This window comes from Homo sapiens, chromosome 3, assembly GCF_000001405.40.
Source record: "Homo sapiens chromosome 3, GRCh38.p14 Primary Assembly".
NCBI lineage: Eukaryota > Metazoa > Chordata > Mammalia > Primates > Hominidae > Homo > Homo sapiens.
In genome coordinates, this window is record NC_000003.12 from 104213529 (window position 1) to 104461603 (window position 248075).

The 248075-nt window shown below is 35.1% G+C and overlaps 2 long non-coding RNA genes across 3 annotated transcripts, besides 2 other annotated features; both read right to left on the bottom strand.

Moving 5' to 3' along the window:
- Positions 1–67230: 67230 nt before the first annotated feature.
- Positions 67231–73649, bottom strand: LOC124909492 (uncharacterized). Its single transcript, XR_007096270.1, has 2 exons — positions 69340–73649; positions 67231–68503 (listed from the first exon to the last, which is right to left on the bottom strand). It is a non-coding gene; the product is annotated as an uncharacterized LOC124909492 (long non-coding RNA).
- Positions 110132–110674: an enhancer, noted in NCBI's record as "NANOG hESC enhancer chr3:104042504-104043046 (GRCh37/hg19 assembly coordinates)". NCBI's record gives its function as "activates a minimal SCP1, AML or CMV promoter by ChIP-STARR-seq in naive H9 embryonic stem cells {active_cell/tissue: H9 hESC(naive)}" and the evidence as "EXISTENCE:reporter gene assay evidence [ECO:0000049][PMID:30033119]".
- LOC105374020 (uncharacterized) lies at positions 120711–243146 on the bottom strand. Of its 2 annotated transcripts, XR_924300.3 has the most exons (6): positions 153442–153646; positions 151312–151368; positions 148507–148728; positions 144181–147803; positions 122604–124816; positions 120711–121616 (listed from the first exon to the last, which is right to left on the bottom strand). It is a non-coding gene; the product is annotated as an uncharacterized LOC105374020 (long non-coding RNA). The 2 variants fall into 2 exon arrangements; XR_924301.3 differs by lacking the exons at positions 148507–148728; positions 151312–151368; positions 153442–153646 and adding an exon at positions 242982–243146 and having other exon boundaries at positions 120711–147803.
- Positions 231588–232414: an enhancer, noted in NCBI's record as "NANOG-H3K27ac hESC enhancer chr3:104163960-104164786 (GRCh37/hg19 assembly coordinates)". NCBI's record gives its function as "activates a minimal SCP1, AML or CMV promoter by ChIP-STARR-seq in naive H9 embryonic stem cells {active_cell/tissue: H9 hESC(naive)}" and the evidence as "EXISTENCE:reporter gene assay evidence [ECO:0000049][PMID:30033119]".
- Positions 243147–248075: the final 4929 nt, after the last annotated feature.

Below are 248075 nucleotides of genomic sequence, written 5' to 3' on the forward strand. Positions count from 1 at the left end.
GAATTTTTTTTTCTTGGCAATTTTGAGCTCTACTTCTAAGGTGGACTTAGTTATCAGGGAAAGAGAAGGTAACTTTGGTACTGCCAAATTGGAAAATAAGCTTACCCCTGATAACCTTGGGCTACATATCCACTGAACTAACCACAGAAAAAGAAGTTACTCTAACGGTTGAAGTGATTGATACTGATTACCAAGAGGAAACTGTTTTGATTTCACACAACAGGAGCACAGAGTATTCAATGCTTTTAAAAGGAAGAGGTTCATAGCACTTTTATGCAAATAGTAAAAGTAATGGAAAAATTAGAGCAAACTAAGAAAGCAGAACTAATGAGGACTCAAATACTTGAGAAATAAAGGGTGTGAGTTATTTTACCTGGTAAAGAATTCCAACTTGCTAATGTTCTGGCTGAAAACAAAAAAAAACATAGACACAGGAAGGGGAACATCACACTCCAGGGACTGTTGTGGGGTGGGGGGAGGGGGGAGGGATAGCATTGGGAGATATACCTAATGCTAAATGACTACTTAATGGGTGCAGCACACCAACATGGCACATGTATACATATGTAACAAACCTGCACATTGTGCACATGTACCCTAAAACTTAAAGTATAATAATAATAAAATTAAAATAAAGGAAAACAAAAAAAAATCATTGAATAGGTAAGAGTTTGCAGATATCAAACACAGTCTCGTGACCAATTACAGAAGTGAAGACACTGGTAGTTTTATATGCATTTTCTTTGCTTGTTATGTTTATATATTTACTTATATACAGTTATTAAGTATTTTCATCTCTTTCTACTTATTATTTTATATACACATTATTGAAGATTTAACTTACAATTTTTTGCCTTAGATAAGAAATATTCAGTTGAATGGTTACTGGATTTGAGAATTAACCAGTGTAGCTAGTGATAGGTAAAATGACAGTTGAGACCTAGTGTCCCCTCATGGTGGTGGAGGGTAAGAACTTCATCCCTAGTACATAAAATAATGACATCCTGTTAGGTGGAAACAGAGTTGTTTTTGTTGTATTATAGAAGTTAAAACGTTTGAATAAGGGTGTGTATGGAATATGAATAACCATCTACATAGAATATGACAGTTATCAGTTTATTGACTTTCAACTGCAGACCCATCTTTTCTTTCCTGCATTGTTATAGTGGACCTGGACATTACTTAGCCAACTGATGTCAATGTTAAGCTTTGTCAAAAAAGGGAACTAGAAAGATATCCCAAAACGAGGGCAGGAGGAAGGGATTCTGCTGTTTCAGCATCACGAGCAGTGGATGGCTAGGTAGTGTTAACCTCAGAGGCCCTCATGAGCCAGCCCATAAACCTCAGTGAAGCTGAAATACTCTGGTGGGTTTCTCTAAAGCCTGGTAGGCTACTGCTATGGGCTAGTTGCAGTTCAAACTCTTGAGCAAGTTTCTTCACCACTTAGAGGGCTGACCTACACCCTCCAGCAAATTTACTCGCCATGGCATTGAAAGTGTTCCAGGGATAGCTCCACTCTTTGGAAAGAGGATTGAATCACAGTTTTGGGGGCTGTCTCCTACCATAAATTTCTAAGTCACTTCCCTGTTTGCTTTCTCTTAGCCTTAGAGGTCGAATCAACTTTATATCTTTGCTACTGTTGCACCCCTTAAAGACTTCCTTTTCTGAGTCACTAATCATATGTACTAGGTAACAATTCTTACTATTTACTTTGCCTTGTTCAAATTATCAGTATACTTTCTGTCTCTTGACTTGACCCTGACTAATACAACCATATGTCTTGTCCCAACTCTATTCTTTCTTGACATTTCTTTAGCTTTCCTTTCTTTCTAGTTCTATTATCTGCTTCATTTACTCTTTTTAAGATTGAATTTTAAAACTTATGAAGTAATGGCATTTATGAAGTAATGTGTTTTTAATTTTTGAAGCAGGAGAAATTAAAGGCTTTTAAAATTTCTTTAGGGAAAAATGGTATATTTTAAAAATGCTAGCTATCTTTATTTTCTTGTGTTTAACAAGCCTCTGACTGTTAAGATTCTGGAGTCAGTATTCAGTCCAGGTTCAAAGTACTGGCATGCCCTTTAATATCATTACTCTCTCTGCAACTCCAGATAAGTTTAACCACGTACCATCTATAGAGATAATACATATAAATGAGTGGGCATCAGGGTATGAAAACATTAATTTATATGCTTTTAAAAATACAAAATTTAGCCTAGTGTAATAAATTACTTATGGGTAAGTTGGGGAAGAAGAAATATAAAACGATAAATGTAATTTAAAATAGGACGTAAACAAGGAGGACATCACGTGTTCATGTGAATCTTGTAATTGCTTCCATGTTTACCCTATAAAAGAGGTCCAAATGACCTCAGAAGCTAAAGCCAAAAAAAAAACTGTCTTTGAGTAATAACTAGCTCTTTTATATTTATTGATTGCATATATGATTTTTGTTTTGGTTTATGTTTCTCTTACATATTGTTTACTTATTTCTATAATCAGCCTTAAAGTTTAGTCTACCTAAAAATGGAGGAATTTCACAATAGAAAGATCAAGGCAGGAAAATGTCAAGTAAATAACCTCCTTAAATACTTGAAAGAAAATTTTAATTTTGTTTTCATGTTTCCATTGAAAAGGCAAGATAAAGAGTTAAAACAAAAACTACGCTAATTCATCATGTAGAGGAAATGTTACTAATATTGGCTTTAACCAATGAGGCTGATTTGTATTTGGAATGGTATTCAGGTTCACATTACTGTAGAATAAGTAGGAAGCATTTTTAAATTAATTTCATAAGTAACAGACTTTATTGATATTTTAATCAAAGTAAGTGTGTTAAATTCCCTCTTACTTTATCAAATTAATTCATTTTTATATTACTGCATTAGACCTGAAGATGAAGATATTTTACTTCCTTTAGATGCAACCAGATGAAGACCTGTGGAACAGATGGAGGGCACACCCTGGGATGGAACCTTACAGAGACAGATCTGCCATCAAATCTCTGCAAATCACATTTTACAACTTCATGGGGTACACACCTATGGCTATTTTATAATGTAATTTGCTGCCACACAACAGACCTTGTAGCCCTGTAAAATGACTATTTTGTTGTCTTTAAAATATGCCTGAAAACGATAACAAAATAAAGGAGCTGGAGTATCATAGGGAGATAATGTCCAAAGGAGGTACATGAGATGCGTTAACAAGACCTCTTTCTGCCAAAATTCCTGCTTTGTATTCTAACACTATATTCCTCAGGAGTGAAAATGGGAGTTTGCCATGAAAGATTAATTTTTCCAGTTTCTTATGATTATAAGCACACCTGTTCTCAATAACTGTGATAATAGACTAAAGGAATTCTGTGCTAAGTACTTCTTCTCTTATGCTATTCTGCCTAGAACAGGAATTTGTCTTTGGATAACTGATTCTCAAAACAGTGAGTTGTTCATGAGGTGGAATTTATAATATTTTATAGACAGAGTGTGAACTTATTTTATAATTGAATCTTTGAAACATCTCATCCATTCCTAGCTGCTTTTATGTCTTAAAGACAATCTGAACTCTGAATATTAACTATTATAGCATATCTGTTCATAGCTTTATGTTATTCATTGTATCTTGCAAATGAAAATAATGAGACTCTTGGTTATTATTTTACTATATTTTAGATCAGTGCAACTGTTAATCTTCAATTCATCATTCATAATTACAATAAACTGGGTCTATGGTCTCTGTGAAACTTTCATAGAAGAGAAACAAAACTGAGTGATAACTTTGCATTTCTAAAATGTAAAATAATTGAATTTTTTTATAAAATGCTACAGATTATTCCAAAGTTTAAAGCACCAAAAACGTTTTTAAAGATGTTATATAAATAACCACAAAAGTTCTACTTTCAAATAAAATTTATAAAAATATTAAGGCCATAGATAGCCTAGTATCACAAAATAGTTTGAATAAGTTATATTTTGGTTCAGAGAAGAGAGAGATCAATTTGAACAGAATATACAAGCAGGTCCTAAAGAATGGAGAGCTCTCAGTGTGTTCTTACTATGTCTTCAAGATATTTAATATCTGTTCACTTCTGTCCTGTCCTCTGTATGTCTGTCTCATTTGTTTTTCCCATTCTACAGTCCAACTCTCTTGGTACTACTTGCATAGAATTTAATTTGGTTGCTCATCCTCCCTGCAAAATATTAGCCATAACCATCGATTCCACATTAACTGCAAACTTTCTGATCTAATTAATGAAATTTCTCTTTATCTAAATTCAGAACTCCTAGGAAATAGAATCAATCTCATTGGTCCATTTTGACTAAGGGGTTAAAAGGGCAATTTTCACATGCTTCTATTAGATAATGGCATATATCTTTTTTAAGTGGAAATTAGCAATGAAGAAATAATACCAAGTGTTGAAGCTTGGTGAGATTTGAGTAGACTAATGAGATATTTGTATGACAATTTTATTTAGTAAAATGTAAGAAAAATTTTTCTGTTTACTCCAATAAACATGCCCTTACTCATTGCTGTCAGGCAGATTTCTATTCTCACAATTCACCCACCATTTCATACTGATTTCTGTTTCTATCCAATTTATTATTCTTCATTTATCTCCTTTTTCTGGAAGCTTCTCTAACAAACAAATCAAATTTCTTTGTATGTTTGTTTCACAAAACTTACATTTTAATATGCCATTCAACCACTAATTTTGTCACACATTTACTATATGTTTGTAGTTACACCTGCTCAGTTATAGAATTCTTGAAGGTATACAGCTTTTTGTACTTGTTTTTCAGTAATTGTATTCATATATAATCTACTATAAAATTCTGCTACTGAATATGAAGTCTGATGCTAGCCTCTTGTGTCTGTTACACATCACTCCTCTTTGAAATACCAGAATAAGTTCAGGGCTATAACTATATAGCTGAATGCAATAAAAACAGTGTCATCGAATTACAGGAAGATATTACAGAGGTTTATTCTAGATTGTTTTGAGAATATGACTTTACTTTTGTGCCTTTGTTGGTAAAATGTGTGAAATATTTTTACCTACCAAAAATGTAGAAAATAACTAGGTGGGACATGAAAACATAGAAAGTTTCATCCTGGCTAACATGGTGAAACCCTGTCTCTACTAAAAATACAAAAAATTATCAGGGCATGGTGGCATGCACCTGTAGTCCCAGGTACTCAGGAGGCTGAGGCAGGAGAATTGCTTGAACCCGGAAGACGGAGGTTGCAGTGAGCCGAGATTGTGCCACTGCACTGCAGAGCCTGGGTGTCAGAGCAAGACTCTGTCTCAAAAAAAAAAAAAAAAAAAAAAAGAAAGTAAATCAACTTTTCTGAAGAAAAACTGAACTAAGCAATGTCTAATTATTATCTTGTGTAATTCAGAAACAAGTCTAAAATAAAAACTTGAAAATATCTGAAAAAGTAAAACTCAGATTCGTTCGACTTTATAAGATTATAATTGTCAGAATAGTGTTTATATTGATTTTATAGTAAGGAATTTTAATATTTATTAAAATACAGCATCTGTTTCTTTTTTTAAATTTTATTTTACTTAAAGTTCTGGGATACATTTGCAGAACATGCAGGTTTGTTACATAGGTATACACGTGCTATGGTGGTTTGCTGCACCCATCAACCCATCATCCAGGTTTTAAGCCCTGCATGCATTAGGTATTTGTCCTAATTCTCTCCCTCCCCTTGCGCCCCACCCCCCAACAGGCCCTGATGTGTGATGTTCCCCTCCCTGTGTCCATATGTTCTCATTGTTCAACTCCCACTTAGTGAGAACATGTGGTGCTCTTAAATGGAATTATATGCAGTCCTACTCAATGTGGGGTGATTAGATGACATGGCAGAACACAGACTATTTGGTAATATACTAGAATTTTTTTAAAAAAAGAATTCACTGCTTTCTTTGTTGAGAAAGTCTTGCTATCAAGAAAATAATATTATTAAGTTAGTTGAATGGTGTAGATGATTTACCTTTTTGACATACACTCTTTATCAAATTGTAGGTGAGCATTTTGTGCTTATTAATTATGTTGACAATGAATGATAACTATGAACAATTGAACAGCAAAGCTATCTAATTTTTTGGTACAATTTGTAGTAAGGCAGGTATTAACAGAAACAGCTTTGCTTGAGTATGCAAAATCTCTTTTTAGAGTTTTGTCTTGTGGGTCGCAATTGCTATCAATTAATGCTCTCTTTATATTTCTCTGTGAATATATGTTGCCTTTATTTTGAAGAATAATTTTACCAGAAATATAATCATTTGTTGATTTTTTCTTTTTTTAGCGTTTTGTCATTTCATTGTTTTTTATGAAGATGGTGAAAGTTCATATTATTGTCACTAAATAATGTTATCTCTCTTAATGGTTTCATAATTTTCTGTATATTTTAACAGTCTGCTATGATAGTCTAGGTATGGATCTTTTTTGTTTGTCCCACTTGAGATTAAATGAAACCAAATTTGGAAAACTTTTAGCCATTAATTCTTCAATTTTCTTTGTATTTTTTCTTTCCTTCTTCTCTCTGTGGAAGTTCCATTACACATTTTTTGGAGGACTTGATGTTGCCTCACATATTTCTGAGGCTCTGTTCATTTTTTTTTATACTTCTAGTTCTGGGATACATGTACAGAACTTGCAGATTTGTTACATAGGTATACATGTGCCATGGTGGTTTGCTGCACCTATCAACCCATCATCTACATTAGGTATTTCTCCTAATGCTATGCCTCCCTTAGTCCCCCACCCCCTGACAGGCCCTGGTGTGTGATGTTCCCCTCCCTGTGTCCATGTGTTCTCATTGTTCAACTCCCACTTATGAGTGAGAATATGTGGTGTTTGGTTTTCTGTTCCTTTGTTAGTTTGCTGAGAATGATGGTAGCCAGCTTCATCCATGTCCCTGCAAAGGACATTAACTCATCCCTTTTTATGGCTGCATAGTATTCCATGATGTATATGTGCCACATTTTCTTTATCCAGTCTATCATTGACAGGCATTTCAGTTGGTTCCAAGTCCTTGCTATTGTGAAATAGTGTTGCAATAAACATATGTGTGCATGTGTCTTTATATTAGAATGATTTATAATCATTTGGGTATATACCCAGTAATGGGATTGCTGGATCAAATGGTATTTCTGCTTCTAGATCCTTGAGGGATTGCCACACTGTCTTCCACAATGGCTGAACTAATTTACACCCCCACAAACAGGGTAAAAGGGTTCCTATTTCTACAAATTCTCTACAGTATCTGTTGTTTCCTTGATTTTCTTTTTGAGATGGAGTCTCATCGCCCAGGCTGGAGTGCAGTAGCACAATCTCGGCTCACTGCAACCTCTGCCTCCCAGGTTCAAGAGATTCTCCTGCCTCAGACTCCTGAGTAGTTGGGATTACAGGCCCATGCCACAATCCTCAGCAAAGTTTTGTATTTTTAGTAGAGACAGGGTTTCACCATGTGGATCAGGCTAGTCTCGAATTCTTGACCTCATGATCCACCTGCCTCAGCCTCCCAAACTGCTGGCATTACAGTCATGAGCCACTGCACCCAACCGTTTCCTGACTTTTTAATGATCACCACTCTAACTGGTGTGAGATGGTTACTTATTGTGGTTTTGATTTGCATTTCTCTAATGACCAGTGATGATGAGGTTTTTTCCATATGTTTGTTGGCTGCATAAATGTCTTCTTTTGAGAAGTGCCTGTTCATATCCTTTGACCACTTTTTGACGGGGTTGTTTTTTTCTTGTAAATTTGTTTAAGTTCCTTGTAGATTCTGGATACTAGCCCTTTGTCAGACGGATAGATTGCAAAAATTTTCTCCCATTCTGTAGGTTGCCTGTTCATTCTGATGATAGTTTCTTTTGTTGTGCAGAAGCTCTGTAGCTTAATTAGATCTCGTTTGTCAATTTTGGCATTTGTTGCCATTACTTTTGGTGTTTTAGTCATTAAGTCTTTCCCAATGCCTATGTCCTGAATGGTATTGCCTAGGTTTTCTTCTAGTTTTTTTGTTTGCTTGTTTGAGATGGAGTCTCACTCTGTTACCCAGGCTGGAGTGCAGTGGCATGATACTGCCTCACTGCAACCTCCACCTCTCAGGTTCTAGTGATTCTCATGCCTCAGCCTCCTGAGTAGCTGAGACTACAAGCACCTGCCACCACACCCAGTTAATTCTTTGTATTTTTAGTAGAGATGGGGTTTTGCCATGTTGCCTAGGCTGGTCTTGAATTCCCAAGCTGAGGCTATCCACCCACCTCAGCCTCCCAAAGTGCTAGTATTAGAGGTATGAGCCACCATGCCTGGCTCTTCTAGGATTTTTATGGTTTTAGGTCTTACATTTACGTCTTTAATTCATCTTTAGTTAATTTTTGTATAAGGTGTAAGGAAGGGGTCTAGCTTCAGTTTTCTGCATATGGCTAGCCAGTTTTCCCAACACCAGGTATTAAATAGGAAATCCTTTCCCCATTGCTTGTTTTTGTTACGTTTGTCAAAGATGGTTGTAACTTGTGGCATTATTTCTGAGCCCTCTGTTCTGTTTCATTAGTCTGTACATCTGTTTTGGTACCAGTAGCATGCTGTTTTGGTTACTGTAGCCTTGTAGTATAGTTTGAAGACAGGTTGCATGATGCCTCCAGCTTTGTTCATTTTGCTTAGGATTTTCTTGGCTATATGGGCTCTTTTTTGGTTCCATATAAAATTTAAAGTAGTTTTTTTTCTAATTCTGTGAATAAAGTCAATGATAGCTTGATGGGTATAGCATCAAATCTATAAATTACTTTGGGCAATATGGCCATTTTCACAATATTGATTCTTCCTATCCATGAACATGGAATGTTTTTCCATTTGTTTGTGTCCTCTCTTATTTCCTTGAGCAGTGGTTTGTAGCTCTTCTTGAAGAGGTCCTTCACATCCCTTGTAAGTTGTACTCCTAGGTATTTTATTCTCTTTGTAGCAATTGTGAATGGGGGTTCACTCATTATTTGGCTCCGTGTCTGTTATTGGTGTATAGGAATGCTTGTGATTTTTGCACATTGATTTTGTATCCTCAGACGTTGCTGAAGTTAACAGGTTAAGGAGATTTTGCGCTGAGATGATGGAGTTTTGTAAATATACAATCATGTCATATGCAAACAGAAACAATTTGACTTCCTCTCTTGCTATTTGAATATCCTTTATTTCTTTCTCTTGCCTGATTGCCCTGGCCAGAACTTCCAATACTGTGTTTAATAGGAGTGGTAAGAGAGGGCATCCTCGTGCTGGTTTTCAGAGAGAATGCTTCCAGCTCTTGCCCATTCAGTATGATATTGACTGTGGGTTTGTCATATATAGCTCTTATTATTTTGAGATGCTATCCATCAGTACCCAGTTTATAGAGGGCTTTAGCATGAAGCAGTGTTGAATTTTATCAAAGGCCTTTTCTGCATCTATTGAGATAATCATGATTGACTCTGTTTATTTTTAATTTATCTTTTTTGAGACCTATTTTTAAATTGGATAATTTTTATAAGTCTATTTTCAAATTAACTGACTCCTCTATTATTTCAGATCTGCTGTTGAACCCATTTAGTGGTTTTTAATTTTTGTTTTTTGCATACTTAAATTCTAGAAGTTTTAAAATATAGTTCGTTTTTCTATTGAAAACCCTGTTGGAAAAATAATTGCAAACATATTTTCCTTTAACTCTTTAAACAGTTTTCTTTTATCCTTTTAATATACAACAATGCACCACATAACAATGTTTTGTTCAATGATGAACTTTATATGTGATAGTAGTCCCATAACATTAAATGGACCTGAAAAATTCCTGATGCCTAGTGATTTTGTAGCCCTCATAATGTCAAAGAACAATGCATTACTTATATGTTTATGGAGATGTTGATGTAAACAAACCTATTGCACTGCCAGTTTATAAAAGTATAGCACATAAAAATTAAGTACAATGTATAATACTTAATAATAATTTTAACAACTATGTTATTGGTTTATGTATTTACTTCTTATTATTATTGCAGTGTGTATTTTTACACTATTTTTTAAAAATTAAAAACCAGCTTCAGGCAGGTTCTTCAGGAAGTCATCCAGAAGAAGGCATTGTTACCATAGGAGATTACAGCTCCAGTAGTGTTATTTCCCCTGAAAACCTTCCAGTGGGACAAGATGTGGAGATGGAAGACAATGATATTGATGATTCTGAGACTGTGTAGGCCTAGGCTAATTTGAGTGTTGTGTCCTTTTTAAAAGTTAAAAAAAAAAACAATAAAAAGAAGCTTTTAGAATAAGAATGTAAAGAAAAAAATATTTTTGTACAACTACATGATGTGTTAGTGTTTTAAGCAAAGTATTACTACAAAAGATTCAGAAAGTTAAAAAAATTAAAAGGCATATAAAGTAAAAATATTGCAGTAAGTTAAGGCCAATTTATTATTGAAGAAAGAAAAAATACTTACTGTAAAATAAGTGTACAATATTTATATAGCCTACATTAGTGTACAGTCATGTTCTAGGTCTTCACCTGTACTTACCACTCACTTGCAGACACACCCATAACAATTTTAAATCCTGTAAGCTCCATTCATGGTAAGGGCCCTATACAGATGTACCACGTTTACCTTTTGTATTGTCTTTTTACTCTACTTTTTTAAATGTTTAGCTATGCAAATAGTCAGCATAATTACCTACAGGTTTGTATCTAAGGGATGATAGGTTACAGTACAGATATGTAACCTAGGGGTGACAGGTCATACCACATAACCTAGGTAGACTAGACGTGTAGCAGGTTATACTTTTTAGGTTTGAGTAAAGACACTTTATGGTGCTTCGACAAACAATGAAATCTCCTAAAGATGCATTTCTCAGAACCTATCGTTGTAATTAAGTGATGCATGACTATATTTTTAGGAGTGCTTTCTTTGTCTTCTAAATCCAACATACGAACCTACACAGTGGCAGTTTCTGTTGACTGCTTTTTCTTGAGTATGGGTCACACTTTCCAGTATCTTTGTGTATCTCATATATTTTTTGTTAAAAACTAAACAAGTTAGATAATACAGTATAACAATTCCAGATTCTTTTTTCTATTTTAAGAGTTTTTGTATTTTTATAGTAACTTACCTTCCTTTAATCTTTCCTTACATGGTGAGCAGTATTTAATATTCCTGATCTTTCTTTCTTAATTATCATTTTAGGCTGGTTATTTAGAAGTGTCCCAGTGTCTAATAGATTAGTGGTCTGCCAACGTCTGCGCAGTGTTTTTGCTTGAATATCTTGAGATTGTAAAGCTTCCACTTTATGCCAATAGATCTGTATGTGAGTTGGAGAGTGTGTTCTTGTGATCAGCTAATTTTCAAGTCTATCTCTGCTTTTCCTTTCCACTGTGCCATCTTAGGTCTGTTCATGCAGAGTTCCCAAAATCAGCCAAGGATATACGAAGAGCCCACTCAGTGCATCTTTAGCTCTGGTTTATACAATATCCCCATTACGTTTCTGGGTTTGGTTGTTGTTGATGTTTATTTGTTTTGTCACTCAGAATGTAGGTACTTCTACTTTACTATGTGCCACCAAGATTGAAATATGGGACAATTGTTTCTGCAATTTTAACACTTTTAAAAAAATATTAGTATGCCATATTTATATTTCAGAGCTTTTTAGGTCAATAATAATCTGATTTTACCTTTAAACTTCAAGGGCTCTTGAGTAAAGCAGAATGATAAGGTTGAAATAACCTGAGACTTGATTCAAAAAGATCTATACTTGAATCTTGAGGACCAAGTTTATTTAATATGTGAAAACAGTCTCTGACTCCCATGCTTCTTTTTTGTTGTTGCTATTTCTTTTTTGTTATATATGCCAGTGGTTTTTAAAGCCCGACTGTTAAAAGTGAAGTTTAAAAAGATAAAATAATATAAGTATCAGATTTCTAAAAAAATACAAAAAGAAGTTACCTCTCTCTATTCAACACATCGTCAAGAATAAGGATATCACATTTTCTGATTCCATTTAAAATGCAAGCTTACTGAATTACATGCATGATTTAAGTGCAATTTTTATATGATGCAGCCATAGGTAACTTTCTGCTTTACCTTTTTCCAATCTTGTTTCCTCAATGTTATTTTACATCAACAACTAAAGATTCCCGACTCTTCCAAGTTTGCTCACACTTAAGAAGTTCTTATATTAATGAGATTAAAGAAAGAATTCTTATATTTCTGTCACTTAGGAATGACCTAAGTAAATATTAATAGCTTGCTAAATCATCTATAATTCCTCTGAGCTTCTCCTAGTCTAAGCACTCTCTTTCAGGGCCCCTGATGACACATCTTCTAAAAAATTATTGGTGTCTAACTGAATCTCTTTATGAAATAAGCTGAGCTTTGGTGATTTCTTCTTTAAGGTGAAGCCATAAGATCATTTGCATAATTATTGCTTTTTCTATATAGTTTAAACAAAGTTTTGTTCTAAGAGTTAAGAGATATGCTTCTCTCTGGTCTGTTTTTTGTTTGTTTGTTTGTTTGTTTTGAGACGGAGTCTCGCTCTGTCGCCCAGGCTGGAGTGCAGTGGTGTGATCTCAGCTCACTGCAAGCCCTGGCTCCCGGGTTCACGCCATTCTCCTGCCTCAGCCTCCCAAGTAGCTGGAACTACAGGTGCTCACCACCACACCCGGCTAATTTTTTTATATTTTTAGAAGAGACGGGGTTTCACTGTGTTAGCCAGGATGGTCTCGATCTCCTGACATCGTGATCCACCCGCCTCGGCCTCCCAAAGTGCTGGGATTACAGGCATGAGCCACTGCGCCTGGCCTGTTTTTTTTTTTTATTTAATAAGTAAAATTTCTACTAACTATTGAAGGTTCTCATTACTGTCATATCTTATTAGTGTACTTAGATTCCATTGAGAAATCTACGTTGACCCCACATTTTACGTAAAAGACATCATTCTTGATAGGAGTTCTTTTTTTTGAGGGTCGTACCTATTATACTTTAGAACCTTTTTCTATTATTGAGCTAAATTTTTATTTCAAGTACTCACTGAAGAAATATGGTATCTAAGCAAAAAATTTGATTAGGAAAACAGTGGCATTTTTTACATATATTGATGACTCTACAGATATCATAGGTAACTTTGGAATGTATTTTGTAAAATTTATGTCAGTTTTAATTCTCTTTTTAAAAACTGTATTCTAACTGAAGGAAATAGATAATAAAAGAAACATAAACTCTGGTGTTAGATTAAATTGTTTTGAAAACAAGTTTTATTTATAAAACTTTGTTGCAAAGACTAATAAATGTCTTGAGGCAATAATTTAGTTATCATTTTGAAGAAGTGAGTTCAATAATAAATATGGTAATAGTTAACAGTGAAAGATAATATTCATTAGGCACTTACTCAGTGTCAGGATCTTTATTTTTACCATTTAAATAAATCTTGAAAACAATTCTACAAGATAGGTAGCCATGTTTTTTGAACATAGCCACTAAGATTTAGACAGATTAAGTAACTTGCTTAAAGTGACAGAATTTCTAAAAGGTCCGCTCAGTACTTAAACACAAACAGTCTGCCTTCAGAGCCCTGGCAATTACATTTAATGCAATGCTGCCTCTCTACCTTGAACTGATAATCCTGAGTTAGATGATTTTAAAGTAATTCTGATAAATTAGAATTCTATATATTTGAAAAAAAGCAAAAACTGCAATAACTTTTGCACCAACCCAATAATACTTATTACATATAGTCTCCAGTCTTTTTTTGAAAAAACTTTTGAAGATATTAGTTCTGGAACTACTCCAATTGTGCGAACATCCCAGAGATTTTTTGTATCCTCATTGGTCTTGTTTCCATATTGGCCATGGCAAAATCATAAAGTTTCAGCCAAGTGGAAAGATACAGGGCTGGAAATCTGAAGATCTGAATTCTGGCGCTTTCCTCCCAGTAACTTTTTAAGACCTTGTATATAAATCTTTTCAACATGCTAAATTTTAGAATCATATTAAATTGCACCACAGAGGATATTCTCTTCTATTTTATGACTACTTAACATAGAGGCTAAATGATAAAATTATCTATGCTAAGATTTTAGGAAGACACTATCAGAAAAATTCATTGATTTTTCAAAAGTACGACTGGGCCGGGCACGGTGGCTCACGCCTGTAACCCTAGCACTTTGGGAGGCTGAGGCAGGTGGATCACCTGAGGTCAGGAGTTTGAGACAAGCCTGGCCAACATGATGAAACCCCATCTCTACTAAAAATACAAAAATTAGCCGAGCATGGTGGTGGGTGCCTGTAGTTTCAGCTACTTGGGAGGCTGAGGCAGGAGAATCGCTTGAAGCTGGGAAGTGGAGGTTGCAGTGAGCTGAGATTGTGCCATTGCACTCCAGCCTGGAGGACAAGAGCAAGACTCAATCTCAAAAAAAAAAAAAAAACTTGAAATGGAGATAAAGATGAGAAAGTGAATATTTTGATTAGTTACGTTTCATTCCTGAGGTAGGAATTCTTACCTTAGAATTTATTTTTAGTCAATATATTTTTCTTGATATCAAAACTTATTTATAGATTAGTTAACATTCTTCATTTGGCTGAGCTTATGAAAACTGAAAAACAGAAGGAAATAATAATCATCATTATTATGGTAAATGTTTGTTAAGCATTTTACCTATGTGATATCTGTAATCATTAATTTACATGAATTTCCTTATCTAGAAAATAAGAACTGAACATAAGAATAGGGTTAAGAGAGGTTCCTCAACTTGTCCAAAGTCACATAATTAGCAAGTCTTAATTACAAAGTCTTTTGATGCAGAATGCAGAAATTAACCAATGGGATAAACTACTTCTTGAAAAAGGAACTAGTTGAATATTAATTCTGACAAAAGGAAAAGTGGCACAAGGACAGTGGACAAGGACACAGGTTAGTATTCAAGAAGTAAAAATTCCCATTTTGCTTTTACTTTTGGTTCACACTGGTTTTGTATTGTTCCTATTCTTGAAATGTTGGCAGGACACATTGTACCTTTTTTATTTAAAGCTCACTGGTATGCAGTTTTGCTTTATCTAAGACATAGTTTTCCCTATGGTACGTTGGTCTTTGTTAATTCCCAGTTGGATAACTAATGCACCTAACACTTTTTTTGAAAATCCTCCAGACATTTCACACTGTGCAAAATACATCAGCTTAACTCCTAAGCATAATGAACAACTTTGACATTTGCAGTGCTAGGACATTTTGCTCTATGCTGGCAATCTGGCTTCAACATAGTTTCCAGTTATTTTTCTCAATTTCTTCCAATGAGAGGACTCTGCTTTTGTACTAAGCTCTTCATTACCTTTGTTTTTCTCACCTCCTTTTTACCTATTAACAATTTATACATGCAACCTAGTAAACAGTGAAGAGTAAAGGTGAAAGATTTGGCCTCAAATGTTGGCAGACCAGTATCCAAATAAAAACATTATCATATTTAATTATATACTCTCAAGAAAGTTGCTATATATATCTCTCTCTTCTCTCTCTCTCTCTTCTCTCTCTCTCTCTCTCTCTGTCCCCCTCTTTGCTTTCTTCTGTTCCTGAGGGTTGTCAGGAGTTTCAACAAATGCATCATATGAGAAAGGTTCTATTCACACTAAGTCTTTTAAATATTTCTTGCAAAAAAGGCCTAGCTCAATTCTGATATCCTTAATAAAAAGGTTCTGTTTTCACCAATGCAGAGTTAGAATTTTCTCTTTGACTACTTACTATGTGCACTATTCATGGAGGACACAATCTACAGATTGTATGGGATTTAAATTTGTAATAAGTAAAAGTGTCACTGCTTGAATTTTTTCAGTCAGTAAGCTGATCATATTCTGTAGCAGACTATACTATTTTTAAACATTTACAATAGTTACAAACTCATTTTTATAAAGAAAACAATTGGCCTTTTATTATAATTTGACCTTTGTATTTTTTGACTAACATTCAATATTTCTAATTGTCATAAAGAATTTTTCAAGTGATTACCACTTCGTTTTTTTTTTCATGTTAAATACTCCATTTCTTTTAACCAATGTGGGTAGTTCATAGAGCCAATAATATAATTTAATTTTAATAATTTATGTTATTTAATTTTACTAATTTACTGTAATATAAACAATTATTAGAATTATCTTCTGTGATGGTTTGAACATATCCTATCTAAAATGTAGTTGTTGCTAATGTAATGATATTAATAAGTGGGCCCTTTAAGAGGGATTAGACCCTGATAACTTCTTTCACATGAATGGGATTAAGGCCCTTATAAAAGAGACTTTACACAGTGTTTGAGTTTCTTACCCTTCCACCATCTTCCATGTGAGGGCACAACGTTGCTTCTCTCTGGAAGACGCAGCAATAAGGCACTACTGTGGAAGCTAAGAAAGCAACTCATCACCCAGCCTCACCAGCCAGCATCTTGATTTTGGAGAACGGTGAGAAAAAATTTCCCAAAATACCAACTCTCAGGTATTTTGTTATGGCAGTATTTTTAAAAAACACACCTTCTTTAAACATTCTTACTATCAGTGGGCTGTCCAGGTGCTGTGTTTTATGTAACTTTCATTTCAAATAAAGTGGAACTATGTTTTTTTTTTTTTAACAGGAAACTGGGTCCTTTATTTTTATATACTCAGTTATTATCAAAAGACAGAGAAACATAAATTTATCTTCTTATTTCTCTTTTTCCAACTTGTATGTTTGTCTTTGTTACTATCTGGAATTGCTCTTATTTAAGAATTTGGTCTAGGCCGGGCGCGGTAGCTCAAGCCTGTAATCCCAGCACTTTGGGAGGCCGAGGCAGGCGGATCACAAGGTCAGAAGATCGAGACCATAGTGGCTAACACGGTGAAGCCCCGTCTCTACTAAAAATACAAAAAATTAGCCGGGCGTAGTGGCGGGCGTCTGTAGTCCCAGCTACTTGGGAGGCTGAGGCAGGAGAATGGCGTGAACCCGGGAAGCGGAGCTTGCAGTGAGCTGAGATGGCGCCACTGCACTCCAGCCTGAGCGACAGAGCAAGACTCCGTCTCAAAAAAAAAAAAAAAAAAAAAAAAAAAAAAAAAAAAGAATTTGGTCTAAGAATTACCACAAGTGTGTTCATCTATCTTGTTATATACTTATTCTTTCTTCCATTTAAGTTGTTATTCAATTAAGGAAACTTCCTGTATTATGTGTCTTTGCATTCTTCTTAGCTTCTGAAGAAAGAATAAATATTTGCTAAGAAACAACAGTTCCTCAATTTTTATACATGAAGGGCTCTGTAGGATGAGGGGATTTTTGTAGGAGAGATACAACTGTAATCAAGTGGTTTGTTAATTCCTTGAAAGGAAAAAACATACTTTTAAAAATAAAAAAAAATAAATTCTTAATAATATGATGCAGGTAATATGTAAAATTGAAGTTAAAAAATCCAAAAGCAGAATGATAGAAGGCTGATCTGGAAGGAAAATAAGAATATGTATAGGAATAAAAAATGGAAGTTATCCCAGGTGACAGAAGACAGAACTTGGGAGTACACGATGTGTAATATGTATAGAGATGGAGTTGGCTTAAAAAGATATAAGTTTTAGATAAATAAAATCAGAGTAGTTTGTAGAATATTTTGAAAGTTAAATGTCTTAGTTCATTTTCTGTTATAACAGAATATGAGGCTGGGTAATATACCAAAAAAAGCAAATTTATTCCTTATGGTTCTGAGAGCTGGAAAGTTTAAGATTAAGGGGCTGGCATGTTGTGAGGACCTTCTTGCTGAGTCATGACTTGGTGGAAAGCATTACATGCCAATGAGGAAGAGCATGCCCATCAGCCTAGGTCTCTCTTTCTCTTTTTATAAAGCCACCAGTCCCATCATTGGGGCCTCTTCATGCTAGCATTATCTCATTTTAATTATCTTACAAAGGCGTCACCTCCAAACAACATATCGGTTTGGGGATTTAAGTTTCCAACACTTGACGTTTGAAGGAAACATTCAAAGCATAGCATCAAGAAACATTTAGACTTGACTCAGTAGGTAATTGGGTATTAAATTATTAAGAGGTTAGTGACATGATTGCTAATTGCATTTTGGCAGATTAGTCTGGCCTTAGGTAGGAGGGTCTAAGAAGAAAAATAGATCTGAACAATGAAACTGACTACAAAGCTTTTGCAAATATCAGAGAGAGTAAGGGTCTGGACTAAGATCAGGAAGTTTAAAAAAATTTCTGTAGAATAAATGAAAGCATTTGAGCATTTGAAAGAGGGTATTAGGTGTTGAATTCTTTTTTTAAATGTTTTGGTTTCAAAACACTAAATTTTTAAAGCATATATTTACTATATATGTCTAATAGATCAGTTTTGATGATATTTTCTCATTCTTAATCTGGCACTTCCTAAAACAAATAAGAAGGTAGAACCTGCTAAGGACATTCTGATTCACTTTTCTCTCAACATATGCAAGCTTTAGCTCTTATTTCAATTCACTTTTAATTCATTAATTTATATTGCATGATATTATCAAATGTCTTGCTAGTAAATTTGAACTGGTTATTCATATATAGGTGTCACTTAATGATGAAGATACATTCTGAGGCATGAACAATCTGGCAGTTTTGTCACTGTGTGAATATCATAGAGTATTTGTGTATCCAAACATATCCAGTCCTATAAAAGGTACAGTAAAAATACAGTAGTATAATCTTATGGGACTATCATTGCATATGTGGTGCATCATTGATGAAAACATTGTTATATGGTATGTAATTATAATTGAGTTTAACTATATGATATTTTAATAGTATGTATTTTTATTATTAGGTTACTCTAAATGTGTTTAACAGAGTGCTTCCTTTTTTTGTAATGATAAAGCTAAAACACAATTCTTATACATGATGAGTATAGTTTGAGAAACAAAGAATAAATAAAACTTTTTAATATGGTTATTTTCTGTATTTAAAAGTAGAAATTTCCCTAAGATAGTTTGAGTGTCCTACTTCTAATAATATTTATTCAGGTGTAAAGACTTGGTGGAAATCTATCTGTGAAGAGTGGATAATTAAAATTTAAGATTAAACTAGATGTCCAATGAGATGAAAGCCAAATCATTACTATGTTTTGGCATAATCAGGGATGATAAGTTTGTGAGAGATGGATTTCCAAGGTTAGCAGAAATGTGTTTCTCTACATTTCAATAATCTGTCCTGCACTTAAGTTTATAATTTAGTTAACGTCCAGCAATTATGCTTTATTTTACTGTATCATATTAAGATTGGATTCAAAAGTATATGTAATATTCCCAACCATTCTACCAATTAACACTAATAGGTTAAAATGACAATTATACTCTTTTCATAACCACATCTATTTGATTTGATAAGAAAATGCTAACATCTGGAATTTTGCCATAATCATGTTTTAGCCTATTGATCACTGTCTTAGTAAGCTTGGGATGCCATAAATGTAGTAGCTTAAACACCATAAATTTATTTTCTCACAGTTCTTGAGGCTGGAAGTCTTTCTGTGTAACCGCATAGTAGAGAGAGAGTGAGCAACAGAGAATGTGCACAAGCAAGCTCTAGTGTCTCTTCCTATAAAGGCACTAATCTTAACCTGAGGGCACCACTGTCATGAACTCATCTAAGCCTAATTATCTACCAAAGGACTCATCTCCAAAAATCATCACATTGAGGGTTATGGCCCCAACATATGAATTTGCGGGGGACACAATTTTCTCCATAACATTCTGCCCTCAGGCCCCCTCAAATTTATTTTATTCTCACTTACCAAATACATTCATTTCATCCCAATAGGTACAAGAGTGTAAATTCATTTCACCATTGACTCTAGAGTCCAAATGTGGAAGTCTCATCTAAGTATAACCTAAATCAGATGTGAATGAGAATTGAGGTATGATTTATCCTGAGACAAAATTTACCTACAGCTGTGAACCTGTGAAACCAGAAACGCACATGCTTCCAAAATGTAAAGATGGAACAACCATAAACAGTCCATTTTCCAGGAAGATCAGCTGGCTATTTTGTCACAGGGTGAGCCATTTCCATCATAAAAAAAGAGAGCATTTTGTTCTTACTACAAAAGACAATTACTCTGAATATGGATTTGTCTTACTTGTGCAAATTGCTTCTGCCAAACCTGTTATCTGTGGACTTATAGAATTGGCTATCATGGAATTTTGCCCAGCATTACTTCTGATCAGGGAACTCACTTAACAGCAAAATACTTTTGGCAATGGGCAAATGTTTATTGAATTTAGAGGTTTTTACAATGTTGCCCACCGTACTGATGCAGCTCGATTGATAGAGTGGTGGAAGTCTTTTGAAGACTCATTTACAGGACCAGATAAGTGGCAATAACTTGCATGTCTACAACAACGTTATGCAGAAGGCAGTATATCCTCTGAATCAGTGTCCAATATATGGTGTTGTTTCTCTAACAGCCACAATTTATTTGTCCAAGAATTGAGGGCTCAAAATGGAAGTGGCACCATTCATTACTACCCTTAATGGTCCATTAATAATTTTTTTTTCTGTTTCCACTTTCTTAGTTGGCCCAAAGTCTTATTTCCAAGGAGAGAAATGCTTTCACCAGGAGATTCAACAATGATTTCACTGAACTGGACATTAAGGCTGCTGCCCAGGTGCTTTGAAGTCCTCATGCCTCTGAATCAACAGGGAGAAAAGGCAGTTACTCTGCTGGCTGGAGTGAGTGATGCTGACTACCAAGGGAAAACTGGATGACTACTCCACAGTAAGGAAGAATACAGCAGATCCCTTACACCATCTCTTAGTATTACTGTGTCCTGTGATTAAGGTCAGTGGAAAATTAAAACAACCCATTCCAGTCAGGACTAATTGTCCAGACTCTTCAGGAATGAAAGTTTGTGTCACTTCACTGAGCAGAAAATACAACCAGCTAAGGTGCTTGCTGAAGATAAAGGGAACACAAAATGGGAGGTGCAAAAAAAGTAGTTATAAATACCAGCTATGACAGCATGACCAGCTACAGAAATGAAGACTGTAATTGTCCTAAGTATTCCTTCTTATTTTGTGGTGTGTGTGTATGTTAAGCAAATTGCTTTGTTTTCTTCCCTCTCTTGTTTCCCTGTTGTGGAACGTAAGAAGCACTGACTCATAGTATTTAAAAATTGCTAATTTTACATTATGGTATTTGAGTTATGGAATATCAAGGACAAGAGTAAATATCCTTCAAGAATTTTACTCCTCTTCAGAAGAAGAAGTTTGTTTTTATGTGTACATGGGATAGCTGTATTATGTAGGTGCAATTGTGCCCTTGTTATTCCTTCTATGAAAAGATTAAATATGGTTTGAGGAGAGGCATGGTTACCAGGTTGACAAAGATTGAACTTACAATGGTTAATTTTATGTATAAACTTATTATACATAAAGTCTTGGGTTACTCAGGTATTTGGTTACACATTATGCTGGATGTGTCTGTGAGAGTATTTTTGAATAAGATTAACATTTGAATTGGTAGACTAAGAAAAGCAGATGCTTTCCCCAGTGAGTGGGCCTCATCCAATCTGTTGAAGACCTAGATAACAAAAAAAAAAAAAAATGGCTGAATGAGAGACAACTCTCTTTCTGCCTGACTGTGTTGAAGATAGGACATTGGTCTCCTCCTAACTTTGGACTCAGAATCAGAGTTTGCATATTTAGCTTTCTTGGTTCCTAAGCCTTTGGACTGTAACTGAAACTAGACTATTGGCACTCCTGGTCTTTAGTTTACTGAGCGCAGATCTTGGGGCATCTCATCATCCATAGTTTCATGAGTCAATTCCTTATAATAAATATATAATAACATATTATTTATAAGTGTTTTACATTACATTTTGTTGGTTTTGTTTCTCTGGAGAACCTAAACTGGGTCTCCACTCACTAAATTCTATCATTACAGGAACATGGACATAATGTTTCTGCTTTTCAGATTGAAGTTAATCTATGGATCAGCCTTTCTGTAACACTTAAACACCTCATTTTAAACATTTGCAAAGGTATTTTAAATTCTGCTTACACCCTTGACCTATGAACTAAAATTTGGGACTAAAGATATGTAGAAAAAATAAATAGAAAAGAAAACAGGAGTGTTATAATTCATTTTTTTATTTTTATTTTTGGTCCTTGTCAAACAGCAAGCCTATGAATATATCCATTTTTTTAATTGTACAAATGTATGGGGTAAAGTGTGATGTTTCAATGTATGTATGCATTGTAAAATGATCAAATCATAATAATTAGCATACCCATCATGTGAAACATTTATCTTTTATTTTTCTTTCCTTTTTGAGACAGGGTCTTGTTGTGTCACCCAGGCTGGAGTGCAGTGGTGTGGTCTTGATTCACTGCTATTTCTGCCTCCCAGCCTCAAGTGATTCTATCACCTCAGCCTCCCGAGTAGCTGGGACCACAGGTGCACACCACTATGCCTGGCTAATTTTTGTTTTCTTTTCTTCCTTCTTTCTTTCTTTTTTTTTTTTTTTTCTCGAACTCCTGACCTCACGCGAACCACCCGCCTTGGCCCCCCAAGTGCTGGGATTACAGGCGAGAGCTACTATACCCGTCCAACATTTATAATTTATTTGTGGTGATAACCTTTCTTCTAATTATCTAAAAATATGTAGTGCATTCTTATTAGCTTTATTTAGTTTACTGTGTAGTACAGTATCAGAACATATTATTTCTCTGAAACTGTAAATTTGCACCTGTTGGCCAACCTGTTCATATCACTTTACCCCTTACACTGCCCAGCCTCTGTTAACCACTATTTACTCTGCTTTTATGAGACATACTTTTTTAGATTCTACACAGAAGAACCAGCAATGTTTGTCCTTGGGTGCCTGGCTTATTCCAGGTTTACCCATGTTGCTGCAAATGACAGAATTTCATTTTGGTTTATGACTTAATAGTATTGGGTACACAAATACACATATAAACACACACACATATCACATTTTCTTTATCCATTTACCCATAGATAGGCAGAGGTTGATGCCATATCTTGGCTATTGTGGATAGCATGGCAATAAACATGTAGGTGCAGACATCTCATCGCATACTTTCATATACTTTGGATATACACCCAGTAATGGGATTGCTGGATCATATGGTAGTCCTATTTTTAATTTTTTAACCTCCATACTGCTTTTCATAATGGCTTTACTAGTATACATTTTCATCATCAGTGTGTAACAATTCTTTCTTCACATCTTCACCAGCATTTGTTATGTCTCGTCTTTTCGATACTAGTCATTCTAACTGGGGTGAGGTGATATCTCATTGTGGTTTTGATTTACATTTTCCTGATGATTAGAGTTGTTGAACACTTTTTCATACACTCGCTGGATATTTATATGTCTTCTTTTGAGAAATATCCGGTCCCTTTTGCTCACATTTTTAACTGCATTATTTTTTTCTAAGTTGTTTGAATTATTTATATATTTCTGATATTAATTTTTTGTCAGATAGTTTGCAAATATTTTATTTCATTCTGCAGGTTATTTCTTCACTTTATTAACGGTTTTCTTTGCTATGCAGAAACTGTTTAGCTTGATCAAATTTCTTTTGTGTATTTTTTATTTTGTCGCCTGTGCTCATGAGCTATTACCCCAAAAAATCTTTGCCCAGACCAATGTCCTATAATATTTATTCAATGTTTTCTTCCAAGTAGTTTTATAGTTTCAGGTTATACATTTAAATCTCTAATCAATTTTGAGATGATTTTTGTATATGGTGAAAGACAGGAATCTGGTTTCATTCTTCTACCTATGGATATCTAGTTATCTCAGTACCGTTTATTAAAGAGGTTGTCCTTTCCCTATTGTATATTCTTGGCATGTATGTCAAGAATGAGTTGGCTATAAGTGCGTGGATTTACTTCTGAGCTCTCTGCTTTATTCCTTTAGTCTATGAATCTGTTTTTATGCCAGCACCATGCTTTTTTAATTACTTTAACTTTGCAGTACATTTTGGATTTAGGTAGTGTGATTCCTTCAGCTTTGTTATTTTTGCTCAGGATTGTTTAGCTATTCAGGGTCTTTTGTGGTTCCATATAAATTTTAGCATTATTTTTTTCTATTTCTGTGAAGAATGTCATTGATATTTTTATAGGGGCTACATTGAATCTGTAGATCACTTTAGGTACTGTAGACATTTTAACAATATTAATTTTTCTAATCCATGAGCTTGGGATAGCTTTTCATTTTTGTGTGTGTCCTCTTCAATTTCTTTCATCAGTGTCTTATAGATTTTCTTGTGAGACTTTTTACTTCCTTTTACATTTATTTATTGGTATTCTACTTATTTTGTAGCTTTTGAAATGAGATTGCTTTCTTGAATATTTTTTCAAACTGAATGTGTCAGCATATAGAAATGCAACTGATATTTGTCTGTTGATTTTATATCTTGCAACATTACTGAATTCATTCATCAATTCTAAGAGATTTTTGGTTTGGTCTTTAGGTTTTTCTCAATATAAGATCATGTCACCTACAGACAAGAATAACTTGACTTCTTCCTTTCCTATTGTCCTATCGGGATATCCTTTCTTTCTTTCTCTTGGCTAATTGCTCTGGCTAGGTCTTCCAGTAATATGTCAAATAAAAGTGGAAAAGTGGGCATTTTTGTCTTGTTCCAGATCTTAGTGGGGAGGTTTTCAATTTTTCCTTATTGAGTATGATATTAGCTGCGTGCTTGTCATACATGACAATTATTATGTTAAGGTATATTACTTCTATACTTGTTGAGAGTTTTTATCACGAATGGCTGTTGAGTTTTATCAAATTTTTTTCAACCCCTATTGAAATGATCATAGGCTTTTTGTCCTTCATTCTGTTGATATAATGTATAATGTTTATTAATTTGTGTATATTGAATTATTCTGGTATTCCTGGAATTAATTCCATCTGATCATGATGAATGATTTTTTAATTTATTACCGAATTCTGTTTGTTAATATTTTGTGAAAGGTTTTTGCATCTGTGTTCATCAGAGATATTGTCCTTTAGTTTTCTTTGGTGGTTGTCGTCAATGTTGATTTTGTTTCTTTGTCTAGTTTTGGTATTAGGATAATGCTGACCTCATTTGCATGAAAAAAGATACTCCATGTAAATAGACACTGGAAACCAAAAAAAGAGTTGGAATGGTCAGCTGCAGAATCCATGAGGCTGCTCATGTTACCCCGTAATCCCATACAGCACAGAATAGTGAAACTTCTTTCACTTGAGGGAAAAAAGAATTGAGTGAGAAATGAATTTAGAAATATTTCCTTTTATTCCTTTTTTTGGGAAGAGTTTTGTAGAATTGCTATAAATTATTTAAATGTTTGGTACAATTCAGCAGTGAAACCATCAGATCCTGGAGTTATCTTGGATGGAAAAAATTTTGTTATTGTTTTGATCTGTTACTCATTATTGGTTTGTTCAGCCTTTTCATTTCTACATGATTTAATCATAGTAAGGTGTATATGTTAAGGAACTTATGATTTCTTCTAGGTTTTCCAATTTCTTTGCATATATTTGTTCATAATAGTTACATGATCCTTTATATTTCTGTGATATCAGTTGGAATGTTTCTTTTTGTGTGTCTGATTTTAGTTATTTGAAGCTTCTCTCTTTTTCATAGTCTAGCTAAAAGTATATACATTTGTTTATTCTTTCAAAAAAACATCTGTTTCATTGATCATTGTAATTTTTTAGTCTATTTCATTTATTTGTTTTTAATTTTTTTTTCTTTTACTTATTTTGGGTTTCGATTGTTCTTCTGGTTCATGAGGTATAATGTCAAGATGTTTATTTGAGGTCTTTTTTTACAGGAGCCTTTATTGCTATAGATGTCCCTCTTCGAACTGCTTTTGCCGTACCCCATAGTTTTCAGTATGTTGTGTTTCCATTTTCATTTGCTTCATGAAATCTTTAAATTTCCCATTTAATTTTGAATTGCTTCATTAGCTGCTCATGAGTATGTTGTTTAATTACTACATATTTGTACAGTTTCCAAAGCTCCCCTTGTTATGCAGTTCTTGTTTTATTCTATTGCTGTCTGAAAAGATACTTTATATGATATGCCTTTTTTTTTTTTTTTTTTTTTTTTTTTTTTTTGAGACAGAGTCTCACTCTGACGCCAGGCTGGAGTGCAATGGCACAATCTCGGCTCACTGCAACCTCCACCTCCTGGGCTCAAGCAATTCTCATGCCTCAGCCTCCCGAGTAGCTGGGATTACAGGCACATGCCACCACATCCAGCTAATTTTTGGATTTTTAGTAGAGACAGGGTTTCACCTTGTTGGCCAGGATGGTCTCGATCTCCTGACCTCATGATCCACCCACCTCAACCTCCCAGCGTTCTGGGATTACAGATGTGAGCCACCACACCCAGCCACCTTTGTTTTTTAAAAAAATGTGTTAAGTCTTGTTTTGTGGCCTAACATGTGGCCTATCTTGAAGCATGTTCCATGTGCTGTTAAGAACAATGTCTCTACTGCAGCCATTAGGTGAATGTTTTTTAAATGTCTGTTAGGTCTGTTTGGTCTAGAGTAAAGTTTATCTACAATATTTTTCTTGATATTTTATCTGAATGATCTGTTCATTGCTGAAAGTGGTGTGTTGAAGTCCCCTACCATTATTGTATTGCAATCAATCACTCCCTTTATGTCTGTTAATATTGGCTTTATATACATATGTGCTCCAGTGTTTGGTGCATATATATTAACAATATTATACCATCCTCCCATATTGACCTCTTCATCATTATATAGTGGCCTTCTTTTGCTTTTGTTTTCTGTTTTTGACATAAAATCTTTTTTATCTGAAATAAGCATAGCTGTTCCTTCTCTCTTATGGCTTCCAGTGTCCATTTGCATGGAATATCTTTTTTCATCCTTTCATTTTCAGCCTCTGTGTGCCTTTTTTTTTTAATTTTTTTTTATTTTAGACAGAGTCTAGCTCTGTCACCCAGGCTGGAGTGCAGTGGTGCAATCTCAGTTCATTGCAAGCTCCACCTGCCAGGTTCCCACCATTCTCCTGCCTCAGCCTCCCAAGTAGCTGGGACTACAGGCACCCGCCACCACACCCAGCTAATTTTTTGTATTTTTAATAGAGACAGGTTTTCACCATGTTAGCCAGGATGGTCTCGATCTCCTGACCTTGTTATCCACCTGCCTCAGTCTCCCAAAATGCTGGGATTACAGGCATGAGCCACCGCACCAGGCCCTCTGTGTGTCTTTATAGGTGAAGTAATTTTGTTGTAGACAGCATGTAGCTGAGTCTTGTTTAATTTTTTAATCATTCAGCCACTCTGTCTTTTAATTAAATAATTTAGTTCATTTACATTCAAGTTTATATTGAACAGGACTTACTGCTACAATTTTGTTATTTGTTTTCTGGCTGATTTGTAACTCCTTTATTTATTTATTTTTCTTTCTTACTGTCTTCCTTTGTGATTAAGTGATTTTCTTTGGAAGTATGTTTTAACTGTTTGCTCTTTTGATGCTATTCTATAATCTCACAATCTGTCTGGTATGGTTTGGCTCAAATCTCATCTTGAATTGTAACTCCCACAATTCCCATGTGTCATAGGAGGAACCTGGTAGGAGGTAATTGAATCATGAGAGGGAGTCTTTCCTGTGCTGTTGCTGTGATAGTGGATAAGTCTCACAAGATCTGATGGTTTTAAAAATGGGAGTTTCCCTGAACAAGCTCTCTCTTTGCCTGCCACCATCCACATAAGATGTGACTTGCTCCTCCTTGCCTTCCACCATGATTGTGAGACCTCCCCAGCCATGAGGAACTGTAAGCCATTAAAAATCTTTCTTTTGTAAATTGCCCAGTCTCAGGTACGTCTTTATCAGCAGCGTGAAAACAGACTAATAAACTGTCTTTATTATTTTGACTTTTTTCATCCTCTTACTAGTGTTTGTTAATAGCCTGTCTTCAAGCTCACTGATTCCTTGTTGTGCTTAAATCAACTCTGCTTTCAAAATCCTCTAATGCATTTTTCACTTTGTTCATTGTATTTGTTCAGCTTCAGGATTTCTGATTTATTTTTAAAATTATTTCCATCTCTTTGTTAAAATTTTCTTATACATTTCTGAATTATTTCTCTGTGTAGTATTAAAGTTTGTTGTGTTTTCTCAAGACAGCTATTTTGAATTTTTTGTCTGAGAGATCACATATTTCCATCTCTCCAGGGTCAGTCACTGGCATCTTATTTAGTTTACTTTGTAAGCTCATGTTTCTCTGAATGTTCTTGATGCCTTTGAATGTATGTCAATGTCTGAACATTGAAGAATTAGGTATTTATTCCAGTCTTTGTGGTCTTGTTTTGTTTGTGCCTGTTCTTCTTCAGACGACCTTTCTGGAATTCATAGTGGACTAACTATTGAGTTCACCAAGCCTGTCATCACTGCAGGCACTTTAGCACTAAAGGGTGCCCTGTGCCTGAGTTTGCCACAACTTTCTCACAAGCTCTAAGATCCCTGGCCTTTATAGACCTGGAGAAGACTAAGGAATGTTCTCTGGGTTCTCATCCAAAGTTTCTCACTCAATTCCTTCTTCCTTCAAGTGGAAGGAGTCTTTTTATATGCTGTGATGTATGGGATTGAGGAAGGGGTAATATGAGTAATCTTGTGTATTCTGCAGCTGACAACTTGCTAGTTTACCTGAAGCCCATAGCTTCCCAGACCTGTGCAGCACTTGGGATCATGCCCAAGGCCCATGGCCACTACCATCTGCCTGCTGCTGAAATTTATTTGGTGCTCAAGGCCACTTTACTCAGTCAACTATGAAGTAGGATAAGACTCAGGTTCATCCTGCCAAGGCAGTAGATACCCTCTTGGCCTGGGGCAGTTATATAGAAGCCTCATTTGCAGGCATTGATTTGGAATCAGAGTCCCCAAGTTTCTGCTCAGTACTGTGTTTTACTCTGACAGGGCTGGTACTGGATGTCAAGGAAAATCTCATGCACACTTTCCTCTCCTTTCCATAAGGAAATTGAGTCTATCTTCCCCCTTCATTGCTTGGATATGGGGGGAGGTGTGGTATAGACAATGCAAGACTATATGCCCTCCCTAACCTCTTTAATGAATTTTTTGTTGTCGTGCTACAACAAGGTACTATGATTTCTGATCTACTTAGCTCTTGCGAAGGTACTTTTCTTGTGTAGATAGTTCTTCACACTGATGTTTCTATGTTGGTAAAATCACTGAAGTGTTCTATTCTGCCATTTTGCTCCACCTCCTTAGAATACTGTATTGATAAAAACTAAACACTAGGGATATAATGATTTTATAGGCTCAAATAAAAAATGAAGAGAAGTGAAGGTAAAATGTAACATTACAATTTAGGAAGTCATAGATAATTATTAAATGAATAGTTGTGATAAACAGGTTAGAAAAAAATGTCAGATTGAATGAAATTGAGAAATTAGTTTCATTCACTTACTATTTCATTTGCTCCTTTAAAACTGTTTAATATTTTTATGTGTCAGGGACTATTCTAAATATGGATATTAAAGTATATATGGCAGTTATGCTCTGAGCTGTACAGAGAGTACACTCAACAGTGAGGCCAGATTAAACAAACACAGTGATTAAGACATTAATTTAAATACTGATAACCACTATGAAAGGCCTTAGAATTTTAATATTGATAACCACTATGAAAGCTTAATGGGCATGCAACATATATAATCACACAGGGACCTGTGTCTATAAGGACCTTGTACTTGGTTTAATGTTCTGCTCTCACTGTCTTATAATTCTTAAGTTTTTTTGAACAGTTGGCCTCAAATGTTTATTTTTTACTTCACTCTGAAAATTATGTAACCACTAATGCAGATGTTGAAGTGTAGAAGACGAGGTGAGACAGCTGACAGGGTCTAGCACATGTATGATAAATTGGTATAATAATAAGTTATATTTTAATACATGTGAAATGGGCATCCACTAGGATGATTAAAAAGAAGAGAATACAATTACCATTTAGGCTTTAAGTATGATAATCCAATTATGAGAAATATTTATTGTTATTGTAAGTTTTATTTCCAGATAAACATATTCAACGTTTATTGGAAATTTTGACAGTACCATCAGAAAAGGAGATATTTCAGAATTAAGTGAGAGCGAAAGATTACCTAATCTTAAACAATTTCCTTCCTTATTTACTATCTGTCATCAATTTCAGAATCTTTTGTGTAGACCACTCACATCCTTGAATACTTCATTTTCAAGATTACATTCTAGACAAAATAAGTTCCATGCACACAATCAATTGATAAGATGAAAATATGTACTCCTTAGTCCTCCCAGGAACTGGTACTGTACATCCTAATATAAGATCCAGATTCCTTTATCATGATTTTGTTTCCTTTTGAAATGATTTATCAGCATAATTTATAAGTAGGGATGAATGAAACCAAAGTAGTTAATGTTCATTAGGTATAGATGGCCCTTCATTTAATTAGATTATCTGAATCTGTTCCAAAACATCGTTAACTTTTAAATTTTAGTCATCATATTCCTTAATGTGGCCACATTATTCATTTTAACCATCATAGATGTCATATTTCTTTTGAATTTAAAAAATCTTGTCTCTAGTCCCAGTACAATAAAGAAGATGTAGACAATTGTATATAAAAACTACAATTAATTCTTTAAAACATAATTTTCAGACAATGGTAATTAGTTAAAAAATAGTGTTTCATTATAGAGCAAAGGAATTTTCTAGTTACTTCTTTTATTTAATCGGATTCATTCACTCCTAGTAATAGCTCAAGCAAAGAAAATATGCAGCATTCTACTTCCAAGAAGAGTAAAGGGCCCTTACATTTTGTCATAAACTTAAAAAAAAGAAGTCTCAATATATAGGAGGTCAAGTTTGGAATTCATCATATTTTTGAAATTGTATTAAATGTCATGGAAACTCACAAGTTAGGCTGGAGAAATAGATATTTCCTTTTCTTGATCATATTTTACTCTTGATAATTCTTTTAGTTCAAAATGAGTATAACGTGACACTATAATTGTATTTTATGTTCTTGACACAAACAGAGGAATTTTATGATTTGATAATTTGACAGAAGAACAGCTCTTATAATAATTCGATTTTAATATTAACCTGATCTGCTAAACCAAAAAATGAGAGATCAAATTATTAATTTATGTTTAAACAATCTAACATCTTTTAGATTCAATTTTTATTATTTATCTATAGGTATAAAAACACTACGTGTTCCAACAGGTTAAAGACAAGTCTCAGCTTTACTCATATGATTTTCGTATGAGTATATATCTCCTGTTCTCATAAGAAATGCATTCCATAAGAAAAGGAACAGCATTTTTTAGTGTTAATATAATTCTGTTAGACATTCTGAACACTTTAACATAGCTGTGGTCAGCATAATCCACATGAAATATGATTGGACACAAATGGCTTCATGCCTGAACTCCAAATTTTCCTGGTTCTTTCTTTCATTGTAAACTTTCAGGCACGTTGGACCTTCTAATATTTGTCCAAGGAATCTAGACAATGTAGGCAATCTGGAGACAGAGAATTGACAGGAGACTAGGCCAGTGCACCTCATGAATGAAGCATCATGCAATAGAAAGAACATGAATGTTGTAGTCAGGCAGATTCTAGCTTCAAGAATTACGGACTGAGTTGCAAGTCAGTTCAACTCTATGAGTTTTAGTTTCCTGTATATAAAACAGGGACCACCCTGAAGAAAGCACAATAATGAACCACTACAGACATTCATGTCCTAATCCCCAGAACTATGGATATATTACTTTACATGGCAAAATAAATTTGTCAGAAGATTTTGAGAGGGGGAAATTACCCTGGATTATCTGATGGGAACAATTGTAAATCACAAGAGTCCTCCTTTTAAGTGAAAGAGGTACGCAAAAGAGGCAGAGTCAGAGAGAGAGATGTGACAATGGAAACAGAAATTGGAGTGATTTGTCCTGGCATTGCTAACTGTAAAGATGCAGCAAAACCACGTGTTGAAGAACGTGGGTGGCCTATAAAAGCTGAAAAATGAAAGAAATGGTTCTTTCCTAGAGCCTCCAGGAGGAGTACAGCCCTGAAAAAATACCTTGATTTTAGCCAAGATCCATTTCATACTTCGACCTCCAGAACTGTAAGACAATAAATTTGCAAGCCATAGATTTGTGCTGATGTTTTAGCAGTAATAGGAAATTAACATACTTCCTGTTGTAAAATTTCATAAGGATTTAATTTTCCCAGCTCATATTGAGAACCTGAAAAACATTAGTTTTGGGTTGTTTTTTTTTTAATCGCTCAAGGCCTAAAAAGGCCTTGAGCTCTTTAGTTTTAAAGATTTGCTGAGAACTAAATGTGTGAATATGTTTCCTTCTAGTCTATATTATCCAAGAAGAAATGATTATAATTATTTAGGGGAGATGAAAGGACTTGGGCACAGTAAAAATGTGTTGTTTTTCCTTATCATAAACAGCTTCAGTGAGCTGAACAGTAATGCTAACTGACCTTTAAAGTATGGTGAAAATTTTCCTGTGTGCTGTGTATCCAGCTGAATACTGAATCACTATAGTTCACTTGCCCTGTGCCTTTCTTCTGGCAACACGACATTATCAACTGCATCTTTTCCTCTTTAGCCTGTGGAGTTCAATCACAGGTTAGAAGTTTCAATTGTTTTATAGCTTCAAAACACATTTAAACTCTTTCGAGTTGACCAAGAAATCTAACTTAAAAGGATGAAAAACAAACAATTCTGCCTCTTGGAATGTATTATTATGTGTTACTGGTTGGAAATTTACTCCCAGTTTCAGAGCAAGAAATTGTCAGGAGGTTCACAGCTTCTTGTACAGCTGCAAAACTTTCCAGATGACTTACCTGTTTTCAGTTGTGATAAATAAACATGCACACACGCCAACTTGTGCACATTTTCTTACCCAGCATTGGGTACTTAAACTCATCTCCTCTCATAGAATTAATTGCCCCACCCAGAAAATGAAACAGATTTTATTTAACAGATTGGAAGGAGCTATATAGAACTTTACAGCTTGTTTTATCTGCTGTACTATTACATGCACTTTTAATTATTTTAGACATATTTAAATGTAACAAATGTCTCACAGACCTAAGATATGAGATAAAAGTTACAGCTATAATTTATATTAATTTTGGATGATTTGACAGCCTGGAGGTAGAAGTGACTCTCGAGACTCTGAAATTTAAAACAAAAGTGGAGTTTAATTAGAAAATTAATTAACTCCATACATTTATATTTTTAATGAATTAGATGAATCATGCCATATAATTTCACCTGGAAATGTGCATATTTTAATTGCCCGTTTTATAGTAATTACCTTTCTTTTGCTCCCTGGCACTAAAATATAGTTTGAACAGCTTTCTCATCCAAGATCCATGTAGGTCTAGCATATTTTCTTAGATTCTCTTAAATCCACTAAGTTTAAAGTGATTAAAGTTAACGACATCACATTTGACTTGTTTCCTCTTTAGGATTTTTAATTCAACAGGACACATATGTAGAAAAGCTTTCTTCATAGCAGTGTCATTCAAAGTTGTGATTGGAATATAAGCCTTTCACAAAGAGAGGTAGTCATTAGCAGCTGGAGGAAAAGTCACTGGGAGATTGTTGTTTAGACTCCTGCATTGGTTGGGGTAGTGACCTAAATGGTATATATTATCCAATATTGTATAACCACTTTTCTGTGGAAATAAAATTAAAGCTAGAAAAGATTGAAGAAATTAATTAGGAGAAAAATAATAATACATATTTCTGCCAACCATTTTATTTCAAAGAGAATCTGGATAAAAGATTATGAAAATTTAAGTGGGAAATTAGCATATCAGTTACTAGATTCCAGTTATTCCTCTGGCATGAACAGTACACTGCCAGTACACCATTCTGCTTCTCTGTGTACCACCTCCTCAGTTCATGCAGTAAGGCAACAATCTTATTGTAAGAACTACAGACCCAGGGGGAAATCCACTACTCTCTGTAGCTTATGAAAGCTACAGGATTTATTTCTCCTGATGTTAAAAGGGAGTAAGGAGAAGAAGAACAACCTTGTTCACAATAACACACATTAGCAAGAAGACAAAAACATATGCTAAAATCTAAGAAAGATAAGTAATATAGGGAAAAAATTATTTTACCAGAATATAGATTGGAAATATAGAGACCTTCTGTTATACTGTATATAAATTATTTGCAACCACAGTCAATAACAAAGTTGGGAGAGTCAACAGATAGATTATTCTATTATACACAAGTATGTAACTTATGAGAAAGAGGTATTTATCAGTAAATATGAAGCATGAAACAAATTCAATGAATTATGCTATGACAATTTAAACACATTCACAAAAACTAAATCATGAAAGTTTTAAAGAGTTAAAAAATTAAGGTTGAAATAGCTAAATGGTGTTTATGAAATTTTTGTACTATAGGGAAATATTCTAATAAAGTGATTGAAAAATTCAAAATGCAAGTGTAAAATATAACTTTGTAATAGACATGATTGTAATGTACCCCCTGAAGAAATCATCCTGAGAAGAAAACAGGGAAAGATTTGACAATTATGATTGATATATATAAAAAGCTGACACACATTGATACAAAAAATGCTAAAGTTCAAAACAATAACCAGACAAAATAAGCAGCTAATTAACAAAAGAAGAAATCTATTGGTCTAATAATAAACATGGTATAAAAATCAATGTTATTTATAAGCAAATAAATGGGAATTAAAATCAAATTGATGTGCCATTTGTTATTTAAATTGTCATCTGTTTAAATGAGAATAGTTACTAGTAACAAAATCACAGTGAAAAGAGGTGTAAAGTGATACAAACACCTATAATATCACCGATCCCAATGCTACTATATAAAATGGGCTGAGACAAAACCAGTTAGTCCACCATCACCCTGTGCTTCAACCTTATTTAGCACTCCCTCTTCCTCAGAGCTTTGCTACTAAGACCCTAGAATCTTGGTTTTCTATGAAATTATATATTCTAAATAACTTGAGAGGTGTTAATTCAAAAGCTTCTAGAGTATTGGGAATCCTGAAGCTTTGGCATGGCCACATCTGAAGAAGAGCTAGAGAGCAGAAACATACCAGAGGAGGATAACAAATGCCTTTTTTAAGACTGCTAATTTAAAAGACAACAGTATAACAAAGGGTATGTTCACCTGCCTTTTATCTTCCTCTTTAATCAGGCAGAGGTACTCCATGTTTCAAGGTTCAAGGATCAGAAGACAGAGTATAAAATGGGACCAAGTATTCCAACACCTGTTTTCTCTTATTTATACACCTGGTTGAGAAAATGCTGTAAAATGGAAATTCCAAAGATAAGTAGCTGAAAATATGCTTTTATATCTGAGTGATTTACCAAAATAGCTGAAAAGCCTTTTTAAAAAACCCTTATTGCAAGACCGTGCCTAAGTAAAAGAGAAAAAAGAAAACTTGAAAACATACAATGTGATTTTTTAAAAGTACAGGATAGACAACTGTAAATTACATTGAAAATTCTGTTGGTCTTTATTTTCATTAATCACTGGCACTCCTTCAATTAGGAGCAGACTTCTTCAGTAACCATAAAAAATTGAAGACTATGAAGAAATACATCTATTTGAAAAGGTAAAACATAAGGGAAGAAACAAATAATAGACAAGCAGAGAAAGAGATAAGAATGAATTTTGAAGGCTCTTATCTCATTGCCCATGTTTTTACTAAGTGTATATGACAGTGAGTTCACAAGTCTCTCTTGTTCTTTCTATTTGCTGCTATTCAGACTATCAATAATATCTGAGCGACAAATCGGTAACCAAATCAATATAGTTGATGTTGTTTACTGTGATAAAGATAAATTGGAATTAATATTTCTAAATTCATGTCCTCCAGAGATCCACTATTTGAAAATGCATATTGCCTATGTAAATAAAGCAATGAAATAGAACCCCTGACTTTTACTCTTCCTATTACTATTGCTTACACATATTTTATTATAAGTATAACTTGATAAACAGATTTGCTTTTTATCATCTAAGAAACTTTAATTAAGAACAACCTTCAGTTAATCAGATCTTCTTTAAAAATGCTGCTACATTTAACTTCCAGCAATTAGTATTTAAAAAAAAAAACTTGCACTGAGAACTGGATCAACATACTAATGTCCAAAGTATATTCTGGAAACAGTGAACATTTATTAGAGCTTCCATTTTTTGCTATTGTTACATTATTGTACTGTGAGTGTAGATAAGCCCACATTACTAAAATATACTTGATATGTCAAAATTATTGAAAAGATAATTGATTCTGCTGCTACATGGTACTATCTTCTTTAGAGTGGCTCTGTCTTCACTAATGCTCTTATTCCTTCTTACATCACCAAACACAAACATAGTCATATTTTCATTCACCCAACACTTCCCCCATTCTTTTATTATTATAATTGCCATTATTTCTTAATTTTCTGAGATAGAAGCTATTTAATTTGAGCCTCCTCAAATTATTTATTTTTTACTTCACACATATTCTATCTTGATGAATTTTTCTTTCTTTTCCCCTGAATCAAAAGAAAACAGGTTTATTCTTTACAGTTTAGATTTTACTGATTCTAAAATTTCACACCCACCCACCTTGCTCCATCAATTTCCACACCCCTTATTCTATTCCTTTTCTCTTCACTATATCTGTTCTCTCACTTGCAAGGTTTGTGTTTTTTTTCAATCTGTCCACAAAATGTTCTAGGTTCTCATAAGTATGCAAATATACATGTATATGTATATAAATATATATGTATATAAATTATTCCTAGTCATAAGTCCTATCAGTCACTCAATTTAAAGAGATAGAGAGTAGTATTTATTGAAAGCATAACAACCACATTTTGTAGCAAGTATAATACTTCAAGTTTTATTGATGAAATAATTATAGTCTACAGGGTTAACTGTTACTTCATTTACCCACTGTCACAAGTAAATAATATTGGAATTAGATATGGTTCTGCCTAACTCTACAGCACACTATCAAATTTATTATTTGTATAACAGGTTTATTCCCCACAGTACCTTTATACAATATATGCCTCATGACTTCCACAATCTGACTTTTGATTCCACATTTATTTTTAATCTCCTTTCTTAAAGCTAACAACGGATATGTTTGTTACTAAATGTTATAGTTTCTTCCAACATCTTATATTCTGTAAATAGCCTGAGAATTATCACTTATGACTTCTTTCTCATTCTTATAATTCTCCATATACTTCACAAACCATGTCTCCCTAGTTTATTTTCACTCTTTATGGCTGACCTTCTTCTTCTTTTCCTTGTATTTTTTTTCTATCCTCAAAGTTCTGCTCTTTGCTCCTACATTCTTAATCTCTAACCTACACTTATAGTATTATATCTCAACTGAACTATTGTGAAGGCTGAGCAACTGATCATTTTCCCTTTTCATCGTTCGAAATGCCAAGACTGAACTTCTCTGTAGAATAAATTCTGTTCAGTCAGCTAGAAATGACAGATTGAATATAAAAGAAACCTAATTTTTAAATATTTTTTAAGAAAACATACCTAGTATTATTTATATCTAATTTTAAGAGTATGCTAACATGGAACAATAAACAATATTTCAAATACCAATCACCATGAATAATTTGAGCAAAGAAAAATTAACTCACTGAAACAATGGGTAGCTTATAGAATTGTTGAAGTAAGAAAACAGCTTGGAATGTGTGCACAAAGCCTAGAGATCTAGAACCACAGCACAGTCAAGCACAGAAGCAGTGAGGAACCTCTGTCACAGCCACCAGGCACTAGACCACAGTTACATCCACCACTGCTTCTGGCACTGGACTTGGATCCTACTAGTACATCATATGATGATTCAAGGATGACCCCAAAAAAATAAATAAAAAAGTTTAAAAAAAAAGAAAAACAGATTGTTAGAGAGTAGTGAATTGAGTGGGGGGCAGGGTAAAAGAGTTATGAAAATATTCATTCTCATATAAAAAGATATATGTTATGTCTAGATTAATCATAAAATAGCAGCATAAGAAAATCATCTGGACAGGTAAAAAAATCTTTAAAATAATGCAATGAAAGAAATGTTGAAAAAGTTATAACTGCAGATTGAGACTAGGCATGGAGAGGTTACAGAAAGAAAATGCTGCTTTTTATTATAAATTTTTTTGATATATACAAATATTTTCTAAGTTAAAAGAAGCAATTTAAATAAACTTTAGCCTATAAATGTCTCCATAGTTATGTTTTATATTTTTAAAATATTGAACAATTCTACTATTTCTAATTGTTGCATCCATTTTTTCTTAGCTGTATAAAATGATATGCATAGAATTAATCTATTCATTCCCTATTAGTATTAAAAAAAGCACTTTCTAACAGCATTTTTGAGTTTTTTGTCAATTATGAGTGTGCCCATATGTAATAAATAATTAGAAAGAAACAACATAAAATGAATTTGAGATAAAAATGAAATGCATTAATACATATATGACTGACTTGTTTTTGTATTTTTATCTCCCTAATTTAATTCCATTTTGCCTCTTTCTACAATGTTTTACATAGACAATCTTCAAGGTATGAGAGACTCCAGTCTCACAGGGATCTAAGGAGACAACACATTGATAAAATGTTGCTGTCTTTTCCTCAAATCAAAATCCCATTCAAAGGAAAAACACCTTTTTGTCATTGAAATACAGTGATCATGTGATTTGCAGATGTGTCAGAGGCTTTTTGCTAAATTCTAGAAAATTTGTAAAAACTCACTAAATCATACACTCTTATATGTAGAAAAGTTGTAATTATACCTTCATAAAATCAATAAACTCACGTACATCTCTCCATGTGTTTTCTCAAATGTGTAATTCTTTGTGTAATTCTCAAATGAATTATCATTTGAGAAGGCATTACATTCAAATTCTGTCATTCAGACTCCCAAATCATCCCACATAAATGCTCAAAATTGTTTCCCAGATGGGCAGAGTTGAGCTCAAGACAAACATTAAAATAGGTTATTACAAAAATACTTGACCTAAAAATGTATTGGAATATTTAGTCGAATATTGGGGTAACAATCAAAAAAGCATGTATAATTGACTTTAACATTTGGACAATACATTTTTTGAAGTGGATAAAAATGCATGACATGGAAGAAGCAGCCCAACAGGAAGATGTTCAGATAAACCCACATAGTATATGTAAGATTACCTGCATTGAAGAAATTTTCAAGATGGGGATTGAGACAATGTGGACAGACTGTGCATTTCATTCTTTCTATTTTCTCTTGCTGTTTTTTTTTTGTTTGTTTGTTTTTAAGAGATTCTTCTTTCTTTCTGGCAAATTCCCACTAATTCTTCACAAGAACTTAAATTTCATTGTATCTATGAAGGTCACCTCTTATAGAATGTTTGTCTCCTCTAGCTCCTTAGTCCTTTAATTCATACCACTTTCTGAATTTTCACAATTTTAACATTGGATAGACAGATAGATGACAGATACATGAATAGACAGGTTGAGGTGTGTAGATAACAATATAGATAGATAGTGTTCATATCTATATTTATATCTCAACACAACAAGACTATGCCACTGAAGGACAGAAACTGTCTCATATTTATTTTTGTATTCCTAGTTTTTGATACAAAATATTTTACACATTTAATAATTATCCGTTGAGTTAAATTAATATGATTATGCTAAGATTAAGGTTCCATTACATCGTCAGAAAATTATCAAAGATAACATGTAGTAAATATTAAATATATGGTAATGTTAGTAAATGTAACAAGTTATGATAGTATTTTGAAATGGAAAGGTGTCATGATTCAACAACACAGATATTTTACCAGTTTGTCATCTCTTTCTCTGAAGCAACTGAAGGACTTTGATCTGATTTATTACCATTTCCACATTAATAATAAAAAATACATTTGTAAAGCTTGAACTATTTCAAAGCACTTTAATATCCATTATCTTATTTGATTGAGCTGGTTTGATTCCACAACAAAGTTTTGTGAAAGTTTGGGCAAACATTATTTCCTTAATTTATAAATCTAAAATCAAATAACTTTCCCAAAGTTTCAGAAAAAAAGTTAGTGGCAAAGTCTCAGATTTCTTTATGGCCTACTCTGTGTTTCTCTGCTCCTTTTTTTATTACTATCTCTCTGATTTGTAAGTTGCCAGAGAAAAAGAACACATGATCTTTTTAAAACGTCTAATATTTATTCTATGGAGAAAATCAGTAGCCATTCAATCACATGCAATGGCTATAGAAGATGAATAAATGGAATGCTCTACTCCACAAAGGGTTAATGCTAAAGACATTAAAAATTAAAACAGAATTTGAGTTCCCCAATCTTTCTTCATACTATAGTCTGAAAAACACATGACCATAATGCAGTTTCTCAAATAGTTTTTCACTGTTTTTCAAATACTTCCAAGGAAATAGTTCACAGGCAAGGGGGCAGAGTTAAGCCTAAAATATTCAATCCATTAGGCAGTTATAAATCCCTTTAAACCATAAATTTCTTTCAATATAGCTACATTTCTTGATAACATGTAGTAGTCTTATTTGTGTTTCCTTGGTACTAAGTCAGGTTCTTGGAGTATACCCATATTTTGTTCTTTTCAATAAATTAATTATATCTTTGCATACTTCCAATATTCAGGCTTTAATTCGATGAAAATCTGATTCATTTTTAAAGCTTCCCAAGTGATTTTAACACGTAGTCGGACTTACATAAAATTCATTTGGTAAGATGTCAGAAATAGAATAGTGATTTTCAACCTTGGCTACGCATTAGAATTACCTCAGGAGATTAAAAAATAATCCCCATGAACAGACTTCAACCCCCTGAGAAGGGATTCAGGTAGCTGTAGTTTTAATTTTTCCCAGGCAATTCCAATATGCCTCTAAGTATGAGAAACAGTGCAATAGAGGAGACCAATTACCTTGATTGCTTTCATTGATTTACCACTATGTGAGGATATCATTATGCCATTTGCTGCATTACAAGCTTATACATTTTAGCAAAATGGCAGTATGACATGGACGGATCCCTTTATACTTGCTTTTTTCTTTAAAAAAAAAAAAAACCCTCAAGTTACTGTTTCATCTATTGAGCTGTACTCAGTAAGTGGTCTATTGTCTGAATGTGGACTTCCTTCAAAACCTAGCTGTTTCTGTGCAGCTCCATTGCATTCTTCCAAGACACTGCTAATGCAGAAGTGCAGACTAATTAATTAGCTCAGTTGGACCCACAACACTACAAACTGCCACTCCATTTACCTTTTGCACTTCTTATCCAGGCTAAGCAGTTGTTCTAAGTATAATGTGTCTTATGAAATGCTGCAGCTGATGGTATCGACATCTAGTATTCACTGTGTTAAATTATGCTGCCAGTCCACACTATCATTCTTCTGCATCATGAGGAGATCCATTTATTAGAACAAATCTTTATATGGCACCAATTATTTTTACAAAGGACAAACTGGAAACAGGTCCCATAATTGCATGCTAGTCAACCAGTCAAGTCTATAAATAAAATCACTCACTTTTTTATTACCTCTTTTACCTTCAACTATAATTCTCTGCCTGTTGACTGGAGGTCTTTTCTTGTGTTTTATTTTCTTTTTAATTCATCAATAGCAGTGTACACTTTCAGTCCAAAAATCCTGAAACCTTAGAAATTACGTACAAAGTTTCCATACCTCATGTTTGCTTGCCTATATTGAGAGGTAATGTAGAAAAGCCATTACTGGGGCAATGAATATCAGGCCACAATTATGTTGCTAATGAGCAGATTCAGATGCTGGTAAGAAAGTCAGCTTTTTCTTTACTACTGCAATGACTGGAGGAGAATTAGAGCAGTTATTCCCAGCAGAACCACATCTTCCTTTTATTGCTCTCACTCTCTATCAGCCTGTCTCCATTGGTACTCTATGTTCTTATTTTACATATAGATTAATTATATTTGATACATATAGACTCTGCAAGTTAAAGTTCTGACTTTTAAACAAACTGTGGTGACATACGTTGCTTTATTTTCAATTCCCCCCTGATACTTCTCTGTGGTCCTTGTATATGTCCTGTACTTTAGAATATCTAACTTATTTTTTAATATATTTATTCCTCCTACCTCATTCTCTCCTCTTCTCCCCACTCCAACTCTATTTGTAACACTTTCTAAGATTTTTAAAAGAGGATTATTGCCTCATTGTAAGTCAAACCAAAACAGGTATGGCTTTCTGCTCAAAGTGTAAAGTCTTCTACTTGTAACTGCAGGGACAGGGGCTAATTATTGACTGGATACTTCCATAGAGATTCTTTTTAACAACCAAACCCCTGAAAAAAATGAAAAGGACAAATAAATAAACAAAAACCACAAATCCACTCATTTAAAGCTTCTCCTGCTGCTCCTTACTCTGCATTTTTAATCTGAAAATATAATCAAGCAACTACGCTGAGGATAGTTCTACAGTGCAAACACAGGAGTCAGACCCCTTCTTTGCCAGGTTCTTTGAATGACAAATCTTTTCTGGGCCCTAAAAGTGGCTGTTGAGATGAAGAGGCAACTTCTAAGATTCAAGACTTCTTTATGCCACCTTGGGATGAAGAAAAGGTGAAATACAGCACAACACATGAATCCTAAGGTTCAATTCTAAGAATGAACACGTTTGTATATATGCATCTCTTTTCCTAAAGGTAAACTTTATCACCATTATTTCTTGTTGAGGTAGTATTTTTCAGGCAACTTAAAATTTACATAAAATTTTGATTTCTAAAACTGCTTTAGTATTATATGAATTTCCCATTACCTTGACATTTAAAATATTTTAATTTTTTTATTAAAATTTACTTTTGTTATAGCAGACTATCAGTCAAGTCAAAGCATTCTTAGTGATAGCCATGACTCCTCATGAGTATAGTCTGCAATTTATTAAAAACTTCCTGTAACGCTTTGAGTACCAGATTAACTAGAACATGTCGATTCACCATGTCCCCTGTAGTGGATTGAATGATGGGCCCCAAACAATATGTCCATGTCCTAACCCTTGGAATCTATGAATGTAACTTTTTACAGAAAAAACGATATTTGCATATGTAGTTAAATTAAGGCTACTAAGATGAAATTTTCCCAGCTTACACAGGTCGATTTTAAATCTAACCTATTAATATCTTTGTAAGAGACATACGGAGGAGAGATATATACAAAGGTGAAAGACATGAGAATGGAAGCAGAGAATAGAGGTATGCAGTCCTGAGCCAAAGAACACCTAGAGCCACCAGAAGCTGAAAGAGGCAAGTAAGGATTCTGTCTTAAAGCTGCCAGAGGAAGAGTCATCCTGCTGAAACTTTGATTTCAGACTACTGAGTATGGAATTTTGAGAAAATATATTTTTGTTGTTTTAAGCCACCAAGTTTGTGCTAATTTGTTAAAGCAGCCCTAGAAAATTAATATCTCTTCATTTCTTGATAATTTTATATAATTAATTCTATTTTATATATTATGTATTATATAGTAATATAAGTTTTATAGTAAATAATCACAGGTAATATTAAAAAGCCAGATAGAAAAGAAAAGGAGACTTCCTGTATTAAGAAGAACCACCTTAGTCTGTGACTGTAGGAAAAAAAAATTAAAAAAAAAAAAGATAAAGAACAGCCATCTTGCTCTTATAAGACAGGATTAGATTCAGAGTGAGTGATGCTTTTATCATAGTGTTGACTTTACCAGGTAAATAATAGAATGAATATTCTAGGCAGAAGAACCAGCAGGAGCAAGGATATGGAGGCAAGAAAAAGAATAGAGTTAGGGATGTGCAGGTAATTTGGCACTACTGAAAAGTAATATAGGAGAGGCCACATATCAGAGCATGAGGCCAGCAAGGTAACTCTGTGGCAGAATGCGGCGCTTTGATGCCATGTGGAAATGAACACATTTTATCATAGGGATTCTGTTTCTCAAAGGAGACATGTGGAAACCCTTGGGAATGAAGCTGTGTGACACATAAGCATGGTTTGTGCTATGGTTAGGCTTTGCGGAACCACTCAACTCTCATCTTGAATTATAATCCCCATGTGTCAAGGGAGAGACTGACCAGATGGAGGTAATTGGATCATGGGGGCAGTTTTCCTCTTGCTGGTCTCCTGATAGTGAGTTCTCATGAGATCTGACGGTTTGTTTTGTAAGTGTTTTGTAGTGCTTCCTGTGTTCATTCTCCTTCCTGCTGCCTTGTAGAGAAGGTGCCTTGTTTCCCTTTTGCCTTCCATCATGATTTTAAGTTTTCTGAGGCCTCACCAGACATGCTGGACTGTGACTCAATTAAACCTCTTTCCTTTATAAATTACCCAGTCTTGGGCAGTTCTTTATAGTAATTTGAAAATGGGGGAATACAGTTTGTCCTCCTGAAATATTACGTTTACTTAAACATTTGGAGGAAACAAAATAGTGTAACTGATGAGCGAGTTGGAAGACATGTATTGATATATCAACAAAGATATATTATAATACAGGAGATATAATTAGGATAAATTTTAAAAAGCTGTAAAATGAGACCTCACCAGTGGCATGGCTGCGAGTGAATGAAACTAAGAGCAGGTTTGTGTTAGGCTTCACACTGACACAGAAAAAAATTACTCTCCTCTGCCATTAGCAGAAACTCTTTAGGAGAAAACAGTAAGAGGCCTGACTTGCTTAGAGGACAGTCAACAATGTTGATAACAGCATTAGCAACAGTAGATAATATTTATTGATCATTTACTATGTGGTGCATCCTATTATAAGTGCCCAGATAATATTTCTAATGTATCTTTATCAACAGCTTATGAAATAGGTAGCGTTATGACAATATTAAAGGTGAGGAAGCTGATGAGTAGAGAGGTAAAGGCTACATATAAAGGGATCAGGATTTTATTCCAAATATGACTGACTTCAAGATTCTTCTTCTAACTAATGTGTTATATTGTAAAGATTACAGAACCTCATTTTATAACTTAATGCTCTACTTACACACTTACTTAGAAAATGAAGTTCTAGATGTCATCAGATTTGCAAGGAAATTGAAATTTATTGCCAGTAAAATCTTGTTTTATTAATACTTTATTGGCTCTATGGCAGGCCATAGTCATTCACCAAGTTAGTGATTCAAATTGTTGTATAGAGAAATAAATTGAATGAACTTGGAACTTTGAAAAAATGTACAAGTGCCAAACATTTTTGTGATTTTCATAGTTCTGTAATAGAATCAGAATATAGCCTTATAATAAAGGCAATGGACATTTCCCTTCTTTTATTCCGGGAATGAATTAAATAGTGTTTTTGTTTTTCTTTGGTCAGAACTAGGGAAGATCTCCTGAAGCTCAGTTGAGGGAGAAACATTTTCCCTCTTTGGGTCTGTGGTAAGTTTGTCCCATAAGGCATGAAAGACCTGTAGCATTTTCAATGGGCAGTACGTCAGGTGAGATGAGCTGTCTGCCTTTTGGTTTCTTGAGAGCCAGGATGCAAAAGACTGAGATCTTGGATGTGGTATAGATTACATGTAGCGGTTATAACTGTTTGTTTTCTACATGTCTGTAGTAAAGTCCTGTTAACTGTTAACAACTGCTATCTGTGTGTATCCTGGGAATTGGGGAATGGTCTATACTCACCCTTGGAGGAAAATTATTCATTGGGAGCAATTTCAAAAAGAAGTTACTTTCTCATTTAGTGTTAAAATGTCACCTTTACCCTGCAGGGGCCGATTGTGTTTATTTTCTTAAAATACAGCTGTGTAGCAAATTACTGACAGTTATTGTTGTCAGAGAAAAGGTCAGCAAATTTTGAAATGCATAATTCATCATATATACAATAACTCTTTTAAAAACTTTGCCACAAGACTATCAGATCATCAACTGCTACTGTGCAATACAAATGCTGTTGATTATTACTACCCTTCTTTTATTTCAAAATGTAGTGATTAGTAGATCATGCTTCAAGGTTTTATTTTATAAAATTTATTAAGTTGTGAACTTATACATTACTTGATGCCATCTGAGTCTTTAACTCACTTTCCCATTCAAGTACCCACCCCCCATTTATTTTTCCTTTTATGGAAAACTTTAAAACGTATTGTATTCATTTACAATTTCCAATTTTGCTGTTTATTTATTTATTTAACCTTTCTTAAGCCAACACCTGTTAGATTTTTGATCCTACCAAACCACTGGGATTTCTCTTCTTAAAGTCACCAATGACTTTGAAATGGTTAAACCCCTTGTCATTTTTACTTAATCTAGCCACAACATAGGACACAATTGATTAACCTCTCCTCCTTGAAACATTTTCTTCATTTTGTTTCTGGGATACCACATATTCTATGCTTTCTCACTCTCTTTCATTGAAACTTTTTATCTTTCAAACTTCTAAATATTGGAATACCCCAGTGTTGTGTTCTTTTACCTCTTCTTTCTTTTGTTTATACACTCTCTTTTGGTAAGCTCATCTAATAGCATGTCTTTAAATGACATTTATGGTCATGACTGTTCAATGTATAACTCCAACCCAGATCTCTTACCTGAAATCAAGATCTAGCTATCTGCCTGAAACACAAAATATATATATATACACACAGACACATTCATATATACATATATACACATATACATATGAATGTGTGTATATATACACATATATATGAATGTGTGTGTGCATATATATATATGTATTCTTCAATATGTAATATAAATCCCGAATTTGAAGATTCAAATGGAGCTTCTGCTCTCTCTGTACATTCCAAACCAGCATCTTCTTTGGTCTTGCACATTTCAGTTTATAGCAAAGCAATTTCTCCAAGTACTTAAACTAAAATGTTTGTGTCCTTTTGCTTCTTTTCGTCAATCACCATATCTGATCATTTCAACAAATGCCTTTATCTCTGTGCTTCAAATACATTCAAGTTATTGTTTAGTGGGTATTGATATAGTTGGATGTTTGTCCCATGCAAATCTCATGTCGAAATTTGGTCCCCAGTGTTGGAGATGGCCCTTGTGGGAGGTGTTTAGATCCTGGATGCAACAATGGCTTGGTACCATTCTTCTGGTAATGAGTGAGTTCTCATTTTATAAGTTCCTGTGATATTTTATTGTTAAAAAGAAGCCTGCTATCTCCTTCCCTCTTTTATTTTCTTCTTCTTGCCATGTGATGCCTACTCCCCTTTGCCTTCTACCATGAGGAGAAACTCCCTGAAGCTCTCAGCAGATAGAAATCCTGCTGCCATGTTTTTTCTACAGCTTGCAGAACTGTGAGACAAATATATCTCTATTCTTTATAAATTACTCAGTCTAAATATTCCCTTCTAAAAACACAAAAATGACTAATACAATTTTCCCTTGAATTTGGGCATGCTTATGAGGATGAAAGAGGTGACACAGTGTGACTTTAGAGATTAGGTATGTTTCTTTTAGGATGCTCCAACATGTGTGCTGTGAAGAAGCCTGGGCCACTAGGAGCAATCATGTGCTAGTCTTCTATTACAGAGTTTCTGCTGAGTTCTGATATTATTGCCAGTAATAGCCAGATAAGGAAATAAATGAAGGAGCCTCCAGATGATAAGATCTCAGCTATAGAGTCATCTCCAGTCTTTAAGTCTTGCCAGCTGAAGACACAGATATTTTGAAGCAGAGACAAGACACCCCTCAATTCCCTGTTCACATTTCTAATCTACAGACTCTGTGAGTATAATAAAATCGCTGTTTTGCATGTTTACATTTGGAGGTGATTTGTTGTGCAGCAATAGATAATTAGAAAGAGTGAGACTTTAGAGAAGCCATATCTGCTCATACCCAGTTGGGCTGAAATCACTTCAGTTTTATTATCATTCCTTTGATCATGGTTCAGCCATTTGTGCCAATTTAATTGTGAAAACTCCCTTCATAATAGGATTACGATTTTCTGAGTACTCATCTTTTAAAGGTTTTCATAAAGCGATTAGCTAACATCTTAAGGCACAACATAAACTTTGGAAGATTTTATTATTAACAAAGGTAATTCCTTCATTAATACAGTGGGTTTACATCTGTTTCAACAGTGTATTGGAGAATGTTGCATAATTTTATTAGTTTTTATAATATATGATTATATTATAGTTATTTTAAATTTACATGTGGCAAAAAAAGACCAATAATTTTCAGTGTTTTTATCTTCTTTGCTAAGAGTTGTATGAACAAATCCATCTTTAATTCACAGTTTCTTTGCAGGAGTAGTTTTAAATCATTCGGTTATTTTGTGAAGAACATTTCAGTTAAAACAAGATTGTTTAATCCATTAATCTTTTAAGTAGGAACAATTAAATTTCAAACCATTGCAAAATATTTGTTCCTTGTCGTAAGACTGAGTGTACTATTCTCTTGCTGACTGTCAGTTGGGGACTCTCAACTCATAAAGGGCAACCACAGTTTCTTGCCTTTTGATCCTTCCATATGACCTCTCAGACTTTGAATCTCTTCTTTTCAGGAAAGGCTTAACCCCTTTTAAAGTGCACAGCTAATTGGGCCAGACCTACCTAGCTCTCTTTCTATTAATTTAGCATCAATTTGCTAGAAGTCCAATCATAAGAATGATATCCCATTTTATGCAGAGGTCTCGCCCACATTCAAGGGGGGGAATTATCCTAGGCATATATACCAGGTAGGCAGCAATCCTGTGGGCAATCTTAAACTTCTGATTACCATGGATGCTAAAAAAAATCACTAAAAAACAGGTGGCACAGTTGTCTCCTCAGAATTATAGGACCACATTTATCTCAAAAAATCTCAAGAACTATGTGCCCTATGGCTGAGTAAAAATGCTAGTATTGATTTCTATATAGAGATAAATTTTAACTTTTATTGTTATTTAAATAAAAACAATAAAAAAAGTTGTCTAATACTTGGTTTCCTTACACAATGGACCATCATGTCTATATCTTAGCATATGCAGACTTTATTTTCAAGTCCACCCATATAAGATATGTGCACATCAAAAATTGAACATTGTGTTGGTGAATGTAAATTCCAGGATATATGTCATATTTGGGGCTCTCAGATGGTCTCATTTAGCCAGGTTCCCTGGGAACAACTTTTCTAATTTGGTCTCATTTGCATGAAAGATGAGTCTTAGGCAGAGTCCGTTGTTCAGACTGTTTATCCTTGCAGTGCTCTTACAAGACAGATAAATGGCAGCAGGCCATTGTCATTAGTTACATTCCGTCAGTGGTCACCCGGCTGAGAAGGTCTGCGTTCAGAGGCAATTTTTAGAGTTGGGGATTCTTCTCCCTTTCCTATCCCTGTATTTAGTCTGGTTCAGTTATCAGGTGTATCTTTAATAAGGGATTTTAAGCCATTTTTGTAAGGATAAGCTCTGTTTCAAGGCTCGTGAAAGTTATATCTCTGTGGAGGTGGTCTTGTCTCCTGGAAATCTGTAAGCCAGGGTAGGAAATCCTTAGGCCAGGTTGCATCGCACTGCCAAGTGGCACATAGTGTAGGCCCTGTGAGATGTTTTAGTGGGTTTTATGGCTATCATTAATCTTGTAGCCGCATTATATCTCTTATAGCATACTCCAGTCTCATTTCCTATGGATATAAGCAAGATAGATGGGTTCCGGTATGCTGTGTCAAGACGGTGCCTAAGTTAGTAGGTCCTCAATAGAAAATTACTGAATAAATAAATAATAAGTTGAAGTGGTTATGAGCAGAAGTTTACCATAAAAGAAAAATGTAATGGCTGCAAGCTTAGGACTAAAGCAAAGATTTGCCTGTTAAAAGAAATTTGAGACTAGAGGACTGTACAGAAGCACATCGTTCAGTTTCCTTAGATGTGCCTCCCCCAACCCTCCTTTTTATCTACTACTTACAAGAAAAACAGTTATACATTGAATGAAAAAGAATAAAACAGAGCCATTAGAATCTCTGCAAGAGACTGAGGACAGAGGATGGCACTATTTTTTGTTCAATGTAATTTTCTGAATTATCCACTAAGTGGTGAAGTGGCTATTGAAGAAAAATTAATCAATAGAAATACCTGAGTCACAATGAATCACACTAAGTAGTATAGAGACAAAAGTCAGGAAACAGACATGCCAAAACCAGAGAAAATAGGGCCATTGCAAGTTATGGGACCAGTTCCTGAAGCTGAATGATTCAGGGAGCTCTATGCCCTATAACATTTAGAAAATGTTGGGAGAGAATTGGAATCGTCAGATTGCTTGTCTTCAGTTTACGCAAGAACTCACCTGAGAGAAAATACTGTTTTTGTAAATCTATTATCCTCCCTTCCTTACCCACCTTTGGCTTTTGAAGCCTAAGGATACAACTAGAAAAAATATATAACAGGCTCTACAAAAGTGATCTTCTCTAGTCAACCTCTAAGCATGACTTAAAGCCTTCTGTACCTTTCAGACAATAACCCTTTTGTTTTATCAGAACAGAAATTGGGAGAGAGAATATTTTTCATTGGTGACTATGTCACAAGCCAGGGATGATTTATCCTTTATAGAGACAATTTATGATTCTGAGGCTTAATCTATATATATTTGTTAAAACATAACCCCACCTAACTTTTCTTTTAACACAATTTTTATCTTTATTTGCTTTATATTTCTTATGAATTTGCTCATTGACTACATTTTGAACAAGATATATCAATTTTTATTTTATTATCACATTTGATCTATTTTATATTCAGTGTTTTTTTCCAGCTGCACACATCTACATCCATAATATTTATTGTTTATTTTGGGGGGTTATCAATACTCATTAATGACTTTGGGCCTTATAATTTTTTTCTAAGTCTCTCTCTTTTTTAAAAATATGTACTTTTTTAAATAGACAATAAAATTTGTGTGAGATTTCACCTGTAATGAATTTAGGAAATTTTCAACGCACTTGCAGCCTTTCAGAAGCAGTTTTATGAAATGAGGCATAACAGTGTTTTGAACCCAGTTACAAGGTTTTTAAAAAACACAATGTATTTATTACATTTGGGCACATAAAATTTATGTACAAAATTATATCCATTAGATAAAGCAGTTCCTTAGTATATATGGAGCTATTTAATTCAAAGCAGTAGGATCCAGTTACTATGTGTGCTGGATCCAACTCATATCAGTTTGCAAGAGTCAATTGTTAATTTTTCACAAATTTTATAAACATGTTGATATCATATTAACAGGTAGAAATTGATCATGGTAGAAAATATTTTACATCATGGAAATCAGCAAAAGCTAGAAAATAGGGCTTACTCAACTCCCACCCACCCATTTACCCCATCCTTTGGAATGCCAGTTAGGCATTTACCACTATTCTAATTAAGTCTTCAAACCTAAACCAAATTTTACTTAGTAGGGACTTTTATTTTTTATGTTACTTTTTATTTTATTCAAGTTTATGTGACTTAAGTAAAACCTTTAATAAATAGCTAGCTTTAAAAATTATTGCTAACGTGATATTAGAAATGTCTTAAGAGTTGCCAGCATACATTTTTGTTTGCATTTATTGATAAAGCAGTTTCATACATATCTCTGCCAAATACTATAAGGTTTCAAAATTTGGCATAGAGGCTACAAAACTATAACTCAAACCAAAACAGAATGATCGTTGTTTTTGTAATTTTTAATAAATGAAATATTAATATTGGTTTAATGAATATAGTTATATCTTGAATTATTTAGTTAAATATCCTAACTTTTTTTTCCCATAAGTTATTGGGATACAGGTGGTATTTGCTTACATGAGTAAATTCTTCAGTGGTGATTTGTGAGATTTTTGTGCACCCATCACCCAAGCAGTATACACAACACCATATTTGTAGTCTTTTATCCCTTGCCCCCCTCCAACTCTTTCCCCCAAGTCCCAAAAGTCCATTGTATCATTCTTATGCCTTTGTGTCTTCACAGCTTGGCTCCCACATATTAGTGAGGACATATGATGTTTTGTTTTCCATTCCTGAGTTATTTCACTTGGAATAATAGTCTCCAATCATATATATATATATACACACACACACACACACACACACACACATATATCACAGTTTCTTTATCCATTCATTCATTGATGGGCATTTGGGTTGGTTTCATGATCTTGCAATTGTAAGTTGTGCTGCTATAAACACACATGGGCATATTTTTCATATAAAGACTCCTTTTCCAATAAGTAGATATCCATTAGTGGGATTGCTGGATCAAATGGTAGTTCTACTTTTAGTTCTTTAAGGAATCTCCACACTGTTTTCCATAGTGGCTGTACCAGTTTACATTCCCACCAGCAGTGTAGAGGTGTTCCCTGATCACCAAATTCAAGCCAACCTCTACTGTTTTCTGATTTTTTTGATTACGGCTATTCTTGCAGGAGGAAGGTGGTATCACATTATGGTTTTGATTTCTATTTCCCTGATCATTAGTGATGTTGAGCATTTTTTCATATGTTTGATGGCCATTTGTATATATTCTTTTGAGAATTGTCTATTCCTGTCCTTAGCCCACTTTTTGATGGGATTTTTGTTGTTGCTGTTGTTTTGTTTTGTTTTGTTTTCTTACTAATTTATTTGAGTTTGTTGTAGATTCTGGACATTAGTCCTTTTTCAGATGTATAGATTGTGAAGATTTTCTCCCACTCTGGTTTGTCTGTTTACTCTACTGACTGTTCCTTTTGCCATGCAAAAGCTCTTTAGTTTAATTAGGTCCCAGCTATTTATCTTTGTTTTTATTGCATTTGCTTTTGGGTTCTTAGTCATGAAAGCCTTGCCTAAGCCAATGTCTAGAAGAGTTTTTCCAATGTTATCTTCTAGATTTTTTACAGTTTCAGGTGTCAGTTTTAAGTACTTCATCCATCTTGGGTTGATTTTTATATAAGGTGAAAGATGAGGATCCTGTTTCACTCTCCTTCATGCGGCTAGCCAATTATCCCAGCACCATTTGTTGAAAAGGATATCCTTTCCCCAATTTATGTTTTTGTTTGCTTTTTCAAAGATCAGTTGGCTGCAAGTTTTTGGGTTTATTTCTGGGTTCTCTATTCTGTTCCATTGGTCTTATATGCCTATATTTATACCAGTACCACACTGTTCTGGTGACTATGGCCTTAAAGTATGATTTGAAATTGGGTCGTGTGATACCACTATAATTTTTCTTTTTACTTAGTTTTGTTTTGGATATGTGGGCTCTTTTTTGGTTCCATATGAATTTTATAATCTATTTTTCTAATTCTATGAAGAATGATGGTGGTATTTTGATGGGGAATGCATTGAACTTATAGATTGCTTTTGGTAGTATTGTCATTTTTACAATATTGATTCTACTCATCCATGAGCATGGGATGTGTTTCCATTTGTTTGTGTCATCTTTTATTTCTTTCAGCAGTTTTGTAATTTTCCTTGTACAGGTCTTTGACTCCTTGGTTAGGTATATTTCTAAGGTTTTCTTTATTGTTTTTATTTGTATGTGTGTGTGTGTTTTGTTTGTTTTTGTTTTTTTCAGCTGTTGTAAAAGGGGTTGAGTTATTGATTTGATTCTCAGCTTGGTCACTGTTGGTGTATAGAAGAGCTACTTATTTGGGTACATTAATCTTATATCCGGAAACTTTGCTGAATTCTTTTATCAGTTCTAGGAGTTTCTGGAAGAGTCTTCAGGGTTTTCAAGGTAAATGATCATATCACCAGCAAACAGGGACAGTTTGACTTCCTCTTTACCAATTTGGATGCCTTTTATTTCTTTCTCTTGTATGATTGCTCTGGCCAAGACTTCCAGTACTAAGTTGAAGAGAAGTGGTGAGAGTGGGCATCCTTGTCTTGTTCCAGTTCTTAGAGAGGGTGCTTTCAACTTTTCCCCATTCAGTATTATGTTGGCTGTGGGTTTGTCATCGATGGCTTTTATTACATTGAGATATGTCCTTTGTATGCTGATTTTGGTGAGAGTTTTAATCATAAAAAGATGCTGGATTTTGTTGAATGTTTTTTCTGCATCTATTGAGATGCTTATGTGATTTTTGTTTTTAATTCTGTTTATGTGGTCTATCACATTATTGACTTGCGTATGTTAAAGCATCCCTGCATCCCTAGTATGAAACCCACTTAATCATGGTGGAGTATCTTTTTGATATGTTTTTGGATACAGTTAGCTAGTATTTTGTTAAGGATTTTAGCATCTATGTTCATCAAGGATATCAGTCTGTAGTTTTCTCTTTTGGTATATCCTTTCTTGGTTTTGGTATTAAGCCTATGCTGGCTTCATAGAATGAATTAGGGAGGGTTCCTTCTTTCTCTGTCTTGTGGCATAGTGTCAAAAGCATTGGTACCAATTCTTTGAATGTCTGGTAGAATTCTGCTGTGAATCCATGTGGTCCTGGACATTTGTTTTATTGGTAATTTTTTAACTACCATTTCAATCTAACTGCTTGTTAATGGTCTGTTCAGAGTATCTATTTTTTCCTGATTTAGGCTAGGAGGGTTGGACTTTTCCAGGAATTTAGACACCTCTTCTAGGTTTTCTAGTTTATGTGCATAAAGATGTTCATAGTAGCCTTGAGTGATCTTTTGTATTTCAGTGGGGTCAGTAGCAACATCTCCTGTTTTGTTTCTTAGTGGTTATTTGGATCTTCTCTCTTCTTTTCTTGATTAATCTTGCTAATGTTCTATCAATTTTATTTTTCTTTTTGAAGAACTTGCTTTTCATTTTATTTCTCTTTTGTATTGTTTCTTTTGTTTCATTTTCATTTAGTTCCACTCTGATCTTGGTTATTTCTCTTCTGCTGCTGTATTTGGGTTTTTTATAGGTTACCTGTTGCTTCAGTCTCCCAGCTCTTAAGACTCTTTTCTTCATCCTAACTTTGGACAGCCTGATGACAATGTGCCTAGACAGTGATCTTCTTGTCATGAATTTCCCACATGCTTTTTTGTGCTTCCTGTATACGGATGTCTAGGTTTCTAGCAAGCCCAGGGAAATTTTCCTTGATTATCCCCCAAAATATGTTTTCCAAGCTTTTAGAATGCCCTTCCTCCTCAGGAACACTGATTATTCTTAGGTTAGGCCATTTAACGTAATCCCAGACTTCTTGCAGGCTGTGATCATATTTTTTTATTATTTTTTCTTTGTCTTTGTTGGATTGGATTAATTCGCAAACCTTGTATTCAAGCTCTGAATTTCTTTCTTCCACTTGTTCAATTCTATTGCTGAGACTTTCCCGAGCATTTTGCATTTCTAAAAGTGTGTCCAAAATTTATTGAATTTCTGATTGTTTTTTCTTTAAGCTACCTATCTCCTTGAATATTTCTCCCTTCACTTCTTGTATCGTTATTTGGATTTCCTTCCATTGTTCTTCGCCTTTCTTTGGTGCCTCCCTGACTAGTTTATTAACTAACCTCCTGAATTCTTTTTCAGGTAAATCAGTGATTTCTTCTGGGTTTGAATCCATTGCTTTTGAGCTAGTTTGATTTTGGGGGGCTGTTGAAGAGCCTTGTTTTGTTATATTACCAGGGTTAGTTTTCTGGTTGCTTCTGATTTGGGTAGGCTCTGTCAGAGGAAAGGTGTAGGGCTGAAGGTTGTTGTTCAGATTATTTTGTCCCATGGGGTGTGCCCTTGATGAAGTACTCTCCCCCTTTTCCTATGGATGTAGCTTCCTGTGTGCCTAGACTGCAGTGATTGTTGTCTCTCTTCTGGGTGTAGTCACCCAGTGAGTCTACCTAGCTCCAGGCTGGTACCAGGGGTTGTCTGCATAGAGTCCTGTGATGTGAACTGTTTATGGCCCTCTCAGCTGTGGATACCAGGGTCTATTCAGGTGGAGGTGTCAGGGGGGTGCAATGGACTCCATGAGGATTCTTAGCTTTGGTGGTTTAATGCTCTGTTTTTGTGCTGGTTCGCCTCCTGCCAGGACTTTGTGCTTTCCAGGGATCATCAGCTGTAGTAGTATGGAGAGGGACTGGTGGCGGACAGGGCCCTAGAACTCCCGAGGTTATATGCCCTTTGTCTTTTGCTACCAGGGTGGGTAGCAAAGAATCATCAGGTGGGGGCAGGGCTAGGTGTGTCTGTGCTCAGAATTTCCTTGGGTGGGTCTTGCTGTGGCTGCTGTGAGGGAAGAAGGTGAGATTCCCAGGTCACTGGGGTTGTGTACCTAGGTGCATATGGCTACTTCTACTGAGTCATGCTGGTTGTCAGGGAAGTGAGGGAAGGCAAGCAGTCACAGACCTCACCCACCTTCCATGCAAACTGAAGGGCCAGTTGCACTCCCACTGTGCCCCAATCAACAGCCCCCAGTGTGTTTCCAGGGAAAGGGCAAGATGGGCTTGACTTGCTCCAGGCTATCCGCCTCCCAGCTGCGAAAGAAAAGGGCTTGGTTCTTCCCCTTCCTGTGGAGTCTGCACCCCAGATTTGCGCCCTCCACTGAGTTCTGGCCAGGAGGCTTCTTGCCCATTCAAATTGTTACGAAGTTCAGCTAGAGATTTTCTCCTCCCTGTGGAGTTTTACCCGTTGCTCCTCTGGCTGCCCTTCCGATGGAACCCTGTTGTGCCAGATAGGAATGGGCTGTGAGGGGACCCAGTGAGCTCCCAGGGCCTTTTTGCTGTTTTCTTTACCTCTGTATTTTGCTTGGCTCTCTAAATTGACTCAGCTCCAGATAAAGTCATAAATTTCTCCCGCAAACAGGCCTTTAGGTTCTCCAGTGGGGGTGTGTGCTTGGGAAAGGAGGATTCTCTCTACTTCCGCAGTTGGGGCACTCACAGTATTTGGGGTGTCTCCAGGGTCCTGCAGAAGCCGCCCACTTCCTTCAGAGGGTCTGTGGGTCCTCTCAGGATTGCCAGTTTATTCTTGCAGTTGATCCGGATTTAAAATTCACAGTATGAGCATCAGCTCGCTGCTCTGTCTGAAGCTGCAATCTAGCCCTGCCTCTTATTTGCCATGATGATCTCAGGCCTAATTATTATTACATTGCTACTACACAGCTTAAACTTATCTTGACATGAAAGGCACCTGCAAGTATTTTTTTAGTGTTAAAACATGACACTTTTTATTATAGAGTACATGCTAATAGCTCACTTAAAATAAATAAATAAAGTGCCATTAAAATAAGGAAATTCAAGTGACATCAACAATGTGATAAAAGTAAAGAATGATATAAGACTAAATGTACACATGAACTTAGGGAGTATTAAATGACAGAAACCCCTACAAAATAAAATTTTGATTTCTTGAGAACTTAACTTTCAAAGAAATTTCAACATTTTAGCCTACTTGGAACAAATGCTACTTTTAAGTTTGGAAAAGAACTGTGGTACTTTATTGTTCGGATATGCTTTTATATGTTTAGCAACTCTAATGAAAAATGAAGTTTTGTTGTTTTACCAAATAGGAAAGAAAAATTAGACCAATAGTGCCAATTGCTATTCTGACATTTATAATACTTGTGGTCACTTCTGTTCTTAAAATCTGCAGTACTTCTGACTGTCATTAAATTAACGAACCTCTTCCTTCCTTCATCCAGCTTTAGTTTTAGATATATTTCCATGCTTCTAAAAGGTAATTTATTTTCCACTTGTAAACAACCTGCTTGTAAGCCCTACATGTGTAGGAAGCTGGATAAAGTGAAGAACAAGTTCATCCCCCCAGAGGTATAAATTAAAATAAGATAATGCAAATTTGAAAATATTTATTTCATGGGGTGCATTTGATAGAATCACAATTAACCTGGCTTTTTATTATGTATTACTTTTGAATGTCAACATAAATAACAAACAGAGAAAGGCTCTCTAAAAACATTCAGTTTAATCAAAAATAGCAGGGCATTGCAATGCAAATATGCATGCCATGGCAACCATGGGTACATTCAGGGATGCAGAAAAAACATGGGGTTTGTAAAGGTAAAATGAAGAGGATTACATAAATAGTTTAAAAATATTAATCCTTGGCTACAAGGATCAATAAATAATAAGAGTGAGATCATCCCATGGCTAAATAGGCAGTTGCTGGACAGATGTCCTCACAGAAATACTTTTTTCTGTGTGCAAGATTGCAGTGGTTCTGCCAATATCTCTTGTGATAGTGTTTATCAGGCAAATATGCATGAGACCGCTCCCTTCCAAGCCTTCCTTGGCTCTATTTTGTGAGGGTTTGACAAAAGTGACTCCATTTTGGACCTGACAACTTTTGATCCAAAGCCTTCTGATAAGTATCACTGATTAATCATTATGCGCTTAGGTTTTGATTGTCCTTTGTCTCATCCCACATTGGAAGAAAGAGATTGGTGACAAGTAGTCAGTGTGAAAACCATTTTAGCTACATTTCAGCAACAAAAGAGGGTTAGAAGGAGTAGCCTCGGGCTAAGACTGCCCAAAGTTTATTAATTTGGTCCATTCTCAGGCTGTCATCTCAAAGCACTAGGCCAACATTATTCTGTTAGGAGTTGTATTTCTGCAGAATTTTGAAAGGTAAAGGGTACAAATTTTTAAAAGAATATACAGAGTAAAATTGATAGTAATATTGCAGCCCCAATTGCCACAGAAGTTTTGAGACATAAACCTAGGCTTAAAGTCAACCAACTGAATAAATTATATGACCATGGAGAAGTAGGTAAGACCTGCTGTAAACATAAAGTCTGTCTTTGCATTTTGTGTATTCGGGTCTTGATTTCTCCAGATAAATGTATAAAGGTACAGCATGTAGTTTTACCCATAGCACAGGTAACATCTTGCTAATAGATATTCAGGAGCAATTCAGATATCTAGGACTAGCTTACCATGAAAAGTTAATGAATGTTGTTGAGCACTTATAGCTTTTGCAGTGGGGTCTGCAAGAATTCCTAGGGAAACAGATATATTTGAATCAATTCTACATTAGTAACTACGCTTTACTTCAGCACAAAGGCCCAAACCAAAGTTTGGAATCCCATATTTCACCAGCTGATAACTCAGGTTGACACTTTGATCTAGTAAGAGGGGGCTCTTCCAATAATTACTCCAGTGATCAGTTTTAGACCTATTATGTATAGACAACAAAGTATTTAAATATCCTAGTTCACATTGGCCTTCCATTGTGCATGTGTAGAGCATTTGGAGGCTCATAATGAAGTATCCTACACACAAAAGTAAATATACCCAATAGAAACACAGACAATTCTTTCAACTAAGAATTTTTTGTATATATACAAAATATATACCAGGAATCAGTTATATTGGTACATAATGTTAATATTCCTTGCTCTCAAAATTAAGCCATATATCTATATATATATATATTCATATATATAAATATATATATATATATATGTTTGTGTGTGTGTGTGTGTTAGGGGGATCCAAGGAATGGTTGAAAATAAATGACTCTTTGAATATGGATAGGATTATACTAGTAGAACATTCATTAGAGTAGGTAAGGCAGGAGACAGAAGGTGAAAGTAGGGTTTCTCCTGGGTCAATCTAAGGGTCCTTGGAAGAATGATGTGTCCATGTGTGGCTCTGCTCACAGCACTGTTTGGAGCTTGATTGCTTCTAGGTGAAAAGAGATACATTTTACAAGAAGGTAAAATATAGGGTTAGAATATGAGCGTTAAGATTACCACTGTTAGTGAGGGTCCTATAGACCATAACTGACAGTAGAGTTTGATAGCTGCTAGTTATACCAATGGATTGCAATACCAGTTTGCCTCCACTAGATGTTGCTGTACATTACCGGAAACATTTATATAAAAGCAACATTCCTTTTAGGAAAAGTGGCATTGGATTTTGGAGGCTAGAGTAACTTCAGTATTAGCCTTGGCTAGATTTTTTCCTGCAATTATCAATCGCTTTATGATTCCACAGAAATTCTCTTTCCTTTATAACCTTCTTTGCATAGCCAAGGTTTGACATATTACCAAACCCAATATAGAATAGAATAGAATAGAATAGAGTAGAATAGAATAGAAAAAAATAGAATAAAGAAGTTTTAGCAAATTCAATGATAATAAAACTTTTGTGCTTCCTTTTTGTTGGTAGCTATTATCCCTGATATAAGGATAATAATTACACAAAATATTACAGCAATGGAAACTCTCTATCCAATATTTCCGTTAGAAGGTGCTACCATGTATAGCTCTACTACAAATAGTAGAGTGAGTATAATAATTCCTGCAAGTGTGGTGTAGTAGATAATTTCCATCTAAAATTTTACTTGCTAAGATATAGAATTTCCTTTTGGGGCATCTATGAAATTTCTTGGTTTTATTTCCCTCAACAAAGAAACCTCTGGGTTATGGTCATCCTACTCACTTTCATTACCTGGCAGAATTACAGCATAATTGCCCAGAACTAGCATATTGATCCAGATTTTTACATGACCCATCCTTTTGTGTTTTTTCCAAGCTGCAGGATATCACCACTTGATTCACAGGTAGAAGCAGGGTTAGTCTAAAATGTAGGCAAAAAGCTCAAAAACAATTAGAGACTAGAATTTATTGACAAATATATGATAAGCTTTGGAGCATAATTTGTCTAGTCCTCATTTTTGGTAAAATCAAATTATGATAGGACCATGTTGTTCCTAGAATAAATTTTAGCCTTGTACTTGGCCTGATTATTTGCATAAGGTGCAGCAAGAATGGTTATTTCTACATAGGCCTTTTGGATTGGCTTTGATAAAACTCTATTTCACAAGGAATCTCATTTAAGACCTTTTAAAGCCGAGCCCAGCCATGGGTTTTTATCTTCAAGTATCTGTGAGGTGGGTGATCCTTTTCTCTTAAGATCCCAAGATAAACTTGGAGCTCCTGGACTTGTTAGAAGGTGATATTCTTTACTGAACAGGGACTAAGAACCCTGTGCAGGGACTGTGTAGACAAGATATGAGGTCAGTTCTCTCCAAGAGACTTTTATTGGCTCTGCACATCAAGCTTGATTCCGTAAGTGGAGACCCACCCTTCCATTCAAAGCCTTGGTAAAATAAACAGTTTTTCCAATTGTGTCCTGTTGAGAAAAAATAGATTCTTATTGCACTGATGCAAACTATTATATTGCAATAAGTTAAGAGTACTCACAGATAGTTTCCAAATTCTCCAAGAACCGGGAAGAAAGGAACAAACATGCTCCAGATTTTGTTAACAGTAGTACACCTTACTCAATTATTAAAGACTATAAATAGTTCAAAATGAGTTTCCTTAACTGAAAAATAAAATAAGGATCAGCAGTATTCCAACTAAAAGTAAAAAAGGTTGCATTAACTTTCTGAATGCAGTCCATTTAGTTACCTCTTGTTTTGCTTGACATTCATGAACATTTCAGTTCTTCGTGAGTCTTGTACATTCTTTCTCTATACCAATGTTACAATCTTCAAAGCTATTAAAAACCTGCATTTGAGAACACCTGTTAAAGTTCTATAGCTTGATTATAAACCATCTTTTGAGAAGGAACAAAGCAAGACAATTGTCTGTGAATCACAAAATTTCCATGGTAGTTATAATTAAAATATGACTGACAAAGAAGTTTAGTTATCTCCATGGTTTACAATAACTTTAACCTTAATTATGATTGATAGCATTTACTTAGACATTAGAATATTAGTAATCCCATACAATTTTGAAACATATATTTGTATTATTCACCAATATATAACCTAAAGAAGATTGGACATCATTTTGGCAATCTCATGTGACTAAACATGTCAAATAATCCTGTTTACCACTTCTCTGGATATTTCAGGGGCCCTCTGAACAATCCAGAAAGATAGACATTAGGAAAGACAATTTTGAAACTTGAAGTTTGATTTTGGGAAGCCCATTAAATGTTAGAGGTTTAAAACACTTGGTGTTATGAAATAGAATTGCATATTATCATAAATTATTTACTTTGTAGAAATTATGATTCAAAAAGCAAAAAATCCTTTTATTACCCTTTACTATTGCATGAAAATCCTGTTCAAAGCCAAATTTTATACTTGTATTAGTTTATTAATATTAACCCTCATTCTTAAATAAAATCTCATAGACAATTCCATCTAATCTTAACCAATTTGACCATGAGGTGAAATCTTTACAAGCCCTTAGTAACCCCTTTTGCTAAAGGACAGATTAGTGTATTAAGACAGCCTTGTTGTGCTTTTATTTATGTTCAGTTTATGAAAAGACTATGTAATACCCTTTTGAATTTAGTTAATGGTTACACATTTTTTGCAAGATTAATTTTTACAATCTTTTCACAATTTACTTAAACTTTAAGCTGTACCTTATTAAATTTAAGATAGTCCCTTATAACTGGGCAAAATTTACATTTCCATGCTTTCTTATAATCTTTTACTAAGAAGCACATGTTACTGTTTTTATATGTCTTGCATGTAAAACTGTTTAATGATCTCAAATACATGTTGCACTGTTAACTCTTAGCAACTTTTGCTTTTGGTGAGAAACCTGGTTAGTAAGTGATTTTAATTATGCACCAGCTTAAAGATTAAAGTCACATGAACTAAAAAATGTTTGATTTAAATGCTTATTTTTAAGGCAATTAATTTGAGCTCTTTTATAGACATTACAGATAACACATATATACCAACACAAACACAAACAGACAGAAGATTCAGCACTTGTAAGATTTTTCATTTACTACTTTCTTAATTGGTACTGGCTTCAGGGTGGAGCCTTTGGAGAAATAGGGCCAGGGAGCATGCATTTTAGGGCCTAATAAGCATAGACAGCTGAAGGCAAAGACAGATCCCTAAAAGTAAGGGTGAAAATTTATATTGGATTTTGGATCCCCAAAAGGAGGGAGAAAGTATGGGAGAATACAGTGTAGTGCTTCTGCCATGCATTTCATTACAAGGCAACCCGAAGCCAATCTGCTTATTTTGTTATCAGCCCATCCCCCATGGTAGTCTCATCTCTCAGTGTGGGTTGAGTATGTGTCCATATGTTTCTGGTGACCAAGAGCATGCTTCTCTGATTTATAACCACTCTTAGCCATCCCTTAAAGTGTATTTTCTACCAGTTATTACATATCAAAGTTCTCTCCTAGTGTGAAGTAATTTGATACCCTCAAAACTAAAAACTGTCAGATAATGCAAAACAGAACAGAGCCTTTAATTTTGAGAAAGACCTATCTGCTTTTAATTCCTTGGGTTTCCTGGGGGAAAACAGAGGGCTTTTGTTTTGTTTTGTTTCAAAACTAGGTCTGTGGTGCCTTCTCTGTTTTTTACAAGGAGTCCCAGGTTACCAGAAGTTATCTTAAAGCCTCTCGTCTGTGCATTAAGAGTGAAAAGACAAAAAATGGAGAAAATAATTCAGTCAACTGAGAAGAAAAAAAACTTTGTCCAAAAAAACAGGATCCAAGGAGAGAAAAACATGAAGGTCTTTTAAATACACCTATAACTAGAATATCCACTTTTAGTTAAGCTGAGCACTATTTAAGAAAATCCTTTTAAATCCCCTGTTACTCAACTTTAACCAGGCCAAGTAGTTAAGATATTTGGATTTTGAAATTTACAAAAAGTAACCTCACAAGTGAAACCAACAAACCTTGATTAGGTTATGACTTAACCATGAGTGTGCGAGGTATTTTCAAAGGGGTGATGTGCAGCATTTGAAATCATCACTACAAAATTGTGATGGAGATAGTGAAAGACATCCAACCTAAGCAACTCCATTTTGTTTCCAGCTCCCAAGATGTCCTTGCCTATCCCTGGGCATAGGCTGAACCAACTTTGGGAGGAGCCTGGTTTACAGTTCATAGTCTAAAACAAAGATGATAACAGCCCCTTCTTAAGATATACTTCCTTCTTGCCCAGGGACCAGATCAAGAAACTAGCCACAAGATTAAAAACCATGGCCCAGGAGCCACGCTGATGGAGGCTACAAGACTCTGATCCTCCCTCAACTGCTCTCAAGGTCAGTGCTTAAGATATTTTGTAAGCCCTATGCTTGATGGATTAGCTTGCACCACCCAGATTGATAAATTGGCTTATCTGATTTTGTGGCCCTCATCCAGAAACTAACTTAGCACAATAAGACAGCCAACATTTTAAAATGGTAGAAGCTAAAACAAAGTATTGCCACGTGGTTACAGGTCATGTTCCCAAGGACATGAAACAAGATGGAAGCCTGTGGCCAAGTTCATTATTATCATTTTGTTGGGCTGATTTGAACAGCAGGCGTATGAGGTCCGGGGCTTGCATCCTAACCTAAGATACCCTTTCTTTTGACAAAACCATACAGAAAGACACACAAAGCACACCAGATTGGCTACATCTTAAGACCAACCTCAGAAATCCTTTTTCATTAATTAAAACTTTACAGACAATAAACAATGATCCTCATTATCCCTTTTACTGGTTTGCACAGTGAGTGAGAAGCCAAAAGCCTGACTTTTAAGAAGTTTTTACCCTTTTGCTGGCATGTCAGGCTTTTGGGTTCCCTTCCTCCAGCTCAACTCTAAGCCAAGCATTTTAAGGTTTGGAAAATTAAACTTTCCCAGATTGGAAGAACATTATAAAAGAACCATTTAAACTGTGTAAGAAGGAAAAACACCAAGGACCTCAGTTAAATTGTGGAAACTTTCTAGATACCTATCAGGGTCATCAGAAAATCAGCCTAAGTCTCCTTTTATTTGCCTAAGTTCCTGTAATGAGAAGGGAACTTGAAGGGGCTCCAAAAAAAGGGTGTTCCTTACCTGGTTCCTCAGATTGTTAGAGTTGCTTCTCTAATTTTGGGGAGCCATTCTGTTTGGGCCTGCCCAAAATGATTACTATACAAAGCTGGGTTGATTGATCTTACATTAGCAAAGATTTAGTAAAAATGTCATGCCCTTGTGCAAAAGAAAGTGAGTGTTTTTTTCTTCAAAGTCCTGAGATTAAGAAAGTTCCAGTGTTTCAGAGTGCACTCCAGAGGGGTGCAAGCTGAAGATAATCTGTTACCCATCTAGAAATAGAAGTGAGAGAAATCGTCCCTTTGGTCTCCTTCCCTTCCACATGTGACCCAGGGTGGAGAAGAAAACAGTGATGGTGTCCCCCCGGCCATTTTTCCACCCTGGTTCCTGGGTCTTGGGACCCTGTTAAATGTGCTGCCCATCGTTGTAGGCATGACCCTCCAAGTCATGGAACCAAGAAATTAGACTTCTGGGCATAGTCACACTTACCCAAGTAGCCCTAGTCCTCTGTCTATTATCTCCCTTTGACTTTGTAGACTTGTGTGACCTGTGTGCCTCCCTCTCCCCCCAAAAAAAACAAAAAAAATAAAGGATCTTGGGAAAGACTATATAAAAGGCAAGACTCCTTTAATGGAGGGGATATGCTAGATTGCCTCCCATTATGGCCCATGCCAAAGTGTTTAAACTTAGAAAAATGGTTCCAGTTTACTTCTGGGCTTAAAAATCCCCTTACTAATTAGTAAGGGGAGACAGAATAGGTGCCTTAAAGGGATGCGGGGACCTAATGTTGATTTTCTTGCTGATGGGACAGTATCGGGACTAAAATTTGGCTGTGAAGGACATTTTAATTCTAATAATTGAAAGCAGAGTGTTTCCATTCACAAAAGTAGCATAAAACCTAGTTTTCAGTAGATAAGCGCAAAAACGGAAAATTGTGTATGTGTAATGTACCACAGAGAACCAACAATGTGTCCTATGAGGAGTATTTCTATTTTCATTAGGTGGCCCTGTTGACCTTAAAACACCATGTGTTCTCTAGACAGAGTGACCTTGACATGCCATGTGCTCTCCAGGCCAAGGGCAGAGAGAGACCTGGAAATGTCATGTGCTGTCCAGACCAAGGGCAGAGAGAAACATGGCAATACCATGTATTCTCTAGACTGAGAGAGAGAGAGAGAGAGACAGAGAGAGAGAGAGAGACTGTTGAGGGGGTGAGGGTGGCAGAAATCCTGTTCCTAGAAAATCACAAAGATGCCTTCCCTTGAGCTATATCCTGGGTTACTATGATAATCCCTGATCTTGTCAAATAGGATTACTTCCCTAGGCTATAAAAACTCCCACACATTCAATGCACAGAGAGAGTAAGAGACCGTGGATAGAAAAATAAGGAAAATTTTGTGACAGGATAGCTGAGGATTCTTTAACAACACCCAGAGTGGGCTGTTGGAGGCTGAGTCCAGTCCAGAAACCTCTGAATAACACCAGAGCATGCCCTGGCCAGAAATTCTCATTTGCCTTAGAACATTTCCCAGCCTAACTTGATGGCTAAGTTTTATCCATGAAAAGAGACCTGTTAGGACAGAGCCAACATTCATTCCTAGCACCCTGAAGGCACTATGGCATTGACTAAGTCTTCCTCAGCAAGCCTTACATCTGAATCTTTAAGACCAGTGGCTAGCGTTTGTGACTCATTAATCAGCTGACAAATGCCAGGATTTTTGATAGTTCTTTGAGAGAATAAACCTGAGGATGAGAAGCCTTGGAAATGAAAGTGAAAGTAGAGTCTTTTCAAGCTGATTTTCTGTTAGAAAAGAAATGTTTCAAGAGCTGTTTTTATTAAAAGAAAAAGCCTTACCAAGGAGTCTTTTTACCCTCTCTGTCTGCCTAAAACAATTTCTTAATAACTCCTTTAATGAGCTTTTCTTTCCAGGTTGGAAGGAATCCTTTTGTAAATGTGTTCTTTAGTAGACAAAATATCCTCATTGCTGCTTATAGTGTTTTAAGTTTTCATTTCCCAAATGAAGACTTATGATTGTTCGTTGCTCTTAAAATTATCATAAGTTAGTATTCAGAAGTGCTTGTTAGAGTATTCTACATAAATCTGCAGAATTACAAAAAAATGAAAGCAATAAGTGTGAATGACAAAGATTAAAAATCTGATGATGAGAGCTCACCATAATCAAAAATCAACAAGAACTTTGGTTATCTCTGTGGCATACAACATTTTAACATAACAATCTAAATTATTACTAATACCATATTAAATTATTGGGAATTTTACACAATTTTGGAAAATTCATGTTAGTATAATACTCATAAATATAACTTAAAACAAATCTAACATCCCTTACTCTTTACCAAGACTTCTCATATAATTCAATATACCAAGTGAGCCTAATTAGTTTAATATATCCCTTTCATAGATCCTTTGAGAAGTTTCAGAGCCGTCTGAAACTTTCCAAAGTGAGTTCAAAGACAAAACGACTTGTTTCAGAATTTGATTTTAAAGAAATTTGTAAAAGACATCAAAAATTTTAAAGCTCTTAATCAAAATAAGACCACAGGTGATCATGAAACAACAGTCATTTATTTCACCAGGGTGATAACTAAAAGACTTTAAAAGAAATTAGAGAAAGTTACATAGTTTAGGGGGAAAAAAAAACAAGCAAGCCTTAGACCTTTAACAGAGATCACTCAGTTTTACCACTTAATCAAAGGCCCTGATAAAAAAAAAAAAAAAAAAAAACAGGAAAAAGAAAATCATTTTGATAAGATGCAAGTCAGTTTTCCTAGGAAAACTTTTAAAATATAAAGAAAAACCTCCTGCAGTGTGATTGCTTCTCTTATGGGAAGCCCATTTAGAGAACCTGAAGTCAAGCCTGATGAAAAGTTACTTTAATTTAGTCAGAAATTGGAATAATGTGTATCTAAGGTTATGAGCACACACCATATTATAGAAGAATGTGCCACATTACAGAAGAACGTACCATATTATAGAAAAACATAAACAAGACAATTAGTACCTTGAGTAGGGGAATACACAGCTCTTAGAAAAAGTAAAAGCACATAAAATTTCCTGGTTACATGGAATAATTAAGACACATCAAGAAACCCAAGGGTATAGAATCAAGTTATATTGGAGGAAAATATTGCCCTCCTAGGCCTTTAAGGCAAACATTCTTCAGCATCAGGCCACAATAGCAGACTTAGAACTGGAAATAGGAGAATAAAAAGCTATAAGTGCCAAGACCAGCTCAATTGTGGACACAGCAGGACTACAGGAATTAAGACACACACACAGAAATATAGAGTGTGGAGTGGGAAATCAGGGGTCTCACAGCCTTCAGAGCTGAGAACCTCAAACAGAGAATTACCCACATATTTATTGACAGCAAGCCAGTGATAAACATTGTTTCTATAGATTATAGATTAACTAAAAGTATTCCTTATGGGAAACAAAGGGATAGGCCGAAAAAAAGAAATTAGCTCCCACTAATTATCTGCAGTGGAAACATGTCCTTAAGGCACAGATGGCTCATGCTATTGTTTGTGGTTCTGGAACACCTTTAAGTGGTTTTCCACCCTGGGTGGTCCAGGTATTCCTTGCCCTCATTCTGGTGAACCCAGAACCTTCAGCGTGGGCATCATGGCCATCACGAACATGGCACAGTGCTGCAGAGGTTTTGTTTATGGTCAGTTTTGGGGTCAGTTTATGGCCAGATTTCAGGGCCTGTTCCCAACATGTCCCCCTTCTTTTTCTTTTTTTTCAGTGCAATAAAAGCAAAGGCGGCTTTGTCACAGTGAGCTACTTCTTGCAGGAGTCAGGATCTGCATCTGCAGACTATACAAAAACAAATGACACAGATTAATAACACACAATCATCATTGAAATCACAGAGCTTCCAACTGTTTTTATCCATTTCAATGGATAAAAACAGTTGGAAGCTTCGAGCTTCGAGCACTCCAGTTCCTGGTATTAAGGTCAGGTGTGCCTGGGATGCTTTAAATATTTGTTCTTTTAATTTTGCAATATCCAAAGACAAGTTTGTACAGTGTCCTTCTAGATGCTTTTTTATTCTTTCCTAAATTTTGATCTTATTAAGAGCCATTAATATTTTCCACAAATCCTTATGTTTAGCTCCTAGAGTGGGCCATATCATTTGAGGTTGAGGTGCCACTATACCACCATGTTTCCAGATAATCGGAACTCTTGTCATATTTCTTACCATTTCTACCATCTGACCATTTTGTTCAGACCAGCTGAACATAGTGTGGCCATGGCATGCAGACTGAGGGGTGCAGTTTAAGCTAAACATCCCCTTAGGGGACCAATCAATAATGATTCCATAGGAATTGTTGCACAGCACCTTGGCCTATTCTGCAATGCAATCTTCCCAAACAAGTAATTTCATTATTTCTGGCCAGGTCCAATTCTGTTTACAAATAGGTTTTTGAGTGTGGTATGCCTCAATTATAGGAGCAGATTCATTATGGTAAATACTGAGATCAGAAAGCATGTGTAACTGTGTCATAGAGTGATTACATCCAGGCATTATTGCTAGCCAAGATTGATAAAAATGCCCAATAAGTATAATTGTTCTCTATGTCAGCCCTTGTTGAAGGAATACTCATGGCAAAGGTGATCACCACTATCATAGCTATCATTAAATTACTCACTGTGACTGGTTGTCCTGCTTTCCTCAGGTTTTCTTCTGCCATCTATGACAGCTTCTTGATCTGTCCCCAGGTGGGTGGCTGTGTTTGACAGGTGTTGCTCATGACAGTTGGGGTCCTCCTCAGCATCAGTCTCGACATGACTGCAACTGGTGGGTCCTCAGGATCCTCCCGGAATCTCTTCTTTGGCATCTGGCTCATGATAAGGTTTCAGGTGTCTTGATGGTATCCAAATTGGCTGCTTGTTTTGGCCTGGAGAAACGCAAGCATAACCTCTACCCAAAATTATTTTACCTATTTCCCAACTTTTTGTTATTGGATCTCTCCACCAAACCAGTTGTTCTGCTTCTGTCTTTGCAGCTGGTTTCTGTAGATGCTGTTCAGCTGCTGATAACATCTGGTCTTTAGGCAGGCTCAAAAAATTTAAAGTTAATAATGCTAGATTCAGTGGTGTCTGGGGTGTCCCGTAGTCCCTGTTTCTCTCCTTTTGCTTTTGCAACTGCCGTTTCATGGAGAGATGCATTCTTTCTACTATAGCTTGTCCTTGAGACTTATATGGGATGCCAGTAATGTGTTAATATTCCATATAGAGAAAAATGTAGCTAGAGCTTGGCTAGTATAGCCTAGGGCATTATCTGTTTTAATAGAAGCTGGAATGCCCATCACCACAAAACACTGCAAAAGGTGATGTTTAACACAGGCAGAAGACTCTCCTGATTGGCATGTAGTCCAGAAAAAGTGAGAAAAGTTGTCCACACATACATGTACATAAGCTAGTCTCCCATATGAGGGAACGTGTGTGACAGCCATTTGCCAAAGAGAATTAGGTTCCAATCCTTGAGGATTAACTCTTCCTGTAAAAGATAAGGAATGCACCATTTGCCAAGTTGGGCATCCCTGGATAATAGCTTTAGCTTCTTTCCAGGTAATGCTGTATCTGCATTTGAGACCAGAGGCATTAACATGGGTTACATTGTGAAAATGTCTAGCGCTAGATATTACAGTAGCAACTAGGCAATCAGCCATTTGATTCCCTGCAGTCAAAGGTCCTGGAAGAGGTGTATGAGCCCTAATGTGAGTGATGTAAAAAGGGTGCATTCTACTCCTGACTGCTGTTTGCAATTGGGTAAATAAAGTCATCAGTTGTTCATCTGTATGAAATCATAACTGAGCATTTTCAATTAATTGTGTGGAATGAACCACATATGAAGAATCAGAAATCATATTAATAGGCATTTTATAAGCATTCAATACGTCAATTACAGCTACAAGCTCTGCTTTTTGAGCTGAAGTATAGGGCATCTGAAAAATTTTACCTTTTGATCCAGAATAAGAAGCTTTACCATTACTAGACCCATCTGTAAAAACATTCTCAGCACCTTCAATTGGTTTAAATTTAGTTATTCTAGGGAGGATCCAATTAGTTAATTTCAAATATTGAAACAGTTTTAAGAAAATGATTATCGAGAATACCCACAAAGTCAGCTAAATGGGTTTGCCAAGTAAGACTATTTATAAAAGCTTGCTGTATTTGTGCCTTTGTGAGAGGGACAGTAATTTTTCCAGGATCATATTCATGTAATTTAACAATCTGAGTTCTCCCATTTCCTATCATAGTAGCGATTTGATCCAAATAAGGAGTTAGAGTCCGTGGATTAGTATGTGGAAGAAAAAGCCCCTCTACAAGATCTTGCTCTTTTACAGTTACACCAGTAGGTGAATGCTAAGTTGGAAAAATTAGCAAATCTAGAGTCTTCTCTGGATCTATTCTATTTATTTGGGCTCTATGGACTTGCTTTTCAATCAGCTGTAACTCTGCCTCAGCCTCCTTTGTTAATTATCGAGGGCTAGTGAGACTAGGATCTCCTCTAAGAATAGAAAATAGATTACTCATGGCATAGGTAGGAATGCCTAGAGCAGATCATTTCCAATTAATGTCCCCTAGCAATTTTTGAAAGTCATTTAATGTTTTTAGTTGATCCCTACGTATGGTTACTTTCTGTGGCACAATGGTAGTGTCATTTAATAAGGTCCCCAAGTAGGAGTAAGGAGTAGTAGTCTGAATTTTGTCAGGAGCTATAATTAAACCAGCACGAGAAATCAAATTTTGCATGTGATCATAACATTGGGGTAATATTTCTCAAGTGAGGGCAGCACAAAATATATTGTCCATGTAATGAATAATGTAACACTGTGAAAATTTTTTATGAGTAGGTTCAATTGCTTGCCCTACATAAGTCTGGCAAATTGCTGGACTGTTTAACATGCCTTGTGGCAACACTTTCCAGTGAAAACATTTAGCAGGCTGCAGGTTTTTTACTGCAGGAATTATAAATTCAAACTGTTCACAGTCTTGCTCAGCTAAGGGGATAGTAAAGAAACAGTCTTTTAAATCTATGACTATTAAAGGCCGATTTTTTGGAATCATAGCAGGAGAAGGCAATCTTGGCTGTAATGTCCCCATAGGTTGTATAACTAAATGAATGGCTCTTAAGTCAGTTAGCATTCTCCATTTACCTGATTTTTTCTTAATAACAAAGACTGGAGAATTCCAGGGGGGAAATGTTGGAGCTATGTGTCCTTTTTCTAATTGTTCAGTAACTAAGTCCTCTAAAGCCTCCAGTTTCTCTTTACTTAGCAGCCATTGTTCTATCCAAATTGGCTTATCTGTTAACCATTTTAAAGGTATAGGTTCTGGAGGCTTAACAATGGCCACCATCAAAAGTGATATCCTAAACCTTGGTGGGAACTTTGTCTTCCTGCTTCAAGCGGTTCCTTCAAACCTTGCAAGTTTTTTCCTAGTCCCATACCAGGGACATACCCCATTTCATGCATCACATGTTGACTTTGAGGGCTATGTAATTGTTCTGGAATTAGAACTTGTGCTCCCCATTGTTATAATAAACCTCTTCCCCATAAATTTATAGGTACAGAAGTTACAATTGGATGAATAGTCCCAGGTTTTCCATCGGGCCCTTCACAATGCAAAATATAACTACTTTGATGTACTTCAGGGGCTTTACCAACTCCAACTGTGTTAAATTTAGTGGGTTGACTTGGCCAGGTGGACAGCCATTGCTGTAGAGAAATGGTTGAAACGTCTGCTCCTGTATCTACCAAACCTTTAAACTTCTTTCCCTGAATAGTTATTTCACAGGTAGGATCTTTATCAGTAATTTGATTTACCCAATAAGCTGCTTTGCCTTGTTTATTTGTACTTCCAAATCCTTCTGTTAGTTTAATTTCACTTTTCCCCATTTCCACATATAGCACAATCAAGAGCTGTGCTATATGGTCTCCTGGCTCTGCTTTCCATGGAACAGAAGTAGATATAACAATTTGAATTTCCCCATTGTAATCTGAATCGATGACTCCTGTTTGTACTTGCACTCCTTTTAAATTTAAACTAGATCTACCTAGAAGTAATCCTATCATCCCCACTGGCATCATCTGACTGGAGACAGCAACATTCTTTATCATTCCCATTACAAAAGGAGAACCTCATCCATATTGATTAATAGCTTGTTTAAATTCTTTGAATAATTTAAAAGGAAAAGACTCAAATGTAGCTATGATATTTCCCTGTTGATCTGAGGGGTGTATTCTAACAGGGAACTGCCAAGCCTCTAAATCACCTTCTCTTCTAGCTTACTGGATTCCTGCCTGCATAGAACTGAGAGCGGTCACTCGAGGTGCTGCTCAAACAGTCACTGGGGCAACTACTTTTCACCCAGTGTCCTCTAGAGAAGAAAGATCTAGAGTGTCAGGCCACTCTTTTTCTTCAAAATAAGGAGGGGTACAGAAGGGTATGGATGAACCTCTTCCCCCTTTGCTGCTTTAGCTTTAGCTTGCAATCAAACCTGCTCTGTTACCCCTTCTGTTCGTCCTCATCATCAGTGTGTAAAGGTTCCAGGGCGGAAGGAACCAGAGCCCACAGTTGTCCCATTGTTACCCTGATGCTTCCAAGTTCCCCTTCTACTCACCACAGGGATTGCTTAAGAGTACTTGGGTGTCCTCCAGCTTAGTTCCACATTCTCCAACCATTGCTCTGGTGACCCTTTGACCTGAGTTCAAGCCCCACATATGGGTAACACTTGTCGAGACCAGTTTAGTCATGGAGACCCTAACCAGCGGCGCTAGAGGAATTAAAGACATACACACAGAAATATAGAGTGTGGAGTGGGAAATCAAGGGTCTTACAGCCTTCAGAACTGAGAGCCCTGAACAGAGATTTACCTGCATATTTATTGATAGCAAGCCAGTGCTAAACATTGTTTCTATAGATTATAGATTAACTAAAAGTATTCCTTATGGGAAACAAAGGGATGGGCCAAAACAAAGGAATGGGTTTGGCTAATTATCTGCAGCAGGAACATGTCCTTAAGGCACAGATCGCTCATGCTATTGTTTGTGGTTCAGGAACGCCTTTAAGCAGTTTTCTGCCCTGGGTAGGCCAGGTGATCCTTGCCTTCATTCCAGTAAACCCACAACCTTCAGCATGGGTGTCTTGGCCATCATGAACATGTCACAGCGCTGCAGAGATTTTGTTTATGGCCATTTTTGGGGCCAGTTTATGGCCACACTTGGGGACCTATTCCCAACAATAAGAGCTAACTAATCCGGGAATGGTGGCTCACGCCTGTAATCCCAGCACTTTGGGAGGCCGAGGCAGGTGGATCATGAGGTCAAGAGATTGAGACCATCCTGGCCAACATGGTGAAACCGTGTCTACTAAAAATACAAAAATTAGCCGGGCGTGGTGGTGCACACCTGTAGTCCCAGCTACTTGGGAGGCTGAGGCAGGAGAATTGCTTCAATTGGGGAGGCGGAGGTTGCAGTGAGCCAAGTTCACACCACTACACTCCAGCCTGGCAATAGAGCAAGACTTCGTCAAAAAAACAAAACAAAACAAAACAAAAAGAACTAAAAATTGAGGGAAAGAGTCACCATTTTAGTTAAATAGATAAAGATATGCCATTTTTAAGAAAAAAGAAAGTAGCCAAAGGCAATGTGGAACAAATGCAACAAAAACTGAACATCTGAGATATACATCTGAAAATCTACAAGAGGAAAACTCCATTTGAGAAATAAAATTACTATTTTAAATAAAAAAAGATAGGAATTTTAACTTAGACTTAGGGAAATTTAATGAAAACTGTAAACAGAAAAAACCCACAGATCAGAATATGGAAGAAAATTTAAAGAAACAGATTTTATAATTAAACATCAAAGCCTTCTGAATTTTTTTAATTAAGAGCAAATCAATACTCCAAGAAAACCCTGTTGTTTAATACAGGGGTCAAATTTAATTTATTCTATCAGTGTACATTTTCTACTAATGCTCAATTTTAAAAAAACTTATAGTAATTCTCTTTTAATTTTAGTCAACTTCATCACACATAAATTCTGTCTTATCAGATTGATCCTTCATAAACTTTTTCCAACTTGCTTAAGCCTTCTATCACTTGCTCAAACCCTTTACAAATTGTTTAAACCTTTAGTTTTGTCCTATGTTTTTCTTTCTTATATTTAAACAATAATTCTACCTTAAGAAAAAACTTGTATTTCTTTTTTCCTTATTATTTCAACTACACAAGACTCTTCCTTATACAAAAATACAAACTCTTTCTCTTTTTAACTTTTCTTACCAAAAATACATCCTGTAACTTTCTTTGCATCTGTCTCCTACTTACTAGTTCCTTTCTGCCTTATTTTATTTCCTTTGGAAATTCACATTTTGAAAACAATCTTTAAATAACCTTCAAACTAGACAATATTATTCTTTTTCTCAACAGAAGAACACATTTTAATGCCTTATTTATAACTTTTCTCATCTAAAACACATCTTTTCTTCTTGTATAAGTTCCAAATAGAATTACACGTTAATTAGAATATCTAGCTCTTAGTAATCTTTTTAGTGAAAACCTAGAAAGGAATTTTGAACTGTTTTTTACATACAAAATATGTATGCTTTTTACGTACAAAGTATGTATGTAAAAAACAGTTCAACATTTTCTATTTTTTTTAAATTGAATGCAAATATAATGTCTTCTATGAAATGTAGAATGCCAAAAGTAAATAAACTTGAACCTATGATTAAAAATTAATGTTCCCATATTTTAACTTCTTAGAAATAACTCATTTATGAATATCTATTGTTTAAGATTTCAAAAAATTTTAATTCTAAATGTTTATCCCATTTACACTTACATGATTTATTAATTCTTTATAATTATACTTAGCTTACTTGGAAAAACTGAGATACCTGACCAAGCTAGTCATCATTTTGAGCTATTTACCTGGTAGGGAAAGACCCTAAAGGTTAAATACATTTTTTTTTTTGTTTCACTGCTATGCTTGATATACAGGTAACAATGGCCACTGCACTTTTATCTGCAATCTTGTCATTAGTTCAAACTCATACGTTTATGATCTAAAATATGTAATGTAATCATCTGATGGGTTTTTTTCTGTCTTCTGCACAGACAAAATCAGTTTACTGACACTCTGGTACTGTAGTAGAGAGATAGTATAACTGTCACAAGGCCAGCCCACATGGGAGAACTACAGTTATCACTTAAATCAGTCTCTCCCAAGGCTTGGAGTTCATATTTTTTATTGACAATTTGGTGGGCAGGCGGGTAGGGGATGGTTGCTTCCTATTAGTTGGAGATGAAATCATAGGGGTGTGGAAAACAGCCCGAGGTGCTGAGTCCACCTCTAGCTAGGGCCACAGGATTAGTTAAGTAATGGTTTATAAGCCCAGGTGGGGTTGGTCTCACAGATATTTTAAAACACCAATTTCAGGTTCTACAGTAGTGATGTTATCTATAGCAATTGAAGGAGTCACAAATCTTCTGACCTCTGGCCACATGACTCCTGAGCAGTAATGGATTATAGTAACTATATTTTAGCAGAGTTTGGCCCCTCCCATAATCATATTCTTGCTAATGAAGGTGGTTGTCAGTCCCTGTGCAAGGAGGAGGTTAGTTTTAGGGAGGAACTATTATCATGCTTGCTTTCAAGTTAAACTAAAAATTAAATTTCTTCTAAAGTTAAATTGACCTATGCCCAGAAATGATCAAGGACAGCTTGGAGGTCAGAAGCAAAATGACTGATTTATTTTATTGTCATAATTTTGCAAAGGTGGTTTCACTGACAGAAATAAAGATATCTGTCTGCATCATATTTAATGCTGAAAACTCTGAAAATATGCCTGCTTTACTTAAATTGATAATATTACATTGCCAGTTTTTTACTGAAGTCACATGAAATTGAAAGATATTTGAGTTAATTACTTTTTTGCTGATTACTTATTTAAATTTTTTTCTTTAAGGCAACTAAATAGAACTTTTCAAATGTGTTTTTGTAGAAAAAATACTATATACATATAACATAAACATATAAAAACATACAGACAACACAAATAAAGCTCATATGTTTTTCATTTTAACGTTTCAGTAATAAAACAGTAAAATATAGTAATATAAACTTACCAGTTTTAAAAGAACATTTGGATTTAAGCTATGCTTTAGATAAAATAAGACAAATCACCTGTAATCCCAGCACTTTGGGAGACTGAGATGGGCGGATCACTTGAGGTCAGTCCTGGCCAACATGGTGAAACCTCGTCTCTACTAAAAATAAAAAAATTAGTTGGGCGTGGTGATGGAAGCCTGTAATCCCAGCTACTCGGGAGGTCAAAGCATGAAAATCACTTGAACCTGGGAGGCAGAGATTGCAGTGAACCCAGATCACGCCACTGCACTCCAGCCTGGGTGGCAGAGGGAGACTCCAGCTCAAAAAAAAAAAAGAAAAAAGAATAGGACATGTTAAGGTTACCTTTTCAAATGGTTAAATTTTGAGATTTGTATTTGCCCTTGATAGGTAATCTTATGAAGACAATGGACCAAATTTATCGTGGAGAAGTAGATATTTTTTTCCTTTACTTTTCCCTCTCTTCTTTTAGTTTTAAATTAGTGTAGGGGTTAATTCCTTATATGTTTTTGTTTCACTACAATTCCATAAAAATATCTTTAAGCAGGCTTTGATGTCCATAACACCATATCTCTATTTATGTTTCAATTTGTAAGACAAGGACAATTGCAGCAGTAAGTTTTATCTTAACACATGTGAAAAAGTCAGCAGATTCAGAGTAAGCGAAGTAAAAACAGACTGAGAGAGGGTAGAAGTCTCTACATGCAAGCATTCCAGTCAAACTATTTAACCCCAGAGTTGTATTATTATTTTTTTAAATTCTAGCTATAAAAGAAACAAGCTTAGGGAGTTCAAATAGTCCTCATAATGGCCATCAGCTCTAAATTATCTTTGATGTAATGTTTCCATCGATTTAAAATGTGCACAAGAATAAGTCTTAATATTAGAACATACAACCAGCTTAAGTACTTGAAAGCCTGGCATGATTTAATAATTGAGAATCTCATTTCATTTCTTATTAATTCTTGAGAGAAAAAGAAAATTCTATAACTTTTATCAAAAAAATGAAGAGCTTGGGCAAAATGTTTTGCTTTGACTAGTGTACCTGGCACAGAATTATTTTTGTTTTGTTTTGTTTGTTTGCTTTAAGTAACGTGGCGTATAGCCTTTGCCCTAGTTGTCTGACCTGTGATCAAATTTTTCCTGTTGCATGGAAATTTTCTTGAGACTGGCAAGCAAATCTTGCTGGTCTGTGACCCCGTTCATCATCACATGAAAGACTTTGCTCTTTGAAGGCTGGAGTCCCTCCTACATGGTGGTGAATAGCCTAAGGACTTTTAATTGGTCAACCCATGCTCACCACTGGGTATGTTTATTTTTGCTCCCCAAAAAATGTTTAGAAAATAATCAGGGAAAATAAAGTAAAAGAGCCAAATCATTTACAGATGTGTATAAACAATCAGAAGTGAAACCAAAAGTAGAGTACTCACCAAAGTCTGAAACCAGACAGACAGATAAAACAAAATATTAAACCAGTATACAGGAAAAAGCAATCAAAAGTGAATTAACCAGAAAAGACATCTTCAAAAAAGAACATAGTTTCTATAGAAAGTACATGCAGCAGAAGGACAATGTCCTTATACCAGAAAGTCATGCTAGAAAAGACAAAAATGTGTTTGATAGTCTCAGAAGGGATGAAGTTTTCTTAACAAGGTAGCTTCATTCAAACCAGACACCAAATAAAGCCAGCAGGGAGCTGCTGCCACAGAGAGGGAGCTTTGTATAACTTGAGAGGAAGGCTCACCAGGAAAGAAAATGCTTGCTATGGAAACACAGAGCTAAAAATACTCCAGTCGGTACCGCACATGTTTCCAAGGGCTGCTATCTCTTCAAGGTGAGCTTGCTTTAGGTCCCATTGCTGTCACCAAATTATGTATACCTAAATAACAAACAGAGAGAGGCTCTCTAAAGATATTTAGTTTACTTGAGATTAGCAGGGCATTGCAATGCAGAATATACATGCCATGGTAGCCATGGACACATTTAGGAAGGCAAAGAAAGACAAGGGATTTTGAAGGCAAAATGAGAAAGATTGCATACATGTTTTAAAATAATAATTCTTGGCTACAAAGATTAATAACAAGAATAGCATCACTCTGACTTTGAACAGGCAGCAGATGTCCTAACAGAGAGATGGAGAGTGAGAGAGAGTGTGTGTGCGAACGCATGAGTGTGTGAGTGTGTTTGCAAGGTTGTGGTGGCCTTTTTTGCAATGCTATGGTTTTATGGCAGAGTGTCCTGTGATACTCGTAGTTATTAGACAAATATGCATGAGTGTCTTCCCTTCATGGCTTTCCCCAGCTTCATTTTGTCAGAGTTTGACACAAGTGACTCCATTTTGAATCTGACAGCTTTCACAACAAGACAGTAGAAACTGTGATATTTATTACCACTCAGAACATAAATTACAAGATAAGCTGATGAAGTACAGTGTATGTAGAATGTTAAACTCTAAATTTCCATTTGTTGGATTACACAATAAAGTTCTTAATAGAGAAGGGACCACACTCTCTGAGAAAATATGAAGCCATGGAAAAACATAATGGAACTGTCCTCTATTCCCTCATTATAGTTCCAGGCCATAAGTACCTGGGAAAAAAATTACAAAGATTTTTCATAAAGGCAAAGATTCCAGATGTTTAAAGACTTTGCGTGTGTGCGCGTGTGTGTGTATTTTTTTTTTTTTTTTTTTTTTTGAGACGGAGTCTTGCTCTGCATCCCAGGCTGGAATGCAATGCTGCGATCTTGGCTCACTGCAACCTCCATCTCCCAGGTTCAAGCGATTCTTCTGCTTCAGCCTTCCAAGTAGCTGGAATTACAGGTGCCTGCCACTGTGCCCAGCTAATTTTTTTTTTTTGCATTTTTTTAGTAGAGACGGGGTTTCCCCATGTTTGTCAGGCTGGTCTCAAACTCCTGTCCTCAGGTGATCCACCCACCTCAGCCTCCCAAAGTGCTGGGATTACAGGTGTGAGCCACTGCACCTGGCCTAGAGATACTTTCAAGTTAGAGGCTACCTCTGCTGAAATATGTCTTGTCAGATAATCTGAGTTTCAGATCCCTGTAACACAGAGCATCAGGCATTGAAGTGGTTCATTCTATTGATTCTGAAGTCAGAATGTTTATATTCAGATACTGCTCTGCCACATTGGTTCTCTAAATATTACTTCATCTCAGTGTGCTGATTTTTTCAACTATTAAATGGAAGTAATAATGGAACCCATTTTATAGAATTATTTGAAAAACTAACAAATAAAACATGCCAATACTTTGATCAGTGCCTGGCAAAGAGTAAATATTCAATAAATGCTATCTATTTTTTAAAAACAAAAAAACTATTCTGTTTTGTTTACAAGTGCTTGTATCTTTGAACCCAAATTAGAAGATTGTATGTCTCAAGTTTCTATAATCCTAAAATCAACACATCAAAACCCCATTCCATTGAGTTCTAATATTAGCCCCAAGATACTCTCTTTACCTTCACATTTTTTAAGACTTTCAATCCTACTTTAACATCAAGTCACAATCTTTCCATGAAAACTGCCTTTCAGCACATCTAATAGAAAAATAAAAATTATTTTCCTGTATTTCACATGGAGTAATGATAAGAGTAAGGGCTTTCAAATCAGATTGGTTTATGATTAAAACTCAACCCTGGAAGTGATGTGGTTTGGTTCTGTGTTCCCACCCAAATCTCACCCCAAATTGTAATCACCGTGTGTCGAGTAAGGTAGGTGACTGGATCATGAGGGTGGTTTCCCCATGCTGTTTCATTAGTGAGTGAGTTCTCATGAGAACTGATGGTTTTATAAGTGTTTGACAATTCCTCCTTCACATGCTCACTCTCTCACTCTCTCCTGCCACCTTGTGAAGAAGGTGTCTGTTTCCCCTGTTGCCATGATTGTAGGTTTTCTGAGGTCCTGAGGCCTCCCCAGCCATGTAGAACTGTGTCAACTGAACCTGTTTTGTTTAGAAATTAGCCAGTCTTGGATAATATCTTTATAGCAGTGTGAAAACTGAAAATATAGGAAGTTACTAGCTCTGTGACCCTGTGAGTTACTTAACTACTTTGCACCTCAGTTTCCACATTCATAAAACGCATTCTGTTTGAATTAAATGAGAAAAATACCTGGGAGATTAACTGATACAGATAACATGCTCAGCAAATAACTTTTATCGTAGCCTGATTGTTTCTCCATAAAACTGAAGGCTTTGTTCAGTCTTCATTAAAATATTCACAAGAAAATAAACAGATGTTAACTTTTTTCCTAAAGACCTCAGTATCTTTCCTTCAATAATATGGACCTGTTAGTTCCTAAAAAATTGTGTTGAACACTTTTTTCCATGGCTTTCTTCTCCCATGTAAAATTTGGTATTACATTTTTCTTTTAGATTCCATTCAAAGCGCAAAAATGCTTCTCTCTAATACTATCCATGTATATTTCATTCTCTGATATGACACCAGAATTTATTACTTTGCAGCTGATTCTCTAATCTAGACCACTAATTTAGACATTCTATAGACGTTTAAAGTCTGTATAGACATTCTATAGATGTCTTTAGACGTTTTATAAATGTCTGTAGTCTCTATAGACATTCTATAGAGACTCTAACACCATAATAAGTATCTCTGTTATCACAGTTTAGACTATGTTAATTCCCTTACCTATGAGTAACTTTTTTCATTTTATTTAATGTGCTTTTTCTTAGTTTGTTTTATAGCATCTTCCCTAAGATTCATCTTTCTCTTTATCACACATGGTTCCCTGAGATTAATATTCTAATTTCAGTTGATTCAAAATTCTGAAAGGTCAAATTACATATCCTGATATTTTTAAAAGTCACATAAGTTTACTCTTCTAACATCAACCACTACTCTTCTTTCTTTTTTCTTTTCCTTTTTCTTTCTTTTTTTTTTTTTTTTTCTTTGAGACACTGTCACCTATCTGGAGTGACACCCAGGCAAGAGTGCAGTGGTAAAGTGAACTGCTCAGTGAAGCCTAGACCTCCAGGCTCAAGTAATCTGTCTGCCTCAGCATCCAAAATAGCTGGGAATACAAGTAAACACCACCACACCCAAATATATATATTTTTTGTTTTGTTTTGTAGAGATGGTGGAGTGTCTAACTGCACTGCTCAGGCTGGTCTTGAACTTCTAGGCTCAAGTGATCCTCCCACCTCACCATCCCTAAGTGTTGGGATTACAGACATGAGTGATTGCGCCTGGCCACATTCTTCCTTTTTAACCCTAAAAATTTGTTTTTCTCTTACATTGCTTCTGCAGTCACAACAGATTGTTTGTTCCTTTTTTTTTTTTTTTGAACCAGGTTCTTGCTGTGTTGCCTAGGCTGGAGTGCAGTGGCGCAATCTTTGCTCACTGTAACTTTGACCTCCCAGGCTCAAGAGATCCTTCTGCCTCGGTCTCTCAAGAAGTTGAGACCATAGGCATACACTGCCACACAAGGTAATTTGTGTGTGTGTGTGTAATACAGGATCTCCCTTTGTTGCCCAGGCTGGTTTCAAGCTCCTGGGCTCAAGCAATCCTCCTGCCTTGACCTCCAAAAGTGCTGGGATTATAGAGGTGAGCCCCCATGCCCAGCCACAACATAATTTTACACTCCCTCATTTTTCAAAACATCTGTTTAGAAAATGAACTCAAAGATGAGATTGTTTTCACTTTTGAAATATTGTTTCCATTTCTTTTTCCTTCTAACTGTTTGAATCCAGTTATCAGTCATTTTTTTTCTGGGCTTTTCTTACTTCTCCATAAGATTATAAATCCCTTGAGGATAAAGTTTTAATTAATTTTTGAATTAATATCATGTAATGGAGAGAACACAGGCTTTGGAATTACACATACTTAAATTCAAACTCTAGCCCTATAACTTTCAAGTTTTAAAACTAGAGGTTACTTTTCCTGTTGGAATATTAGTTTCTTTCTAAAACAAAGATAGTGAGATGGAGCAGGCATCCCCTCTTAGGGGCCTGTGGGCTCCCAAGCAGGGAAATAAATGAAAATCTTGAGTTCCTTCAAGGGTAATTCCAGGCACCTAGCTAACCCTGAAAAGTAAATAAATTTGTTAAGCAAAAAGGTAATAGCTTAAAACAGTAGTCAAGGAGTCTAGAATCATGGGATGCTTGATTTCCCTATAGAAACTAAAAATAACATATTATCATATGCCACTGAGTTGTATCTCAGAAAGCTGGAGGCAAGTATACCTCAGATAAGGGGTAGCTAAGGTCTGAACTCTGACCACTGTTCTTTTTTCTATTTGTTTTTCTGAGGGGCCTGGAGAAACTCACACTCATGAGCCAGAGCTAACATTCTTTTCTGCTGAACCCAAATTTATAAGCAAAGTTTCTCTGCCTTAACCAACTTCAAATTAGAAAATCTTTGAATCTATGTATGACCTGGAAACCCTCACTTCAAGATATCCTGCCCATTAGGCCAAAATCAATGTGTAACCTCCACATATTGATTTATGATTTTGCCTGCAAACTACTTTCCTAAAATGTATCCCTGCCTTTAAAACCCTTACCTATAAGCCATTGAGGTTATAGAGACTTAAGCCTTAGTGCCTGATTCTCTTGGCTTGGTGCCCTGAAAAAAAAGCACCTTCACCTGCTGTAATCCTTGGTGTGGATATCTGGTCTTACTGTGTGGGTAAACCCCAGCTGGATTCGATAAGAATACTACAAGCCACCTCAGAATACAAGGGCACATAGAAAGTGATAACTAGATGTTCACTTGTTCTTTATCAACATTCCTTCCCATTATTAAAAATCCTGAATTATTTCATAATATGCCTTGAACGTAGTGAACACTCAATTAATTTTCATAACTGTAATAAAATATAAATGTATATATTTCATTTCAAGTAGTAAATATACCCTTAATATTTACTTAATGTTAATTATTTTAAATATATAGAATTCATTCAGATAACTCCAAAAATGCACAATAATTTCATCAGATGTTTATAATTTTCATTAGAAAACTACAAAAATTTCTGCTGGTATTTTAATTTTTCATATGCAAGAAAAGGTATTCCTGAAATGATATTAAAATACAATAGAAATTGGCTCAGGAATACTTTCAAGTAAATATATTTCTACTAAGGTTGTCAAAATGCTATATTTTTAAAACCCACAGCTATTTTCTAAAAATTATCACATTTCACATGAAATAATAATACTTCCAGAACATGTCTCTGCCCTGTCCATTTTTGTGCCAGTTAGTACAACAAAGCCTGCTTCTAGTGAATTGGCAAAGAATCAAATTTGTCTCACATTCAAATGGATGATAATTTTTCTCAGGTACAGGAATTATTTTTTGTAAATATACCCATGACCAAAATTGTGATTATAGAACATAAAAAACAGTCCAGAAGAAATGGAAACCTCTCTCTCTGACACACACACCACACACACACACATGCTTCTCAAAATCTCTATGACAAGATGACGCATAAAGAACTCATATCAAGTTTCAAGAAATAGGTATTTTCCAGACCTAATATACCTTCAAGGTACAGTGTATAGCAGGAATTTCTATCTGAGAACAAGATCTCATCAGTTTAATATGGAGAAAGGCACATTTGAATCATTTATACTAACTCCAGAGGAGAGAAATGAAAATTCTACCTCCAAAGAATTAGGAATCAGAAATTGTTTGTCTGGTTGCATAATTTTTTAATGATATTAAGTGTAGTATAACAAGCTTTAACATTGCAGTTAGCCCAATAAACTAGGAATGCTTGATTCATGCCCTACTTTATCAAATAAAATTGGATGACCACCATAAACAGATACTGTTTAATTAAATAGAAGAGAAGAATTACGCTCTTGAAAGGATAAAGGTGGCTGAAATAATAAAAGGAAGAACCTAACAGCCAGCTACAGTGGGGATAAGAAACAAGAAAACATTAATATATCTCTAGACCTACAGCATTGCCATCAGGATGATTTATCATCTTGCATTCTTGAGAGACTTCATTTAAAATTCAAATTTCCGTGAAAAGATAGAGTGAGAATCATCTTGTTTGGATCTTGTCTGCTTTCCCGTAACAGGTTGTCTTTTGCTTTTATTCTCATCTCTTGCCTTGAATGCATAAGGTGTGGGCTTTCTGATAATTCTTTAGTGAAAGAGTTTACAAATTTAAGCATGAGGAAACAACTTAACTTAGGGCATGGTCCTAGTTACGTTTCTTAGCTTAGTAGACTAAAGACTACAGTTCTGAGAATATATAAAATTGATTTAAAATAAGGAGTATATGGATTTCACAGTTATTGTCACCACTTTGCTTAGGGTTATTTAAAGAAACACAAAGGAAACAAAAATATTTAAAGATAAATTGGATTTTCCCTATGTAAGGAAAAAAATAAATGTTTTAAAAGTGACACAGGAAGGTTGCAAGTTGGACATATAGGCAACAGAAACTAAGCCTATGAATTAAAGCTAAACTTTCAATCTGCAAGCCTGGAGTCTGTCAAATATTTCACTGACGTGCTGATTACAACTTTGCCTATCAGGTGAAATGAAAGGCAGAATAGACTCAATCATCCCTCTTCAGAGCCTAAGATCCTAAATACTTATTAACCTTTTCCCCTATATATGTTAATCACATATTTGCTTTACCTTTGTATAGTATCATCGAACTCCACTCAGGATTATAAGAATGTCACCTTTGCTTCACTACCCTTTTCTCTCATTTTCTATGTAACAGCATGTGTGAATGCTTAGTCTTATGTAGCCCACTTTGAGACCCATTCTCAGTTTGTCCTGAGCCTGTATTTTTGAGCTAATAGTCCTCAAATTTGGCTCAGAATAAAACTAACTTTAAATTTTCTTATGTCATAGTGCTTGATATTTATACAATCAGTTGACACTCAGAATGAAGAAACATTTATAACAAAAAAACATGAAACTATAGAAAACTATGAAAAACACCCAGCAGGAGTATACATATGTACAAATATAAAAGAACATTGATTGTGTACAGCAACAATAACTGCATCATATATGGATTATAATATCTATAAATGTAAAATATATAACAATAGCTCAAACAGCAAAAGTAAGTGAGTAGAGTTAAAAGTATAATTGCCCAATTAGTTCTTCCTGTCCACTTTACAGATAAGACCAATTCACTGAGACGATGGTATTACAGTATTACATGGTATTGGTATTACAGTAAAGAAAGGGTTTAATTGACCTGAGTACAGCCACAAAGAAGATGGAGTTATTACTCAAATCAGGCCCCCTGAAGGCTCAGAGGTTAGGGGTCTCCAAGGAAAGTTTGGTTGGCAGGGGACTAGGGAATAGGTGCTACTGACTGATTGGTGGGAATGCAATCATAGGGGTTTGGAAAATGGTCCTCATGCACTCTCTGATTGGGAAGCCACAGGACAGGTTGAGTCATGAGTCACAAGTCTGGTGGGGTCAGTAAGTTGCCAGAATGCAAAAGTCTGAAGTATATCTCAAAAGACTAATCTTAGGTTCTACAATAGTGATGTTATCTATAGGAGCCATTGGGGAAGTCCCAAATCTTGTAGCCGCTGGCAACATGACTCCTAAGCAGTAAGGGTTTATAGAAACTAAGCCTACATCCTAGCAGAATTCAGGCCCCTCTCATAATTCTAATTTTGTGGCCTTTCATTAGTCTTACAAAGGCAGTTTTTGGTTTCTGAGCAAGGAAGAAGCTAGTTTTAGGGAGGGACTATTACCATTTCTGTTAAACTATTGGCTAAATTCTTCTCATGACTAGCTTGGCCTATGCCCAGAAATGAGTAAAGACAACCAACTTTTTAGGCTAGAAGCAAATGGAGTCAGCCATGTTGAATTTCTCTCTGCTAGGTATGCACCTCCCCCAAAAAAGGGAAATCAGCATATCAAGGAGATATCTGCACACCTGTGATTATTGCAGCAGTATTCACAACAGCCAAGATTTGGAAGCAACCTAAATGTCATCAACAGATGAATGGATAAATAAAATGTGATACATGTACACAATGCAGTACTATCCTGCCATAAAAAGGAATAAGATCCTGTTTTTTGCAACAACTTAGATGAAACTGGATGGAGGTCACTGTGTGTTAATAATGTAAATAAGCCAAGCACAGGAAAACAGACTGCATGTTCTCAGTTATTTGTGGGAATTAAAAATTAAAATAATTAAACTCACAGAGCTAGAGAGAAGAATGATGGTTACCAGAGGCTTGGAAGGGTAGTGGGCAATATTTCTATAAAAAAATAGAAAAAATAAATAAAATCTAGTATTTCATAGTACAGATGGGTGAGTATAGTCAATAATTTAATTGTGCACTTAGAAATAATGAAAAAATTATAATTTGATTGTAACACCAAGAATAAGTGCTTGAGATGATGGATATCTGATTTACATTTGTGTGATTATCATACATTGTATGCCTGTATCAAAACACCCCACATACCTCATAAATACATACTATGTACTCACAAAAATTTAAAATAAAAAAATCAATACTGACTTCACCTAATAGACATTTGCTTTTCTCTTTTATTGATTTATAATACTTTATACAATTATGGGGCACATTTGTATTTGTTACATGCCTACAATGTGTAATGGTCCAGTCAGAGTATATAGAGTATCTATTATCTGGAGTAATCATCATTTCTTAATGTTGGTAACATTTCAAGTCTTCTATTCTTGCTGTATCTCTTTCTTTCCCCCTTCCACCCTCATATACTTCCCAGTCTCTTGTATCTATTATTTTTTCTCTATCTCCATGAAAGCAAATTTTTCAGCTTCTGCATTAGAGTGAAATTTGTGATATTTGTCATTCTGTGTCTTGCTTATTTCTCTTGACATAATGACATCTACTTTCATCTAAGTTGCTGCAAATGACATGTTTTTTTTTAATGGCTGTGTGGTATTGTATTGTATACACAAGCCACATTTTTAAATTCATTTGTGCATTGAAGGACACAAATTGATTTTATGTCTTTGCTATTGTCAGTGGTACTGCAATAAAATGTTAGTGCAGGTATCCCTGTGATGTACTTATTTCTTGTCTTCTGGGTAACCACCAAGTAGTAGGGTTGTGGTATTTTATGGTAGTTCTATTTTTAGGGTTTTTTTTTCTTTTTTTTTTTAAATCTCTATAGTGTTTTCCTTAATAGTTATGCTAATTTACATTCCCATCCACAGTGTGTAAGAATTTCCTGTTCTCCACATCCTTGCCAGCATCTGTTGTTTTTTTGTTTTTTTAATAATAGCCATTCTATTAGGGGTATGATAATACTTATTGTTGTTTTGATTTGCATTTTTCTGATGACTGGTGATGCCAAGCATTTTATCATGTGCCTGTTGGCCATTCATTTGTCTTCCTTTGAGAAATGTCTATTCATGTTCTTTGCCCACTTTTATGTGATTATTTGTTTTTGTTTCTTTATCATTTAGTTATTTGACTTTCTTTTATATTCTGGATATTTGTCCCTTGTCAGATGAAAAGTTTGCAAATATTTTCTTTCATTTAATAGGTTGTGTCTTCACTCTGTGGATTGTGTTCCTTTCTTGTGCATAATTGTTTTTAGCTTAATGTAATCCCATTTGTCTATTTTTATTTTAGTTGTCTGTGCTTTTGATGTCATAGACATAATGTATTTGCCTAGACCCATGTCCCAAACTATTTTCCATATGTTTTCTTCTAGAAGTGATATAGTTTTAGATCTTACATTTGATTCTTTAATTCATCTTTAGTACGATATTTGTATACAGTGAGAGATAGGAATCCAAGTTCCTTTTTCCACATATAGATATCCAATCTCCCCAGCATCATTTATTGAAGAGGGTGTCCTCTTTAGAATATGTTTTTGGTGCCTTTGTTGAAAATCAGTTAGCTGTAAATATGTGGATTCATTTCTGGGTTCTCTATTCTGTTTGTTTGGTCTATGTATGTCTATTTTTATACTAACTATTTTGGGTTTTCTTAATTATAGCTTTGCAGTATATTTTGAAGTCATGTAGTGCAATGCTTTTAGTTTTGTCCTTTGTGCTCAGAACTGCTCTAACTATTCTGGATTTTTTTGGTTCCATAAAAGTTTCATACTTTTTTCTATTTCTGTGAAATATGACATTGATATTTTCATAGACAGTGCATTGAACTTGTAGATTGCTTTGGGTAGTATGTTCATCTAAACAATATTAATTCTTCTGATCCATAAGTATAGGATGTCTTTTCATTTGTTTGTGTATCTATAATTACTCTCATCTATGGTTTGCAGTTTTTCTTGTAAAGATATTTTACCTTCTTGATTAAATTTATGCCTAGAAATTTTACTTTATTTAAAGCGATTGTAAATAAAGTTGCTTTTTTGATTTTTCTTCTTAACTCCTTCATTACTGGTGTATAGAAATGCTACTGATTTTTGTATGCAGATTTTTGTATTCTGCAATTTTTTACTGAATTTATTACTCCCAAAGTTTTTTGTGTGTATTTTGGTTTTTCTAAATATAAAATTACGTTATCTGCAAAGAGGAATAATTTGACTTTGTCTTTTCCCTTTTGGATGCCATTTATTTTTTCCTCTTACCAGAATTGCTCTGGTTAGGATTTCCAGTACTATTTTGAAAGTGATGAAAGTGGGCATCCTTATCTTGTTCCAATTCTTAGAGGAAAGGATTTCAACTTTTCCCCATTCAGTATGATGTTGGTTGTGAGTTTATCATAAAAGTCCTTTATCATTTTGTCGGTATGTTCCATTTATGCCTAGTTTATTGAGAGGTTTTATCATGAAGGAATGTTGAATTTTATCAAACACTTTTTCTGCATCTATTGAGATAATCATATGACTTCTGTCCTTTATTCTGTTGATGTGATGTATTATGCTTATTAAAATGTGTTTGTTGAACCATCCTTGTATCCCTGGCATAAATACCATTTAATCATGCTGTATCATTTTGTTGATGTGCTACTGGATTTTGTTTACTAGTATTTTCTTGGGAATTTTTAAGTGTATGTTCATCAGAAATATTGACCTGTAGTTTTATTTTATTGTTCTGTGTTTGTTTGGTTTTGCTATCAGGCTAATGCTGGATTCATAGAATGAGACAGGGAGAATTCCCTCCACTTCAGTTTTTTGGAATGGTTCAAGGAGAATTAGTTAGTTCTTTGTAAATTTGATGGAATTTGGCAGTGAACCCATCTGGTCCTTGACTTTATTGGGAGACTTTTGTTACTGATTCAATATCATTACTCATTATTAGTCTGTTCAGATTTTCTGTTTCTTCCTGACTCAATCTTGGTAGGTTAACATGTCCAGGGATTTAGCTATTTACTCTAGGTCTTCCAGTTTGCAGTCTGTAATTTCTATATCCCTTGCTAGGAAGTTTTTATCTACTGTTTGGTTAAATAAATTTTCTAACTCTTTCATTCTCTTTTCATCTTCCAAGACCTCAATAATTCAAATATCTATTCACTTTATTGTTTCCCATATGTCACTATTTATTTTCTTATTATTTCGTATTCTTTTTTTATTTTTATCTGACTGTGTTGTTTCAAAATTTCTCAGATTCTTTCTTCCGCTCTATCTAGTATATTGTAGCTTTAAAATGCATTTTATATTTAATTCAATATATTCTTCAGTTTCAAAATCTTTGGTTCTGGGGATTCCCAGGCAAGATGGCTAAATACGAACAGATCCAGTCTGCAGCTCCCAGCGAGACCAATGTCGAAGGTGGGTGATTTCTGCATTTCCAACTGAGGTGCCCAGTTCAACTCAATGGGATGGGTTAGACAGTGGGTGTGGCCCATGGAGGGTGAGCAGAAGCAGAGTGGGGTGTCACCTCACCTGGGAGGCAGAAGGGGTTGGGAAACTCCCTCCCTTAGCCAAGGGAAGTCATGAGGGACCATGTCGTGAGGGATGGTGCTATTCAGCCCAGATACTATACTTTTTCCACAGTCTTTGCAACCCACAGACAAGGAGATTCCCTGGGGTGCCTACACCTCCAGGGACCTGGGTTTCAAGCACAAAACTGGGTGAGCATTTGGGAAGACACTGAGCTAGCTTCAGGAGGTTTTTTTCATACCCCATTGGTGCCTGGAACTCCAACAAGATAGAGCCATTTACATCCCTGGAAAGCAGGCTGAAGCCAGTGAGCCCAGTGGTCTTGCTCAGCAGATCCCATTCCCGTGGAGCTCAACAAGCTAAGATCCACTGGCTTGAAATTCTCACTGCCAGCACAGCAGTCTGCAGTTGACCTGGGTCACTCCAGCTTGGTAGGAAGAGGGGCATGCACCATTAATGAGGTTTTCCCCTCACAGTGTAAACAAAGCCACCATGAAGTTTGGACTGGGCGGAGCCCACCGCAGCTCCACAAAGCAGCTGTAGCCACATTGCCTCTCTAGATTCCTCTGCTCTGGGCAGGGTATCTCTGAAAAAAAGGCAGCATCTCCAGTTGGGGGCTTATAGATAAAACTCCCATCTCCTTGGGACAGAGCATCTGGGGGAAGGGGCAGCTGTGGGCGCAACTTCAGCAGACTTAAACATTTGGCCTGCCAGCTCTGAAGAGAGCAGCGGATCTCCCAGCACAGTGCTCAAGTTCTGCTAAGGGACAGACTGCCTTCTCAAGAGGGTCCCTGACGCCCATGCCTCATAATGGAGTGAGATCTCCCAGCAGAGGTTGATAGACACCTCATACAGGAGAGCTCCAGCTGGCATCTGGCAGGTGCCCTTCTGGGATGAAGCTTCCAGAAGAAAAAGCAGGTAGCAATCTTTGCTGCTCTGCAGCCTCCACTGGTGATACCCAGGCAAACATGGTCTGAAGTGGACCTCTGGCAAACTGCAGCAAACCTGCAGAAGAGGAGCCTGACTGTTAGAAGGAAAACTAGCAAACAGAAAGGAATGGCATCCACATCAACAAAAAGGACTACCATGCAAAAACCCCATCTGAAAGTCACCAACATCAAAGACAAAAGATAGGTAAATCCATGAAGATGAGGAAAAAGCAGCTAAAAAAGGCTGAAATTTTCAAAAACAAGAATGCCTCTTCTTCTCCAAAGGATCACAACTCCTCACCAGCAAGGGAACAAAACTGGATGGAGAATGAGTTTGATGAAGTGACAGAAGTAGGCTTCAGAAGGTGGGTAATAGCAAAATCCTCTGAGGTAAAGGAGCATGTTTTAACCCAATGCAAGGAAGCTAAGTTGATAAAAGGTTACAGGAACTACTAACTAGATTAACCAGTTTAGAGAAGAACATAAATGACCTGATGGAGCTGAAAAACACAGCATGAGAACTTTCGAAGCATATACAAGTATCAATAGCTGAATCAATCAAGAAAAAGAAAGGATATCAGAGATTGAAGATCAACTTAATGACATAAAGTGCGAAGACAAGATTAGAGAAAAAAAAAATGAAAAGGAATGAACAAAACCTCTAAGAAATATGGAACTATATGAAAAGACCAAATTTATGTTTGATTGGTGTATCTGAAAGTGATGGGGAGGATGGAACCAAGTTGGAAAACACACTTCAGGATATTATCCAGGAGAACTTCCCCAACCTAGGAAGACAGGGCAACATTCAAATTTGGGAAATACAGAGAACACCACAAAGATACCCCCTGAGAAGAGCAACCCCAAGACACATAATCGTCAGATTCACCAAGGTTTAAATAAAGGAAAAAATGTTGAGGGCAGCCAAAGATAAAGGTCGGACTACTCACAAAGGGAAGCCCATCAGACTAACAATGGACCTCTCTGTAGAAACCCTACAAGCCATAAGAGAGTGGAGGCCAATATTCAACATTCTTAGCAAAGAATTTTCAACACAGAATTTTATAACCATCCAAACTAAGCTTCATAAGTTAATGAGAAATAAAATCCGTTACAGACAAGCAACGGCTGAGGGATTTTGTTACCACCAGGCCTGCCCTGCAAAAGCTCCTGAAAGAAGCACTAAATATGGAAAGGAAAAATCAGTACCAGCCACTGCAAAAATGTACCAAAATATAAAGATCAATGACACTCTGAAGAAACTGCATCAACTAGTGTGCAAAATAACCAAATAGCATCATGATGAGAGGATCAAATTCACACATAACAATATGAGCCACAAATGTAAATGGGCTAAATGCCCCAGTTAAAAGACACAGACTGGTAAATTGGATAAAGAGTCATGACCCATCTGTGTGCTGTATTCAGGAGACACATCTCATGTGCAAAGACACACGTAGGCTCAAAATAGAGGTACGTATGAATATTTGCCAAGCAAATGGAAAGCAAAAAAGCAGGGGTTGCAATCCTAGTCTCTGACAAAGCAGAGTTTAAACCAACAAAGATCAAAAAAGGCAAAGAAGGGCATTACATAATAGTAAAGGGATCAATGCACCAAGAAGAACTAACTATCCTAAATATATACGCACCCACTACAGAAGCACCCAGATTCATAAAGCAAGTCCTTAGAGACCTACAAAGAGACTTAGATTCCCACACAATAATAGTGGGAGACTTTAACACTCCACTGTCAATATTGTACAGTACAACAAGACAGAAAATTAAGAAGGATATTCAGGACTTGAATTCAGCTCTGGACCAAGTGGATCTAATAGATATCTGCAGAACTCTCCACCCCAAATCAACAGAATATACATTCTTCTCAGCACCGCATTGCACTTAATCTAAAATTGATGACATAAATGGAAGTAAAACACTCCTCTGCAAATGCAAAAGAATGGAAAACATAACAAACAGTCTCTCACATTATAGTGCAATCAAATTAGAACTCAGGATTAAGAAATTCACTAAAAACTGCATAATACATGGCAAATGAACAACCTGTTATTAAGTGACTACTGCATAAAGAACAAAATTAAGTTAGAAATAAATAAGTTCTTTAAAACCAATGAGAACAAAGACACAACATATCAGAATCTCTGAGACACAGCTAAAGCAGTGTTTAGCGCTAAATTTTTGGCACTAAATGCCCACAGGAGAAAGTGGGAAAGATCTAAACTCAACACCCTAACATGACAATTAAAAGAACTAGAGAAGCAAGAGCAAACAAACAAATTCAAAAGCTAGCAGAAGACAAGAAATAACTAAGATCAGAGCAGAACAGAAGAAGACAGAGACATGAAAACCCTTCAAAATATCAATGAATCCAGGAGTCTTTTTTTTTTTTGAAAAAATAAAATACACAGACCACTAGCCAGACTAATAAAGAAGAAAAGAGAGAAGAATCAAATAGACACAATAAAAAAATGATAAAGAGGATATCACTACTGATCCCATGGAAAATACAAACTACCACCAGAGAATACTATAAACACCTCTACATAAATAAACTAGAAAATCTAGAAGAAATGGATAAATTCTGGACACATACACCCTCCCAAGATTAAACCAAGAAGAATTCAAATCCCTGAGTAGACCAATAACAAGCTCTGAAACCGAGGCAGTAATTAATAGCCTACCAACCAAAAAAAGCTCAGGACCAGATAAATTCACAGCCAAATTCTATCAGAGGTACGAAGAGGAGCTGGTACCATTACTTCTGGAACTATTTCAAACAATAGAAAAAGAGGGACTTTTCCCTAACTCATTTTATGAGGCCAGCATCATCCTGATACCAAAACCTGGTAGAGACACAACAACAAAAAAATAAAATTTCAGGCCAATATCCCTGATTAACATTGATGTGAAAATCCTCAACAAAATATTGGGAAACTGAATCCGGCAACACATTAAAAAGCTTATCCACCATGATCAAGTTGGCTGCATCCCCGGGACAAAAGGCTGGTTCGACATACACAAATCAATAAACATAATCCATCACATAAACAGAACCAATTACAAAAACCAATGATTATCCCAATAGATGCAGAAAAGGGCTTTGATAAAGTTTAATACCCTTTCAGGCTAAAAACTCTCAATAAAGTAGGTATTGATGGAATGTATCTCAAAATAATAAGCTATTCATGACAAACCCACAGCCAATATCATACTGAATGGGCAAAAGATGCAAGCATTCCCTTTGAAAACTGGCACAAAACAAAGCTGCCCTCTCCTATAACTCCTATTCAACATAGTTTTGGAAGTTCTGGCAAGGGCAGTCAGGCAAGAGAAAGAAATAAATATATTCAAATAGGAAGAGAGGAAGTCAAATTATCTCTTTTTGCAGAGGACATGATTGTATATTTAGAAAACCCGATCATCTCAGCCCAAAATCTCCTTAAGCTGATAAGCAACTTCAGCAAAGTCTCAGGATATCAATGTGCAAAAATCACAAGCATTCCTATACACCAATAATAGAAAAACCAAGAGCCAAATCATGAGTGAACTCCCAGTCACAATTGCTACAAAGAAAATAAAATACCTAGGAATGCAACTTACAGGGATGTGAAGGACCTCTCCAAGGAGAACTACAAACCACAGCTCAAGGAAATAAGAGAGGACACAAAGAAATGGAAAAACATACCATGCTTATGGATAGGAAGAATCAATATCTTGAAAATGGTCATACTGCCCAAAGTAATTTATAGGTTCAATGCTATTCCCATTAAGCTACCATTGACTTTCTTCACAGAATTAGAAAAAACTATTTCAAATTTCAGATGGAACCAAAAAAGAGCCCACATAGCCAAGACAATCCTAAGCAAAAACAAACAAACAAACAAACAAAAAAACAAAGCTGGAGGCATCATGCTACCTGACTTCAAACTATGCTACAAGGGTACAGTAACCAAAACAGCATGGCACTGGTACCAAAACAGATATATAGACCAATGGAACAGAAGAGAGTCCTCAGAAGTAACACCACACATCTGCAACCATCTGATCTTGGACAAACCTGACAAAAACAAGCAATGGGGAAAGGATTCCCTATTAAATAAATGGCGTTGCGAAAATTGGCCAGCCATATGCAGAAAACTGAAACTGGACCCATTCCTTACACCTTATACAGAAATTAACTCAAGATGGATTAAAGATTTAAATGTAAGACCTAAAACCATAAAATCTCTAGAAGAAAACCTAGGCAATACCATTCAGCACATAGGCATGGGCAAATACTTCATGACTGAAAAACCAAAAGCAATTGCAACAAAAGCTAAAATTGACAAATGGGATCTAATTAAACTAAAGAGTTTCTGCAGAGCAAAAGAGACTATCATTAGAGTTAACAGGACACCTACAGAATGGGAGAAAATTTTTAAAATCTATCCATCTGAGAAAGGGCTAATATTCAGAATCTACCAAGAACTTATACAAATTTACAAGAAAAAAACAAACAACTCCATCAAAAATTGGGCAAAGGACATGAAAAGACACTTCTCAAAAGAAGACATTTATGTGGCCAACAAATATATGAAAAAAAGCTCATCATCACTGATCATTAGAGAAATGCAAGTCAAAACCACAATGAGTTACCATCTCACACCAGTTAGAATGGCGATCATTAAAAAGTCAGGAAACAACAGATGCTGGAGAGGATGTGGAGAAATAAGAATGCTTTTACACTGTTGGTGGGAGTGTAAATTAGTTCAACCACTGTGGAAGACAGTGTGGCAATTCCTCAAGTATCTAGAACTAGAAATACCATTTGACCCAGCAATCCCATTTCTGAGTAGAAAACCAAAGGATTATAAATCATTCTAGCTTAAAGACACTTGCATACATATGTTTACTGCAGCACTATTCACAATAACGAAGACTTGGAACAAACCCAAATGTCCATCAATGATAGACTGGATAAAGAAAATGTGGCACATATACACCATGGAATACTATGCAACCATAAAAAGGATGACTTCCTGTCCTTTGCAGGGACATGGATGAAGCTGGAAACCATCATTCTCAGCAAACTAACACAGGAACAGAAAAACAAACACTGCATGTTCTCACTCATAAGTAGGAGTTGAGCAATGAGAGCACATGGACACATGAGGGGAACATCACACACTGGGGCCTGTCGGGGGTAAGGTGCAAGGGGAGGGATACCATTAGCAGAAATACCTAATGCGGATGACAGGTTGATGGGTGCAGCAAATCACCATGGCACGTGTATACCTACGTAACAAATCTGCACGTTCTGCACATATATCCCTGAACTTAAAGTATAATAAACAAATCTTTGGTTCTTTTTTATGATATCTGTCTCTTTGATAAATTTCTCATTAATATCCTGAATTGATGGCCTGTTTTGTTTTGAATTGTTTTTCAGAATTTTTTGGCATCTCTCTTAGCTAGTTTTGTATCAATATTTTAAATTATCTTTCTGAAATTTTGTAAATTGTTTTTGATCGGCATCTTTTGCAGAAGAATTATTGTATTCTTTTTAAGGTGTTATGTTTTCTTGCTTTTTTATGTTTCTGTGCCCTTACATTGATACCTGCACATCTGATGTTTTAGTCACTTTTTCCAATTTCTTAAACTTGCTTTTGTAGGAAAGAGTTTTTTCCTTATGATGTATCTATGGTATTGGTTGGAAAGGGCATTTTATCTTTGATTCTGTGTGGGTGAAGTAATGTAGTCTCTTTGACTCCTTCAGCTGTAAATAGTGTCAGCAGTATGCATGACTTCCTCAGTAGCTTAGGGTGCAATTGTTAGTTGTGGCAGTGGCAAAGTATTTTGGGGACTGGGATTCCAGGTAAGCCAGTCTTTGAGCCCCAGTAATGGTAATGATGAGCTGAGTATGCCTTTGCTTGGGACCCAGGATGGCATATTCAGGCACCTGAGTTAGCGAGTCCAGACAGGCTGATTCTTTGACCTCCAAGTGACTTAAATGCTTTTAGACTGGTAAGATGTGTGGGTTTGGGGGCCTTTGGGCAGCCAGTGTAATGTGGACAGTGGCAGTGGCAATGGTGGAACAACCATCTGGATCTTGAACGATACACTCTGGTATTAGCATTTCCTGCAATAAGCTGAGCAGGCCAGTCTCCAAGCCCACAGGCAGTGCATGCAAGTAGATGCCAGCTGTGGTGGTAGTAGCAGGGTAGGTAGGCCCATCCTTAGTCCCCAAAGAGAAGGGTTCAGATTCCAATGATATTGGACTGGACCGAGCAATCTCTTGGCCCCTGGACTGTGTGCTCTGGCCCAGGGTGGCATGGGCAAAACCAGGCCAGATGGGTTTGTTCTCAGGTCCCCTGATACTGTGTGCAGGGAAAGGCCATAGTAGGCAGGTGAGTGGCAATCCCCAGGCCACTGGCAGACTGCTTGAGTTGGGGGCAGCCTGCTGCTGGCAAAGGTAGGGTGACTTTCTTAGGCCAGCAGGTGGGAAACACATGTTCCTCTTATGCCTCAGCCCCAGCAGTGGTAGCTGATGCTTTGGTTGTGTCTCAGCTCTGGCAGTGTCAGCTCATGCCTCACTTGTGCCTCAGCTATAGGAGCATCAGCCTGTACTTCTCTTCTACTTCAGACCTGGGAGCACTGGGCCTCAAAACGGTCTGCAGCCTGTTCAAGGCAGGGCTCTAAAATGGCACCTCATTAACTTCCTAGGTCTCAGGGAGTGTGTGGGACCAAGTGTGAGCTTCCTCTCTGAAGCAGTGCTGTCACACAATCTCTAGATGCTCCCTAGTTAGTTTCATGGCCTGTGAATGTCAAGGGGCTCTCCCATACCTAGGATTGTAAGAGTCCATGGTGTGAGTGTGGGCAGCTGAGGGTCTCTCACTTACCCTTGTCCTATATTGAGGAGTCTCTTTCGGCTCCCAGGCAATCCCAGCCAAACAGGCTGCCTTGCTTCCCTCTCCTTATTTGTTTTAGTTATTTCTAGTCACTTGTTTTGTTGTTGAATTCCTGTATTGTCTCTTGGGTGATCTATTAAAATGTGATCCTCTACTCACTATTTTGGTTCTTAGTCAGGAAGGTGCTTACAGTCAGCTGTCTTAAAGCTCCTGATAATAGATATTTTAAAATACTATGCTTATCAACTGATAATTACACAGATTTTTCAAATGTGCAAATAACTTATTTCAAAATAAAGCTATGAAAAGATGCTCAGCATATTTAATTATCCAGATAAATTAAAATTCAAAATCATATCATTATGCAGTCACTAGAATTGCTAAAATAAAAGACCAACAACACAACATGTAGGAGGAAGGGCAAAGCAATTAGTACTCTCATGTACTGCTGGTGTCATAATAAAATAAAACATACAATTAACTTATCACCCAACAATTCCCAGAAGTGTTCCCAAGAAAAATATAAAAATATATTTAATAAAAAAACTTATCCGTTTCAGAATTAAATAATGTTAATGAAAGAATGTTAATTGAAATGTTATTCTGAATGACAAAAATAAAAAAATCAAAATATTCATCAAAAGGATAACAGAAAAATAAATTATAGTATATACAGCCATTGGATACTATTTAGTTATCAAAAGGATAAAATACCTAGTTGATTACATGTATGTATCTCAATATTTTGTTGTGTTAAAAAACACATTTTGAAGAGTACCTACTATATGTTTTATTTCTATGAATATCAATAACAGGGAAAATAAGCCTATATGCATAGAAATCAGAAAAGTGCTTGGCTTTAAGATTGAGAAGAAGAAAAATAGGCAAAATAGATGAAAGGATAGAGGGTCCCAACAGAGAATTGTAATCTATTTAAACAGATCAAATAACACTGTAAAAGTGAATAATAAATTATTTAAAAGTTAACTCAGTAAATGTGTTTAACATATTTGAATTAAAATAAAAGAACACAGAAACATGGGAATGCAGGAGAGAATGAAGAACATCAAAAAAGACAAATGTATGGATAAATATAAATAAATATTGACTATGCACAACAATAATTGTAATTTTTTAAGTTATACATAGAAATGAAAATTTAGAGACCACCAACGAAGAAGATAAGAGTTGAGCAAATGGAGTTTAAAAGATATAATTTTCCTGTCATATTGGTAAAATGTAAACATATTTATTTCTATTATATTAAATAAAGGCATAGTAAAAAAGATATAAGAGAGTATATAAATAGCATTTAAACAGAAAGAAAAATAAAATGACAAAGCATGGATAAAACTGAAAAAAAAATAAAAGGAAAAAGAAAAAGAAGCAGATGGTCAAATTAGGAAATCAATGGTAATAAGGCAGAAAAACTTGTTAAGTAATTATGTTGAATATAAATGGACTATGTAAATCCAAGTAAAATATAAAACTGTTAAATGGTTAAAAATGCAAGCTTACTTGTATGCTGCTTACATGATATGCATTTTAAATATGTTAGGAATAATGTTGAAGGTAAAAGCATATACAAAATGTTATGCAAATATTAACTATGAGAAAGCTGGAGTAACTATAGTAATACCAGACAAAGAAATTAAAGCAAGAAGCACTGCAAGATGTAAAGCAAGATATTTTAAAATAATTAATAAAAGTTTAAATCTAAAGGAAACTGCCAAAATTCTAAATCCGTGTTTACCTAACAGTATAGCTTCATAAAGAAAAAAAAAACTGACAGAATAAAAGCATAAAGAAATTCACTAATATAGATGTAGATTTAACAACAACAAAAACCTATTTAATATCTATTATAGTAACCACACCACACATCAATAATAATTTGAAATAACAGTTCTGGTAATGAAATTATAATAAATGACAACAATTCCACTAGTTTGATGAAATTTCCAATTTAAAAAAATTTGTATAAAATATTCACAAAAAGCAAGTGTGTATTATTTTATAAAAAAAGCCTAAACAAATGTCTTAAGATTTTAAGCTTTTGTATCTTCTAACAACAAAGGGTGAAATTGTGATTAAAATATGAAATTGAAACTAGAGAAACAAAAAATACCAGGAAGTTAAGCAATATACATTTAAATGTCAAGGAAGACATCAATGAAAATTTGAAAATATTATGACATCAATGATAATAAAGTAGAATATATAAAAGATTATGGTTTGCAGCTAAAACTGTAGTGTAGAAAAATGTATTAGAAAGAAATGCTGAAACTCAATGATTAACCTAACTCATTAAATCAGAAAATCCGTAACATTAAATTAAACTTAAGAAATGTAGAGGAGAAAATAATAAAGTCATGAACAACATATAAAGAAATGTAAAAATAATTTAGAATAGAAAATATCAACAACTATAATGAGGACATATTACAAAAAAATCAACAATTATAATGAGGACATACTACAAACAAACAATAAATTTTAATATTTGACAAAATGGATTAAATGTATAGGCACTTCAAAATAACTGATTGAAACCAAAAGAAACCAAAAGAAATATAATATTTTAATCTATTTTCTATTAAATAAATGTAATGTTTTAATAACCTATATGCATTTACATACATTCAGAAATACAAATAGCTTTATTGTTTAATTCTTCCAAGTATTTAAAGAAGAAATAACACCAATCTTATATAGTGTTCCAGAAAATATTGTAATAAGTAACATTTTGTAAACTTTTTTATGAGGCCAGAATCAATTTAATTTTTCTATTTCACAAAGATACTAATAACAAAAGAAATTATGAAACAATCTTTGTCATAAACATAGTTAAAAATTTATGAACAATTAAGCAAATATAATCCAACAACATGTAAAAATAAAAATTTAGTATAACCAAAAAATAGATTCAACATAATAATGATTCCATCTTGCTTTTTTTTGAAAGAACATGGCATACCGATTCTATATAAATACAACAAGCAAAAAAAGAAAACCATGATAATCATGAGAAATAAAAGACTTTTAACAGCCTGTCAGAGTACTGAAACTGATATAAAAGTATCCTAATTAAGACATTGTGGTACTTACATAGAATAGGAAAATGACAAATAAATCAAAAGAGTTTAGAAGCATTTCTCCAAAATCAGCACATCAGAAAACTTTTTAGAATTTTTTTTAATAACTAGTGTTTGAACAATTATATATCTGTATAAACAAAAATGTGACTTGTCTTATCTGGCAAAACTTACATCATTTAGTTTCAGATGGATTTCACCTAAATATAATATTTTTAAAATAAAGATTAAGAAGACATCCTAATGACTTTGATTTAAGCAAAAGTTCTTAAACATGACTCACAAATCACTAACAATAAAATACAAAGTAATACATTGACATACACTGAAGTTATAAACTTGTATGCTTTAATAGTGTATTAGTCCAGTCTTACACTGCTATAAAGAACTACCTGAGACTGAGTAATTTCTACAGATAAAAGGTTTAATTGACTCACAGTTCCACAGGCTGTACAGGAGGCATGGTTGTGGAAGCCTTGGTAAAATTACACTCAGGGCAGAAGGGTGAAGGAGAAACAAGCACATATTCACATACCAGCAGGAGAGAGAGATCTAAGGAGGAAGTGCTACACACTTTTATTAGGTTGGTGCAAAGGTAATTGTGGTTTTTGTATTACTCTCGATGGCAAAATTGCAGTTACTTTTGCACCAACCTAATAAACAACCAGATCTCATAAGAACTCTATCCAGAGATAGCACTAGGGGGATGGTGACAAACCATTAGAAACCACCTCCAGGATCCAATCACCTCCCACAAGGCCCCGCCTCCAACACTCAGAATCACAATTCAACATGAGATGCGGGTGGGGACACTGGGGCAAACCACATGAAATACAAAGTAAAATGAAACCCATAGTAAAAAGAAAGATGTCTACTAGGAGGTGGAGCAAAAGACAAAATAGAAGCCTCCATTGATTGCCACCCATCCCCACAAGGACACCAATTTCACAAATATCTAAACACACACACACACACATACACAAAACAAAACAAAACAAAACAAAAAACCTTCATAAGAAAAAAAATCAGGTAAGCCCTCATAATACCCGGTTTTATCCTCACATTGCTGAAAGAGGCAATGAAGAGGTAGAAAAAACAGTCTTGGATCACTCACAGATGCCAACCCTCTCTCACCCACCAGCAGCAGTTGCTGTGGAGTGCAGCTCTGGGCAGTGAGGGAGGGAGAGCACAGCAACTGTGAGTCATTAAACTCAGTGCAGTCCTGTTAGAGCAGAAAAAGAAAATGGATCAAACTCAACTAATGCCTGCACACAGAGGGAGCATTTAAACCAGCTGTAGCCAGAAGGTAATTGCCAATCCTAGCAGTCAGAATTTGAGTTTTTGGAAACCTAGCCACTAAGGGCTAAAGTGCTCTAAGTCTCTAAGTAAACTTGATAGGCAGCATAGGCCACAAGGACTATAATTCTTAGGTGAGTCCTAGTGGAGAACTGGGCCCAGAGACAGTGGACTGGGAAGCATACGACCTAACCCCAGGCTGCATGGCTTGCAGCTCCCAAAGAACCCCCTTCCTTCCACTTGAAGAGATGAGAGGGAAGAGTGGGGAGGACTTCGTCTTGAATCTTGGATACCAGCTTAGCCACAGCAGCATAGCGCAATAGTCAGAGTTGTGAGGCCCCTATTTCAAGCCCTACCTCTGGGGTGACATTACTGGACACACATTGGGCCAGAAGGGAAACTGCTACTTGAAGGAAAGTACCCAGTACTGGCAACATTCATTACCCATTACCTGAAGAGCCCTTTAGCTCTGAATAACAAGTAGTGATACCCAAAAGGTACTACTACACAGAGAGCCTTGGACGAGCCTCTGAGACTTGCTGGTTTCAGGTGAGACTCAATATTCCCAGCTGTGATGGCTATGGGGTGAGACTCTTTTTGCTTGAGAAAAGCAGAAGGAAAAGTTAAGAGGACATTTTATTGTACTTTAGGTACCAGCTCAGACACAGGAAGGTGGAGCACCAGGCAGGCTCATGGGGTTCCTGTTTCCAAGACTTGCCATATGAATAGCATTTATGGACCTTCTCTGGGCCAGAGGGGAGCCCCCAGTCCTGAGGGGTGAGTCCCACACCAGGCAGGATTTACTGCAAGCTGACTGAAGTGACCCTGTGCCTTAAAGAAACATTGGTGGTGGTCGGGTAGTACACCACAAGGCCTGTGGTGGTCATGGCTACAGGGTGAGGCTCCTCTATCTTTTGAAAGAAAGGAAAAGTGGAAAGGACTACATCTTGTGATTTGAGTGCTGGCTCAGCCACAGTATAATAAAACACCAGATAGACTTCTAAGGTGTTTGACTCTAGCCCCTGATGGCACTTCTGGACCTACCCAGGGCCTGAGGGATCTTGACACCCTGAAGGAAAAGATACAGACCTGCTTACTTTTGTCATCTGCTGATTGTAGAGCCCCATGGCCTTGAGAAAACATAGGCAGTAGCCATACTGGGCTTGGCCTGTTCCATAAAGCAGATAAAGCTTACATAACAACACCCAAGTTTCTTTAATACTGGAAAACGTTCTCAAAAAGGATGAGTATGAACAAGCTCAGACAATGAAGACTACAATAAATACCTGACTTTTCAATGTCCAGACACTAAGAGCATCTACTAGCATCACCACCATGCAGGAAAACATAACCTCACCAAATGAATCGAATAAGGCACCAGGGACCAATCATGGAGAAACAGAGATATGTGACCTTTCAGAAAGATAATTCAAATATCTATGTTGAGGAACTCAAAGAAATTCAAGATAACACAGAGAAGGGATTCAGAATCCTATCAGATAAATTTAACAAAGATTGAGACAATTTAAAAGAATCAAGCAGAAATTCTGGAGCTGAAAAATGCAAGTGACACACTGAAGAATGCATCAGACTCCTTTAGTAGTGGAATTTATCAAGCAGAAGAATTACTGAGCTAAAGACAGGTTATTTTAATATACACAGTCAGAGGAGACAAAAGAAAAAAGAAAAGAAAAACAATGAAGCATGCCTACACGTTGTAGAAAATAGTCTCAAAAGGGCAAATCTAAGAATTACTGGCCTCGAAGAGAAGGTAGACAAAAAGATAAGTTCATTCAAAAATTAATAATGGAGAACTTCCCAAACCTAGAGAATGATATCAATATCCAAGTACAAGAAGGTTATAGAACACAAAACAGATTTACCCCAAAGAAGACTACCTTGAGGTACTTAATAATTGAATTCCCAAAGACCAAGGATTAAGAAAGAATCCTACAAGAAAAAAGAAATAAAATTCAATGAAACTCCAGTATGTCTGGCAAAAGACCTTTCAGTGGATTACTTACAGGCCAGGAGAGAGTGGCATGACATATTTAAAGTGATGAAAGAAATAAATAAAGATGTTTACCCTAGAGTACGATATCCAGAGAAAATATACTTCAAACATGAAGGAGAGATAAAGGCCTTTCCAGACAAACAAAAGTGGAGAGATTTCAACACCAGACACGTCCTACGATAAATGCTGAAGGGACTACTTCAATCAGAAAGGAGAGGATGCTAGTGAACAACAAGTAATCATTGGAATGTATAAAACTCACTGATAATAAGTACAGAGGAAAACACAGAATATTATAACACTGTAGCTGTGGTGTGTAAACTAGTTTTATCCTAAGTAGAAAGACTTGAATATGTACTAGTCAAAAATAATAACTTCTCAATAACAGATAGTGTGATAAGATGTAAATAGAAAGAATAAACAAATTAAAAGTAGGGGGGTGAGGATAAGGTGCAAAATTTTTATTCATTTCCTTTTTGCTAACTTGTTTGTTTATGCAAAAGTGGTTATAAAATGGTATTTACAAACTTCATGGTAACCTCAAACTGAAAAACATACAAGGGAAACACAACAAATAAATACCAGGAAAATAAATCTTATTACCGGAGAAAATAACCTTCACTAAAGGAAAACAGAATGGAAACAAAGAAGGAAAAGAAGACCAAAAACAACCAGAAAACAAATTAAAAAATGACAGGAGAATGTCCTTATTTGTCAGTAAAGCATCAAATGTAAATGGACTAAACTCTCCAACTAAAAGACACAGCCTGATTGAATGGATGAAAAAACTAGACTCACTGATCTCTCATCTATAAGAAAAATACTTTAGCCTTTAAGGAAATACATACACTAAAAATTAAGAAATGGCAAAAGATATTCCATGCCAATGGAAACCAAAAAAGAACAGGAGTAGCTGTACTTATATCACACAACATAGATTCCAAGAAAAAAAAAACTGATAAAAGAGGAAAAGAAGGTAAATATATATTGATAAAATGGTAAGTTCAGCAAGATAATATAACGATTTTATGCATATATGCACCCAACATTTGAGGACACAGATATATTAAGAAAACATTATTTGAGCTAAAGAGAGATAAGCCCTAATACAATAACAGCTGGAGACTCAACACCCCACTTTCAGCATTGGGCAGATCTTCCAGACAGAAAATCAACAAAGAAACATTGGACATAATCTGCATTATAGATCAAATGTGTCAAACAGATATTTCCAGAACATTTCATCCAAGAACTGCAAAATACATATTGTTCTCCTCAGCACATGGATTATTCTCAATGATAGACCACGTTAGGTCACAAAACAATTATTAAGACACTCAAAAAATTGAAATATAAAACATCTCCTGTGACCTCAGTGGAATAAAACTAAAAATCAAAAATAATAAATCTTGGAAACTATAGAAATTCATAGAAATTAAACAATATGCACCTGAATGACCAGTGGATCACTTAGAAATTAAGAGAAAAATGGATAAAAAAATTGAAACAAATGATAATGGAAACACAACCTACCAAAACCCACAGAACACAGAAAATGCAGTACTAATAGCAAAGTTTATAGCTATAAGCACCTACATCAAAAAAGAGAAAAAACTTCAAATAAAAAATTTAATGCTTAATAGCAAAGAGCTAAAAAAGCAAGAGCAAACCAAACCCAAATTAGTAGATAATGTGAAATAATAAAGATCAGAGCAGAAATAAATACAACTAAAAGGAAAGAACAATAAAAAGCATCAATAAAAATAGTTTGCATTTTAAAAATTAAACAAAGTCGATAAAACTTCAGTGACAGAAACTGAGAAAAAAAAAGGAAATCCAAATAAGTAAAATCAGACATTAAAAAAGAGACATTACAACTGATACTGCAGATATTCAATAGCTCATTAGCAGCTACTATGAGCAACTACTTGCCAGTACACTGGAAAATCTCAAGGAAATTGTTAAATTCTTAGACATGTACAACCTACGAAGGTTGACTCATAAAGAAATCTAAAACCTAAATAGACCAATAGCAAATAATGAGATCAAAGCTGCAATAGTCTCTCAGTAAAGAAATGCCTAGGACCCTGTGATTTTACTGCTGAATTCTACCAAACATTTAAAGAACTTATACCAGTTCTACTCAAATTATTCTAAAAAATTGAGGAGAAAGGAATACTCCAGATTAAATGTACACGGCCAGTATTACCCTGATAACAACACCAAATAAAGACATATCAAAAACATAAAACTACAGTCCAATATATTTGATAAATATGGTGCAAAAATTCTCAACAAAATAGTAGCAAACAAAATTCAACAATATATTAGAAAGATTGTTCATTATGACCAATTGGGATTAACTCTGGGATTCAAGGATGGTTCAACATATGTAAAACAATTAACATGATACATCATTTCAGCAGAATAAAGGATAAAATCAATATGAATGTTTCAGTTGACACTGAGAAAGCATTCAATAAAATTCAACATCCCTTTATAATAAACGCCCTCAAAAAAAACAGAATAGAAAGAAGATACTTCAACATAATAAAAGTCATATGTGATAGACCCATGCCTAGTATCCTCCAAAATGGAAACAAACTAAAAGCCTTTCCTATACAATCTAGAATATTATGACAATGCCCACTTTCTCTACTGTTATCAGTATAGTACTGAAAATTCTATAGGTGGAGGAATCTATAGAGATATAAAGGGCATCCATGTTGAAATGGGAGAAGTCAAATTATGATGATTTGCAGATGATATAATCATCTATTTGGGAAAACATAAAGACTCCACCAGAAAAACTATTATAACTAATAAACAAATTCAGTAAAGTTGAAAATCAACATACAAAACTCAGTAGTATTTCTATATGCCAACAATAAATGATTTGAAAAATAAATTTTAAAAGTAATATCACTGACAATAGCCACAAATAAATTGAAATACAAATGAATTTACGGAAAGAAGTGAAATATTCTCTGTAATAAAAACTATAAAAAAAACTAATGGAAAAATTTGAGGACATCAAAAAATGGAAAGATATTCCATGTTCATGGATAGAATGAATCAAAATTGTTAAAATGTCCATACTACCCAAAGCAATGTAAAGATTGAATGAAATAACGATTACATTCCCAATGGCATTTTCACAGAAATAGAAGAAACAGGCCTAAAGTTTATATAGAGCAATGAAAGATCAAGAATGGCCAATGCAAAAAGAATGAGACTGGAGGAATTACATTCTCTGACTTCAAATTATACTACAGCACTCTAGTAGGCAAAACAGAATGGTACTGGCATAAAAAAGACACATAGACTAATGGAACAGAATAGAGAACACGGAAATAAATCCACTTACCTACAGTGAATTCATTTTCAAAAAAGTTGCCAAGAACAAACATTGGAAAAAAGAAAACTTCTTTAGTAAATAGTGCTGGAAATAATGGATATTCATATGCAGAAGAATAATACTAGATCCTTATCTTGTACCATATACAAAAATCCAATCAAAATGGATTAAAGACTTGGCTGGGCACAGTGGCTTACATCTGTAATCCTAGCATTTTGGGTGGCTGAGGCACGCAGATCACTTGAGGTCAGGAGTTTGAGACCAGCCTGGCCAACATGGTGAAAACCCACCTCTACTAAAATTACAAAAATTAGCCAGGTGTGGTGGCACATACCTGTAATCCCAGCTACTAAGTAGGCTGAGGCACAAGAATCACTTGAACCTGGGAGGTGGAGGTTGCAGTGAATTGAGAGCACAACAATTGCACTCCAGCCTAGATGAGTGGTCTCACAAAAAATAAATAAATAAATAAATGGATTAAAGCCTTAAATCTAAGATTTAAGTAATTTCAAACTATGAAACTACCACAAGACAACATTGGAGAAACTCTCCAGGACTTTGAACTGGGAAAATATTTATTGAGTAATACTTCACAAGTAGTAGCAACCAAAGCTAAAATAGACAAATGGAATTACATTAAGTTAAAAAGCTTCTGCAAAACCAAAGAAACAATCAATAAGGTGAAAGGACAACCCACAGAATGGGAGAAAATATTTGTAAACTACTCATTTGAGAAGGGATTTCTTACCAGTATATAAAAGGAGCTCAAACAACTGTATAGGAAAAAAATTAATAATTTGATTACAAAATTGGAGACAAGTCATCATCATGGCAAATAGGAGGCAGGACTAGACTGCAGCTCCAACTCTGATGAACAGAGCAGTATGTGGAATCTCGCATTGTAGATTTTAGCTGCAGATCAACTGCAAGAACAAACCAGCAATCCTGAGAGGACCCACAGACCCTTTGAAGGGAGCCGACTATTCCTACAGAATCTGGGAGACACCCCAAATAATGTGAATGTCCCAGTTGCAAAAATGGGAAAGGGAGAGCTGCCTCTTCTGAACAAACACCACCACTGGAAAAACTGAAGGTCTGCTTGTGGGAAAAATTTCTGAACTTACCTGGAGCTGAGTCAATTTAGAGAGCCAAGCAAAATACAGGCATAGAGGAAGCATCAGAAAGGCCCTGGGAGCTCGTTCAGTATCCAATCAAGCCATTCCTGCCTGGCACCACAGAGAGCCATCAGGAGGGTGGCCAGGTGGTGGGGGAGGAAACACCACAGGGAGAAGGAAATATCCAGTTGAATTTTGTAACAACTTGAACAGTGCGAGAAGCCTCCTGACCAGAACTCAGGGGAGGGTGCAAATCTGGTGTGCAGACTCCATGGACAGGGGAAGAACTAAGCCCTTTTCTCTCACAGCTGGAAGGCAGGTGTCATGAGGCAAGTTTTCAAGCTTGACTTGCCCACTGCTTGGAAACAGACTCGGTACTGTTAGGGGGACACAGTGGGAGTGAGACTGGTCCTTTGGTTTGAGAGGAAGCTGGGTGAGGCCTCTGACAGCCGGCTTTCCCCCACTTCCTTGACAACCTGCATGACTCAGCAGTGGCAGCCATAATCCTCCTAGATACACAACTCCATTGACCTGGGAACCTCACTCCCATCCCCCACAGCAGCAGCAGCAAGACCTACCCAAGGGCAGTCTGAGCTCAGACTTGCCTAGCCCTGCCCCCACTTGGTGGTCCTTCCCTATCTAACCTGGTAGCTGAAGACAAAAGGCATATAATATTGGGAGTTCTAGGGCTCTGCCCACTGCTGGTTCCTCTCCATACTAACACAGCTGATGCTCTCTGGAAAGTTCCACCTTCTGGAATGAAGCCAACCAGCACAAAAATAGAGCATTAAACTACCAAAGCTAAAAATCCTCACAGAATCCATAGCACCTCCCCTCCACCTCCACTGAAACAGGCACTTACGTCCATGGCTGAGAGACCCATAGATTGTTCACATCACAAAACTCTGTGCAGACAACCCCCAGTACCAGCCTGGAGCCAGGCAGACTTGCTGGGTGGCTGGGCTCAGAAGAGAGACAACAATCACTGCAGTTTGGCTCACAGGAAGCCACATCCATATGAAAAGGGAGAGAGTACTATATCAAGGGAACACCCTGTGAGACAAAAGAATCTGAACAACAGCCTTCAGCCCTAGTCTTTCCCTCCGACAGAACCTATCCAAATAAGAAGGAACCAGAAAATCCACTCTGGTAATATGACAGAATAAGACTCTTTAACACCCCCCAAAACATCACACTAGTTAACCAGCAATGGATCCAAACAAAGAAATCCCTGATTTACCTGAAAAAGAATTCAGGAGTTTAGTTATAACGCTAATTAGAAAGACACCAGAGAAGGTGAAGCCCAATGCAAGGAAATCCAAAAATCGATACAAGAAGTGAAGGGAGAAATATTCAAGGAAATAGATAGCTTAAAAAAATCAAAAATTTAGGAAACATTGGATACAGTTATAGAAATGTGAAGTGCTCTGGAAAGTCTCAGCAATAGAATTGAACAGTAGAAGAAAGAAATTCAGAGCTTGAAGACAAGGTCTTCAAATTAACCCAATCCAACAAAGACAAAGAAAAAAGAAAAGAAAATATGAATAAACCCTCCAAGAAGTCTGGGGTTATGTTTAATGAAGAACCTAAGAATAATTGGTGTTCCTGAGAAAGAAGAGAATTATAAAAGCTTGGAAAACACATGTGGGGGAATAACTGAGGAAAACTTCCCCAGCTTTGCTAGAGACCCAGACATCCAAATACAAGAAGCACTTAGAACACCTGGGAAATTCATTGCAAAAAGATCATCACCTAGACACATTGTCATCAGGTTATCCAAACTTAAGACCAAGGAAAGAATCTTAAGAGCTGTGACACAGAAGAACCAGGCAACCCATGAAAGAAAATATATAAGATTAACAGCAGATTTTTCAGCAGAAACCCTACAAACTACAAGAGATTGGGGCCCTATCTTCAGCCTCCTCAAACATAACAATTGTCAGCCCAAATTTTGTGTCCACTGAAACTAAGCATTACATATGAAGGAAAGATACAGTCTTATCCCATCTTAGAAAAACCATGGATGGGGAATTCTATAACTAGAGGCCTTTTCTGGTTTGCTGCTATTCCTCTCCTTAAAAGGTCACTACTTAATATTTACATTATGATGCAACAAGGATGGAAGGCAACAGTAGGAGCCATAGAAGCACAATAACAATCCACATACTTTTTAGGCTCAGCAGTAGCACAGAACAGACGGGCCCTAGATGTCCTCACAGGTGAGGTAGGTGGTACCTGTGCAGTCTTAAATGAAACATGCTGCCTCTGGATCAACACCTCTAGTCAAGTCGAAGAAAACCTACAGATGCTTAAAGATCAAGTGAAAATCATTCGCAGGTTAAGAGAAAATGCAGTCTCCAGCCCTGGATGGCTACAATCCCTCTTTAATAAATTCCAATCTTCACTGTGGACCTGGTTAGTTCCATCATTAAGCCCCCTATTCATATGTTTTATATTAATGTTTGGACCTTGTCTAACATTGTTAATGTTACTATAACTTGAATTACTTCCTCTCACCTAGAAGCAATCAAACTCCAAATGGTGCTGCAGACCGAACCACATATGTACACACCTTTCTTCCGAGGACACTTAGATCAACCCCAGGAGGAACCCTAGCTGCTGTTCCCCACACAATGCCCCTTTTCAGCAGGAAGTAGCCAGAGCGTCATCACCCAACACCTCCTAACATCAATTAGGATTACCACTCCAGAGTGGGGAATGATACAGAAGTTAAGAAGGAATTACTTAGGCAGATAGCAAGGGCATGGGAGTCCTTGGTAAGGCTTTTCTTTTTAATGAAAAGCAGCCCCAAATCATTTTCTAACAAAGAGAAGCTTGTAAGCTGGGAGCTTGCACAGGTGAATGCTGGCAGGAACTAAGAACTAGACATTTTCAAAAGGCAGCTCCATCTTCTCTTTTCTGCCAGTCACGTGTACTGTAAAGGAGTAGACAAGATGGTGCCGATCAACTGGAATGCCCATTTGCATAAGAAGATTAGGATGGGGTGACCAGCTTTTCCCATGCGCTATGTAAAAGTCATACCTGATCAAACCAATCTGTGAGCTCTATACAAATCAGACACTGCACTCTCCAGCCTGCCTATAAAATCTGCTGCAGTTCATCACCTCTCCCCTTTTTCAGATGTCTGTCTCTCTTTGGCAAGGAACTGCTCTATTCTTTCCTTTCTTCTGTCTATTAAACTTTCCACTCCTTAATGCTCCCCCAAAAGAAAAGATACAGTCTTTTTCAGACAAACGAATACTGAAAGAAATCTCCACTACCAAGCCACCACTATAAAAACTGCTAAAAGGAGCTCTAAATCTTGAAATAAACCCTGAAAACACATCAAAACAGAACCGCTTTAAAGCATAAATCACACAGGACCTATAAAACAAAAATACAAGTTAAAAAGCAAAAACAAAAATGCCAAAGTACACATGAAATAAAGAGCATGATGAATGCAATGGTACCTCATATTTCAATGTAACATTGAATGTAAATGACCTAAATTCTCCACTTAAAAGATACAGAACTGCAGAATGGATAAGAACTCACCAACGGACTATCTGCTGCCTTCAGGAGACTCACCTAACACATGAGGCCTCAGTTAAAGTTAAATTAAAGGGATGGGAAAAGGCATTTCATGCAAATGGACACCAAAATCAACCAAGGGTAACTATTCTTATATCAGGCAAAACAAACTTCAAAGCAACAGCAGTTAAAAGAAACAAAGAGGAAAATTATATAATGGTATAAGGCCTCGTCCAAGAGGAAATATTACAATCCTAAACATATGCACCTGACACTGGAGCTCCCAAATGTATAAACAATTACTAATAGACCCAAGAAATGACACAGACAGCAACATAATAATCATAGGGGACTTCATTACTCCACTGACAGCACCAGACAGATTATCAAAACATAAAGTCAACAAAGAAACAATGAGTTTAAACTATACTTTGGAACAAATGGACTTAACAGATATATACAGAACATTTCATCCAACAACCACAGAAAACACATTCTATTCAATAGCACATAGAACTTTCTCCAAGATAGGCCATATGATAGGCCATAAAACCAGCCTCAATAAATTTAGAAAACTGAAATTCTATCAACCACTCTTTCAGACCATGGGATAAAACTAGAAATTGACTACAAAAGGAACCTTCAAAATCATGCAAATACATGGAAATTAAATAACCTGCTCCTGAATGAGCAGTGGGTAAAAAACAAAATCAAGATGGAAATTTAAAAATTATTTGAACTGAATGACAATTATGACACAACCTACCAAAACCTCTGGGATACAGCAAAGGCAGTGTGAAGAGGAAAGTTCATAGACCTAAATTCCTACATTAAAAAAAAAAAGAAAAAAGAAACCTGAAAGAGCACAAATAGAAATTCTAAGGTCACACCTCAAGGAACTAGAGAAACAAGAACAAAAAAAGACCAAACCCAAACCCAGCAGAAGAAGGGAAATAACCAAGATCAGAGCAGAACTAAATGAAATTGAAACAAAAGAAACAATACAAACGATAAATAAAACAAAAAACTGGTCCTTAAAAAGATAAATAAAATTGGTAGACCATTAGCAAGATTATCCAAGAAAAGAGAGAGAAAATCCAAATAACCTCACTAAGAAATGAAACATGAGATATTACAACTAACACTACTGAAATACAAAAGATCATTCAAAGCTTCTAGGAACACCTTTACACACATAAACTAGAAAACCTAGAAGTGATGTCTACATTCCTGAAAAAATACAACCCTCCTAGCTTAAATCAGAAATAATTAGATACCCTGAACAGACCAATAACAAGCAGTGAGAAAAGAAAAGCCCAGGATCTAGCTAACTGAATCCAACAACATATTAAAAAGATAATCCACCATGATCAAGTGGATTTCATACCAGGAATGCAGGGATGGTTTAACATATGCAAGTCAATAAATGTGATACATCACATAACAGAATTTAAAACAATAATCACATGATCATCTCAATAGATGTATAAAAAGCATTAAATAAAATCCAGCATTCCTTTATGATTAAAACTTCAGCAAAATCGGCATACAAGGGACATACCTCAATGTAATAAAAGCCATCTATGACAAAACCACAGCCAACATAATACTGAATGGGAAAAAGTTGAAGGCATTCCCTCTGAGAGCTGGAACAAGGATGCCCGCTCTCACCACGCATCTTCAACATAGTACTGGAAGTCCTAGCCAGAACAATCAGACAAGAGAAAGAAATAAAGGGCATCCACGTTTGTAAAGAAGAAGTCATACTGTCACTGTTTGTTGACGATATAATCGTTTACCTTGAAAAACCTAAAGACTCCTCTAGAAAGCTCTTAGAACTCAAAAGATTTCAGCAAAGTATCCAGATACAAGACATCCCATGCTCATGGATGGGTAGAATATTGTAAAAATGACCATACTGCCAAAAGCAATCTACAAATTCAGTGCATTTCTCATCAAAATACCACCAGCTTCTTCAAACAATTAGAAAAAAAATTTCTAAAATTCATATGGAATCAAAAAGAGCCCGCATAGCCAAAGCAAGACTAAGTGAAAAGAACAAATTGGAGGCATCACACTACCTGATTTTAAACCATATTATAATGCCATAATTAACAAAACAGTGTGGTACTGGTATAAAAATGGGCACATAGACCAATAGAACAGAATAGAGCACCCAGAAATAAAACCAAGTAATTACAGCCAACTGATCTTTGACCAAGGAAACAAAAACATAAAGTGGGGATAATTGACTACCCACATGTAGGAGAATGAAACTGTATCCTCATGTCTCACATTATACAAAAATCAACTCAAGATGGATTAAGGGCTTAAATCTAAGACCTGAAACTATAACAATTCTAGCAGATAACATTGAAAAAACCCTTGTCGACATTGGCTTAGGCAAGGATTTCATGAACAAACCCCAAAAGCTAATGCAGTAAAAACAAAGACAAATAACTGCAACTTAATTAAACTAAAGAGCTTTTGCACAGCAAAAGGAACAGTCAGCAGAGTAAACAGACAGCCCACAGAGTGGGAGAAAAGCTTCACAGTCTATATATCTGACAAAGGACTAATATTCAGAATCTTCAACAAACAAAAACAAATCAGGAAGAAAAAAAAGCAATCCCATCAAAAAGTGGGCTAAGGACATGAATAGACAACTCTCAAAAGGAGATATACAGGGTGGCTCACGCCTGTAATCTCAGCACTTTGGGATGCCAAGGCAGGCGGATCACGAGGTCAAGAGATTGAGACCATCCTGGCTAACATGGTGAAAACCCATCTCTACTAAAAATACAAAAATTAGCTGTGCGTGGTGGCACGCACCTGTAGTCCCAGCTACTCGGGAGGCTGAGGCAGGAGAATAGCTTGAACCCAGTAGGCAGGGGTTGCAGTGAGGCGACATTGTGCCACTGCACTCTAGCCTGGTGACAGAATGAGACTCCGTCTCAAAAAAATAAAATAAAAATTTTCAACATCACTAATGATCAGGGAAATGCAAATCAAAACCACAATGTGATACCACCTCACTCCTGCAAGAATAGCCATAATCAAAAAAATCAATAAACAGTAGATGTTGGCATGGATGTGGTGATCAGGGAACACTTCTACACTGCTAGTGGGAATATAAACTAGTACAACCTCTATGGAAAACAGGGTGGAGATTCCTTAAAGTACTGAAAGTAGAACTACAATTTGATCCAGCAATCCTACTACTGGGTATCTACCCAGAAGAAAAGAAGTCTTTATACAAAAAACATACTTGCACATGCGTGTTTGTAGCAGCACAATTCACGAGAGCAAAATCATGAAACCAACCCAAATGCCCATCAATCAACGAGTGGATAAAGAAACTGTGGTATGTGTGTGTGTGTGTATACGTATATATATATACGTATACACACACACACACACATATATATACATGTATATATACACATATATATATATGATGGAAATCTACTCATCCATAAAAATAAATTTATTAACAGCATTTGCAGTGACCTGAATGAGATTGGAGATCATTATTTTAAGTGAAGTAACTCAGGAATGGAAAACCAAACATCGTATATTCTCACTAATATGTGGAAGCTAAGATATGAGGATGCAAAATCATAAGAATGGTACAATGGACTGTGGGGACTTGAGGGGAAGAGTGTGATGGGGGCGAGAGATTAAAGACTACAAATATGGTGGAGTGTATACTGCTCAGGTGATGGATGCACTAAAATCTCACAAATCACGAATAAAGAACTAAATCATGTAATCAACTACCACCTGTATTCCAATAACTTATGAAAAAAAGTTTAATTTTTTTAATTGGGTAAAAATTTTAATAGACATTTCTCAAAGAAGACATACAAATGGCAAACAGGCATATGAAAAAGTGCTCAATACCATTGCTCATCAGTGAAATGCAAATCAAACCTATAATGAGATATCATCTCACCCCAGTTAAAATGGTTCGTATACAAAAGACAGGCAATAACAAATGCTGGCCAGAATGTGGAGACAAGGAAACCCTACCACACTGTTAGTGAGAATATAAATTATGACAACCACTGTAGAGAACAGTTTGGAGTTTCCTCAAAAAGACTAAAAATCGAGCTACCATATGATCCAGCAATTCAACTGCTGGGTATATATCCAAAAGAAAAGACATTAATATATCAAAGAGATATCTACATTGCCATGCTTGTTGCAGTACTGTTCACAATAGCCAATATTTGGAAACAACCTAAGTGTCTATCAACAGATGAATGGATAAACAAAATGTGGTACATATACACAATGGAGTACTATTTAGCCAAAATAAGAATGAGATCTTGTCATTTTCAACAACATGGATGGAGCTGAATATCAATGTTAAGTGAAATAAGCAAGGCACAGAAAGAAAAACATTGCAAGTTCTCACTTATTTGTGGAATCTAAAAATCAAATCAATTGAACTCATGAACTTAGAGAGTAGAATGATGGTTACCAGAGGCTGGGAAGGGTAGTTGGGGGTGAGGAATTGGGGATGGTTAACAGATATGAAAATATTTAGAAAGAATAAATAAGATCTAATATTTGAAAACACAAAAGGGTGTCTGTAGTCATTAATAACTTAATAATACATTTAAATATAACTTAAAGAGTAAAATTGGATAGTTTGTAACACAAAGGATATATACTTGAGAAAATGGATATACCATTCTCCATGATATTATTGTTATGCATTGCATGGCTGTATGAAAACATCCTATATACATCACAAATGTCTACATTTACTATGTACACACAAAAAATTAAAAATAAAAATTTTACAAAAGAAGAAAGATATATAATAGAAATATAGATGAGGGACAAATTGTTGTTATGTAACTATCTAACTAGTTATCTAGCTAGATGGAGATATATCTACCAGAAAATGTCACATCTAAAATGTATAAAAAACTAATATTATTAAATAATAAAATCAGCCAGTAAGCCCAATAGAAAAGTAGGCAAAAAAGTCTTGCAGAAACTAATTTCATAGAATATGAAAATTGCCAAAAATATCACCTACATCATTAGACATCAGGGAATTGCAAATTGTAACCAAAATGAGACCCATACACACACACACACACACACACACACACACACAGAAACACACACACACCCAGATGGCTACAAATATGCATGTCAAATACAAAATATTTATGGTAATATAAAAAAGTCAAAACTTTAATACACTTTTACGGGGAATGTAAATTAACACAAGTAATTTGTAAAACATTTGAACATACACAGAGCTTATGTCTCAGCAACTACATTCTCACATGCATTCCAACAGATTGGCATATAGCAGGTTTCCAAAAGTCATGCAGTAAATTGTTCCTATCAGCAGAATTTATGGTATTTCTAAACTGGAAGCTACTTAAATGCCCAGTGACAATAGGATGGGAATATAAATTGTGCTGTATTTACACAGTAAAATATTCTACAGTTATGAGATTAAATGAAGTATAAGAAAACATGGCAGAAGATACAAATTTTGCAAATATAATGTTGAGTGAAAAAAGCCAAAAATGAGAGTGTAGTGGTCAGTTTTATGTGTCAATTTAGCTACGCTGTAGTCCCCAATATTCAACAAAACACAAATATAGGTGTTTCTGTGAAGATATTTTGTAGATGTAATTAAAGTTCATAATTGATTGACTTTAAGTAGGAGAAATTTTTCTAGATAATCTTGATGGGCCTGATTCTATCAATAGAAAGTCTTTAAGAACAGAACTGAAGCTTCCCTGGGGAAAATAAATTCTGCATGTGGACTGAAGCTTCAGCCCATGTCTGGAAGTTTCGGTTTTCCTTTTCTAACATCGTCACCTAAGGAATTCAGCCATACATATCCAGCCTCCACAATCATGTAAACCAATTCATTGCAAGAAATTATACATATAATAAGATTATACACACATATATATTATATATATTATTTATTGCAAGGAATACACACACACATATATACACACATATACACACACTACTTACTTTGTTTCTCTGCTTGAAACCAACTGTATCTGGGCTAATACAAGGATTTATTTACATAAAGTACAAAAATTTGCAAAATCAATCTAACCTGTAAAATATTAGGATAGTCGATACCCTTAGTGTAAGTAACAGGAAGAATAATATAGTAACATTCCAGGTTAGCAGTAATATGTGTCTCTTGATCTTGATGCTGGTCATATAAGCATTCACTTTGTTAAAATTCAGTGAGCTCCAACCTTATTTACTATGTATATGAAATTACTTTTCTGTATGCCATACTTTAATAAAACATAGAAAAAAAGGAAGAGATGGAATTAAGAGAATAAGGGAAGTACCAGAATAGATGAACAGCGATTCAGACTTATTAATAAGGCACACTACTCAATTGCTGATAAAACCATTTAGTTGGCATAATGAGACTGTTTCTTGAGTGTTGTAAGAATCTGGAGGCTAGAGTCAACTGCCTCTACTAAGGCATTATGAAGAGGAAGAGTAAGCTAACATATTGAAGGAATTTCCTTATTTATTTATTTATTTATTTATTTAGAGATGAAGTTTTGCTGTTGTTGCCCAGGCTGGAGTGCAATGGCTTTATCTCAGCTCACCGCAACCTCCGCCTCACCGGTTCAAGCGATTCTCCGGCCTCAGCCTCCCGAGTAGCTGGAATTACAGGCATGCGCCACCATGCCTGGATAATTTTGTATTTTTAGTAGAGACAAGATTTCTCCATGTTGGTCAGGCTGGTCTCGAACTCCCCACCTCAGGTGATCTGCCTGCCTCAGCCTCCCAAAGTGCTGGGATTACAGGAATGAGCCACCATGCCTGGCCGGAATTTCCTTATATCTCCTTATTGTCTTTCAATATTTCTTTAGTGTCTTTCATTTTTAGAACCTAATAAAAATGCTGCTAGCAAAGAAATTTGGACAGCAAGTTTTCAAAGTTCTGGTCTTAGGATAACAGAGCAGAGAAAGGTTGATTTGGAACTGAGATTTAGTAGTAAAAAAGAAAAGTAAACAATCTAATATAGTTGTGAGACAAAATGAGATAATGCATTTGAAGTTCTTAGCCAGTGTTTGAAGCATTGGCATACACAAGAAAATATTATTTTTTATGATGTTATAAATATAACCTAAGATATATCAGATGTATCTTGGGACAAAATATTTGGGCACATAAAACACATCATTTTCACCATGTTGGTACAAATTTACTTAGTCTCACTATCTCTAACAAATGGCAGTTCCATGATAAGTCAGAATCCCATAAAGAATTCATGGGAAAAAACATTACCAAGATTGTAACAAGAAAAATTAAAGTAAGAAGCCTATTAGTTTATTTAACGAGAGATTTAAAAATACTAATCCCTCATTCTAACAAGAGTTACATTTTCCCTTATGAATTATCGATCAAATTCTTCAGAAATGATGGCGTGTTATAATCAACCTAGGTTTGATCCTTGATTTGTGCAATCCTTGAATATTATTAAAACAATGCTGAGTCTGATAATTTTCAAATTCAGAAATATAATAAATAGCAAACAACTATTAGCTAAAGAGAAGGCTACTGTGTCAGTTAAGGATTGCCATAGTAGCAAATAGCCCGTATATCTCAGATCCTTACAGTAAAGCAAATGTTTAGTTCTTGCTCATATTACATGTCTCTTACAGGTCTATAGCTCTAAAAATTTCTAAGTAGCACCCAGGATAAAGGCAGTGCCTTTACCTGGTATTTAAAGGTAATGTAGCAAAGAGAAAGAAAATATAACTCAGAGATATACCCAGAAAGTGGAACAAGTTACTTTTATTCACATTTTATAGAATAAAACAAGTTGCATGGCAAAGTTTGAGATCTTGGAGCAGGAAATTATAATTGGCTGAGAAGGGGCAGTGAATATTTCAACAGTATTGAAATCTGCCACATCTCCTGTACAATAGCACTCAGACAATTCATAACCATATTATCAACTTATGAAGGAAAGTTGATTAATTTTCAAGTAATTAAAAATTGTGCAAAGTTTATGGATTATTATATATTTAAATATAGTTCTTTTCACAGAAGATGGGTCAGGAAATCAAATGATCTCTTACAAATATACATAGAAAATAATGCAATAGGGTAAGGAATGCAATAAATTTTTTTAATGCGGGTTACAAAAAGTAAACATAAGTTCAGTAGAATACAAATTTTTTAAAAAAGTAATGAGAATGCCATCAGCAGGATGGCAGAAGAGGGGGTCCCAAGCCTGTGTCGTCCCAGAGAAACAAATATTTGGTGGCATAAACAGACAAATTTGACTTTGTGAGAGTCTTGGGATCCAAATAGCTGGTTATAAAACAATTGTTAGATCCAAGGCCAAGGAGTGCCTCTTTGAGAAGTAAGTCCACACACTGCTGCCTTCAGCCACTTCCACCAAAGGACTTGGGAGCCACACCTGTGTGTGCTCCTAGTAATAGGACCTGCAGACCTTGGACCCAACTATGGTCTTTAAAGCAGTTCCATGACCCAACTCCAGTCCAGCTTTCCCTTGGTCTGGAGGCAGTACTGCTCATAGGCCTGGTGGAAGCCACAACCATATGTGGCCCTGGTAGCAGACTTGCCAACTATTAACCCAACTGTAGACTTGGCATGGACACAGAACCTGTTTTCATTCCCACTTAACTGTGATCTCCATCAGCCAGGCGAAGTCTTTACCTGCAGAAATAAGTCTATCAAGACTGGAAGAAGAGTCTTTCCCTTCAAACATAGATGCTAAGGAAAAGCTACATAGATTATAAAGAATGAGGCAAATATAACATCGGTAAAGGAAATAAAAAAGCTCCAGTAAGTAAGTGAAAGAAATGAAGATTCATAAAGTGCTTGGCAAAAAATTCAAAATGTTCATTTTACAGAGACTCAACAAACTACAAAAGAACACAGAAAACTAAACAAAACTGGGAAAACAATACATGAACAAAATAAGAAGTTCAATTAAAAATAGAATTTATTTTAAAACAGGAATCCAGAAACAAGTACACAATAACTGAAATTAAAAATTCATTACAGAGTTTCAACAGTATAGCTGATTACGCAGAAGGAAAAAAACACAAATTTGAAGACAGGGCATTTAAAATTATAAAGTTAGAGGAACAAAAAAGACAAAGAAACAAATGAAAAAGAGTGAAGAAAGCCTACCTGACTTATGGCACACAACATAAACCAATATACACATATAAAATATTCAGAAGGAGTAGATAGACAAAGGAAAGAAAGTTTATTTTAAAAAATAATGACAGAAAAACTCCTAAAACTAGGAAGAAAATTGAACATCCAGATCCATGAGGCCCAAAAAACTCCATATAGGCTGAACATTAAGTTTTCACTGAGATACATTATAATTAAATTGTCAAAAGTGAAAGCCAAAGAGAATTATGAAAGCAGCCAGAGAAACGTGTCTCATTACATGAATGGAAACTTCTTCAGAACTATCAGCAGACTTTTCAGCAGAAAACTCCATCCAGCGGAGAAAGGGTAGATAAATGTAAAGTGCTGAAAGAAAAAGTTGTCACCAAAGAATACTCTTCCCAGCAAAAACTGTCCTTTAAAAATGAATGAGAGATAAAGACTTCCACAAATAAACAAAACCTAAGACAGTTCATAATTTGTACATCTGCCTTGCAAGAAATGCTAAGGTTAACTCACCAAGTTGAAATGATAGGACACAGCCGGGCGCAGTGGCTCACGTCTGTAATCCCAGCACTTTGGGAGGCCGAGGCCGGTGGATCACGAGGTCAGGAGATGGAGACCATCCTGGCTAACACGGTGAAACCTCGTCTCTACTAAAAATACAAAAAATTAGCCGGACGTCGTGGCGGGCGCCTGTAGTCCCAGCTACTCTACTCGGCAGGCTGAGGCAGGAGATTGGCGGGAACCCGGGAGGCGGAGCTTGTAGTGAGCCGAGATCGTGCCACTGCGCTCCAGCCTGGGGGACAGAGCGAGACTACGTCTAGAAAAAAAAAAAAAAAAAAGAAATGATAGGACACATGCACGTTGTGCACATGTACCCTAGAACTTAAAGTATAATAATAAAAAATAAAAATGGAAATAAAAAAGAAATGATAGGACACTAGTTAGAAACATGAAAAAGTATGAAGGTATAAAATTCACAGGTAAAGGTAATTATATAGTCTAATCCTATAAAGATTAGAGTCCAGAATGTTCTAATACTGAAATGGTGGTGAATAAATAACTTTCACTTTAATACAAAAGTTAAAAGACAAAAGTATTACAAATACCTACAGTACAATAATTTGTAAATAGTTACACAATGTAAAAATATGTAATTTGTTACATTAATAATAACATGTAAGGAGGGAATAAAAGTATAATATTTCTTTGCTATCAAGGCTAATTTTTTATTCATTTAAAGTAGACTGCTATAACTACAAAATATTTTACATAAGCCTCCCAGTAATCACAAAGACAAAACCTGTAGTGGATACACAAAAGATACAGAGAGAAATAAATCAAAGCATAACATTACCAGAAATTATCAAAACACAAAGGAAGATAGTAAAAAAAGGAAGAAAGGAAGAGAGAAATTGCAAAATAGAAAATAATTAACAAAATTGCAATAGTGAGTTCTTACCTTTCAAAAATTGCTTTAAATGTAAATTGATTAAATTCTCCAAAAGACTTAGAATGGCTGAATGGATAACAAAAACAAAACAAAAATAAGATCCAACTATACATTTGCCTATAAGAGACTCACTATATCTTTAAGGACATACATAGGTCAAAAATGAAAGGACAGAAAAAACATACCTCAAGCAAATTGTCACCAAAAAAGAGCAGGAGTGTCTATACTTACATCAGACAAAATAATCTTTATGTTAAAAAAAGTCATGTGAGACAATAAGATTATTATATAATGATAAAGGGGTCAATTCGTTAAGAGAACATAACAACTATAAATACATATGAACCCAACATTGAAGCACCTCAATATATAAAGCAAATATTAACAAAATTGAAGGGAAAAATAAACAACAAACACTAATCGCAGAGGACATTTCAACAATAAATAGATCATCCAGGCAGAAAATGAATAAGAAAACAGTGGACTTAAGCAATATTGTAGAATAAATGGAACTAAAAGACATACAAAGAATACCATCAAACAATAGCAGAATACATACTCCTCTCAAGCACAAAAGAACATTCTCCAAGATGTATCTTGTTTTGGGCTATAAGTCTTAACAAATTTAAGAAGTAAGAAATTATGTGAAGCATCTTTTTTATCACCATGATATGTAATTATAAATCGTAATAAGAATAAATTTGGAAAATTCACAAACATGGAAATTAAAAAGAACACTCTTGGATGGTCAATGCATTAAAGAAGAAATAAAAGAAGAAATAAAAAATATTTTGAGACAAATGAAAATGAAAACATATCAAACCTTTTGGGTTTCAGCAAAATAATTTATAACAGAAAAGTTTATAGCAGTAAACAACTACATAAAGGAAAAAAAACTAAAATAAATGGCCTAATGTTACACCTGAAAAAAGTAGAAAAAGAGCAAACTAAGACCAAAATCAGTAGAAGGAGATAGTGATCAGAGCAGGAAGAAAAGGAATTAGAAACTAGAATAACAACAGAAAAGGTCAATAAAACTAAGAGCTGTTTTTTGAAAAGATGAACAAAATCACCAGTTTTTAGCTAGTACAGGAAAAAAAAGAAGATAAAGGTAATCAGAAATGAGGAGGTGACATTACAACAAAAACCACAGAAATACAAAGGATCATAAGAGATTTCTATGAACAGTTATACCCCAAAAAGTTATCTAACTTAATCAGACAAATATCCAGAAACAAACAACTTACCTTGACTGAATTATGAAGAAACAGAAAATCTGAACAGACCAAAAACTAGTTAAGAGATTGAATCAGAAACAGTTTGCTATAATAGAAAAAGCCATAATCACATGGCTTAGCTGCTGAATTCAATCAAACATTTAATCCAAAACTTTTTAAACTCTTCCAAATTAGTGAAGACGAAAGAACACTTCTAAATTAATTTTATAAGGCCAGTATTACCCTAATATCAAAGCCAGACAAGTATATTACATAAAAATTACATGTTATTAGCCCTGATGAACATAAATTCAACAAAACTCAACAAAATACTGCAAACCAAATTTAAAAGCATATTTAAAAAATCATTCATCAAAATTAATATTTGCCCCTGAATGCAAGGATGGTTCAACATATACAAATTAGCAAGTGTGATACATTAAATTAGTAGTATAAAGTATACAAATTATATGATCATTTTAATGCACGCATATAAAATATTTAATAAAATTCAACATTTTTTTCATGATAAAAACTCTCAACAAATTAAGTGCCAAAAGAATGTATTTAAGCATAATAGAGGTCACATTTGACAATTGCACAGCTAATATTATACTCATGTCGAAAGCTGAAATTTTTTTCTCTATGATCAGGGACAAAATAAGGATACCTGCTCTTACCATTTTCATCCAACATGCCACCTGTAGCTATAGTTAGAGCAATTAGGCAAGAAATAAATTTTAAAAGGCTTTCAAATTGTAAAGGAAGACATAAAATTCTGTCTGCTTGCAGACAACATGACGGTATCTATAGAAATTCCTAAACACTCCAGCAAAAAACAGTTAGAACTAATTTAAAAAAATAGTAAAGTTGCAGGATACAAGATAAATATACCAAAATCAATTATGTTTTTAACAGCAAACTATCTGAAAAATAAATTAATAAAACAATTCCATTCCCAATAACAATAAAAATAATAAAATATTTAGGCATACATTTAACTAAGAAATTGAAAGATCTAAATCTTAAAAACTATAAAACATTAAGAAAAGAAATTTACATTGACACATGTAAATGAAACATATCTTATGGTCATGATTTAGAAGAACTAATATTGCTAAATTTCTACACTACCAAAAACAGAAAAATTACATCCATAAATCATCAGGAAAATGCAAATAAAAACTACAATGTAGTATCACATTATTCCTGTTAGAATGAATGATATTAAAGACAAAGATGTGGAAAAAAAGTAACTTTTGTACATGGTGGTTGGGACTGCAAATTGTTACACTTATTATGGATTACAGTATAGAAGTTTCTCAAAAAGTTAAAAATAGAGCTAATATATGATCCAGCAATTCCACTAGAGAGCATATATCCAAAGAAAATAAAATTATTATCTCAAAGAGATACCTGCACTCTAACTTTCATTGCAGCATTATTTATAATACACAAAATATAAAAACAACTTAAGTCTCCATTGACATGTAAATTGATAAAGAAATGTAATGGGATAGATATACATATATGTATCATATATCTATATCTATATTCAGGCATACCTTGGAGATATTGCAGGTTGGGTTCTAGACCACCATAAAAATAAACTCTTGCAACAAAACAAGCCACAGAAGTTTTTTGGTTTACTAGTACATACAAAAGTTATATTTATACTATAATGTAGTTTATTAAGTGTGCAATAGCTTAATTTTATGTCCAAAAAATCATTGTACATACCTGAATTTAAGAAGTACTTTATTGCTAAAAAATGCTAACAATGATCTGATCCTTCAGCAAGTCATAATCTTTTTACTGGTGGGGAATCTTGCCTTGATGTTGATGGCTGCTGACTAATCAGGATTGTGATTGCTGAAGGTTGGGGTCACTATGGCAATTTCTTAAAAGAAGACAAAAGTGAAATTTGCCACATCAATTGACTCTTCCTTTCACAAAAGATTTCTCTGTAACATGTGATGCTGTTTGATAGCATATCACCCACAGTAGAACTTCTTTGAAAATTGGAGTATATCTTATGAAACCCTGCACTTCTTTGTCAACTAAGTCTATGTAAGATTCTAAATCTTTTGATTTATTTCAACAATGTTCACAGAATCTCCACGAGGAGAGAATCTGTCTCAATAAACCAATATCTTTGCTCACCCATAAGAAGCAACTTCTCATCCATTCATGTTTTAGAATGACATTGTAGCAATTCACTCACATCTTCAGACTCCACTTCTAATTCTAGTTCTCTTGCTATTTTCACCATGTGTGCAGTTACTTCCCCCCACAATGTCATCCATGAGTGTTGGAATCAACTTCTTCCACACTTCCGCTAATGTTGACATTTTGGCGTCCTCCAATGAATCATGAATATTCTTTATGAATATTCTTTGTGGAATCTAGAATCATCTTCAGAAGTTTTTCAATTTACTTGTCCAAATGCATGAGAGGAATCAATATCTATAGCAGCTATAGCCTTTCAAAATTTATTTCTTTAATAATAAGACTTGAAAGAAAAAAAATACTTCTTGATCCATGGGCTGCAGAATGCAGATTGTGTTAGCAGGTATAAAAATAACGTTAATTTCCTTGTATAACTCCATCAGAGCTCTTGGGTGACTAAGTACATTGGTCAATGAGCAGTAATATTTTGAAAGAAACCTTTTTTTTTTTTCTGAGAAGTAGGTCTCAACAGTGGGCTTAAAAATATAGAAAACCATTCTATAAAGAGATTTGCTGTCATTCAGGCTTGTTGTTCTATTGTAGAGCACAGGCAGCATAGATTTAGCATGATTTCTAAGGGCCTTAATATATTCAGAATGGTAAATAAGCATTGGCTTCAACATAATGTAAAGAGCTGCATCAGCCACTAAAAGAGAGGTGGCTTGTCCTTTGAAGCTTTGAAGTCAGGCCCATTGACATCTCTTCTTTAGCTACAAAAGTCCTAGATAGCATCTCCTTCCAGTAGAAGGCTCCTTTGTCTACATTAAAAATCTGTTGTTTTATATAGCCACCTTCATCACTTAGCTAGACATTCTGGACAACTTGTTGCAGCTTCTGTGTTAGCACTTGCTGCTTCACCTTGCACTTTAATGTTATGGAGATAGCTTCTTTCTTTAAACCTCATGAGACAATCTCTACTAGCTTCCAACTTTTCTTCATCAGCTTCTTCATCTCTCTCAAGCTTTGTAGAATTGGAGTTAAGGCCTTCTTATGAATTCGGTTTTGGCTTAAGGGAATGTTGTGTCTTCTTTGATCATTTATCTAGACCCTAAAACTTTCTCTATATCAGAAATAAGGCTGTTTTCCTTTCTTATCAATTGTATGTTCACTAGCAATTTTAATTTTTTCAAAGACTTTTCTTTGCATTTACAACCTTGCTAACTTGTTCTGTGCAGAAGTCCTTGCTTTTGGTCGTTTTGGTGTTTTACATACCTTCCTCAGTAAGCTCAATTATTTTAGCTTTTGATTTTGAAAGATATGCAATTCTTTCTTTAATTTTAATAATTAGAGGCTATTGTAGAGATATGAATTGACCTAATTTTAACATTGTTGTGTCTTGGGGAATAGGGAGGCCTGACAACAGGAAGAGAAATGGAGAAATTGTCATTGGTGAAGCAGTCACAACACACACGTTTAAGTTTGCTGTCGTATATGGTTGTGGTTTACAATAGCGATGTCAATGATCACTGATCACAGATCACCAATGCTCATAGATATTAAACACAAAGTTGCCACAAAACTTCGGTTTGTAGAAACAATATCTGCAAAGTGCAAGAAAGCAAAGCACAAAAAATAGGTATGCCTTTGTGTGTGTGTGTGTATATATATATGTATATATAAAGCAGAATATTTCTCTGTTTTATAAAAATAAGATCTTGTCATTATGTGACAACATAAATAAACCCTTAGGATTTTATGCTAAGTGAAATAAACCAGACACAGAAAGAAAATTACTGCATTTTCTCTCCTGTATGGGGAATCTTAAAAAGTTTAAGTCATAGAAGTAGAGAGTAGAATGGTGGTTACTAGGGTACAGGGGGTGGAAAATATTGGGATATGTTAGTGAAAGTGTACGAAGTTTCAGTTTGAAAGATGAAAAAATTTTATAGATCTAATATACAATATGATGACTATAGTTAATAGTACCATCTTTTACTTGAAATAAGTAAATAATACTGTCTTTTATACTTGAAATTTGCTAAAAGAATAGATTTTAAATGTTTTCACCACACATGCAAAAAAGGTACCTGATGGATATGTTAATTAATTTGATTTTGATGAACATCTCACAATGCACATCCATACCAAAATTTTAAATTGTGCACCTGAAATATATATAAAATGTGTTTGTCAATTATGCTTCAGGAAAAGTGGAAAAAAAATTAATAATACAATAAAAAAGTAATTGGTAATAAAATCTTGCTATTAGAGCAAAAATTGCAGATCAGAAAATAAGGGAAAATCTAGAGGGAAAAGAAGAGATACTTGAATTTTGATATAATTGAGAAATAAAGAAAGATATATGAATGCATGTTCCTAGTTTCTTTAGTTCCCAACCTGACATTGTTAGCAGTAGAAGAGCTCTGAGTTACCCTGAATTAAGGGTGGCATAGCCATACAGGTTTATAGCAACTTTAGTCCTTGCCTCCTCAGAAGAAAGAATGTGACTGAGGGGCATAAAGCAGAAAAAGAGACTGAGGCAAATTTTAGAGCAGGAATGAAAGTTTATTTAAAAGGCTTTAGAACAGGAAGGAAGGGAAACCCTTGGAAGAGATTCTAGTGGGCACCTGAAGGTCAAAAAGGAAAGAGGAAGAAGCCCTTTAACCTTGATCCTTAGACTTTACAGGCTCACCTCTTTCCCATGATTCTTCCCTTAGGGTGGGCTTCTTGCATATGCAGTGATTTCCTTAACCTTTGTAATTGAGCACACACAGTGTGATTAGGGAGTAATACGCATGCACATCTGAGGTTTTTATTTTTCCTTTTTTCTGGTGGTATGTGCCCCCTGACTGTCACATTTCACTGTTTTGTCCCTTAACACACATGCCCAAGAGGCCTCTTCTCCCTGGGGTCTGCATTCAATTAACACGTTTAATGTTAACAAGTGTGGATCATCAGGAGATTGTCTCTTCTTGGCTGTTGAATTATTATTTTTAGAGAGGCAAACTGATAATTGCCAAACCATCACCTGACATTTCCAGTGGGACTGGGAAAGCCCTCCCCTGCCCTGCTCATGCCTAACTACCTGAAACAATGTGGTATTGGAGAAAATTCCAAAAAATAACAGTAAAAGTTGGGTGAGGTACATTACTGGGATTAATTTCCAACTTCCTAAAGCTGATGGCTAGATAGAGGAAATTGGAAATCCCTGGCAACTCAACAAAAGTAATTAAGAGAGTTCCTATTATACAGCTGGAATAATAGATATAGTATAACGTCACTGAATGTTAAAATTTATTTTAGTATTAATGAACTTCAACTCCAGAAGACAGAAAAAAGTAAAACACCACCCCTGGCTGCAGGAACGTGATATATTGCATTTTTTGGTTTCTGTTCATTTTAAAGCTTTGCTTTATTGAAGGATAATTATAGACAAAAAATATTTTGTGGAATTTATTCTCAAAAAGACCAGTAATAATTTTAGCTTTCTTTAGTATTTCATACATTCATAAAATAGCAGATTGTAACAGGAATTGCTATAGTACTCGCAATAGAGGTGATTGTTTCTGTGCAATTGATGGAGAAAACTGCATGCAAGTAAAACTTGAACTTTGAAAAACTGAGTCAGGGAAATTGAGAATTATTTTCAGTGATGATATTATTCCTTATAGAAAGCAATCAGTCCAAAATGGAGCAGTATTTTATCCAAAAGTGAGCAGGCTGATTAAAGGCTAATGGAAATGGGAAAACAAAGAAAATCAAAATTAAAATTTCAGGAAAACCTAAAAACATGTTCCACAAAAACTTTCCTAGTGAACAATACATTTTTTTCTATGATATTCTTTCCTTTCTATCTTCTCCTTCTTAGAATAAGCAGTCTCCAAGATTAATAGCTGGTAGTCTATACATTTATCATTCTTTTATAAATAAATTCTTGTGCAAATTCCTAATATCTTAAGGATACCATATTCATTGATTTATTCATTAAAATGGTCAGCATCTGCTTTTAAATATTAATGTCATCTTACATAGTTGACTTTTAAAGAGATAATATTTCTTCAACTTGTTTTCCTCACATAAATTACATTTAAAAATTACTACAAGGTAATTAATATAGAACTAACCCATAGTATTTAATAGCTGCATAATATATGTGAAAATTTATCTAATGACTTTGATACAGATGATTATGCTAACACTTTTCATTGGTTTTGATCTTATTTTGTGTCACATAATAATATTTTATACTATTTTTCATAAAAATACTATTATTGTTAATGGCATCTAAGTGGTTTATAGTTTGGGGCACTATTGTGAATGAGATTTTTTTACCAATTTTATTTTTAACTCATTATGATTAGTATAAAAAAATTCCTATAGTTACCTTACCAAATCAGCCTATTAATTATAGAAGGGTAGATTATCTTTATCATATTATCTCCAAGTATGAAGAGTTATTATTCCTCTTTTATGATATATTTGATAATTATTTTATTTTCTTGTTCAATTTTTTTACCTAAAAACTGCCAAACAGTGTTGAAATATAATGATGATAAAAAGTATCTTTTTTTGCTTCTGGAATTTTATATAATACCTTTGGGATTTTTTACATTAAAATGGCCTTTATATTTGGGTTTTTATTAAATATTTAGACACATTAATACAGTTTGCTTCTAATCCTATTTTATGTAAATTTTTATTTTGTAAGTAAGATTAGGAGAAAATCTACTGGATTTATCATGTAAAACTTTATGAAGTTATAGATAAGAATGAGTTATACCTATCTCAGTGTAATAAGGACTGAGTTTTTTTTCAGGTGACTTTTTAAGCATATGTTACAAAAGTAAATACCTTCTCTTCTTTTTGTTGCTGTAATTCATTATATTGCTACATTACCTGATGTTACTACCTTGCATTCCTGAAATAAATGCTATTTTTCATAAGGTATATTAATAGCAATTGACTAGGATATAAATCATATCCATCATAAAGTATTGTTATAAATTAATATGCAAAATAGTATCCATATATAATCACACCGTCATTATTATTAAAGCGCATGACAATGTTGAGGCTCAGTACACATCACCCTCAATACACATACTTTGGTATGATTGTAGCAGACCAGCTCTGCTACTCCAAAATATACTTACTTGATATATTTTGATCCAATTAGTCTTAGAAACTGAAGACACAGGAGTATCTCTCAAAATTGCCCTTTTGAAACAGAAATTTATATATCTGTGAAGATAATCTACATTAGTAAAATGTTTGTCTCAGGAATAGGGCTGCTACCAGTGAACTTTTATTGCCTGACATACTTTTTACCTGCATAACAAAACAACATTTATTCTCCATACATTTCTTTTTTTTCTTTTCTTCTTCTTTTTTTTCTTTTCTTTCTTTCTTTTCTTCCATCACCCTCCAAAAACTTGTTTCCATCACCCAACAAAAGCCCTAAGTCACTATTCCCCTCTGTAGCTCAAGATGCTGTATCAGCTTCAATCATCTGACCTTTCTTTAAGTCTCATATTTTGTGGAACCCCATGCAATTAAATATGGTTTTTCTCTTGTTAATCTGTTTATGTTAATTTAATTTATAGTCCAACCAAAGAAACTTGAAGTGAGGTGGAAACCAATGTTTCCTCCTCTGAAATAAGTACTCCACTTACAAAAAATGTATTTGATACCCTTGTTAGTGCAAGTATTTTATTTTGTACATTTGCATTTACATTCTTAATTGAGATGGATCTGGATAATAATTATAAATATTTTATAGGTTAGTTGATAGGACTAAATGAATTCACATATATAAAATAATTAGAACAATTCACAGGCATAGTACCATTATAAGATATTTGTTTTCTGCATTCCTGTTTAGCTGCTTTAGGGGTTGGTAGGCAGGGGTGAAAGTTATGAGTTTTATTACAAATAGTGAAATTTTCCCAAGTAAGTAAGACTGCAGGTGGAAAAATTTGAGATTATATGCAGGAGAGTGACTATAATTTCCTTCAAGCATTCTAACTTGCATGAATAGAAGATTAGGAAATAAATGATGAACAAGAAAAAGTTTTGATATTACTGGATTCGAGAACCTTCACAGTGTAAAGGAGTTTCATAGTTGGTATGCTAGGAAAAAAAAAAAACTGAAAAGAAAGTAGAGGTGTTGTTAGAGAGTGGGATACTCCAAATCCAGATAATGAGGGCAGTAAAATTTCTGGTGATGATGAGGTACAGTATGTACAGGAATAGACACACAAGATGAAGTGGAGGGCATTATCTATGAATACAGAATGATCAACAAAATCAGAATTTTAGACTATATTGTGAAAGAAAAAATATCTTGGGGCTCCCAAATCACTAAGATAAATGGAAAAGTCAACCTGGGAACATCTCAGGGCAAACCTGCCTCCGATTCTATTCAAAGTCACCTCTATGCTCACTGAGGTAAATGCATATCTGATTGTCGCCTTTGGGGAGGCTAATCAGAAACCCAAAGGAATGCAACCATTTGTCTCTTATCTTCCTATAACCTGGAAGCTCCTTTCTGCTTCAAGTTGTCCCACGTTTCTGGACCAAAATAATGTTCATCTTACATATGTTGATTGATATCTCATGTATCCATAAAATGTATAAAACTAAACTGTGCTCTGACCACCTGGGACACATGTAGTCAGAACATTCTGAGGCTGTGTCTTGGGTGCCCATCCTCAAGCTAAATAAACTTTCTCAGTTAACTGAGACCTGCCTCAGACACTGAAGGTTCACATTTTGGTAACAACAAGGAGATTCTGAGTGGATGTACCTCTGACCTTTGACAAATTTCCTATCAGTGCTGGGTACCAGCACGAGCTAACTTTATGGCTCAAACAAATAGGACAATTTGCTAAGGTCTGGGAGCACCCTTCCAGAGACTCCCTGATCTCCCAAAATAAAGTTTATTTTGCTGTACAACTCTCTTTATTTTTAAAGTTTTACTTGCTTCCAACAAGGAAGATAAGATTTCCTGTTTCTATGGTAATCTGGCAAGTAACTGGAGTTTGAGTTTGCTCCCAGAGGGGAGGATAAGTTTGAGTTATTTTTCCTCTTTCCAGGATGGTAAAGGATAATCTTCAGCCTGAGACCTATCCCTTGGTAAGCAGGTGAATTGGGGTTTTGTCTTGGCTAAAGTTAACAACCAGCTGGTCTTAATTTCTCCTCACCATTAGAGTGCTCAGTGATTATATTGTTGGTTTTTTGTTGTTGTTTGTTCTGGTCTTTCTCTCTTCAGATTTGACCAACTCTTCCTGACTTGGTCAAATCTGAGAGAGAACTCAGAATTATGAATAACAAAGCCTCTCTAATTTTGCTAAAATTCCTCACAGCTCCAAAAGAGGAAAAAAAAAAACAAAAAACAACCAAAACCCCTCAAAAATCCAGTTTGTTTCTGTGTTTGCTTTCTGTCTTAAAAAAAAAAAAAAGTTTTTTCATTTACTTTTCTTCCACCTCCTTCCCCCTCTTGCCATCTGTAGTACCAAAAATCTAGAGAAGGCTTCTAATGACTTGCACCCCTTTAAGGAATTCAGAACAAAGGTGCCACTCACCCCTTTGGAGGTGTTCTGTTTTCTTTCTGGAGTTTCAGAAGTCATGGGTAGATTCTGCTTAGATGTAAAGCTGTTTTTCTGTATTGCATGATCTGACCTCTTTGGCTTTGGGGATACCAAAGACTACCTTGTACTGTGAGAGAATTTGACTTTGGTGTGTGTAGTGGCTGACAAGAGCTATAAAGTAGGGGTGGCTGAGAACAGTTTATAGATAGTGGTCTTGCCTGCTGTTTCTTTTCCTCCTGGAAAGTTGTTGTTTAAGGATCCTAATTCTAGTTCGAAGATGCATTCTGAAGGGTCTTCTCTGCTTGCTTTTTCTCCCAAAATTTGGCTTGTCTGTGCACATTTGCATGAGGAACCAAACTCTTGTTTTCATAGGTAAATGAGAGGCTGAGTTTCCTCAGCTTTGAAAAAAAGGACGTTTTGCTCCTCCCTGCCAAAAAGGCACCCCTGGGTGACTGAGGGCCTCATGGGAGGGTCCAGGGGGCCTGACCCCACTCAACATCCAGTGGTCCTGCAGGGAAATTCCCAACAAAAATTAACTTTTTAAAAACAGGATCGTCCAGGAAACGCATGTAAGGGCTGATCACTCAGTGTTTTGAGCCCTCTCAGAGGTCATAGACCTCTGGAGAGAGAAATTGAGACACCTAAGAGGATGGAAATGACGTAGTGGTGATACACTGTGGAGTCCTGCTCACAAGCAGCACACATCAGTCCACCACACAAACACCCTAGGCCACAGCTCAATTCCTCCTTTTAAGAAAAAAAAAAGTGGGAAACAAATAATCTATGAATGAGGAGAAAAAAAGAAGAGTGACCCCCTTGCAAGCACTCTGTAGGTTTTATGGCACCTCTACTTGCCAGAGTTTATGTGAAATGGAAATAATATGGTCTTTATGCACAGTTACATTAAGAAAAAAGAACCCTAAGGTCACTCTGCAAATGATAGAGTTTCTAAGTTCTCTTTTTGCTCTATTTTCTTTTCTGCCTGCTTTAAATCTGCTGTTATTTTTCTATTAAGATAAAAACCACTGTTTGTATCCAACAGGTTATTTATTTGCAAGCTGGTGAATTTGTATTTATCTCATGCCTACATCTCTAAAGTAAGAGCTATAGAATCTTTGTGTGTGTGTGTGTGTGTGTGTGTGTGTGTGTGTGTTTATTTAGAAGGCCTTTATAATTTCTATAATTTCATGTTTAATTGGCAATTAAGTCAGTTTTAATTTCTCTTCAGCACACCAGACTTTCTCTCACCATATCTTATGATGTAAATTTTGCTATTTGATTTTCACCTGAGTTCTTTCTTTTAGCATGCAAATTTAAGGCTATTTGGCTGACAACTGCCTAGGGTTACCAAGAATTGATACAGGTTACCTATTGAAACACGTTATGAAGAATTTGAAGCCTAAGATGGAAAAAAGAAGGTTTTTATGAATTTATAAGATGTACTTTTACCAGCATGCCAAATATATCTATGTATTTATGTGTTATGCACACAATGTTTCATTAATAAAAATATATAAAGTAATTCTAATTAATCAACTTAATAAAATAAAAGTGCTTGAATCAAATACTTTATCAGAAAAAAAAGAAAAGACTAGTCAAATGCTTTTTCAAGTGTACATAACTTAAGTGAAATCTTTAATAGATAAGCTAACTTTAAAATTATTGGTGAAGTATAATAATATTAGAAACATCTTCAGAATTGCCAGTATACATTTTTGTTGGCATCAAAATTTGGCATAGGGGTTGCAAAACTATAAACCAAGCCCAAAACAGAATGATGTTTGCTTGTGTAATTTTTAATTAGTAAGATCTTGATATTGGTTTAATGAAAATAGCTACATCTTAAATTTAGTAAAATTACCATAACTTCTAATGTGGCTTTAGGCAGTCTAGTCCACAGGCAGTAAGATTTGCTGTGGGAAAGGGCTGCTATTATCTTTGTTCAAATCTAAACTATAAACCAAGTTCCTCCCAAAGTTAGTTTGGCCTATGCCAGGAATGAACAAGGTCAGCTTGGAGGTTAAATTCAAGATGAAGTCAGTTAAGTCAGATCTTTTTTACTGTCGCTTATAATTTTGCAATAGCAGTTTCATAACTTTAGATGCTGACTCTAATTTTTTATAAATAATCTATGTAAAAAATTACAATAAAAAATTATGTAAATGTAATGAGATAAATACTTATAGACAAATTCATGATTTAGAAACTAAAGTTATATTAAATTAAATAGTAGATATTTCACTATTTGAGTATTTTTTAATAAAATCTATTTGTCAGAAAATGTGTGTTTTTGTTTAATTCAAGGCTTATTTAAAGGTTATGTTTAAAACAAGGTAAAAGGAAACAGGAAATAAGAAAGAAGTAAAGAAAGTTATATGAATAAAGAGGATTTTTTTGGTAAGTAAGCTTAAAGAGAAATAATTTTTTATGAGAAAGAATCTTTTATGGTAAATTTAGTCTTGTAATAAAATGACTGGTTGTTTAAGAAAGAAGAATGTTCAGGACAAACCAGGAAGTCCAAGTGTATCATGAATGGTCTGTGTAACAATAAGAGGCTTTATTAAAAAAATAAAACTTTCATATAATCAAGTTGTTGATAATTAAAGGAAAATTATAATGATCTTTCTAGAGATTGAGGTGAATGTAAAAAAAACACTTATTACTAAATAGTTGGTTAGAACAAAAAAATTTCTTAAGAGATTGATTTGTTCTTAATAAATTATGAAAGATTTTAATTTTTTAAACTCAAAGTTTAACTTTTCTTTCATCTCACCATTTTTGGTTTTCTCTCTCATTTTAAAGGGTGTGAAATAGCAACGCTGTCCTTCAACTAATTTTCAGCTCATATAAGTTTTTTTCCTTGAGTTCTGCTCATTGTGGCCTAATGCTAATGATGGTTTCTTAAAGGATTAAAGGAAATTTTTTCTTCCAACCTAATAGTCTGTGCATTGCAGAAGGTCTTTTCTTTTGCCTTTTGGCAACTGGCCTAACAGATTATAAGATATATCAAAACAATTCCTATTCCATTATTATTATGTTTTGGTTCCCTTAGGAAAAAAACTAAGATTAAAAAAATTCTTAAATTAAGGTTATCACATTCGTGTATCATTCTGTATGTGCTTTTAAAGTACTTGTGACATTGACTTATGGGGCTTTGACTCTTGGATCTTAAAAAGGGCACCAAATTCTGCTAAATCTTAAACACTGACAACAATTAAACACTTATCATCAGGTCCAGTGGAAGACACCAATCAGAGTAAACTGCATTCTTAAGATACAGGGCCAGAAATTAAAGCTATGCAATTCCTCAAGATCCAGAGACTATCATGGAAGAGGTGGGTGTGTGAGATTGTGACAGTGAATTTTGAGAGATATAATAAGTTCAATTTCCCTATAAATTAATCATTATGTCAAAGGCATACTCATGCAAGACCAGCATATGGGCCCCTGTGTCAGATTAACAAGGTTTTCTTGAAGCACTAACTGACTCCTTAATAAAGGTTATAAAGGTTATAAAAGGCTTATGAAACTTATATATTATGGTCAAGATGAAAATTTTATAGATTTTTTATACAATTTTGAAAAACAAATTTACTTGGCTTCTTTTTTCAAGGCTTACTGTTTGGAAAATTAAGTCTCCTCTCTCAAAGAATGAAGGCCTTTTTTTTTTTTTTTTTTTGGAAATCCTCAGTTATCACTATGGTCAAAGGAATGACTTATTTGACAATGACCTGTGATATCAAGTGTTTTAAACCTCTGATATTTGACAAACTTTCCAAAATTAAATTATAAATTATGTATTTTTCTTACCTAATTAATTCTTTAAGATATTAGGTTCCCTAAAGTACAAAAATGACATAATTTGGCTTATTTGGTATAAAATTATATAGGAAACATTTTCAAATATGAAACGATGTTTGGTTTTCCTTGGGTTGTGCTCTGACCACCTGGGGCATATCATCAGAACCTTCTGAGACTTTGTCATGGGTATGCATCCTTGACCTTGGCAAAATAAACTTTCTAAATTAACTGAGACCTATCTCAGATATTCAGGATACACAGTATGAATCATAATAGATATAAACATTATTAATGATAAAATTTATAATAAGGAAAATCAGAGTGATCTACATATTAAAAAATTGGTAAATTAGGGAGAGCAATGAGGGAATTGGTTGCCAAAAGCTCCAGGAAAGGGTCACATTTGGTATATTCAAAAGAAATGGGCTCCAAAGGGCTAAGGTTGATTTTTTCATTGATATACTCACTATTTTTACTTCTATTTTAACTATGTCAAGTTCTGAAAGACATATTTAAAAGTCACCAGTTATAATTATGTTTTTGTCAGGTCTTCAGTGTATTTCTAGGAATATTTCTTTTTTATGTGCCACTGCTGTTGTTCTATATAAAATGATTTATGACTCTTACATCTTTTTTCTAAATTATACCTTTTTTTATTACATAGTGTCAATCTGGGTCCCACTTTCCCACTTAATGCTTTTGACCTTAAATGTCACTTTTTCTGCTATTAATATTGCCATTTATGTTTTTTCCCCAGTTTCTGAAATCTCTATTCATTACTTTGACCATTTTTACCTCTTTCTTTTAGATTTTTGTTGTTTTTTCTTATAAAGACATATAGTTGGAATTAATTCCTAACCACTAATGCAGTCATTGTCTTGGAATATTCAGCCTATTCATAAATGATGTATTAATAATTGTCCTTAATTTATTTCTTCTATATTGTTTTTTCCTTAACATGGACTTTGTTAGCTTTGGTTTTCCATTGTTTTTGGCTTAATAAATATTCTTTTCTTTTTGTTAGTATTGTCAAGTATTTATTTTTTATAAAAATTCAAGGTCATAGCAAAATTGAGTAGGAAATACAGAATTCCCACGTACCCTTTCCATGCCTGCATATACAGGCTTTGGCAACATCAATGTACCAGTGTGGTATATCTGTTACCAATTGATAAGCCATCATTGTCACATCATTATCAACCAAGTCCACAGTTTACATTAGGGTTCACTCCTGGTATTGCACATTTTGTGGTTTGTGTTTGTTTGAGATTGGGTATCACTCTGTCACTCAGGCTGGAGTATAGTGGTATGATCATAGCTCACTCTAACTCAGGTTCCTGGGCTCAAGTGTTCCTCCTGCCTCAGCCTCCCAAGTAGCTGGGACTACAGGTATATGCCATCCTGCCCAACCAACTGAAAAGTTGTAGATAAAAAAAGCCAGGTGTGTTGGTGTGTGCCTGTAATCTCAGCTCTTCAGAAGGCTGAGGCACAAGAGTCGCTTGAGCCTGGAAGACGGAGGTTGCAGTGAGCCGAGATCAGGCCACTGGACTCCAGTCTGGGCTACAGAGTGAGACTCTGTCTCAAACAAAAAAAAAAAAAGTATTTTGGAAAAGAACGTACTAAAATTATATCAAAGATATGCCAATCAACTGAAAATAAAAATGAGGTAAAGGAAAAATTGGCATCAGAAACATAGAATTTAAAGCAAAAGATGTTAACTGAGCCAAAAAGAACCACTGTATTTTAAAGAAGAGTATAAAGTATTATGGACACAGTGGACCCTTAATTGACATGGAGTTTAGGGGTACTCATGTCTTTCTTGCACAGTTAAAAATTCAACAGTAACTTTTGACTCCCCCAAAACTTAACTAGTAACAGCCTACTGTTGACTGGAGGCCTTAACAATAACATAAACCATTGAATAAAACATACTTTGTATATTATATTTATTATATACTATATTCCTACAATAAAGTAAGCTAGAAAAATTATATCAAGAAAAATCATAAAGGAGAGAAAATAAATGTACTATTCATTAAGTGGAAATGCATCATCATAAAGGTCTTTATCCTCATTTTCTTCACATTGAGTAGTAGTAAATAATCTAAATGATAGTAACATTAATAAATAGATTTCAGATATACTTGAGTACTTAACATGTGATTCATTTCCCACAAATTAATTCAAGAGCTCACAGTTTTCAGTAATACTATTAAGACAACAAAATATCATGACATAAAAAAGAACAATGGCCTCCAGCTCTATCCATGTCTCTGAAAAGGACATGATCTCACTCTTTTTCATGGCTGCATAGTATTCCATGGTGTATATGTACCACATTTTGTTTATCCAGTCTATCATTGATGGGTTTGTAGGTTGATTCCACATCTTTTGCTATTGTGAATAATGTTGCAATGAACATGCATGTGTCTTTATAATAGAATGATTTATATTCCTTTGGGTATATTCCAAGTAGTGGGATTGCTGGGTCCAATGGTATTTCTGTCTTTAGGTCTTTAAGGAATCGCCACACTGTCTTCCACAATGATTGAACTCATTTACACTCCCACCAACAGTGTACACATATTCCTTTTCCTCTACAACCTTGCCAGCATCTGTTATTTATTGACTTTATAATAATAGCCATTCTGACTGGTGTGAGATGGTATCTCACTGTAGTTTTGATTTGCATTTCTCTAATAGTGATGTTGACATTTTTTTTTCACATGGAGGCCATTATCCTTAGCAAACTAACACAGGAACAGAAAACTAGATACCGGATGTTCTCACTTATAGGTGGGAGCTAAATAATGAGAACACATGGACACATAGAGGGGAAAAACAAACTGGGACCTTTGGAGGGAAAGACTGGGAGGAAAGAGAGGATCAGGAAAAACAACTACTGTGTACTAAACTTAATATCTGGGTGATGAAATAATCTGTACAACCCCCATGACACAAGTTTACATATGTAATAAACCTGCACATGTGCCCCTGAACTTAAAATAAAAGTTAAAAAAAGAACAATGATGAATATAAAAGGAAAGCAATAGAAACAAACCAAATTTTTTAAATAAAAGAAAAAGGATAAAAAAGGCAAGTCATGAGTCAAAAATAAAATCAAGTAAAAAAATAGCAGTGCAAACAAAATTATGGGATGTGGCAAAAATATACCTGTAAAGAAAATCATAATCCTAAATTTTTTAATATCAAAAGAGAATAAATTCTTCAAATCCAACATCCAACTAAGTAAACAAGAGAATGCATAGCAAAAAAACAAAAATAATATAGAATAATTGCAACAATAAAGACAACATGAGCAATTTAGGAAAAAGAAATGACAAATGACAAATCTGGAAAGCAAGTCTTTTAAACACTGAAAATATTAGAGATATTTCTTACAAAGTAATCAAGAATAAATTAAAATATAATCACAAACAATTGCCAGTGTGAATTATTAATATGATATAACTGTATAGATCAAATATATTTTACAAACAATAGGAGATTATATCAAATAATAATACATATTAAAACTCATAGGAAATTATACGATATTGTGAGAAAATACAATTGATCAAAGCCGAATTAATTAGAGAAATACAATTTAAGTATTTCACTAACTATATGAGAAAAACAACCAACACAACAGCAAACCATCTTCCAATACACCTATAATGATACTGAGTTAAAACTGTTTTATAAGAGATTTCTGTAGAATTTTTAGGCAGTAGATTAAGTTTACATGATTAGAATTGCTTCAGCACATGGATCAGCCAAAAGGATTTGCCATTGCATTTTTGAACTCAGCATATTTCTTACTAACTTGCAGAGGATGGCATTAAAATAAAAGCATATTAACTCTGTATATTTTGAATTAAATTAAGTAGCATGCAAAAAAATAAATATAACAGGAAGAACTAGTATTTATCCCTAAAATTCAAGGATGATCCAATTAGAGAATTCATTAGCTGCAAATTATATTGAAATAAGCTAAAGATAGATTTGATCAAATTCTACATTCATTCCTGGCAAAACAATAAAACCAGAACAGACTATTTCTCCAACATAATAAAATAAAACTTATATCAAGCCAAAAGCAGTAGTCATGGTTAATGTTTATATCTTCCATTGATCAAATCATTTGTATTAAAAATCAAGAACAAGACAAGACGTGAGCTCTCATTCTAAATCAATAACACAAGAAAACAAAATAATTTAAAAAATCAAAAACAGGAAAAACATTTCAATGTTAATACAATTGCCTAATCAGCTCAAAAAAGAAAATAAATTAGCCAGTTGCAAATTTAATGCAACTTTCCAAAACAAGACATATATAAGATGATGAAAAAATCTCTTTAGAAAACGTTGCTCAAAATCATACGAAACTTAATCACATCTAAATATGCTCTATGTAAAGAGAACAGGAATCTAACTATTAAACAAGATAATTTAAATACATGCAATGGGATAGCTTGCATTAATATTTTCAAAGATGCATTACTTCTAATGTTAGCCTATTTGTTAGATTTATAATGAACATTTTATTAGATTTTTAGAATTGGAAAATAATGATTTTTAAGTTTATCTAGAAATATAAAGATTTGTGTAAGAAAATGTGATGGAAAGTCTTAATTTATTATGTAATAAATGAGGTTAAAATTTTATTTTAATCAAATAAATGGACACTACTGTCAAGTTATATATATAGAATAATCACATTAAGTTTAAATTTAGGAATTTATATTGAAACATATAATATAAAGATAACATTTCTTTTTAGTGGGTAAAGGATAGAGGTTAATCCTATACTTAATGCCAAAGCAAAACTCAGCTGTATTAAATATTCAATATATCATAATATGTAAATATATATATATATCATCAGAAGTCCATATAGGTAAATATCTATATAATCATAAGCTAGGAAACAATATATTTAATAAAGAAGTCAGTTGAGTACATAACATTTTTTTTAAAGTCTATATGAAGAAAGACCATAGTCTTTAAGAGGAGACAAACATCAGGAAAACCATTTGCAACAAATTTAAAACATGAGATTAGTATCATAAATATGTAAAACTATTCATACAAAATAATTTCAAAAATTCAATATCTACATCGTACAATTCACTAATTATATGTTATAAAAATTGAACTGTAAAACACTAAATATTTGTGAAAAAACATGTCTCAGTGTCAATGCTAATTATAATAGTAAATACATTATTAAATAACTATAGTACATATTAATAAGTATGTGGTAAATAAACTGGAAAATCCAAGAGTAAGCTAAATTTAAATAAGAAGGGATTTGTTTAAATACATTTTTATACATCTAAGGTAACATTACAAAGTTAATTAAAATAGCATGCATTTTACTATGAAAATTATTTTATGACATAATTTGTTTGCAGAAAACACCAGTGTTTTAAACCTCTTTAAATATTAAAGATTTAAACTTTTGTGATATAAAACACATATTTATATAAAACTAAGACATAGAAAATTGTAAGGATGTATAATTATCTAAAAATATAATAAAAGTTATCTCTGGCTGGAGGAATAACAGTTATCCCTGGCTAGTGAAGATATTATATATTTTCATTTTCATTGTGCCTTCTCTATATTCTTTAAAATTATGAGCTACTTTTCTATTTTTAAATGAGTTTTTTGTTATCCAAGTCTGTAGGTTAATAAGTACAAATATTGAATTAGGATGCTGAAACAGAGACTTGGATGAATTGTGGAAAATACTCTTTAGAAATACTTTATCTCACAAATTATAGTCAAGTAACCAGGACCTAAATACATCCATTCACTCTGTCTTGTGCTTTTTTTTCATTTTGTGTGTATCTGCATACCTGTTGCAAGACCAACAGTGTGGGGTGCTGCCAAGCTAGGAAGCAAGGGACTATTCCTGTGAGGTCAGTTGCTGGGGCCTTATTGCCTGGAAGAGGAAAAATATCTCAAAAAAGAATATTGAAAGTATCAATTAAACATTTTTGAAAATCCAGGTACTGATTTTCACAATTGTCTTTATGATCCACCTGTAAGTGTTGATGCAGTTTTGCTTAGGTTCCAAAGTAAAGACTAATGATAGATTCAGATTAATGGAAATACCATGTCAGGCTAGAAGTTAGTGTATACCATAATGTTTGTCCCCTCATCTGTACAATGAATATTACCACTGTAGTGGGAATTAACTTTTCCATTATGTGTGAGCAATCTTTAGGATAGAGGTTAACATTCAACAGTCAGAAACATCAATCAAAATTCTTTTCTTTTGCACTTGTAGGAGCTCATAAAAGTTTTAATGATGAATATATTTTATTCAAAATGACATTAGTACAAAGAAAATAAAAATAATAATTACCTTGAATTGAGTTGTAAGAACTCTTCCTTTAATGAGCAATGTTGCATTTGAACACGTTAATGGGTCATACAAATCCTGATGTGAAGAGCTAGTAGGAATTTTTCTGTTTATGTTAATGAAAAAATATATATAGTCTTCTATTTCACAACTTTTGTGTGTGTAATTTTAATATTTGACTATTATTCATTGGGGCATGCATTTAGAGGATAGAAATAACAATTTTTTTCTGAAATTAATATTTTAATTTTCTGGCTACAGAAAATGTATGTCCAATTAAGAAAATTTGGGCTATGTAATAGTATAGTAAGAATCACATCTGGGCAGACCACTCACAGATCATTAACACTTCCATTAATTAATATATTCTTAACATTAATATTTATTATATATATATTGGTTTCCTGCTAGCTTTGTCTTTTTTCCTCCTACCTTTTCCTTTCCTCCGTCTATTGCTTTCTTCCTCTCTCCCTCTCTTCCTTCTTCCTTTATGTTCTTCCTTTCTTATTCCTTTTTTTCTCTCTTTGTCTCTTTATATTTATTCTTTTTATTATGTATCAACTGGCCTATCAGCCACATGATCTCTCATCTTTCAACATATTTATAGTTAAGGACATATTGCATATGCATCCTCCATTCATTTGCCTTTTTAGAAATTAATTTTTATTGTGAGCATTTTTAATATATTGAAATGTTAGCTATAAGTATAATTTTGAATGGTTTATAAAATTCCACAATAAAAAGGGCTTGACTAAATCACACCATTAATGTTGGCTTGAAATCCTTCTTTACATTGCTGTTTTTAAACTGCCTCTCTTTATTGTTGCTATAGGACAATGCCAGAATTGTTATCCCCCAAATGACTTTAAAATACTGCATACATCAACAAGGTATTTAGAATTTAGATTAACTTTCTATATATATTTAGAAATATTACCTGGACATATTTAATTTAATTTAATTTAGTTTGTGTGTGCGTGTGTTTATAAAGTTCAGCTATTATGAAAGAGTCATCACTTTCATGAAAAGAGATTATACTTACAGGAAATTGTGAACATCAATTTAATACATACGTAATTCATCATTTTTCAGCCATGTTTTCTAAAACCCTTCCAAATTGAGTGTGCCCACTGGGCCTCAGTCAGAGACATAAAGAAAAATGAAAACAAAAACAAATAAACTAGATTGAATTATATGAGCTCAGTAGAGTTATTGTGAAAAGGAATCAGCCTATATAACTATATATTTTTCTCATATTTTTATTAAGTAAAAGTTGTCATGCTGCCCAAACCAAAATTCTCTATGAATTCTTAAGCAGAAAAATAAATACTACGGTCATAGGTTATTTCCAAATCAAGGCCAAAACAAAGATTTTTAGAAAGAAAATTGGTGCTCCAAATAACCTATCTGAAAACGAAGTCTGTTGAGCCACCACAGAGAGCTGTAATAGTCATGTCTGGGGAATTCTAGGCATTCTGTAGCTGTTTGCTGGAGTTCAGAGTAATGAATCCAAGCAATCTCAATTGCCTTGCCTACTGTAGAATGGTTGTGCCTCAATTTTTTTCCTTTATTTTTCCATCTATGACTCAAGATTAAAAAGTACCAGACCGTGAAAGAATGCTACAGTGTTAGAGTTCATATGGCAGTAATTTCTCTTTGCTCTGCTGTGAATTCTCTTCCTTTTTATTCTTGCATTTTTCCCTTCCGTTTTATAAATGAAGTCTGAATCAGTTATTACTGCATAAGGTTAGGCTACTGATATGGACACCAAGAAAATTGTGATTTAGTAAAATAATAATGCATTAAACTTGGGTGGCACATTTCCTCACAACTTTCTTGAACATTAATCATCCTCAGACTTCCCCATCAGGCAGGAAATTTGGACAAAAAAGCAAAAAAAAAAAATGCTGAGAATTGTCAAACTTATTAAAAGCCAAAATGAAAGCAGAGGTAAAAGTTTTTCAAAAATAAACCACAGTTTTGCATTGGTATCTGCCTGTCTTATTTTGTAGCTAGACCAGCCCAGCTGGGGATAGAGCTTGCTCACTGACAGATTTATGCAATGGGAATAAAAAGTCAGGAAGGTGATAAAATACTATTCCCTGTGCTCTGACATAAATATCTGTAAGAAGGAGCAAGCAATTTTTTCAGAGGTCAATATTCTCTTAATTAATTTACTTTTATTACTTTTTTCAATGGGACATAAAGTTAGGGGTATATTTAAGAAGACCCCTCTCTGCACCAGAGAAGCATTGACCATTTACTCTATCCTCCATCTTTGAAAATAAATTCTAACATGATGGAATTGAAATTCAAGGATATACTCTGGGATTTAGAGATTTTGGTGGAACACAAGAAAAGTTTCAAGTATTTTGGGTATACTTCTTGTGATTTATTTTGGGTGTTTTTCTGAAACTGCTTTGTGTTCTCTTCTCTCTCTCTTGTATTCAATGCCCTCTACTAAGGAGAAAAAAGAACACACCTGTATTTGAACAAGTTGAGTTAATTTCCCATCGTAGCAAAGGACAATGCACATCATGGGGAATTGTGGAGCATCTCTGTAAATGGGTTTTAGAAATGACTTACTCTATCTGAACTTTGCTTTAGTGATTTTCGGGAGGATTGAAAGAAGTGGGCTTACTCTGGATTGGATGCTATCATAAAGTTTAGACAATTCTATGACTGAGTTTAATCTAGAAGGGAGATAGATGAGAGCAAGTCTAACACTGTTTCATAAGGAAATAGCATTCACTCGTATTAACTGGTTTAAAGAAATGTTTAGTCACTTATTTGATGTGGACAATGTTCATATTTTGCCTTTGTACAGGAATTATTATGAAGTGGTCTTGCCTTAGTCTTGGTCTATCATGGTGACAGAATAGCCTTGTCTGATATTAACGTTTTCTGAGATTGTTTATGTCCAATAGAAGAATATCAAAGCCTAGTTGAAGAGCCAGACCACCCCATAGCAACACCAAGACTTAGCTGTTACTACTAGCAGGCTGACTCCTGGAACTCAGGTGTTGCCATTCTCTTTCTCTCTTCTTCACTACAATATCCCAGGCTTGAATCTCATGTCTTATGGAGAAGATATTCTAGGAAACCAAGCAGGCACTAGATGAGAAAAAAGAGAAGTCATAAGAGAGGAAACAGCTTAAATTATACTTTAGTATAGACAAAAGAAGGCATCAGGCTTCAGAAATAGCCTAATTTCAACAATATAAGAGATTGTAAACGTATCTGACTCAAAAGCAACATATGATCATGAATAGCATTCATTTTGACTTTAAGTACAATGAAAAGAGAGAGAAAGAATCTATTTAAGAACCAAGAACCTGAGACTAAGCAGAATTCAGAGAAGCTAGTCACATAAAGACACTATTTTTCCATAAGAATTGAGAAGTCCTGTGTAATTCTCATCTGTACCCATATATGATCATAATGCAGAAATAAATGTATTTCATTGGTGAGACATGGAATTTGTATTCAGATATCATACTTTTTCTATACGTTTTCTATGGTTAAAACTTTATATTATTTCACTCCATCACACATTTATGCATCAATTTATTTATTTCATGAAAGTGTCACCAATTCCACATGGCATACTAAGTGGATATTGATTGAATCAATCAAATACAGTTTCCGCCCTTTCGATGCCAACATTTCACATGGAAGAAACCAATTTTTAAAGTAATTTTAAAAACATTTTATTTATTTATTTATTTATTTATTTATTTATTTATTTATTTATTTTTGAGATGGAGTTTCACTCTTATTGCCCAGTCTGGAGTGCAATGGTGCGATCTTGACTCACCGTGAACTCCGCCTCCCGGGTTCAAGTGATTCTCCTGCCTCAGTCTCCCAAGTAGATAGGATTACAGGCATGCATCACCACGCCCGGATAATTTTGTATTTTTAGTAGAGACAGGGTTTCACCATGTTGACCAGGCTGGTCTCGAACTCTCGACCTCAGGTGATCCACCCACCTCAGCCTCCCAAAGTGCTGGGATTACAGGCATGAGCCACTGTGCCTGGCCTAGAAAAACATTTTTGAAAGAATTAATTGCTAGTATGGGCTTCTATCTTCCTCTCACATCAGAGCACTGAAGAAGTCAGCAAAATGAGAGAGAAGTGAATGGATTTGGAGAAAGTAACAACCTACATTAAAAATTATAAAAATCTCCTGAGGAGAAAAAAATTCATCTGTGATTTGGCGAGGGAAGAAAAGTACAGACCAGGACAGGTACTGTATTAGTCATGGTTCTCTAGAGGGACAGGACTAATAACATAGATATGTATCAATGTAAGGGAGTTTATTAAGGAGTACTGACTCACACGATCACTAGGTGAAGTGCCGCAATAGACCATCTGCAAGTTGAAGAGCAAGGAAGCCAATTCGAGTTCCAGAAGCTCAAAAGTACAGAAGCGGACAGTGCAGCCTTTAGTCTGTAGCCCAAGGCCCGAGAGCCCCTGGCAAACCACTGGTATAAGTCCAAGAGTCCAAAAGCTGAAGAACTTGGAGTCCAATGTTTGAGGGAAGGAAGCATCCAGCACGGGAGAAAGATGGAGGCCTGAAGACTCACCCCGTCTAGTCCTTCACATTCCTCTGCTGCTTTTACCCTAGACACGATGGCAGGTGACTAAATGCCGCCCACCCAGATTGAGGGTGGGTATGCCTCTCCCTGTCCACCAACTCAAATGTTAATCTCCTTTCGCAACACCCTCACCGACACACCCGGGAACAATATCTTGCATCCTTCAATCCAATCAAGTTGACACTCAATATTAACCATCACAGGTACCCAAATGTCACAGTAAAGAAAATGGTTTGGATAAAGCATTATAGGTAGTCTGTTTCTGTGCCCCACCATGCTAAGCAGGACAACACCAAGAAACCAGAGGCTCACTGGAGAGATGAGCAGATAATAATGGGTGATGCTAACCACCTCCTCATTCCCACAAACACAGACACACACACACTCATACACACCAATGCTAAAGAACCTTACTTTAAAAAATAACAACTCCTGGAAAAGAACATCATCTGTAGTGGAAGTTCAAGCAGTTACTATAGGAAGTAGAAGGATTGATGTTTGGAAACAGAACAGCCAGTAGGGGTGGTTCTTTGTTATATGTAATCCCTGTGCACACGTACATTAAAACACATACACATGCCCATAAACTTAAACACACCAGTAAAGGCAAAAGTTAGTCCTACAGCTTTGAAATTTCTCTCCAGTATACATTTCCAATCAAAGTACTTGATAGTCTAAGAAGAATAGAAGTAAATTGGCAGAAAATATACCAATAATTATAATTACTAGGTATATAATCAAATAAATAGCTGTTCAACTTGTATAAGTATGATAATTCATAGAACAAAGAAAGATCAGATAATTAAGATAAACAAATATTGTCAGAGAGATAGGAATTATAGGTCACAATGAACGTGAAGCTATGAAGGTGAAATGAATAAAGAAGTAGTTACAGATAAAGAAAAATTTAGTAACCTACAATAACAAGGTGAGAAACGCTCAAAAATAACTAACCAACTAACTGTGTATATAAATAAATAAAAGCACCAGAAAGGTAAAGTAGGATTTAAAAATATGCAATAAATAAAACAAGAGAAAAGAAACAGAAATTAACATATTAACATCTATGTCATTGGAATTCCTAAGATATGAAGAAAGCAAATATAAGGGGAAGAATTTTAAAAAAAAACAACACTGCAGATTTGCAACAATTAATAATAATGAATTTCCGATTAAAAAGACTAATAGAGAATGAACCAGATACGTGAAGCTAGTCTGTACCTAGACACTTTACAATGAAAATAAAACCAAGGGATTATCAAAAGTAATTTGAAGTATTCCAAAAAGAGAAGAATAGAAATATATTGCCATAATATTTGAAATATATTAATTAGAATAAATAATAAAATGGAGTAATAAGTTCAAAACATTAAAGACAATTTGAACATAAACTTTTATTTAAGTTAAATATATATATATATTTTTTTGAGATGGAGTCTCGCATTGTCACTCGGGTGGGAGTGCAATAGCACGATCTCTGCTCACTGCAACCTCCACCTCCCGGGTTCACGCGATTCTCCTGCCTCAGCCTCCCAAGTTGCTGGGATTACAGGCGCCCGCCACCATGCCCGGCTAATTTTTTGTATTTTTAGTAGAGACAGGGTTTCACTATGTTGTCCAGACTGGTCTCGAACTCCTGACCTCGTGATCCGCCCACCTCGTCCTCCCAAAGTGCTAGGATTATAAGCTTGAGTCACTGCACCTAGCCAGATAAAATAATTTTCTAAATGTGAGAGTACAATCAAGATATTCTGAGATGGATAAAACTGCTGAAATTGAACTCTACAATTATTTAAAAAATATTCTCGGAGTATATAGTCTAATTAGCAGATACATAAATCTAAGAGAAAGCATTAAGATATAAAGGTAATATTAGAGATTAAATACAAAAAATTATTTTCTAAAACTTCCAGTACGAAACAAAATTACATATTTTAGAAGAGATAATTAGTCTTTTGAAAATGTCCAAAAATACACAAATGAGTTTTTATAAAAGCAAAATTAAAGGAAAAAGAAAGGCTCACCTTGTTAGATAATAAGACGACAGCATACATTCTAGTACTTGCAACAAATTCCTAGTACTCAAAACAACATGGAACTAGATTAGAAACAGCAAATAGATTGATGAAATAGAATAAACAGAAAAAAAAATCTTCCTCTCCCTCTCTGTCTACATATATAAGAATATTATATGGTAAAGGGAGAAAAATATGGATAACTTTAATAGATGTCATTGAGGAATTAATACAGTGTGGAACATAATAAAGCTGAATTCATGCCTTTCACCATATATATATGTAAATTTACTCCGTATATCTATGCTCACAAGTGGAGTAAATTTGTTGTGAGTTACAAATAGAAAAGTATAATTAACTGAACTTTTTGGAAAGTACAAAAATAAAGGGAAGGCAAGAAGACACAAAAAGAACCTTTAAAAGCTAATATGTATTTGGTGTTTTACAAACAATAAAATCTATATACACTTTATTTATTCCAGTCTTACAATAATTTTTAGAGCATAGTCAACAAGCGACAGTTACAACAATCTAGGTGCTTTAATTTCATTGTCATTTGTATCAGTTATGTATAAAGCCATGATATTAGAAGAAAGATTCATATGTAAAAAAAAAATTTTGTTTGGACCTTAATACTCTCTATTGATGTTTTCCTTTTAAACAAGGAATATACATCAGAGAGATAGGAATTATTTTTTGCTTTGTGTTCAGAAAGTTTCACGTAATACCATTTTGTAATATTTGTATAAATATTGCCTTGTAAAATAACTTATGTAATAGCATTTTATATGTTAGTTCATATTTATTTTTTTCCTTTAATTATTATTATACTTTAAGTTTTAGGGTACATGTGCACAATGTGCAGGTTAGTTACATCTGTATACATGTGCCATGTTGGTGTGCTGCACTCATTAACTTGTCATTTAGCATTAGGTATATAAACTCAGTCCTTAGAAGAAAAATATAAAGTCACTAATAATCCTTGGCATATACTTGAGGATAAATACTTTGGTATCAAATTATGTTCTTATAAAACAAATTAAAAGGACTGGGCACAGTGGCTCATGCCTGTAATCCCAGCACTTTGGGATGCTGAGATGGGTGGATCACCTGAAGTCGGGAGTTTGAGACCAGCCTGACCAACATGGTGAAACCCCAACTTTACTAAAAATACAAAAATTAGCCGGGCGTGGTGGTGCGTGCCTGTAATCCCAGCTACTCAGGAGGCTGAGGCAGGAGAATCGCTTGAACTCGGGAGGCAGAGGTTGCAGTGAGCCGAGATCATGCCACTGCACTCCAGCCTGGGCAACAGAGTGGGACTCTGTCTCAAAATAAATAAATAAAATAAAATAAAATAAAAGTATTTCTAACTTGAATTTTCCACAATTTGCACCTGTATTCTTGGCTAAGATACAGTTAAATTTTTTCTGCAAGTGAATATACAAAGGAAGATTATGAAAGGAAAATAATTGTTTCAGATGCTTATCCAAAAATTACATTATGCAATTTTTCACTTCTTCCTTTTTTTCCAATGCATTATACCTAAACCCAAAATGGAATCCTATTTAGCATTACCACTAAACATCATATATTTTTTATAACTAGGTAAAATTTGGAAAAATCATTAAATTTGTCTCAAATTTTATTCAATGTTTGTTCTAGAAACTAAGTTCATACAAGACATAGTTGATGAGACTCTTACATAAAAGTTACTGATTTTTGGAGAAATATTAGAATATATTAAATAGTTTTAAAAGAAAAATAGAAATATTTCCATCTTAAAACAAATGTATGTTTCAATAAGCACTTGTAGGAAAATCCTCTTATTAAGAAATCTTAGATATAAAAAGAATATTTATATTATCTGAATCTAAGGGTCAGCATTCCATAACGGCTACATGAATATACATGAATTTGATTTATTTAGAAAAAAAGGAAGAAAGAGAGAGAGAGATTAACAGACTTAATCAGGAAACCAAAGATTTTTTTAAGCAATTACATTTGTTAAAATTTAGTTATTACCATTTTCCAACAAAGGGAATCAAACATATAGAAAATATATATATACTTCAAATAAGAATTGTGTCTTTAAAATTACTTATATTCTCTTAAAACATCTAATAAAGTTCAAATATTTACTTGAAGTCTGGTGCGGAGTTTTGGCCTTAATACACTTCCACTATGAGGTTAATAGAAATCCAAAATTCCAACTAAGCTCTTCTCCAGAACTTTCGAACATCTGTTAATCTTTCTTCATACACTGATTGCTATCTATGATGATAAGGGAGAATTCAGGACATTTTTAAAGTAGCAACTATCCATCTATTGCAATCTAGTCACAATGTTCCATGCAGAATAGACAGAAGGGGCCCAGAGCCAAAAAATTCTGACATTTAAAAGGTCTTGACATTTTCCAGAGACTCATGCCCAATTACAAGCCAAGGATAGTTCACTCTCACAACAGAGCTATTGTGTAGCTGTGCAGCACAACTCTGTTTCCGATTATTTCCTCTTTCTTTATGACACCACGATTGGAAAGGTCAAGAGTTTGCCATTAGTTTTTCACCCAACACTTTGAAACGGACTCTTTTCAGCCATTTATTATGATTATTCATTAGAAGTTTTCTATATCACTGAAAAGACACATCTTCAATTGAAAATAATTTGAAGAATGAATTATTAAATAATCCACCAACTATGTTTCACATTCTTTTAATTCACTTTAAAAATGTGTACATTGCTTGTCATACATGTATGGTTTCCATGTTGATTATACAATGTGCCTTTGATTTCTTCTCATCTGGTCTCTAACCATCATTAATAGAATGGCATGTATTTGTTCTACATGTAGTATTATTATTAGTGTATCTGTCTGTAACTATATATGGGACAATATATTGTGAATATTATATTCAAATAATTTATCTATTTGGAGAAATTCAACTATGAAAGCTGTGAATAAGTGAAATGCACTTGAACTAGCCAAGGTCTAAAGGGAATGCATAATAGAGATACAGAGTGCCACAGAAATCTCAGGAAAAGGATCCTAGACCTCAGAATTGCATTGGCCTATGACCTCACATGATTATTTCCATAATCTCGGTTATTTAATACTGCAATTTGGACTCAGACTCTGGTTTTGTGAGTGATAATCTAATGCTCATTTTAGCATAAAATTAGAATTAATCTAAAAGCAATCAGAAGTCTCATGGGTGTTTCACATAACTGAAATATATATCTCCTTAGTAGCCCATTCATTTTTTTCCTTTTGAATTAAGCTCTTATGAAAAGATATGCATTCATATAAAGAAATCTAGAAGGACAATGGCAGATGTAATGCTTTTAAATAGCAATTGCAATGAACATTTGTGGACCTTTCCTGAATGCATTTGTGCTGAAGGAGTAAGGAATATGCCATCCCAAAATACGTTACTCTGGCATATTGACTATTTTGAGGTAAGGACTTGAAAAACAGCAGGTGTAAGAAGATCACTCTAAACTTCATGCTGTTTCTTAAAAATCAGGAGATGAAATTCTCTTGTAAAAAATGTCCTTTTCTTCAAGACCAAAAGGAAAATATCATTCTTATCATCAAGGACAGGAAGTTGAGGTTAAGAGAAATTTGTACAAACCAACCTTGTTACACTAACTTATCTTTCTAACAATTTCTTCACTCAACACCCTCACCCAAGTCCCTTTGCATGCTTTCTCATTTTCATAATTTACTACTCTTTGTTTAATTCAATACATAAGGGTTCAATTCCAACTGCATTTTTGGGTCTTCATTTCATTATTAGAGCTCCCAAATCACATAAAACTTATAACAAATAAATGTTTATGCTTTTCTCTTGATGTTGATCTTTATTTTATCCCAAGAAGGTAAAGGTAAAAATTTGCCTTCTCTACAGTACTTACTGGTACAAATGCACTTTAGTAAAATCATCACAGATATCACAAGTCTTTGTATGGGTGTTATGTGAAACAATGTGTGTGCCTCTAAGAGGAGAAGCACAAACCCCAAATCCACACATAGCCAACACACAATCTTCTGCTTCCTCTTGTGTAGGGCACTGGTTCAAGGAAAAAGTGAAATGCTAAATAACCAATATTGTAGAAGTATGACTAAGCATTTTTTAGCAAGAGCACCTCAGCAATTTTTATAGTAGTGATGGCTAAAGACAGGGCTCTCTTCAATTGCCTATCTGACTTCTGTTCTATGATAACACACACTAACTTGCATGTTTGGTGGTGAATATGTAATGACTATATTGCAGACATTGTGTTTTTTTTTTAATAGAAACACACCTAGCTGGCAAAATCCTATTCAAGTAAATTCTAAAAATTGAATTTCTGTTGAAGATTCCAAATGATACATGGGCTTCATCTTTCTCTGGTGACTTCTCAATATGAAAGTGTAAACTGAAGACAGGGTCAGAAGTTTATAGTCAGAAAGATTTTGAAAGATTGGATGTTATTTTTAACTATTCCTACTTGATATAAGAAATCCATGGCAACAAAAAACATAAATTATAATTCTTCTCCCTAATTTTACCAGGTAAGAGTAAATGTTCTTGTCTTCTGTAATAAGAAATTCCCTGTGGCATTTTTAATATATTATCTTGTATTGTATACTTTATAACACACTTTGTTCTAATTAATTTTTCCCATCACCTCTAAGATTTTTAAAGTCTAGAATAAAATGTAATTTTTTTGGTAACTGCTACAGTACCTAATTCACCCCGGATGCTCAGCAAACATTGGATCATCACCCATAACCCCTGATTGATCTGCTATTACATCAAGAGGAAAGGAAGAGTGGAGCAGAGCTTGACAGCTGGGGCAAAGCCATGGAACTTATGGAATACAGAGATGTGCCCTCTATAAGACTGCAGTAATCTATTAATAGAGAAAAGACTGTACAGTTCTGGAAGAAGGTGAGTGGTTAAGGTCTGATCCAGACAGGTTGCTGTTTGGGGAAGAAAGAATTTTACTTGGAAAAGAAAAAGAAAAATACAGTGTATGCTATTTCTTCCTTTGGGAAAAGAAATGTAGTGTCAAGTAAATTTGCAAGTCATAAAATCTCCATACCATTCAACAAATATTCTACATGTGACCCTATGGATGCCTTATCATAAGGATTGAAATATGCCTGGAGATCTCTAACATAAAATTGTAAAGAATGGGCAGTCAGTAGGCTGTGCCTAAATGTGACAAGGAGGAATATAGATGAGGAAGAATAATAAAAAACAACAGAGACCAAATATTTCTAAATGGATTATGAGAAGATGGCACATGTAGTGTATTTACATATTTCTTAGAAACTGATACAAATAATTTAGTTAGCTCCCTCTGCAGCTATGTTTACAATCTGTATAATGTGCACTTGCTTTTTTTGCCTGGAAAGTCAATTTTCTTCTCGTTTAGAAAGTTGTAAAAGAACAGAGAATTGCAGATACACAAGATGTGTTGAAAACAGGATATATTAACTTCACATTTTCTTACTAGAAAGCCTTTCTACTGTTGTGAAAAGAATAAAATCTAATACATAACTTTGGAAGCATTTTTCATAAGCCTTCATCATAAGCTCTTCATTCGTCTCAGGAGGAAATTGAGTTTTGTATTAGAAAAATGTTACTGGAGTACATTTAGTTTCTATATTTTCATGGCTTTGATTCAGAAATGTGAGGTAGCATAATGTATTCACGAAATCCAATAATGAATCATATGTGTATGTTTTAAAATTTCAACCCATTTTATTTTATAATCATAAGTATGTGAATCACAGATATCAAATCATGGAAAAAGAAACCATAGAACTTGGAAATCATAGAAGATGGCTCAACTAAAAGAAAAATCCATCTAATTAAAAATAATTATAATACCTTTCAAATGCCTCCAGATATGCTAGTCTCTATCTTAACAACAGGATTTTAAGTATAATGAATTTATGTACTTCTTATTCTTACAAATGTATTTCCTGTGGTGTATGCATAAACGAGAAATACTAAATTAAATATTAGACATTGATTCTCTGATGTTTGAAGCCCGTTACCTATTGAGCATTGTTCTTCAAAGTGCAATGCAAATGACGCTTTTAAGATTTTTTGTTTCATTTTGCTTTCTGATTTAAAAATATAAAAATGGCATTAAGAACCTTCATAGATATGCTACTCAAAAGATGCTAAATTTACTTAAACAAAATGTTAATTATTTAAACATTTTTGTTCTAATTGTCTCATCTGCTCCTTTCTTCCTTTCCTGCCTTCTTTTCAGATAATCAAATACAAGTGGTAACCGACATGCAATGGTTCCACTTACCAGTTTTTTTACTTTATAATACTTCAAAAATGATACAGTTATTCTGTTTTTCACTTTCAGCGTGCTTGTCAATAAATTACATAAGATATTCAACCCTTTATTATAAAATAGGCTTTGTTTTAGGTGATTTCTCCCAACTGTAGACTAGGTAAGTATTCTGAGCACATTTAGGGTAGGCTAGGCTAAGCTATGATATTCAGTGGGTTGTATTAGTTGCATTTTCAGCTTATGATATTTTCAACAATGTGTTTATCACCCTAAGTCAGGAAACATCTCTACTTTTGCATTCCACATTGTTTGCTCTATTGAATTTTTCAGCTATACCTCTTTGCACTATTTTTTAAAGTTACGCTAGGGATTACAATTTGTTACAGTCAACGCTAATAAATCTACTTCACTAATAAGGTGAGCACTTTACAATTGATTAATTCCATTTATTTCTTTTTATACAGTTATGCAATTGTGTATACATTATAAATCCCACCATACACATATTAATTTAGACTTAAACAATGAATAATATTTTAAATAATTTTAAATACTCTTTCGTATTTATCCACATATTTATGATTTCCATTTGTCTTTCTTTCTATGGAAGGAAGGATTATCCAGGCTTCCATCTGGGATTATTTCGCCTCAAAATAAAGATACTTCTTTTGTATTTTTACAAATTTTTTGTATTCAGCACAAAATTCTTTTTAAGTTTATATTTCTTGGAAAATGTCCTTGTTTCACTATCAATTTTAAGAGAGATGTGGGATATGAAATTTATTTTTTCAGAATTTTAAAAATGTTACTTTTCTCTTGTTCCTATTGTATCTGACAAAGGGGGCAACCATTATACTTTTTTTCCCTCAGAATTCATCGTATATATTTTTCATGACCTAATTTAACATTTTTGTATTTTTGAGTTTCATCAGGTTGGGTATATCGCACTTGGTTGTAGTTTTCTTTGTATCTATCCTGCTTGGAGTTCATTAAGTTCTTGGATCAGTCAGTTAACATTTTTCATGAATTTTGGAAAATTTCTGTTGTATGTTTTCTCTCCTCTCCTTCCTGAATGCCAATCATCTCTAGATTCCCTATTTCGATATATTCTCACAGGCCTCAGATATTCTAGTCTTTTATTATTACGTTTCCATCTGTACTTCAGTTTGTACAATTTGTATCATTCTTATTTCATTTAAATATTTATTTTGCTTTGTCCAGTCTATTTCCAACTAAGATTGTTTATAAAGATATTGTATTTGTTTCTTTAACGTTTCCATTAGAATCATTTATTTAGGGATATCTTTCCTTTTTTGAATGTCCCCATTTTTCACCCATTTTTTCCTGTTTTCCTATAAACTATTTTAAACTCTCCAATTGTTATATTAAAGTCCCTGTCAGTTAATATCAATATCTGTGCCATCTATAAGTCTACTCAGCTTAACTGCATTTATTTTACTTCTGATTGGAAGTCCTATTTGCCTCTTTTTATAATAAGTAGCTAATTTATTGCATATAGATGTTACAAATGATATGTTATAAAAACTGGATTGCATTATCTTCTCTTATAGATTATTGAGTTGTTCTGGGGGGAATTTCTATTACTGTTAGATTACTTTGATCCTGTCTTAACTTAGTTTTAGGTTGGGGAGGTGGTTCTGTTTCAGTTGTGTTTTCAGAATTTATGTGCAAAACTTTTTTATAGAATATGATTTTTATTTTTACATTTTTTTCTGGTTGATGAAAGCTCGAAATTCAAATATCTTCTCAGTCATTTACCTCAAAAATATGCTTAATTCTCAGATGTTACCTGCTAATGATTACATAATCCTGTTCTTTAAATGTGTAGTTTAGGATTCAGTCAAAGACCAAAGAGCTCCACTACACAGATTTCTTAATCTTCTCCACTGCAAGCCCTTCCCATTGGGTGCTGTTCCCCACAAAAAAAGCTACCACTTTGTCACCTTTTTGATCTGTTTGTTTTGCCCAACAAGATTGCTGCTGCCTGTTAAAGCTATACTTTTAAGGGTTAGAAATGACGCCAACCAGAAGCCAGTTGATGATATGTGCAGAGCTCACCTTTGAGCCATCCCTTCTTCAAGTTTCAGAGCCCTTTGCTGTCTGTTTTCTAATAAACGAAAAGAGTTCCTCAAAAGGTTTGTTGAGTTTTAGAATTGTCCAGAGTAGTAAGGTAAGTCCAATACCAGCTCTGTGGTTCACAGACAAACCCAGAAGTTAACATGAATTTATTTTTAAAATACCATTTTATGTAGATTGTAGTGATTCTCCTATCAGCTGCAGAAAGTTTACTGTGGTTGTTTTTTATTGTTTCTAGTGAACTTTATTGTCATTTTTTATCATGACTAATATGTTTTCATTACTTTAAAAAATACTGGACTTTGTAATTTTAAAAGTCCATTGATTTTTTTTCGTGAAAAATAGCAATTTTTGTTTTCTCTTTTTCTGGGTATCATTTTTGTTGTTGCTGTTACTTTATCCTCAGGAGTTAAGTTCAATTAAAAATATTGCCCAAAGGCCAAAATTAACAAATGAGATCTAAATAAACTAAAGAGCTTCTGCGTAGCAAAAGAGACTATCATCAGAGTGAACAGGCAACCTAGAGAATGGGAGAAAATTTTTGCAATCTATCCATCTGACAAAGGGCTAATATCCAGAATCTACAAGAAATTTAAACAAATTTACAAGAAAAAAACAAATAACCCCATCGAAAAGTGAGCAAAGGATATGAACAGACACTTCTCAAAAGAAGACATTTATGTGGCCAACAAACATGAAAAAAAGCTCATCATCACTGGTCATCAGAGAAATGCAAATCAAAACCACAATGAGATACCATCTCACACCAGTTAGAATGGTGATCATTAAAAAGTCAGGAAACAACAGATGCTGGAGAGGATGTGGAGAAATAGGAATGCTTTTACACTGTTGGTGGGAGTGTAAATTAGTTCAATCTTTGTGGAAGACAGTGTGGAAATTCCTCAAGGATCTAGAACCAAAAATACCCTTTGACCCAGCAATCCCACTACTGGGTATATACCCAAAGGATTATAAATTATTCTACTATAAAGACGCATGCACACTTATGTTTATTGCAGCACTGTTCACAATAGCAAAGACTTGGAACCAACCCAAATGCCCATCAATGATAGACTGAATAAAGAAAATGTGTCACATATACACCATGGAATACTATGCAGCCATAAAAAAGGATGAGTTCATGTCCTTTGCAAGGATATGGATGTATGAGGCTGGAAACCGCTATTCTCAGCAAACTAACACAGGGGCAGAAAACCAAATACAACATGTTCTCACTCATAAGTGGGAGTTGAACAATGAGAACACACGGACACGGGAAGGGGAACATCACACACCGAGGCCTGTCGGGGGTGAGGGGCTAGAAGAGCGATAGCATTAAAAGAAATACCTACTGTAGATGATGGGTTGATGGGTGCAATAAACCACCATGGCACGTGTATACCTATGTAACAAACCCACACGTTCTTCACATGTATTCCAGAACTTAAAGTATAATATTTTTTTAAAGTTGCCATATTATATTTTAATATTAAATAATTAAACTACATTTATTTTCTTGCCTTGAGCATTATGTAAAATTAGAAGATACTGTGTTCATCTCAATCTCCCATGTCATCAATTTACTCTTAAACTGTATTACTTCTAATTCAAGCATATTTATATAATTCCTTCGAGTTTAATATTCATATTAATATAAACTTTTTAGACTTCTTTGCAAATTTTTGTTGGTTTCAGTATCTATGGCTTTTTCCTTGAAATAATATTTTGATTCCTGAATTCTCTTTTTGTTCATTTATAATTCTACTGTAATATTTTTTCAATTACTGCTTTTCAGAAAGGTCAAATAGATGAACAGTTTATGTCTCAGTGGACTACAAAATATAGTTTTTACCTCACTTATGCAAACTAATTTTACTGCCTAAGAAATGCTTGAGTCACATTGTTTTTAAAAATTTACATTTATCCGTTATTTTATGACATTTATAGTTATGGAGAACAACACTGACTCCAGAGTTGTTCATCACGAACAAAGCGAATGCTAAAACCAGCCTGCTTTTGTTTTGTTTTAATGGGCTAGTTGTTTTCTTTCTATTTTATTTTATTAGATTTTATCTTTATCTTTGAAATTTATGAATGTTATAAAATATGTCATAGCATACATTCCTATAATACATAATACAGTTACTTGTGGATTCCATTTGTTTTGAAGCCTAAATCTTTTATTCTATTTATATATTTTTAATGAAACTGTTTATAAAGAGGTCATTGTAGAGTCCCCTATACTTACAAGAAATCATACAAAAAGATCTCATATATCGTTTATCTAATTTCCCCCAAAAGTAATATGCAAAGCTATAGTACAGTACCACAACCAGAATGTCAACACTGATGCAATCCTCTAATCTTACATAGATTTCCCAGTTTTGTTTGTACTCATTTGTGTGTGTGCACATGCATGAGTCTAGTTCTGTACAATTTTGTCACATGTGCACACTCATGTCTCCATCACCAGCCAAGAAACAAAACAGATCCATAACCAGAGAGAGCCCTGATATTGTCCTTTTAAAATCATATGCATCTAGCTCTCCAGCTCCATCAACATTCCGAACCCCTGATTATCACTATTCTCTAGTTTTAAAATTGTGTCTTTTAAAAAATTTAATATACATGGAACCATATAGTATATAATTTTTTGGAGTTGTCTTCTTTTTCACGCACCACAATTTTCTGGAAATTATATTTCACTGTGTTATTACTCCTATTCCAACTTTTCTGTTTCTCATTCCAATGTTTTCTTGTACCTGTGTGTGCTGTACTTTATGTCTCTTCTCTTTTCTTTTCTGGAACCAGAGTCATCAGATCTTTTTGAGTTTTGAGATTCTCGAATATAAATGCATATTAAATAATTTGGATTTTTGTCAAATATGTGCAATTGTTACTACTTCTAACACATCTTAAAATTCTATAAACAATGTTGTTCTCTCATAAAAAAGTTCTTCTGTTAAGAAATTTTTAGCTAGATCCTCCTTCATAGAAGCAATATTTTCTTGTGCATCAATAAAAATACCAGTTTAAGTGTATTTCAGAAATTCACCTATACAAGAACTATTTTCTCTAATTATTTACATTAGTCTCATTATTCTGAAATATTATTTTTTACAATACCCTTTGATTATTTTTCATTCATTTGTAACGAGAGATTACAATATCAGTAACGCTGTTCATTGATAGTGCTATCACAAATGTCTAAAATACTTTTGGGTCAACATCAAAATTAGAAAGAAACTTACAAAGTTTTATTTGCTTTATGGTTTAGGGTGCTGGAGGAAGTTGGAGGTAGTCTTACATAGGAGCTTTTCTACTTATTTGTTTTTGTTTTGTTCTGTTTTTCCTATTTGCTGTCAACTGAATTTTTCCCTCACCCACCAGTCATATGTTAAAGCCTTAACTCCAGTGTAATGGAATTTGGAGATAATCAGGCTTAGATTAAGTGTTGAGGTCTAGAGGTCATCCTCATGATGAAATGAGTGTCCTTACAAGTGCTCTCCTAAGAAGAGGAAGAGATATCCGTGCACTCTCTCTGCTATATGAAAATGTTTCAAGAAGGCAGACACCTACAATTCAAAGATAAAGCCCTCACCACACACCAATGCTGCTGGCATTATAATATTAGGCTGTAAAAACTAAGAAAATAAATGTATGTTTAAGTTATATAATCTTTAGTATTTTGTTATAGGAGGCTGAACACACTACATTAACATACAAGTGTTAATTTTGTATTATTTGTTTTTTTGAAATCTAAGACTTTGGTGGAAAGGTAGCAAACTTTTATTACTGGGGAACTGCTTTTAAAGTAACCAATCATAGATGTGATCATCACTTATGACTCTTTACCATGGGTGGCTTTCCCACTATTAATAAACTTCCAGGAGCGATTCAAATAATTGATATTTTCTAGTTATTAACTGTCCGGCATCATTACATTGCTTCTAAGTAATACCTCAAAAGATAAGAGTCAATCATAGGCATATGCTATACTAATGTTATTTGTGAGGAGTTTTGATGTTATCTATTGTGAACTTCAAATTATGTATACATTTCCTCCATCTAGTTTTGCAACTACTGTAAGTTGCATTACTTCTTCCAACTTTCAGAACTTTTTAGAAAATAACTTTAGTTTCTAGTATTTTGGGAGGCTGAATAGTGGACCCCAAAGATATCCAAGTCTTATTTCCTAGAACCTTTGAATATGTTACCTTACATGGAAAAAGGGACTTTACAAACATAATTAAGTGCAAATCTTGAAGTGGGCAGATTATCTTTAGCTACTGGTAGTCTCAATGAAAAAGCAACAATCTTTATACAAGGGAGGCAGGAGGTCCACACAGACAGACGTGCAATGACAGAAGAAGAAGGACAGAGAAAGAGATTGGGAGATGCTATCTTGCTGGCTTTGAAGATGGAAGATTGAATAAAAAGGCTGAGGAATGCATGAGGCTTCTAGAAACTAGAAAAGACAAGGAAAAAGATTATCTTCTAGATTCCCCAGAAGGAAGGTGGTCTTATCAATCTATTTTAGAATTTCTGACTTCCAAAATTGTAAGAAAACAAATTTGTTTTCAGCCACAAACTTTGTGATAATTTGACTACAGCAATAGAAAACTATTGCAAATACTAATATTTTGTGTTCTAAATGAGTTCAATAAAAAGTATGTTTCATTGGTTAACTTGCTGGTGATGAGATTGTGTGGGTGTATATTTGATTTGGTTTAAACTGTAAGCCAAAATATGTAACAGTAATATTTTAATAAGAACTAGATTCATACAAGGTCTTGTGGTTTATAAAGAAGTATACACATCATCTTTAACTGTTTTCAGAACAAAGCAGATTAATAGTATATCTTCATCTACTTACAGAATACTTTAAAAATAATTCAGAAATAAATATTTATATCTAGTGATACAGTTTGAATATTTGTCCTCTCCAAATCTTATGTGGAATTTTAATCCCCAATGTCGAAGATAGGCCTGGTGGGAGGTGTTTGGGTCATTTGGGGCAGATTTCTGATGAATGATTTAGAGTTTTCCTCGTGACAGTGAGGAGTTCCCATGAGATCTCGTTGTTAGAAGTGTGTGCCACCTCCCCGCTCTATCTTACTCCCTCTCTTGCTATGGGACATGCCTGCTCCCCTTTTGTCTTCTGCCATAAATGTAAGCTTCTTGAGGTCCTCACCAGATGCGGATGCCAGTACCATGTTTCCTGTATAGCCTGTAGAACTATGAGCTAAAACAAACCTATTTTCTTTATAAATTATCCAGCCTCAGGTATTTATAGCAACTCATAAACAGCCTAATAAAGAAAATTGGTGCCAAGGAGGAAAGCATTGCTACAAAGTTGTGTGAAAATGTAGAAGCAGCTTTGGAACTGGGTAATGGAGAGAGGCTGGAAAAGTATGAGGGGCTCAGAAAAAGACAGGAAAATGAAGGAAAGTTTGGAACTTCTTAAAGACTAGTCAAATGGTTATTGCCAAAATGATGGTACTGATAGAAACAGTAAAGTCCAGGCTGAAGAAGTCTCAGATGGAAATGAGAATCTTATTGGGAATAGGCGTAATATGCAAGAACAGCCTTATACAGGGAATTGGTGCCAAGGAGTCGGGCATTGCTATAAAGATACCTGAAAATGTGGAAGCAGCTTTGGAACTGGGTAATGGGAAGAGGTTGGAAGAGTCCAAAGGGCTCAAAAAAAGGCAGGAAGATAAAGGAAAGCTTGTAACTTCTTAGAGATTGATTAAATGATTGTGACTAAAATGCTGGTGAGAATATGAACAGTGAAGTCCAGGCTGAAGAGGTCTCAGATGGAAATGAGGAACTTGTTGGGAATGGGAGCAAAAGTCACCCTTGTTATGCCTTAGCAAAGAACTTGGCTGCATTGCGTTCATGCCCTAGGGATCCGTGGAAGTTTGGACATAAGAATGATGACTTAGAGTTTCTGGCAGCAGCAAAGCATCCAAGACATGACCTGACTGCTTCTACAGCCAACTTTCAGATGTGAGAGCAAATAAATAACTTAAAGTTGAAGCTTACATTTTAAAGCAAAGCAGAGAGTAAAAGTGGAAAATTTGCAGCCTTGCCATGTGGTAGAAAAGAAAAGCCAGTTTTCAGAGGAAAAGTCCAAGCAGGCTTCAAAGAAATCACTTGCTAGAGTGATTAGCATAGCCAAAAGAAAGCCAGAAGCTAATAGCCAAGACAATGGGAAGAAGTCCTCAATGATATTTCAGGGATCGCCAAGGCAGCCCCTCCTGTCACATGCCCAGAGGTCTGGGAGGAAAGGATGGTTTCAGGGGCTAGGCTCAGAGCACTGGTCAGCCTCAGGAAACTGCTCTCTGCATCCTGGCCACTCCACCTCCAGCTTTGGCTTAAAGGAACCAAGTACAGATTGGTCCCAGCTCCACTGGTTGCAAGCCATAAGTCTTGGTGGTTTCCACAAGGTGCTAAGTGTTCAGATGTTCACAATGCAAGCATGAAGTAGGTTTGGGCTTCCACCTAGATTTCACAGGATGTATGGAAAAAGCTGGGTGCCCAAACAGAAGCCTGCCACAGGATCAGAGCCGCCATAGAGAAAATCTACTAGGGCAATGATGAGGGGAAATATGGGGTTGGAGCCCATATAGAAACTCTTCTACCGGGGAATTGCCTAGTGTAGCTGTAGGAAGGTGACTACCACCCTCCAGACCTCAGAATGTTAGATTCACCAACAGCCTGCACCCTTTGCCTGGAAAAGCCACAAGCACTCAGTTCCAACCTGTGAGAGCAGCCATGTAGGCTGCACCATTCAAAGCCAAAAGAGTTAGGCTACCCAGGGCCTGGAACACCACCCCTTGAGCCAGGATGTGGGACATGAAGTCATGGATTATGTTGGAGAGCTTTAAGATTTAATACCTGGGTTTCAGACTTGTGTGGGGGCTAATACCTGTTTCTTTTGGTCAGTTTCTCACTTTGGCAACAGAAATGTTTACCCGATGCCTATACTGCCATTGTATTTTGGAAGTAAATCACTTATTTTAATTTTACAGACCCACAGGTGGAAGGAAATGAAACTCAGATGAGAATTAGGACTTTGAACATTATGTTGAATCAAGTTAAGATTTTAGGGGACTACCATAAAGAGATTATTGTATTTTGCAACGTGAAAAGGACATGATATTTGAGAAACCAGAGGCTGGATGATATAGTTTGCATGTTTGTCTCCTCCAAATCTCATGTTGGAATGTAATCCTCAGTGTTGAAGGTGGGGCCTCGTGGGAGGTGTTTGGGTAATGGGGGTGGATGCCTCATGAACACCTTAGTGCTGTCCTCATGATGGAGTTAGTTCTCATGATATCTGATTGTTTAAAAGTGTGTGGCACCTCCCCACTTTCTCTCGTTTCTTCTTGCCACGTGACATGCTTGCTCCCCCATTCACCTTCTGCCATGATTGCAAGCTTCCTGAGACCCTCACAGCAGCAGATGCCAGCACCATGCTTCTTGCATAGCTTGCAGAACCATGAGCCAAAATAGACTTATTTTCCTTATAAATTACTCAGCCTCAGATATTTCTTTATAGCAGTTGAATAAAATATAGCTAATACAGCTAGCTTGTCATCAATAACTACATCTGTAATATAGATATGTGAAATCCACAAGACAAGTGGATACATCCAAGAAACTTACCTAATAATATTCTTTGAATTTAGGGTGGTGCCAGAACCATGTTGAGAGAGAGAGAGAGAAAGAGAAGAAAGTTAGAGAATCACAGATCTGATCTCATGATCTCACCTATAGAATAACCTAGAAAGGGAAATAATAGTGACTCTTTTGGACGTATGTGATCAATAAAAATAACACAGTTGGGCTACCTACAAGGACAATCTCAAAAAAAATAGCTGAAGGATTTTTCTATAGACGTAATAGATTTTTGTTTGTTTGTAATTCTAAAACTCATGACTGGAACTTATGTATTTGCAAGACGAGGTAGATTACTTTTTTCTCCCCCTAAGTATAAGCAAAAACCCTCAATATTATGTGTAAGACAAACATAAGAAGACTCCAAAAGATGGAGAGAGGAAAGGAAAGTTGCTAGAGACCCAAGAAACATATCTGAATTTTCTTTTTGACTCATGTATTGCAGTCTGAATGCTAGAGAAGCTGACAAACTGAAAATGACAGTAGGAACAGTAAGTCCAAGAAAAGCTTCTTCTCCTCTACCAAAGGAATAGAAAAGTGTCATCCTAGCAAGGCAGAAACATTCAGACAATTACTATTCTGCTCTAGCCAAACAACACAAAAAATAATTATAACACCTACCTCCCCAAAACACACACACGTGCCAACAATGTTGAGTGAGGAATTTAGGATTACATTATTTCCAGACTGCAATGAAACACTCCAGGCACCAGGTTGGTATTAGAGAAGGCTGAGTAGGAATTTGGAACTTCTATCGCCACTGGACTATAACAAAGCCTCCTAATATCAATGGAGACCAATTGGGAAGCCTGGTACTTTTACACTCACCTGGTGGTAATGAGGCACCCCTCTCCCACTTTGCTAGACTGATGTCCAAGAAAACCAGTGGAAAGTTAGGACTGTCACATTCACTAGCTTTAAAAAAGGGCACCCTCTCCATTGGTGTCAGATAAGGACAAATCTTGGTAACAGTAATAAGGTGACCCTCACAGCCAGGGTAGTGTTTTGGGGGCCCATGATGGGAGCCTGAACTTCCACTCCATTGTAGTAGTAAAAGGAGCTCCTCTTCCACAGCCAGTATCAATAAAGTTCAGGTGGAGGAACTGGAGTTCCATCCCAGACACCAGTAACAGAACTTCATTTCCCCTTCACCAATCAGAATAGGGTTGGAAGAGGCCTGGTAAAACACAAACCTTTAAATAAGAACCAGAGTCTTATAACATAATACCACAAATGTGCAGGTTTTGATCAAACATCACTCTTTATTTCTTCCTACCAAGAATGATATTTTAAATTGAATGAGAAAACACAATCAACAGATGCCAAGACGAAGTTTACACCGTTGGTAGAATTGTCTAATAAGATTTACAAAGCATCTATCATAAAGATGCTTTTGCACAATGTGCAATTACCAATATGCTTGAAACAAATAAAAAAAAGAAACTCTCAGCAAAGAAATAGAAGATCTAAAAAAGAAATAAAGGGAAATTTTAGAACTTGAACATATAACAACCAAAATTAAAAAAAACTAAACTGAATAGTTGGGTTCCATGACATTCTAGAAAGGAAAGAGGAATGAATCAGTGAGCTTAAAAATAGAACAATACTAATTACCAAAGTAATTTTCTCTTATTTTCAGATAAAATAATGTGAAAAATCAGAACCTAAAGGTGTGACTATAATAAAAGGTCTCATACTGATACTTCAGTCCCAAAAGGAGATGAGAAGGGGGTTGGGAATAAAATATTATTCAAATAAATTAAGACTGAAAATTCCCTAAATTTAGCAGAAAAAAAAATATAGATTCAAGGACCTGAGAAAACTAAAAATATAAGCCAAAAAGGATTCAAACCAAGCCCCATCATAGTCAATATTTTGATAATTAAAGACAATGAAAAAATTTTGAAAGTTACTACAGAGAAAAATGCATCCCATATATTGGAAAAGCAGTTTGAATGAAAGCTGATTTTTCAAGAACTGAAAGAACTGTCAACATGGAATTCTACATCCAGTGAAACTATCTTTAGTAATGAAGGGGAAATTAAGACAGTCTCAGATGAAAAAAACCTAAGTCATCAGCTTATCTAAATTTAACAAAAAGAAAATTATAAAAGAAGTAAGCTTGAAACATCGTGAAAAAAGGAATAATGTTATCAGAAAAAATATGGGTATATTAAATACATTTTCTTTAGCTTTTGGTTTTTTAATTACATTTGATGTTTCAAACAAAAATTTCATGATGAAGGTGCCAAAACAATTGCAACAAAAACCGAAATTGACAAATGGGACCTAATTAACCTAACGAGCTTCTATACAGCAAAAGATATTATCGAGAGAGTAAACAGACACCCTACAGAATGGAAGAAAAATATTTGCAATATATGCATCTGACTAAGGCCAGATGCCTATATATCCAGAATCTATAAGAAACTTAAACAAATTAACAAGCAAAAAGACAAACAACCCCATCAAAAAGTGGGCAAAGGACATGAACCGATAATTTTCAAAAGAAAGTATACATGTGGCCAGCAAAAATATGAAAAAATAGTTAGCATCATTAGTCATTAGAGAAATGCAAATCAAAGCCACAATTAAATACCACCTAATATCAGTCAGAATGGCTATTATTAAAAAGTCAAAAAATAGTGTTCTGGCAAGGCTGTGAAGAAAACAGAATGCTTTATACACTGCTGGTGGTAATGTAAATTAGTTCAGCTGCTGTGCAAAGCACTTTGGAGATTTCTCAAAGAACTTAAACAGAATTACCATTTTACCCAGAAATCCTATAATTGGTTATATACCCAAAAGAATGTAAATCATTCTATCATAAAGACACATGCAGGCAAATGTTCATCACAGCACTATTCACAATAGCATAGACATAAAATCAACTTAAATGCCCATCAATGATAGAATGGATAAAGAAATTGTGGTAAATATATACCAGGGAATTATACACAGTCATAAAAAGGGAGAGAATATGTTCTTTGCTGCAACATGGAGAGATCTGGAGGACTTTATCCTAAGCAAACTAACACAGGAACAGAAATTAAATACCACTTGCTCTCACCTATAAGTGAGAGCTAAACATTGAGTACATAGGAATACAAAGAAGAGAATAATAGACACTAGGGCCTACTTAAAGGTGTAGGGTGGGAGGAGGGTGAGGATACAAAACTACCTATCTAGTTCTTATCACCTGTGTGGAAAAATAATCTGTACACCAAATCCCCGCAACACACAATTTACCTAAATAACAAACCTTCAAATGTACCCCTAACCTAAAATAAGTTTAAAAAAAAAAAAAGAAACTGTGGCATATCCATACTAAGGAATACTATTCAGCAATAAAACAGAACAAATTATATATATATAACTTGGAGGGATCTCAAAGTCATTATGATCATTGAAAACAGACAGTCTTGAGAGGTCACATACCATAGAAGCCCATTTATGTGGCAGTCTCAAAATGACAACCTTATATACATGAAAAACAGATTACTGGTTGGAACATGGTAGGATGGTTAGAGAGTGGGTGGGACGGTGGGTAATAAAGAGACATGATGTAGCAGCTCTTTGTGGTGATGGAATAGCGCTGTATCATGAATGCAGTGGTGGTTACAGAAATCTCCAAATGTAAAACGATGACATCGAAGTGCACAAACTCATAATACCAATGTCAAATGTGTAGTGTTCATATTATAATAATGTAAAAGGCAGCCATAACAAATTGAGTGAGTCCATGGGGTATCTCTGTACTATTTTGCAATGTCCTGCCAATGTGTAATAATTTTAAATTTTTTTAAAGTTTTAAATAATACAACAATATAAAAAAGAATCAGTTCTGAGACTAGAATATTGAAAGTATAGACAGGTAATTTTTAGATGAATAGGTAGACTATTAAATGCATCTATCAAATGACAGAAAAATGTTTACGTGGTAAATATTAGCATCCCCTAATTAAAAGTGTTCAAGTTGATATTTAGAGAAAACTTGATAAAAGTGGCTTTCAAGGTCCTTTCTGAAAAAGTATTCTTTAATAAATCTGATGAAGCAATTTTGTCTTACCTATTGTTGTTTATGATAACAGTTGCTAAGATAACTTCCACAGATATCACCAGCTGGAAGACAAATTTGATAGAGATAAAAATTTCTCTTCCAACAACCTTACCCTAGAGTTAACAAGATTTTCTATTTTCACTTCTTTGATTAACACCTTACTCTTATTATGTTCCAACCTCTAACAGATGGCATAAAACATACCCATCATCAACATTTTAGAGTTAGTATATAAATCAACAAATGAGCAATTGTGTAGCAAATACCATGGACTTTACCACCATCTAATATTAATGAATCTTTTGAGGTCTCCATGATCAGATTGCTAATATATTAAACAAGTCTGAACAAACCTTGCACCTTACCCTGAGATTTAAATAATTTTTAAAAATAAGTGCGATTGGCTTGATAATGATACTTCAAGAGGTTTTCATGTTTGTTATCCTTTGTGAATATTACTTTCTATAGTAAATGGGCTTTGGAGATATAAATAAATTAAGGATCTTGAGATGTGCAGGTTTATCCTGGTTTCACATGGTGGGCCGTAAATGTAATTACAAGGGTGTGCTCTAAGAGGAAGTCCAGACGGTCAAAGGAAGAAGTCTGAAGAAGGATTAAGAAGTTAGAGGCCAGTGGTTGGAGTGATGCCAGGAACGGCCTCAAGCCAAGGAATAAAGCAACTTCTAGAAGCTGAAAAAGGCAAGAAAAGTGATTCTAGAAAGAACTGAACCTATTCACATTTGCATGACCCTTTTTGGACTGCTGACTCTCAGAACTCTAAGGTTTCAAAAATCAAGCCACTAAGTTTGTGGCAATTTATTACAACCACAATCATAAACTAATACAATGAGAAAAAACATTCTCCTTATTTTAATATTTTTTTTCATTTCTACCAATTACTAAAAGATTTAAAAAGCAATTAGCCATCAAATATGAAACTCACATCAATTTTGGAGTTATTTTTTCCTGGAAACCTTAATATGGAATAGCTTAAATTCAAATGATATACCAAAGTATTCATTTGAAAGCCTCATAATAAAAGACCTCTCCCAATTTCCTGATTCTAAAGATAATATTTTGAACTGCAAGTGTTCTTTCCAATATTCATAATGAGTGGATATCAAGATACATATATGCTGTATAGCATATATGAGAGAATGAATGAAAAGGAATTCAAACTCTTCTCTAATTACAAAGTAAGTTTTTAAAACTTCTAAGGTAAAATGGAATACACAATATTATTTTGTGTGCGTGTCATTAGATAAATAAATGCATGATATAGAGGAAGAAAAAATAGCACTGCTAGATGAATATAATATGGTTCAATAATATTGGAGAATAATCTAGTGAAACTTAGTAAAGCTAAGGATGGATGTGTCCATGACTTACACACATATTATTTCCTGTATATGTGCCAAGAAATAAACTCTTACACCAAAAACATCTTTTGAAAGGAGACATCTACATGAATGGTCAAGGGAGTATTGTTTACAATAATAACTGAAAAAACAATAAAATAACTATGAAACTACAATAACTACAAAAACTAAACCAATAATAACTAGATAACCAATAAAAAGTAGAAAAACAACAAAATGGAAATCCCATAGGAAGAAAATAGTTACATATAGTATTGATATACAGCCACTAAATACTAGAAAGAAGGGAAAATAAACTATAGCTATGCACATCAACGTGAATGGATTGCAACCACATAATATCAAAGCCAAATGAAAAATAATATATACACTACAACCCAATGTATAAAAACCAGAAATATGAAAAAACTAAACAATATGTTTTCTAGGAATGTATAGACATATTGTAAACCATCAAGTAGAGAAAGGAAATGGTAAGCAAAGATTCAGGATGGCAGTGAGCTCTGGGGAGCAAATAGGAAAATGTAACCTAGGGATAGGAGGTAGGTGAGGAGCGCAATAGAAAGATGAAGGTAGTGGTAATATTTATTTTATTTAAGCTATGTGGAGATGTTTATTACATTATCATTTTTAAAACAAGCTTTTTTACATTGATGATCTTTATGACACTTTTTAAGGCAACATTCAGAGTAACCAAGGGGAGGTCATACCTTTTTAGCTGGTTTGAGTTTTCATGTCTTTCCTGAAAGGCTGCTAAAGGGTGCAACACATAACAAATTCTCAGTCTTTTAGACATCACAATGCTTTTTTAGCTGAAGTACTTAAGAAAGCAAACCTCTAGTTTCATGTTAAGTTGCCATGATAAATCCTGTGTCATTCATATGTTCAAAGAATATAACTGCTTATTTAGGTTTATACAATAGTATCTAGAGCCTGTTATGTTTATTACAGATTTAGCTCAGATTTTTCTCCTTCACCTTCTGGTCTTTGAAATACTTCCTTGTTTGTCTCACTTTTTTCCTCATGCTGCCAACCCTGCAATTAGGCTATTTTTTTTTTTTAATGAAGGAAGTAATCATAAGCTTCTAAATCTCAGTTCTCTTATTTTTCTGGTTTGCTTTTTTTTTTCTTGCAATTAATTACAATCTCTGAGCTACAATTTAATTATTATCAAGATGATAATGCACACATCATAGGGCTTTTGTGCAGATAAAATGACATAAAATTTTAGCAGAATTGTGAGGTACTGAATAAAATTTAGCACTCCTTGCTGTCTTTCCCTTATTTCAGTCTCAGGTCCACCCTTTTAGCCACACCCACAAGAGGGCTCTAACTAGCTTTTTTCTTGTTACTGTTTTTCCCTTTGCACTTCATTTCTTCTTTACTAAACCTTCTCTAGATCTCCAATTTCTAGACTATTGTCGATCATTTTATTTTCAAACTACCCATTCTTCTAATAGCAATCCAGTCTTTTATTATCTTTTGCTCATTTTTCGTCCAATCTCATTTTCTTGTGAACTAATACTTGCCCACCTAACACGCCAAAGTTTCTATTTCCTCAATGACATCATGGCTGCTGCTACGTTAAGGGATCCTCTGATGACTCACAAACAAGATTAATATGTAAAGAAATTCTCACTCTTTTCTCTAAATAATTGCAGTTATTCTCCCATAACTATAGTTATTATTTTCCTAATAATTACGTTGATCATTGTCAAAGTGGACACACACAGGTCCATCATGTAAATAAAAATAATTTTAATATAATTAGTTTTTTAAACATAAAACTTGACATTTTATTTATTGAAAGTATATAATAAGAAATTTGAGAATTAGATTATTCCTTATACTTAAATTGACACCATATATCAACACTGTTTGGTGTTATATCCTGAGAATAGTTGAATTATTCTTTACACCCCCCCAAAACAAAAAATACTTAAATCACCAAAACACAGAATTTTTCTTTCTGTGGGCATAGGAGGAGTCAAGATTTTCTTCCACGTTTAAAATTCAGGAGGGACACCCTCAGAACTTTCCACACAGTTTAAGACTAGCTGTCAGAACATTTATGCAGATAGTACACTCATATGCCGATACTGTAAATACATAAAAATTTTTGTTGATATTTAATTACTCTGTTCATAGCAAATCTCTGATGTCCATTATAGATAGTTTATATTACTGATAGACCATTATTTTTACACATACTGAGGCAATTACTTGTATTCGCGGGCTTCTTAGGCCTATTCCTATTTAATGAGTAATGACTGGCAGAAGAAACAATATTTTCTAAATTCCCAGATGTTGAGCATAAAAATATATATTTTCTTTAGTCTTTAGGGCTCTCAAACTTTCTGTTATATAGGAAAGTGGAAAGTTAAAATAGGAGAGAAGACAAAGAACAAGATATGTAGCTGAGGTATGGCAGTCTGCCAAATAGTTATGATCAGCCTGCAATATTTACTGTGCAGCAAGTAAAATAGCACTCTGCATTGTGTAGAAGGAATTAGAGAGTGGGAGTGGTTCCCTAGTCTACTTTAGTCAACACTGTTTTGAGGAGGCAAAAATAGTATATGAAACTAATCTAATTAAAGGAACCTCAAAGCTAATGGGATGTATTACTAATATTGTAAATGTGGTGTTTATTTGAAAAAAGAAAACTTACTTGAAAAAGAATTGCATTCCCTTTCTTACATGAAATAATCAGAAAAAAATTGTGATTCAGAGAGCTGAAACCATGAGGAGGTCGTATACAAACAAGTGAAATAAACAAATCAAATATTTAATTAAAATTCAAACTTAATGGAAGCCCAATTTTATTATTGTATGTGAATTTTAACCAATAATAATTTTTCAAATATTATAAAATGTGAAAACTAATGTTGATATTAAGTTTTTTTCACTGGATTAAAACTCTGTCATCTTGTTATTTGCTTTACAAATTGATACTTGACCAAAAATATTTACATAATAAAGAGATATAGTTGGATTTCCTATATATTGGTTTATTCTAGTCAACCATGAAGTAGAATCTTGTTATGGGAAAACAGTTAATCAAAATTTGTAAACAACACATAGCTAAGTATGGCAAATACACAAAGAGTAACATAATGAGGTAGTTTCTAGTGCATGGAAATTAAAGTCTCTTTAGGGAGATGATGAAAAAACTGGAAGAAAAAAACTGGAGAATGGCATATTTAAAGTTTATTGTTGCATAAAGTGTATAAATATTCTAAAATTTTAGCAAAGGAAGGGACTGTTGTACCTTGAATAGTAGAATGAGATGTCCTAATGGAGGAATGGTTAGCTTTCATGCAGAAATTTTAGTATAATTAGGGAAGACAGTGAGAATGGCATCATTGTTGTCTGAAGAGAGCAGGAGCAAAAACACAAACATAGAATACATATGAGGAGGGAGCCAAGGGAGGGAATGGAGAAATGGAGGATCATAGCAAAATGATGTTCCCTTAAGATGTCCATGTCCTAATTCCCAGAATTTGTGAATATGTTAGGTTATATGGAAAAGGGAATTAAGTTTGCTGATGGAATTAAGGATGCTAATCAGCTACCTAAAAATACAGAAATGATTTTGCCTTATCTAGGTTTGCCCAATGTAATTAAAAGATTCCTAAAAGTTCATCAAGGAAAACAGAAGAGTCAGAACCGAACAGGCAGATGTAACTACAGAAGCAAAATTGGAATGCTGAGCTATGGGAAGTATTCAAGTCAACTACGCTGGTTTTGAAAATGAAAGAAGAGTGTGACCAACCAAGGAACACCGGCAGCCTCTACATACTGGAAAAGGTAAGGAAACAGACTATCACCCATGGCCTCCAGAAAGTGAGGAAGCCTAATATTAGTCTGTTTTCACACTGCTATAATTATACTACCTGAGACTTGATAATTTGTTAAAAAAAATGTTTAATTGGCTCACAGTTCAACAAGGCTGGGGAGACCTCAGGAAACATACAATCATGGTGGAAGGAGAAACAGGCACATCTTGCATGGCAGCAGGAGAGAGAATGAGTGAAGGGGAAACTGTCAAACACTTATAAAACCATTAGATCTCATGAGAAATCATTCACTGTCATGAGAACAGCAAAGCAGAAACTTCCCTCATGATCCAATCACCTCCCACCAAGTTGGTCTGTTGACACGTGGGGATTTATGGGGATTACAATTTGAGATGAAATTTGGGTGGGGACTCTGAGCCAAACCATATTATTCCATCCCTTATCACTCCCAAATCTCACATTCTTTTTACATTTCAAAACCAATCATGCTTTCTACAGTCCCCTAAAGTCTTAACTCTTTCCAGTCTTAACTCAAAAGTACAAGTCCAAAGTCTTATCTGAGACAAGGCAAGTCCCTCCCACATCTGAGCCTGTAAAATCAAAAACAAGTTAGTTACTTCCAAAATATAATGGGGGTACAGTCCCTTGATAAGTCCTCCTATTCCAAATGGGAGAAATTGCCCACAAAAAAGAGACTATAGTCCCCAGGAAAGCCTCAAATCCAGCAGGACAGTCATTACATCTTGGACAGCTTTGCCCTGTGGCTTTGTAGGGTACATTCCCCATCCCAGCTGCTTTCATGAGCTAGTGTTGAGTGTCTGTGGCTTTTCCAGGCGTATGGTGAAAGCTGTTGGTGGATCTGCCATTCTGGGGTCTGGAATACAGAGGCCTTTTCTCAAAGCTCTGCTAGGCACTACCCCAGTGGAGACTCTGTGTGGAGACTGAAACCCCATATTTTCCCTCCTCACTGCCCAAGCAGAGGTTCTCCATGGGGACTCCACCCCTGCAGCAGACTTGCCTGAACATCCAGGCATTTCCATACATGCTCTGAAATCTAGGTAGAATTTCCCAAACCTCAATTCTGTGGACCTGCAGGTTGGACCTCAATTCAACCTTGGACCTCAATTCAACTTCTGTGCACCTGCAGGCCCAACATTATGTGGAAGCCACCAAGGCTTGGGGCTTTCACCCTCTGAAGAAATGGCCTGAGTTGTACCTTGAGCCCTTTTAGCCATGGCTGGAGTTGGAATGGCTGGGACGCAGGGCACCAAAACCCAAAGCTGCACACAGCCTGGCTCATGAAACCATTTTTCCCTCCTAAGCCTCCAGGTCTGTAATAGCAGGGGCTGTACCCAAGAACTCTGAAATGCCTTGGAGATATTTTCCCCAATGTCTTGGTGATGAACATTTGCTTCCTTGTTCCTTAGGCAAATTTCTGCAGCCAGCTGAATTTCTCCCCAGAAAATAGGTTTTTCTTTTCTATCGCATTGTCAGCCTGCAAATTTTTCAAATTTTATGGTCTGCTTTCCTTTTAAACATAAGTTCCAATTTCCCATCATTTTTCTCAAGTTCAAAGTTCCACAGTTCTCTAGGGCAGGAGCAAAATGCTGCCAGTCCCTTTGCTAAAGCGTAGCAAGAGACACCTTTGCTCCAGATTCCAAGAAGTTTTTCATCTCCATCTGAGACCGCCTCAGCCTAAACTTCATTGTCCACATCATTATCAGCATTTTGGTCAAAACCATTCAAGTCTCTAGAAAGTTCCAAACTGTCACACATCTTCCTGTCTTCTTCTGAGCCCCTAAACTGTTTCATCCTCTGCCTGTTACCCAGTTCCAAAATCGTCCACACTTCCAGATTAGCTTTATAGCAGGATCCAACTCCACTGGTACTAATTTACTATATTAGTTCCACTTTCACACTGCTATAAAGACACTTCCCAAGACTAGGTAATTTATTTTAAAAAAAGAGGTTTAATTGATTCACATTTGCACATGGCTGGGGAGGACTCATGAAACTTACAATTTTGGTGGAAGGGGAAACAGGCATATATTACATGGCATCAGGAGAGAGATTGTGTGAAGGAGAAACTGCCCTACACTTATAAAACCATTAGATCTCATGAGAACTCACTCACTATTACGAGAACAGCGTGGGGAAAACTGCCTTGCCCCCATGATCCAATCACTAGTCCCTCCCTCAACATGTGGGGATTATAAAGATTACAATTCGAGATGAAATTTGGGTGGAAACACAGAGCCAAACCATATCAAGCACCAATGACACCTTTATTTTAGTTCACTAAGACCTGTCTTGTTCTAACCTACAGCACTATAAGAATAGGGGAGGCAAAGTTTTACCTCTACGTTCTTAGAGCCCCCTGCTGGACCTGGGAATTAAATTGACATGAATAGATTGACAGGAGAAAAGCATACAAGTATAGTATGTTTGACACAACAAGGGAGCTCTCATAAGCAAATTAAGACTCAAAGATGTGGCAAAATTTACATACCTTTGTAGTAGGTTCAGCAAATAGAGGCAATTGAGGAAAAGTGATTATATTATATGGTGAGGCTAAAGGAAGACAATAATTATTTTAACAAGGTCTAGTTGTACAAAATTATCTTGTTTATAGCTCCCCATCCCAACATGTTTCTTTTCTCTTGGTACAGAAGGGCATCTTTCACATGGGAGTTTTTATCTCTTATTTGTAGGAGAACATTGGAATGCCCTTCTTGCATCTGCTATTTTTCAGGTGCCTTTAAACTGAAGTAAACCTTATGTCAAAGTTACATATGTTGGGGTGGAATATTCTGCCACCATTCATAAGATAATACATTTGTATTCCCTTATACCACTTTTTGTGGTAATTTGTTCTGGATTGCCTAGAAGCTTAAGTCATCATCACTCTAAGAGTAAGGATCAATATTCAGATAAAGAGGGATATCCTTTATTAATGGTGTGAGAATGAAAATCAACAAAAATAAGAAAAAATATACTTTTTAAGTCAAATGTTGGAGACAAAAATGACTGAAGAGAAATGTGGATGATAAATATATTTTTTTCCAAAGATATAAAATGGCAATATACTAGATGATTCTTTTCAATTATTGTTTAGTTACTATTTGTATAAGACCTATGTGAAATTACCAAATTTTTTTGAATAGCAATAATTTAATTTAGTATGAATTGGATTAACATTTGCAATGGAGGTATAATATGTAGATAAAAATATTTTACTGAAGTAGGAGAATTTCAGATATGTACATATAATATGCACCATATATAGTAAAACATGTCATCCAAATGTATAAATATAATTACCTCAATTTTATTTTTAAAAGCCATACTCATTACAAAAGAGAAATCTGTAAGGTAATGATGACCTCAAGTCTATTTTTCAATTTAAATTATATAATCAATTTATAATTATCTATATTAATGATAAATTTAGATCTACATACATTGAATTTAATCACTTTCAGCACAATTCACATAATGACTATTACAAATAATAAACATAAGATTCTATAGTTTATTTAATCATGGATCCATCCTGTCCACCACATTATTTTAACTTAGTAACACCAAATGCCTCGCAAATTATAAATAACTACTCTTTTCCTTTGTTATTCTCCATTATTTTGAATGAAAATAGTTAGACTATTTCAAGATACGGACTAGGGTTTTTACCTACTTCATTTCTTTTTTCAGATAGAACCCAAGGACATTTTACTGATCTGAGCATATTTTATATCAATCGTTTTGAGACTACTTTATTTGCATTAACAAGTGAGTATTTCAGACCAGCAGCCCTCAAGGTCTTTCAATAACTCAGAAATACCTATCCATATACTCAGTTATTCCATTATATCTCTGTGAACAAAAATGAGCTGTGAGAATGAACATTGGCATGTAAACTTCAATCTTTCATGCCTTCTCATTTTATAGAGTTGCCTATGTTTAACACTGGTTCCACAATAACACTTCAGTGACAAAAATGTGCTTTCAAACTAGGATTAACAGTTGATGAAGGAAACAGAATAAAGGCTATAACGATTTGTATAATAATCACATTCTGATATTGAATTGCTTTATTATTTATTTCCTGTAGAACTATATACTTAGCCATGAACAATAAGCATACAAAGGTATTAGAATGAGTTATTTAGCAGTTACGTTATCTTTTATAAGTAGTGTAAACTGCATAATTGTTTAATATATCTTTTAGCTTTCAGGTTTCTTTTATTTATTCACTACTATTTTCCTCATACTTGAGAAATGTTAAAAATATTTATCAATAAAAAATTGAAACTACTAGACTCCAATTCTCTCAAATAATAAATATTTGATTTTATTTACCTAAAAAAATTTTGTAGAATTTATAGGCCATCGTCTTCCCAGCTACAGAATATTAATAAAATGAACACTAATAAATGTGTGTGTGTATATATATATATATTCACATATTTCTTAGCCTTCAGGTACCCATCATTTATATATAAATTATTGTATGTAAATGATATATATGATATATAAATCATTTGCATATAAATGATGTGTACATGAAAGCTAATAAAGAGTTTCTCACTATAGAATTATTATTTCTGGCTTCATGATGAAATGTTTCTCAAAACATCTGCTCTGTGGGATTTTTGAGATTCTTGTTATCAAAACTATCTTTATAATAACAGATGTTACTTGTCTTTTTCACTTCTTTGACACTTGCATTGATGGTGCAAAAACAGTAGTGGATGAGAGTACTAGCACAAATTAGAGCAATGGCATCAAACAGTAATTATAGTCTCTTGCAGAAATTAAAACATCAGTTTCAGTCAAAATAAGCCAATAAAATTTCTTTATTTGTTTAAATAAAATACACACTTTTTTAAAAGTACAGACTTTAAAAATACTTCTTGTAACAAAATGGAGCAAAATATGTTTATTCCGACTTCAGCATTTGGCAGACATTTTCCTAAAAATGAAAAAAGTGAGGCTTCCACTTCAAGGAAAAAAAATGACAATATATCTATCTAATGAGAACAATTAAGCTATTATGAGAAAATTAGAATTTTGGAAAACTTGTATCTGTTACCATAACTTGGCAGCTTTCCAAAAAGACTTTTCTAATTACATCAGTAGTCATATTAACACATGTAATTTACTTTTGATATCTTAAAATGAAAAGTGATAACATTTATGCAATTAATTACATAATACAGTGAAGCAGTATTTTTCAAATGACCAATATATGATGTCAAAAATCACTTATGGGTAAAATATCATCTTAAAGTGCATGCTAAACCAATAGCTTTTAACACTTGAGTATGGAAGTTTAGTCATAGGCTTTCAGATTCTACATTGCAACTTATTTCCGAAATATGTGGGGAGTTTGATATAGTAACAAAAAAATCCACTAACTGTTATTATAGCGCTTTCCCTTTTCTAACTACATATATGTGAAAACTCTGCTTTTCTTCATATGTTTCAAAGGAACATATTAAAATTACTGTGTTCTATAGTAAGTAATGAATGAGATTTATATATATGTAAATCTCTACCTCTATCACTAATTTTTATTATTCTGGGATATATAATAATTATTCATTTTTATAAGAGACATACACCATTTTTTTCAAAATAGAATTAGTTTTGTCCTGTTGTATTAGTTATTGAATACTCAAATTTTTTATTTTTGTATTTTAATCTGGAAATCATTAATAGAGATATCCACATTTTAAAAGCCCTTTAAGAATCTCAAAGCTTTGTAAGAAAGGAGGCAAATATTGATTGAGAGGATCAAGATTTTTTTCTAAATTATTCACTTTTTATATTGTTAAAATTTGCATGTCTTTATCATGTACAACATGATTTTTAAAATATGTACAGTGTGAAATGGCTAAATGAAGCTAAGTAACATACACATTGCCTCACATACTTATTTTTTTGTGGTGAGAGCACTCACAACCTGCTCTCAGCAATTTTCAAGAATACAATCATTACTATTAACTATATTCACCATATTGTACAATAGACTTATCTAACCTACTGCTTCTATCAAATTGAAATTTTGTATTATTGGAGCAACATCTCTTCAACCCCCACCCCACCCCCTAGTAACCACTATTTTATTCTCTACTTTTATTAGTTCAATTTTTAAAATTCCATATAAACGGAGATCATGTACTCTTTTTATTTCTGTACCAGGCTTATTTCACTTAATATAATGTTCTCCATGTTCATTTATGTTTTTACACACAACAGGATTTCTTTCTTTTTAAGGCTGAATCATATTTCATTGTGTATATATGCTACATTTTATTCATTCACCCATTGATGGACATTTGGGTTGATCACTGTTCCTTATCCACATAGAGTTTACCTGTTTAATGAGGAAGACAAATTTATAGCGACAGAGTGAGACTCCATCTCAAAAATATATATTTATAAATAAATAAACTCATGCATATGACATAAAACAAGTAAATAATAGATTCTCTTTGAATGTCTTTTAGTTAACTCCTTTGCTTGACTCTATCATGTAATACTCATTGTTCTGTTTCAGAGAAGTCTGACCTGTGTAGATTATATTAGAAGCCTCTTTTGCACAAGAATAACTGAGTTATTGTTCTTCCTATGCTATGCTGTCCCTTATTGGTTTTCCTATGCTATTTATAAAAGAAAGCATTAAAAGTTATGTATCTTTAAAATTTATGTATGGATTTGTTAATCAGAATAATATTTTTTAAAATAGTAGGTGCAGGGAGAGGGAAGGAAGGCAAGAAGGCTGAATACAAGCCCCCAGTGATCTTTCCCTCCACAGGAACACCAAATTGAACAGCTACCCACATACAAAAAACACCTTCATAAGAACCAAAAATCAGGTAAGTGATCACAGTACCTGGTTTTAACATATTATTAAGAAAAGAGACACCAAATAAAGTAGAAAAGACAGTCTTGAATTGCCTACACCACTCCCTAACTCCCGGCAGAGGCTATGTGGCACAAAGAGAATCTGTGCACTTGTTGGAGAGAGAGTGTAGTGACTGTGGAATTTTGCATTGGAAATCAGTGCTGCCCTGTCATATTGGAAAACAGCATGAGGCAGAATTCAGCTGGCACCTATGGAGAAAGCATTTAGACCAGCCCTAGCCATAGGCAAATCATCCAACCTAGCAGTTGGAACTTGAGTTCCAGCAAGCTCTGCCGCTGTGGGTTAAAGTGCTCTGGGATCCTAAATAAACTTGAAAGGCAGTCTGGGCAACAAGAACTGAAATTCTTGAGCAATTCCTAGTGCTGTTCTTGGCTGAGAACCAGTGGACTTGAGGTGTATGTGACCAAGCAAGACACCAACTAGGACAGCTAAGTGAGTGCTTGCATCACCCCTTTCCTAACCCCAGGCAGCAGAGCTCACAAGTCCATGAGAGACAGCTTTCTTTGAATTGAGGAGAGGTGAAGGGAAAGTAAAGAGGACTTTGTCTTTCAACTTGGATGACAGCTCAGTCACAGTAGAATAAAGCACCAGGCAGAGGCCTGAGGACCCCATTCCAGGCCCTAGTTTCCAGATGACGTATCTAGACATACCCTGTGTGAGAAGGGAACCTGCTGCCTTGAAGGGAAGGAACAAGTTCTTGTAGAATTCATCACATACTGAATAAAATCCCTTGGGAACAGAATAATTAGCAGTGGTGGCAAGGCAGTACTTGCCACAGGCCTTTAGTGCTCCTTAGAGAAATACTGGCTTCAAATGGGATCCAGCACATTCCCAGCTGTGTTGGCCACAGGAGTGCTTGTGTCACCCAGCTCCCAAATCCAAGCAGCTCAGCACAGAGAGAGAGAGAGAGAGAGAGAGACTCTGTTGTTTGAGAGAAAGTAAAGGGAAGAGAACAAAAGCCTATGCCTGGTAATCCAGGGAATTCTCCTAGCTCTCACCCAAGACCATCAAGGCAGCACATCCATAAGTCTGGAAAAGAAACAGCAACACTAGGATTGGGGTGCCCTCTAATGCAGATACAGCTGAAGTGACCAAAGACATAGATTGCAGCACCCAAATTCTATCAAATACTTGAAAAGCCTTCCCAAGAAGGACAGGTAAAGCAAACCCAGCATGCAAAGACCACAACAAATATCTGAATCTTCAATGCCTAGACACCAGTGAACATCCACAAGCACTAAGACCATCCAAGAAAACATGACCTCACCAAATGAACTAAATAAGGCACCAGTGACCAATTTGATACATATGTGACCTTTCAAACAGATAATTCAATATAGCTGTTCTGAGAAAACTCAAAGATATCCAAGATAACACAGAAAAGGACTTCAGAATCCTATCAGATAAATTTAACTAAGAAATTTAAATAATTTTTAAAAATCAAGTAGAAATTTTGGAGCTGAAAAAACCAATAGACATGCTCAAAAACGCATCAGAAACTCTTAACAGCAAAACTGATCAAGCAGAAGAAAGAATTGGTAAGCTTGAAAATAGGCAATTTGAAAATACACAGTCAGGGAACCAAATAAATAAATAAATAAAAAAGAATAAAACATGAAAACAGGAGGTAGAAAATAGCCTCGAAAGGGCAAATCCAAGTTTTTGGCCTTAAAGAGGAGGCAGAGAGAGAGAAATCAGGGTAGAAAGTTTATTGTCAGCATCATCCTGTTACAAAAACCTGGCAGAGTAACAACAAAGAAAGAAACTTCAGGATAATATCTTGATGAATACTGATGCAAAAATCTTCAACAAAATCCTTGCAAAGTGAGTTTAGCAACACATCCAAAAGCTAATCTACTACAATCAAGTAGGTTCTATCTCTGGGATAAGAGGTTGGTTCAACATACACAAATCAATAAACGTGATGCATTACATAGAAGGAACTAAGAATAAAAACCACATGATTATCTCAATAGACACAGAAAAGGCTTTCAATAAAATTCAACATCCCTTCATATTAAACACTCTCAGTAAACTCGGTATTGAAGGAAGATACCTCAAAATAATAAAAACCATTTATGACAAACCCATAGCCAACATCACACTGAATGCACAAAAGCTAGAACATTCCCCTTGGAAACCAGCACAAGATAAGGATGCCCTCTCTCACCACTCTTATTCAACCTAGTATTGGAAGTCCTGGCCAGAGCAATCAGGCAAAGGAAAGAAATACAATAAATTCAAATAAGAAGAAGGAAAGTCAAACTATCCCTGTTTGCAGATGACATGATTCTATATTTAGAAATCCACATAGTCTTGGCCCAAGGTCTCCTTAAGCTGATAACCTCAGCAAAGTTTCAGGATACAAAATCAATGTACAAAAATTATTGGTATTCCTATACACCAACAAGAGTCATGCTGGCAGCCAAATCAGAAATGCAGTCTCATTCACAATTGACACAAAAATAATAAAATATGTAGGAATACAGCTAACCAGTGAGGTGAAAGATCTCTACAATGAAAATTACAAAACACTGCTTAAAATGGAATGGATAGGAAGAATCAATATCATTAAAATGGCCATACCGCCCAAAGCAACTTACAGATTTAATGCTATTGCTGTATCAAACTACCAATGACAATCTTCATAGAACTAGGAAAAACTATTTTAATATTCATATAGAATAGCAACAACAAAGACTATATAGCCAAGACAATTATTTTTGTTGTTGTTGAGACAGTCTCATTCTGTCATCCAAGATGGGGTACAGTTGCACGATCATGACTTACTGCAACCTTGACCTCCTGGGTTCAAACAATCCTCCTACCTCAGCCTCCCAAGTAGCTGGGACTACAGGCATGTGCTACCATGCCCACCATGTGTATTTTTAATAGAGACAAGGTTTTGCCATGTTACTCAGGCGGGTCTTGAACTCCTGGGCTTAAATAATCCACCTGCCTCGGCCTCCCAAAGTGCTAGGATTATAAGTGTGAACCACTACACCTGGCCTAGCAATTCTAAAAAAAAGAACAAGGCTAAAGGCATCATGTTGTGTCAGGAATTTATTCCTTCTGGTGGGTTCTTGGTCTCGCTAACTTCAAGAATGAAGCCATGGACCCTTGCGGCGAGTGTTACAGTTCTTAAAGATGGTGTGTCTGGAGTTTGTTCTTTCAGATGTTTAGATGTGTCCAGAGTTTCTTCCTTCTGGTGGGTTTGTGGTCTCGCTGACTTCAGGAGTGAAGCCGCAGACCTTCGCAGTGAGTGTTACAGCTCTAAAAGGTGGTGCATCTGGAGTTGTTTGTTCCTCCCAGTGACTTCGTGGTCTCCCTGACTTCAGGAGTGAAGTTGCAGACTTTCGCAGTGAGTATTATAGCTCATAAAGGTAGCGCGAACCCAAAGAGTGAGCAGCAGCAAGATTTATTGTTAAGAGGGCAAGAAGAAAACTTCCACAGTGTGGAAGGGGACCTCAGTGGGTTGCCACTGCTGGCTCGGGTGGCCAGCTTTTATTCCCTTATTTGGCCCCACCCATGTCCTACTGATTGGTCCATTTTCCAGAGCCCTGATTAGTCCATTTTACAGAATGCTGATTGGTCCCTTTTTACAGAGTGCTGATTGTTGTGTTTTCAAACCGTTAGCTAGACACAGAGCACTGACTGGTGCATTTTTACAGAGTGCTGATTGGTCTGTTTTTACAGAGTGCTGATTGGTGCATTTTCAAACCTTTAGCTAGACATAGAGCACTGATTGGTGCATTTTTTACAGAGTGCTGATTGGTGCAATTACAAACCTTTAGCTCTACAGAAAAGTTCTCCAAGTCCCCACTCGGCCCAGGAAGTCCAGCTGGCTTCACCTCTCAAAGTTACCCTACTTCAAACTATACTACAGAGCTACAGTAACCAAAACAGCAGTGTACATGTACAAAATCAGACACATAGACCAATAAAACAAAATAGAAAGCCCAGAAATAAGGCCACACACCTACAATCATCTGATCTTCAACAAAGCTGACAAAAACAAACAATGAGAAAAGAACTTCCTATTCAATAAATGGTGCTGGGATAACTGGAAAGCAATATGCAGAAGATTGAAACTGGACCCCTTTCTTACATCATATACAAAAATCAACTCATGATATACTAAAGACTTAAATGCAAGACCCAAAACTATACAAAAAGAAACCCTGGAAAGCAACATACACAATACTATTCTGGATATAAGAACTGGCAAACATTTCATGAGAAAGAGGCCAAAAGCAATTGCAACAGAAGTAAAAATTGATAAATAGGACCTTATTAAACTATAGAGCTTCTGAACAGCAACAGAAACTATCAACAGAATGAACAACCTATAGATTGGGAGAAAATATCTACCAACTATGCATCTGACAAAGGTGTAATATCCAGCACCTATAAAGAACTTAAACAAATTTACAAGAAGAAAACAAACAATCTCATTTAAACAATGGGTAAAGGGCACAAACAGACACTTTTTGAAAGAAGACATATACACCACCAAAAAGCATATGAAAAAAAACTCTATATCACTAATCATTAGAGAAGTGCAAATCAAAACCATGATAAGATACCATTTTACACAAGTCAGAGTGGCTATTATTAAAAAGTCAAAAAATAACAGATTCTGACAAAGTGATGGAGTAAAGGAAACACTTATACACTGTTGGTGAGAGTCTAAATTAGTTCAACCATTGTGAAAAGCACTGTGGCAATTCCTCAAAGAACTAAAAACAGGAACTGTCATTCAACCCAACAGTCCCATTACTGGGTATATCCTCAAAGGAACGCAATCGATCTAACATAAAGATACACATGCACACATATGTTCACTGCAGCGCTATTCACAATAGCAAACATGTAAAATCAATCGAAACGCCCATCAGTGTTAGACTGGAGAAACAAAATGTGGTATATAGACACCATGGAATACTATGCAGCCATAAAAAGAATGAGATCATGTCTTTTGCAGGAACATGAATGGATCTGAAGACCATTATCCTTAACAAACTAATGCAGAAACAGAAAATCAAATACTGCATGTTCTCACTTATAAGTAAGCGCTCAATGATGAGGACACACAGACATGAAGAGGGAAACAACAGACATTGGGGCCTACTTGAGACTGGAGGGTGGGAGAAGGGAGAGGATCAGAAAAAATAACTATTGTGTACTAGGCTTAGTACTTGGGTGATGAAATAATCTGTACAACCCTTGTGATATGAGTTTGCCTGTATAACAAACCAGCACATGTACCCCTGAATCTAAAATAAAAGTTTTTTTTTAAAGAAAGGGATTTTAACAGAGAATTTCCCGAAAAGAAAGAGATCAATACTCAAGTATAAGAAGGTTACAGAACACCAAACAGATTTAACCCAAACAAGAATATGTCAAGACATTTATTAGTGAGACTCTCAAAAGTCAATGATAAAGAAAGGATTCTAATAGCAGAAAGAGAAAAGAAACAAATAACATACAAAGGAGCTGTAATAAATCTGAGAGTAGACTTCTCAGTGCAAATCTTACAGGCCAGGAGGGAGGGGCATGACATACTTAAAGTGCTAAAGGAAAAAGTAGTTTATTCTAGAATAATATATCCAGTTAAAACATCCTTTGAATGTGAGGGACAAATAAGTTCCCAGACACACAAAACCTGAGGGATTTTATCAACACCAGAATCACCCTGTAAGAAATGCTAAAGGGAATTCTTCGGTCTGAAATAAAAGAATGCTCATGAGCAATAAGAAATAATCTGAAGGTACAAAACTCACTGGTAGTAGTAAGCACAAAGAGAAACACAGAATATTATGACACTATAATTGTGGTGTGTGAACTATTCATGTCCGGAAAAGAAAGATTAAAATATGAACCTATCAAATAATAACTGCAAAAACTTTTCAAGACACAGGTGGTATAATAATGTGTGAATAAAAACAAAACAAATTAAAATTAGGAGGATGAAGTTTACAGTTTATATTAGTTTTCTCAGTTTGTTTATGCAGTGTCATCATTTATTTAAAATACAAGTTATAAGATATTATTAGCATGGCTCATGATAACGTTAAATTAAAAAACACAATAGATATAAAAAACAAAAAGTAAGAATACCAAATAGAAGATCAGAGAAAACCACCTTTGCTAAAAGGAAGCCAGGAAGGAAGAAAACAAAACAAAAAAAAAAATATGAAGACCACAAAACAACTGAAAATAAATAAAATGGCAAGAGTAAGTTTGTACTTAATAATATCATTTTAATTGGACTAAACCCTCCAATTAAAAGACATAGGGTGGTTGAATGGATAAAAAAAGAAGACCAAATGACCTATTACCCAAAAGAAGTACATTTCATCTATAAAGACACACATAGAATAAAAATAAAGGTAAAGAAAAATATATTCTATGCAAATAGAAACCTAAAGAAAGAGCAGGAATTTGGGCTAGAAGCTGTGGCTCATGCCTTTAATTCCAGCCCTTTGGGAGTCTGAGGCAAGTGCATCGCTTGACCCCAGGAGTTGAGACCATCCTGGGAAGCTGAGAAGACTTCTTCTCTACAAAAAATAATTTTGAAAATTTAGCTGGGCAAATTCATGGACATCTGTGGTCAGAGCTACTCAGGAGGATTAGGTGGGAGGGTCACTTGAGCCCAGGAGTTTGAAACTGCAGTGAGCTATAATTGTGCCACTGCACTCCAGCCTCAGTGACAGAGTGAGACCCTGTCTCAAAATTAAATGGAATTAACTTAAATTTTTAAACAGATCAGGAATAGCTACAGTTATATCAAACAAAATAGATTTCAAGAAAGAAACTATTAATGAGACAAAGAAAATCACTATATGATGATAAGATGTCAATTCAGCAAGAAGATATAACAATTAGAAGTATGCACCCAGTACTGGAGCATCCAGATATATAAAGCGAATATTATTAGAGCTAAAGAGAGAAATAGACCCTAATGCAATAATAGCTGGGGACTCCAACACCCAACTTTGAGCACCAGACAGATCTTACAGACAGAAAATCAACTAAAAAAGATCAGACTTAATCTGCATTATAAACCAAATGCACATAGTAAATGTTTACAGTACAATTTATCTAGTAGCTGCAGAAAATAAATTCTCCTCAGCACTTGGGTCATTCTCAAGGATAGACCATGTGTTGGGCTATAAAGTCTTTAAATATTCAAAGTCTTTACAAATTCAAAAAGAAGAAATTACATGAAATATCTACTCTTACCACAATAAAATAAAACTAGAAATCAATAACAAGATAAATTTTGGAAAGTATATAAACATATGGAAATTTAAATAATATGCTCCTGGATGATGAATGGCTCATGAAGAAATTAAGTAGGAAATTAAAATTTTTCTTGATACAAATGAAAATGGAAACATGACATACCAAAAACCTATGGAATATAGTGAAAATAGTAGTAAAAGGAAAGTTTATAGCAATAAGCATCTACATCAAAAAAGTAGAAAAACTTTAAATAAACAACCTAACAATATATCTTAAGGAATTAGAAAAGTAAGAAGAAACCGAATCCCAATTTAGTAAAAGAAAAGAAATAATAAATATTAGAGCAGAAATAAATGAAATGAAAATGGAAAAACATACAAAAGATCAATGAAATAAATAGTTGCTTTTTTTTTGAAAAGAAAAAACAAATTGACCAACTTTAGCCTGATTAAGAAAAAAAGAGAGGGGCCGGGTGTGGTGGCTCATGCCTGTAATCCCAGCATTTTGGGAGGCCGAGGCGGGCGGATCAAGAGGTCAGGAGATCCAGACCACGGTGAAACCCCGTCTCTACTAAAAATACAAAAAATTAGCTTGGCGCAGTGCCGGGTGCCTGTAGTCCCAGCTACTCGGGAGACTGAGGCAGAAGAATGACGTGAACCTGGAAGGTGGAGCTTGCAGTGAGCAGAGATAGCACCACTGCACTCCAGCCTGGGCGACAGAGCAAGACTCCCTCTCAAAAAAAAAAAAAAAAAAAAAAAAAAGAGAGAGAGAGAGAGAGAAGACACAAAGAAAATCAGAGATGAAAGAGGAGACATTACAACTAATACTGCAGAAATTCCAAAGATCATTAGAGGTTACTGTGAGCACCTATATACCTATACATTGGAAAACCTAGAAGAAAGGAATAAATTCCTTGTCACATAAAACCTACCAGGTTTGCACCATGAAAAAATCCAAACCTGAACAGACCAACACAAGAAATGAAACTAACTTATTACTTGTAAGTATAATAATGAATGTTTACTAAATCTCATTAGTTGTGTTGGTCTGTTCAGGTTTTGGATTTCTTCACGGTTCAATTTGTAATAAAGTCTCTCAGCAAAAACTAAATAAATAAATAAAAGCCCAGGACCTGATGTCTTCACTGCTAAATTTTACCAAACATTTAAAGAAGAACTAATACCAGTCCTCCTCAAAGTACTTCGAAAAATAGAGGAGAAATGAATACTTCCAAACTTATTCTATGAGGATGGTATTATCCTGATAGTAAAACTAGACAAAGACACATCAAAAAAAAAAAGGAAACTATAGGTCAATATCTCTGATGAATATTGATGGAAAAATCCTCAATGGAATACTAGTAAACCAACTTCAACAATACTTTAGAAAGATTATCCGTTATGACCAAGTGAGATTTATCCTAGGGATGCTAGGGTTGTTTGACATTTTCAAACCAATCAACGTGATACATCATATCAACAGAATGAAAGACAAAAAACTTATGATCATTTCAACTGATGCTAAGAAACCATTTTATAAAATTCAACATTCCTTTATCATAACATCTTTCAAAAAAAATGGGTATAAAATGAACATACCTCAACACAGTAAAAGCTATCTGTGACAGACCTGCAGTTAGTAACATACTGAATGGAAAAAAAAAGAACACTGAAAGTGTTTTCTCTAAGATCTGGAACAATACATGAAAACACACTTTTGCTGCTGTTATTCAACACAGTACTGGAAGTTTTAGCTAGGGCAATTAGTCAAGAGAAAGAAATAAAGAGCATCCAAATTGGAAAGGAAAAGTCAAATTATCCTTGTTTTCAGATGATATGATCTTATATTTGGAAAAACCTAAAGACTCCACAAAAAAAATTATTAAAACTGATAAATTGAGTAAAGGTGAAGGATACAAAATCAACATACAAAAAACAGTGACATCTCCATATGTGAATAGTGAACAATCTGAAAAGAAATCAGGAAAGCAATCCTATTTACAATAGCTACAAATAAAATAAAATTCTTAGGAATAAACTTAACCAAAATAGTGGAAGATATCTGTAATGAAAACTATAAAACACTAATGCAAGAAACTGAAGTACACAGAACAAACTGGAAAAGTATGCCATATTCATAGATTGGAAGAATCAATATTGTTAAAATTTTCATACTACCCAAAGCATTCACATGAAATCCCTATACACATTCAATGAAATTCCTATCAAAATACCAATGACATTCTAACAGAATAAAAAAAAGTAATCTTAAAATTTATATACAACGCCCAAAGACCCAGAATTGCCAAAGCTATTCTGAAGAAAAAGAACAAAACTAGAGGAATCACATTACCTGACTTCAAATTATACTACAGAGCTATTGTAACCAACCAGCATGGTACTGGCATAAAAACAGAAACATAGACCAATGGAGCAGAATAGAGAATCATGAAATAAATCCATACATCTACAGTGACCTCATTTTTGAAAAATGTACGAAGAAAGTACACTTGGGAAAGGACATTCTCTTGGTACTGTGAAAACTGGTTATCCATATGTAGAAGAATGAAACTAGATCTCCATCTCTTACCATATACAAAAATCAAATAAAATGGATTAAATATTTAAATCTAAGACCTCAGACTATGAAACTACTAAAAGAAAACACTGGGGAAACTCTCCAGGACATTGATCTACTAAAGATTTTTTAAGCAATATCCCACAAGCACAGGCAACCAAAGCAAAAATGGACACATGAGATCACATCAAGTTAAAAAACTTTTGCATAACAAACGATTAACAAACTGAAGAAACAAACCACAGAATGGGAGAAAATATTTGTAAACTACTCATCTTAGAAATGATTCATAATACTATATAAGGAGCTTAAACAACTTTATAGGAAAAAATATAATAATTTGATTAAAAATACATAAAATATTTGAGTAGATTTTTCAAAAGAAGGCATTCAAGTGCCAACAGTATATAAAAGTGATCACGATCATTGATAATAAGAGAAATGCAAATCAAAACTACAATGCGATATCATCTCAACCCAGAAAAACTTACTTTTCATATTCTTACTTATTTGTGGGTGTTTAAAATTAAAACAATTGAACAAATGGCGATAGAAAGAATAATAATGTTTACCAGAGGCTGGGAAAGGTAGTGGTGGGTGAAAGTATGAATGGTTAATAAGTACAAAAGTATAGTTAGGTAGAATGTATAAGATCTAGTATTTGATAGCACAACAATCAAAATATTGTTGATTATAGTCAACAATAATTTATTGCACATTTTAGCATAACTAAAGGAATACAATTTGGATTGTTTGTAACAGACAGAAAGGATAAATGCTTGAGGGGATGGATGCCCCATTTAACATGATGTAATTATTATGCATAGTATCAAAATAACACCTACTATGTACCCACAAAAATACATAATAAAGCAAATAGGAAGGTCAATCAAGGAACTAATGCAATCTGTTATTTATGAAAAAGAATAAATGACTTACATTTGCTATTGAGAAAAATGGGTGCTCTGCATGGAATATAGAGAAACAGGGTGAGATTGAGAACAGATGTAAAATTATTGTTAAGAAAAAAGGGTAGCCAATTTTAAAGTAAGAATTGTTTTAAAGTAGAAGTTTTGGAAATAGAAAAGAATTTATTGCAGATAATTGGAAAAAAATAGACTTGTGAACACTAACTTATAGATTAGAAATAGAAGTGAAAAAAAGTAAAATAAAAGGTAATTCATTATCTTAATTTTAAAAAATACTATATATTTAATATATACTTATATTTTATAATAAATTGAATATTTTATTATTAATAAAATAAGAATACTTTAAAAATATTAAAAAGTAATAGTGTTTACCATATTTTATGACATCTAATATGAGTTCCTTCAAATTATGTCACTAAATTTGTAAATCAAATGTTTCAGTTAATTGCATTTATGGATATTAGAGAATTAGATTCAGCAAATGCTTTTCCAGGAATTTCAACTTATTAATAAAATGCTAAATACTTCTTTAAGATGAGCAACAGTAAAATTCTCTAAGTAAATATCTCATCTGTGTCTATCATGACACATGGTTTAGAATCTTTCAACAGAGTTTTAATCCTTTTATCTAATTTTTCAGTTCAGCCAATGTGAATCAACTCAGTGTTTCTCATAATGAACCTTGATATTTAATTGTTTTGCTAGCTAAGGAGACTAAAGACACTGACTTTATTGGTTTCATGTTAATTTCAATTTATTTATGTGCATTAACATTTTTTATAAATATCAAACTTCATGACATCTTAAAATGTGTCTATTTGTAGTGATTCATTTATGTTTAAGCTGTCTAAAATTTTCACCAGGCATGCAAAAGTCACATTAGTGGTAGAAAATATTCTGGATGGATATGTTTCTTCTGCATTTGAAACTATATACTAATATTATAAAAATACTTCATGATATAGTGATCCAGTACGTAAATTCATTTTATAACACAAAGTGAAGGTAAAAAAAAGTGATGGATCCCATTAAAACTATTTGTGCATTAAACGATCATTAATGTATAATTTCACATTTTGTTTTATATCAAAAATTAGTTTTGCTTTATGTTAAATTGAATTACTCTATGCACGAATATTTACAGCTTTCCTGTCTGTCCTTTTTGATAATGGATATGAATGCATACTCTGTAGATGGCAAAGTACTACTTAAATGTGGGTTCTTATAATAAAAATTTTATCTTACTTGTGACAAGGAAAATATGCTTCACTATGCTTACTTTAAGAAAATATTACAGGATTTTTTTTCTTTTCAGATCTTAGTATTAACTTGGGTCATCATCAATTTTTCAACCTAACTGCAAAGAGCTCATTAATTTACCAAATTGTGTATTAAAATAGCATGGATGCCACGTGAAGCAGATTATTTAAGTGTGTTCAGCTCTCTCCTTTTCTGGATTTAAAGAAGTTCAATAGATTAATGCTTTCTTAAGTCAATTAATTTTTTCCAACTCTTTTTCTCTACTTTTCTATTTTCATAAGAAGCTTAAACTGATAACAGAAAAAATGTAGATTCCTGCTTTTCTGTCTTTGCTATTTCCTGAAATTTTCAGGGGTGATATTTTAAAATCACTTGGGAAGTTGGGTGCTGTTGCTTGCATTATTATCATTTGATTTTAAAGCCAAATAATCAATTTAGATTTCCTGAGATGAACAGATGGGAATATGTGGGAAAAAAAAAACTACAAATGAGAATTTCTCAATATGTCATTTTTCATGTACTATGTCAAAATCTGATTAAGCACATTTTAAACATCTATAGATTTTATAAAATTTATAGTTAAATACTAATAGTGAAGTGTAAATCAAAATAGCAATGTGTACACATATAACTTAACCTATTAAAGGCCTTAAGAGCACATTAATCCAAAAATATCCACTGAATATCTTATATGTTCCAGGCATTATTCTGAGTGGTAGGGATAGGAAAGGAAATCAGGAATAATTTTTGATTTCAAGAAATTGACAGTCGTGTGGAGGACTGAGACAAGTAACAGACATATATCTATGATGTAGGAGAACATAAACAGAGCATCTCACCAAGGCTTTATGGCTGAGATACTTCCCTACAGGAAAAACAACAACAACAACAACAACAACAACAAAAACTCGTCCAAATTGATACCTAAAGTTTAAACAGGAGAGAGTCTAGAGAAGAGTTAGCGGACAATTCTAGCCAGAGGAAGAATGCCTTCAAATACTGTGGATCAGGGCCAAGGTGCATTGGGAAAACACAAGAAGCTCTAAATGTCTGAGTGTTATATTCCAAGAGAGAAGAGCTGTGAGGCCAGACTACAGGGGTAATCAGGGACCACGTCAAAATCAGCCATGCTAAAGCACTTGGATTTGATCCTGGGGCAATGGTGAAGCAATGGAAACCCTTCACAAGAGCTGCATACCCTCAGCTTTGCATTCTTGTGGACAGTGCAATCACAGTTTATGAATTAGGAGTCAGGAAGATGAGGTTTGAGGCAGTCTTAGTAAAACAAGATGTGGTGGCCTTGACTTATGTAATGATGCAAAGGATAAAGAAATCAGGATAGACATTTAGGTGAAGAGTAATGCATATGAGACTACGAAAATATAAATTAGCTGAAAAGTGAGTGAATTACTTAATAAACTCTCAGAAAGCGTGCCAAGAAGGAAGATTTTCCTCTTAATATTTTCAGTTATGTGGTCATATAAATACATATACAGTATCCAATCTGCAAAGGAATAAAGTAAGATTTTTCATCGTGTATATGTTCATAGTAAAAGAAGTAACTGATGGGCACTTCATTGCCCTAAGCAAATTTATTCATTATTTACCTCAAAATAATCCTTATCATTATTTATTTGCTGTAATGTAAATGAAGAAAACACTCAAGTATTTTAAAATTTTAGAAGCATTCTAATTTGATACATTCTATTAGACCTTATTTTAGTAATAGAATCTTGCTAGAACAGCATGTGTTTCATAGACCCCTTTGAAATCATTTCCTAAAGTTTATCTTTACCACGTAATCATATCCCTCTTTTTATAATGGCTTTTGCTGGCATAAATAGACATGCAGAGATTGAGTTCCAGTCAGTGATAATAAGCTAACCGTATACAGTACAATTAATTTTTTTACTAAGCTAAATGAGTGAGGTATTGTTTTATTCATCCTTAAAACTGAAAGCTTTTAGATTATGTGTGTACATTAGTGAACCATTATGTCCTGCAATATTACTGGCTATTTTTTTTCCATAAAGAGGCTGCCAACTTGACTACATTTTATTAAATGTCTTTTTTAAAAATGAATTGTGAAACACTACTTCCATTTCCAATAAAGTTCTCTTCTAATTATTCTATTCTTAAATACAAAACAAGTCCAAAGTTAATTGCAGTAACCTATCACTTTTCTTTGCAGAATGCAATTTAACTCCTACAGGATCATTTAACATTCCTGCCGATCACTAGTTTCAGCGCACTTTACATACCAAATTCATTAGCAAGGGAAGGCAACCACATTAAATGGGAAAGGATTTATCCCACCTCAGCAAGCTATCCTCTGTGCCTAACACTGCGTCTTTTCATGCAGCATTTTAATCTCATGATTGCACTGTAATAATGTTATACAATCCTATAAGCCTAACATTTGAATTTGGAAATCTTTTTGCCTTAAAATGATACCAGACAATCCAAAGACAAACTTACATCTTTCAGTTTATTGCAAAATTTAAGAAAGTATGTTTCTCTGTTGTTTCTTAACCATGTGATATTAATATCATCAAAGCATATTTGTGATATATGGTATTTGCTTTCAAAATCACTAGGAAATAAAAATTACATAGTTTTTAGTTGTTATAAGGTGATAAGTATTGAATTGTTTCAATAAAAGTAAAAGAATTTCTATATTAAAATTTAAATTTGAACCGTCATGTTAACAATTACTTCTTCTATAAAAGGCCTGGTATCTTAGCTCATGAAATGTCTCTAATGAGGAAGGAAGCCTGGTAAGTAAGCAGACAGTCCCTTGACAACTCATTAAACAGATCTTCTCCTACAGTGCCAGCTGTAGCCTCATTCTTCAGGAACAATGAGTAAGATCAGAGTAAAAAGATTTGGCAGTCTGAGGAATCTGGTCACCAGCACTACTTTTAATACCAGTCCAGAGGCTCTTCTGACCACCACCATTTCCTTCAGTGTCCTCAACTACGTGATTTACGTATTCAGATATAATTATTCTCATTTTGTGATTAATCGCCTTTCTTCCTTGTTAGGGATTGAATTGTGACTCCTCGAAATTTGTATGTTGAACCCCCAACATCAGTGTGGCTGAATTTGGAAATAGGGACTTTGTGGAGGTAATTCAGGTTGAACGAGGTTATGGGGTGGAGCCCAATAGGATTAGCATCCTTGTAAGAAGAGGAAGAGACACAGGGAAAATATATACACTGAAAAAATCTCCATGTGAGGACAGCACAAGAAGACGGCCATCCACAAACCAAGGATAAAGACCTTGGGAGAAAGCAACCCTGATGGCACCTTAATCTTGAAGGGGTGGGTGTGTGTTTTCACATGAACACTTACTTCTCACGGTATATGCACCACCCTGACTGAGAATAAGAAGCAGGTGATCAGTGAGAGGCTCACCCCTATTTTCCAGGAGTGAAATCCCACCAGTCTTAAATGGGGTGGGGCAGTGCTAAATATGTTGTGGAGTCCCTTGATGACTTTAACCTTAGAAAGTTGAGGCTCACTCATAGAATGGAATAAAAGCATCCTTATCTGTTCTCAATTTACTTACTGATGTTTCTGTATTTGTGATGGGAGTGAATCATGAAATTGTATCATCTCTTTCAAGAATGCCAGCCATTTTCCAAACCAACAATTACTCGTATCCTTTGGGAAAAAAAATTCCAGTCAGTTTCTTAGGATTATGGCCATAGTCTATGTACAAATTTCATTCAAAAGAAAACAGATGGCCATTCTGGCAAACTGACTTGAATTTTGTGCTATCTGGAACATCATTCCTGCATTCAAAGAGACTCTCAACTCTTAAGAATATCAGAAATTCATCGACATGGCCTTTAACAATTCCAGATATATTCTTCAGACGTCTGCTCTATAGTGTTAAAAATGTTGCCAAAATACAATTATATCAATGAGAGGGAAAAGTAAATATTGAAAGGACCACTGATGGACTGCCACGGTTACACTGAGATGAGATTGTCTTCTGTAACGACATTGTGAAATCCAGTATTTCTGGAATGAAAATCATTTTGGCTACAGTGATAGTGGGAGTAAACCTCATTGTCTACATTATCAGTCCCTATAACAGTTCAAAAAGAAAAGCGATAGTCAGATGCCAGGGAGACACTTATTCAACGATTTTTCCATGACACTGGAAATTTTCATCCTGCACTGATTCCAACCTAGATACCATTAAGTGAGAGACAGTAATTCAGAACTCTTCCCAGCATACATCATATGTCACAGAGATAAAGAGATCATTGTGTCTAATAGGGGAAATATGCGGGCATGTGAAAACGCACATACCTCTTCAAGATTAAGGTACCATCAGGCATGATTACTCTGGAGGCCTTTCTCCTTGGCTTGCAGATGGCTGTCTTCTTGTGATGTCCTCACATGGCCTTTTGTTCTGTGAAAGCACTCTCCCTGTGTCTCTTCCTCTTCTTATAAGTATACCAGTCCTACTGGGCTCCATGTTCATGACCTCATTTAATCTGAATTACCTCCACAAAGGCTCTACTTACAAATTAAGTCACACTAGATGATAGGGGTTTAACATATAAATTTTGAGGGGACACAATTCAATCCATAACAAAGAGGAAAGTAGATTTTTTATAAAGCTTTTCCAGAATCCCAAATAGTGTTGGACATAGATGTTGTCAGTAAAATGGGAAGAATAAAGTGAATCTGATATATATTTTGGAGATAATGGGCAGGGTAATGGTAGATGGTGTCTCCATCCTCCTTACTCTGATTTGAGGTGATATTTATTGCTATTAACTAGATCAGAAGAGAACAACTCTGAAGCTGAGGAAGGAAGGAGACACAGGTTCCTTTTTGACATAAGTGTGTGATACTATGCTTATGAAATGTCTCAGGAAGATCTCCTGGAAAACAGCATACCTAAAATGATTTTATAAGCCAAGTGAAATACACTTTAGTTAAGACGGTAGAAGAAATGAGGCCTGTGGAATAAATGTATTTCATGAATAAAGAATAGCATTTGTAATAGCTCTCAGATGGCAAAAACATATTATTCACAGGGTTTGTGGGTCTGGTTAGAGAGGAAAACAATTTTTCTTAGGTCTAATTCACCTTGTGAGAGAATTTGGCTTTATTCTAAATTCAGAAATAGGTTTTCTTTGGAATTTGCATCATAAGATATGTAACTAAAAAACATATACAGAAAACAATCAACTTGGTACTTCTCAAATAAAACTACCTATTTATAAATAAAGTACTTTTATTTGATCAGGAAAAAAACACCTTATATGATTATGTTATGTTTGATCCAGAAATAAAATGATATACAGAAAGAAAAAACTTGGCAGTAATAATTTTCTGAACATCAGGTGGAATAATCACATTGAATTTATTTTCCATAGAAACTCATAGAGCTGGGATATGCATAATGTTAATATTATTTATACTTGATTCAGTCAGAGAACTTTCAATGTTTCAAACTCAATATTAAATTACTTGGATATTAATTACTGGGATCATCATCAAAGGCCAAATGACACCTTACATATTTACAACAAATCAGTATTAAGTTATAATAAGAAAATTATCCTGCATTATTAAATAAAATATCTATATTTATATTGATCTTCCCTCCTCTGCTTATTTTTAAATGTATGATAATCATCTTTGGGAGTTAAAGCAGCTAGGCTTTCTTAAATAAGCAATGATTGAATTAAAGGCTAGCAATAGTGAGCTTCACCAGAGCAGTATTTTGGGGGGTATAACTAGACAAATCCCAACTGGGTTTTGTTTTGTTTTGTTTTTTGAGACAGGGTCTCACTCTGTCACCCAGGCTGGAGTACAGTGGCACAATGACGGTTCACTGCAGCCTCCATCTCCCAGGCTTAAGTGATCCTCCCACTTCAGCCTCCTAAGTAGCTGGGACTACAGGCATGAACCAGCATGCCTGGCTAATTTTTGTATTTTTTGTGGAGATAGGGTTTCATCATATTGCCCAGGCTGGTCTCAAATTCCTGGGCTCAAGTCATCTGCCAGCTTTGGCTTCTCAAAGGATTGGGATTACAGGCATGGGCCACGGGGCCTGGCCCAAATCCCAGATGTAACCAGAATTTTTGCACATGGAACAAAAAGACAGTTAACAGTTGATACAGTGAGTATCATTACAGGTAACTCTGAACTTCATCATTCTAGTTAACAAATTAAAAGCTGGTCTTCTTGAAAATCTCAACGATTGGCCGGGCGCGGTGGCTCACGTTTGTAATCCCAGCACTTTGGGAAGCCGAGGCGGGTGGATCATGAGGTCAGGAGATCGAGACCATCCTGGCTAACACTGACTCTACTAAAAATACAAAAAAAATTAGCCGGGAGTGGCAGCATGCGCCTGTAGTGCCAGCTATTTGGGAGGCTGAGGCAGGAGAATGGCGTGAACCCAGGAGGCGGAGCTTGCAGTGAGCCGACATCGCACCACTGCACTCCAGCCTGTGTGACACAGGAAGACTCCGTCTCAAAAAAAAAAAAAAAAAAAAGAAAAAGAAACAAAGAAAATCTCAACCATGAAGTATACGATTCTTGAAAGTATTATAAGCAATTTTGCTCTTTTACAGAATATACCTTCTGTAAAGATGAGGATTTAGTGAGCTGTTGAACTTGATTTTGAAAAAGAGGAGAAATCTAGATCATTATACTTCTAATAAAAGATTATAACGGTATCATTTTCCTTCAGAAAAGTTTTACAACAAAAGATTAGTTTAAAAATATTAGATGAGAGTTGGTCATGGTCGTTTATTTTCATCTGCTGGTATTCTTTATATTTTTGTCTTTTCCTTTTGCTATTTTGGATAAGGGCAAGCTTAGTTATTTTCTATGAAAGTCTGGGCCTTGCATATTAATTGAAATAGTGTGAATAGCCTTGTAGAGAAAAAAAATTCAATCCGACTTACATGTGAATTTATTTATCATGTATTTTTGCTCAACTTAACGCAATTAATAATTGTGGGCACAAAGTATCAGTCACTGCAAAAACATGCAAGTTTACATGTTATTTCATAAGGCTTTAGCCATCGCACTATGAATACTGAAATAAAATAATGGTTACAAATACCTAAGCTTTGAGCATCAAAAAAATTGTCATATAATTATTTCTGATTAAGAAGCTATCAGTGGCTTACTGAAATATTGAGATAAAAATGTTATTATAAACACAATGAATCATGTTTGTGATAAGAAAAATTTTTACATTAAAGTTTATATATGCTAAGGAAAAGACTCTAAGAGCCATAGACAGCTAACTAATGATAAGTATTTGCGTTAGTAGTTATTATATTTCTCTACTCACCTACACAAAAAATTAGGTTTCAACTAAACAACAACAAAAAGTAGTATATAATCACATAATCTTAGATCTGGAAATTTCCTTACTTAAATGGAAATTGGTCTCAGCTTTCTTCCAAAGTAAGCATTCATCAGCTTTAATTTCTGCCAGATGTTTTCTCAGTCATATTTAATAAAAAATAAATTCAAATTTGAGAGCACATTGTGGTGGACTGTCCAGTATTTATTCTCTTCCTCCCAAATCAAGTACCAGTTTACTGAATTAGTCTCAGTAGGAATGATTCTGGTAATCTCATCTCCTGTGGTTGGTTTAAGGAACTACTGTGACCAAACTGTCAACAGTACGATATAAAAAGGTATATGTTGAGAATATGTAGCCCAAATTGCTTATATTAAAGGCTGTTCATTGATCATGAGGAGAATGAGGCTTAGAATGAAGCAGACAGAAAGGACAAAAATAAGCAGAGTTGCAATAAAAAAAGGTGGATCCTTAATGACCTGAGTGAGTGACCCATCCAACCAATCCTGAAACCCAAATTACTTCTAAGCATTCTTTTATGTGAGTAAATACATTTGCTTATGGTTTAAGTGAATTTCAGTTGAATTATCCATTTCAGTAATTGCCGCTGGAAAATGCCAAATAGTAATCAAACCACTCTACAAATTAATGATCCTTCTTTATATGCTTACCACTCTGTTAAATTCCTTCTGAATACAATATATTTGAGGTGGGCCTCATTCTTTTGCTTTTGAAAAATACATTGTGACATAGTATACTTCTATTCAAGAATGTGCTATATAATTAATGTTTGAATTCCTCCCTCTCCCATGACCTCAATTGTTCCAAACACACAGCTATAAGAGACAAATTATCAGAGGAAAAATGATGAATAATATGCATATACAATGTAATGCATGCCATAAACAAGACAGAGCTAACACAGTAGACATATAGAGTGCCAGACCCAGAAATGGGCAGAAGTGCCCAGGAGTTCATACCTTAAGTTAAAAAAGAAGGCAGAATGTCAAAGCTTTCAGTGAGTGTCAGAGATCTAGAAACAATTGTAATGAAGAAGAGTCATGGTTAGATGCTGACAAACTAAACAAAATGAATCAAAGGACACAACATGGTCAATCTTTCAAGTGAAGCTTATAAACTTGAGAATTCAGGAATTCAGAATAAAGTAAAATCTGTTCTTATGCAGAATTTAAATTAAAATACATGATGACTGACTGTATGTGTGATACCACAGAAGAGGATTTCTGAGTCTCCAGTGTAAGAGACAGATCTGATCTGAGGTGTGGAAGAAAAAAAAAACAGATAACAAAAATGACAAGTAAGAGATAAAATCAGATAAAGAAAGAAAAAGTCAACTCTAGATTAGATTTTAAAAAAATCTGAAAGTTAAAAAGAATGTTGTCACTAAGAAGGTCAGCAAACCAAATCAGAAAACAAATTCAATTCAGAAAAAAATGAAAATAATACAGCAATCTAAAAATTATATTTGTGTGTTTATAGCTTAAAGATATATAGAAAGTTACATTTTTAGAAATAGAGTAATTAAAGCCTTAAAACATAAAGCAAAAGTCCTCTAAGGGCAGGCGGGTAAGGCAAATAGAATTCCTAAATGTAAAACACTAGTCAGTGAAATTAAAAAAAAAAATTATATTTTAACAAATTCTAATCTACTCAAAATAGAATAATGAGATAATTAGTGGGTTGGAGAAACGTATAGAAAAAAATTACCTATTCTGTAGAACTGTATAAAATATCTCAAAAAAATGTAATTAGTTGACCAAACATGGTGGCTCACACATGTAATCCCAGCACTTTGGGAAGCCAAGGTAGGCAGATCACCTGAGGTCAGGAGTTCAAGACCAGCCTGGCCAACATGGTGAAACCTCATCTCTACTAAAAATACAAAAATTAGCTGGGCATGGTGGCGTGCGTCTGTAATCCCAGCTACTTGGGAGGTGGAGTCTGCAGTGAGCCAAGATCAGCCTGGGCAACAGAGCGAGACTCCATCTCAAAAAAAAAAAAAAAATGTAATTAACTGTACACTGTGGAGTACTTTGTCACTACTTCTTTCATTTAACATAATCTTTGCAAGCTTCGTCCTTGTTGTAACATGTATTTTTTTATTGCCTAATAAGATTCCATTGTATGGATGTATCACATTTTATCCATTTATCATTTTTGAATTATTTCCATTTCTTGGCTATTATCAATAATGCTGCTGTGAACAATTGTGTATAGTCTTTCGTGTGAACATATACTTTGATCGCTCTTTGATATATACCTCAGAGTAGAATTGCTGGGTCATATGGTAACTCTGACCATTTGAGGAACTGCCAAACTGGTTTCCAAAGTGGCTGCACAATTTTACACCCCCTTCTCAATACTTATTATTATGCTGTTTTGTTTTGTTTTCAACTTTAGCCATTATAGTGGTGATATCTCATTCTAGTATTGATTTGCATTCCCCTAATGACTAACAATGTTGTGTGTGCTTTCATGTGCTTACTGGCCCTTTGTGTAACCTCTTTGGAAAAAATTAACGAACTATTGGTTTCGTTATTTGCTTATTTTTAAAATTCGGTTATTTGCTTTTTCATTATTGAATTGTAATAGCTTTTTATAGAGTATAGAGACACATCTCTTATTAGATATGCAATTTGCAAAATTTCTCTCATGTTGTGGGTTTTCTTTCACTTTTTTGATGACTCCTCTGATAAGTCTATTATGCTATGCCCAATTTATTTTTGTTGCTTGTATTTTTTGTCATATCTAAGAAAAAATTAGATATGACAATTTCTAATTTATTAGAAATGTCAAATATGAAATGTCAAATTAGAAATATGACAAAAAAATTTTGTCATATCTAAGAAAAAATATCTAAACCAAAGATGATATACACTCCTGTATTTTCTAAATATTTTATAATTTTAGCTCTTCATGTATGTCTTTTATCTTATTATTCATTTACATCCATTCCTAGTTAATTTTAATACATGGTGTGAGGTAGGGGGCCAACTTGGTTATTTTTCTTACTAATATCTAGTTATTCCAGAACCATTTGTTAAAAAAATTTTCCCCTACATTGAATTTTCTTGGCACACTATTCAAAAATCAATTGACTGTAAATGTGAAGTTTTATTTCTGGACTTTCAAATCTAGCCCATTTACCCATATGACTTCGTATTCTTATGGATTACTATAGCTTTGTAGTTAGTTTTGCAATTGAGACATGCAAACCTTTTAATCTTGTTCTTCTTTTCAAGATTGCGTTGGCTATTCTGGATCACTTGAATTTCCTTTTATGTTTTAGAAAAGACTTGTTAATTTCCGCAAATAAATCACTGGATTTTTGATAGGGGTTTTGTTGACTTTGCAGGTCAATTTGGAGACTATTGTCATCTTCACAATATTAAGTCTTCTGACCCCTGAACATGAGGATGTCTTTCTTTGGGTCTTTCTAATTTCTTTCAACAATGTCTAAAGTAATGTTTTACACTTCTTTTGTGACATTTCTTCCTAAATACTATATTATTTTTCATGTCACTACAAATTGAAGTTTTTTTTTGGTTTTCATTTCATTTTTGGTTTGTTCATTGGTACTGTATAGAAATATAATAAATTGGTGTTTATTTACCTTGTATCTTACAACCTTGTTAAACTCGCTTATTAATTTTAAAAGGTTTTTCTTTATACCAGATCAAATAAACTACAATAGAGACACTTTTAACTCTTCCTTTCTGATATAGATGCCTTTTATTTCATTTTCTTGCTTAATTGCTCTGGCTAGAACTTGCAGAACAATGTCAAATAGAAGTGGTAGATGCAGACATCTTTGTCTTATTCCTGAGATTAAGGAAAAATCATTCAGTCTTCACAATTAATTATAATTTTACCTGTGTATTTTGCATAGATGCTGTTTATCAAAACCAAGAACACAGAGGTAGAGACAAGAACTGCTGACACTCATTCCCAGGTAACAAAACTGAACCTTAGGAAAAGAAGTGGCAACGTATACCCAACTGTATAAAGATTGCTATAACCTGTGCCTTCTATTTGCCTGTTTTTCCTTCCCTTCTGAAATGATTTATTTTGCAGTATCATTTTTTCACTATTGTAAGTTGGGTATGTTGCAGATCTTCAGACCTAAAAAGATTTATCCTATACCTGGAACTGATATAGATAACAAAACCTGAATGCCAATTTGAGCCTCATCTGATGAAAGGAGACTTTTGCATTTGTTGAAACGAGTGTCTGTATTTTACATGAGAGAGGAATTTGAATAATTTGATAAACATAGGAAAAATTGTAATGTATTTGAAAAGCCCTTCATACTTTTTGAAACAATCAAATGAAACAAATTGTGTGTGTGCATGTGTGTGTGTATTTGTGTGCGTGTGTATGTGTGTGTGTGTTTTTCTGGGCTCAAAAGAATAAAGAGACAAAAGACTAAAAAAAGAAAAAAAAAAAGCATTAAGCCGAAATTATAAAGGTAGAAATAATTATAAAGCGTTCTATTCTCCCTTGAGGCACAAAGCCAATACTTTGAAATCAAATTTTATGAATTAATTGATACTCTTGTGAATGAAACTTGAGGTCAAACAAAGCTGAACAAGAGATCTCTGATAGGCTATGGCTATGTTTACAGGATCTACACCTTCATCAAAAGGGGAGCTCTGGAAATTTTTGCCTGGCTGAAGACTAAAGGCAAAAGAAATGCTATAGTTAGGCTATCTGTTTTTTATAACTAAAATAGCTAAAACAAACAAATATATTAATAGTATTAATATTTTCTCAAAATATTTGAAACAGTAGTCCTACCTTCAAATGAAGCTGGGTCTTATAGTTATGATCACTCCTCCTTATTGTGTCAAATAAACTTTATGTCAAGATATTAAGTTTAAGAACACTGAGTTATGTGTATTTCTGGAGTGTGGCAGAAGCAAATACAAAACATCTTGTAGAAAACATTCTTATTTCTTATTCTCTCAAAATTTACTCAGAATAAATTCAGCCAATTAGAAAAATAGAGCCCAAACCCACTAAATTAATAAAGAAATAATAAACCTTGACAATGAAAGTAATATGAAAAATAAACAACTGCTTGAGGCAGTTGCTTTAAACTTTCAGGTATTAGAATAATCATATATAGCATACAAAGTAACCATGTAGAAATAAAATTTTTGAAATAGCCATGAATGAGTCTACTCAAAATTACCACTCATACACAGAACAAAAAGGACTATAAAAGTGAAATTACAATAAATGAAATAAAATATATTTAATGGGTTGTTTGAATAGTAACTTAGATATACCTGAAAAGACAATTAATTTAAAAAATTATAAGAAATTATTCAGAATGTATGAAATATAAAATATGAAAAATTAAAGAACATATATGATGGAATGAGGCTTACCATAGGTCTAATAAGAATTCCCAGAGGAAAAAAAAGTAGGAGAAAAATACTCAAAATGAATATAGTTAATTTTTTTTCCCAAAACTGCTGAAAGAATGGAAACTACTAATAAATGAACATAAACTATTCTAAGTAGAATTAATAAAAATAAATCCAGAGCTAGATATATTATGGTGACACTTTAGAACATCAAACACGAAGAAAACCAAAGAGAGAAGACACCATCCACAAAAAAATACAAATAACATCACAACAGGTTTCAAACAACATCAACGAAAAAAGACAGAAGACTATGTAATAATACTCTCGATTTTTAAACAAAGTAACTTTCTTCCTGACATAATGCTGTAATTGCCTAAATTATTATTCAAATTGGAGAAAATAAATATAGTTTTCAAAAACCAAAAAATTATATGTAAACTGCCACTACTTTTGCACAAAACATGAATTTCTACAGTTATATATTTCAGTAGAAAGTCAAGAATGAATGATTATTGAAGAAATTGATATAATTGTGAGTAAATCTAAAGTAATAGTATATCAAATGATAATGTCTAATCTATAGGTTTAAAGTAGCAATTCAAGATAGAGCTACAATAAGTGACAACAGTGTGGTGTGAAGTGTGAATAGTGTGTGAAGTGATTAGGAAGCGTTAGAAAGAATTGTTCACATAAATAGTAGCAACATTGATCAATTTTGGACTTTTCATGGTAGTATACATAAAATATTTTAAAGAGTCAACAAACAAATAGTAAAATATATTGTTTCTAAACTAGTGGAGAGAAAAAAATTAGAAAGAAAAAATTAATTCAAAAATGATTTAAAAAATGTGAAAAATATAAAGTGGAGAATTCTGTGCCAAAATAAGTCAATGTACTACAATAATCAAAACAAACGTAAATGTATTGAATTTACTAGTTAATAGAATTTGTCAAATTTGATTAAAAATACACCTATTTGCTATTTGTACGAAAAATATAAATGTAAGAATACACAAGACTGAGTATGAAAGAGCGGAAAAACAAAATGCCAGGCAAATGAAAAGTCAAAGAAACATGGGGCAGTTATATTCACATCAGACACACAAAAAAGAAACTCACCAAAATAAACAATTTTAAACTTAATGCATCCAATAAGTAGGTCTGAAAATAAATGAAATGAATCTACATCATCCTAGAAGAGATAAACAGATCTTTCTAAAGTATGATTAGTCCTAGAATCAGTTATGCAATAGATAAGATATAAACAATTAAAATGACTAATTTATGTAAAAATACAGAAATCTGTACCAAAGAAACAAACAATGCATATTTTTCTCAAATACATATGAGATTTTTATTAAAATTCAATATATTCAAGGCCATAAAATAGTTGTTCACACAAGCAACCTATGAAATGGGAAAAAAAATGCAAACCTTATATCTAACACAGGGTTAATATTTAAGATATATAAGGAATTCAAAAAGCTCAACAGAAAGAAAACAGATAACCCAATTATAAAATGGGCAAAGGACCTGAATAATTTCTCAAAAGAAGACATACAAATTATCAACATATATACAAAAAAAAGTTAACTATCACTAATCATCACGGAAATGCAAATTAAAAACACCATGAAATATCATCTCATACCTGTTAGAATGGCTATTATCTAAAAGGAGAAAGATACATGTTGGCAAGGATATCAAGAAAATGGAAACTTTGTACACTGCTGAGTGGAATGTAAATTAGTACAGCCATTTTGGAAACAGTATGGAGAGTCTTAAAAAATCAAAATACAGAATGACTATATGATTTAGTAATCCTACTTCTGCTTATCTATACAGAAGAAATAAAATTTGTATATCTGCATTCCCATGTTTATTGTAGCATTATTCACAATAGCTAAAATAAGAAATCAACCTAAATGTCCATCAGTGGACAAATGAATAAGGAAAATGTGGTTTACACACATAATTGAATACCATTCACACTTTGGAAAAAGAAATCCTGTCATTTGCAACAACACAGATGAACCTAGAGGGCATTATGGTAAGTGAAATAAGCCAGACGCAGAAAGTTACTACATCCTCTCATTTTTATGTCAAATCTAAAAAAGATGAACCCATAAAAGCAGAGAGTAGAATAGTGGTTACCAGGTGCTGGGGTGGGCAGTAGGATGGGAGTGGAAGGACATTGGTCAAAGGACACAAAATATCAGACTACGGAATAAATTCAAGAGATCTGTTTTACAACATGGTGACTATAGTTAAAAACAATGTATTGCATACCTGAAAATCACTAAAAGTAAATTTTAACTGTTCTCATCATAAAAGAAAATAAGTGAGGCAACACATATGTTAATTAGCTTAATTAAGCCACTCCACCAAAATGTCTACATTTTTATAAACATCATGTTGTACATCAACAATATATACATATAATTGTAATTTGTCAATTAAAATTTAAGGTGTTAATTAAAAATAGCTTTCAATAATTTTCACAGGTTTGCATGGAAATTAATGTTTCCAACTAAGTAGCAAGAAAAATAATAGCAGAAGTGCCTCAAAAAATGCTAAAAACAGAAATACATTATTTTTAAGCATGCCAAATAATAATTATCAGAAGCTGTCTGCCTAAATATAGTAAGAGAGCCAGTAACCATTTCATTGCTGAACCAATTCTGAGACTACCCCGATGCTGACCCTCTTAATATATAAAAGTCAATGTTGTCATTATTTAACCTTTATAGTTAATTCTTACGCTGGCAGTTGTAAATAATCGAAGTCAACTTTGTGTATAAATCACTATTTGATATACCAGATATTAGTAATGTTGAGGGGAAAGTACATTTTTCTACCAGCTGACTGCACAGGCAGTCAGAAGCAAGTAGTGTTGTTCATCAATCATTAGAATATGATATTAAATATTTTATAGAAATTTAGTTATTTTTAATTTTTGTATAAATTGCTATTTACTGCCATTCTCTACTCCTGATTGCCGCAAGAAAAAAAAATTCCTCTAAACCTTTTTCTCTTCTCGCTAGACATCCTTCAACTTCAGGAAAAAGGAATTGAACTAAGCCAGCTGATGAGTTTGAGAGGAAAAACTGCACACAGCAGGTGAACACCTTTCTCTCTCCGTCACTGGAGTGCCTGCCTGTCTGTGGACTTAGAATTCTCTTCTATTTTTCTGTGCCATCAGTTTTAAAGGACTGATGGGATGGCAGATATATTGCAATTTTGGATAGAAAGTTAAATTCAAACAAGCGTTCAAATCTTTTGCTTGGGCCAAGAATATATTTTTAAAAAGACAAGTTATAGAATTTGGGACAATAAATTTTAAACAGAGAATGAAATGTTTTACATGACAAAGGTGAGTGAATTTAAACTCTAGTGGTGTTTTTTAATGATAAACCCCAAGCAATTTCTTGAATTTGATCGCTTGTGATTGCCTCTTTTGTAGGACTGCTTTTACAATTGTGTAGCAGACACCTGGGCAATGTAGACTGACAATTTTCCATGGATGGCTTACATTTCTTCACAATTTTGACAGTACTTATTACAGATAATCTGTCAAATATGTTTGTATAAAACACAATATAAGGATAGTTTTGGAATATAAAGATAGTTTCTCCCTCTAGGAGACAGGGGAAATTTATTTGCTGTCCAGGAGACTAAAGACAATGTCTCCCTCTGGGCAAAGATAGGACACACATGCTACTAGTCTTCTTACAAGATTGAGAGTGTTTTAAGCTGTGGTTTCTCAACCATGACACAAATTTACTACGTGTGCAGCGCCTATTTGGGCCACTTCTCATCCTCCTGCGGGAGATGAAGTAATGTAAACATAAAGCTCATATTGCCAGTGCCATAAGTGATAAAGTCCTTTGTCTCTAACCTAGGAATCTTGTTTTTTCTACCAGTATCTATGAAATTGTGGATGGTTAATTTGTTAGCTCGTAAATAGAGTAAAATATCAAAGCATTCTCAGATCTTAAGGAAAGAGGTATTAAGTCTTAGATCATATGCTATTTTGATTGACATTTTGATGTCTATATTTATAGAAAAATATATTTTAAAAAATTTTATGGAGAAGTTACAGTTCAACAAAAGGTCCCTAGGTTTCAGCAGAGCAAGTCTTTACAAAAGGTCTTAATAAGATTAGAGATCTCAAAAGCTAAGAATGGTATAGAAGGGGCCGTGTTGGCAGCTTCAGACAGATAACAGGGCTTTACATTGATAGTTTGCTTCTGGTGACTTTTGCTATGTAGAATTCCTGGCCTAATTTGCAAATGAGGGTGGAGCAGCATTAAAAATCTTTAGTTCTAGGTGAGGAAAACCACCAATGCTGCTAATCTGAAAGGCAGCTAAACTATTGGTGCTCCACAACTCTAATGAAATTCTCACTTTACATCATTATTCTCATTCAGCGGTGATACAACTGTTGATACATTTTTTTCTTAAAATGACCTTCAAGGCCTAAAGATGAAACTCTGGGAGTGACTATCCTTGAATTAATGTAGTTTGTTCAAGTTCACTCTGTTCATTTCAAGACCTGTAAACATAACATCAGTTTTCTGGAATGAATATTATGACTTCAATGAAAGAACGGGAGACATATTTTAATAATAAATATTTACAAAAAGTATTTATGATAAGTTCTTCTTACACAAGCACAAAAGGCCCTTTGTAAGGACAACTTATCTTATTGGATTGAAGATCCAGCTTATCATATTGGATTTTCAGTGATTTCCACAACTCATGGAAATCACTGAAAATCCTAAGATTTTTCTAGCCCTTCCCACTAAATGTATTGTCCATGAATCAGCAGCATTGGCACTATTCAGGATGTATACACATCCTGATCTATTTCTCATGCCCTGATCCAAGAATTAAAAGTTGCACATTATGAAAACTTTGGGTTATTTTTACTTAGGTTGAAGTTTGGGAAATACAGCCTTAATAGAGCCTACATTGTTCCTGGGAATTAGGAGTGCTGTGAAAAATCAAAGATAAGCTAAAGTGTTTTGAAAAATGCTTCTTATCAGCAAAGGAGCAGTTGAAAATAGGAAAAAAATGAAGGAAGATAGGTTGATTAAGCTGGAGGTGGAAAGAAGTTTCCTCAAGTGGAAGCATGAACTGTAAAGCACAGGCTGTACAAATAAAACAGGAGAGATTAAATCATAAAAGTCAGGATAGATTGATATGAAAAGACAAAATAAATACTCCTTGTTGTTTAAAAAGATACTTCAGGCCAGGTGTGGAAGCTCACGCCTGTAATCCCAGCACTGTGGGAGGCTGAGGAGGGTGGATTGCTTTAGCTCAGGAGTGCGAGACCAGCCTGGGCAACAGGGCGAAACCCTGTCTCTGCAAAAAAAGAAACACAAAAATTAGGGCATGGTAGCATGAATCTGTGTTTCCCGCTACTAAGGAGGCTGAGATGGGAGGATTGCTTAAGCCCAGAAGGCAGAGGTTGCAGTGATCTGATACCGCAACACTGCACTCCAGCCTGGGCGACAGAGTGAGACCCTGTCTCAAAAAAAAAAACAAAAAAAAGAAAAAGAAAGAAAAGAAAAGAAAAAAAACCCAACAACAGAACAAAACAAAAAAACTATGCTTTAGTCCTTACTAGGTCAGAAACAGTGTCTGAAGCCCTACAAAATCTAACAGAAGACAAGAAAGAATCAGGTCTCAGACAGCAAACTAGAATGACTTTCGCAGAGTCCTTGGGTCCAGAAAACAAGTGAGTAGATGCTTCCTAAAGCTACAGTTTGAGAATGCAAAATGAACAAACACACTTACACAAGTGTTTACATAAAATTTGGGCAGTTTTGAATGGACTAGATCAGGAAGACAGTGTAAAATATTTAAAGAATTACTAGGTGAATTTCAGGGTGACATCATTTTTGTGTATGTGAATCCTATTCTTTCCTGAGTGTCCTAAGGATATAAAATTATGAATATATGGAATTAAAATTCTAAGAGAAGATAAATAATAAAATATGTTAAAGAGGAGCTAGATAGGATAAAAATAGATGGAGACAGGGCTAGAGTTTATCAAGCAAATACCCCATGGGAAAAACCTTCTGGGCAGAATTATTCAATGAATGTAAGTACATTTTTTGAATTGATGATTTTGGTAGGTACAAAAGGCACTGACTACGAAACCTTATTTGAATTATGGGAGATCCCTCAATTTCAAACCTTAAAGGATATGTTACAACAATATCTGAGACAGGAAGCAAATGGAAATGGAAATGGAAAAGATTCCAACAAAAACTACCTTGGATAGGCAAGGACAGAGTTGAACTACAAATGGTTTAAGCTATTATAACTTCAACTAAGCCTTCCAAAAGGGAAATAAAAATACTAAAGACATATGCCACTATAGAAAATTCCCTAATGTAAAAAAAAAAAAAAAGAATGTAGCAGAAAGAAATGCTATCAAATTTCTGCATTATTCAAAAAAACAAAAAAGCATGATAAGAAGCACATGACAGATGCATCAATAGCAGTTTTAGTTCAGAAAACCCTAGTGGATAAATTTCCAGCTGAAACCAATGTGGGGTTGGGAGAAACTTGCCTGAGAGAGGAGGTTCATATGCTTAAGCTGCCATGTGGCACAGGATAGAGAGGACTGCTCACAAGAGATAGTAAAGGCCATGTCACTAGCAGAGACTACCTCCATGTAGTGTTGTCCTGCCATGCAGTGTTGTCCTGCCAAAAATGTGGGGCTCCAAGGAGAATTGTAAATTAAGAGTTTGAATACGCTGGATGAGAAAGAAAGGCTTGTCAAATAAGACTTGGTGATTGAGACTGTCACCATTGCAAATTTCTAAACTTTGCCAGAAGGCAGAAATATCTCAAATGCTGTTCTAAGTGAAGGAACATTTGCATAATGGAGTTTCCCCCCAGATATCCTAAACCTAGTGGCATAATTAACCTCTTTATGTAAGATTTTTCCCAATCCATCCTATATTCACAAACCATGGACTCTAGACACCTACATAAATAACTGGTACTTCGGCAAAGCTGAAACCCAGATGTTCCCTTTTTGCCCCTTCCTCAGATACCATTGAATTTGTTGTATGGTCTTTGGCAGCACTCAGTATGGGCGTCTGAAAAGAAAAATTTGCCTCTTGTAACTGCACTGGTGCTCAAAATTCAGACATTTTCCAAATTTATGGAAGATGTGCCAGTGCTGGAATGAATTTCATATCTATGGATTTTTAAAGTGAAGAATATCGGCACCTTGTTATTGATCAAAAATTTATTTAGGAACTAGCCCATTTCAGTAAGATACTAAGACCATAGCTACTCAAGAAGCCACAGCTCCACAAGCTTGCAGAATTTCTTTGGCTTACATAGAAGAATTGTGAAATAAGGTGGAACAAAAAATTTGAAAAAAGATTAACGTAATAATTTTTTACTTTAGACTATTTATGACAACCTTATTTGGGGATTAATTTCCAGTAGCTAATGAAGAAATTTAATTTGCAGAGAAAATTATAAATGAATCTAAGATCTGCTTCAGAGATTAATAAAATGAATGGTTTGAGTTCAAATTTAGAAGATCCCCATTACTATTTAGTTTTTGCATAATTGTCGTATTCTCATCTAATCAAAGATCAGACCTTCTAAAGACTTAATTCAACAACATGGCTGACCATGGCCCAAATAGAACAAAAAGCCAAAGGAAAGATAAATTCTGTCTTTACTTGACTGAGACATAAATCTGCTCCTACCCTCAGATATCTGTGCTCCTAGTTCTCTGGCTTTTGTTTTTAGACCAGGAGTTATACCGATGCTCCCCACTCCTTCAGTTCTCAGGCCTTCAAACTTGGACTGAATTACAGCACTGGCTTTCAAGTTTCTCCAGCTTGCAGATGGTAGGTCACGGAACTTCTTGGCCTCCATCATCACGTGAGCCAATTTCTATGATAACCTTCCTCCTATTTATATCTGTATTTATCTCTGTATCTATATACCTTTACATCTATATCTAGCTATGTCCTATTGTTTCTGTTTCTACAGAGAACCCTGACTCATACACACTTCCATGGCCTTGTCACTGATTTTGTTTACTACTTCTCCTCTTGTTCAGTGCAGTCCAGTAACACTGGCTTTATTACTGTTCTTTCAACGATCCAGGCATTCATTTCTCTCAGGGACTTTGCACTTGCTCCTCTTGTTCAGTAGAATACCTTTCTCCTTTATAAAAACAGATTTTTATTTTTTCTGTCCTTTCTCCAAGTTACTGTTCTCAAAAAGGCTTTCCCAACATGCCCTCCTGGTCTTTTCTTCATACTACTTAGTGCATATTGATTGACATCCTCTGCATTTTTTCTCTTTATTTTTATCTTTCTCTCTCTAAAACATAAGATTCACAAAAAAGGAGAGTCTGTGTGTGTTGTTATCCCTCAATAACAGGATCTGCCATGTAGGCAGCCTGCAAAAAATATTTCTTGAATGTATGATTTATTATTTTACTATATTTTTGATTATTATTCATCAGAATTCTTTACCAAATATTAGTTTTGTGTGCTGTAGAACTTCATGTAAATCTTTAAAACTCAGAAAATATTCTTTTGAATCTGGCTTCTTTCACTCCGCATATTTTTGATATCTGTTTACATTGTTGAATATATTAGTAGCTCACGTATATTGGTGAGTACCATTACTTTGCAGGAATATACTACATTATATCTATCCAATGTCCTGTTGAAAAAGAAGAATATTTTGTTTCTAGCTTGGGTGTACTGTGAATAAAACTTCAAGGAGCATTTAGCATGCAGTAGTCTAGTCATGTATATCCATTTATCTTGGAAAGGAAAATAACTATTGCATAAGATATTGCCAAAATTATTTCCAAAGTGGTACCACTGCACATTAGCATTTTGCATATCTAGCAACATTTAGGAGTTTGGTTGCTTCAAAACATCACCAAAATTGGTATTTTTACTTTTATTCATTTTAAAGTATATGAATCACATTGGATTATAATTTGCATTGTTAAAATAAAAAAAGAGGCTCACTTTTCATTTTCATACAATTTTTGTAAAACATATTATACGAAGAGACTACACAAGTATCCTGTACATTTTTATTGGATTGTTTGCCTTTTTATTATCAAATACTTTGAGGAGTACTTTATGTATTCTGGATGTAAGTCATTTATCAAAATATGTATTAATAGTGCTGTCTCCAAAAATGTGGCTTGCCTACACATTTTCCTAGAAATGACATTGAAAAAGCATGACTTTAATCTTATTATTTTAAGTCAAATTTATCATTCATTTCTTTTATGGTTAGTATTTTTTTGCATCTTGATTAATAACTTATTTCCTACCCCAAGGTTGCAGGATATTATTCTTCAATTTCTTCTAGAGATGTTATATTTTAGCTTTCACGTTTAGGTTTATTGCATACTTCAAATTAATTTTCATGTACATGTGAGGTATGGATTGAGATTTATCCTTCAACCCCTACCACCACCACCACCCATGGATAGTTTTTCTATTACTATTTTAAAATAATATTTTTTTCCTATAGATTTGCCTTGGCAACTTTGTTACAAACCAAATGACCAGAAATATAGGTCTATTTCTCAACTCTATTCTCTTTTGCTGTCACTTTGTTTATTCATAGATTCTTACTGCAATGTCTTGATTAATGTAACTTTATAGTAGATTAAACTCTGGTGGTGGTATTATTCATCTAGCTCCTCCTTTTTATAGATTTATTTGACTATTCATTTGAATTTGACTAATCATTCATTTAAATTTTTGTAATTAGCTTGTTAATTTTGGGAAAGAAGTGTGTTAAGGCTTTATGGGAATTATGTTAAATCTATGAAGTAATTCACAGAGATTTGACATCTTAACCAATTTAGAGTTTTTAATTCCATGAACATAGTATACACCTTCTTTACATTGGGTTTTCTATAGTATCTCTTCAGATGATTTGTAGTTTTCCATGTATAGGTTTTGCACATTCTATGTCAACTATTTTCCAATGACCAGAAATTGTTATTTTATATACATTTTCCAGTTTTATAGCAGCCTAAGTTAGAGGACTTGTCTAGACCAGTGATTCCAGTTTGGCTGAAATCAATGGTTCTTTTTTAAAAAACAATTTACATTAAAGTTAGCTTTTCACCCATTTTTTTGTTTCATTTGTATCTATATTTGTTTTACCTCTCTGTAAGACACTGACGTCTTTTATACATTACTTGCTATATTAAATACAATCCTTGTTTTCCTCTCAGTTTCTTTATAGCATATTCTATATGGAAGTAGTACCCACGTTAAAAAATGATTTAATTACTAATTTTCTAGTACTCTTATTGAGCTCCCAGAGGCAGCTGATGTTTGAGTTGATGTTTAGAGACCTGCATAGCATGTATATCTCATATACAAAACCTAAACTTCATACTAAAATGCCATAATGTGAGTCTTAATATCTGATCCTATGGACCTTAAAACTCCTTGATATAGCTATATCCATTTATTGACTTCCTATATCTATTTTTCCAAAATCAAGAGCACATACTGAGCCTGACTTGTATTTAATCCACAAAGTACATATTCAGTATGTATTCATTTAATTAAATAATTAATATTTTGTTTGATAGAAATTATTGATTAAATTACAAATCCTTATATTTCACACATTTCTTCTAATATTAGAATTCAAAATCATTAGGTATGTACTCTAGATTTCTTTTAATTGTAACATATTTTGTATAAGTTGTCAAAAGGAAATAACAGTCAGTAAGTTTCACAAGTATTGGAATAATTTTTTCCATTCTAAGGAGACAAAATACTTCCAAAATATCTATATTAATTTCACATATAAAATTCTCCTTTTTCCTCAGCAGTAGAGCTCACTAAACAACATAAAAAGAGATTAATTTGTGTACAAACAATTGGCTTTGTCTTGATAAATTTTCTAGATCAACTGATTCTATGTATAGCAATTTAAACAGCGAATTCTATGCTGTTTAAATTGACACAATTTCATATGCAGAAAATTGAAACTGGACCCCTTCCTTACACCTTGTGTAAAATTAACTCAAGATGGATTAAAGACTTAAATGTAAAACCCAAAACTATAAAAACCCTAGAAGAATATCTAGGCAATACCATTCAGGACACAGGCACGGGCAAAGATTTCATGATGAAAATGTCAAAAGCAATTGCAACAAAGGCAAAAATTGGCAAATGAGATCTAATGAAACTAAAAAGTTTATGCACAGCAAAAGAAATTATTATCAGATTGAACAGGCAACCTACAGAATGGGAGAAAATTTTTGCAATCTCTCCATCTGAAAAGGTCTAATATCCAGAATCTACAAGGAACTTAAACAAATTTACAAAAAAAAAAAAAAAAAAAAAAAAAAAAAAAACCATTAAAAAGTGGGCAAAGAACATGAACAGACACTTCTCAAAATAAGATATTTATGTGGCCAATAAACATATGAAAAAAACTCAACCTCTCTGATCATTAGAAAACTGCAAATGAAAACCACAATGAGATACCATCTCACACCTATCAGAATGGTGATTATTAAAAAGTCAAGAAACAACGAACACTGGTGAGGCTGTGGAGAAATGGGAATACTTTTACACTGTTGGTGGTAATGTAAATTAATTCAACCATTGTGGAAGACAGTGTGGCAATTCCTCAAAAACCTAGAACCAGAAAGACCATTTGACAAAGCAATCCCATTACTAGGTATATACTAAGAGGAATATAAATTATTCTACTATAAAGATACATGCACGTGTATGTTCATTGCAGCACTATTCGCAATAGCAAAGACATGGAATCAACCTAAATGCTTATCAATGATAGATTGGATTAAGAAAATATGCTACATATACACCATGGAATATTATCCAGCCATAAAAAGGAATGAGATCATGTTTTATACAGGGACATACATGGAGCTGGAAAGCCATCATCCTCCACAAACTAACACAGGATCAGAAAACCAAACGCTGCATGTTCTCACTTATAAGTGGGAGCTGAACAATGAGAACGCATGTACACAGGGAGGAGAACAATACACACTGGATCCTGTAAAGGGGGCAGAGTGAGGGAGAGCATCAGGATAAATAGTGAATGCGTGTGGGGCTTAATACCTACATGATGGGTTGATCAGTGCAGCAAACCACCATGGCACACATTTACCTATGTAACAAACCCGCATGTCATGCACATGTATCTCAGAACTTAAAATAAAATTAATTAATTAATTTTTAAATTGGCATGGTCTTTTCCTCTGAGCATTATTCTAAAATTGCCATACGAAAATTTGTTAGATCAGAAAATGTAGAGGATTGAGGTAAAGTCCAACAAAGTGAGCCAGCACTTGTTAGATTTCTTCCCCTTATTTCTTGAAAGTTTGCACAGTTGTGGCTAACTAAATATATATATATATATATATATATATATATATATATATATATATATATATGCTTGTGTTAATTGAAAAATATTTAAATAAATTAAAATATTTTCTTATTTAGAAAAATATTATATTGTCAGTGACATTGTTCATAACTGTCAAAAGTTGAAAATACAAAGGTCTTTATATAAATGCTGAGCGACAACAATGAAAGTCACAGGAAACAACACAAAGGAAATGTATTTTAAGTAATTTTTTTAAAATCTGATTTCCATATTTGTGCCTAGTTCCTGGTTTCACTCTAGTGCCCAGGCTAGAGTGCGGTGTTGAGCTCATAGCTCACTGCAGCCTTAAGTTCCTGGGCTCAAGTGATCCTCCTGCCTCAGCTTCCCAAGTATGTAGCAACACAGGCACTCACCACTACAACTGGCTAATTTTATTTTATTTTTTGTAGAGATGTAGTCTTGCTATGTTGCCCAGGCTGGTCTTGAACTCCTGGCCTTAAGCAATCCTACCTTGGCCTCCCAAAGCATTGGGATTGCAGGTATGAACCACTTTGCTCAGATTACTTTAAGTAATTTTTTTTCTAACCATTTTACCTTTACCTCATAAATTTAGTAACATCAATACTATCAGATATATAAATATGTTTTAAAATGTGGAATTATTTTGCAGCAAAACAAGGGTCATTAAGTTAAAACAGTTAGTCCTTTTTAAAAAAGGTGGTGTTGAAAACAATTACTGTGATAACAAATTTCAAGGACTACAAACACCTGGATAATATGTGACTTTCAGCAACGCTGCTGCTTCTTGTTGGTCAATGAACAATCACTTAACGGAAGGTTATCGGCAGTAGAAAATGAAATCTGTATTATCTCGACTTATTTAGTGACATTTAAAAAATAAGCCAATACGAATAGAATCACAAAGAATTAATGGGGAAGAATTAGTGTTAGAGCTTTGAAATTTTAAGCAAATGTGACAGATGTATCTCTCTCTCTTTTTCTTTCTCTTTTTTTCTCTCTCTCTGTATCAGTCTGTTTGTGCAGCTATGGCAAAATACCTGAGAGTGAGCAACTTATAAACAATAGAAATTTATTTCTCACAGTTCTGGAGGCTGAGAAGTTCAAGATGAAGGCCCTGGCACGTTTAGTATCTGGTGAGAAATTAGTCCTTGCTTCCAGGATTGTGCCTTAGTGTTTCATCGAAAGGCAGAAATGCAAAAGGGCCTAAGCTAATGTATCCAGGCCTCCTATAAGACACTAATCTATTCGGAAGGACATTACTTTCATGACTTGATCATCTCCTGGCCCCACCTCTTAATGCCACTACAATGGGGATTAAATTTCAACATGAATTTTGGAGGGGACCCATTCAAACCACAGCATTCTCTTTTTCTCTCTGCTTGCCCTTGCTCTCATTATTTCTCTCTCTCTCTCTCTATATATATATATATGTATAAATGTGTATATATATGTATATGTATATGTATATATAACAACTTACCTAAGCTGAAGTAAAAAAAAAAATTCTCTATCAATGTCCTTTAGTTCTGAGTGGATAGTACCAAGTATCTAGTCCATTGAATTTAGTTTTGCTATTTATTCTATGATCACTTCTTTGCATGTTAATGTATATTTTGAATTCTAATATCAAAGTTATGCTTTCAGTGTATTTGAAAATTTATCTGTTTTCCATATTCGTGCCTAGTTCCTAGTTATAATATCTTTAGATTGAAGCATATTCATAGAAATTGCAATGAAAAACTTAGAGTACATTTTTGCTTGTTAATTTTTTTTATGATTGAATCATGGAGATTGCTACCATTATATTTGCTTGGTTGGTGGCATTTTAAGAGAATAATGAAATATTTCTGGACAAATAGTTTATAAGACAGAGACTGCATAGAAAACCCCTACCTGATTCCTGATATTTAAAGTCAGTACAGAGATTCTTAACTTTCTATGCATGGACAACTAAGATCAACATGGAAAGTTTCACTGTCAACAAACTCTTTGAAATTTGAAGTTCTTTTATTCTAAAGAGAAAATTTGTGTTACCACATTTTCAAAGACCTGTGCCAAAAAATATCTAAGAATCACTACTCTAGTCACATGTTCTATCCTATCTTTTGAATCAAGTAGCTTACCAGCACTTTTAAATAATTTTAAATTATTCTTGTTATAATAGAAAAGTCTAAGTATTGCAAAAGACTGCTAGAAATTTTGCAGAGACTCTGCTTGTGTTACTTTGTTTTACTCTCTAAGGTAAAAGCCTGTAATTGGGCCCAACTTACCAAGTTACATGTAACCTAAATTTTGGAGCAGATTTAATTCCCTGACATATACCAGGGTACAGATAAGTAGTGTCAAAGAGTATAAACCCAGATGGCTAAATCCAGAATCATATGAGGCTTTACAGCACAAGAAACTAAATCTGGAAGCTTATTTATGTATGAACTTAATTACAAATACAAGAAATATTTAACCTAAACCACAGAATTTGATGGAAGTGCATTAATATAGGCTATGAGGTGGTTATGTAACTGAGAAACTCAACTAACAAAAAGAAAAAGAAAAAAAAGGGTGAGGTAATGACAGATATTCATTCAGTAAGTCTTCGATAACAGAATTTTTAGAAAAAAAATCCTTATTCTATTGGCTTAATAGATTGCTTTGTCAGAAGAATTTAAATGGGAGGTGAAAGAGCTACTCTTAAAAAATAGTTAGATCATAATGTAATAGTAGGATATACAACACACGGAGGTGAAACTGGAAGGCAAGGTGGGCAGAAGAAACATTATAAATATGCCTAAGGAAAAGGAACTTAATGAAAATTGGTAGTGGCTCTCTGGCCAGCATAGAAAAAGTTATTTTTTAAAAAGGAAGAGCTCGAGAGAAAGTTATGAATTCTCATGGGGAAAAAAATATTCCCTTCACTTGTCAGGATTAGAAGGACTATTTGATGCAAAGCCACAAGTTGAGAGCTGGCTAAGAAGTCCGTGATGACTTCATAGCTCATAAATTCTCAGAAGGCAGCAACTATAGCAGATCAGAGTACAAGCATGAAGCAATAGGCGGGTGGTGAAGAGACAGCTGCTCTTCCAGAATGTAATAGGATTTTCAGCCCCTTTCTAAGATCCATTGCCTCCTATGTGGGAAAAAAAGGAAAAAGAAGGATGCACTGATAAAAAATTGTCCAGTGCCAGCCTTAAGGAGTCCGGAGTCCATTTACTTTCTGGAATACTGAACAGACAGGGATAGTTAAATTTGCATCAAAGGCAGCATATAACCAGAAGGTTCCATAGGTGAGTGAGAGGATTCAGCCTTGCAAAGGCTGTGACTGCCCAGGAAACTGCTGTATCTTTCTGTGAAGTACAGTTAGTGCTTATTTTGGGTGAAAACTGGTGTTTACAGTGAGAGAGAATATTCCTGATTCTATTACAGTTGTAATATTGCTAAGTGTAGAAGCAAGTAAGAATTTGACAGATAGACATGAACATAGAAAGCTGAGAGACAGGATTTTGAAATCATAGGGCAATATAACTTGTTTTACTTTCTACCATACACCTAAACTACAGTGAGATTTTCCTGAAAGCTTTTATCCTAGAGAAGTCAATCTTCTATTTTAACTTCAAATAAAGAGCTGTAACAGATTTACCAACTGGGATTTCAACTTTAACGTTGTTGACATTTTAGTCAAGATAACTCTTCACTATAGGGATTCTCCTGTGCATACTAGTAGCAGGCTCTCCCCTCATTGTAGAAATGTTCCCTGCAGGACAAAACTGCCTTGATGAGAAACCCTGCATTATGCAAATGGAATTTGGCAATGGCTGGAGGCATTTTTGGTTGTCACAGCTGGAGGTTGGAGGTATGCCACAAATATCTAGTGAATAGAAGAGATTCTGCTAACTGAACAAAGAATTATCCAGTTAAACATGTAAATATTGCTGAGATCCAGAAACCCTACTTTAGCATAATAAAAGTAAAATCCTCTTCATTGAGAGTAGATCTTTGTGAGCAAGCACCTTTCTAAAAAAATATATAAAACAAACAAGCATACTTTGTGAGGTTTAGCAGAGTAAAATACTAAAAAATCAAAATTGGATTCTAATATTATCACCACATCAAAAACAAACCCTGAGAATATCAAACATAAAAAAAATATAGAAGATAAAATTATATGAAATAATAGAATTTTGTGAGGTCTCGCCTTAATTAAACAAGACTCACACAAAACTTTTCAAAATGATGCAGAAGGAGAAGATATGATTAGATTTTTCAAGTGTAAAGAAACCAAGGTGGAATTACTATTAGCTTCCATCTTCTTAGTGAACAGCTATAGGAAGTGTGGAGGGAAAAAATTTGAAAATGCAAATTCTTTTAAATGCTTGAAGTGAAAGGGTACAGCTTCTTCCTCATCCATTTCAGTGGCTCTGGAGAATATCTCTGGCACACTGCTCAATGTTATCTAAAGACATTACAGAGATTGAGTTTCCGGAAATGAGTTTTAAAAGTTTGGCAGAAATATTTTGCACTAATTTTGTGAAAATGTATACTGGGTGTGTGACAGCAAGGGAGTTATGGGATTCAGCCAACAGAGGACCCAGAAAACTGATGCTGCTTAAAACATCCCCTCCTCCCCTAAAGAATGTTGACCAGATTGTAGAGAACACAAACAATCCCTTTAAGCAGAGAGTAAATAGATTAAGAAAACAGCCAGATAGCCTAACATGCCATAAGTGACTTTTTTTCCTCCTTTCTCTTTCCCTTTTCTTCTCATGGTAGAAAAGACTAGAGAGGCTTGCAACACAAGCTGGAAGATCTACCACATCTTGCTGCTGCCCAAGACCGCCCCTTTATCTTTCTATGCAAGTTTTTACTGAATAAATCTTTGACCACCTACCAACCTGGAGAAGTCTGCCTCTTTGTTTGGTCTGAGCTTTCCTTCTACTTATTGGGGGCAGTTCTTGGTTGTGGCAGGGGGTTTTCCCAGCAACTGTGTAAACCAGAAGTATTAGGTTGGTGCAAAAGTAATTGTGGTTTTTGCCATTACTTTTAATACAAGGCACTAAATCAAGTGTTGAAATAAAAAACAGCCTAAATAACTGAACTTTGTTTCAGAATCTTTGGTCGATGACCTGATGAAAGTGACTAATTTTCAAACATATCATGAGAGGTCTGTTCTAAAAATTTCAGATGATCTGAGTTTTTTATTTATTTATTTTATTTTATTTTATTTTATTTTATTTTATTTTATGTTCCAGGATACATGTGCAAGACATGCAGATTTGTTACATAGGTAAATGTGTGCCATGGTGGTTGCTGCACTTATCAACCCATCCCCTAGGTAAGCCCCCATGCGTTAGCTATTTATCCTCATGTCTTCCTCTCCCCACAACCCCTGAGTTTTTAACTCAACTGTCAGACACTCTCTAGCTAAATATCTTCAGCAGGTTAGTCACCTTATCTGAACCACAATTCTCAAATCTGCAAAACAGTGATATAAAAACATGCCCTCCCTACTGAAATATAATTTTATTTAAACAAAATATGTAAATACAGTTGTTCCTTTGTATTTATAAGGGATTGGTTCCAAGACTCCCTCAGATAACAAAATCCTAGGATGCTCAAGTCCCTCATATAAAATGGCATAGTATGTATTTCATGCGTGTCTGTGTGAAGAGACCACCAAACAGGCTTTGTGTGAGCAACATGGCTGTTTATTTCACCTGGGTGCAGGCGGGCTGAGTCTGAAAAGAGAGTCAGCAAAGGGAGATAGGGGTGGGGCCGTTTTATAGGATTTGGGAAGGTAATGGAAAATTACAGTCAAAGGGGGTTGTTTTCTGGTGGGCAGGGGTGGGGGTCACAAGGTGCTCAGTGGGGGAGCTTCTGAGTCAGGAGAAGGAAATTCACAGGGTTAATCACTCAGTTAAGGTGGGGCAGGAACAAATCACAATGGTGGAATGTCATCAGTTAAGGCGGGGCAGGGCCTTTTCACTTCTTTTGTGATTCTTCAGTTACTTCAGGCCATCTGGGCTTATACATGCAAGTCACAGGTGATGTGATGGCTTGGCTTGGGCTCAGAGGCCTGACATTCCTGACTTCTTATATTAATAAGAAAAATAAAACAAAATAGTGTTGAAGTGTTGGGGCAGTGAAAATTTTGGGGGGTGGTATGGAGAGAGAATGGGCAATGTTTCTCAGGGCTGCTTCGAGTGGGATTAGGGGCGGCGTGGGAACCTAGAGTGGGAGAGATTAAGCTGAAGGAAGATTTTGTGGTAAGGGGTGATATTGTGGGGTTGTTAGAAGAAACATGTGTTGTATAGAATGATTGATGATGGCCTGGATACGGTTTTGTATGAATTGAAAAACTAAATGGAATAAGAGAAGGAGAAAAACAGGTATAAAAGGTCTAAGAATTGGGAGGACCTAGGGCATCTGATTAGAGAGTGCCTAAGGAGATTCAGCATAGTCCTGCCAGCAAAGATTATTTATTTACTTCAAGAGTTTAGAGTGGCAGTTTGGGGATAGCACCAGGAGATATCAGCAGCTGTGATGGCTTGGAGAAACAGTGTAAACCTGCAGTGTAAACAAGAGCAGGGCATGTATGAGTAGTTGAGAATGGTGAATAAGAGTATGACTAGACAAAAGATAGTAGGGATGACAAGTTTTTTTGGGGCACAGTCTAAGTTGGTCTGGTGTCAAATGAGACTGGGGCCTAATAAAAAGGAGCATCTATACAGGAGCTTAAATGGGCTGTACCTTGTAGCATTCTGAGGACAGGCCTGAATTCTGAGAAGCGAAAGTGGTAAAAGTATTGTCCAGTCCTTTTTAAGTTGGTGGCTGAGCTTGGTGAGGTGTGTTTTTAAAAGACCTTTAGTCCGTTCTACTTTTCTTGAAGACGGAGGACCGTAAGGGATATAAAGGTTTCACTGAATACTAAGAGCCTGAAAAACTGCTTGACTAATAAAGGCGGTCTGTTATCAGACTGTATAGAGGTGGGAAGGCTAAACTGAGGAATTATGTTTGACAGGAGGGAAGAAATGACTGTGGTGGCCTTCTTAGACCCTGTAGGAAAGGCCTTTACTTATTCAGTGAAAGTGTCTATTTAGACTAAGAGGTATTTTAGTTTCCTGACTCGGGGCATGTTGAGTAAAGCTAATTTGCCAGTCCTGGGTGGGGCAAATCCTCGAGCTTGATGTGTAGGGAAGGGAGGGGGCCTGAATAATCCCTGAGGAGTAGTAGAATAGCAGATGGAACACTGAGAAGTTATTTCCTTGAGGATAGATTTCCACGATGGAAAGGAAATGAGAGGTTCTGAGAGGCGGGCTAGTGGCTTGTACTATAGCATAGCCTGCCTTTGCTGGTGTGTGGCGATTAGGCCTGGTGGAACTGCCATCAATAAATCAAGCGTGATCAGGGTTGAGGAACAGGAAAGAAGGAAATATGGGGAAATGGGGTGAATATCAGGTGGATCAGAGAGATACAGTCATGGGCATCAGGTGTGGTATCAGGAATAATGTGAGAGGCCAGATTGAAGTCCAGGCCAGGAACAATGGTAATTGTGGGACTTAAAGCATGAGTACAGCTGAAGGAGCCGGGGAGCAGAAAGTATGTGTCAGGTATGAGGAAGAAAATAGATTTTGGAAGTTATGAGAAATGTAGAGAGTGAGTTGAGCATAGTTTGTGATTTTTAGGGCCTCTAACAGTATTAAAGCAGCAGCAGCTGCTGCACGCAGACATGAGGGCTAGGCTAAAACAGTAAGGTCAAGTTGTTTGGACAGAAAGGCTACATGGTGTGCTCCTGGCTCTTGTGTAAGAATTCTGACCACACTAACCATGCCTAGGAAGGAAAGGAGTTGTTCTTTTATAAGGGATTGAGGTTTGGGAGATTAATCGGACACGATCAGCAGGGAGAGCACATGTGTTTTTATGAGAATTATGCTGAGATAGGTAACGGATGAGGATGAAATTTGGGCTTGACTGAAGTAATAGGGGCTGTCTGTGAAGCCTTGCGGCAGTACAGCCCAGGTAATTTGCTGAGCCTAATGGGTGTCAGGGTCAGTCTAAGTAAAGGCAAAGAGAGGCTGGGATGAAGGGTGCAGAGGAATAGTAAAGAAAGCATGTTTGAGATCCAGAACAGAATAATGGGTAGTAGAGGGAGGTATTGAGGATAGGAGAGTATATGGGTTTGGCACCATGGGGTGGCTAGGCAAAACAATTTGGTTGATAAGGCGCAGATCCTGAACTAACTTGTAAGGCTTCTCTGGTTTTAGGACAGGTAAAATGGGGGAATTGTAAGGAGAGTTTATAGGTTTTAAAAGGCCATGCTGTAGCAGGCAAATGATAACAGGCTTTAATCTTTTTAAAGCATGCTGCGGGATGGGATATTGGCGTTGAGTGGGGTAAGGGTGATTAGGTTTTAATGAGATGGTAAGGGGTGCATGATCGGTCACCAAGGAGGGAGTAGAGGTATCTTATACTTGTGGGTTAAGGTGGGGGGATACAAGAGGAGGACGCAAAGGAGGCTTTGGACTGGGAAGAAGGGTGGCAATGAGATATAGCTGTAGTCCAGGAATAGTCAGGGAAGCAGATAATTTAGTTAAAGTGTCTCAGCCTAATAAGGGAACTGGGCAGGTGGGGATAACTAAAAAGGATTGCTTAAAAGAGTATTGTCTAAGTTGGCACCAGAGTTGGGGAGTTTTAAGAGGTTTAGAAGCCTGGCCATCAATACACATAACAGTTATGGAGGCAAGGGAAACAGGCCCTTGAAAAGAAGGTAATGTGGAGTGGGTAGCCTCCGTATTGATTAAGAAGAGGACAGGCTTACCTTCCACTGTGAGAGTTACCCGAAGCTCGGCGTCCGTGATGGTCTAGGGGGCTCACGAGGCGATCGGGCAGTGTCAGTCTTCAGCTGCTAAGCCGAGAAGATCTGGGAAGGAGTCAGTCAGAGGGCCTTGGGCCATTGTTCCAGGGGCTCTGGGAGTGGCTGCCAGGTGAGTTGAACAGTCCAATTTTCAGTGGGGTCCCACACAGATGGGACGCGGCTTAGGAGGAATCCTGGGCTGCGGGCATTCCTTGGCTCAGTGGCCAGCTTTCCGGCACGTGTAGCAAGCTCTTGGGGGAGGAGGTTCTGGAGGAACGCCTGGCTGCTGCGGATCAGGCGTTTGGAAGTTCTTGTGTGCTGGAGATTTGGCTGGGGTTTGTCTCACAGTGGAGGCCAGGAATTGCAACTTTTTTCTGTTATTGTACACCTTGAAGGTGAGGTTAATTAAGTCCTGTTGTGGGGTTTGAGGGCCAGATTCCAATTTTTGGAGTTTTATTTAATGTCAGGAGCAGATTGGGTAATAAAATGTATATTGAGAATAAGACGGCCTTTTGACATTTTAGGGTCTAGGGCTGTAAAGCGTCTCAGGGTTGCTGCCAAACGAGCCATGAACTGGGCTGGATTTTTATATTTGATGAAAAAGAGCCTAAACGCTTCTGATTTGGGATAAAGAAAAAGGAGCATTAACCTTGACTAAGCCTTTGGCTCCAGCCACCTTTTTAAGAGGAAATTGCTGGGCAGGTGGAGGAGGGCTAGTCACGGAACGAAACTGTAAGTCGGACCAGGTGTGAGGAGGGGAGGTGATAAAAAGATTATAGGGTGGAGGAGCAGAGGCTGAGGAAGAATTGGGACCTAGCTTCGCCTGGCGAGGAGCAGCCTGGGGAGGAAGGGAGAGGTCAGATGGGTCTGTAGAAAAGGAAGATTAGAAAGACTCAGTGACGCTTGGCGTTGGTACTGAGGGGACAGGCAGGAGGGAAAGAAGGAAGATTTGGGACGAGTCGCACTGGGCACAGAGACTAGGAAGGGACTGATGTGTAAAAGAATCTGGACGTCAGGCACCTCAGACTGTTTGCCTATTTTATGACAAGAATTATTTAGATTTTGCAGGATGGAAAAATTCAAAGTGTCATTTTCTGGCTATTTGGAACTACTGTCAAGTTTGTATTGGGGTCAAGCGGCATTGCAGAAGAAAATCAGGCATTTAGGTTTTAGGTCAGGTGTGAGTTGAAGAGGTTTTAAATTTTTGAGAACACAGGCCAAGGGAGTAGAAGGAGGAATGGAGGGTGGAAGTTTGCTCATAGTGAAAGAAGCAAGCCTAGAGAAAAGAGAGAGTAGAGAAATGGAGAGAAGGGGTTCGGGGGTTCTTACCTTCCAGAAAAGTGGGAAAAGGGGTTGGGGCACAGAGATAAGAGGTCGGGGTGTGGAAATAAGGGATTGGGGCACAGAGATATAAGAGGTTGGGGAGCGGAAATAAGGGATTGGGGTGCAGAGATACGAGGTTGGGGCATGGAAATAAGAGATTGGGACACAGAGATAAGAGGTCGGGTTGCGGAAATAACGGATTGGGGCACAGAGATAAGAGGTTGGGGTGTGGAAATAAGTGATTGGGGCACAGAGATAAGAGGTTGGGGTGCAGAAACAAGGGATTGGGGGTTCTTGCCCCATAGAAAAGCGGGACTTGCCGCTAAGGGTGAAGGAGAAGGGGTTGAGGGGTACTTGCCCCTCTCCCAGAAAAGCAGAGAAGGAGGAGAGACAAAGAGAAGGGGTTGAGGTACTTGCCCCTTCCCCAGAAAAGCGGGACTTGCCGCTAAGGGTGAAGGACCAAGGCAGGCGTCCCTGCATGGTCTGACACCCTTGAAACGCGGGTGTATAATCAGAGAGGCATCCCTGCAATGATTAAACACCAAGGGAAGGCTGCCTTCCCAGTCCGTGACCGGCGCCGGAGTTTTGGGTCCACAGATAAAATGTGTCTCCTTTGTCTCTCCCAGAAAATGAAAGGAATTGAAATTAAGAGAAGGGAGAGATTGAAGAGTGGAAAGGAGAAAGTGGTTGAGGGACAGTGAGAGAGGTTGGAGAAGAGAGTAAGAAGAGGCCGCTTACCCAATTTAAAATTGGTGAGATGTTCCTTACGCTGGTGGGTCTGAGGACCCGAGGTCATAGGTGGGTCTTTTTCACGGAGCAAAGAGCAGGAGGACAGGGGATTGATCTCCCAAGGGAGGTCCCCCGATCTGAGTCACGGCACCAAATTTCATATGTATCCGTGTGAAAAGACCACCAAACAGGCTTTGTGTGAGCAACATGGCTGTTTATTTCACCTGGGAGCAGGCGGGCTGAGTCCGAAAAGAGAGTCAGGGAAGGGGAGATAGGGGTGGGGCCGTTTTATAGGATTTGGGAAGGTAATGGAAAATTACAGTCAAAGGGGATTGTTTTCTGGTGGGCAGGGGTGGGGGTCACAAGGTGCTCAGTGGGGGAGCTTCTGAGTCAGGAGAAGGAAATTCACAGGGTTAATCACTCAGTTAAGGTGGGGCAGGAACAAATCACAATGGTGGAATGTCATCAGTTAAGGCGGGGCAGGGCCTTTTCACTTCTTTTGTGATTCTTCAGTTACTTCAGGCCATCTGGGCTTATACATGCAAGTCACAGGTGATGCGATGGCTTGGCTTGGGCTCAGAGGCCTGACAATGTACATATAACCTACACAATTTCCCCTGCACAATTTAAATCAACCCTAAATTACTTAAAATACATAATGTAATATAAATTCTATGTAAGTAGTTGTTATATTCTATTACATTACAACAAAATATTTTTGCTATATTTTGCAAAAAAAATCAATTTCATAATTTTAGGGATAAATTTTAAGAAAATTTTAGCCTAAATAATTAATTAAATAAATGTATAAATGTAATGTCATAAGTTACATTTTTACATAGCTTGTTCCTGGATGGAACATATACAAAATGTCAATTTACGTGCTCCCTTTTTCTATTAAAATTCTGCAGGCAAATTTTGTTTTTCTAGTGTCATTTCATTCACTAAGCCTGAAGAAAGTATTTCACCTGTGCCTAAGCACTATCTTAGACCTGATGTACTTTCGTTGTGGGCCTGTTTCTCCCACATTTTCACTATTGTACAGGATTAGCTCATGTTAGAGAATTCCTTATATAACATCTAACATTTAAAACAATCTTATCTTGAATATTCTTCAGTATTCCTCATGTAGGAGACCCATTGAAAGGGATTGCAATTTACATTTTGTTAACACCAAGTTTCATTTGCATTTCTACTCCTTAGCCCAATTTTTCTTGCTATATTCACTCTACCTAGCATCTCCACATATACTGTCTTATATCCTACAATTGTCAGTAAACATTGACCAACTGATATCGTACTACTATGAAAAGAATTGTATTAGCCCATTCTCACGCTGCTATTCATAATAAAGACATACCCAAGACTGAATAATTTATAAAGGAAAGAGGTGTAATTGACTCACAGCTCAACATGGCTGGAGAGGCCTCAGGAAACTTACAATCACAGGGGAAGAGAAAGCAAACATGTCCTTCTTCACATGGTAGCAGTAAGGAGAAGTGTGGAGCAAAAGGGGGAAAACCATCGTAGCTCATGAGAACTCACTCACTATCATGAGAACAGCATGAGGGTAAACACTCCCATGATTAAATTAACTCCCACCAGGTCCCTCTCATGACACATGAGAATTATGGAAACTACAGTTCAAGATGAAATTTGGGTAGGAACACAGCCAAACCATATCAAGAGTCTAAAAGTTGCTCAATTTATGATAAATTATTAATATAGTCCTGAAGTTAGCCTCATGAGTAAAACTACACACTGACCACTGCAAAGGAAAATAATTTGAACAACTTAGTCCTAAGTAAATAGAAGTAAGTAGGATACAGTTTGTATTAAAATGATTTTATGATTATATCACTACTGGTTAAAAATTAATGCAGGGTCTTATACAATTTCAAAGTTTCAAATTACTCTACAGGTTATATATTTTAGGAGCTTAAGGGCTGAACATTGTTAAATGAAATATACATGACTTCAAAAAAATGTAAGAATACAATTGCTTCTTTGCAGCCTCTTTTCCTAATCTCTGAGTATATTTCTTTTCCTTAAAAGGTCTTATTTAAAGAAATCGGTTCAAAATACAATAGAACTTAAAACATATCTTAAAGATCAAATAATTCTTCCAGTTATTTTATAGATGACAAAAATGATGCCCAGCTAGCTCCAAATCAAGGGTTAAACCTATCTTCTAACTTTGTCTATGGCATTTTTTTTTTCCATTTTATTATCCTGTTTTCTTTGTCTTTGGTGACAATATGTTAATTGATTCTTTTTAAGTATTTATGACTGAAAACTATCTTGAAAACAGGAGCTTAATTGGTAGTACCACAAATAAATTCTTGGGCAATATTTTATGAAATAGCAACCATGATTATATGTGACCTTAACTTCCACAGACTTTTGCCCCTTTCCCAAAGTCATATTCAGATTCCATGTCCACATATTAATTAAAGTGGATTTTACATAAACCTTGCTGGTTGTTGCAGGTTTCTTCTTGTTTCCCCGACTTTGATATGCTTATTTTACATAATGTTATCTAACGCCACTAGTAAGAAAATGAAAAAAGATAAAAAGTAAATAAATCTCCTCGAAGAACTAGGGAGATTCTTTGTAGAAAGGCAGCTTGCTTTCTTCTGAGTAAGACTGGGAGGAAACAGAACCTGATAAAGCTTACATTAAATGAGGTACAGACAATGATTCTCAGCTGTGACTGGGCAAGAGAGCAATGTAGAAAATAGGAATTTGTCGCTAGACAAACTAATCGCTAAACCCCAAGGCTCTTACTTTGTGTAGGATAGGCTAAAAGAGATTTGAAGAAGATAACAGCCTGGCATTGTGATACATGTGTTATAAATAGAAGGATAATTATGGGAGAGAGAAAACTCCTGAACCAATAGAACAATGCAAAAGACCACACTGTGAAAAATCAGTGATTGATATCTTTGGTTAAATTTGAAGTAAAATAAAACCTCAGAATATTAGATGAGGGAGAGGGATTTTGTTTAAAGAGCCAAAGACTGTACTTTATAATGCTTTTGATTAAAACTATTTGCCATCAGTTGAAGAAGGGTAGTGGCAATGGGAAAGCTGACAGATTGTCAAAGATTGTATTTTCTCATTAAAGGATGTTCGCCAAACGTACTGCGGAGTAACCTGGGAGATATTATCTTTGGCAAAAGCACCAATTATTTGAGGATTGTGCAGTTACTGGTTTAGATTTTCTTTTTAAAGAGGGGAGAAATATAAAGATGAGAGTAACATAAAGATGAGAGTAATTCATAGTTTATTTTGGGGATCTGGGGTTATTATCATGATTTGTGGTGAACGGGTTTTAAGGGGGCCTGCATAATATTCTCCTCTTCATGTTTACATGCTTGTACAGTACCCTCACCTTTAGTGTGAGTGAAATCTGTGAAATGCTTCTAATCAATAAAATACTACAGAGATGATAAAATGTGGATCTTTTAAGCACATTACATTATAGAAGATTTCATCTTGGAAGACTTACTGAATCCCCTTCTGGTTCTGAAGAGGCCATGTTGTAAGAGGGCCTATAGAGAGGTTCACATGGCAAGTAAATGTGTATGGTCTCTAGAAACTAAGATGACCTATGCCTGGTAGCCAGCAAGAAACCAGGGACTTCAGTAATACTACCATAAGAAAATGAACTCAGTCATCAATCTTAGTGAGCTTGGAAGTAGACCCATTGCCAGTCAAACCTCCTGGTGAGAGTAAGCCCTGGCCAGTATCTTGATTCCAGTCTTGCAGAGGACCCAGTTAAGCTATCCCTAGACTCCTAGTTCAGCCAAACTGTGAGATAAAGATGTGTGTTATTTTAAGATACTAACTGTGGGGTAAATTGTTACTTAGCATAAAATTTAGTATATTGTAAAAGAACAATGGGAGAGAATGGACAGTTTCTTAGGTCTGCAAAATGGGAATTATTACAAATTGAACTATGCTAAGTGTATGCTTATTAATAATTCTGCAAAGTGATCTTAAAAGATAAATTATTTGTATTTTATTAATAAGTATACTGATACATAGAGATATTAATAAGCTTACCTAACTCATCTAAAATTAATAAAGGACTGCCAAATAATATTTATCCTATCAGTGCCATGTCCTGCCTAATGTTTTCACAGCATGGACCTTTATAACTGGAATACCCATTCTTCCACTCATAGCCACCACTGCCCCAGGCCAGTTCCCATAACACCATGATCCAGGCCATTCTCTGAAGATTCAGGCTTCAGGTCAGCCATAGCCTTAGACCAGCCCCAACAGACCTAGTCTCCAGAGTGGCCCCTGGGTACGCAGGCTCCAGGTCTTCCCTCGTGCCAGGCCAGCTCAAGGCTCACTCTAGTCTGGCCTTTGTGGTCCTATGCTCCAATCCCAACTAAGTGCCAGAATGGACCCCAGAGACCCAGCCTCCAAACCTGCTCCAGCTCTAGGCTGGCCCTCAGGGACCCAGGCTCTAAACCAGCTATATTAGGGTTCTGCAGAGGGACAGAACTAATAGGATATATGTGTACATCAAAGGGAGTTCATTAAGGAGAATTGGCTCACAGGATCACAAGGTGAAGTCCCATCATAGGTCACCTGCAAGCTGAGAAAGGAAGAAGCTAGTAGTGGCGCAGTCTGAGTCCAAAAGCCTCAAAAGCAGAGAAGCTGACAGCACAGCCTGAGGTCTGTGGCCAAAGTCCAAAAAGCCCCCAGCAAAACACTGATGTAAGTCCAAGAGTCCAAAGGATGAAGAATCTGGATTCTGATGTCCAAGGGCAGGATGAATGGATGGAAGTATCCAGCACAGAAGACAAATGAAAGCCAGAAGACTCAACAAGCCAGTTTATCCCAAATTCTTCCACCTGCTTTGTTCTAGCCATGCTGACAGCAGATTGGATGGTGTCCATTCACATTGAGGATGGGTCTTCCTCTCCCAGTCCACTGATTCAAATATTAACCTCATTTGGAAACACCTTCAGTCACACCCAGAAACAATACTTTACCAGCTATCTAGACATCCTTCAATCCAATCAAGCTGAAATCTACTATTAACCATCACAAGTCCACCCCTAGTCAACTTGAACCCATACACATCGCCTGAAATCATACTTAATCTCCAAATGAAGACAATAGTAAGGTCATAATTATACCTAACATAATACAATTATCCTTCATACAACCGGAAGCTGAGTAATTATTAACCTAAACCCTATTATTACACAAAGTTAACAACACTTAAGTGCTTACATGAAGTCAATAAATCTTATGTCACACAATAAAGGAAAAAGAAAAGAAAATGATGATATTTTCTTAGTTCAAGTGCATACATGCACAAACATATTCTTAACAAAATAAAGAGGAAATATTCATGATAATTACAGTCCTCATTTCTGGAAGATCACATGGTCCTAGCTGGCATTGATAACTACCTTCTTCTATTACCCATTCTGTATTCCTTTGGCCTTCAGCAAGCACTTTGGCTAGTCAAAGATTTTCACCTGGTGGAGTGACCCAAACCTTCATTCCTGAAGGGTCTGGGACATTTGTAGTTTTGCCTGGATTGAGTTGTAGTTTCCCATTGACCTTAATCACAGGGCATGGTAACACTAAGAGATGCCCTAAGGGATCGCCTGTATTCAACACGTACTCCTCCTTACCTTTGTTGTGGAGTGGTAGACTGATTTCATCTTGATAATCTGGGTAAATCACCCCAGCCAACACTGTAACTCCCTTCTTAGCCTGTTGACTTAGAGGCAGCAGGAGCCCAAAGTGGCCAGGTGGCAATCTTAACTTCCAGCTTAATGGAATCATTGTGTGTCCTGGTGGCAGTATTTCTCTCTCTGAACATTGTCTCTGTTTGCAGATGACAGATTTTATATATATATATATATATATATATATATCTCCTAAAAAACACCACTGACATTTGTTAAAAATGATAATTTAGTAAAATTGCAGGATAAAAAATCAACATGCAAAAGTCAGCTGCATTTCTATACACGAATGATGAATTATCTGAAGAAGAAATCAATAAAACAATCCCATTTACAATAGCTATAAAGATGGAATAAGATACTTAGGATAAATTTAACCAATGAGTTGAAGGATCTATACACTGACAACTAAAAGACAATGATGAAAGAAATTAAAGAAGACAAAAATACATGAAAAAAAATCCAGTTTTCATGGATTAGAAGAATTAATAATGTTAAAATGTCAATGACCAAAGTAATCTACAGATTCAATGCAATCTCTTTCAAAATTCCAATATCATTTTTTACTAAAATAGCAAAAACAATCCTGAAATTCATATGGAACTATAAAAGACCTCAAGTAGTCAAAGCTGGAGGCCTCACACTACCTGATTTCAAAATATACGACAAAATGAAAGCACTCAAGACATTATGGTAGTGGCATTACAACAGACAGGTAGTCCAATGGAACAGAAGACAGTCCATGCATTTATAATCAATCGATTTTATACAAAAGTGCCAAGAACACACAATGGAAAAATGACATTTTCTTCAATAAATGTTGTAGGAAAAACTAGATATCCACATACAAATGAATAAAATTGAACTCTCATGTCACACCACATACAAAAATGAACCCAAAATGAATTAAATACTTACACATGAGATGTGAAATTACAACAGAAAAAAAAAGTGGAAAAAAGCTTCTTGACATTTGTCTGGACAATGATATTTTCTACATGTAACCACTAATACACAGGCAGAAAAATTCCCAAAATAGACAAATGGAATTACGTCAAGCTAAAAAGCTCCTGAACAGCAAAGGAAACAATCAACAGACTGAAGAGACAATTTTTGGAATGGGAAATAATACTTGCAATACATATACCTAAGAAGAGGTAATAGCCAAAATTTATAAGGAGTTCAAACATTTCAATAGCAAAAAAATAAATAAATAATATTATTTATAAATGGACAAAAGCTGGATGGCAGCATCTCATGCCTGTAGTCCCAATGCTTTGGCAGGCCAAAGCAGGAGGATCACTTGAGGCCAGGAGTCCAAGACCACCTGGGGCAACATACTAAGACTCCTGTCTCTATAAAAAAATGAAAACAAAAAACAAATTAGCTGACATGGTGGTGCACACCTACAGTCCTAGCTATTTGGGAAGCAAAGGCAGGAGGATTGTTTGAGCCTAGCTCAATGTTACAGTAATCTATGAACACATATAAATGGCCAATAAGTATATGAGAAACCACTCATTCACATCACTAATTATTAGGGAAATGCGAATTAAAACCAGAATGAGATGTGTCACCTCACTTCTGTTACAATAGGCATTATCAAAAAGATACACTATAACTGTTGGCAAGGATGAAGAGAAAAGAAAATTCTGTATTCTATTGGCAGGAATATAAAAAAGATAAAAAATGTACTGAAAAGGATTATAATCCTGTGGGATAAGGCAGGTGAAAGGGTCACCAAACTTTAATCCAATCTGAAGAACACATATTTTCAAAATTTAAAAATAAACAAAATCTCAATGAGCTACGGAAAAATATCTAACAGTCTATCTGACACACTTAACATCGAAAGTTGCAAGAAGAGAAGCATAAAAACTGGACAAAACAAAAAGACCAAATAAAATAAACAGTGAAAGACCAAATATTTTTATTACAATTTGTTGAAACATGATAAAAGGGGCCCAGTGCAGTGACTCATACCTGTAATTCCAGCACTTTGGCAGGCAGATCACTTGAGGTAGGAGTTCTAGACCAGCCTGGCCAACATGGTGAAACCCCATCTCTACTACAAATACAAAAAATAAAAATACAAATAAAACAAAAAAATTAGCCCGGCATGGTGGCCCACTCCTGTAGTCCTAGCTACTCGGGAGGCTGAGGAATGAGAATTGCTTGAACCCAGGAACCAGAGGCTGCAGTGAGCCGAGATTGCATCACTGCACTCCAACTTAAGGGACAGAGTGAGACTGTGTCTTAAAGAAAGAAACATGAAAAATAATAAAAGGTACAGATTCAAGAAACTCAATGAATCTCAAACTGCCAAATACATAGATTTCACAATGAGGCACAAGTAGTTGTATTACTAAAATAGTCAATTACTGAACATGAAAAAAATGGAGGGGATCTTGAAAATAACTAGACAGAAAATTATGATAATATAAACTACAAGGAACTTCTACTGGGAACAAGGATGGCCAGAACATAATGAAATTACATCTTTAAAAGGCTAAGAGAAAAAATAGAAACTGTCAACTCAGAACTTTATACTTAAAAAAAATCTTTTGCCAAAAATTCTTCTACAATTAGCATTGAAGGATGTTCTTTGTTCTGTCAAAATTGACAACATATTGAAAATAGTATCTACAAGAAGACATTGGTGACACTGAAATAGTAAATATGTAGGTGAATACAGAAGATGATAAATTGATTCTGTTAATTCTGTTGAAAGACTGATGACAACATAAAGCAAACATTATAACAATGTATTATTATATTAATGCCAAAAGCACAGACTTTAAGGGAGTTGAATTGAAATAAAAAGTTATATGTTTGTTATATCTTGCATAATACACAAAATATTTTCTAAATAGGCTATGATAGAGACTCACAATATAAGACGTCAGAAACAAAATAATAAGATAAAATGAAAAAAGATATACCTAAAAGGCTAAGTGATTCATACAAAACAATACAAAAGTCAAATAATTTTAAAGAGAAAGTAAAGAAAAAAGTTTTTTTAAAAAATCAATCAAAATAGATGAGAAATAGAAGATTTCTAATAACATGATAGAGTTAAGTTTAATCATTTTGAAATTGCATAAACTGTAATCAATGAACACTAACACTTAAGAACAAAGATATTCAAACTGAGTTTTTTTAAAAAATGAACAAATTAAAGGCCTGTAAGACATGCATTTTAAATAAAAGTTAAAATAGATTAAAAGGATGATGAAGTAGATTTCATAATAGCAAAAGTATATGAAAATGAAAGTGGCTATATTAATATCAGGCAAAACAGCTTTTAGGTCAAGAAGAATTACTGACACGAAATACTGACAATGAGGTATCTTACTTACGATTAAAGTCTAAATTCATCAAAAAGACATAATCATAAATGTGTATATAACCAATAATAAAGTTGCAAAAGATATGATGCATTTAATTCTGTTAAAGGAGAAAAAGACAAATCAACGATGATAGTTGGATTATTAAATACTTTTCTCTACAAAGTTGATAGCTACTAAAGAAAAAAGAAAAGATATAAAAAAATGGACAACGTCAATCTCCTTGACGAAGTTGACATTTAGAACATTAAAGTCACTAAGAATAACCATTTTTTCCAGTATATATGGAATATACACCAAAAAAGACCTTATCCTGGACCATAGATACATTTTAACAAATTCCCAAAGATTTATATTTTCAGAGACTGTTTTCTGAATAATAATAATAAATTAGAAGTAAAAAAAATTGGAAAATTCCTAATTATTTGGAACTTAAACATCATGTTTGTAAATATCCCTGAGTGAAAATAGGTCTAACAAAAAATCTACTAAAATAAGTCTAATAAATAAATTTAGAACATATTTTGAATTAACTGATAATGAGAATATACCAGTGATAATTTGAGATGAAACCAAAGCAGTTCTTAGAAAAAAATTAATAACTTTAAAAATCCTGGCAAGTCAGAGTGGCTCATGCCTGTAATCCCAATGCTTTAGGAGGCTGAGATGGGAGGATTGCTTGAGCCCAGGAGTTTGAGACCAGCCTGGGCTATATGGTGAGACCCTGTCTTTATGAAAAATTTAAAAAATTAAAAAATTGCCCAGACATGGTGGTGCACAACTGTAGTCCATGCTACTCAGGAGGCTGAGGTGGGAAGATCTCTTGAGCTCAGGAGGTAGAGAATACAATGAGCCATCATTGTGCCACTGTACTCCAGCCTGGATGACAGAGTGAGACCATGTCTCAAAACAAAAACAAAAACAAAAAAAACAAAATAAAAATCCTTAGAGAAAACAAACTTAAAAATTAGTGATCTGATTTTCCACCACGTGAATCTAGAAAAATGTCAAAATAAGCTTGAAAAAATAGAAAGGATATAATGCAATAAAAGCAGAAATTAATGAAAAAGAAAACAAAAAATATAAAAAATCATCAAAGTTCTACATTTCCCTTATCAGAGATTTATAAACCAATGATACCCTACTTAGATGATCAACAAAAAAGGAATAAAGAACACACATTAATATTAGGAATAAAAGATGGAACATTCAACAGATATTAAAAGGATAAAAGGAAAATGTCAAATAATTTTATGACAATAAGTTCAGCAAATTAGATAAAATGAAGAATTTCTTTGGGGAACAACTCACTAAAACTTATATTAAAAGTAGTAGTATATCTTAATAGCCCTACATTTATTAAATAATTAATTGTTAAAAAGTTCACCAAAGAGAAAATTCAAGACCCAGATGATTTTGCTGGTGAATTTCATCCTATATTTAAATACAAAATTTTATAATTCTTACACAAAATAGATGAGGAGGAGATAGATTTCACTTATTTTATGAGACACCAACAGCTAACAAGTACATTATAAGAATGTCCTGAATCATACTCTTAATGATTAGAGACACAACATCATTTTAAAACTAGTTAATAAAGGCTGGGCTCATGCCTGTAATCCTAGCACTTTGCAAGGCTGAGGTAGAAGGATCACTTGAGCGCAGAAGTTCGGGATCAGCCTGAGTGAAACAGTGAGACCCTGTCTCTACAAAAAATGTAAAAGCCAGATGTGCTGGCATGTGCCTATAGTCCCAACTACCAGGGAGACTGAGAGGGGAGGATTGCTTGGGCCAAGGAGGTCGAGCCTGCAGCGAGCTGTGATCACACCACAGCACTTCAAACTGGGCAATAGAAAGAGATCCTGCCTAAAAAAAAATTAATCAAATACAGAGCTATCTTTTAAAAAGACAATATATCATAAATGCAAAAGTTGTTTATTGTTTTTAAAAAATTAATGCAATTTATTGTGTTAGCCATAGAAAGTAGAAAAATATTTGATTATCTCAATACATAAATAAAAAGTACTTGCAAGAGAGACTTGAGGGAATAAGGCCTGAAGAACTGGGTGTCTCTGCACAGTATCCATTATAGTCTTTCAGGTGCACTGCAGAGATTCACTTGCTTAGCACAAACTCTAGGAGCATCTGGTCTTGATGCCACAAATTATATGGATTCTCTCCTTTGTCTGTTATTCATTCTAGATTCCTTTTACTCTCAACTAGTGTCTCTATATTGATACTAAAGGTTTACCTGCTAGAGTAACCCAGAGTCTTGTCCTGAAGTAGTCCAAATTCCTGGTCACCATGCTCTGACTGGATTGTGGCAGCTGCATTTAATCTGTTCGCCATCAAATCTGGGAAAGGGATATAATCGTGTTTTCAATTAGCTTACCTGGATGACAAATATATTCCTGCCTTATCTTCTTTATAACAGCAGAACTACTTCCTTCACATGAACAGGGTAATTTATATTTGCCAGGATAGTGACTCCTTTACTTCTTCCCCCTTGACATGCAGAGGCCAAAGTGTTCAGGCAGTAGGCCTAGTTCTATAGCTGTCCCCATAAGAGGGATCATGTAGTATTTGTCTTTCTGTGACTGACTTATTTCTGTTAGCATAATGTCTTTCATGTCCATCTATGTTGCCATATATGGTAGGATTTCAACTAAAATAGTCAAAGGTAGAGGACAGAATGATGGTTAGCAAGGGATGGAGAGGGGAAGGTATGAGGAATCATTGTTCAATGACTATAAAGTTACAGTTACCCAAGAGGAGTGATTTCCCGAGCTCTTCTGTACAACATAGTGCCTATAGTTAACAATAAGGTATTGTGAACTTAAAAATTTGTTAAGATGATAGATTTCATGTTAAGTGTTCTTACTATTGTTGGTGCGCCAGTTCAGGTTCTTGACTTTGCAGCACAAAAGAATATGAGAGTGAGTTCAAAGTAGGAGTAGGCCAAGTAATTTATCACAAAGCAAAAGTACACTCTGAGAGGCAGAGCAAGTTTCTCAGAGGGAGAGACAGCAGCTAGACCCTTAAGAGGAATTTCTTTTATGGGAGTTGTTTATGCATATTCATAAAATACTGCTGAGATTAAAACTGCAAAGGCAAACCGGCAGTTGGTGCATGCACTTAGCAACTACATGCTCTAACATGTATGGTTTGTATTATTAGCATATAAAATCTCCATCTCAGGGTGTGTTTTTTACTATTAAAATGAGGAAAAGGTCAGTATAAGCTAAACCTTGAGCCTCCCTGTGCATGTGAGACACTGGCAATAATTTGTAGCAAATAGCTTCTTAGGCTTTTGGTGCTGATTGGTTGGAAATTGGGGAAGCTACATCAGGAATAAGGGATTTTTGTTCTCTTTTCTGGGCTGTACTAGGTATAAGGAACTTGTAACCATCGGAAGTCCACTGGTATCCTGTAAGACCACTTAGCTTGCAAAAAAGTTAGGTGCTGATGCATGAGTGTGCAAGAGAAAGGAGCCTGCTGTGAAAGGATCCTGTGGGACTTCACACAAAGGGACAAGTCAGTATGACCCCCTAACATTTCTTATCCGACCTCATTTTGCACACACACACACACACACACACACACACTCAAAATATAATTCTTGCTGTTTCTCTTAGTGACAGTATATCCCCCCTTAAAGAGCCAGGAACTCCAAATCCATAGAGCCTAGCTTTGTGGGGACTGAAAGCAAAAATTCCCCAAGTAGGTCACTGAGAGTCATGCTAAACAGAGCCACTTTCTTTTCACTCCTTGATTTCTGGATTCATGTATTCAGTATAATATAGCACCGTAGAACTGTTGTTGATTTAGAGTTGTATATTACATCCTGGAGGATGGAGGCTTGAGGGTACCATTTCATAGCTGACATCTCAATTGCATCTTCAAAAGTCTCTGCCATTGTTCTATTAGGACAGCAACTTATGGGCTGTACTGTATGTGATAGGATTTTAGTCATGTGCCCACTGACATATTTCCTTTTCTGATAATTCTGTCTTTTGATCCAATACAATATGTGGAATTTCATGTTCGTAGGTGTTTGGAAGCCTCATTCTAAAGGACAAGCCTTTTGGGTAGAGAAGGCAAACCCACACTTGGAATATATGCTGATTCTAGTCAGATGAATTACTTTCAGTTCTAGCGTAGAAGAGATACAAAACACAGACAACTTGTGACCAATGTGTCATGTTGGTCTCTGAGAGTAGATGTTGGCAAATTTTTCTGCAAAATGATAGATAATAGATATTTTAAGTTTTGTGGGCTAAAGTCTCCACCATAACTCAACTTTGCTGTTGTTGCATAAAAGCAGTCATAGAAAACGCATAAACATATGAGAGTGGTTTTGTTCAGATAATATTTTACTCACAAAAAAGGCAATAAGTTGGATTTGGATCATGAGCCATAGTGTGTCAGCCCCTGGCTAGGAGAACTGCCCATGTCAAGGAGCTTAAAATTGGTCTCTATTGTTGGAAAGTTGAACAGTGAGCAGTAGCAGTAGCTAGATCAGTACTGATGAGTGACTTTGCTTTCAGGGCCATGCCTAGCTTCCAGCCCTGCAATGGCTATTTTATGTATGTGTTTATATTGCCAGCATGTGGGTTACCAATTACAGAAACTGGTGACTTTATGAATCATTCTGTTTAGTTAATTTAGTACTAAATTAACTGGTGAACAGTTTCTAAGGTGGTCCTCTGAAACTGCATATAGAGTTTATCTCCCAGCCTCCCTGGAATACATATATCTTACTAAGGCCTCCAATGCACTGGCCACCTCTTGCTCATTTGTTCTTATCAGCTTGAGTCCATCAATACAGTCAACCATTGTGATATTATCTGGATTTCCAGACCTCTCAGGTTTCTTTGAACTTAAATTATACTATAAGGAAGAGCAGACAAGTTTGTGTAGCCTTGGAACAAGACTGGAACTGTTAACTATTATCTCGTCGAAGAGAATCTTGGCTAAACATGGCCAAAGCATGGGTGGAGGAGCCAGTTTCAGAGGCTTTTACTTGTTCCTTACAAATGAAGTTGCCTTTAACCCACAATCCAAGGTATTGCTATGCCAGTCACCCATGTCTATCCCAATGATGTACTGAGGAAGCGGTGAATAGCCATCATAGAGTCTATGTTCCCAGTAGATGACTCACTCTGAACTGGCACTATACCAGGACTCGGTTTACTACCTGCCGTTTATATGCCTCCACTCTTAATATTAGTACAGTGGTGATCCTTTTAATCCTGTATATCAATGTCTATTCAATCCTTGTGTGTCCTCCAAATATCTGGTTATTCCCCAAACACCAGCAATGCTTCACAAAGAAAATACAGCTATACATTCATTTAGGAAAGCATTGAAAGAATTGAGAGACTTTATATTTTAAACACGTGTTGTAGTGCTGTAGGACACTTTCTCCTAAGGATTCATGTTTCCCTTAGTAAGTTCCATGTTTGAAAACAGCTCAGATTTAGAACCTGGGCAAAGGATTATTATGCCTTTCTGTGAGGCCAACTGCCATCAGCCTCCTGAATATACATTCTTGATTTCTTTGGCTTAAATATTTTAAGCAATGCTTTTGTTGGTTGGTCTTCTATCTTGCTCCTGGGAATGCAATGTTTCATTAAGCATCATTTTAGTTCTCTTCAAATCAAACCCTCCATGCTCCCACTAAAAAAATTCGACTTGCTATGAAATTGTACTCACCTTGCTTCTAATAGTTAAGAAACACCACTCAGACTTTAGAATTTTAGGTTTCTAGCATCCTCATTGCTAGCAGAAAACTCAAATAAGTCACTATATCTCCTGCCATCAACCCTAGCCTAAACAGGACAGCCACCAATGAATACCTCATTGGCGCTGGCATCCTTTCCAGTAGGCCATTATTGCAATTATAAATAGAATCCTCTCCAAACTTTTTGTTGCAATATGATTATCTAGTGAGTATCCTGGCCTTATTCATTATATTCATTCTTTAGCATGCCTAAATTTCTGGGCCTTTTGATCCCTTCTTATATCATCTTTGATGAGAGTTCTGGCTTTTCTACTTCACTTTTTAGGTGCTTCCATTTTCCCCACTTTCTAAGAGCCTTTCTAGCAGCATATTAGCATTTTTTTCTGAGATCTCTTGCTAGGATGTTAATGTTATCAGGGAAATATTATCATAATAATAATGTCTATTATCCAAATTTATGTTCTGCTCCCTTTGACTCAGCATCTTCTGTCTCCTACATACTCTCTCAGCCCCTCCTAATACCTATTGGCCAGTCAAGCATTTATAGCCCCTATCATCCATTTGCTACACAAGACTTCCCTGGATTGGTTATGGAGTGACTTAACTCTGGTTATTGGTTTAGTGGCCATAACGGAACTTGGGGATGATTGTGGTGGGGTGGGTTCTTTTCATACAGGGCAGAGTCCTGTGCAGCATATTAAAGAAAAAAGATCAGTTTCTTAGCTGCTAAGAGTGGGGATTGAAGCACCACTTCTAAAACTTGAGAGATTTTAGGGAATCTGAGAGTTTTATGTACCAACCCAGATGTTTCCTTTTAGAGATTTCAGTTGCATTCCTTCCCAGTCAGAGTCCTGACTTCAGCACAGCAGACCTGCTTAGTTGAAAATGCAACATTCTTTGAAGTTCTGTTACTGGACCTGATTTTCAGCTTTCTCTGCCCTCTAGCTGCAGGAAACTAGATATCTTCACTTGCTGCCAAGGAAGCTTTCTGGCTTTCACATCTAGCCTTTAATTACTGATTAATTATCCTCAACCTTTTATTATCTTTTGCCACAAAGTTCCCCAAGCAAAATTCATCCCATTCAAAAGTCATCAATCTAATTCTTTATATTACAAATGACTGATAATATTGTGCCTATTAGTATATTTTCTTCCACAGTTTATTCTATCCCAGTTCTCCTTGAGTGAACACTTTAACAATTGTGCTGCTATCTTAAGCTGGGCTGTCTCTGTTCCACTACCACCAGTGAGGTGCTCTGCCATCTGGCCAACTTATGATCCAGCTCTAAAATATTAGCATGAGGCCCACTTTCTTTGCCAATAACCATTATCAACTATTATATGTTGTTTACCTGGAAAGCAGACATTGAGGTGGAAATTGGCATGTGGAAATGTATTGGGGAATGCATATCAGTGAGGGAAGGAAGGAGTCAGAATTAGACTAAAGGAAAACTTAGCTTCAATGAAGTCAGAACAAGGCCTTGTGAAACTGGAATTACTTTTCTGATTTATCTTTAGTTGGGGAAAAGGATAGGGAAAATACAACTCCAAATAGGCCAGTCACTGGTTTTAGGCTGACCCTAGAAAGAATGTGTGATCTTG